A 288358-nucleotide genomic window follows, 5' to 3' on the forward strand; every position below is an offset into this window, starting at 1 on the left:
AGAAGAACGAAAGTAAATTGCAAATTACATTGTTGTTTATTGGAATAATTATTAGCGCCATTTACTTTCGTACTTCTTATATTGTACAGTAAAATATTCGTTGTCGAAGTAATCCAAAACAGGCGTATGTTCGTGGAATGGCCCATACCACAGCTTTGACCAACTAATATTTTTTATAATTAATGTTTTTAATTTTAATTTTAAATTAATCACTTTGACATTTATGTCAAATTTCCGGTAAACGTTTACAGACTTGTCACTACTGGCGCTCACGAATTTGTAAATATCCCCTCTACGTACGAGCTCACAGCGTATACATACCTTTTGATTAATAGGGCAGTCAATGAGAGCAAGAACAGGTTATTACCTCCGAATTCTATCCTACTGCATGAATATTAATGAAATTTTAGGAATAGCCTGAAAATATCTCCTTATTCAAAGTCTATCCTATGCCGATGTGTGCTTTTGTCTTGGGGACGGTTCCTACCCCCTCTCGGGGTGGAAAATTTTTTGGTTAAACAACTACGGAAGTTGCTAAAGAACCCAATTCTAAGCAAAAACTGTTCTATAATTTTTTTTCGAAAACTCAATACTTTTTAAGTTATTCGTGGTTGAAAATTGGCCATTTTCATTGAAATATAACATAATTTTTCAAACGGTTTATTGCGAATACCTTAAAAACAATGTATCTAACTAAAAAAATTATAAAAAACATTTTTGTAGCTCATAAAATACAAAGAGATTCGTTCCTTCTTCAATCTTATAGTTTTAACACAAAAAGAGATATGGTAGGTAAAAAAGATTGTTTTTTTGGTGCATGCTCAAAGCAGTGTATTCAACTTGAAATCACAGAGGAACGGTCGATTTTATGTATATGTTACAGTTCAAGTTGATTATCCAGTTGGAGTTGACTCAAACTAGTTGGAGTCAACTCTAACGGCTGGTTTTAGTAAAAGTTGATTATAAATATAAAATGAAGATTTATATTCAACATTTACTAATAAAAGTAGACTCCAACTAGGAAAAGTATACTCTTCCCAATGCCATTTAGTAAAAGTTGATTCTGATTCACAAAAGCAGCCGATTCTAGAAATTAAATGTTACTGAATATGTTCAAATTAGTCTAGGCTGTATCGTCGCCCCCGTTAGATAAATTACTCCGATTCGAATTTTTTGCACAAACTTACTCAGAAAGAGGTCCTTATAACAAATCTACTGGGTACCAGGCAGTACCTTAATCGATAAATTGTTTAAACAATTTTTTTAGACAAATTCACAAAAATAATTTTTTCACTTCGAACAATTTTTTTTAGATTATTTGGGTTATACTGAGCAAAAAAAGGCATTTTGTGATTTTTCGCTAAAATTGATTGTTGTCGAGTTATACGCGATTTAAAATTTGAAAAATGCGAAAATAGCCATTTTCAAGGCTTAATAACTCGGTTAAAATCCATTATTATGGAGTCAGAAAGTGACCAAATCAAAGTTTATAGCCCCCTCTACAAGATCCAGCAGAAATTTTTGTCACTGTTTTATTACTAAGCTTTATCTTTAATTATTAACAATGAGCGCTAAGTGCGTATTAGGCGGCCGTCAATGGTGAGTGCTAAAGAGATGCACCATTTCAGCCGTCCAATTGTTAGCGCTCATTGTTGATAATTAAAAATAATATCTTATTAATGAAATAATGACAAAAATTTCTTCAGAATCTTATAGAGGTAGCTTTAATCTTTGAATTTTTTTAGTTTCTGAATTTCATCTATATATATAAAATTCTAATTCGCAGGCTTTGTTACCGTACTCCTCCGAAACCGCTTGACCGATTTTCATGAAATTTGGCAGGTGGACTCGACCGGACAGGGAGTAGGTTGTTATCTATATTTCATAGCCGTACGTCATAAGGGGGCTTTGCATCCCCTAATAATTTTTTTTATTTTTCGACAAACCGATTTTTCTTAATTCTATATGATTCAGAAGCAAAAGATACATACAATCCTAAATTTTCACTTTTCTATCTTTAACCGTTATTTTTTTAAAAAAATTTCGTGGTTTAACATCTATATATATATAAAATTCTAATTCGCAGGCTTTGTTACCGTACTCCTCCGAAACCGCTTGACCGATTTTCATGAAATTTGGCAGATGGACTCGACCGGACAGGGAGTAGGTTGTTATCTATATTTCATAGCCGTACGTCATAAGGGGGCTTTGCATCCCCTAATAATTTTTTTTATTTTTCGACAAACCGATTTTTCTTAATTCTATATGATTCAGAAGCAAAAGATACATACAATCCTAAATTTTCACTTTTCTATCTTTAACCGTTATTTTTTTAAAAAAATTTCGTGGTTTAACATCTATATATATAAAATTCTAATTCGCAGGCTTTGTTACCGTACTCCTCCGAAACCGCTTGACCGATTTTCATGAAATTTGGCAGGTGGACTCGACCGGACAGGGAGTAGGTTTTTATCTATATTTCATAGCCGTACGTTATAAGGGGGCTTTGCCCCCCCTAAATTTTTTTTTATTTTTCGACAAACCGATTTTTTTTAATTGTATATGATTCACAAGCAAAAGATACATATAATCCTAAATTTTCACTTTTCTATCTTTAACCGTTATTTTTTTAAAAAAATTTCGTGGTTTAACATCTATATATATAAAATTCTAATTCGCAGGCTTTGTTACCGTACTCCTCCGAAACCGCTTGACCGATTTTCATGAAATTTGGCAGGTGGACTCGACCGGACAGGGAGTAGGTTGTTATCTATATTTCATAGCCGTACGTCATAAGGGGGCTTTGCCCCCCCTAAAATTTTTTTTTATTTTTCGACAAACCGATTTTTCTTAATTGTATATGATTCACAAGCAAAAGATACATATAATCCTAAATTTTCACTTTTCTATCTTTAACCGTTATTTTTTTAAAAAAATTTCGTAGTTTAACATCTATATATATATAAAATTCTCTTTCGCAGGCTTTGTTGCCAAACTCCTCCGAAACCACTTGACCGATTTTCATGAAATTTGGCAGGTGGACTCCCTGCTGGATTCCGAACAAAACGGTGCTATTTTTACTTCTCTAGCGCAGTCCGTTTCCGAACTGCGTTATGCCGTGCGTTAGCGCGAACCGTAAGTCGTAGAAAAATTCTGAGCACAGAAGAAGAAACAACGGGAAATTTTATAATAGCAAAGTGCAGCAGATTAACTTTTGGACTCAAATTGGATAAAATATGAATTTTTTAATTTTACGAAATTTTCAAAAAAACTTGCTTTCGCTGGGCAAACCATCCAGTTTATTCATGTTAACTAGATGAACAAACGAAAAATATCGTGAACACTATTGCGTGTCTTAAATGATCGATAATATTTTTTGTTATTGTCATAATTAATTAATATTTAGAATTTTAAGGTATGAATTAAAAAAAAATTTATTTTACATTTAATATTTGATGGGGGCGAGTTAAAAGTGCACTGAGTCATGCAGTGCTCTATGGGTGCAACAGTATGTTTTTGAATTCCTGAGAGAGAAGGTGTGGTCATATCAAAGGAATGTTATATATGTTTCATATCTCTCAATGCTACTCACTGTGTTGCCTATTCAAAATGGAAGAATATGTGTTTTAATTTATAAGAGAGATGGTTTGGACATATCAAAATAATTTTATACAAATTTGTTTAATATTTCTCAATACAAGTTACTGTTTTGCTGAAAAAATGGAAGAATATGGGTTTGTTTATTCATGAGCGAGATGGTTTGGTCATATGAAAAGAATGTTATATACTATATAACATTGTTTTCGAATATATAAGATATTAGGTTTAATATTTCTCAATGCAAATCAGTATTTTGCCGGCTTAAAGGGGAAGAATATGTGTTTGAATTTGTGGATAGAAGGGAAGAATATGTGGGTGAGATGGTTTGGACAGATCAAAAGAAAGTTATAAAATTATGTTTAATATTTCTCAATGCAAATTACTGTTTTACCGACTTAAAAGTGGAAGAATATGTGTTTGTAATTTATGAGGGAGGTGGTTTGGTCATATCAAAAGAAAGTTAAGTATATATGTTTAATATTTCTCAATACTACTTACTATTTTGCCTACCTAAAAGTTGAAAAATGTGGGTTTCAATTCATGAGTGAAAGAGTATGACGTATTTGATTTCATTTGAGAGATGGTTTGGTCATATCAATAAAATGTTATATTTTTAATATGTCTCAATGCAAATTACTGTTTTGCCGACTTAAAAGTAGAAGAATATGTGTTTTAATTGATAAGAGAGATGGTTTGGAAATATACAAAGAAAATGATGTCTTGATTCCGCTTATACTAATGATTCCAACGGACTTACCGTTTGAAAATTGCAAGAATAACTTCGTTTAAAAAGTAACGAGTTTTCAGGTTTGGCACACGGAAAATTTTTGCGCGTAGGGAAACCGTCATCGTTACAGTGGAACCTCGATAAGTCGGATTAATCAGGACCGCGGCCGATCCGGTTTATCGAAAATCCGAGTAAGCCGGAGAATATGGTAAAAATTAATAAAATACTGATACTTACATACAGATAAACTTCCATTATAATTGCAAAAACATGAAATACATACATAGCACAGTAGGTACATCTAAATTACGTACAGTGGTATACAGTATTGTTCATTTCTTGGTAAAAAACTCATACAGTAACATTTTTATTGTTGAAATGTTTGATGAAAATCGGTCCGGGTTAGCCGGACTTCCGGGTTATTGGAGGCCGACTTATCGGGGTTCCACTGTATTTATTTTGCAGCAAGAATAGAGTATTGTTTATAAAAAAGCATTACATTGATGCAAATTTTTGTCATACATTATTTTTTAGATTTTCTGTTAATTTACTTAGTGAACTTTGAGATATCATTATTTAATTCACAATAACACCGGTACGAAGTTCGTCGGGTCAGTAATTAAAATAAAATTAAAATTATATACAATTTTGTTTACTTTGCTGGTGCAGAATTTAGACACACAACCCTATGACGTCACGACACGTTTTAGGCTAGCTGCAATAATTTAAATTTAGAATTGTTTTTAGGTGCCAAACGGAACACAAAAACAACTTTTTATCTTTGATACATGTTTTAAATTATTTTATGTTGCGATTTATAACATTCTTTTCGAATTTCAAATTTATGCAAGTTCCTTATTGACCTAGAATCAAAATTATAACACATTATCTAATTATGACCCACTATCTAAGGTGCAACGAAGTTCACCGGGTCATCTAGTTATATTATAATATCGTATGGCATTTTTGCCTTTCGGACAGTTCCGGCGCCAATTACATCTTTAACCCTGTTTCAAGTAACTAGTGTCGATGTACACTAGCCCAGGGGGACCGACGGCTTAACGTGCTCTCCGAGGCAGGGTGAGACGGCTCGTGTCATTATTGGAAATGAAAATGGTTTGTCTTTAGCAGGGCTCGAACCCACGTGCACTGGCGTATGAGGCCAGCGATTATGCCGTTACTCCACGGCTGCTCGCTCGACTTTCACAATAATTATCTTTAACCGAGTTATTAAACCTTAAAAATGGTTATTTTGGCGTTTTTCAAATTTTAAGTTGCTAATAACTCGACAACAGTCAATTTTAGAGAAAAAAGGGACCAACGGATCTAAAAAAAATTTGTACGAAGTGAATTTTTGCGAATTTGTTTAAAATCATTGTTTATCGCCAAACGTCACTAAAATCTTTACCTGCCGCGAAAGAAGATGGTTACTTTACCTGCCGCGATAATTAATCAAATTAACCGAGATCGAATGTAAGTGGTCAATGGCAGCAATCGATTATTTATTTGAGTGAAATTAAAATTTATTTACTTTAATTATTAAAAATATTGTACAAAATTTATCTTATTATTAATAAAATTTATGTCAAAAAGTAAAATTCTGTAGTGTTTCGCAATTATATTCATACAAAATAAATCAAAACTTTACAGATCTATGTTTGTTATTTAACCAAGAGGAGTGATTCAAATTTACCGCGCTGTAATGCTTGTTTCTAATTGGTCCAACCGTAGGCAAGTTTACTCCACTGTTATTAAATTTTGACACTAAGGACATTTATCAAATTTTGACACTTCTGTCATTTTATAGGTTAATTAAGTATATCTGCGATTTTTGTGTTTTCTGCATTATTCCTTTAATTTTTAGATTTTTAGTCTACTTTTATATAAAAACAATTGTTTTTAGAACTCTTTAGCGATGTGTTAGTATAATATAATATGTATGGATTATCATCGAGAGCTGATATGATCAACGAAAAAAGAAGATGAATTTGTTGACATTTCTAGTAACTTTCTTGGGTGTGAATCTGTCTTTTTAGTTTACTCCTCTTGGTAAAAAATCAACATTAGTAATTAGGTAGGTATACAATATTGATAACTATCGATTAAACATCAAAACCGGCCATCATGCAAAAGTCATCTGTGATTACTGTCATACAAATTTTTTATTTCGTCTAAAATTAAAAAAAATTCCTCAAAGTTATAAGTAAGTGTTAATGTTTTTTATGATTGACGATACAATTTTGTACGCACCACCTCAATACTCTTTATCGAACGCGTCTGTTCCTCTGCTCGTAATATCAGACTCGTTCGATAAAGAGTCACGTTACTGACTGACTTTACTGAAATTGGTTAAACAATTTTTCGACCGCGGTACCGCGTGATTTTGTTATAAGGATTGTTATACGGATATATTTCTTTGAGTAAGTTTGTACAAAAAATCGAATCAGAATAATTTACCTAACGGGGGCGACGTTACAGACTATACTAATAAGTAGTTGAAATGGTCAAAACAAAGAAACACGCACTCATTAAAAATGCACTTGAGATTCTCGTATAATCAACATTTACTGAAACGATCCAGGAAGAGTCAACTCCAACTAGTAAAAGTTGATTTAAATTTTTAAAATCAACTTTTACTGCTCGTTTCAGTTGGAGTTGACTCCAACTAGTTGGAGTCAACTCTAACTGAGAATCAACTTGAACTGTAACATATATAATGCTACCAATACATTTTATTTTGCTTGAAAAGTCCTTTCAAATAAGCAATATTAAATGTCGATTACATTCAAACTAAGCGAGATGTGCTGCAAAAAATTGATAACTAACGAATTTTAAGAAAAAAATTGAGAAGTATATTATAGAGCGCATATTTAAATTTTCTCAAAAATCTTTTTTTCTCCATGTAACTTGAAAATGATAAGAGATACTCTTATAAAAAACAAAATGAAAATGTTTACCCAGAAGAAACCTTCATTTTTGTATGGCATCTTTTTTGGCATCTCTATCATTTTCGAGTTACATGGAGAAAAGAAGATTTTTAAGGAAATTTAAAAATGCGCTCAATAATTTGATCTTATTTTTTTTCAAAAACCATTCATTTTAAACCCGCCCAACTTTTTGAACATAAAAAGAACACTATAGTAAAATGTATTGTAGAAGGAAAACGATGCATTTAAACTCTTGTGGATGAGGGGTTTTAATACACTTCTCATTTTTCTCTTAAAATACGTTAGTCATCAAATTTTTTACAGTTCATCTCGCATAGTTTGAATGTAATCGACATTTAATATTAGTTATTTTAAAGGTCTTTTCAAGTACAACAGAAGTTATTGGTAGCATTATACACCTAAAATCGACCGTTTCTCTGTTATTTCAAGTTAAATACACTGATTTGAGCATGCACCAAAAAAACAAGTTTTTTCACTTACCATATCTCTTTTTGTGTTATAACTAGAAGATTCATAAAGGAAAGAATCTCTTTGTTATTTTATAAGCTAGAAAAATGTTTTATATAGTTTTTTTTAGTTAGATGCATAGTTTTTAAGTTATTCGCAAAAAACCGTTTGAAAAGGTGTTATGTTTCAATGGAAATGGCCAATTTTCAACCAGGAATAACTCAAAAAGTATTCGAAAGTAGAGTTTTCGAACATCGAGTTTTCGAAAAAAAATTATAGAACAGTTTTTGCTTAGTATTAGGTTTATAGCAACTTCCGTAGTTATTTAAGCAAAAAATTTTTCACTCACGAGAAGGGGTGGGAACCGCCCCCAAGACAAAAGCACACATCGGCATAGGGTAGACTTTGTTTCTTGGGCTATTCCCTATTTACTGTGAAAATATCACGTAAATCGATATAGTAGGATATAATTCGGAGCCACATAGCCTCATTGACTGCCCTATAAGAAGATGGATAATAAATAGTTTACAATTTTACAGGATACAATATTCTTCTATTTTGAGAATATTGCAATTCTAATATATTTACTAAATATGTAAGAAATGGGAAATACCAATAATCGTTAAAAGAAATTGCGGTAATTTATACAAATTAATATTAAACAAAATGTTAACAATCTACAAATATAATTTAATTTATTGTATTGTTCATGCATTTTTTATTTGCCTGATATAGACATACATATATATAAAAAACGATAACTTGACTACAATGTGACAGTGCAAAAATGACTGCGACAAGCTTATTGTTTGTCGTAAATTTATTAGCGATAATATTTGTTAAAGTTTCCTCAGAGGTTAGTACCTACAAATCAATTTTTGTATTTTTATGTCTGGGTCATAAAAAATATCGTTTTGTAAATGTATTGATTGCTTAGTCATGTAATTGTGTTTTAAAATATACAGTGAGGACGTTTAGGTTGGAATAAATTTATTTTCTCGAGAATAGGCAATTTTTGAGAGAAATTCCGAAACAGGTCGATTTTTATTTTTAAGTTATGATTTTTTGGCATATACAGTAGAACCCCGATTATCCGTGCTCCTCGGGACCGAAGGGTGGCACGGATAATTGAAAAGCACGGATAATCCGAACATGTATTCCTTATGTATAATACATATGTATATAATACACATATATATGTACCTACCATAAAAAATTACAGAAAAAATAAATCTTTCATTATGAGTCTTTCTTTCGTCACATAGAGTTTCTGTCAAGTGATTTTTTATTCGCTATTTTAATAAAACCTCAAAAACGCAACTTAAGTAATAGAAAATCATAGCACGGATAATCCGCAGCACGGATAATCTGCACCCGGATAATCGGGGTTCTACTGTATATCATACTTGTGACGTCATCCATCTGGGCGTGATGACGTAATGGATGATTTTTTTAAATGAGAGTAGAAGTCGTGTAATAGCTCAGTTTAAAGGTTATTTAATTTTCTATTCAGTTATATAAACATTAACACAATTATTTATACAGAGTATCCAAAAAAACTGAATTAAAATAATTGAGACAGAAAGAAGAATGTATATAAAACAATATTTATTTGACACATTAATACTGCTTTTCGCTTAAATTAATATTCAAACTGCTAAGAGGTAGGAGACAGTTTTAATATTGAATTTAAGCGAAAACCAATATTTATTTGTCAAATAAACATTTTCTTTCTCTTATCTGACAGCAGTAAAATGTATTTTGAATTAAATAAATTACATAGAGTCCTGTCGCCAGGGGGGTACAATGCCCTCCTTTATTCAGATGGACTTACCCAAGTTTTTTTTATGTATTTTGACCCATAGAACACCAATTTTTTGGGTAACAGTTGATCCGGATGTCGATAAGCTTGTGATAAACAAAGAACTTGAGGAATTACATAACAGCGATTTTTTGCAAAACAAAATATTGTTTTATATTTTTTGAGTCATTCTAAGCAAAAAATGTTCTTACAAGTTTTTTCATAGGATGCACAGTTCTCGAGAAAAACGCGGTTAAAAAATTCAAAAATTTGCAATTTTTGAACCCGAATAACTTTTGACTAAAAAATAAAAGAGCAATTCTGCTTACCGCATTTGAAAACTCAAGTCAAATTCTATCGGTTTTGGTTATTTGCATTGCTAACAATTAATTGTTTTGTTGTTAAACAAAGCTATAAACACATAGTGCTTGAGTGATGTTTTCAATGCATCTCTCATTTAAAACCGAATGAGTAGGCGCGCTATTTTTACGTAGCATGAGTTAAAACGCATACATTGGGAACGGGAAACCCTATTTCTTTATAGCTTTGTTTGACAATAAAACAATTACTTTTTAGCAATGCAAATAATCAAAACCGGTATAATTTGACTTGAGCTTTCAAATACGGTAAGCAGAATTACTATTTTATTTTTTAATCAAAAATTATTCGGGTTCAAAAATTTCAATTTTTCGATTTTTTGAAAGTTCAACCACGTTTCTCTCGAAAACTATGCATCCTACGAAAAAACTTGTAAGAACATTTTTGGCTTAGAATGACCCAAAAAAATACAAAAAAATGTTCTGTCTCGCGAAAAATCGCTGTTATGTAATTCCTCAAGTTCTTTGTTTATAACAATTTTATCGATATCCGGATACATTCTTCTTTTATCTCAATTAATTTAATTAAAAAAAATTTTTTGGACTCCTTGTATAAATAATTATGTTAATGTTTATATGACTTGATGCTTAAAGTGATTAGATTATGAGAAAAATAAATACAAATGCAACAAAACTGGATTGAAAAAAAAATATATTTTTTTAAATTTTATTACATACAAACATTTAGAATGAACATTTCACTACCAAACATTTTAACAATAATTATTCAAAATGACTTTTCAAAGCTTGAATAATTTTTGTTAAAATTTTTGGTAGTGAAATGTTCACTCTAAATGGTTATAAAATTGTTAAAACAATATTTTTTATTCAATTCATTTTTCTTACTTTTGTATTTATTTTTCTCATAAACTAATCACTTTAAGCATCAAGTGTTATACATTTTTGAAATCAGTACAAAGAGGAGAATCCAAATATGAAATAAAAAGAGGAGCAGTAATTTAAATATAAAATATAATATATATAAAAAATTAAGGGATGATACCTACGGGGGGTGAGAGGGTGCCTTTCCCGGCAAGCTTAAATATGACGTGTTTTTTGGTGAGCATTTGATGAGTCAAGTAATGAAAATAATTTTTAAAGTGTTTATCTCACTAAATAAATCAGTTGCACCAATATCCGCCTCCGTTTTTACTGGATCAGTTAGGTTTTGTTGAAGAGAAAGACCGTTTTTCAAAATATCATCGTCACTTAATGTAAAAATACATATCACTAAAAAACCAAAAACATTATCCTAACCAGGCATTATGTCAAATCTACTATTTAACGAACTTAGTACTTGATCATTATTCTAATACTGTCTATTTTCTATGTTAAAGGTATCATTATCTGCTATATCTATAAGATTCTCACAAATTTTAATTATATGAAATTTGAATAGCTTTTTAGCTTTTTATTCTACTCGACCATTTTGTATCACTTTTAGAGGTTTTAGATTTAATTCAGGAACATGAATTTTATAATACTCCTTCTATTTGTGGAGAAAGAGAAACATACGTAAAATTCTACCCTTATCATAAACACATACTGGCACCGTTATCATACCCTTGACCTCTCGTGTCTTTTATACTTAAGGGCGTAGGAGCAAAATTTCGCGACAATGTGTTTTAAATGCATTATTTTTTTTCGAATCCTGAGAAAAATAATAAGTATTTTTGAAAAATTTAAACGCAGAATCAATCATTACGTTATTACTGAGGGCCGAAAGTCCCTTAGAATAACAAAAAAGTTTTTTATGAGATATTTAAAATTAAAAATCACACTAAATTTTCTCTTTTTTTTAGCCCTGTAACTTATTCAAAAAACATAGAATTTTTCAGGGACTTTCGACCTTCGGTAATATTGCAATTTTTCATTCTGCGTTTAAATTTGTCTAAAATTAATTTTTATGCCCTTTTGGGATTGCACCCGCGTGCGTCACTTCCGGTTACGGGGGCCTTGCTAAATCTGGCTGTCTTCCTAAGCAAGATAATATAGAATTATTTGCTGCTCAACGCGTTAGCGACCTAAATTTCTGCATTCTGCATTCCGACCTAAAAGAGAATTTTCTTTTGTTTCCTTTTGTTTAGATAGACGTCGCTAACGCATCCCGCAGCAAAAAAATCTATACTATTTTGCTAAGTAAGACAGCCAGATTTCAGGGTATACCACAGGCTGTTCAGAAGACTCAAATAAGAAGAAACATATTATGTAAACGATGGTGGTGGCCCCTGAATGAGATTAAACCTATAGCTGTCTTTCTTTATTTTATTTTACTCATTTTGAGTACTAGGGATACAAAATTCTGTTGGATTTTTATACAGATAAGCGGACAGGTGATGAATGCATAATATGCATTGTAGATTCTCCTATGTCCGCTATTTATCGGTCTGCTTGCTTTATAAATTGTAAAAAGCTCAAGCAATAGATTGTTGCCAAAGATCCTGCATTGCGACCTAAAAGAGAATTTTCTCATTCCCCTTTTCAACGAAAACTTTTCGTTAGGAGCTTGCCGCTCCTGCAATACTTAGAGCAGATGTATCGATGGATTCATATGTAGTTTTGTCTTCTGAATCCAAATCTGAAAACGGCATTTCGATATCTCTAACCGTCTTCGAGATAATCGACCTCAAAATCTAAAATGTGACGTCACAATCCGGTTATTTCCTACCACGCACTAAACGTCAGCTGAAATCTTTGATTAGGAAGTAGACTACTTTTTTTAATCTGAATTTGTTAAGCAAAGCAAATGTTATTATTTACATTTGAGTTTGACATTTCGTGAATGTCAAACTAAATTTTAAATTATTTAGCTATTAATAAAATATAAATGACATTTTATAGTGAATTTAATTATTATATAAAATAATATGTGTAATAAATGTATAAAAATACAATTTGAGTATATTTTGAAAGCAATAATACATATTATACTATATTATTACTGAATCAGTAGAAACGATTATATTTAAATTTGGTAAATTATAACTCCAGTCGACCAGCGCACGACCACACAACTCGAAACACAAGTACGCAAATACGGTTGCGTGAAGCGTGGCGCAAAGCCGTAGAATTTACGAGACTCGCTCGGTCTGTAGATCCAAGTAAAGTTCATCAGTAAAAAGTATCTTTATCATGTTGTGTGTATTATTTATTTTACAATATTGGAAAAATGTTATTTAAAATGTGGTTTGGAATAAAAAAAGTATGTTCTGATATATGAAATTACATCCTTCTAATGGAAAAAAATATTTGACGAATTTTCTCAAATTATGGATACCAACATCATTTTCATTTATAACTCTTGTATTTTTAATTTGACGAAGAAAAGTTATTCTTCATAAAAATATCTTCTTGGTCTAAGATTTATGATGCAACTGTCATGAATCACGTTTTATTAATTTGATACGAGGTATGTAAAAAATATGAATTTCGAGTAAAGTATCTTTATAGTTCACAACATTTAAATTAGAATGATATACTTGCCCATTAAAACATAATTTTTAATTCTAAACAGCGTTTCGTAATAGCAATTTTCTATATTATGAATTTAAATACGTATATAAACAAAGTTTTCGTTATGATAATGCTCGCATTTTTAGCTTGTTTATTATTATAGTTCTAAATTTTATCGTAGACTAACACAAACAGATTCATTAAAAATACTCAATAGTAGGTTTTAAATGGATTTAATGTTATTTTCTATTTCTCTCGTTATTAACAATATTTTATATCATCTGACTTATGCTATGCTGTAACTATCACGTTTTCATAAACATTTTTTTCCTAACTGCATTAACGGCAGCTTTAGATATTTTTCTTTCATCGCTATTATTATGCTATTTAAATGACAACTTTGTAGCTTGAAACATTTCTTTCAACATATAGACGTAAAATTTTCAGTGCTTTTGTAATAGTTATTTTCCTAACAAGTGCAGAAAGTCATACTTTTCCGCACGCGACTGCAGTTTGCCGAACGACGCGAAGCGGGAGTTCGGCAAGCAGTCGAGTGCGGAAAAGAGACTTTCTGCAAGAGTTAGGAACAATATTTTTTCTACGAGTCTTTACAAAAAGGCCAAATCTTAATCAATTAATTTAATTAATATTAAAATAGATACACAAATTAATTCTTTGACGAGGTTGTCAAAACCAAAGTTTCAGCATAATTGGTTAGCATGACGACGATCTTGGTTTCCATGCCGACGATTCAAAACTACTGTTATTGTCTACTGATTTGACTTTCGAATATTATGTCAAAATTATTTTATTTCATCGAATTCTCGCGTTAATTTCATTAAAACATGAACGCAATAAGATATATTTGAAATAAATTACTAAATAATATCTAAATATTAGTTTATTGCATGTATTATAATTACTTTAAGGCCATAATAACATATCTAAATTAACACCCGTGCGGAAAAGTAAAACGCGTGCGGAAAAGTAAAACGCGTGCGGAAAAGTAACACGCGTGCGGAAAAGTAAAACTTTCTAAACTAAAATGCGTGCACGAAAGTAGACATTTTTGCACGCTCGTAGAAAAAATATTTTGTTCTTGATCTTTTATTAAAAACTGTTTTTACTGGAAAATATTGGGAGAAACAAGCAGAATATTTGGCCCCAGGGTAACGAAAAAAATAGTACTTATTTTCTTGTAAAAATTGAAAGAAAAAACATTCTATAAAGGTTTTGCTGGATTTAATCTTGTATTTTAGTTAGGGAAAGAGTAATAAATAAAAAAAGACTACTCACAATCCATTTATTCTGACCAGTATACGAAACGGGTCATCTGTGGTAGAATAAATTGAATGTGATTAAATATTTTTCTATTTACCTTTTTTTCTTTCTATTTTTATCCTTTTCCTTCTTGTTTTTTCCTTTTAGTTGTCTCTTTATTTCCCTTTTCTCTTTTTCTTTTTAATTATTTCTCTTTACCTAAATTGAATTAAACTCATATCAAATACTATAGACTGTAATACATAAAACTCTTGACATTTCCCATTCCATTTGAGGAAGCAAAAAATAGCACCATCTAGAGGTCTTGAGGTGATAACCAGAGTAATCTAACCTTACATTTATAAAATTTCTTTATTATTGTTTTTGTATAAGTGTTTGAACTATTTTTATTTTAATTTAATTTAGCAAAATTAGCTCGTTATTAAAAAATTAATAAAATTAAATTTAAATGTTTACGTCAAATGTTACGTTGTCAAAACGTAGTTTCACCGAAAGCCGACAGTGGCGCAAGTGGCAACGTGCTTCGCGTGCTTCCAGATTTCTGTGGGAGTTGGATGTATTCAAAGATCTTATACACATAGATTTGGCCAACTCTGAAAAATAGCGTAACGCGGAGCAGTTCGGTTCGGTGGTCTATCTATCTCTCTCTACTGGCGCTTAGCTTTCTCTCTCTAGCATATGATGGCTGCCGCCTCTGTGCAACTTTCGTTCCATTACTTCCACCTCTTGGTAGATACGCTCACACTCGCACGACAGACAAAGATAGCTAGACCACCGTACTTGATATCGACGTTACGCCCCGATGCATTGTTTAGCATATCCCTAGGGAGATCTATTCTTGACATATCTCTGGATGTATTATAGTCAACCAATCAATGGTATTTGCTGTCACTGTCACAAATACCACGTGTGAGTGACAATGAAACTGACAACGGACAGCAGTATGCACGTATGCACATTCGCAGTTAACGAAATCTCGACATTGAAAATCCCGCCATTTTATTTTTTGTTGCTTCACTCAATTTCACCAAATACTATGGACTGTAATACATACAAGTCTTGACATTTCCCATTACATTTGCGGAAGCAAAAAAATAGCACATCTAGGCGGTCTACGGTGATAACCAGAGCAATCTAACCCTACATTTTTATAAAATTGCTATATAATTGTTTTTGTATAAGTGTTTGAACTATTTTTATTTTAATTTAATTTAGCAAAATTAGCTTGTTACTCAAAAATCTATAAAATTAAATTTGAATGTTTAAGTCAAATTTTACGTTGTCACAACGTAGTTTCACCGCAAGCCGACAGTGGCGCTACTGGCAACGTGCTTCCAGATTTCTGTGGGAGTTGGATGTATTACAGTCAATAGTATTTGCTCATATAGGCAACACTTTAAATATTTTTATTTTATTATTACAGAATGTTCAAGTAACTACAAATGAAGGTACGATCTTAGGAACGACTTCATTATCAGAAAAAAACAAAACGATGTACATGTTCCATGGTGTACCATTTGCAGAACCTCCTAAAAGATTCGAGGTAGGTAACTTAATGATTAAAACTGAATTTTTTTCCCAATATTTAACCTTTTATAGCTCGCTGTTCCAAAATCTAATTGGACTGGTGTTTTAAACTGTACGTATGAAAGGGACCAATGTGTGCAAGGAATTGGCATAGTGGAAGGTTCTGAGGACTGCTTATATTTAAACATAGCTAGTCCAAAAGTAAGTACACATATATTTTTTTATTAATTTATGAACCAAACTTTAAGGATCATTGACATGGTAAGAATTTTGATTAACGGTCAGTTTATTATACAAAGTGGCCTGACGAATAGGAAACAGATTTATTGTCAGAAACACTACGAAGAAAAAACTACGATAACATTTTTGGAAAACCCAGGGGCAGGTAAATTTTTTATTAAAGTGTGATACATTTTTCCGGTATTATCGATTATTTTATTTTGATCTCTAACCCAGGGTCCGAATCACCATAATATTTTTAGTTGCAATTGGAGTCAAAATGGAGGAATTTCTCAGAGCCTCCTTGAAAACAGGTAGACCTATAAATAGTACCATCGGGGGATGGAGGAAGACAGATTTTAATCAAAACGAAACCGTAGATTTTCTAATTTTATTATTTTACTAATGCCATACTCTGTATAGAGTACACAGAGCCTCGATTTTTGACCATTCGCTTCGTTATTGAACGTATGCGCTACGTATACTAAACAGATACGAAGCGAACACGTTCGATAACGAAGCGAAGGGTCAAAAATCGAGGCCCAGACTCGTTTCATATGGGTCTCTGAACCGCAAAGTGGAATGTTTTCCTAGCGGTGCCTGCTGGTATCGTTATACCTGGGTTAAGCAGAGAACTCGAATCGAGTCGAAATTCATTTCGCTTATTCCCCGTTGATTTTTATGGGTATCGAGAAATCATGACATTTTTTTGAAACGGCGATCTTGCTTTCTCTATCCTACATTTGATTTCTATGGAATGGTTCCAATTTTCATTGACGTTCATACGAAGGTAGGTGTATGTTTTTACTCTTTCTATTTGTTGACCGTTCACACTGATTCGTCCAAACTGCTGTTCCTTCTTAGAGATCATCATACATTTTGTTTCTTAGTGTTTAGTGAAAGTCCGTATCCGTGACTGACTTCTGCTATTCTGTTCATTAACTCCTGACAGGCTTCAGAACTGTCAGCGAATACCACTGTGTCGTCTGCATATCTTATGTTATTGATACATTGTCCGTTAATTCGAATTCCGGCTTCAACATCATCCTGTGCTTCTTGAAATTTCTTCAGAGTAGATGTTAAACATCAGTGGTGATAGTATACATCCCTGACGGATCCCACGTTTGATTTTAATATCGTCGGATTCTCCTGCCTCTGTCCGGATAGTTGATGTTTGATTCCAGTACAGATTTCTGATAATCTTTAAATTAGAGGTGTTTATTCTAATATTGGTTAATATCTTCATCAGCTTGTCGTGCTTTACTCTATCGCACGCTTTGTGGTAATCAATAAAACATGTATAAATATCGCAAAAAAGTCAAAAGCCCTTGCCATTCCCTTTTATACACAGTTAACTTTTTAAATTCGTTACATTACTTTACCTGATTTATTAAAACATACATTTTAAAATTAACATTTTTTGACAATATGAGCAAAGAGTTTACTCATATTGTGAGTACACGGAATCAACTTTCGATGGAATTGTTTTATAGACAAATGGACGGAATGTCACTGCATATTGTAGAATCCCTTTCGTATCCTTTATTGGTCGTCTGCTTGGCTTGTAAAAATTGTAGAAGGCAGAGATTAAGGATGTACCCAGAAATTGGTTCCACGGTAGAGGTCTTCAGATTCGCTGATCTGGGAATTCTCATTTCGTTAATAGATGTCCAAAAAGCGAATTATTGTTATAATTCTGTTTAAATAGATATATTAGTTTTATTTAATTCAGAGCTGATCATATAGCCCATCTGAAGATCTCTGGAGAGAGTGAAATGTACGTAAGGGGTTGATTGATCATCTCTGAAAAGAAGTGAAACATGAGCTTAATTTTTAGCTATTTATCTGTATCTTTTATCTTAACTTTATCTTTGTAGTCCAACCTCATTAATAAGTATTCTATAATTATTTTAAAGAAATCATATTTAAGTCTAAAATCCACGTGTCTGTAGTTTGAAATTGTCACATAGTTCACTCTGTCAAGGTCAAATTTTGTCAAGACTTCAATTTCAGTAATTTTTTGTGTGTAAGTAATGTCCCTTTTTTACATTACCATCTATCCTAAAAACACTTTCCTAGTTTTTCTTCTTTCTTTCCTTTGATTTTTTTTCGTACACTTAAGAAATTGAAGTAAACGGGAATTGTGTTTTTAGAAACTCACGTGAAAACTTAGACCTCTCAATACCATCTGAGAGGTAGGACAATTTCCAACCATTAGTCACTTGGGGGAACAAGCAAGCTGGAGCGTTCCAGCTCCATTTTATGTCGTCTTTACACCTGCACCTACGGATAGGAAAGGTTAGCACTCTCCGTGTGCTCGTGTTATGGATTACAGCATGGAACTTTTTCTTGGAGTCGTTTGATGAAGGGATTTGTTTGGAAACCTTAAGTTGGGTGACAGTTAGTAACTTTCTGTATATGGTTTTCCATATCACAGCCATTTATGTGTTCACTATGTTTATCATCATCATTCTCTTTGCCTTATCCCTATGCGGGGTCGGCTTCCCTAATTGCATTTCTCCAAACAATTCTATCCTGGATCATATCAATATTAATCCCTTTACCAACATGTCCTGCCTAATCGTCTCCCCCCACGTCTTCTTTGGTCTTCCTCTACTACTCCTTCCAGGAATCTGCACTTCAGCTACTCTTCGTATTGGATGATTAACGTCTCGACGTTGAACATGACCAAACCATCTCAACCTATGCTCTCTCATTTTGGTATCAATTGGTGCGACACCTAGACTTCCCCTAATATACTCATTTTTAATTTTATCTTTTCTTGTCACTGCACTTATCCATCTAACCATTCTCATCTCCGCCACATGCATTCGTTGTTCCTCTTTCTTTTTCACTGCCCAACATTCAGTTCCGTACATCATAGCCGGTCTTATGGCTGTTATATAGAATTTTCCTTTCAGCTTCATTGGAACTTTTCTGTTACACAACACACCACTCGCTTCCTTCCACTTCATCCATCCAGCCCTAATTCTACTGCATGCATCTCCATCTACTTCTCCATTACTCTGAAATACCGATCTTAGGCACTTAAAACTATTGCTTTTTACAATCAGTTCACCATCCAAAGATACCATTTTATTTGTAGTAACTCCATCTTTAAATGAACATTCCAAATACTCTGTCTTTGTCCTACTAAGTTTTAAACCTTTTTCCTCCAGAGCTCGTGTCCACTGTTCCAGTTTTTGTTCTAAGCCTCTTTCACTATTTCCTACTAACACGACATCATCAGCATACATTAAGCACCATGGAATGTTACCCTGTAGTTTCGCTGTTATCTGGCCCAAAACTAATGAGAATAAATACGGACTAAGCACCGAGCCTTGGTGCAATCGTACTTGGTGCAATCCGGGTCGGGAAGCCGACCCCGCATAGGGATAAAGCAAAGAGAATGATAATGATGATATGTTTAGTAATTATTATTATTCAGATTTAGCTTGCATTTATTTTTTTTATATACATAAAAGTTTAGTAAATTCCCAAACTCATATATAAATCTGCCGTATCATACGTTGAGCTCGGCGTATCTGCCAAAAAGGGATTACTTATTGTATTTTGTTGTTAATTTGGTCGATTTCAGTTCACTATGTAAATCTAGTTTGTAATATTACTTAATTGCTTGGTTCCGAAATAATGTTTCTGTCTATTAATAATTCTATTATCAGGCCATCCCACTCTTCTTCATCTTTGCATCTTCCTATACTAATAATACTACTGCAAAAAGTAGTACTTTGTTACTTCAGCTACTCCAACGAGAAGCTGTTCTCTTTCTATTCTCATTTTTTTTATTAGCTAGAATATCTTTCTTTGTCTACTTCTGTTGGAGTTTATCTTTCTCTTTACTTTCACTCCAAGAGAAGCTCTCTTATTTGTTACATTGGCCATTCAGCATATTTGATACATTCTATTCTCCATTTTTGTCCCATTTAGTTACACATTAGTTTTTTCTTTTTCTACTTCTGTTGAGTTTATCATTCACTTTACACATACTCCAACAGAAGTTCTTTTTTTTTGTTTCAATGTCTTTCATTTTATCAGAAATATTCCTATTTTACAGCTAAATGGAAGAGCTCCCGTTCTTGTGTGGATCCATGGGGGTACTTTCAATGCTGGAAATGGATCTTTAATAACATATTCACCTGAATTATTTTTGGAAGAAGGCCTAGTGGTTGTAGGTATTCAGTACCGATTAGGCGTCTTCGGATTTTTAAGTACGGGAGATCTGACCTGCCCAGGAAACTGGGGACTAAAAGACCAAACTCTTGCTTTGCAATGGGTTCAACGGAATATAGCACATTTTGGAGGGGATCCCAAACGAGTTACAATTTGGGGAGCAAGTGCAGGTTCAGCGTCTGTTTCTTTGCATTTAAATTCTCCAAGATCTAAAGGTAAATTTTTATGATTATAATAATTTCAGTTAAAAAAAGATATTAAAACTACTTTATAAAAGGTATATTTATATTAAAAAGACCCTTTCGGGTTACATCGCAGAACGTTTTAGGCATGACAATTCCATCAACATTACTACTTACAAGGTATACATGGTTGAGCCACTAAAAATATCTGGGTAACAACCCTTCAAATGGCATAAAGTTATTATAAAGTTACATTGTTGTATTAGCCATCTAGAGAGAATGCAGATGAGAGGATACCTAAACAGATTTTGACGTGGACACCACAAGGGAGAGAAAAAGAGGAACGTTGAGAAGAAACTGGGGGAAAGGAACAGAAAAAGAACTAGAGGAAAGAGAAATCCCTCCAGATCTATGTTAAACAGAGAAGAATGGCGGTTAGGAGACGGAGGGCGTTGGAGAACGCTGTAAATCGATAGTAGTAGTAGTAGTAGTAGTAGCAGTAGTAGTAGTAGTAGTAGTAGTGGTAGTAGTAGTAGTAGACATTATTATATTTAACATTATGTGATATTTCAAGTTGACTTGATTTTACATCATGATAACGCAGTACTCCTAACAGTTTTTTTTGCTGGCCCTGAGGTAAACCTTTCTAAATGGACTCTAGACAGCAGCTCTAGAGTTTTCTAAAGAAACTCTTTATGGTAGGGGACCCAAGCGGGAATTTTTGCAGTTACTCGAGCGCGTTACATTATCACATGGGGAGAAACCTTATACCCTCTAATTGTACCCCTAACAGATATTAGATCTGAATATAGGGGATGTCGTTAAGGGGGACCTGAAAGAAAAATCTATCTATCTATCTAGTCAAATTAAGATAAAGTAAGTTAAGTACATGCAGAAGAGTGTATATTTTAAAAATCTGACAGTTAGAGCGGTGCGTAAGGAAACGCGTGAGTCACAAACTTTCACAAAAAAAGCGAATATTTCGAGAAATAAACGTTATATCGAAAAACTAAAAAATACCTGTTCAATATTTTTCAAAAATCTATCGAGTGATACCAAGCACGACCACCCACGGAGAAGGGTGGGGATAAATTTTAAATTTTAATTAGGAACCCCGCGATATTTTGCGAAATGAACATCAGATCTAAAAACTGCAATATACATGTATTCTCTATTTTTGAAAAATCTATCGAATGACGCCAAACACGACCTCCCACGGAGGTGGTGTGGTGGATTACTTTAAAATCTTAAATAGGAGCCCCTATTTTTTATTGGAGATTTGGATTCCTTGCGTAAAAATAAGTAACCTTTATTCGAGACATTTTTTCGAATTATGGATAGATGGGCAATAATCGAAAAAACGATTGTTGGAAATGTAAATTTATATTAAAAAAATGGAAAGTCCCCACTTAAATAGAAAATTTTACTAAACTTTTTTTGGTTTTAGGACCTACTCTTCACTACCCAATAGGTCCCCATAGCGCTCGAGTAACTACAAATTTCGCATACTTTCCTCCCCTACTATTGGTTTCTCTCATAATATACATTAATTAATCATTGTTAAATTAAATTTATCTTTTAGGACTATTTAGTGGGGCTATTATGAACAGTGGCGTTTCTTTGTGTTTATGGGCATTATCAAGAACGGGTAATGAATTGGCTCACAACACTGGAACCGCATTGGGTGTAGGATCCGCAAACTCGAGCCAGTTAATAGAAAACCTAAAAAAAGTTGATTATGCTAGTCTACAAAATGCTTCAGCTATTTTATCTGTAACGGTAAATATGATATTTATTTTCAAAATAATTATATTGATTATAATACTATCTACTGCTGCTCCGATTCTATGGAACTGCATTGAAACCAGTCCCTTACATTGTTCAACCAGGACACCCTCCTTCTTCCTATACTCCTTTATCCTCTTGTCTTTCCCTGTATTATCGGGTCTAGGTCGTTTCATCGCCCCCAGTTCATCGCCGCCGTTTCAATGCCGCCAGTTCATCGCCGGCCGATTCACCGCCGGCCCATTCGTCGCCGGCCGATTCATCGCGTCAGTTAATCGCTATCTGATATATTTCCAAATTTTCGACAGTTACATTTATTATTTATTTTTAGTATTAATTATAGTCCATGTGGTGAGACCGCTCCCGTCTGGAAAAATTTCTGATTCGGTTTCTTTGTGGATTCCTATTCAAAAATGTCCGCTTTAAACAAATCTGAAGGGTGCCGGGCGGAATTTTTGGGCAGAAATTGTTTAAAAAAATTTTTTTAACAAATACAAAAGATCAGGTTTTTTGCACCGGAACATATATTTTTGAGTTTTGTGGGTCATTCTGAACAACAAAGGTATCTTGTAAATTTTCTCAGAAATTGATAGTTTTCGAGTTATAGGCGATTTATAATCTGAAAAATGCGAAAATACGCATTTTTGAGGCTTAAAAACTCATATTCAAATGAGTATTTTTAAGGTTGCCGGACACCTAAAATGGAAGACTAAATATTCAGCTTCAAGGTTCTGAAGAGTGATCGCGTTTAATTTATACCGTTGTTTTTTAATTATTAATATGCGTGTTTATCCGATTTTTTTGCCGGTGCAACGCGCTCCGTTTCAAAAATCTCCTATTTTCCTCCGAAAAATATGTTTTCTCGATTCTTTGGGATATTCTAAATAAAATAAGTTTCTTTATACTTTTCTCGAAAGTTATTAGTTTTAAAGTTATAAGTGATTTAAATCCGAAAATGCGTCTTTTTGTCATTTTTCGGATTTTAAATCGCTTATAACTTAAAAACTATTAACTTTTGAGAAAAATGGCAAGAAACTTATTTTATTTAGAATATCACAAAAAATCTAGAAAAAATATTTTTTCGGAGGAAAATAGGAGATTTTTGAAATGGAGCTCGCCGCACCGGCAAAAAATCGGATAAACACGCATATTTAACAATTAAAAAACAACGGTTTGAAGTTAGACGCGATCACTCATTAGAATCTTGAAGCTGAATGTTCAGTCTTCAATCTAAGTATCTGGCAACCTTAAAAATACTAATTTAAATATGAGTTTTTAAGCCTCGAAAATGCGTATTTTCGCATTTTTCAGATTTTAAATCGCCTATAACTCCAAAACTGTCACTTTCTGACAAAAATTACAAGATACCTTTCTTGTTTAGATTAACCCAAAAGATCTAAAAATATATGTTCCAGAGCAAAGAAACATGATCTTTTGTATTTGCTTAAAAAATTTTTTTAAACAATTTCTACCCAAAAATTTCTCCCGGCACCCTTCTGATTTGTTTAAACGGGACATTTTTGAATAGGAATCCACAAAGAAACCGAATCAGAAATTTTTTTCAGACGGGAGCGGTCTCACCACATGGACTATTAGAAATTCTAGGAAATGACCATTCCCGTTGCCATACTTAATCTTTTAATTGACTTTTAAACTTTTTTAATATAAAATATGATATAATGATAACCTTTTAAATTTCACGGTCAACATTTCCAACCAAGAAAAACTGTTTCTTAAATTCGAAAAGAACCCAAAATTTTTGTACAAAAATTTAGGGGAAGTAGAACAGTAAAAAATATAATAATATTTTTTATCTTTTTCATTGTCAAAAGTTTTGAACTGAATTTAACGTCGTGTCGTGTCATCTCCCATAATACAAAATCAACTGACTAACTGGCGATGAAACGGACAGCGATGAAACGGACGGTGATGAAATGGACTGGCAATGAACCGGCGCCATCGAAACGGCGGCGATGAACCGGCGGCGATGAAACGTCCCATTCCGTATTATCATATCAGTCTTAACAGTTCATATCACCGTCTCTCATTACGTGTCCCAGATATTGTAACTGTCTTATTTTTATTCTTCTTCTTCTTCATGTACCATGTCCTTTCAGAACGTTGGTTACCATCATAGCTATCTTAATTTTATTCACTGCCACCCTAAATAGCATGCGTGTATCAACACCATACCAATCTCGCAAGTTCTTAAACCGTGAGGTTCTTCTTCGTCCTGGACTGCGTTTGCCTGCTATTTTTCCTTGCATGATATTTTGTAGCAACCTATATTTGGGACCTCTCATTACATGTCCGAAATACTCCAGCTTTCTCTGCTTGATGCTTTTTATGATCTCAGTAGTCTTGCTGAGACGTTCTACGAGTAGTATTGTGGAGTTTCGAATCTTCTCCACCCAGGAAACTTTTAAAATTCTTCTATAGCACCACATTTCGAAAGCCTCAAGGCGATTTAGATCGATTTTATTCACAGTCCAGGACTCGACACCATAAAGTAAGACCGAGAACACGTAGCAGCGAAGTAGGCGGATCCTCAATGCCAATTTTAGGTCTCTGTTACATCCTTCTAAAAGCGGCTCTAGCCTGCTCTATCCTAGATCTAATTTCGCCGCGACTTTCTGCGTTACAATTTAATTGCTGTCCAAGGTAAACGATTTTATCAACTTGCTCAAGTTTGGTATTATTTACATATATAGACGGTTTTATATGCTGTTGTTTACTTATTACGAGTATTTTGGTTTTCCGTATGTTCAGATCCAGACCTGCCTCCCTACAACTCTCAACGACACTATCAAGTAGTGTTTGCAGATCTTCTTGACTAGAAGCTAGGAGTACTGTATCATCCGCATATCGCAAATTATTGATGACTTCACCGTTCACAAGTATTCCTTCTTGTTTTCAGGAAGTGCTTTTCTGAAAATTCTTTCGGAGTAAACGTTGATTATTTCGTAGTTTTTACCTATTTCTCGAGATTTCTATATCGTTTTATTTTCTATGTCCATGCTGTTCTAAACATCCTTCTATAACAACAATTTCAAATGACTGTAGCTTCTTTATGTGTTCTTGCTTTGGTGTCCAGCATCCAAGTCCATTTTGTAGTATCGAAAACACGTAGCATCTCAGAGCTTTCTATAACCTAAGATTTTTGAAGTTATACTTCTTTACGATCGAGAGTGAAATTTTATAATCCCGGGCGCATGCGCACACAGACAGTATGTATGTAGCTCGTTGCTAATCTTTCAAGATATGTATGTATCAGCGCTGTCAGCGCAAATAAGTCATTAAAAGGATATATAAGTGTTTTTAGTAAATGTATTATTTATTATAATTTTTGTGTCTTTGGATTTGTCTTCCTCGGAAGTAAGATAATAAAATATCTATTATAACATTTTTATATGTAGGTACTTCACTTGATCTATTTGTCACCGTGATGTGTAATTATATCCGAGACGTCACTTACAAGGGGTTTAATAGCTTGGATGGTAGAACATTGGACCAGAGATCGAGAGGTGCCGGGTTCAAATCCCGGACGATTCACATTCCTTTTTTTTTAATTTTTGGTATCGTTTTAATAAAATTTTTTTAAAAGTGGTTGGTAAGAAAGTTAGTTTAATATTTAAATAAAATACAAATAACCTGTTAAGTATATTTATTTCGTTGAAATTATATAATAGAAGTATAACTTGTTATGTGCGTACAAAGTACACACACATTCTTTTTTATTGCAGAGAATCCTTTTCATTTTTATAAACGCATTTCTTGTTATTTCTATCCTGCCTATTATTTCTATCGTTTGATCATTATTTTCTGAAATGCAAGTTCCCAGATATTTGTATTTATCAACTCTTTCTATATGTGCATCTCTAAAATGTTATCTTGTTTGTATATTTGTTTTCTTAGTATTTACTTTAAAAGTGCGTAAAGCACTTAATTCCTAGCTGATCGCTATCGGCTTACAAAGCCATCTTCAAAGTTATGACTAAATTTCTGTAAGCGTGAAAAATTCGTACAAGACTATGTTTTCAATCTAATGGTATATAAAACAACATAATGTTACTCTACATCCTACCAGACTGAAAACAATGGGACCTTCTCTGGTTACACCTCCGAGGCTTCTATAATTTGCAAGCCATAACGGATGCTGAGACTAAGGAAGATGAGGGAATTTTACAATTTATATTTCACGTCCCATCTGCTCAGCGCGGTAAAGTTCCAACGAGAATGGTTCCCTTCGTACTCCAATCAGAATAAACATGTAAATCAAAAATGAATAACCATTTTCAATTTCGTTGCAAAAGGAAAAACAGCCGCATCATATTCTAGTCCAATCAGAGAGTGCAGCAAGCACCCCTACCGGTTTCGAAACTTATTATTCTCTCATCAGGAGGCAAATATGCTGCTCTCTCTGATCCAGCCAAAACAAACCCCGGCGTGCAGTCACGGATTGCAACGAACGAAATGGCATAGATGCCACAGCAGCAACTGCTAGCAAAAGACTAAGTTCTCAAAATCAATGGGAAAATACCCAGTAGCTGGCTGTATACCATAATTAAAAAATCATACAGAAGTAAAAACTTCGTTTGTACAATGGTAGAAAAAAAGTTTATTAAAAACTATTAAAAGTCATCCAAAAGGATTTGCAAAACGTTTTCAATCTATATCACATCATCTTCAGTGCGTTCTGCCTAGTACATGGAACTAGCAACTTTATGAAATTGGTAACATCGAGAAATATGGTTTACATGATAACTATATAATATTTATAGCGACTCCAAGTCGATGTTAAAGGATTAAATGTGTTAGGAGTGCTCAAAGGGCAACATGGTTCCCTGCTCGATAAAAAATCGTGGTTCTTGCCAATTCAATGGACACAGACCAACTGTGTCTGTGTCCATTGAACTGGCAAGAACCATGGCTTATATACTCTAAGAATAAACTATTAAATCACGTGCATTTCGATTATTGAGCTACAACCCCTTCGCAAGAAAACCACCCTATCTTCCCGGCTTAAGAGAAAGTTGTACTTAAATGCATTAAATTAATTATTTGGCGACTACATATCATTTAATAATTTATAAGCTTCCAAATTACGCGCATTTAGATCAGTAAATTGCAATTTATTTTGTATAGTGCAGTCACTGAAGGTAAAAATCAACGATTACCTTCAATTTCGGTGAACCTTCATCGATTTTCACGAAAATTGGTCAGTGGTTAGAGGATACGTCAAGAAACAAAGGTGACATGGTACCACCTTGCGCCTTTACTATGAGGGTGGATACCGCCCCTTCTCGGGGGTGAAAATTATTTTATAAAAAATAACTGCACAAATCTATAAAAGAACAAATTTTAAGCAAAATTTATTATATAAAGTTATTAAAATAAGTCAATACTTATTAAATTATTAAAGATCAAAAATTTTAATTATTCGTGAAAAAAATGCATGTTTTGGAGCGGTTTTTGTAATTCACTGAAACTGTAATTTTTTACAAAAAAGTTAATAGTAGTTTAATTCGTATAGCTTATATTCTAAGAATAAACTCTTAAATCACGCGCCTTTCGATTATTGAGCTATAACCCCTTGGCAAGAAAACCATCCCATATTCCCGGCTTAAGAGAGAGTTGTACTTAAAATAATTTAAATTAATTATTTGGCGACTAGATATCGTTTAATAATTTATGAGCTCGCAAAATATACGCATCTCAATTATTGAATTGCCAGTTTCTTTCTATAGTGCAGTCACTGAAGGTTAAAATCAACTATGACCTTCAATTTCGGTAAATCTCCATTCATTTTTACGAAAATTGGTGAGCGGATTTTGATGCTATCAACTTTTTCTAGAGCTCATTTTTGATAGGTATTTATAAGTACTTTGACAAGTATTTAGTGCCCAAGTGTTATAAAATGCATCTCTTTCCCGTTATTTAAGTTTGAATCCTTAGATTTGAACAGTCGCAGAAAAAAATATACATTTAATTACCAATAACTTACTTTAAATTAACATTAAAGGGCTTTTAAAGTAAGCAATTTATTATATTTTTATTAGCTTCAATTTTAGTGATGAAAACTTTTTTGTAGAAACTTACATTATTTTTAATAAAGTAATTTTCACCCCCGAGAAGGGGTGACATATACCCCAGACTAAAACCGCAAGTTGATATTGTCAATTCGTGAAAATAAATGGAGATTTACCGAAATCGAAGGTCATAGTTGATTTTTACCTTCAGTGACTGCACTATAGAAAGAAAATGGCAATTCAGTAATTGAAATGCATATATTTCGCGAGCTCATAAATTATTAAACGATATGTAGTTGCCAAATAATTAATTTAAATTATTTTAAATAAAACTCTCTCTTAAGCCGGGAATATGGGATGGTTTTCTTGCGAAGGGGTTGTAGCTCTATAATCGAAAGGCGCGTGATTTAAGAGTTTATTCTTAGAATATAAGCTATACGAATTAAACTACTATTACCTTTTTTGTAAAACTTACAGTTTTTCAGTGAAAAACCGCTTCAAAACATGCATTTTTTTTCACGAATAATTAAAATCTTTGATCTTTAATAACATAAAAATATTGACTTATTTTAATAACTTTATATAATAAATTTTGCTTTTAATTTGTTCTTTTATTGATTTGTGCAGTTATTTTTTATAAAATAATTTTCACCCCCGAGAAGGGGCGGTATCCACCCTCATAGTAAAGGCGCAAGGTGGTACCATGTCACCTTTGTTTCTTGACGTATCCTCTAACCACTGACCAATTTTCGTGAAAATCGATGAAGGTTCCCCGAAATTGAAGGTAATGGTTGATTTTTACCTTCAGTGACTGTACTATACAAAATAAATTGCAATTTACTGATCTAAATGCGCGTAATTTGGAAGCTTATAAATTATTAAATGATATGTAGTCACCAAGTAATTAATTTAATGCATTTTAAAAACAACTTTCTCTTAAGCCGGGGAGATAGGGTGGTTTTCTTGCGAACGGATTGTAGCTCAATAATCGAAATGCACGTGATTTAATAGTTTATTCTTAGAGTATATAAGCTATAGGAATTATATCGGCAATACGATATATTTTAAGTTTTCTCAACATTTTTCTCTTAAGTTAAATCAATTAAAGGGTTGTTTGGGGGTGAAGGGGATGAGCTCAAAAATCGAAACTATATAATTTCAAGAGCTCATAAATAGCCCGTAATTCTGCCGCAAAAACCGATTCAATATTCCTATTTTTAAGTAGTGGGGGGCTGACTCAGCCCCCCACTAAAGTATTAAATTCCTGCTCAGTGGAACGAGCTCAAAAGTTTTAGTTTGCGGAATATGAAAGCTCATAAATAGCTCATAAATCAGGGCTATTTGTTTTTTGATTTTTGCAAGTTGGGGGGGGGGGCAGCTCAACACGGGTTAAAAAATTGAATTGCGCTCCAAAATTTTTGTAAAGAATAACATGTAATAAAAAAACCTACATACTAAAGGAAAAAATAAGTTTCTACGTTGATTCGAACCGTCAAAAAACGAAATTATACGTTTCGATTTTTTTTTGAGGTTATGTCTAGGGATTTTAAAATTTATGTGATCTTTTTTGGATTGCACTTAAATAATATAAGGCAGATAATGATTTTAAAATTGAATCAGGAGTCAAAACGGTTAAAGAAAAAAACAAAAAAATGATTTTTCGTTAATTTATCCAGGATGCCCCATCTATAAAAATCTAAAAAAAAATCATAGAGAAAATTTGACAACCATTAAATAACATATTTTTTCTTTGGCATTTTGGTTAGCCTAAATTTAAAAATTTCAAAAGAAAAAAAATTGAATTTGACGCCAAATATTTTGTAAAAAAAATATGATGCTATGGGCAATAAAAAATCCTACAAAACAAAAGATAAACGAAGTTTCTATGATATTCAGAATCGAGGATATCCCCAAAAACAAAAAAGAAAACGTTTTAATTTTTTCGGTGGTTATGGGTGGGGCTAGAGGTCTAAACATTTTATTGGTTGAATACTTGTTGATGTAGAACAACACGGTGTTTTTATTTTTGGAATATTGCTGGCTGCATTTTACACTATCTTAACCGAATAGACCTTTTATGTACCTACTAAAAACCCTTAATGTTGTCATATTGTTATAATTTTAGACGTTCAACAATTTCCCATTGATTGGTATCGCCCTAGGACCAGTTATAGAAGTTCCACATCCAACAGCTTTCTTGACCGTTAAAAGTGATAATGCCTTATTATCAGGACAGTTCACTCGAGTTCCAATACTAGCGGGACATACTTCAAATGAACTTGGGATTATGGCCCCAGGTAAGAATTGAACAATTTAAACATTTACCACACACCCAAACTTATATGGAATCATCTGATATTTCTTATTATTTCATGCGAATTAAAAAAAAACGAACACACGGAGTCAAACATAATTTATTTTAAAGCAATTTAATAACAAATATGTAAACATTAAATAAAACAATAAAGTATTTAACAAACAAATTAAAACTAGTTGTTTTAGCCAATATAATAAAAAATTTCAATGTAAAACTAATAATGTTTAAATTGTTTTTATTTATTTTTTTTATTTTTTTTTAGTAGTCAGTGTTATTACCTCTAGTCCTATGCAAGCTTCAGTTTTAGTGGGCACGCTCCCAATCAAATTTCAACATTTAGTTTTGGTAGATTGCTTCATTCTTCAACAGCAGCTTATACTACCCGTGCGGTGTTTTGTTGATTATCCCGGCGAGCTCTAATTTTTCTTTTAAGCATATCTTACAAATACTCTATACTCTATAGGGTTAAGCTCGGGTGAGCAAGCAGTCCACTCGAAACAAGGGATACCTTCTGCTGCAATGATGTCTCTAGTCACTCTAATGGTATGTGGAGGTCCATTATCATGCTTGAAAATTAAATTTTCCCCTGTTGCATCTCTCCAGAGCCTAACTACAGGTTATCAACATACCTGTGAGCAGTTAAAGTAGATTGAATGAAAATTAAAGGAGTTTTTTTACGGATCACAATTCTTCTCCAAAACATTATACTTCCACTTGTATATTTGTGAACAGATCTGACAGTTTTCGTTCTTGCTTGTCTTCTTCGACCTCTAGTACACGATTTCGTGGGTCATCTGATTTTACACCAATCCTGACTTTTTCTAAAAATAGCACATTTTGTCAATTCCCAATGTTCCAGTTTTGGTGGTGAAGACACCAATTTAGGCAACCGATCTTGTGCTCCTTGGATAACCCGGGAACTCGTAACTGTCTTCTGCTGTATACCTCTTGGCATGAACTTTTCTTCTTATCGTTTCAACTGAAAAAGTTACACTTCTAGTTTCCAAAAGCTACCTTTGGAGCTGCGGGTAAGAAATGGTTGGGTGATTTCCAGCTGACTGAACAATTAAACGATCTAGGCGAGTCGTTATTACTTTTTGGCGACTTTCCCTTGCTTTATTTTTAAGATTTCCTAGTTGCTGTTACCTAGCATAGGTTTTAGACAGAACGCCCCCCTTTGTTAAGCATAGCTATGCTACAGCTATGTCCCTCTGAGAACATAACTTTCTCCACAAGACCAATACCTTTTCCCGTTGTAAGTTCTATAACCCCACATGAGGCATATTTTTGTTTTTGGACTTGCATTTTCGTGTTGCAAAAAAATTGAAAATGTTTATACATTTTAATTCATTTACTCTTTTGTTGAGTACTAAGAAATCTATCCTGTTGGAACTTTTACCACGCCGAGCAGATGGGTTCAGAATTATTTAAAATTCTCTCATCTTAATTTCCTCAGCATCCTGTATGATTTATAATTTTTGAAAATCTCGTGAGGTTGTAACCAAAGAAAGTATTCCACCTGTTGTCAATCTGGTGGTATGGAAACGATATTTATTGTCGTTTTCTGTGCTACTTCGATTGATAACTTACTTTGTTTTTCGGTAGATGGCACTAGTACATCCGTGACATTTCATTCTTTGCAATTCGGAAAGACCCAAAGTGTGATGCCTGGGGAAATCGGAGAGAAGAGGATATGGGACTACTGATGAGGAGGAAAAGACCTCCGAAACCGGTATAGACTCTTCCTGCACTCTCCGATTTAACCAGATTATTATGCAGCTGCTGCATTTTCGTGTTGCAAAGAAATTGAAAATGTTTATACATTTTAATTCATTTACTCTTTTGTTGAGTATTAAGGAATCTTTCTTGTTGGAACTTTTACCACGCTGAGCAGATGGATTGGGAATTATTTAAAATTCTCTCATCTTAATTTCCTCGGCATCTTGTATGATTTGTAATTTTTAAAAATCTCGGGAGGTTGTAACCAAAGAAATTAACCTGTTGTCAATCTGGTGGTATGGGAACGATATTTATTGTAGTTTTCTGTGCTACTTCGATTGATACCTTACTTTCTAGAAAGCTTCATTCAGAACGTTTTTAGTCCTATAGGATCATCCTGAGTGGAAACTTTTATATATTGTAAATAAAACTAGCAACGTAACTAGGTCAGATGACTCTTACATTACATAAATAAAGTAATAAATAAATTTTATAATTATTACTATAGTGTCATGTTTGTCATGCATTTAAAATGCTCCATTTTAGCATTATTTTCCGGTTCTATACCAACATTACAAACAGAACCAAGAAAACTAGTACCTGCAGATATAATTTCCAACAAAAATCTGACGGAAGCGGGATTGAAAATCAGAAAAGAATTTTTTGGAAATGCACCAAATATTACAATGGACAGTCATTTAATAAATGTAAGTATAAATTATATAGTTAGTTCTTAAAAACTTAGCTACAAATTTCTTCAGGAAGAGAACAAAGTTATTAGGTCATACATTAGCGACCAGTTGGGTTATTGGACATCTTCCATTTACTAACCATACCCATTTCATGATTTCGGAAGCTTGTACCAGCTTATACAGGTCTAGTGGATGAGTACAACAAGAAAAAGAAAAATAAGAAGCTACTGCCCTAGTTGAGCGTCGATCTTTCTAAGAATATTTCTCCATTTGGACCTAATATTTACGGCTTGGTGCAAATTTGCAACACACAAAATCTTTCATTAGTTCTAATTCTCCTGCATCCTAATCTACACCATCCATCCAGTTCAATCGTAGTCTACATCTTCGTTTAGTTTTCTTGGGTTTCGCCAATAGAGCACATCTTGCAAGGCATCAATTATTTCAGATGACGTGATTATCATTTTCATTTGACAAAAAGAAGAAGAATTGGTACAAACTGTTTTCTGTATTGTTGGCCATGGAAAAAAGTTGAATCCTTTGATGTTTTGGCGCCAGGTGAGACATGTGAGCAGATGTAGCGTGTGTCATCTTTGTCTATGTAAATTTTTCTTATTTCTATCAATTGACTGATAAGCTTCGGTTTTGTTTTTTCTCCATCGTTTTCTTTTTCATCTGCCAAAACCTATTCACCTGTAGTCGACCCTTTTGTATTCATTTTTTCTGCAGTAAGATGTTAGTGTGGGAAAATATTTCTACGTAGGTGTTTTTTTCTCAAATTTTATTAACAATCTGTTTTCATTTTATTTCTCTTGTGGAAATGTCTTTCAACTATTCTAAGTACCTTATAGCAGTGTTTTCCAACCTTTTTATGCCATGTCCTACCTTAACCATTCCAAAAATTCTTATGCCCCCCCCCCTATGTAACATTCACATACATAATTATTTAGAATAGTAAAAAATCTAAAAATGTTTATTTATTTTGTATATCATGAATTTTATTATTCCTTTATGTTCATTATTACAGAGTTAATATATTTAATACTTGACATCAGTATAAGATACCTGGGAAAATGATAGAAGATCATTTTCATGGCGCCCATGATTAGTTAGTTTTATTTATTTTGTTCGTTTTAGTCATTATTCATCTCCATTCATTTTCAGTACATTATTCTTATTTTATTATTTCATCTTCTAGTCATCATTACTATCTATATAGAGCTACTGTTCTTCGACAGGCATGCAAACGAGCCGTATCCATCCTTGAGTGTCAAGTTGCTCTCTTGCATCTATAGCTAGCCAACTCTATTCAGTTTGCCTCTGTCTCTTCCCACTTCTACTTCTATCCCTTCTAATTCCCCTTTCTTCAGTACTACTGCAAAGTAGTATTTTTTTATTTTTCCTATTGCGGCTTCTCAACGTAGAAGCCACTTCATTTTTATACCTAGTCTTTTTCTCATTTTCTTTTCCTTACTTCTGTTGGAGTATATCTTTCTCTTTACTTTCACTCCAACAGAAGTTTTCTCATTTTTGTTACACTGGCTTGTATGCCAACCAAATGTTCAACTTAAACATTTAAATGATAGGTTATAGGAAGACATCACTAGGAAATTGTTAACGAAACAGTTAAGTAAATTTTTAAAACATACAATGAAAGATTCCAAATAATTTTAATGTAGATTTTCTATATTAATTTATTATTTTAATTTAGTGAGATCCTTGCCATTGATTCTTGATGCACAGATATTTTATATTAGATTTCAATTTGGTTAGCTTCAGTCTTAAGTCTACAAGTTGTGTATAATCCAGCTGATTTCTTTTTTACCAGTAAATCATTTACAGCACTAAATCGATATTCAGCTAAATTTGAAGATGAAAATTGTAGCAATAGTTTTCTTACACATTTGATTTTTTGATTTCTGTTTTCCCACAAAGCCATGCTATCGCTCCTTTTATATTAAATAAAGCTTTAACTTATTCCTCATTTTGCAATTATATGAGTTCTTCTTGATAAAAACCTTCTTATACTGCGTATTTGATGTATCAGACAAATCCACTAGCATTGACTGCATCATCCATGTTGGAAAATTATTTGCTTTAAATCAGAATAGTTATTTTTTAACTAGTGCGGAAAGTGATACTTTCACGCACGAGACTGCCGTTGACCCGAACGACGCGATAGCGGAGTTCGGGCAAGCAATAGAGTGCGGGGAAGACACTTTCCGCATGAGTTAGGAACAATTTTTTTTCTAGGGCCGTACGTTTGGAAAAAAGCCACAAAAAATAGAGTCATATCAATTTTTATTTAGGAGTGAAAATACACAAATTAATTATTTGCCAATGTTGTCAAAATCAAACTTTTAATATAATGGGTTACCACGACAACGATATTGGTTTCCATGATGATGATTTAAAACCATTGTAATTGTCTACTGATTTGACTTATGTCAAAAGAATTTTATTTCATCGGATTATTGAGTTAATTTCATTAAAACATGAACACAATAAGATACATTGTGTTCTTGGATAAAATTCATCTATGCTGAAATAATATGGCCATTATTCAATAAAACCATAACAAGATTATAAGTAGAGCTATACTTTTTATTTGAAGCTTTAATAAAAATATTTATCATTTTATAGCATTAATGCTTTATTCTTTTAAAATAAAAAATTTATTTTGGTTTTATAATTATTTTTTATTTTTAGTTCTTTAATATTGATCTGTTTTTCCGACCTATCCATAGATTTGTCTCTGATGTTAAAAAATATGTTCCCAATACGTATTTGTATCAATTTAGCTACAAAGGAGATGTTGAAAAGATACTTGGATTTAATTTTTCAGGCAAGTATATTTTTTCAAAACTGTTTGAAATAAATAATATAAAAACATTACCAGTACAATACAAAAACATGAGTGAAAGTGGTGACGAATAAGTACAACATAACAACAACATTTAAAACAACCAATACACTAAGTTCAATCTTGTCCAAAACTAAACCGAACAACAAAAGGAGAAGTCAAAGGACTGCATCTACAAAATACACTGTGAATGCAACAATGTCTATGTGGGAGAAACTGAAAGATCACTAAGTGTCAGGATTAACGAGCATGAAACATATCGCTCACTGAGTTTTTTAGTGACACATTTTCAGAAAATGGTGTTTTGTAATAACCAGTTCTTAAAAATCACGAAATTTCACTTTATAATTAAACGAAACCGGCATAAAGGTAGCTTGCATAGAATCCCCTACATAGACTTGTACCACGTGCATATTTTCCTCCATTTTAGAGCTACAGCACTATACCGTCACATATTTTTAATATGCCTTTGACATTAGTTGTGTTTGTGTTGCTTCTACGTAGAATACCGGCACATTTTAATAAAAGTAATGGTATGCCACTTTATAATTTTTATAACCTTCAATAAAAATATCTTATTTTTTAGTATATATCGGCACATTAAAAGTTGTGCTAGTATGGAATGAATTTTTTGGCAAAACCATGCTATTCGTGTCACCAAAATATAAGGTTGTGTCGGTATAGAATTTACTTTAATTCAAATACTTCACTTTATGCCATGAAAGAACAAATTTGTGTCAGTATAGGTTTACTTTTTCTTATATTTCACTTAGAATGTAAGAAGAAGAATGTAAGAAGTGGATACAAAACTGAATTAAATGCCTCCGAAACTCTGGAGAATTTTATCAAATGTACAACAGGAAGATAGACGTTCCAGCCAGATCAGTTAAAGATCCGTGTGACATCACAAAATGCAGGCAAACATGTACCGGAAATGCACAGAAGAAGAAAGACGAGAGTTTTTAAGTTATACTGGGATTTGGGAGACATTTCCAAGCAGCTAAACTACATTATAATGGCATTGATGGAACAGGTTAATGTAGCAAAGAGTGGTGGAAGAACCAATAACAATGCTTTTTATTTTGTTAAACAATGTACAAAAGTAAGGGTGTGCAAAGTATTTTTCACTTCGACTTTATGTATCTATTACTTTAGGTCTTTAGGGAGAAGTCTTTATTAAGTGATGTTTCAATACTGAAAGTCGAAAAGGATAATCATAGCATTTTCCTGTATAAAACTTCCTTTGACGAATTTTACTTTGAAATGTTCAACTTATTCAAAAAAATACGAACCATAAATCCTAACAAAGTATTCTATTTTAAAGACATTGAAATTAAAAGGGTCTATCAAAATAAAATTCCAATTTCCAGAAAAAAGTATGAAGATCTTAAGTATCTTATTCGATCCAATGCAATTAATAAAAGTCACAGTGAATTTTACATCAACTTACATTCCACGTTTTTATTCTTATTTCTATAAACAAGGTTTTTCTAATCATTTTAAAATTCTTTTTTAGATATTAGTAAGAAAAATATTGTTATGTATGGGTGAGGCAGATAACTGGCCCATTAGAAATATTTAGAGAACTAAAGGCAACAGAATCATGAAAATTGGAATGAAGGGGTTTTGAAGGGTGATCTATTTAATGAAAATATTTTCAATAATTTGCCACTTCCGGTTATACCGGAAGTTGCTTAAAACTTCGTTTTTTTTAAATGGGACACCCTGTATATTTTTACATTTTTAGATTCTACTCGATGTCTTCTTTCTTAAAATGTGCGGTTTTGTAATCTTATACAGGGTAGTTTAACAGCAAATTACGTTTTTTTATTAATTTCGTAGCAATTTTCACACCCTGTAGAATTGTAATAGTTCGATATAAAAAACTCTATTTATATTAAAATGATTTTTAATATAGTCTACTATTATCAAAAATTATTAGTATAGCTAAATGTTAAATTTTAGTATACAGGGTTGGTCGAAACTCAGAATGAGGATTTTATGAATTTTCTTAAATAGAACACCCTATATTTTAGTATTGCAATGAAAAGACATTTTATGGTTCTTTTTTATTTCTTAAGCATTCCCTATACCTAAATGCTTTAATTTGTGCTTAATTGTTAATCGCGCCAAGAATGTTAACTACGTAGGTATTTTGATAGCTCAACCATTATTGGCAATTTTAAAGATCAGTCTAGATTAATATGTATTTTTTCCGAAAAATTATTTGTGATTGAATATTTTCACGGCCAACCTAATAATATTTCACGTATTCTTTGTTGAAATTAATGTTTGGCTTGAATGACCAATAACTCACAAATTAAAGCAGTTAGGTATAGGGAATGCTTAAGAAATAAAAAAGTAGCTTAAAATATAATTCCACTACAATAATAATATATAGGGTGTTCCATTTGAGAAAACTCAGAAAATACTCTTTCCGAGTTTCGACCAACCCTGTATAGTACAATTCAACATTTAGCTATACTAACAATTTTTAACAATAGTAGACTATACAGTCGAACCCGTTTATTGGAATAGCCTTCGTGCCAAGCAAAAGTATTCCTATAATGGTGGTATTCTAATAACCGGTCATTGGTGCCTGGTAGAAACGTTTCGGGACCCCAAATATCTATTCCTTAAAGCGGGATATTCCTTTAACAGGTATTCCAATAAGCGGGTTCGACTGTATTAAAAATCATTTGAACATAAATAGAGTTTTTGATGTCAAACTACTACAATTCTACAGGGTGTGAATATTGCTAGGAAATTAAGAAAAAAACGTAATTATCTTTTAAACTACCCTGTATAACATTACAAAACCTCATATTTTAAGAAAGAAGACATCGAGTAGAATATAAAAATGTAAAAATATACAGGGTGTCCCATTTAAAAAAAAACGAAGTTATAAGCCACTTCCGGTATAACCGGAAGTAGTAAATCGATGAAAATATTTTCATTAAAGAGATCACTCTTCAAAACCCCTGCACTCCAATTTTCATTATTCTGTTTCCTTTAGTTCTCGAGATATTTCTAAGAGGACTTTTATCTGCCTCACCCCGTATATATACTATATCTTTAGTGCGAATAAAAACATGGTTAAAAAATTAAAAAATAAACACGTTTATTTTATGAACTCTTTATGCCACTACTTATGACCGACCATCTTTGCCAAAACACTATAAAACTTGAATTCAATACTGGCATATTTATATCAAAGTCCTCGAAATTCATACAATGTAAAAAAATGTAATATCTAATCATTCAATGACAAGTACTTGGTTTCTTCTGTCGACCTCTTATCCATAAATTGTAATTTTGAATGTTATTTTATGATGTCATGAAACTTCATGGTCAATTATCTCAGAGCTTCATTTTTGCGGTTGTGTCACTATAGAACTCAGTGAGCGATATATCAAAAACAGGGTTTCGACCAGAGGTGTAACCAGGATGACCCTGGGGGAGGGGGGTTACATCTACTTGAAGGTCTCTGGGGGGTATGGAATAATAATGGTGTTAAGCGTATATAGCTCAAAGTACATCCAAAAGGAAAGGGTTATAACCCCCAAAACCACCCCCTGGTTACGCCTATGGATTCGACAAATCACAGATATGCAAACATGCCTGGGACAATGAAAACAGACCACAGTAGAAAGATGCATCAATAATCATGAAGGAAACAGACATGAAAAAGAGAAAAATCAAAGAAGCAGCCCTTATCCTACTAAATCAAGAAAATGGTGTAGCGAATCAATCAAGAGAATGCATCATACTTTGGTTGCCAATACATAAAGATGAAGTGAACAACAAAAACATACCAATAACAGGAGACAGGTAAACGTGAAGCACATATCTCTATCATACACTACACCTATGCAACCAAGGGCGTAACAGAGGCCCCCGCAGCGTGAAGCTTGCGGGTGGGCCCCAGTCGAGCAAGGGCCCCATCTTGTCGTCTGATATTATGTAAAAATCTGTTATAGGTATACTTTGTGTGTTTAACTTTAAAAACGTAAATTCCTAAATAGGCGTATTTGCCAAGTGAATCATCTCATATCTAGAAACTTAATCCTTTCCGGTCTCACGAACTTTTATGGGTGACGACAATAAACTATAATGCTTTGTACGTGACTATTGAAAGATTTGAGAATTGCAATTTGCCGGATTTTAGAACAATATTTCTAAATCTAGAAATGGGTTTTCTCTTTAATCTTTACCGACGTTTAGTATTTTGATACAATTATCCAGAGGCGTAACAGATGCCCCCTCAGCATGAAGCTTACGGGGCCCCAATATGTCAAGCGCCTCATCTTGTTGTCTAATATATGTAAAAATGTGTTGTTATATTATTTGCATACATACGGTTTGTAAGAAGTGCAGTATTGAAAATGAAGTTGTGTGCACGAAGAAAGTGGTTCATCTCATAGAATAATACTAATGTAATCATTTAGTAATTTTTGTTCTATTTTATTCTATACCAATAAAGATGAAAAATGTAAGTCGTCATTAACAATGCATGAATACACCAATAGCTCAATTAAATGACAGTTTTGGAGTGAAATTATCAGCGTCACGACCAATGTAATTGCTTGACAATTTGGATTTAGGTTCTAGTTACACTCCACTTAAAAGTTGGATTTATGCAAAGTTGGAGGGGGTTACACCCCTCTGTGGGGTGAAACACATACGTTTAAAATAAGTCCGGAAATGTATAAATTGACTAATTATAAGCAACTTTTGTTCTATAGAGTTTCTTTATCTAGTTTTCAAGTCATTGACGAGTAAAAATGTTTATTTTTCAACAAAAAAAACAACGTTTTCAAACGGGTTTTTCGCAAATAACTCAAAAATAAGTATTTATCGAATTAAATATTAGATATCGAAAAGATATAAAATGTAGCTTATAAGATACAAAAAAAATGGTGTACTTATTTATGAAGTCTATCGACACAGTAAAAGCACAGTTAAGGCTCATGAAAAATTATTCTTATTCGTCCAATTCCAAATCGAATATTTCAACCTGAAATAACCGAAAAATGAAGCAATTTTCGGGAAAAACTCATTAAAACTTTTTTTAAATGTTTCAAAGAAAAGCTTTATTTTTATTTTTTTTATAACAGTTTCTAGTACCAAAACTATACAGCTACGCTCAAAATAAAGTTGGCCCCTTTTTTGGTTAATAAAAAATCGTGAAAATCTGCCCCTATTTCGCACCCCCAATAAAATTTATCTTGTTTACTTTAAATATTTATTGTTGAGATGATCTGTAAGTTTGACCGGTTGGAAGTTCTTATTTTTGAAAAAAATTGGTTTTATAGTAAAAAAAGTTTTTTTATTTTGGAAAAATGTCTTTTTTCAGAATAACTTGAAAAGTATTAGTGATATGAAAAATCTCAAAGAGTAAAGAAATGTAGGTCTTGCTTTTATAAATATTTTGGCTTTAGTTTGTTTTTCTGTAAGACAAAAATTGGTTAAGATATGGCTGTTTAAAATTTATATCTACTCGTGATTAGTGACTCGTTCAAGCCCTTTCAACTAAAACCCTTTTAAAAATAAGCACTTTGAACCGGTGAAACTTACAGGTCATATAAAAAAGTTAAGTAATTTGTAAGGCGATAATGAGTAGTTTCGGTTGGGGTGCTAAATAGGGGGAGATTTTCACAATTTTTTTACCAAAAAATGGAATTAACTGTATTTTGAGCTTAACTGGATTAGTTTTGATGCTACAAACTTTTGAAAAAAATAAAGCTTCTTTTAAACACTTTAAAAAAAGTTCTAATGAGTTTCCCCGAAAATATTTAATTTTTTAATTGATGGATTCGACCGTTACTTGATGGAAGTTCATTTTATCTCACAATAAAACACTGAAAAACGTTTGTTTTTCTATACTTCCACAAAATTTATTACAACTATGTTATTACTACAGCTGTTTCGGCAAAGTGCCTTTCTCAAGTGATATATTTTACAATGTGTTTGCCTTTTTAAGTCTTTAACTGAAGAAGTTCCCACTCTTCAACCTCTTCAGTTAAAGACTTAAAAAGGCAAACACATTGTAAAATATATCACTTGAGAAAGGCACTTTGCCGAAACAGCTGTAGTAATAACATAGTTGTAATAAATTTTGTGGAAGTATAGAAAAACAAACGTTTTTCAGTGTTTTATTGTGAGATTTAATTTTTTGGTTATTTCACGTTGAAATATTTGATTTGGAATTTGACGAATAAGACAAATTTTTCATGAGCTACAACTTTTCTTTTACTGGGTCGATAGACTTCATTTTTGTTTCATTTTTTTATAAGCTTGATACATTTTTGCTAACAGTATTCTTTTCGATCGAATACTTACTCTTACTCTTTGAACTAATTGCGAAAAATCGCCTAAAAACGTGGGTATTTTGTTGAACAATAAACATTTATACTTATAAATAGCTCGAAAGGTCTTGAGTTGACCAATTCGGTGGTGACATTGAAAATTACACGGTATTGTAGTAGAAGGGGTATGCCGGCACGACTATAGGTATAGGGAAATCAATGTGTTAGAGAGAGAAGTACCTTTCCAATGAGTAAGAGTGAGATAGATGCTGACGTCACAAGGAATCTTCCATAATGGAATCTACCATAGTTATTTTCCGCTAGATGGCGCCACCAATTCGCCATTTTTATTCCATTTCAGTATTTTTATTTAAATTCGCCATTTTTGATCCAATTTTCCTTGACATTACGTCAAAGAAATCTACCATAGTTTAGCTATTAGCCGCTAGATGACGCTATTTTTAAATTAAAATAGTAAATAAATTAAAAATAAAACAATTTTCCGTTCAGTGCTAGTCGCCACGCTCTTCTTCTTTTTGTCAACTGTCTATTCTTCTTCTTTTACATAATATGTTATTTAAGCCAGTCACGTGCAGAAATCTAAGCTCTACGTGTTGCATACTATATTTTATCTACGACCGATAATTTAGTATGTTTAAGCGATGGTGACATCTCGTTAGCATTGGTCTGATTGGAGATTGTCATACGTTAAAGGTGTGGGGAGTATCGAATAAGGAATCTTCCATAATGGAATCTACCATAGTTATTTTCCACTAGATGGCGCCACCAATCCGCCATTTTTATTCCATTTCAGTATTTTTCCATTTCAGTATTTTTATTTAAATTCGCCATTTTTGATCCAATTTTCCTTGACATTACGTCAAAGAAATCTAGCATAGTTTAGCTATTATCCGCTAGATGGCGCCACCACTTCGTTATTTTATTCCAATTCGCCATTTATATTCCATTTCAGTATTTTTATTTAAATTCGCCATTTTTGATCCAATTTTCCTTGACATTACGTCAAAGAAATCTACCATAGTTTAGCTATTAGCCGCTAGATGACGCTATTTTTAAATTAAAATAGTAAATAAATTAAAAACAATTTTCCGTTCTGTGCTAGTCGCCACGCTCTTCTTCTTTTTGTCAACTGTCTATTCTTCTTCTTTTACATAATATGTTATTTAAGCCAGTCACGTGCAGAAATCTAAGCTCTACGTGTTGCATACTATATTTTATCTACGACCGATAATTTAGTATGTTTAAGCGATGGTAACATCCCGTTAGCATTGATCTGATTGGAAATTGTGATACGTTAAAGGTATGGGGAGCATCGAATATGTTATTAAAACCATAAACTAATCATTATGAGCTGCATACTATACTTTATCTACGACCATAACATAATATGTTATTTAAACCCGTCACGTGCAGAAATCTAAGCTTTACGAGTTGCATACTATATTTTATATACGACCGCAATATATTCGGCATTTTTATTCCAATTCGCCATTTTTATTCAAATTCACCATTTTTAATCCAATTTGCCTTGACATTACATCGAAGAAATCTACCATAGTTCAGCTATTATCCGCTAGTTGGCGCGACCAAATCGTTATTTTTATTCCAATTCGCCATTTTTAGTCCATTTTTAATCAAATTCGACATTTTTTATCCAATTTGCCTTGACACAGATATTACGTCGAAGAAATCTACCATAATTCAGCTATTATCCGATAGTTGGCGCTATACATCTCGTTAGCATTGGTCTGATTAAATATTGTGGTACGTTAAAGGTGTGGGGAGTATCGAATATGTTATTTAATCCATAAACTAACCGTTACGATCTGCATACTATATTTTATGTACGACCATAACATAATATGTTATTTACACCAGTCACGTACAGAAATCTAAGCTTTACGAGTTGCATACTATATTTTATCTACGACCGTAACATATTGTAGCATGTTTAAGTGGTGGTAGCATTACAGTGACTAAACGGCTTAACGTAGAGAGGCATAGACGTAAGGAGAGACATGGACAATAAAGGTTGTAGGTATGCCTAAATGGCTTAACGTAGAGAGACATAGACAATAAAAGTTGTAGGTATGTAGTGTCCACCAGTATGGACGCACAAAAAAAATTCCGTAGATCTACTGACAAACTGGGCATTTCGCAACATCTGGCAACAGCGCCTCCCATAAGAGCCTGTGTATTAGAGTTAGATAGAAAATCAATTTTTCCCCAGATGCTGGGGAAATTTAAAAAAAAAATTAAGGTCCATTCTGCTCATTTTTGTCTCGTTTTGTGGTGGACGCCCGACTTTTACGTCACGATTGGACCAATAAAACAGAAGATATAACTAATGCCCTTTTGGCTGTATCCTGAAAATACGTAACTAATGCCCCTGATAACGTATAAGATATAATAGAAGCAGTATTTTGATATGTCCAATCCATCCCTCTCTGAGAGATATGCGAGGTATCATGTGATTTAACAAATTGAATAATAAAGAAAAAATAAACATAACATCATGCCATAAAGACATTAGATACAAATGATTTAACCACCAGACACAGAAAAATCAAATAGAGCAGAATGTTAAAAAGGAGTTCTGTATCTTCGGTCCTCTTGGTGCAATAGGGACATACGAATTCTCAAATGATACGATTTAACCAATAGAGTTCAGTGACAGAAAAATAAAATACATCATGTCAAAAGGGTCTTAGATACGTATTTTCCGTCCAATCGTAACTTACAGTACCTCAACCAATAAAATACAATGGCATAAAAATCAAATACATCAGCATGTCAAAAAGGCTTTAGTATTTTCTTTTCTACTGAGAAACATCCAAATCTTTCGTAAAATATTATACACGGGCGTTCTTTCTATATGTCCAAACTAGTAAACCTCTTATTTTTAACACGCAACTCTCAATATTTACATTATTTCTTCCTAGAAAATATCAGTGTATCAAAATGGAATACAAATATATGCAAACCACCAATTGCTAAATCTATCATTATATCGCTAATACCTAAAATACATATCAGATAAATTCTTTCGCTAAGTCCAAACCACCGATATTTCTCACATTATTTTCAAACCAGATTTAGAGTTCTAGTCAAGCATAAAAATCAAATACATCAGCATGTCAAAAGGGTTTTAGTATTTTCGTTTCTATTAAGAAACATCCAAACTTTTCGTATACTATCGTGTTGTATACTTTTGTACACTATTGGTTTTTATAATTTGTTTAAATTTTTTTAATAAATGTAGCAATAACTTCGAAATTATGGCATTTAGTTGTAGGGAAAATAACATGAAAAATAATCAGTATTTCTTTAGGACTTCAAAACTCAAATAACGACTTCTTGTCCTATTAGAAATACGGAATTGGATTTCCAGAAAAACGGAAAATCTGACAACAATGTAATTGTCACTATAATATAGACCGCCTCAGAAAATTAATACCCATCAAAATCTATAAAAATCTTGCAAGCCGTTTCCGAGATAATTGAGTGTTTCCATACATAAAACTCACTCTGTATGCAAACCAGATTTAGAGTTCTAGTCAGACATAAAAATCAAATACATCAGCATGTCAAAAGGGCTTTATTATTTTCGTTTTTACTGAGAAACATCCAAATCTTTCGTACTCTATTATACACAGGCGTTCTTTCATTATGTCCAAACTAGTAAACCTCTTATTTTTACCATGCAACTCTCAATATTTACATTATCTCTCCCTAGGTGCAAAATGTCAGTATATGAAGCATAAATATATGCAAGCCACTAATTGCTAAATCTATCATTATATCGATAATACCTACAATACATATCAGATAAATTCTTTCGCTAAGTCCAAACCACCGATATTTCTCATATTATTTTCAAACCAGATTTAGAGTTCTAATCAGTTGGAGAATACAAATTTTTGTTATAAAGTACGTTTTAAATGTGATCTCAAATAAAATCCCATGCATAAAACAAATTGAATTCATCGATATGAAAAAGAACTTCGACTTAGTGCAATATAAATGACAAAGACAAAAAATATATCTAAAAGGAAGATATCTAATAGAAATAGGTCGCAAATTTTCAAAGCAAAAGTCTTTTAGTATAATTAGAGTAATCCGATTGAGAAAATTACTTATTATGGGTATACACAAGTTAATAATAAGCAAAAAATCGAACTTCTATTGATCCAATCAAAAAAATCAAATACATTTGTACTATGAGAATGATCTCCGAAAGGGAAATCGATAGGTCAAAATAAACTAATTTTAAAGTAAAAATGTGGCTTATTCACAATAAAAATAATAAATAATAAATTTTCTTGCGCTCCTTATTGTTTTACGAAAGATACAAAAAAAAAACACGAAAAATACACGATACGTAGGTAGAAAATAATGTCATTATTAATTATGACTTAATCATTCTTTCGAATGTTTTTAGTACGCATGACTCTAAGAATTTACCCTGGTATGATTCTGGTTTCGAAGGATCTTTGGACGGTTTTAAAATAATTCGAACTAGGTTTCGAAGGATCTTTGGACGGTTTTAAAATAATTCGAACTAAATATATTCTTACCAACCATCTGGAAACTTAAGGTGTGTGTCGATATAATTCTTTATTTGCACTAACGCCATTACTACAATCGGAAATTTTCTTAATCATTCTATAAGTACAGTATTTTAATTGCATTTTAAACAGGTTTCTAATTCACTTATGGAAAAATTAGAATTAGAATCAGAATCAGATTAGAACTTTCATATTGTGATACATTTGTATATGGAAGAAAATAATACGGTATGTATAAGATACAAAATTCAAGCATTGGAAAAGCCATACAAGAGGCACACCAAATTCAAAAATCTTGACTATTTCGTCTAAACATGAATTAAAATTTCTAGTTCTATCTTCTAGCTTCTCATCCAGCTTGAAATAGGATATTAGTATTCATATTTATTATTTCAAAAAATTTTAAGATATCGTGTCTTTTGTTGTAGGTATACTGTCACATTTTCAATACATATTACCCAATTTTTACTTACCCATCATCGAGTTAATTTATAAATGCAATAAGTAACTCCTTAAGATATTATGCTTTCAAAAAACGCTACCAACCAATCTCCTTCATATTGGCTAGTTTCAAATGTATTTCTACAATTACACCATTATTTGCCGAAATATTTTAAAGCAGTGTTGACAACGTCTAAAAAACTGTACATAATTTGGTACATAAATATCAAAAATGATGACCAAAATTGCTTTTATTAGATGATTATTAGCTCTCTTTATCCAGCTTAACAAAATGAGAAAAGTGCTCTGCACAAGAGATCTAAGGTTAGAGCTAAGAATAAGGTTGGCTAGGTGCTACGTTTTCTCGACTCTGTTTTACGGAATGGAAGCTTGGACCTTGAATGCTGCATCAATGAAAAAACTGGAATCATTCGAGATGTGGGTATATAGAAGAATTCTAAAAATATCATGGACAGAACACGTCACAAACAAAGAGGTTCTGAGAAAGATGAACAAAGAAATGGAAGTCTTAAATACAATTAAAACCAGAAAATTGGAATATCTCGGACATATTACACGTGGAAAGAGATACAACTTGCTCCAACTCATTATGCAGGGAAAGATTCAAGGAAAAAGAAGCATAGGGAGACGCAGAATATCGTGGCTGCGCAACCTGAGAGAATGGTACGGATGTACATCAAACGAACTTTTCAGAGCAGCTGTCTCCAAGGTCCGAATAGCTATGATGATTGCCGACCTCCGTCGCGGAGATGGCACTTGAAGAAGAAGATCCAGCTAAAATAAAATAAATAAAGAACTTACATCGTCATATCCATATACTGTTTTGAAAACCGAGGACTTGGAAGCTCCAATAAGTCATAACTCGAAGTTTGAAATAGTAAATAGTATATCAGTGAATGTTTATGCTTTGGAATTAAATCAAGTTAAGGAAAAATAATTTTACGAATTAGTGCCTGCTTGCCTAAACAAAACAAACTTGATAGACATGTAAATTTGAATCTTATTCAGGATAAATATTTTCTAAAATTAAATGATTACCTACGACTCTCATCGTAGTGACGATGGAAATATTGAAATAAAATATCATTACTTCTGGAAAAAAAAGGTGTCTAGGTTGTTACACTATATAACCAAAAAAGAAAACTAATTCACCCAGATTTATTGGAAAAATTTACTGTTTCACCGTATCATTAAAATCTTACAAAAAAAGAAATATCGAATTAAATAAACAATACATAATAGAACTAAGAAGTAAATTACGAATATCAGAGTGCATGAGATACGAAATAAACATCTTACAAGCAAAACTATCGATACAACAAATACATATTATATACATTATTCACTTGAAAATTTTAAAGTAATGTTGGCTGAATGTCCAAGAAACTGAGTATATTTAGCCTCTTTTACAATATTTCTGAAAAACTTCAACGAATTTGTCTATTTAGCGAAAAAAAAATCTAATTCACGCAGTTTTATCGGAAAACTTTGCTATTTACCATTTTTATTCACTGTCTTTTTAATCTGTTGAGTAACATCTTTAATTTATTTTGATTTTTAAGAAGTTTTCTAACCTCCTCTAATTACGATTTTTTGTAGAATTTGGACTGGTTGTATTGAATTATGATAGGTATGTGTATCTGATTACGCAATAATTTCAAAGAGACATTCTTTGTAGCTTAGTATAAATTGGTCTTCTAATACTAAAATATTATAAAAAAATAATAGAGTAAAGCAATACAGGAGACTTAAAAAAGGTTTAAAATCTCATGAAATCTTGTTTATTTAGTCTAAACATGAATTAAAATTTATATTGTTCATACTTATTATTTCAAGAATTTTAAGATCGTTTCTAATTATCCATCATCCAGTTAATTTATAAATTATGAAATAGGTATCACTATGATATATTATGCAGCAATAACTATGTTTTCAAAAACTATACCAACCAATCTCTTTCATTCTGACGATGTATTTATACAATTACAACATTATTTACTTAAAAAGTTTAAAGCAATGTTGGCTGAATGCCCAAAAAACTGAGTATATTTAGCCTATTTTACAATATTTCTGAAAAACTTCAACGAATTTTTCTATTTACCGAAAAAAAAAATCTAATTCACACAGTTTTATTGGAAAAATTTACTATTTCACCATTTTATTCACTGTCTTTTTAATCTGTTGAGTAACATCTTTAATTTATTTTGATTTTTATGAAGTTGTCTAACCTCGTGTAATTACGATTTTTTTGTAGAATTTGGATTGGTTTTATAGGATTATGATAGGTATGTGTATCTGAAAACACAATAATTCCAAAGAGACATTCGTTGTAGCTTAGTGTAAATTGGTCTTCTAATACTAAAACATTATAAAACATAATAGATTAAAGTAATACAGGAGACTTAAAAAAGTGTTAAAATCTCATGGTACAAAAAAGAAAATGTCTCGAGTGTGAATTTAAAAATGGAGTTACTACAAAAAAGAAGATGGTACATACCTTTGAATATTAAAAAATATTTGAAAAATTTTAATTTTTTTTTTGTAGATTGTGTAGTTAATACTAAAAATTAGTAAGGAAATAAAAATGATTATAAATTAAAAAAATCTTCGACGTTTGTTCTTAGAGCATGTGAAACATTAATAATTACCAAAAAATTTCAGTAGGTACCTTTAAATATTAAAAGTATTTGAAAAATTTTAATTTTTGTAGATTGTGTAGTTAATACTAAAAAATTAGTATGGAAATAAAAATACATATCAATTAAAAAAAATCTTCAGCGTTTGTTCTTAGAGCGTAGTTCGAGTATGCCCGAACTTTCCCGATCCCCAATATATCTACTTCTTCTTGTAGTGCTCATCCATTTTGGATGTTGACGATTATCCTAGAAATATATACTTTGCATACTAATGTACTGAAAAGATTTGTAGTTGTTGTGCTGCACCACATATATAGATTTTTTAGCCAGAAAATCCTTCACCTTCCTGGTTTTCTTCTACTTTTCTCTGTAAAATTAGTTGCAGCAGTTCATATCTTCGCTCTTTCTTACAATGTGTCGGATGTATTCGATTTTAACTGTTTTATTGTGGGTACCAGCTCGTTTTCTTTTTTAATTCTTAATAAAATAATCTAATTAGTTATGTGATCTGAGTAAGATATATACAAAAATAAGAAAAAAATGTTTTATTTCTTTGGAATAAAATAAAAAAGCCAAGTTGGTTGACTGGTTTAAAGTATTGCAGTGCAGGGGATTTGAACCTATGATCCAACACTTACTTATTTTCAATGCAATGTAACAAAGTCTTAAATCGCTCGACCAACGTGGCTTTGGAACTTTGCTCTAAAAAACAACGATGATATTCACATGTTATGACATTCCTATTGACAATAAAAAGAAATAAAATGTTTTTCAAATAATATTTTATTCAAAATACTGTTATTTAGAGTGTGAGCTTTATGATTATAAATAAAAAAATCTTTGACGTTTGTTCTTAGAGCATGTGAAACATTAATAATTACCAAAAAATTACGGTACCTTTAAATATTAAAAGTATTTGAAAAATTTTAATTTTTGTAGATTGTGTAGTTAATACCAAAAATTAGTGTGGAAATAAAAATAAATATCAACTAAAAAAAAATTTTCAGCGTTTGTTCTTAGAGCGTAGTTCGAGTATGCCCGAACTTTCCCGATTTCCCAATATTAGCTGTGAGTTTTGGCTTAGGATACCCATATAAAAAGCATGGAAAACGAAAAGTTTCAGCGTTTGTTCTTAGAGCGTAGTTCGAGTATGCCCGAACTTTCCCGATTTCCCAATATTAGCTGTGAGTTTTGGCATAGGGTACCCATATAAAAAGCATGGAAAACGGAAAGTTTACCTTGGACAAGTGACGGCGTCTTTATTTATTTTATTTTAGCTGGATCTTCTTCTTCAAGTGCCATCTCCGCGACGGAGGTCGGCAATCATCATAGCTATTCGGACCTTGGAGACAGCTGCTCTGAAAAGTTCGTTTGATGTACATCCGTACCATTCTCTCAGGTTGCGCAGCCACGATATTCTGCGTCTCCCTATGCTTCTTTTTCCTTGAATCTTTCCCTGCATAATGAGTTGGAGCAAGTTGTATCTCTTTCCACGTGTAATATGTCCGAGATATTCCAATTTTCTGGTTTTAATTGTATTTAAGACTTCCATTTCTTTGTTCATCTTTCTCAGAACCTCTTTGTTTGTGACGTGTTCTGTCCATGATATTTTTAGAATTCTTCTATATACCCACATCTCGAATGATTCCAGTTTTTTCATTGATGCAGCATTCAAGGTCCAAGCTTCCATTCCGTAAAACAGAGTCGAGAAAACGTAGCACCTAGCCAACCTTATTCTTAGCTCTAACCTTAGATCTCTTGTGCAGAGCACTTTTCTCATTTTGTTAAGCTGGATAAAGAGAGCTAATAATCATCTAATAAAAGCAATTTTGGTCATCATTTTTGATATTTATGTACCAAATTATGTACAGTTTTTTAGACGTTGTCAACACTGCTTTAAAATATTTCGGCAAATAATGGTGTAATTGTAGAAATACATTTGAAACTAGCCAATATGAAGGAGATTGGTTGGTAGCGTTTTTTGAAAGCATAATATCTTAAGGAGTTACTTATTGCATTTATAAATTAACTCGATGATGGGTAAGTAAAAATTGGGTAATATGTATTGAAAATGTGACAGTATACCTACAACAAAAGACACGATATCTTAAAATTTTTTGAAATAATAAATATGAATACTAATATCCTATTTCAAGCTGGATGAGAAGCTAGAAGATAGAACTAGAAATTTTAATTCATGTTTAGACGAAATAGTCAAGATTTTTGAATTTGGTGTGCCTCTTGTATGGCTTTTCCAATGCTTGAATTTTGTATCTTATACATACCGTATTATTTTCTTCCATATACAAATGTATCACAATATGAAAGTTCTAATCTGATTCTGATTCTAATTCTAATTTTTCCATAAGTGAATTAGAAACCTGTTTAAAATGCAATTAAAATACTGTACTTATAGAATGATTAAGAAAATTTCCGATTGTAGTAATGGCGTTAGTGCAAATAAAGAATTATATCGACACACACCTTAAGTTTCCAGATGGTTGGTAAGAATATATTTAGTTCGAATTATTTTAAAACCGTCCAAAGATCCTTCGAAACCTAGTTCGAATTATTTTAAAACCGTCCAAAGATCCTTCGAAACCAGAATCATACCAGGGTAAATTCTTAGAGTCATGCGTACTAAAAACATTCGAAAGAATGATTAAGTCATAATTAATAATGACATTATTTTCTACCTACGTATCGTGTATTTTTCGTGTTTTTTTTTTGTATCTTTCGTAAAACAATAAGGAGCGCAAGAAAATTTATTATTTATTATTTTTATTGTGAATAAGCCACATTTTTACTTTAAAATTAGTTTATTTTGACCTATCGATTTCCCTTTCGGAGATCATTCTCATAGTACAAATGTATTTGATTTTTTTGATTGGATCAATAGAAGTTCGATTTTTTGCTTATTATTAACTTGTGTATACCCATAATAAGTAATTTTCTCAATCGGATTACTCTAATTATACTAAAAGACTTTTGCTTTGAAAATTTGCGACCTATTTCTATTAGATATCTTCCTTTTAGATATATTTTTTGTCTTTGTCATTTATATTGCACTAAGTCGAAGTTCTTTTTCATATCGATGAATTCAATTTGTTTTATGCATGGGATTTTATTTGAGATCACATTTAAAACGTACTTTATAACAAAAATTTGTATTCTCCAACTGATTAGAACTCTAAATCTGGTTTGAAAATAATATGAGAAATATCGGTGGTTTGGACTTAGCGAAAGAATTTATCTGATATGTATTGTAGGTATTATCGATATAATGATAGATTTAGCAATTAGTGGCTTGCATATATTTATGCTTCATATACTGACATTTTGCACCTAGGGAGAGATAATGTAAATATTGAGAGTTGCATGGTAAAAATAAGAGGTTTACTAGTTTGGACATAATGAAAGAACGCCTGTGTATAATAGAGTACGAAAGATTTGGATGTTTCTCAGTAAAAACGAAAATAATAAAGCCCTTTTGACATGCTGATGTATTTGATTTTTATGTCTGACTAGAACTCTAAATCTGGTTTGCATACAGAGTGAGTTTTATGTATGGAAACACTCAATTATCTCGGAAACGGCTTGCAAGATTTTTATAGATTTTGATGGGTATTAATTTTCTGAGGCGGTCTATATTATAGTGACAATTACATTGTTGTCAGATTTTCCGTTTTTCTGGAAATCCAATTCCGTATTTCTAATAGGACAAGAAGTCGTTATTTGAGTTTTGAAGTCCTAAAGAAATACTGATTATTTTTCATGTTATTTTCCCTACAACTAAATGCCATAATTTCGAAGTTATTGCTACATTTATTAAAAAAATTTAAACAAATTATAAAAACCAATAGTGTACAAAAGTATACAACACGATAGTATACGAAAAGTTTGGATGTTTCTTAATAGAAACGAAAATACTAAAACCCTTTTGACATGCTGATGTATTTGATTTTTATGCTTGACTAGAACTCTAAATCTGGTTTGAAAATAATGTGAGAAATATCGGTGGTTTGGACTTAGCGAAAGAATTTATCTGATATGTATTTTAGGTATTAGCGATATAATGATAGATTTAGCAATTGGTGGTTTGCATATATTTGTATTCCATTTTGATACACTGATATTTTCTAGGAAGAAATAATGTAAATATTGAGAGTTGCGTGTTAAAAATAAGAGGTTTACTAGTTTGGACATATAGAAAGAACGCCCGTGTATAATATTTTACGAAAGATTTGGATGTTTCTCAGTAGAAAAGAAAATACTAAAGCCTTTTTGACATGCTGATGTATTTGATTTTTATGCCATTGTATTTTATTGGTTGAGGTACTGTAAGTTACGATTGGACGGAAAATACGTATCTAAGACCCTTTTGACATGATGTATTTTATTTTTCTGTCACTGAACTCTATTGGTTAAATCGTATCATTTGAGAATTCGTATGTCCCTATTGCACCAAGAGGACCGAAGATACAGAACTCCTTTTTAACATTCTGCTCTATTTGATTTTTCTGTGTCTGGTGGTTAAATCATTTGTATCTAATGTCTTTATGGCATGATGTTATGTTTATTTTTTCTTTATTATTCAATTTGTTAAATCACATGATACCTCGCATATCTCTCAGAGAGGGATGGATTGGACATATCAAAATACTGCTTCTATTATATCTTATACGTTATCAGGGGCATTAGTTACGTATTTTCAGGATACAGCCAAAAGGGCATTAGTTATATCTTCTGTTTTATTGGTCCAATCGTGACGTAAAAGTCGGGCGTCCACCACAAAACGAGACAAAAATGAGCAGAATGGACCTTAATTTTTTTTTTAAATTTCCCCAGCATCTGGGGAAAAATTGATTTTCTATCTAACTCTAATACACAGGCTCTTATGGGAGGCGCTGTTGCCAGATGTTGCGAAATGCCCAGTTTGTCAGTAGATCTACGGAATTTTTTTTGTGCGTCCATACTGGTGGACACTACATACCTACAACTTTTATTGTCTATGTCTCTCTACGTTAAGCCATTTAGGCATACCTACAACCTTTATTGTCCATGTCTCTCCTTACGTCTATGCCTCTCTACGTTAAGCCGTTTAGTCACTGTAATGCTACCACCACTTAAACATGCTACAATATGTTACGGTCGTAGATAAAATATAGTATGCAACTCGTAAAGCTTAGATTTCTGTACGTGACTGGTGTAAATAACATATTATGTTATGGTCGTACATAAAATATAGTATGCAGATCGTAACGGTTAGTTTATGGATTAAATAACATATTCGATACTCCCCACACCTTTAACGTACCACAATATTTAATCAGACCAATGCTAACGAGATGTATAGCGCCAACTATCGGATAATAGCTGAATTATGGTAGATTTCTTCGACGTAATATCTGTGTCAAGGCAAATTGGATAAAAAATGTCGAATTTGATTAAAAATGGACTAAAAATGGCGAATTGGAATAAAAATAACGATTTGGTCGCGCCAACTAGCGGATAATAGCTGAACTATGGTAGATTTCTTCGATGTAATGTCAAGGCAAATTGGATTAAAAATGGTGAATTTGAATAAAAATGGCGAATTGGAATAAAAATGCCGAATATGTTGCGGTCGTATATAAAATATAGTATGCAACTCGTAAAGCTTAGATTTCTGCACGTGACGGGTTTAAATAACATATTATGTTATGGTCGTAGATAAAGTATAGTATGCAGCTCATAATGATTAGTTTATGGTTTTAATAACATATTCGATGCTCCCCATACCTTTAACGTATCACAATTTCCAATCAGATCAATGCTAACGGGATGTTACCATCGCTTAAACATACTAAATTATCGGTCGTAGATAAAATATAGTATGCAACACGTAGAGCTTAGATTTCTGCACGTGACTGGCTTAAATAACATATTATGTAAAAGAAGAAGAATAGACAGTTGACAAAAAGAAGAAGAGCGTGGCGACTAGCACAGAACGGAAAATTGTTTTTAATTTATTTACTATTTTAATTTAAAAATAGCGTCATCTAGCGGCTAATAGCTAAACTATGGTAGATTTCTTTGACGTAATGTCAAGGAAAATTGGATCAAAAATGGCGAATTTAAATAAAAATACTGAAATGGAATATAAATGGCGAATTGGAATAAAATAACGAAGTGGTGGCGCCATCTAGCGGATAATAGCTAAACTATGCTAGATTTCTTTGACGTAATGTCAAGGAAAATTGGATCAAAAATGGCGAATTTAAATAAAAATACTGAAATGGAAAAATACTGAAATGGAATAAAAATGGCGGATTGGTGGCGCCATCTAGTGGAAAATAACTATGGTAGATTCCATTATGGAAGATTCCTTATTCGATACTCCCCACACCTTTAACGTATGACAATCTCCAATCAGACCAATGCTAACGAGATGTCACCATCGCTTAAACATACTAAATTATCGGTCGTAGATAAAATATAGTATGCAACACGTAGAGCTTAGATTTCTGCACGTGACTGGCTTAAATAACATATTATGTAAAAGAAGAAGAATAGACAGTTGACAAAAAGAAGAAGAGCGTGGCGACTAGCACTGAACGGAAAATTGTTTTATTTTTAATTTATTTACTATTTTAATTTAAAAATAGCGTCATCTAGCGGCTAATAGCTAAACTATGGTAGATTTCTTTGACGTAATGTCAAGGAAAATTGGATCAAAAATGGCGAATTTAAATAAAAATACTGAAATGGAATAAAAATGGCGAATTGGTGGCGCCATCTAGCGGAAAATAACTATGGTAGATTCCATTATGGAAGATTCCTTGTGACGTCAGCATCTATCTCACTCTTACTCATTGGAAAGGTACTTCTCTCTCTAACACATTGATTTCCCTATACCTATAGTCGTGCCGGCATACCCCTTCTACTTATTGTCATATTTTACGTTGACTTAATGGGCTGTAACACATACAGGCATTTGTTACACATGTTGCATTTAGTAATTTTTTAAAGAGGGCCCCATTTCCAATTCTGCGGGGGGCCCCGACGGAGTTTGTTACGCCACTGTATGCAACACACATAAAACTAAACTTTTTTATTTCAAAAGCTTATTATTAGGAACAGTCCCAAACATAAAATATAATCACATAACAAACAGAATTATTGCACAAATAAACAGAATAATCAGAATTTGATATATCTCACAGAGCATAAAAACATCCATCCTTATATCTTCCCATCCATAGCTGGCTGTTGCCTACAACCATCACCAATACAAAGTACATTTTTTTGTTGACTGAAATATGACGTAACCTCAATATCAACAACAATTTGGCGGTTGTACGCACCTTATTTATAGTAGTAATTTAATGGCTTCATTTTTGACTTCTTCTTCTTCTTTTTGTTTTTGGTTTCGCTGCAAGGCGATTACCAGCACGATTTATAGGCGACCTTGACGTGTCTGGCTCTAAGCCATACAAAAATCGCTGACTATGTTCTTGTAAGGAAGCTTTTGATGAGGTGTGATGATTATAATTAAATGAGATTAATTGGGTCAGGTTAAGTATGATTAAAAATTAAAACATAAATTAAATGACAAATAGCAACATATAACACGAATACATATAAACAGTTGAGCCTTGCAATTTGTAAGCTTATTTTGTTAATTGCTAGAAAACGCAATGCAGTTTATAAGCTTATTTGGTTAATTGCAAGAAAACGCATAATTACATTGACTGATTCTTCCGTTAAGGAACTTAGAATATTGTATATAGAGAGCGGTGTTTTGAAGTTCATGGAAATGAATTTTGTGTATATATCAAAATTAGGAATCACATTAATCGGGCATTCAAAAAAGATGTGGTTTAGATCCTCGAGACGACCACATTCACAAAAAGGATTATCTTTTATATTCATTTTATACAGATGTTGTTTTGTTAAACAATGGCCTGTGCGCATTCTAATGATGGTGGTAGTGTGTCTTCTATTTCTATATGGAAAATTTGAATACCAAGGTTTTGTGGGAAAGAAGTCTTGAATTGTTTTGTATTGCGAAGTCTTCTTCTGGACTAAAGATTTCCATTTTTCTTGGTACTCTTTTATAATTTTTCCTCTGATGACTGATAGGGCCTCCTGGGAATCCAGTTGTACTTCCATTGGTACATTCAGGTCTCTTCCTATTTTTGCCAGTATGTCAGCCTGGGTGTTACCAAATATATTAGAGTGTCCAGGTATCCAGGAAAGGAGAATTTTGGTGCCATTCTCATTGGCTGAAGATATAAGTTTGTTTGTTTTTACGGCCCTTATATCTGCTGAAGCAGATATGTTACATGTTTTAATATTGGTTATTGCATTGAGCGAATCAGAAAATATTATAGCTTTCTTTAGATGTTTTGTAGTTGCGACTTCCACCGCTTGATGTATTGCTATACTCTCTGCCTTGCTTATGCTTAGAGCTCCAGGAAGTCTTGAGGAGAAATTATATTCAATACTCGGGATGCATATCCCAAAACCTACCCTTTCTTTGTTTTTTGAGGCATCAGTATATATAAAGGTATGATCTTTCCCATATTGTTCAGTAGTCATAAGGAATTTTTCTTTAATCATCGGGTCATTTTTGACTTCTTCTCCTCCTCCTTCGTCGTCTTCTTCTTCTTCTTCTTCTTCTTCTTCTTCCTCTTCTTCCTCTTCTTCTTCTTCTTCTTCTTGTTCTTCCTCTTCTTTTTCTTCTTGTGTAGACATGACTCTGTCTGTTTTTCCACGTGAATCCAGTAAGTTATCATTCCATCGTTTTCGTGGTCTTCTCACTGATTGTCTTCCTATTGGAGAACCGTCTCTCGCCGTCCTTACTACTCTATTTGTTGTCATTCGGCTTATGAGGTCGTTCCATTCTACTCTTCTGTTTTTTACCCAGTTATTAATGTTGTCCACCTTGCATCTCTCTCGTATATCTGTACTTCTAGCTCTGTCCCATAGAGTCTTACCATCGATTTTTCGAAGTGTTTTCATCTCTGCTATTTCTAGCATTCTTTTTGTCCTTTCTGTATTAGGTCTTGTTTCTGCCGCGTATGTCATTATTAAATAATTGTCTGATGACTGTTTTGTAGATTCTGCCTTTCACTTCTTTTCTGATATTTTTATTTCTCCATATTGTCTCATTTAGGAAACCTGCGGCTCTGTTTGCTTTATTCACCTGATCTTCCACTTCTGCTTTCCGTAGCTAGATAGTGTGATGCCTAGATATTTAAACTCCACCACTTGTTCTATTATCTGACCCTTCAGCTCTAATTTACGCCTTATTAGATATGCTGTCATAACCAATCTTTTACTCTTTTTTGGAGAAATTAAAATGTTAAATTTTCTAGCGGTTACATTGATTTGGTGCAGCATATGCTGTAAATCATCTTCACTTTGAGAGATAAGTATTGCATCGTCCGCATAGCAGATTACTTTAAGTTATTTTTCTCCCATTTGGTATCCCTTTTTTGTTCTTACTTTTTTATTATTTCATCCATGATCAGGTTGAACAATAGGAGAGTCAGGGAGTCTCCCTGTCTTATCTCATTTCCAGCTTTAACTGGGTCAGTTAGTTCTTCATCTACTTTTACTTTTAATGTATTGTTCTGGTAGATATGTTCGACCGTTTTAATTATTCCTAGAGGTACCTCTCTTGCCTACAATAAACGAATAACGTCCTTTAATTTGATTCTGTCAAATGGCTTCTTAATGTCCACAAAACATAAGTATGCCGGTTTGTTGTATTCCAACGATTTCTCTTGAATCTGCATCATTAAAAATATGGCGCCGTATGTTTGTTATTACTTTGGTCGTTAATTTTAGTGTTGTGTTTAATAAATTAATTCCTCTGTAATTCTTCGAGTCCGATTTTCTCCCTTTTTGAAGAGAGGTATGTATTAGCATGCTTGATCTCCATTCCTGTGGTATTCTGTTTTGTTCTATTATTTTTTGGATTAGTTTTAATAGTTGTTTGGTCAGTCTGGTCCTCCGTACTTTAGGAGTTCATTCCATATTCTGTCCTCTCCTTGTTATTTTCTATTTTTTAATTTCCTTAATGCTTCCTTTAGATACATCTGCTTCTTTTCTATGTTTTTTTGTTCTCTGTTTACTTCTTCGTTTGTTTGCTTGTTTATTTCTTCATTTTTTTGTTATCTATATTTATTTAAGTTTAATTTTAGGTGTTGTTCATGGTGAAGACGTAGCCTACCTATTTAAGGTTAATCTTCCATTTTCTAAGAAAGACTTGAACGTAAGAAATAAAATGGTTAAAGTGTGGTCCAATTTCTGCAAATACAGGTAAGTTTTAAAGTTTTTGTTATAAGTTTGTCTCTGAAAAATTCAACCCTAGATGAAACTTTTCAATGGGCCAAAGATGAATAGAGCACAATTGACCAATATGTTTGAGAATTGTAAGCGCTTTGTTTTAAATAATATATATTTTTTAGTAAACCCATTCCTCTCCCAACCTCAAGCTTGGACAGCGCTCTTTGGTTACCGGCATCCATCACTCCAGGTCCATTATTATTTAACATTGATTATAAAAGTGGATTTATTTTAAACCCGTATTTAAAAAAATTGAAGTTCTTTGACAACCAAATATATAAGAGGTATGGACAAGGAGTATATGATACTTATTAACTTTTTATGCAAATATAATAATTAATGTAAATGTGAATAAATTAAAGAAGTGAGATTAGGATCCTGTAAAATATAAAATAAAGGTTCTAAGATAGAGTAAGGTTTATTGTTTTATTTAAATGTACATTAAACTCCTAGTGTCTCCTAGTCAGGGATCTCAGGCCTATTTTCACCGTTTACTACTAACAAGCTAATTTTTCGTGAGCAGCTTCATTTTGACGAGACGCTCAACTTTTTTCCGTACAACAATTTCCGTATGAGGTGGATAACAAAGATAGCAGGGATAGTCCAGTTGGGTTAGACGAATAACAGGCCTAACCATGCATGCCGAGCTGCCCCAAATATTTTTATAATCGTTAGGGAGGGTCAATAATATTGTAAATTTAAAATTTGGACTGGATTCCGCCGTTGCGTTAGCCGTCATGTTGATTTTAAACGGGAACCGTTTTTGCTCAATATCTCCATCTTTTTCAACTTCTCGACAAAAGATATGAGAACTAAAATTGTTAAATTTTAAAAATGTGATTTTTTACAATTTCTTTCATAACAATTTTTTTCGCGCGGTCGATATTTTCAGAGTTAGGGGGGAAAATAATGACAGAGCATAATTATTGAACTATTTCCTTTATTATTGATTCTTGTCGGACTAGCGATATGTACCAATTTTTTGTAGAAAATTGATTTATTTGGAAAATACACTAACACATCAACTGATACCTTTGTCTTATTGTTACTAATAAAAACAATGGTCTTGTGGTATTAACAGCTGTTGAAAGTAGGACCAGGACAACGTACCACACAATTTGTAGGACAATGTGAGACAACATAATATATTGTTTATCCTAGCCCAGTCGGGATACCATTTGTTCAAACCTATACGATCAACTTGATACCAGGGAAGGCGAAACGAAGATATATAAAATAGCCAAACAGAGAGCAAAGAAAGCAAAAGATTTTAATCAGATTAGATGTATCCGAGATGAAAATTATAAAATACTAGTTCACGAAAAGGATGTCAAAAAGATATGGGGAAAATACTTTGACAGCTTATTAAATGAATAATTTGACAGACAGTCTGTAGAGTCAACGGAGACAGTAGCGGCAATGGTCACCAAAATAACAAACGAAGAAGTGGCTCAAGCGCTTTAAAAAATGAAGAAAGGAAAAGCGGTAGGACCAGATAATATTCCTGGGGAAGTATGGAGAGCATTGGAAGAGACAGGAACAAGGTGGCTAGCAGGTTTATTTAATAGAATTATGGACGTTACACAAATGCCAGACGAATGGAGAAGCAGTATACTAGTACCTGTCTACAAAAACAAAGGAGATATACAACAATGAAATAACTACAGGGCTATAAAACTATTTAGCTACACCATAAAAATATGGGAAAGAATAATTGATAGACCGATACGTGAAGAGACCGAAATATCCGAGAATCAATTTGGCTTTATGCAGGGCAGATCAACAACAGATGAAATTTTCATTATAAGGCAGTTGATGGAAAAATACAGGAGTAAAGAAACAAACGCTCATATGGTATTCATTGATCTTGAGAAAGCATATGATAGAGTTGCTCGAGATATTCTGAGATGGGCACTCAATAAGAAATGAGTCCCTAGTGAATATGTAAAGATTGTAGGGGATATGTATGAGGGAGTAACGACTAGTGTTAGGACAGGTGTGGGAGAGACTGATAAAGTACTCCGCACAAACCTTATGGAAATTAGGTCCTAGTGGATTTAGTTGATACTTTGGGAAAATACTCTTTGAAGCATCCTGATAAAAAGTTCTCATGGGCACAACTCAATCGTATGAAGGATTTTCAAGATATAGAGGCACAAACTCGGAAAATTATAAGATTTACTGGGTATTCCAATTCCCTGAGTTACTGGTTATCTGGCAACATGTAGAAGTTTGGATCAAGGAAAAGTACTAGTAGTCTACGCTTTTTTCCTGGCTATTCAATGGCGATCTTTACTTTGACCTTGACCTTCAACGGACGTCATCTTCTAGAGTTTCGAGGGTTTTCGGCATTAAATTGATATAAACAGATTACTCATGGGTTTTTGGGATCGCCAAACACGAATATGCCATCAGAATTGTCCTCCGGAGGACATGGTGGCCAGAGCCACTGCAAGGGACGTCATCTTCTAGAGTTTTGATGGCTTTCGGCATTTAATTGATACAAATGAAGTACTGGAGGGTTTTTGAGGTCGCTAAACACGAATATGTCACCAGAACCGACTCCAGAAGCACCTGGTTTCCAAGGTCAATGAAAGGGTCTCCTGGAGTTTCGAGAGTCTTTGGTACTACATTAATGAAAACGGATAATTATAGGTTTTTGGGGTTGCTGAACACGAATACGTGATCAACACAGATACAGGAGCACCTGGTGCCTAAGACAGGTTATCTTCTGGATTTAAAAACCTAAGAGTAATCCATTTGATTCCTCCATTTGATTCCTCCAAAACTCCAGAAGATAACCTGTTTTAGGCACCAGGTGCTCCTGTGTCTGTGCTGATCACGTATTCGTGTTCAGCAACCACAAAAACCTATAACTAATCCGATTGTATTAATGTAGTACCAAAGACCCTCGAAACTCCAGGAGTCCCTTTCATTGACCTTGGAAACCAGGTTCTCCGGGAGTCGGTTCTGGTGGCATATTCGTGTTTAGCGACCTCAAAAAACCCTCCAGTAATTCATTTGCATCAATTAAATGCCGAAAACCATCGAAACTCTAGAAGATGACGTCCCTTGCAGTGTCCCTGGCCACCACGTCCTCCGGAGGTCAATTCTGATGGCATATTCGAATTTAGCGATCCCAAAAACCCATGAGTATTATTTTTATATCAATTTAATGCCGAAAACCCTCGAAACTCTAGAAGATGACGTCCGTTGAAGGTCAAGGTCAAAGTAAAGGTCGCCATTGGATAGTCAGGAAAAAATCCTAGACTACTAGTACTTTTTCTTGATCCAAACTACATGTTGCAATCAGAGAATTAGAATACCCAGTAAATCTTATAATATTCCGAGTTTGTGCCTCTGTATCTTGAAAATCTTTCATACGATTGAGTTGCGCCCATGAGAACTTTTTATCAGGATGCTTCAAAGAGTATTTTCCCAAAATATGAACGAAATCCACTGGGACATAATTTCCATAAGGTTTGTGCGGGGTACTTTGCTTGCAAGGATCATCTCAGGGATATTTCAAATGTTTGACGGTCTAAAATTGTGCCACTTTGACCATTTAATAGTTTTGTTTTTTTTTTACTTTTTAGTTCTATTCTTTATTATTCATCCCTATTGATCATTCTATAAATTCAAAAATAAAAAATATTTGTGTTTTTTAGTAAATTGAGCTTATTTTTGTGACCATTTTTATTTACTTGCGAATAAAGACCCAAAAAATCATGACCCCGTTTTTAATTTTACCACTGTCAAAATGAGAAAAGCCAAGGAACCAAACATATCTAATATCAAAATACGGATATAAATAAACCTGTTATTAACAATTAATTTGTTAATTTTGTCAAAATCCTGTATTATACGACAAAAAAATATTGGTCTACAATCGTAGACCGCGCGAATAAGCTCGTCAGCAATAACCGCGTGCCTAGCGTAGGCTTAGGGTGCCTTAAGCAACTGCAGTGTGAGCCAAACACAGTCAGTGAAGCTGGTCAGTGTAGTGGTGGAACTGATTCTAATGTGTTCATTCTATCTTACCCTTCTTTTTAAAATGTGGTACCATGTGGTTCCTTTCACATACCAAGATGTGGTCTGGGAAAATTGGTTAAGACAAAGTAGCTGGGCTGGGACCTGGGGCCCCTATTCCGGTTGCATTTTAATTTTTATTTTGCCGAAATATCTAATTACCTCAGCAACAATTTATATCTTTACGAAAGGTCTCAGGGGCCCCGGGCTTAGCCCGGGTTCCCTCTTCCAATGGCATTTTAGGTTTTGTTACGCCAAAATAACTAACTTCTTAATTAATAATTTAAATTTTTATGTTAAGGTCTCGGGGGTTTCAGCTTAGCTCAGGCCTCAGAGCCCCTGTTCTGCTCCAATTGCATTTAAGTCAAAAAGACTAATTTCCCCAGTGAAAAATTAAGACTTTATGATGCTGTCTTTTTAAAATTGTGTCATTTGAAAATATTTCGTTGATATCGGCTTCTAAATTACATACATATTTTTATTTTCCTCGTTAAAATCTATGCACGGCCAACCAAAAGGAGGCCTCTGTGGGGCCCCCCTTGGCCGGGCGCCCCGGGGCACTTCCCCGGTTGCCTTAATGGTAGTTACGGCCCTGCATCAACTGTTGTATCTTGTTTGATACACAAAACAATTCAAGCATCTCTTTTAGCGATATCAAAGCTGGTAATAGGTATGGTTACAGTTTTTCCGATCGTAATGGGCCGAAAATGTTTATTCAGTTAAGTTTGTCCAGTTAATTGTCTCATACCATTAGCCTGATGAAGAACTTCCAATCGCCGTTTCTTTATTTATTTTTATATTTTCTGTCTGTGCACAACGCATGCATGTAACTTTACTTTCGAAGCTTTCATAGTATGCAGCAAGTATGCAGCAAACTCACAGAATATATCTAAACTAATTACAAATTTCGCACGTATATGCGCCAAAGCTCTCTTTTTTCCAAACACAACAAACCACATCTGAAGAAGTAATCTCAATTGTTGAACAATTTTCTTCCTCTCTTAGTAATGACGGTTCAGGGGATCTATCGGTATGGTGATCCGTAGTTTTTTCAACGTTTGAAGTATGTTCTTTTACAGTTTGTTGACGTTCCGATTACATATCTTTGAGCTAAAATAAAATTCATATACTTAGCCAAACCAAATTGCATGTAAATAATTTATAAATTTAAATACACATGAAATACATGCTTGTAATATCTATTACTAAGTACTAATTTTAACTATTAATAATGGGAAATAAGCCACAATATTATTAAAAAATGATTTTTATTAACGTTTCGTTAATTTTTTTTTATTATTTAATTTTTATTTACATTTTATTGTAAAAATTCCACAAGAAAATAGCTTCAGAACAACACTAAGTACTAAGTTTAGATTGAAACGTTTTTTATGAAGTTTTTAAAGCTCTAGGCAAAACGTACACGATATAGTCCACTATAATAAAACAATAATTGATTAAGGGCCGGTTGTTCGAACTCTAATCAACAATGATCATTATCAAATAATTAATTACTGTCAATGTCAACTTTGTTTGGGTTGTCAAAACCTAATTAATTACAATTCTGAGACTATAATCAATTAATATAAAAATAATTATTAACATAATTAATAATAAATCTCATAATTGTAATTAATTATGTTTTCAGCAACCCAAACAAAGTTGACATTGACAGTTTTGGTGACAGTAATTAAATATTTAATAATGATCATTGTTGATTAGCGTTCGAACAACCGGCCCTTAGTATGCACAAAATTATAAAACATTATTGACATGAATAGTTAAGTATTTAAATCTAAAATTCCAGCACATAATGAGAAATATATACATATAGGTGGTGGGATCCATAAATTTTGTTCGTTACTAAACGTAACAGTTTATACATATATGTTTAGTGGTTAGAAAATTCAGACAAAAAATGAATAAAAACGAAACTCTAAATTGATATATCGATGACATTGTAATCATTTATTGTTATTGCCGAGATAACCCTTATCATTATTAGATTATTTCATTACCTCGAGTAAGTGAACTATTATTTTATTTTATTTTATAGTGAACTACCTCTATTTTATTTATGACTTAAGTGGAACCAATCTGATACTCAATAAAAATATCACAAACGGTACAACAATGTTTGTTTAAGATTAAGGGGATAAATATTAAATAGTTTTACAGGATAGGCTAATCCTATAATTTGTGAATATTGCAACTGTAATTAATATTTACTGGATATGTAGGATATGTAGAATATGTAGGATAATTGGAAAGAAATTAGTAAAATTGTAAAATTGTAAAATTGTAAAATTGTAAAATTGTAAAATTGTAAAATTGTAAAATTGTAAAATTGTAAAATTGTAAAATTGTAAAATTGTAAAATTGTAAAATTGTAAAATTGTAAAATTGTAAAATTGTAAAATTGTAAAATTGTAAAATTGTAAAATTGTAAAATTGTAAAATTGTAAAATTGTAAAATTGTAAAATTGTAAAATTGTAAAATTGTAAAATTGTAAAAATATAAAATTGTAAAATTGTAAAATTGTAAAATTGTAAAATTGTAAAATTGTAAAATTGTAAAATTGTAAAATTGTAAAATTGTAAAATTGTAAAATTGTAAAATTGTAAAATTGTAAAATTATAAAATTGTAAAATTTTAATTTTAATTGTAAAATTTTAATTTGAATTGTAAAATTAGTAAAGTAGTAAAATGGGTCGTTAAAAGAAATTAGTAATAAACTCATACAGTAGTAAAAACTTCAAGTTGTATACTGGTATAAAATCGTTTATTAAAAAACTTCATAAAATGTCGTGCAAAACGTTTTCGTTCTAATTCAGAACATCTTCAGTGCATTCTGCTAAGTAGTTGAAACTAGCACACTAATTAAAGTGGTAACCATAATATATGGTTTACATGTTAGATTTATTAAAAATATGGTGAATACCAGTCGATGTTAAAAGATTAAAATCACGATATTCACCATACCGGTATTCACCATATTTTTATTAAATCTAACATGTAAACCATATATTATGATGTTACCACTTTAATTAGTGTGCTAGTTTCAACTACTTAGCAGAATGCACTGAAGATGTTCTGAATTAGAACGAAAACGTTTTGCACGACATTTTATAAAGTTTTTTAATAAACGATTTTATACCAGTATACAACTTGAAATTTTTACTTCGGTATAAGTTTTTTAAACTATTGTATACAGCCAATTATTGGAATTTTTTCATTGATTTTAAATTAGTAATACATACAAATAAATATTCAACGAAATGTTAACGATCTACAAATATAATTTAAAAATGAATAACCATTTTTCATTTCGTTGCAACACGAAACTACAGCCGCATCATTATTCCAGTTCAATCAGAGAGTGCAGCAAGCACCTCTACCGGTATAGAAACTTATTAGTCTCTCATCAGAAGGCACATGCTGCTCTCTCTGACCCAACTAGGACAAACCCCGGCGTGCAGTCACGGATTGCAACGAACGAAATGGCAGGGATGCCCTAGCGGCAACTGCTAGCAAAAAAACTAAGTTTTCAATCTAATAGCACATAAAACAATATCCAAAAATGTTATTCTACATCCTACCAGAGTGAAAACAATGGGAACCTTCTCTGGTAACACCTCCGAGGCTTCTACAATTTGCAAGCCATAACGGATGCTGAGAATAAGAAAGAAGAGGGAATTTTACAATTTATAATTCACGTCCCATCTGCTTAACGCGGTAAAGTTTCAACGAGAATGGTTTCCCTCGTACTCCAATCAGAGTAAACATGTAAATCAAAAATCAATAACCATTTTCAATTTCGTTGCAACACGAAGCTACAGCCGCATCATTATTCCAGTTCAATAAGAGAGGGCAGCAAGCACATCTACCGGTTTCGTACCGGGTTTTTGCTAGCAGTTGCCGCTAGGGCATCCCTGCCATTTCGTTCGTTGCAATCCGTGACTGCACGCCGGGGTTTGTCCTAGTTGGGTCAGAGAGAGCAGCATGTGCCTTCTGATGAGAGACTAATAAGTTTCTATACCGGTAGAGGTGCTAACGTGTGATCCAAAATTATTGTCACCATAGGTGGCCCTGAACGACAGAGATAGCTATACAGTGCATGTCTATTATTAATTCAGATATACTTTCCAGTTTACGTCAACTTTGACAGATACTTGTCAGTGTACGTACGTCAACTTAAAAAACACTATAATTGAACATCAAAAGTAGCAGAGGAAACAAAATTTTAACTTTATACGAATTAAAAGGTCTTGAGATTGGGTATCTTTTTAACGTGTTTTCAATCTTTATTCTTTGTTTGGAAAAGTGATCATAACAACACTGAATATAGCCGCAGTTGGCCGTGACGTCACACTCCGGCGGCCATTCATATTAAAACAAGACATACGTAATTTTTTGCACGGAGAGCTTTGATCCCAATAATTGTGGATCACTCGTTAGCTGCACTCTCTGATTGAACTGGAATAATGATGCGGCTGTAGTTTCGTGCTGCAACGAAATTGAAAATGGTTATTCATTTTTGATTTACATGTTTACTCTGATTGGAGTACGAGGGGAACCATTCTCGTTGGATATTTACCGCGCTGAGCAGATGGGACGTGGATTATAAATGGTAAAATTCCCTCATCTTCCTTAGTCTCAGCATCCGTTATGGCTTGCAAATTATAGAAGCCTCGGAGGTGTTACCAGAGAAGTTTCCCATTGTTTTCAGTCTGGTAGGATGTAGAATAACATTTTTGGATGTTGTTTTATGTGATATTAGATTGAAAACTTAGTTTTTTTTCTTTTTTTTTATAAATATAATTTAATTTATTGTACATATTGTCAATGGAGAAAAATTGTGCATGCAACTAACTAAAAATATTACACCTGACACCTTAGGGTAAATGGGTTTAGAATTATACAGGGTGTTCCGAAAAGATTGGTCATAAATTATACCACAGATTCTGGGGCCAAAAATAGGTTGATTGAACCTCACTTATCTATATACAATAGTGTACACAAAAAAGTTATAGCTCTTTGAATTTAAAAAATGAAAATCGATTTTTTTTCATATATCGAAAACTTTTAAAGATTTTTTATTGAAAATGGACATGTGGCATTCTTATGGTAGTAACATCTTAAAAAAAATTAAAGTGAAATTTGTGCGCCCCCCATAAAAACTTTATGGGGGTTTTGTTCCCTTAAACCCCCCCCCCCGAACTTTTGTGTACGTTCCAATTAAACTATTATTGTTGCACCATTAGTTAAAGACTGTGTTTTTAAAACTTTTTTGTCTCTTAGTATTTTTTGGATAAGACAGTGTTTATCGAGATATTTTGAATATTTTGTCAAATCCACCACATAGTTGTATATTATGGTTAAGTTTGATTATAGACCTGTTAATAATCTGAAAATTTATTTATAACTGACATTAATAGGTAAGTATATGTATTTTGAAAAATAAGCCACATCTCGATAAAAGGTGATTTATCAAAAAAAGATTAAGAGGCAAAAAAGTTTTAAAAACACTGTGTTTAACTAATGGTACCACAATAATAGTTTAATTGGAACGTACACAAACATTTGGAGGGTTTAAAGGAACCAAACCCCCATACAAGTTTTATGTAAATATATTAAAAAAGAAGCCGCATCTCAATAAAAACTGGCTTATCGAAAAAATACTAAGAGACAAAAAAGTTTTAAAAATATTTTGTTTAACTAATGGTGCCACAATAATAGTTTAATTGGAACATACACAAAAGTTTGGGCGGGTTTAATGGAACAAGACCCCCATAAAATTCTTATGGCGTGGGCAAATTTCACTATAATTTTGTTTTAAGATGGCCCTGCCATAAGAATAATACATGTCCATTTTCAATAAAAAATCTCTAATAGTTTTCGATATACTGAAAAAAATCGATTTTCATTTTGTAATTTCAAAGGGCTGTAACTCTTTTTATGAGCACATTTGTACTAAGGTAAGTTAGGTTCAATCGAACTATTTTTGACCCCAGAATGTGTGGTATAATTTATGACCAATCTTTTCGGGACACCCTGTATAATAGGTTTGTTCTAGCAAACAGTCAAACTAGTTAGAAACCGTCAGCAAACAGTTGGTCAGTGAGAAAGCATAATACAGTCATCAGTGCTATCCCCTCTACTCGCGCTGGTCCACTATTCGCTGATGGTTTCAAACCGTTTGAAACTGATGCTAGAACAAATCTACTATATATTGTTTATGCATTTGTTATCGGTCTGATAGAGACATATCTAAATATTTTATATAAAAAGCGATAACTTGACTACAATGTGATAGTGCAAAAATGACTCCGATATGCTTACCGTTTGTTGTGAATTTATTAGCGATAATATTTGTTGAAGTTTCCTCAGAGGTTAGTACAATTATTAGTTTTTTTATTTTTTTTTCTGGGTCAAAAAAATATAGTTTTGTAAACGTATTGATTGTTTAATCGTGTAATGGTGTAATAAACTATATGCGTTCCCTTTATTGTATGTATTTTGTGCCTTTTCTTTGTTTTCTTCTTCTTCTTCTTTGGGTGCCGTCTTCTTAGCGAAGGTTGGCGATGACTTCTGCAAACTCTTCTCTATTTTGGGCATTTCTTATTAGACTTTTAAAATCTCATCCTGTCCATCCTTTGGTGTTGTCAGCCAGGTCATATGTGGTCTACCCGGGTCGCGTCTTCCTTCTGTTTTCCCTTCTATAATAAATTAAAGTAAGTTATACCTGTTGTGTCTATATATGTGTCCTAGATAAGATGTTTTATGTTTCTTGATAATTTCTGTGGGTTCACGTTCTCTATTCATATGCCTTAAAACTTCTTCATTTCTCACGCGGTCGGTCCATGAAATTTTCAGCATACGACGAAATGCCTACATCTCAAAGCTCTCTAAACGTCGTAACGACCTGACTGTTAACGTCCAAGCTTCCACGCCGAATAATAGTACCTACACTATATACATAACACTTTATCATGCGGTATCGTAGGGATAGATCAAGATTGCGTGCAGTGGCGGCTCGTGACCTCGATATGCGGGTAGGCGACATGTATTCACATATTTTATTTTTTTTTAACTTCATCGTTATATAACTTATTAGATAAAGAAATATGTCCAGCTAAAGTACTGTCAATAGTTTGATTATTTTTTTCTAACCGTTTTAAACCTAAGCAATTGTTTAAATGTTCTTTCGAAGATTCATGTTTTTTGACACCAGCTGATTAAATTTTTTGTAATCTGAATATCCCTGACTCATCCAAACATTATTTTGCTTCGAATTTGAGAGCAACAGAGTTTGAATTATTAAAATAACTTCCGCTTAACCATCTATGATTTTCATAAAATATTGTTTTAAACGATCTCGAAAATGGTCAAGTGTCTTTCTTCTGATCTGTTGTCTTGTTGATAAAATTTTTAAATTTGGTAAAGGCCGACCCATTGAAATAATTTCTAATCTTTCTTGATTATGGCGCCTTGAAAAAGGCGTCTCAATCAAACTGCAGATTATATCGTGTAAAATATTCATTATATTTTAATATGGGCGGTTTCACCGACGACAAATAGTAGTTTATTCGATGAATAAAAATATTCGGCCAATAAAACTAACACACTTACGTTTTACCAACGTCAAATATGACTTGTTTTATTTGTCTCAAATAAAGAGTTACCCTTCGAATAAATTGACAAGTTAACCTCGCTTTAAATTTTAAATATGTATATAATCAAATGTATTCATAATTAAATTGACTGATAAATATTATTCCACCAATAACTAAGTATCCACAGATTTATTATTTCTTGTTGGTGAATTATTACTAAATTAAAATACCCTTCAATAGACCAATCTTAAATTTGCCTGTTTATTATTCACTTTTTATAAACAAATTTAAATTGTCCTATCTATTTTTATTGAATACTTAAGCTACTAACAGACCAAGTTTCACAACACACAAGAGAATCAACTGACCAACTGAGATGTGAGCGATTTTGTTATGCTGAAGGCCTGTAGGCTCCAAAATCTGGTGCCTAACTTCCTAAAGAATTCGTGAAAATTATGGGCAGTACCGCCAGAATTTAAGGGCTTTAGCTGGCGTAAAGTGCGAGATGGCACATCAATTCTGTTGCATCGTTGTTATATTCTATTCGGCGTTTAAAAGGGCCTGATCAATGAATATAGAATCTTAATACTACTACTACAAGGGGCGTACAATAATTACAATTTCGGAGAGAAATTACAAAGTAGTTTTTTTATTGTAGGTATTGTGTCAAGATTTAACAATTTTAAAATAGGTAATTTATATTAATAATTAATATTATTGTACATTTGAAGAGGTTAGGCGGCGCCTACCTTGCCTACCCCGACGGGCCGCCCCTGATTGCGGGCAGTGAGTAACTGTCGCATCTTTAAGAAGGTGTTTCTTGCCTGTTCTATTCTACACTTAACCTCTTGTTCTTGGACTAAGAGTTCATGTATCCAACATCTTTGGTACTTATACTTTTTCACTTGTTTAACGAGTTTGTTGTTGACCAGGATGTTTATAGCTGGTGTGTGCTTTTTTGAAATTACCTTGGTTTAAGTTTTTTTTACATTCACCTTAAGGCCATATAGTTCTCCTTCTCGCACTACTTTTTTTAAGAGAATTTGTAGTTCTTCTTCACTGTCAGCAATCAGCATGGTATCATCGGCGTACCTGATGTTCACGATTTTTCTATTGACTTTTATTCTTTCTTATAATTGGTGAATAATAATGGTGATAATATATACAACCTTGTCTAACTTACCTTTGGATGTTTATGGTTTCAGTTTATCACCCATTTCGGTTCTGACACAGGCGTTTTGATTCCAGTGGAGTTCACTTATTGCATTAATGTCGCTTGGATCCAGGTCCTTTTTTTGCAAGCATCCTATTAGCTGATCATGTTTTACTTTGTCAAAAGCCTTTTCATAGTCTACAAAGTACAAGTAGACATCTTTTTGTTGATCCCGACACTTTTGCATGAGAACAATGAAACTGAACAAAGCTTCTCGAGTGCCATACCGTTTCGAAAGTCAAATTGTTCCGGACCCATATCTTCTTCGCTTTTTTTGTAAATTCTGTTATGGGTAATTACATCCTTAGTTTTGATTTCAACAAATCCTCCTTAATTTCTTCCTTCCAAAACAGCATAGGTATATTATTGTGCTCCCTCGCTTTTTCTATTATCTGTCTTTTGTTCAATGTCTGCTGACACGTTCCTTTTCATGGGACTCCGACTTTGCCGATCTTTTCTCGAAGTTCTCACGTCTAGCAAATTTTACTCATCCGCTTCCACTTCATTCTCCCACCTTTTGCTTTTGCGTGGCCTTTCTTTTGGTTTTACGTCCTCCATTTGACTATATAGAGTCATAGTCAGACTATATAGTGTCATAGAGTTTTTAGAACAATACACTTTATTTGCACACTAGACAAGCATTTAAACGATTCATTTTTAGACAATAACAGAATTCCTACACATTATACGAGACTGAAAATGGCTAAGCAAATTTTAAAACATGCTCTTTAAGTAATAAATTATCGTTCAAAAAATGTTAGTTATATTTCTAAATCTGGACCTCGGAGGTAAACTACACTATGGCGACAAGGTGTTTTTTTGAACAAGTTTTTTCAATCCACTTGTTTTATTATTTGGATTACAGAAATTGATTGTATATTATCATTAAAATATAGACGTATTGTCTATCAAACCATTATGGCTAATACCAGATTTTTATTAATATTCTAAGTGCTCTATACTTTGTTGCAAACACACGCTAAACACAGTTGCTCGAAATGACATAGTGTAGTTTACCTCCGAGGTCCAGAAATATAGTTTTAAAGTAGTATAGTCCACAGTACATCGTCCTTTTTGGAAGATGATTACAAAAGTGTTAAAAGTAGTTTTAACTGCTTCGTTTGAGCGAGTATATCACTTTCTGAAACATTTTAGAGTGCAGGTTGGACGCGTTTCAGCACGCCCCACGCCTAAACATGTAGCTCTAGCGCGGTTAGGTATTGTTATTGCAAAACTGAGCGTCTGTAGGAGGACTTTAGAGGCGTCTAACAGTGTGCGTCTACCGCATATCTGGAAAATTCCAATTTTTAAGTTATAGGCCTCATAAGTATGATTTATTTATATATGAGTTATTTCCTATGAAAAAAAAAAAAAACGTTTTTCAAGCTCAATAATTCCTGTAATACCCCAAGTAGCATCGAACGGGTTTATTAAGTCTTTTAAGGATGCTTTAAAACTGTAGAATAAAACTAAAATTAAAACCATTTGGTTTTTAAGTAAACCTTAAGGTTGCAGTAAAACCGCTGTCCAAAATCGAAGTACGGTCCTGTCCGCTGAGACGCACGCAAGTGAAATTGACGGCCCAATGACGAAGCTGAGCGCGCATCCCACGATGAAGAAGACGAACGAAGAGACGGTGTAAAAAACGAAAAAAGGACAGTTTGAATTTTAATACTATCTATTGTACTTGTTTAATAAGTGAATAAAGTATCCACAGTGTCAAATTCAATTATAATAATACAGTCCACCAGAAACCCAGACATTTTTGGACCTTCGAACCGGGATTAGTGTGAAAACTAGTCCACATTCCAGCTGCAAAGAGACACAAGGCTGTGCAAACACGACGCCATTAACCAGCTCCGCACGGCGTGAAGAGAAGCTTAGATGTTAGATGGCTGATGGCTTAGGTATGTACCTCTTAACCGATCATTTAACCATTCCGCTTTAAATGAAATTGTTTCTGTGCAACATTCGCTATAATATTTTTTGTTTGATTGATAAAAGTATTAATATTTGATGGTTATCAAGCTACAATAGATAGATACGCGTTATAATTTCTGCAATTTACGGTGTTTTGCATTAAAATATTGAAAGTTTTCGTTGATTTGTTTATTCAAAAGTTATTATTTCTGCAATATACGTTGGTTTGCATTAAAATATTGAAAGTTTTCGTTGATTTGTTTATTCAAAAGTTATTATTTCTGCAATTTACGGTGGTTTGCATTAAAATATTGAAAGTTTTCGTTGATTTGTTTATTCAAAAGTTATTATTTCTGCAATTTACGGTGTTTTGCATTAAAATATTGAAAGTTTTCGTTGATTTGTTTATTCAAAAGTTATTATTTCTGCAATTTACGGTGTTTTGCATTAAAATATTGAAAGTTTTCGTTGATTTGTTTATTCAAAAGTTATTATTTCTGCAATTTACGGTGTTTTGCATTAAAATATTGAAAGTTTTCGTTGATTTGTTTATTCAAAAGTTATTATTTCTGCAATTTACGGTGATTTGCATTAAAATATTGAAAGTTTTCGTTGATTTGTTTATTCAAGTTATTATTTCTGCAATTTACGGTGGTTTGCATTAAAATATTGAAAGTTTTCGTTGATTTGTTTATTCAAAAGTTGTTATTTCTGCAAATTTACGGCGTTTGGCAAGGAACTACTACAGTTTTTTGATTCGTTTATTTAAAGGGTATTATTTATGCAAATTTACGGCGTTTTGCATTAGACTAATAAATTTTTTCTGATTTGTTTATTTAGACGGTGTTTTGTACTGAAATATTAAGTTTTTTCCCATTTATTTACTTAAAAAATTATAATTGTGAAAATTTACGGCATTTTGCAGGGACGGGTTACGGGTTTTGCTCATTTGTTTGGCTTAAAATTGTAATTTTGCAAATTTGCATTGTTTTGCATTCATTTACTTCATAAAATTATTTGCTAGAGAATTAAATATGGCGGAACGAGACGCTCTAATAAAAAAGCGAGGTACTCTAAAGGCAAAAATAACATTGTTCAAAAAGCATGTTCATGGCTTACCAAATATAAATTTAAATAAGGGAGAAGTCAAATTACCAAGCTGGGGGTTAATAGAATTAGAGGAAAGAATTGAGAAGGCAAATGTATGTAGGGAAGAATTTGAATCAATTCAAGATCAACTGTCAAATTTAGGTGTAGATCAAGATGCAGTACTATTAGAGGAATCCGAGGCGTTTGACAATGAGTTTTTTTCAATAGTCGGGCTAGCGAAAAATATCATTCAATTTAATAAAATGGGAAATGTGTACATTAATTCTGGGGTGGAGCCGGCGCAAGCTCAAGGTACTGGTCAAGTAAGTTTAATAAGTAACGTAAAGTTACCGGATATGCCCTTAAAACGATTTAGCGGTTCAATTAGTACGTGGTTAGAATTCAGGGACTCCTATCTTTCTGTTATTCATGAAAATGAACGGTTGTCAGACATTTTGAAGTTTCAATATTTAAAGGCCTCTTTAGAGGATAATGCTTTGCGGAGTATTGCTTCAATTGAATTAAGTGCAGCGAATTATAGTCAAGCTTGGTCTACACTATGCGACCGATATAACAATGTTAAGTTGCTGATCAACAACCACATTAAAGCTTTGTTTAGTTCCGAACAGATAACTCAGGAATCTTCGGATAAGTTGAGAAATATGGTAGATCTCATTAATAATAATCTAAAATCATTGAACCAATTAAAAATAAAGACGGAAAATTGGGACCCACTTTTAATTCAAGTATTTTCGGCTAGGTTGGATTCTAAGTCTGCCAGAGAATGGGAGATATCCACGATGGACAAGGATTTTCCAACTTTGGTTGAATTTATTGACTTTCTAAATAATAGGGCTGATTTGTTGGAAAGAATTGAAATAAGTAAAAGGGATAAGCAACGCGAGCATTCTACTAAACAAAAAAATCAAAATAAGTCATTCTTTGCAGAACAAAAGCGAGAAAAAAGGTATGGTAATCAGAGCAACCACGGTTCGTCTAAACGTTCCGTGACATGCGCGTATTGCAAAAAGGAACATTACCTCTATCAATGTAACGAATTTCAAAATTTGCTGCTACCTCAAAGATGGGAGCAAGTTAAAGTGTTAAAATTATGCTATAATTGTCTCCGAGACGGTCATCGAACTGACACTTGTCGATTTAATACATGTAGAGTGTGTAAAAGAAGGCATAACACTATATTACATGATTATACCCAACCTAACATGAGTAGTACAGATACTTCAATGGCTACAGGAGTGAACTCAAATACAACTAGTACATTTTCAGGAATAGCTGCAACAAGCCAAGTCTTGCTTTCTACAGCAAGGGCCGTTGTATACGATGTGAACGGAAATAAGCATAACGTGCGATGCATTCTAGATTCTGGTAGTCAAATTTCCTTAGCAACAACTGAGTTGTGTAATGAATTAAAATTGAAAATTAAGAGGGTTGATTTATCAGTTTCCGGATTGAACAATTCGATATCAAAAATAAAGGGAAAATGTGACATTACGATGCGGTCATTGTATAGTGATTTTAAGTTTAATATATCATGCTATATCTTGCAAAATATATCGGAATATCTTCCTCACGCTAAAATTAACTCAAATATAGTAAGAGTACCTAATCATGTACAGCTAGCTGATCCTGAATTTCGGGAACCAGGACAAATAGACATCCTCTTAGGCGCAGATATATTTTGGTCTTTAATCGGCGAGGGCCAGTTGCGAACTGGCAAAAATGAGCCTGTAATTCAGGAAACTGCTTTGGGATGGGTAGTCGCGGGACCTATTCCACATACGAATGTAAACCTAGTTAATTGCAATTTTATACGAGAAACTGACATACAAGAGCAACTAGAAAACTTTTGGAAAATCGAAGAAATTCCCAATAAGAAACCATTGTCAATTGAAGAACAATGTTGTTAAGAGCATTTCAAGGCAAATACACGTAGGGCTGAAAATGGTCAGTTTGTAGTTTCGATACCATTTAAAGATGATGTGGAAAAATTAGGAGACTCAAAACAAATGGCTTTACGTCAATTTCTTGCATTGGAAGAAAGACTCAATTGCAAGCCGGAATATAAAAAACTTTATTGCGATTTTATGAAAGAATACGAAGATTTAGGTCATATGCGAAAGGTTACTGAAAAGTCTAGTAACTCTGTAAGTTATTTTTTACCCCATCATGGAGTGTTACGAACGGAAAGTACTAGTACAAAATTAAGAGTCGTATTTAATGCGTCGTCAACTAGTTCAACAGGAGTGTCCTTAAATGACCTTCAAATGGTAGGTCCCACTATTCAGAACGATCTGATATCCATTCTTTTAAACTTTCGTCTTCCATTGTATGTTGTCACAGCAGACATAGAGAAAATGTACCGAAAAATTTACGTCGATGAAAGACAACACAGTTTGCAAAAGGTTCTTTGGAGACCTGACAGTGAAGAAGAAATCAGAGAATATGAATTACAAACAGTCACATATGGGACTGCGTCAGCACCATATTTGGCAATTAAGTGTTTGGATACATTGGGCGATGAATGCAAAATTGATCTACCGGAAGTGTCAAAAATAATAAAAAATAATTTTTACGTAGACGATGTATTATTCGGAAAAAACGATTTGTTGGAAATTCAAAATTTATGCGTAGAACTTAACTCAGCATTGAAGTCAGGTGGTTTCACTTTACGTAAATGGAAATCGAATGATACTCGAGTGATTGAATTAGTAACCGATCACACCAATGTCGAAGTTCTATCGTTAAATAAGAACGATGCTGTTAATAAAACTTTAGGACTAGGTTGGATATGCACCACAGACCATTTGGCGTACAATACGAAAAATATAAGTTTTAATTCTGAGAATACGAAAAGAGCAATTTTATCAAATATATCAAAGGTTTTTGATCCATTAGGATTGTTAAGCCCAGTCATAATTATAATAAAAATTCTGTTGCAAAGGTTGTGGATGGAAAAACTGAATTGGGATGACGACCTACCAAATTCACTGTCAAACTCATGGTTGAAATTTAAAGACGAAATACACGAGTTAGATAATATTCAGATTGATAGAAGGGTCATTTGCAAAAATGCAATAAATATACAACTTCATGCATTTTGTGATAGCTCTGTTGAAGCATATGGAAGTTGTGTATATGTTAGGTCGGAAAACAGCGATGGTACAGTATTTGTACGTATTTTATGTGCTAAATCCAAAGTGGCACCACTTAAGTCATTAACTATTCCGAAGCTAGAGTTATGCGGAGCTCTCGTTGCTGCGCGGTTAATGAATAAATTGATGGATTGTGTAGATATAAAACTCGATGATTGCTTTATATGGACGGACTCGACCATTGTCTTAGGTTGGTTGAAAACAAGTCCAAATCTACTGAAGCCATTCGTGAACAACCGAGTAGCGGAAATTCAAGATTTATCCAGAAATGTTCAATGGCGACATGTATCTACTAATCATAACCCTGCAGACATTTTAAGTCGAGGATTGAATCCGAGTCAACTAAAAAATAAAGACCAGTGGTGGTTCGGACCAAACTGGTTGATTAAGCCTAAGGTCGAATGGCCAGATACAACTTTTACTTTAAAATCATTACCGGAACTACGAACAACTGTTAAATCTCTCTTAGTTAACACGTTTGTTGATATTTTTGAAGTAGAACGATTTTCAAATCTTCAGCGTTTACAAAACACTGCGGCATATGTTTGCCGATTTATAGAGAACTGTAGAAAACCATTATCAGAAAGACAACTCGGAGTACTAACGAGGAACGAAATCGAAACAGCCTTCGAAAAGGTTTTAAAAATAACTCAAGCCAGTGGCGGCTTTTCTTTATGTGCTGCTGAGCTGCAGAACTACCAAACAACCATAGCAAATCTTAATTATTAAAGAATAATTAATATAGTTTTATTTCAAATCTGCCATATTATCATATTAAACATCAACTGTTAATAATAATTCACCAACAACGATGATTAATATTATTTTTTTTACGTATTTACTCCTCTAGTGAAACCGTATAATTTTTTTACGTATTTGGTGCTCCAGTGAAGCAATCTTTTTACGTATTTGCTGCTCCAGTGAAGCCGCGTCGATAACAACCGAAACACTGGCAGCGGTAAAATGCATTTATTAGGCAAACGGCGATCTTAGCCGATGTGCTTCGGCAATCGGCTGATTAACGGCCTCGGAAATGTGTTTGCGAGCTGCAATTCACGACAGTTATTCGTGACCGTTGCATCTGTGCCGTGTTTAGAAATTCTTAGGTTACAATTTTGTTTAATTTGTTTTGTTCGAGCGTGTTTAAAACAATGGAGTTTCAATTTAAATTAGGTGTAAATAAATTTCAAAAACTTCACTATCAACAACAGTTGATTATAAAAGAACGTGGCCGTCCTATGCCTGATCTTAATATTGAAGTGTCCGGTAAAAGCCGTGGAAAAACATATACGCGTAAATTTAATAAAGACATGTATCTACGAAATCAGTGGATTTGTGGATGTTCCGAAAAAAATGCTTTTTTCTGTTTTCCGTGTGCATTATTCGGCGCAGATAAAGAGGAAAGATTGTGGCGCGAGACAGGAGTGCAGGATCTAGTGCATTTAAGTGAAAAAATAAAGAAGCATGAAAACACGCAAACTCATATGAACAATGAAATGCGATTTGCATTATTTGGGAAACTTAATATACAGGCCCAACTTGACTCTGCTTATTGGATAAATATACAAAAACACAATGAAGAGGTGACGAAAAACAGGTATGTTTTGTCAAAAATAATTGACTGTATAAAATTCTGTGGGGCTTTTGAGCTCGCCTTACGAGGACACGATGAATCTGAAACATCAGATAACCCTGGAATTTTTCGTGGTTTAGTGAATTTTTCTGCTGAACTTCATAAAACACTTAGTGAACACCTTACAAATGCGACAATTTTCAAAGGTACCTCAAAAACAATACAAAATGATATTTTGGATTGCATGCTAGAAGTATACGCTGAGGAGATTTTAAACGAAATCAATGAAGCCCCATTTTTAGCAGTGATAGCTGATGAGACAACGGATGTTTCTATGAAATTTCAAATGGTCATTGTTTTTCGTTATGTAAAAAACGGTGCTCCAGTTGAAAGGTTTTGGACTTTTTTGCTTCCAGAAAAACATGATGCTGAAACCTTAGCTAACACAATTTTGAATGTTTTAGACCCAATATTAAAGAATAACAAAAATAAGCTCATTGCACAAAGTTATGACGGAGCAGCTGTTATGAGTGGGATACATGGCGGAGTGCAAACAATAATTAAGAGAAAATATGAAACTGCTCATTTTGTGCACTGTTACGCCCATCAATTGAATCTAATAATGTCAAGAGCATGTTCTATTAATTCCCAAGTACGCGTATTTTTTGGAGATTTACATGATATACCTGGATTTTTTAGTCATTCACCTCAAAGAATAGCTGTCTTAAATCAAATAGTTGGAAAAAATATTCCTCGTTCAATCCCTACACGCTGGAATTTCAATATTCGTACAGTAAATGTCGTTTACGAATATAGAGACTTTATTATTGAGTGTATGGAGCAACTAGAAGAAGAGTCAAATGCTATTACTTCCAAGGAAGCAAGAGGACTTAGACGTATTCTGGAAGATCAAAATTTTACTTTCTGGCTGACTGTTTTTCATTATATTATGCCACATGTTGACGTTTTGTACAATAATCTTCAAAAAAAGAACATGGACCCAACCGAAGCACAGAAAGCTATACATGTTTTTGAGCAAAGTATTAACAATGTCCGAAATAAAATAGACCCTATCATACATCAAGCTTCAAATTTAAATGCGGCGCCTAGTGTCCAAAAAAGGAAACGCCCAAATAACAGCCAACAGGATCACCGTATTGCCTGTCTAGAAGTTTGTGATGTTATTATAAACAATGCAAAAGAACGGTTTGCATATACAAATCATCTAGTTGCCGCAACACTTTTATCTTCAGAACATTTCGAAAAATATAATAATAAGTTTCCTGAAAATGAATTGGATTTAACTTGTACAGCTTATAACTTCTTTGATAAAAACCGTTTGCGAACAGAACTGTCAGTTTTGTATTCCAATATCGAGTGTAGAACATTAAAAGGTGCAGTGCCTTTACTAAAATTTATAATTTCTAATAATTTAGAGGACACATTAACAGAAACCAAAAAGTTGATACAAATTCTGGTGACTACGCCAATGACCACAGCAGAAGCTGAACGTAGTTTTTCAACTTTAAAACGGATCAAAACATTTTTAAGAAATTCAATGCGCGAAGACAGATTAACAGCCCTTTCCACACTCTCGATAGAAAAAAAGTTCATCGCTTCAATACCGAACTTTAACGATAAAGTAATCGAAAAGTTTGCGACAAAAAAGGACCGGCGTATTAATTTCCAATTTAGAAAAATGCAATAAATGTAAGTTAATCAGATTTTTATAGCATGTCGTTATTAGTTACTATTAATTAGTATTAAAGCTAATTTTATTGTTTTTGTTTTCGTATGTTATTCTATTTCTATTATTTTATATTGGCCGTGGTTCATGCAGCACACCCTATAGCAGATGTCACGAGCCGCCACTGACTCAAGCTATTGCATTCCAAGAGGATTACAACAATCTAATTAACAATAACGCAGTAGGAAAACGTAGTAAACTCCTGAGTCTAACTCCATTCATTGACAATGGACTGATAAGGGTGGGGGGTAGGTTAAGGAATTCCAGTTTCAACGATTCAAAGAAGCATCCAATCCTCGTTCCACCTAAAAATCATGTAACTCGGTTAATACTAGCTCATGAACATTTGAGGTTGCTTCACGTAGGTCCTCAGCAACTTTTGGCAAGTGTCAGGGAAAGATTTTGGCCATTGCTAGGACGTAATCTAGCAAAACAAACTGTACGTAATTGTGTTATTTGCTCGAGATTTAGCAAAGCAAATGTAATTGCTCCCATCATGGCCGATTTACCAAAGGTACGTGTAGAACCTTCGTTTCCGTTTGAAAATTGCGGAACTGATTATGCCGGACCATTTTTATTGAAGGACAGGAAGGGTCGCGGATCTAAAACGTCAAAATGTTACTTGTGTTTGTTTATTTGTCTTTCCACTAAAGCCATACACCTTGAGCTCGCGACAGACTTGACCACAGAGTGTTTCATTTTATGTTTACGTAGATTTGCCTCTCGGAGAGGAAAACCTAAACAAATTTTTTCGGATAACGGAACAAATTATTCTGGAGCAACTAAAGAATTAAATAAATTAGGCGAATTTTTACGGGTCAACAATCGGGAAATCAGCGAACGGGCGACTGCCGAAGGCATTCAGTGGACATTTATTCCCCCTTATTCTCCTCATATGGGCGGAATATGGGAAGCAGGGGTGAAAGCAGTAAAATTTCATTTGAAACGTGTATTAAAAAACGCAAAACTAACATTCGAAGAATTTTATACGGTTGTTGCACAGATAGAGGCAATTTTAAACTCCCGACCATTGTTTCCTTTACCCTCTGATCCTAACGACTTAAATCCCCTTACTCCGGCACACTTCTTGGTTGGCAGATCGTTACATGCCATACCACATCCAAGAGTCAGTAACATACCTGAAAATAGATTGTCCCGATACCAATATCTTGAAAGGCTTCACCAGCACTTTTGGGAAAGATGGAGCAAGGAGTACATCAGTGAGTTGCAGCAACGCTCAAAATGGAAATCAACACAATCCCAGTTGACCGTTGGGCATGTAGTCCTAATAAAGGAAGATGGCGTTCCTCCTATGAGTTGGATTTTGAGCAAGATAATTGAAATTCATCCTGGTAGAGACGGTGTAGCACGAATTGCTACTATTAAGACCAAGACAGGAAACATCAAGCGTTCATTCGCTAAAATATGCCCACTTCCTGTTAACAGTGAGGTATTGCAAGTATTTCATACGTTCCAAGGCGGCCGGGATGTCCAAAATCGAAGTACGGTCCTGTCCGCTGAGACGCACGCAAGTGAAATTGACGGCCCAATGACGAAGCTGAGCGCGCATCCCACGATGAAGAAGACGAACGAAGAGACGGTGTAAAAAACGAAAAAAGGACAGTTTGAATTTTAATACTATCTATTGTACTTGTTTAATAAGTGAATAAAGTATCCACAGTGTCAAATTCAATTATAATAATACAGTCCACCAGAAACCCAGACAACCGCTTTCTGCATGAAAGGGCCCACTCTGAAAGAGGTCAATAAAACCAAAAATAAAAACCTTCTTAAAACTTTGTTTTCTTAAGCAACTGGTTTTAAAGCAGCTATGAAGGTGCTTTTAAAACCATGTTAAAAGACACTTTAAGGGAAGGCAATTTTATAGCAAACTTAAAAAGGTTTTTTAAGTGGAGACTTTTAAAGACAATTTACCATATTAAATGATTCTTTAAACCCATATACTCCATATAGGCCAACAAATTTTTACATGTGTTATGATAGGTAGATATGTATTTGTAACCATAAAATAATAAAAAGTACTTGGTTATTTTGGACTGTCAAGGTAGAAAAACACTGGCGCACCCTACTTTATTGATAATGTTAACAAAAATAGGTCTAAATAACTCACGCGCCCTAAAGTTTATGACCTGCATTAAAAAATAAAAATAATAAAAAAAATTTAAATCCGAAAAATATTAATTGGAAAGAAAAATAGTTTTATCTACAATTTTAATGTTTTAATGTTAAAATAAATCGAATTTATGTCTCTAAGTCGTTTATTTATAATTTTTATGTAAGCCTTATATTGTAATCTATCATGGCTTTCAGCATCTCCAGAAAGCAATATGGCCGAAATCCAAATAAAACTGTTTGGTCTGTCGACAGAGAATTAAAATCAAATGGTTTTATTTTATACCTTTCCAAGAGCATATATCCTACAAAAAGCAAGGTTGCCTTGGAATTAAAACCGTTTAGTTTTAATGCTGCTGTCAATAATGCCACTCGGTTTTAATGTGAATCTAACCTAAAATCGAGGCGTGCGTCGTAGTGCTGTGTGTGTTATATTTTTTCTTTAAAATGACCAGTTCGTTTATATTTTAAGCATTTGCGACTTATTTCTTCCATACTAAATGTACTTTCACTTTTTACAACACACTACACCACTGTTTCGCTCTAAAACAAATGACCGACCATTTTGAACATGAATAGAAGTGGGGATGAGTTCAGTTTTATTGTTTCTAACAAGAAGCATAGTTTAGTCTTCACGATAACCAAATTGATTTAGTTAAGAGCGTTTGGTTTTAATATAGGCCTATTAATTGCTTTTTAGAAAGCAACTTTAAAGAAAACTAAAAAAATAATTTTAAGGTATATGTTTTACTGACATAATAGTCTTGAGATCAAGTAGTTTTAATAATAGGTTTTATTAGTCACATTAGGAGAATCTTTATAATTGCAATAAAACTAGAAGGTAACAAACTAGAATCTAATAAAACCAAACAGTCCGGAAGTTTTTCATAAAACTGATTAGTTTTAAAGTGAACTGAGAATAAACCACTTTAAAACTACAATAAGACAAATTATCTATTAAGATTAATCAGTCTTATTTGATACTCTTATTAGATACTTTAAAACTAGTGACAAATACTTAACAGTTTTAATGTTCTGGCAGTATATCTACAAGGCAACTTTAAAACCATTATCTTCTTATTTACCACAATAAAACCTTTATAAAACTTAAATAAAACTAAAATGTTTTTATTGTGCTACTTGGGACCTTCAGTTGTCATATTTGACCTTGGATGCACCAGATACTACTTGTCCATACGTTTCAAACCCATGCTTAGTGATCAAAATCGGTTACGCCGTTTAGAAGTTATCGAGCTCCAAAAGTATAATTCATTTAACCATTATCGCCGAAAGGGTTTATGTAGTTGTAGTGGTTACGACGGTAAATTTGATCGGGGAATCCGAGTCCATTTGCCAGCCGTCCCAATATTTTTTTAAATCTATTTCGAATAGAAAAAAGATCTAGTGTACATTCGACGGACACAAAGAATTATATTGAAAGAAAGTATTAGGATGGCTGGGATATGAACTCGGATTGTCCTATCACAAGTTTAGTGTCGTAACCACCAGATCATTTGGGAGATAATGCGACAAAGGCGACCATTTATAACGTTTAACGTGTACTCGAGAAACATTATATTCAACTTCATACATTGAATTTATAAAAAACTTTAAAGAACTCCTGATACAGGTATACTCGTTTTACTTCAAATTTAGAAAATCTTATGGAAAAATATTTCAAAATAAAACTGGAATTTTATTTTTCATCAAAATGAAAATACTTTTTCGTGCCACGTAATACTCATATCAGCCCTTTTGTAGCTGGAATATTGTATCCGTCACTAGTTTTTATGGCATTTGGCGGTTTTTTTATTCTTGTATGTATATTAATAAAAGAACAGTATGCGAACTTTCTTTCACAACTACCCAGTTTTGGGTAATTTTTTATGCAGAGGAAAACACTGGTGGTAGAAAATTTTACTTTTGATTGCATTTGACATTATGCACTAATTGTGGTTTACGTGACAATTAGTCCTGTCGCCAGGGGGTAGGGGAAGGACGTCGAAGATGACGCACCTAAGCAAAATACATTTTATTTAAGGGTAAAAAATATTTAAGCTAACTTTGAATGCTACGAGCCTGTAATTTGGACATTTCTATAACCAATTTCTAGGATTATTTTTAAATTCAATAAAAGGAAGTATTTTTTATGCGGCTTTAAAAAAAACGCTTTTGCGCCATCTTACCTTCCACCGAGGGAAAGATGACGCACAGTGATGGTGAAGATGGCGCATGTAGGTATCTATATTAAAAGCGCAAGTGATATGAAAAGAAAATTTATTTTTTAATACTGAAAGTAATAAAATGTAAACAAAGCTTTTTTAACATATTAACAAAAGTCACAAATGTAGTTTTCGGAACTTTTGGCTCCACTGCATTCTTTATGCACCCATTGTCCACAACTTGTGCATCTGAACCATGTTTCCGTCTTTTTGCCGAAGTCTCCACATAATATGCAGATATCAGTTTCACCTCCCTCGTTGATTATGTCATCCAACTCATCGTCATTGCAAAGACCTTCTTCATCAAAATCGCTTTCTTCAGTATCGCTATCCTCCAAGATTTTTTTGTTTATTTTTTGTTTGATTATTTTTTGTACTTTGGCTTTCCCTTTATTTTTATTTAGTTTTAATCCTGCATCATTAACCAATACTTGTCTGGTTACTTTTTTCTTTCCTTCTTCCGACTTCGCCAGTTTTTCTTTTTTTTATTCTCTTTTTCTTCTAAGAATTCTTTTAAAGGGGTGCTTGTTAGAATTTCAGAATGTTGCTTTTGTCGTCCATATTTTCTTTTAATTTTTTTATTGGGCAAAGGAACTGGAGAAATAAGTGAAAGAGAAATATGTGGACGTTTGGTTATTTCATTTTGTTTTGTGGGGGTTGTGTGACGACTTTCAGGAGACTGTCGGCTGGTTGATGGACGTGGTAATTCTGGTTCTCTTATAGATGGTGTTGTTATTAGTGGAGGTGTTCCCTGAGGTGCAGGTTCAGGAGAAACATCTCTATCCAAGCTATCATTGTTTAAATTATCAGCAGGAAAAAAGTCATCTTCTGTGAACTTATCAGAGTTTAACGGAAAAATTCCGCACGTTCCGAAACCAGAAACGGCCTTATCAATATTTGCCACCTGATCATATGCTAACTTAAAAATCTCGGCGACATCATATGGAGTAATTTTATCTTCAAACTCTGAGTTGCTGATCTTAGATTTTAGAAAGGAATTGCAATGGCGACCATACGCATATTTTAATGCAGAAAAAAATGACACATCAAGAGGTTGTAATTTGTGGGATGTGTGGGGTGGAATACTAACCATTATAATCCCATTCTCTTTGCAGTAATTATAAATATCCAGTGAAATATGGCTCGAGTGATTATCTAATACTAACAGCACGGGATTATCTGGACTAGACAGGACTTTTTTTTGGAAATGCTTCAGCCATAATAAAAACATAGACGTATTACTCCATCCAGTATCCGTGCAGTTGTAAATCGCACCGCTTGGTCCATTTTTCTGAAGCTGTGGGCTCATCCTCTTCCTGGGAAATATAAATAATGGAGGTATGTAGTTACCGGAGGCACTGAACGCCATTATTACCGTGATATTCTTCCCTCGTTCCCACGAAGAAATGATTCCAAACTGCTTTACTCCTTTGGGTCCAAGTCTTTTACATGATTCTTTAGGAACCGTAGATATACCGGTTTCATCAACATTGTAAATGCGATCTGGCAGAAATTTATATTTTTCTTGCACTGTTTCCAAATTTTTAAAAAAGCGGTCTACTTCTATTTTATTGAAGGCTCTTATTCTATTAATGCTTGTAGCTTCTGGCTTTCTCAAGGAAATTTGAGGATTTCGTTTTATAAATCCTAGATACCAGTCTTTTCCAGCCATTTGTTTATTCTTATTAAAATTGTGTTTAATTTCATTGCGTTCTGCATAAGCAAATGCCATGGTTCTCAGCTCTATGCAAGTGATACCAAAAAATAAATTGGCCAGCTTGAGAACATGATCTAGTATCTCCTTTTCATGATGTGCCGAAAACAATGGGGCTCTACCAAGAGACTCTGATTTGACTTCCTTTAATAAATTTTTAACCTTAAGTTTTCTCCTCAATGTAGCTTCTGGTATTGAAAATGCCCTTGCCACTTCCCGAATTTTACGACCATCTCTACAAATTGCATTCAATGCTGCATTAAGAGCTGCTGCAGAAAATGATCCTCTCTGTGTTTTTCGTATATATTTTCCCATTTCTAAAAAAGAAAAAGATGCCTCAAAATGCAAAATAGACACTAAATAATAAATATTCTATACTCCATTGTTATTTAAGGTAATGAACTGAAAAGGCAAAGATGACGCACTATAACAGCAAAGATGACGCAGTCTGCGTCAACTTAGCCTGTTCAGCATAACCTACAAAAAATGGTTATCAAAATTATCCATCATCAAATATTTAACAGATAAATCCTCGCTAACTGAAAATAAATATCACCTACACCCATGAATATGAAGAAAATCCAATGGAACCATTTTTAAACAACTTACCATTAATATTCGCAGTGTCAAAAATAACAAGAAATCAACGTGTATCGCGTTACTCTGCCTCACAGATACTAAACAGTACGAAAGCTGACCGATGAAGTTTTAAAGTAATAGTAGTTTCTAAAGGAGGGCGCCACGGGTATAAAAACTGAATTTAGTGAAGTACTTGATAAAATACAGAGGTGCGTCATCTTAGACGCTGCGTCATCTTCCCCGTCCTTCCCCTACAACGGCCTCCTTTATTCAGATGGACTTACCTAAGTTTTTTTATGTATTTTGACCCGTAGAATACGAATTTTTTGGGTAACAGATGATCCGGATATCGATAAGATTTTTATAAACAAAGAACTTGAGGAATTACATAACAGCCATTTTTCGCAAAACAAAACATTTTTTTTGTATTATTTTGGGTCATTCTAAGTAAAAAATGTTTTTACAAATTTTTTCGTAGGATGCATATTTCTCGAGATAAACTTGGTTGAACTTTCAAAAAATCGAAAAATTGCAATTTTTGAACCCGAATAACTTTTGATTAGAAAATAAAATAGCAATTCTGCTTACCGCATTTGAAAGTTTAAGTCATATTATACCGATTTTGATTATTTCCATATCTAAAAATTAATTTTTTTATTGTCAAACAAATCTATAAACGAATAATGTTTCCTTTGCGCAATGCATGCGTTTTAATGCATGCTACGTAGAAATAGCCTGTTTGTAGGCGCGTCTAATAGTTCGATTTTAAAATAGAGATGCATTGAAAACATCACTCAAGTACTATGTGTTTTTAACTTTGTTTGACAATAAAAAAATTTATTTTTAGCAATGCAAATAATGAAAACCGGTATAATTTGACATGAGCTTTCAAATGCGGTAAGCAGAATTGCTATTTTATTTTTTAATAAAAAGTTATTCGGGTTGGAAAATTGCAATTTTTCGATTTTTTTAAGTTTAACCGCGTTTATTTCGAAAACTATGCATCCTACGAAAAAACTTGTAGGGACATTTTTTGCTATTTTTTCCATCTGAATAAAAGAGGCTGTTGCACCCCCTTCCTGGCTACAGGACTAAATAGCATACCAAGTTGTTTATTTTATTGTAGGGTCTCATTTAAATATCCTCAAATTGTTTGAATAGAAATAAAAACTAATCTCTTCTACGAAGTTTAAAAATGTGGTACAGTAAAACCTCGATATAACGGACTAATTGGGGGAACGGGATGTCCGTTAAAGCCGAAAGTCCGTTATATAAAAATAGGTAGAAAACAATCAAAAATTTTTTAAATATGTACTGTATTTAGATACTTACAGTGTACAAATATGTAAGTTAAAAAAGGAATCAAGTTTTGTTTGCTACTTTTTTACTTTTCTACTTCATCTAAAAACTTTCTGCAATACTCGTTTGATTGCCAAAATTATTCACTCATCTATGGGTTCAATAAGCGATGTATTTTTTGGTATAGACATACAATTAAAGTTGGCTATCTTCTGGATGTTGAATATTTTCAAGGGGATAAGCAGGAGTGTCATTAATAAACATTTCACCTCTTTCGGCAGTATTTCTAGTGTCTTCTCTTGAAATTTACCTGTACCTGCTCACTGCAGGTACAAATTCTTTAAAAAACCAATTTCTGAAAATATCTGTGGTGAACCATGCCTTATTAGAGTTATAATATGAAACGGGCAGATGTTACATTCTATCTTTAACAACTACAGGTTTAAGAGATTTGCCAACAATTATAGAAGTCAATCCATGCAATCCATTGGCGTTAGCACAGAGCAGTGCCGAGATCCTCCTCTTGCTGATTTTTCTTCCAGAATTCGATTTTTCATATTTTTTGCATTTAAATTTTTTTTATATTAATTTGATCTGATTTTTTGTCCGTTATATCCGAAGTCCGTTAAATAGAGGTTCGTTCTATCGAGGTTTAACTGTACCTGCTAAAGTTATCTTTCACAAATAAGAAATAAGTGTACAATTCATTAAAAAGAAAACGTTGGGACTACCAAATCGTATCTACAGTTTGTCAAATATACGGTGATATTACTTGGCCGTATTGATATTAGGCTCCACCTACGGTGCTCAGTCAATAGAAACACAATTCATCGAATTCGTTCACACTTACTTTTCTACGCAAGTGGACAAAATCGCTAAGTATAGTCTATTCGCTAATCTGAGACACAACTGTCTACACTAGAATCACAATAAATATGCACTAGAAATAAACAAGCACGCGGAGCACTCCCAAATCATGATTTGGGAGTGGTCCTCGAACATTCAACGTGTCTTGGTTTTTATTGTGATTGTATTGTAGACAGTTGTGTCACAGATTAGCGAATCGACTATATCACCGTATATTTGATAAGCTGTACCTCTTATCATTCTTTACCAGGAATCTCCATCATCAGGATTACTATTTTGAATTACTGGTTTTTCTCCCTTCCTCTTTTTGTTCTTTTCTTTCTTTTTACTATTCTTCTTTTTATTTTTCTTTATATTTTCAATTGCCTCTTTTTCCTTTTTCCTTTTGTGTTTTTCTTTATTTATTTTTGTTTTTTCTATCTATTTCTTTTTACATAAATTGAAATGGACTCACATAGGCAGCATATTTAATATTTTTATTTGATTATTACAGAATGTTCAAGTAACCACAAATGAAGGCACCATCTTAGGAACGACTTCATTATCAGAAAAAAACCAAACGATTTACATGTTCAATGGTATACCGTTTGTAGAACCTCCTAATAGATTCGAGGTGGGTCGCTTATTGATTAAAACTGAATTCTTTTCCAATATTTAATTTTTTATAGCTGGCTGTTCCAAAATCCAATTGGACTGGTATTTTAAACTGTACGGTTGAAAGGGACCAATGTGTGCAAGGTATAGGCATAGTGACAGGTTCGGAAGACTGCCTATATTTAAACGTAGCGAGTCCAAAAGTAAGTAGATAAAGGAAGAGTCACATATAAGTGTTGCAAGTAATTTTTCCCTTGTTGCCATACTCTAATTTTGTAATCAACTATTCTAATTGGGAAATAAGCCAGAATTGAACTTGAAAAAATAATTTTGTTAACGTTTCGACTTACACTTTAGACGTCGTTGTCAAAATACAAAATATTAATAAATTAAACAAAAATGTTTTTACTTAGTAAAAAATTCTTCTAATAATTTAATTTAATCTGACTCATTTATATTGGCAATTCGACATAATATGTCGAATATGTATAATATGTTATATTATACATTTTAAAGTAGAAGACTTTAAAATGATATTGCCAATATTTATGAGTTGCATTCCTGGGACGACTTTATTGAAAGATAGTTCATTCGATTATATGAAATCAACGTTAACTCCAGAATATTTGTCACAAAAAAATCATAGCATGTGATCTGTCTTTAAAAAGACAACCACATGCAACGGTGACAGTAAAATTCTCGTGCTAGTGATTTCATAGTAAATCACGAGGAAAAACCAGGAAAAAACCTTGTGATACTATCCCGACATTGTAAGTATTTGGTCTTACATTTAGTTTACTCTCAAAACTAACACCAAATTCTGACTTTATATGTATCTTCTTTTTCTTCCTTCTTGTATGTAGGCTTTAAAGCCTGTTTCTTTTTCAATATTAGCCTCCAAAATTGTTTAAGTTATCGCACCATCTTTTTCTTGGTCTGCCAATACTTCTTCGTCCATTTGGTGACTTATCTCGTGCTATTCGTACTATCCTATCCTCTGCCATTCTAATAATGTGTTCATTCCACTCCTGTTTCCGTTTTGTCACCAATCCATTTATGTCTTCTACATTGCATGATCTTCTTATATTTTCGCTTCACTTCCTATCCAACAGAATTTTCCCTGATATTCATCAGGTCATGTGTCAGGTCTTGTCTCCGCCGTGTATGTCAATATAGGTCTAATTTCGGCTTTATAGATTCTTGTTTTTGTGTCTTGTCTTAGGTGTTTGTTCTTCCAGATTGTGTCATTAAGAGATCCCGCCGCTTTACTTGCTTTTAAGCTTTGTTGTACTTCCTCTTTAACATCTCCGTAACTGGTTATATCTATTCCCAGATATCTAAACCTTGCTTCCTGCTTTATTATTTTCCCATCAATTTCGATTTTACATCGTAGTGGGTATTTAGATGTTCTCTTACATTGGTTTTTTTCTGCTGATATTATCATATTGTATTTATTGGCTGTTGTATTGAAGATGTGTGTTAATATTTGGAGATTGTCTTCTGTTTCGGCGATTAATGCGGCGTGCGGCGTCTGCATAACATAATATTTTGATTTCTTTGTTACCCATTCAGTAACCACGATTTTTACGTACTGCTTCTATTATTTCGCCCATTATTATATTAAAGAGAAGTGGGCTTAACGAGTCACCTTGTCTGGCTCCGTTTTGTACTGGTATAAACTGCGTTAGTTTTCCATTTATCTTTACCTGTATTCGATTATGAAAGTAGATGTTTTCGATGGTTTGTATAATATTGATTGGTATGTTTCTTCTATAGAGTAAATGTAAGACGTCTTCGACTTGGATGCGATCGAAAGCCTTTGTTAGGTCTATATAACATAGATATGCTTGTTTCAGTACAAATACGACGTCTACGCAGGATCTTCAGGATCTGAATCCTTGTTGTTCATCTGATAAAGTTGTTAGTTTATTGATTTTTTTGGTTAGGACTTTTGTGGTTAGCGGTGTGTGCGGTGTTCAGTAGATTTTTACCTCTATAATTGTTGGGGTCTTCTTTGTCCCCTTTCTTAAACATTGGTATCATTATGCTGTTTCTTCATGCATCTGGTATCTTGCAGTGCAATATTAGTTTTTGTATAAGCTTTGTAATCTCTATGGTTATACTTTCCCCCCGTATTTTAGAAGCTCGTTGGTTATTCCGTCTGGTCCCAGTCGGGACCAGACGGAATGGGTGATTTTTCTATTTTTTCTATTTTTGAGTGAATTTATGGCTATCTCTACTTCCTGAAAACTGATTTCTATTTCGTGTCTTAAATCAGGTAGGTTATTGTTTTGATTATTATTTTCCTTTTCTTTAAACAGTTTCTTTAAACTTTATATTACGTATTGTTATGATCTGCTTCTTATTAATTTTATATTAATTATTATTTATTTGATTAATTATTTAATTGTCGCAAATCATACATAAAAAATGAATAAAAAATCTCAGGGTGCCTTTTTATAATATCAAGAAAATGTCTAAATTATCTTACGTTATACTTATCTTCTCTCGTGGGTTCAGTATCTCTTAGTTGATCCTAATCGGGATAAAATAGGGAAAAGAAATAAAGCAAAATATAAAATAAACATACAGAATTGTCTTTTATTTATCAAAATCGATACTCTAAAAATCTATCAAATCTAAAACCTGTGGACACAGATGTCCGAATGAAATTTCTACCATTTAAATTTATTCTAGTTAAAAAAAAACAATTTATCGGTTTGTTCCCGATGACTTTGGTACAACAAAATAAACAAAACCAAATTATGTATTCGCAAGATTAGCTATACTTCCTATTTACTTTTTGAAATATTGGAATTTTAATTCCTACGCTTTTTACTCAAAATTTTAGTTTCTGAACATAAAAATATCTTTCACATAAGTTGACTGACCTTTTCCTTCACTCACTCTGATGCCTTCTCGTGACCCAAAACAGCTCTCCCTCGTTGACCATGTTAAAAGCTACTCATCAAAGCCCTCTTCGTTCTCCAGCTTAAAACTATCAGCATACCAGCACCAATTCTCCAACAAGCCGGGCCTCTTTTGACCAGTACTCGATTCAAACAAAACTCCAAAAATTCTCTACTCTCCTTCTCACAATAATACAGAATCAAAGAGGTATTTCGTCTCAATTTGATCTGTCTCTCGTTCCACTTTTCAGCACTATTCTCCACTATCAAACAACCACTGGTACTTGCTAACTATCTATCCACGAAAACGGCGAACTGCTCCTCAGCGATGCCAATAACATAATGACTTCTTTTTCAAACTCACTCAATCATTCCAACCACTTTTCCCCTTCCAAATTGCCAAGAATCAGAAACATTTCTCTATTCCATTCGATAAACAAACAGTCATTCTTTTAAAATTATTCCGACCATCCTAATTACTTTCGAGGAACTCTACAACATTTACTCGGGGTGAAAGAAAGATATTAAAATTCCAAACTTTCTTTTAAACCATTTTTCTAGAAAATGATAATTACCTCTACCTGTGGATTCTATAGTTCCCGTAATAAACAATCTTTTTCCATTTTAAACCTAAATACATCGTTCTTTTCACTTTAATTATTCACAAAAGTCTTTAATGGTTCATCGGAAAGCTCACAAAAAAAGAAATCCACTTTCATCCAAACTAAATTCTAATAAATATTTACAGATCAATATACAGGATGTATCAAATTTATGTGCCCGCGTTATTAAAAAAAAATTAATTTAATTTTTATTTTGCCTTTGATTGATAAAATTGAAAACACAATAACATCCCCGCCTTGTTTTGAGATAAAATCAGTATTAATAAGTGCAACAAAAATATGATTTTCTCTCGACAACAACACTTTTCTATTGTGTCAAAATATTGAGTCCCACCTGAAAAACAATTGCTTTCTTTTTCCCAGTGTCTGTACTTAGATGGGATAGGGTAAGTTTTCGATCCAAAATTTCCTAAGTCTTTAGTCTCAAATGAATTTTCATACTTTTTGGCTACTCTGTTTTCTTCATTTATTAAATTTTCACATTCCCTCAATATTACACGCAGTTCCTTCTCCTTTTCTTCTCCACATATCAATTTTCTTTCTTTTTCCTCCGATTCTCTACACATGTTTATTGTGTATTCTGTCCTCTCCATTTTGCATACTTCCTCTTTAAATACCGTAGTCTCAATTGTATCTTTTCCGCCTTCTTTTTCTATTCTGATCTCTTCTTCTTCTGGGCTCATCTCATCTTTTGAGGAATCCCAAGCTTCATTTTCCTGTGTCAATCTTTTTTCTTCCTTTTCTTTTTCTGGGCTCCTCTTTTCTTTTGAGGAATCCCAAGCTTCATTTTCTTTTGTCAATCTTCTTTCTTCTTTTTCTTCTTCTGGGCTCATCTCTTTTTTCGATTAATCCCAATCTTCATTTTCTTTTATCCATCTGCTTTCTTCTTTTTCTTCTTCTGGGCTCATCTCTTTTTTCGAGGAATCCCAATCTTCATTTTCTTTTGTCAATCTTCTTTCTTCTTTTTCTTGTTCTGGGCTCATCTCTTTTTTAGAGGAATCCTAATCTCCATTTTCTTTTATCCATCTTCTTTCTTCTTTTTCTTCTTCTGGGCTCATCTCTTTTTTCGAGGAATCCCAATCTTCATTTTCTTTTATCAATCTTCTTTCTTCTTTTTCTTCTTCTGGACTCATCTCTTTTTTCGAGGAATTCCAATCGTCAATTTCCTTTGTCACTCTTTTTTCTTCTTTTCCTTCTTCTGGGCTCATCTCTTTTTCGAGGAATCCCAGGCTTCATTGTTTTTATTTATCTTCTGTTGCTTTCTCCTCTTTCTTTTCTGTACTTGCTTCATTGCCAAATTCATTTCCACCGTTTGTTTTTTGTCAAAATTATCCTTTTTCCGTTTCTCATGTTCCTTGTCCATTTCCAGAATGTCCTGTTCTTTTTCTTTTGCTTGTTTTGTTTCCTGTTGATTGTTATCCATTTTTTGTTGTGTTTCCTTCATCGCTCGTTTTGTTTCTTCCTGATTTTCTTGCATTTTATCCATTTTATCCATCTTCTTTGATGTTTCTTCCTGATTTTTATCCCTTTTATTTAATATTTCATCCCATTTTTGTAACTGGAGTTGCATCAGTTGTATTACTTTATCTATTCCTGATAATTCCTGTTGTTCTGATACCATGATTGTTGTTTCAAAAATGTCTTCTTGTTCTATATGTTCTTCTTGTTCCAAATGTTCTTCTTGTTTTTTGTTTTCTTTGCTTTTGCTTCTGGTTGTTATCGACATGTATTTAAAATTTATCCCCGCCTAATATGAAATCCGAAAATACCTTGTATGCTGTCGAGACGAAAATTTTTCTCTCCCCAAATATAATCAATTTATCCCACAAATTTTTAAATATTTCAAAATTCAAATCAATCAAAAATAAAATAAATATGTAAAAACTGTACCTAGATAAAAAAATTAAGTCAAACAAATACTTCAAAAATTTTAAATATATCAACTTTTTCCGACGGGCAAATAAATTTTTCTTCACCTGTTTTTCCGTTTCCTATTCCCTTCAAATTCACAACCAGAGATACTTTAATATCCTACGTTGGCTCGCCATGTTGTTATGATCTGCTTCTTATTAATTTTATATTAATTTTTATTTATTTGATTAATTATTTAATTGTCGCAAATCATACATAAAAAATGAATAAAAAATCTCAGGGTGCCTTTTTATAATATCAAGAAAATGTCTAAATTATCTTACGTTATACTTATCTTCTCTCGTGGGTTCAGTATCTCTTAGTTGATCCTAATCGGGATAAAATAGGGAAAAGAAATAAAGCAAAATATAAAATAAACATACAGAATTGTCTTTTATTTATCAAAATCGATACTATAAAAATCTATCAAATCTAAAACCTGTGGACACAGATGTCCGAATGAAATTTCTACCATTTAAATTTATTCTAGTTAAAAAAAAATTTATCGGTTTGTTCCCGATGACTTTGGTACAACAAAATAAACAAAACCAAATTATGTATTCGCAAGATTAGCTATACTTCCTATTTACTTTTTGAAATATTGGAATTTTAATTCCTACGCTTTTTACTCAAAATTTTAGTTTCTGAACATAAAAATATCTTTCACATAAGTTGACTGACCTTTTCCTTCACTCACTCTGATGCCTTCTCGTGACTTAAAACAGCTCTCCTTCGTTGACTATGTTAAAAGCTACTCATCAAAGCCCTCTCCGTTCTCCAGCTTCAAAACTATCAGCATACCAGCACCAATTCTCCAACAAGCCGGGCCTCTTTTGACCAGTACTCGATTCAAACAAATCTCCAAAAATTCTCTGCTCTCCTTCTCACAATAATACAGAATCAAAGAGGTATTTCGTCTCAATTTGATCTGTCTCTCGTTCCACTTTTCAGCACTCTTCTCCACTATCAAGCAACCACTGGTACTTGCTAACTATCTATCCACGAAAACGGCGAACTGCTCCTCAGCGATGCCAATAACATAATGACTTCTTTTTCGAACTCACTCAATCATTCCAACCACTTTTCCCCTTCCAAATTGCCAAGAATCAGAAACATTTCTCTTTTCCATTCGATAAACAAACAGTCATTCTTTCAAAATTATTCCGACCATCCTAATTACTTTCGGGGAACGCTACAACATTTACTCGGGGTGAAACAAAGATATTAAAATTCCAAACTTTCTTTTAAACCATTTTTTCTAGAAAATGATAATTACCTCTACCTGTGGATTCTATAGTTCCCGTAATAAACAATCTTTTTCCATTTTAAACCTAAATACATCGTTCTTTTCACTTTAATTATTCACTTACATCCAAACTAAATTCTAATAAATATTTACAGATCAATATACAGGGTGTATCAAATTTATGTGCCCGCGTTATTAAAAAAAAATTTAATTTAATTTTTATTTTGCCTTTGATTGATAAAATTGAAAACACAATAGTATGTTATTTTAAATTAAAAATGATATCCATAATACATAGATATACATATATATATATATATATATATATATATATATATATATATATATATATATATATATATATATATATATATATATATATAATACTAAAATATAGAATATGTACTATCCTCGATATGTTATTGACTTACTAATCGTGGTATTTTCTTTCTATTGACTTCCTCTTTTAGTATGGATATCCACATCATATTTACTTATACTGATAAACCCGGTATACAGTGACGATTTACCTGTCTAACAATAATTTTATTACAGCGATGTTGTTAAAGAATAAGGTTACAACAAATTAAAAAAATCACTTAAATCGGACAACGGGTTCTGGGAAATTCAAGACATCAAAAATGACCCATTTTTAAGGTGGTGCGTTAATTTCTTGGGGTAGTGTATATGTAATCAAAAATATTTGCATTTTACAGCTAAATGGAACTGCTCCCGTTCTTGTCTGGATCCATGGGGGTACTTTCAATGCTGGAAATGGATCGTTAATATCATATTCACCCAAACTATTCTTGGAAGAAGGCCTAGTGGTAGTGGGTATTCAGTATCGATTAGGCGTATTCGGATTTTTAAGTACTGGAGATCTGACCTGCCCAGGAAATTGGGGACTAAAAGACCAAACTCTTGCGCTACAATGGGTCCAAAGGAATATAGCTCATTTCGGAGGGGATCCTAAACGCGTAACAATTTGGGGAGCAAGTGCAGGTTCAGCGTGTGTTTCTTTGCACTTAAATTCTGCAAGATCTAAAGGTAAATTTTAATGATAAAATGAAACGGTACCGAAATCTTCATCGTTTCACCCCTTATTTTTTTAATTATAAGACCTTATTTTTTGAATGCCCCTGGTATAATTAAATTTCTATTTTGTCAATCTATTAGTCCGCATTTGAAAAACCGTAAGTTTGTCGCTTTGGAAATCAAGTATAGCAGAAATATCATGCCTCTTTTTTGCGTAATATTACGCGATTATTTTTGTCATGAGAAAATTCTAAGCGGCGTATTATCAAAGAAAATTGAGTATATTATATTAGGTTCGCCGATAAAGAACATAATCATCAGACAGGCGACGGAAATATAGAAGAATGTTATTTTAAACTGGAATTGTTTATAAGAGCCATAAGTGCTTTGAGTTTGCAGTCAACAAACCGCAGCTGCATTATTTTGGTACTCAGAAGTTTTGCGTATGAAAGTTTCGATACTGAACGAGTTCGTTTATTATTATTCTATTGGTCCAAAAATTAGCATGGATGCTGTGGGTTTGGCTCAGAACATATTCTAATTGTTTTATTGGTCAATGGTAAATGGAAGAAGATTAGATAATCTTCTTATTGGTTGATTGGAATGGTTGTGGTAAATGGTAGAAAGGAAATGATGGGAGAATAGAGCGTCTTTTGGTTTAGGGAGATTCATTCTAATTCAATTCTTGAGAAGTTCAAGTAGGAGTTTGGAAAGCCGCCGTGACGGTTTCTTAAGAGTTGGTTTTGGTTAAGAACCCAAGTGAGAATGTAGCGGAATTTAAAGTTTTTCTGAAGAAATCATGGCGTTGCCGCGTTCAGGCAAGAAGCTGGTCAGTTTTTGGTGTGGAAGCAGTCAGGAATACAGTCATACTAGTGCAGCCGATATGTGAAACAATTGTGCATTAATTGATGGAAGCATATAATTTGGACCACATATACTATTCAAGTGAAGGTTCAAATTTAGATATGAGGCCATCTCAGATTTTGCCTTTTACAAAAATGGCGGGCATTCAAAATGGCGACTATACATAATGTGACTAATAGCACGATAACCTTTGAACTAAAAGTCCGATGTCAACTACATAAATTTGGTATATGGGTTTTTTTATGTATGAGATTGAGGTTTTGAACCGGAAGGATCAGTTTACCAGATGTTGTGTTTTTCTTGATTTATATGTAAAAATATGTTGTTTCTTTTTTTAATTATTTCACCCTGTATGTATTAATTTTTCAAAAAGGTAATACCGCCATTGAAAATAGCGTAAAGATATGTTTTAGGAAATATTTTGAACTTAGTTATGTTAATTACCATTTAATAAATGCCTAACATATCTTCACTATGTGCGGCAGATTCGTGCAAATATTTAATAAGAATTATTGTGAATTTAATGGTAGAAGCATATAATTTGGACCACATATTATGTTAAGCATATAAAGGTTCAAATTTAGATATGAGGCCATCTCAGATTTTGTCTTTTACAAAAATGGCGGGCATTCAAAATGGCGACTATACAGGGTGTCCCGAAAAGATTGGTCATAAATTATACCACATATTCTGGGGTCAAAAATAGTTCGATTGAACCTAACTTACCTTAGTACAAATGTGCTCATAAAAAAAGTTACAGCCCTTTGAAGTTACAAAATGAAAATCGATTTGTTTCAATATATCGAAAACTATTAGAGATTTTTTATTAAAAATGGACATGCATCATTCTTATGACAGGAAAGTCTTAAAACAAAATTACAGTTAAATTTGTCCACCCCATACAAAATTTATTTGAATTTTGTTCCCTTAAAGCTCCCCAAACTTTTGTGTACGTTCCAATTAATTCATTATTGTGTTACCATTAGTTAAACACGTTTTTAAAATTTTTTGCCTCCTAGTATTTTTTCGATAAGCCAGTTTTTATCGAGATATGGCTTCTTTTTCAATATATTTACGTAAAAATTTTATGGGGGATTTGTTCTTTTAAACCCCCCAAATGTTTGTGTACGTTCCAATTAAACTATTATTGTGGTACCATTAGTTAAACACAGTGTTTTTAAAACTTTTGCCTCTTAGCCTTTTTTTCGTAAGTCACCTTTTATCGAGATGTAGCTTATTTTTCAAAATATACCTAAAAATGTAAATTAGAAATAAATTTTCAGATTATTAACAGGTCTCTTTAATCGTACTTACCATATACAAATATGTGGTGGATTCGACAAATATTTAAAATATCTCGATAAACACTGACTTATCGAAAAAGTACTGAGGCAAAAAAGTTTTAAAAACATTGTGTTTAACTAATGGTACCACAATAATAATTTAATTGGAACGTACACAAAAGTTTGGGGGGGTTTAATGGAACAAAACCCCCATGAAATTTTTATGGGTTGCACAAATTTCACTTTATTTTTCTTTTAAAGATGTTGCTGCCATAAAAATGACACATGTCCATTTTCAATAAAAAATCTCTGTGAGTTTTCGATATATGAAAAAAAATCGATTTTCATTTTTTAACTTTAAAGGGCTGTAACTTTTTTGTGTGCACTATTGTATATAGGTAAGTGAGGTTCAATCAACATATTTTTGACCCCAGAATCTGTGGTATAATTTATGACCAATCTTTTCGGGACACCCTGTACATATGTGACTAAAAGCACGATAAAATTTGAACGAAAAGTCCGATTTCAACCAAATTTGGTACTTATATCGGTTCTTTTTTGAGACTTGCTAGTTTTCACAATCATAAACTTCTCAGGTTGACATATTCCACAATTAAAATCACGTTCCACAGTTAAAACTTCCCCTGTTCCAGTGTTCCCATACATCAAAATTTGTCCGACTAGAAACCGTTAAGCTATTAACCAATTTTCAGCTTGCTAGTAATAAACTTTTTTTGGGACGCGGGATCCAGGCCTATATGTCATGTAAGTAATAACTAATCATTATTAAATTCTATCTACCTTGTAGGGCTATTTAATGGAGCTATTATGAACAGTGGTGTTTCTTTGTGTTTATGGGCATTATCGAGAACGGGTAATGAATTGGCTCACAACACTGGAGCCGCATTGGGTGTAGGATCCGCAAATTCAACTCAGTTAATAGAAAATTTAAAAAAAGTTGATTATGTTAGTCTACAAAATGTTTCAGCTACTTTATCTGTAACGGTAAATATGATATTTTTTGCCAAAATAACTGTATTCATTAGTTAAATATAATTATTAGTTATCAATTAATTAGTTAAATTTATAGTCCAAGAGCTTGAAGCGGATTTTGTTCGTGATAAGTAATATGGACAAACTATACAAAGATATGTTGAACTAGTTGTGTACATGACTTTCCCATACCGGCGGAAACTAGAGCCGGAGACGAGGGTAGTTATAAGGGATCAAATTCGCGGTTTTTATTATTTTTTTTTTGTCACGCTCATGATCGAGTTGCACCAAGATTTGGAAATAAGTAGGTCATAACGCAACTAAGCAAAATCTGCAGGGGCGGACAGCTCCGTAAGGGACAAAGGGGTGGCGAACAGGGGTGAATATAAAAATTATAAGGGGTTTTTGTGACGTTCGTGGTCGAGATAGTGCACCAAAATTTGGAAATAAGTAGATCGTGATCATCAAGAATATGTCCGCAACTTGCACAATTGATTCATTTAGATGTGTAGAATCAAAATCCAAAAGGGCCAACAGATAGGTGGGGTAATTTTTCTTAAAAATGGGGTCAAAATATTTTTATAAAAAATGTAGAAAAAAAAACTAAATGTTCTTATACTTTTTCAAATATTTTTTTTAAACATTGATTTATGCAAATGGTTAATTTTAGCAAATTATGATAATAATTATTGTTCTCTAAATATATTTTATTATATTTTTTACTATTTTATAATATTTTTATTATTAATTGATAGAAACAGTGATGAAATTAGAAAAAAAAATAATCGTTTTTTCATTTAAATATATTTTTTTTAAACTACAAGTAATAAGAGACTACATCAGGGCGTCATCAATATTAATTTGAGCGATAGTAACAGCACCGTTTTTCGAAAGTTTTGCGAACCTGCGGCAACAGTGCGTCGGCACAATATTGTGATAGTATACATTGCGATGACGGTGATTAATTTTCTATGTTGCCAAATCAGTCAGTTAAGAGGTTGACGGACAGTGCGTCAAATAGTCAAATGTATAAGCAAGTGTTGTGACACTATATGTATTTTGCACACAAGCGTCACAAAAATCCCTTATAATTTTTATATTCACCCCTGCCCTCCAGCTATTTGTCCCCCACTCAGCGTTCCGCCCCTGGATATTTTGCTTAGTTACGTCATGATGTACTTATTCCCAAATTTTGATACACCATTCCAGTCACGAACGTCACAAAAAAGCCCTTATAATTTTTAAATTCACCCCTGCTCGCCACCAGGGGCTGTCAGCCCCTGGAGATTTTACTTAGGTATGCCATGACCTACTTTTTCCCAAATTTTGGTGCACTATCTCGATCATGAGCGTCACAAAAAAATAATAAAAACGCGACTTTGACCCCTTATAACTACCCTCGGCCCCCACTCTGGCTTCCGAACTTTGGGGAAAGTCATGTACACAACTAATTCAATATATCTCCGTATAGTTTTTCCATATTACTTATCACGCACAAAATTCGCTTTCAGCTCTTAAACTAATACTGATTCAATACCTATATATATAAAAGAAAGTCGAGTTATGTTAGTTACACCATTTTAACTCGAGAACGGCTCAACAGATTTTTATGAAATTTTACACGTGTATTCTACCGGACTGGGAATAGGCATACCTCTGATTTTATGCCCGTACGTCATAAGGGAGCTTGACCCCCCTTATATACTCTTTAAATTTTTTGACAAACCTCGAATCTCGATCATGAGCGTCACAAAAGAAATAATAAAAACCGCGAATTTGACCCCTTATAACTACCCTCGTCCCCACTGGTTTCCGGCTCTGGGATTTTACTTAGTTATGTCATGGTCTACTTATTCCAAAATTTTGGTGCACTATCTCAATCACGAACGTCGCAAAAACCTCGTATATTTTTTACACTCACCCCTACCCCAACCCCTTTGTGGGCCACGCAGCGTTTCGCCCCTAGAGATTTTACTTGGTTACGTCATTAAAAAAACCGCCACTTTGACCCCTTATATCTACCCTCGTCCCCCGCTCAGGTGTGCGTCCGTGTGGGAAAGTCACATATACGACTAACTCAACATATCCCTGTATAGTTTGTCCATATTAATTATAACGACCAAAATCCGCTTCCAGCTCTTGGACTAAAATGTATGTTTGTACATATATTTTTTGTTTTCTTAGTACTTTAAAAGTGTGTAAAGCATTTAATTCCTAGCCGAGCATTTTCGGCTAACAAAAAGTGCGTCAATAATCAACAAATTTCCATACGCCTGAAAAATTCTTTTCACAAATCCTAAAAACATTTTTCTGCTTAACATTTATATACTAAAAACCGTTAAAGCTGTCATATTGTTATAATTATTGTAGACGTTCGGCAATTTCCCATTGATTGGTATCGCCCTAGGACCAGTTATAGAAGTTCCACATCCAACAGCTTTTTTGGCCGTTAAAAGTGATAATTCCTTATTATCGGGACAATTCAATCAGGTACCCATGTTAGTGGGACATACTACAAATGAACTTGGGTTAATGGCCCCAGGTAAGCATTGAACAATTTAAACATTTACTGTCTTATTCAGTTCAATTTACATCAATAGATTAGATTTACAGGAATAGATTCGCCTCGAAGTTACAAGCATTTCATATCATTGCGTCAACTCAGAATTTTGATGAATAACGGCGTAAATTGATATAAATAAATCTAAAATCAACTTATGGATTTGTATATAAGATAGAGAGAGAAAAAGATTGTGTGAAAAGGCACTCATAAATCTTTCTGCAGGTATTAAGGTTTCTTATCTTATAGATAATAAATGACAATGCACTTCCAGTGACGCACAGTAAAATAAGGGCCAGATTCACGCAGGGATAAGTTTTTTTAATATACAGTGGAACCCCGATAAGTCGGACCCCGATAACCCGGAAGTCCGGCTAACCCGGACAGATTTTCATCAGGCAAATATTTCAACAATAAAATGTATGTAATATAATATTTGAGAGATAATGGGTATTTGTGTAATTTAACAACGCTCATTTACTCGGATTATCGGAAACAACAGGCACCTGTTATTCCTTTATTTAATTCAAACTGTCTTAGCATTACTTAAAAAAGACTAAAAGACTATCTAAAAATTATTTTTTAAACAAGTGTCTTAGTATCCACTGTTCTTAAATAACATAACATCCTTCCGATTTTGACCGTATTGTGTGTAGTACAGTCGTATTTCAAATATAACTCAGTTTATCTGTAAGTAGACCGTATTTTATTAATTTTTACCATATTCTCCGGCTAACCCGGATTTTCGATAACCCGGATCGGCCGTGGTCCCGACTAATCCGAGTTATCGAGGTTCCACTGTAGTAGCAGGGATATATATTTTAGACTAATAGCATTTTTATAAAAATATAGTCTGGGTAGATTATCGGAGAATAGGCCATTTTGGGGAAAAGTTATTTACCATCAATTTTATTGCTGGAATCGAATCTTATGATTGTATATATTAATAATATAGACATGCAAAGTCCGCAGATAGTGTGCTACTTTTTTTATAAACAAATTGGCGCCCCAAAATTGTGTTTTTTTCAATTTTTGCTTTATAACTCCAAAGATTTTAACTTTACACCAAAAACACCAAAAGAAAAATTCACCGTAATTAAATTCTACATAGAGAGGTGTTTTTCTTGATTTATTTTGATGAAAATTCCACACCTGTAATTTTGAACCAATCAAAATACGTTATTTTGACAGATCACCATGGCAACGGAGGTATTTTATCGGAAATTTTTTGCTCGTGGGGTACCCAACAGCGAATTATAGTGGAAATTTTTTGACGTTTACAATAACAGAACATTTTTGACAGACTGGTTTTTATTTGTTTACATAATTTAGTTTTGATTCATTTTCTATCACTTGTAGTTACACAAAACTTATGTAAAATTGAAGAATATACTATTTTCTATCTTGAAATGGTATTCCCATGCAACTACAATGAGTAGAAATTACGAATTTGAAAGCCTAAATAATTGCTGACAAAGCTATGGCGCGCTATTAATCTGTTCATGCAGCTTTGGATTTTCAAATGCAAATTTGGTGTGGAATTTTCTTACCGAATACCACGCGAAGTCAAATTAATATCCGGAAATTTTTTTTTGATCATGAATATTTTTAGAAAATTTCCCTCGTCTGCGACTCGGGAAATTTTCAAAATATTCATGATCTCAAAAAAATTTCCGGAAATAATTTGACCTCTAGTGGTATTACTAGTGAAAATTTTCCCCGGAAAATGCGGATTTTCCAACAAAATCTTTAATTTTCAACTAAAATTTTAGATAAGTAATTGTTTATCAATAATTAAATAACTTGGTAATATTAAAGCTCTTTTTGTATAGATTATAATTCCGGAAGTCGATGGAAATTGAATAAACAGTTTAGCAACAATTGAATTGTTGAATTAAAAATTTACGGTCGCTATAATAACCTCAATAATTATAACAAAAGAATAACTATGATTTTTGTATAAAAAGACACTGTACCTATTTAATGTACTTAACAGAATTAAAATTGGACTATTTATTTAAGCTTCCTTAGGAATATTTTAAAATTATAAAAAATTTCTTGGCTTATAAACAAATAAAATATCTTGGTAAATATTAAATTAAATTAAATAATGAAAACGGTATTGGAAAAAAGCGGCACGACGCATCTTTTAAAAGAAAAAACGTTTAATTGTGGTGAGTCGTTCCTGAGATACAACCGGTCAAAGTTGACCGGCATTTACGGCAAAGATATAAACCGTAACCTTTTAATTTCGGTCCTCTTTCTCCAAACCAATTCTTTCGTATCTTTAAAATAATCATAACATATATTATATATTATGATAATATGATTTATAATAAAAATTATCGATATTACGAGTTAAAATTGACAAAAGTAGCAAAATTCCAATCAAAAATTAGGTTGGAGAAAATGTAATCTCAAAGTTCAATATCGGTATACGTTAAAAAAATGCATTTTCTCGGCTTCCCATAAGGCAATTTTCTTCATTCTTTTTTTGTTCCCAAGTAACTCGAGTAGAGCCATCTAACTAACGCATTATTAAATGTCAAAGTTTTTTTGTTATAATAAATTAATTTATTTCTTATAACAAATATTTTTAATTTGTTTAAATAAAGATTGTGTAAATAATTATACAGCTTTCAAATGAGAATATTTTTATTCTTAACGTTAAAAGGTACACTTGTAGTAAGTTTATCTACAACTACAAAACTACTTCAGTCTACAAATGAAAAAAATATGTAGTTTTCCTTTCTTATAAATAAATTAATCTATTATAACAAAACAAAAGCAAGTTTGACATTTAATAATCCATTAGTTAGATGGCTCTACTCGAGTTACCTATGAACAAAAAAAAATGAAGAAAATTGTTCCATGCAAAGCCGAGAAAATGCATTTTTTCATTTTACATTTTCTCCAACTTAATTTTTGATTGGAATTTTGCTGTTTTTGGCAATTTTCACTCGTAATATCGATAGTTTTTATTATAATAATATATGTTATGAGAATTTTAAAGATATGAAAATTGGTGTGGAGAAAGAGGACAAAAATAAAAAGGTGATGGTCTGAAAATTATGATCCTATTGTTTATATCTTTGGCGTAAATGCCGGTTAACTTTGACCGGTTGTATTTCAGGAACCACTCATCACAATTAAACGTTTTTTCTTTTAAAAGAAGCGTCCGGCCGGTTTTTTTCCAATATCATTTTCATGATTTATTTAATTTAATTATTTCCCGAGATATTCTATTTGGTTTATAAGCCAAGAAATTGTTTATAATTTTAAAATATTCCTGAGGCCGCTTAAATAGTCCAACTTAAATCTGTAAAGTACATTAGATAGGTACAGTGCCTTTTTATATAAAAATCATATTCTTATGTATCATAATTTTTTGTAGTTATTATAGCGACCGTAAATTTTTAATCAACAATTCAATCGGCTTCTGGAATTATAATCTATACGAAAGGAGCTTTTATATTACCAAGTTATTTAATTATTAGTTAATTAAAGATTTTAGATAATTAAAGATTTTGTTTACCCGAATTAAAAAACCCCTCATTTTTCGGGGAAATCTTTCATTGAACTAAATCCGGAAAACCCGTCTCTATGCAGAATTTAATTTCGGTGAATTTTTATTTGGGTGTTTTTGGTGTAAAGTTAAAATCTTTGGAGTTATAGAGCAAAAATTGAAAAAAACAAGATTTTCGGACGCCATTTTGTTTATAAAAAAAAAGTAGCACACTATCTGCGGACTTTGCATACCTATATTATTATTACATAGAATCATAAGATTCGATTCCAGCAATAAAATTGCTGGTAAATAACTTTTCCTTATATTTTGCTAATTAGCTTAGAGTAATAGGACAGTTTTATGGACTTCAAAAATGTAATTTCCATAAACTTTAATTGTCATTTACGCCGTTATTAATCAAAATTCAGAGTTGGCGCAATAATATGAAATGATTGTAATTTCAAGACGAAGCTATTATATGTAAATTTAATTATATTGGAGTGACATTATATTTTCCATAACATGTGTGCGGAGTCCTTTATTAAAATTTTTAGAAAAATATCCAAAATAAATTTAAAAAGTTTCATCAGAACGTTTTCAGTACTGTCACCATCCTCAGTGAAAACGTGTATATATTAATTGAAACTAGCAATATATCGGGATCATATATTAACTCTTAAATTACATAATTTAAGTAATGAATTTTATAATTATTATCACATTAGTGTCATGTTTGTCATGCTCTATTTCAGAATTATTTTCGGGTTCTATACCAACATTACAAACAGAACCAAAAAAATTAGTACCAGCAGATATAATTTCCGACAAAAATTTGACGGAAGCGGGACTTAAAATCAGAAAAGAATTTTTTGGAAATGCAACAAATATTACAATGGACAGTCATTTAGTAAACGTAGGTATAAATTATTTGGATAGTCTGTAGAGACTTAGTTACAAATTTCAGAAAGAGAAAGAAAACTGAATTAGCTCTCCTCGAACCTTAGGATTAGTAGAACTAATCGGCATCATCCAAAACAATCATCATGGTATCTCTTACACTCCTAGCGGTGTTATTACCGCCCTCTTTGGGCTCTTCCGATTCATTTGTCGCGGGGAATTAGTTCGCATTAACATTCAAGTTTTACAATTTCTCCATCCGTTCTTTTTTTTTCCTTACGGTTATCCATTCTTTGACTCCCATCTTCTTAAGGTCCACAATTATCTGGTTCTCACATCTCGTTTTCGGTCTTTGGCGTGGTCTACCTGGTACTGGTCTTCATTTGGTGATTTTCTTGATAACTGCTTCTGGATTTCTCCTTTCTGTACGTCGCATTCATCTGAGTCTCTGTCTTGATAAATCTGACGATATCTGCTTCATTCAAAAGTTCTCTTACTTCGTAGTTCATCAGTTTTCTAAATTCATTATTGCCTAAATTTAGTCAGCTTACTATTTTCCGAAAGATTTTTCTATCTTCAAGCTTTCTTCATCTTTCTGTGCCAAGCATATTACTTCAGCACCATAAGTGATTACTGGTCTGATTTCTGCTTGGTAAATTTTCAGTTTAGTTTCCTGAATAAGCTTCTTATCTTTGAAGAAGTGGTTGTATTTCTATTAGGTTATGTTTCCTGTGAATATTATTTCATTGATTACTATGCTTCTATTATTATCTTCATTAATTGAGACCTCAATATATTTAAAGTGTTCTACCTGTTCAAACTTATATTCCAATATTTGACCTTGTCATCTTAAGTGAAATTTTTCTTGAGCATATTAGGTATTTTGTGTTATTTTGATATGATAATATCAGCAGAAAAACCAAATGTATGACAACTTCTAAATAACCACTACGATGTAAAATCGAAATTGATGGGAAAATAATAAAAACGAAGCAATGTTTAGATATCTGGGAATAGATATAACTAGTTACGGATATGTTGAAGGAGAAGTACGACAGCAAAGCTTAAAAGCAAGTAAAGTGGCGGGATCTCTTAATGACACAATTTGGAAGAACAAACACCTAAGACAAGACACAAAAGCAATAATCTATAAAGCAGCAATTAGACCTATACTGACATACACGGCGGAAACGAGACCTGACACATCTAAAAGGAGACGACTACTAGAAACAACAGAAATGAAAATACTTCGACGAATATCAGCGAAAAGTCTGTTGGATAGAGAGAGAAGCGAAAACATAAGAAGCGGTGGAAGAAACAGCAGAGGAATGAACATATTAGTAGAATGGCAGAGGATAGGATAGTACGAATAGCACGAGATATGTCACCAAATGGACGAAGAAGTATTGGCAGACCAAGAAAAAGATGGTGCGAAAATTTAAACAATTTAGGAGGATAATATTGAAGAAGAAGCAGGCTTTAAAGCCTACATACAACAAAGAAGAAGAAGAAGTGTTATTTTGATTTATTTCCAAACCCCTCGTGGATACTTCGTTGCCTAACTATAAATTTTAAAATTCCCTCATCTTCCTTAGTCTCAGCATTCGTATGGCTTGCAAATTTTAGAAGCCTCTGAGGTGTAACCAGAAAAGGTTCCCATTGTTTTCAATCTGGTGGGATGTAGAGTAATATTTTTGGTATTATTTTATGTGCTGTTAGATTGAAAATTTAGTCTTTTGTTTCTGCTTTTATTGATTATACTGTTTCTCCGAGCGCCTCACAATATATTAAACGGAAACTTGGCATTTAGGTCACAAATCAACATGTTTAATGTTATTTCGAGGACATGTGTCCCAAGCCGATTGAAAGTCTTCATAAAATTGATCCTTTTCTATCCATTGTACTTCTTGAATGGGTGTAATTGCTAACTTGTATTTCATTAGCTGTTAACTTAGCTTAACTTTTCTCTTTGATACAATGTTCAGTACATGCCACTAGAAGGTTTTTAGATCATTTTCTTTTTTTCGTCGCAATATTTTTTACGAGACAAAGATATTAACGTCATGACTAAATATCAACCTGGAGGGCCAGGAGGGCCAGGAAGTCTTCTCTTAGAGTTGCTATACCTTAGTTTGTTTTGGTTCGCGGATGATGTATGTTATTTCTCATTTATCCCCTAGTTCAGTTCTATGACCTGTTAAGGAATTTCTCTATTCACTACCTGGGAACGTATTCCTCGGGAGATAAACAATATTCGAACAGACTACGTACCAAATTATAAATGATAAAAATATATATAAAAAACTCATACAGAAGTAAAAACTTCAACTTGTATTCTGGTATAAAATCGTTTATTTGAAACTATCTAAAAAGTCATCCAAATGGATTGCAAAACGTTTTCGTTCTAATTCAGAACATCTTCAATGCCTAAAATGAAGTATTTCCACGTTAGACTAAAGAAAAAGGTATAAATTGTGACTGTTGGAATGAAAAAACTTGTGGGAATACTTACATTCTGCAGAGTAGCTTGAAACTAGCCCACCATTCAAAGTGGAAACCCCATAATATATGGTTTAAATATGTTATTTTAACAAAACAAGGTGACTACAAGTCGATGTTATTAGATATAATAGAACACATGCTCAAAGGGCAACATGGTTCCCTGCTCGAAAAATATTCCCACAAGTTTTTTCATCCTAACAGACACAATTTTAACGTTTTTCTTTAGTCTAACGTGGAAATACTTCATTCTAGGCACTGAAGATGTTCTGAATTAGAACGAAAACGTTTTGCAATCCATTTGGATGACTTTTTAGATAGTTTTAAATAAACGATTTTATACCAGAATACAAGTTGAAGTTTTTACTTCTGTATGAGTTTTTTAAACTATGGTATACAGCCAACTACTGGGTTTTTCCCATTGATTTTAAAAATATATATATTAAATCGATTTTATAGCGTTCTACGCTTTTCCGTTCCTAATCGCCACTCTTTTCTATAGTGACAGTCTTCCTTTCTTAGATTTCTTTCAGACATCGCTTTGGAGATTCCCTTTATCCATGTAGTTGCTGGTCTTCCTCGTTTTCCTTTTTCTGTGGGAGTCCACTCTAACACTTTTTTGGGGATTCTCCTGTCGTCCATTCGTCTTACGTGTCCGTACCAAACTAGCTGTTGTATGATAAAAATAAGAGAGGCAATTTCACTTGATTTAATAATATGATCATATCCAAATGCTTGGATAATTCATCTATGCTAAAATCAGATGACGATTGTTCAATAAAATCAAAACTATATTATTTTAGAGCTTTAGTGCTTTAGTACTTTTAAAATGATAAATTTATTTTGCTTTTATAATTATTTTTTATTTTTAGTTCTTTAATAATAATCTGTTTTTTCGACCTATCAATAGATTTGTCTCTGATGTTAAAAAATTTGTCCACAATACGTATTTGTATCAATTTAGCTACAAAGGAGATATTGAAAAGGCATCTGGAGTTAATTTTACAGGCAAGTATATACAAAATATTTTTAGACAAACAATCAAAAAAATAAAAAACTGACCTAATGTTTTCTTTTGATCTACATTTGGTCCTAGCCAAAAACCTTCTTCTTTTTGAAATAATCAAAATTTCGTAAAAATTTATTCAAGAAGTATATAATTCTGCCAATAATGTTTATTAATCTCAAAATGCACAGTCAGAAGATACAGAATCACATGGGTTTAGCTGGCTTTAACTGCCTATGCATTACTGGTATTTGTTTGAATACAAAATGTGAAATGACGCATATTACATGATTCTGGCGATTGTTGCGTAGCAGGCCCGGACTGGGCCGCCGGCCCACCGGCCCGCGGGCCGGTGCGCCTTTTGCCTTCGTTAGTATATATCCATTAAAAAAATTAACGCTGAATTTTTTTTTAACCTTTACACAAAGACTAGGTGGCAACCATTCCCCTACAAACTGTTTTTACTTAATGAAGAAACAGAAACTGCTATAGAAACCTATATAATGAAGCCAGTGGGTACAACAAAGTATAACTTTTACCAGGTATCAGATAATCAAATAACACAGATACGACACGCGGCGCCCTCGAAGACCATTTTTACGATTCGGGCGCCTTTCGTTCAATATCCGGTGTTTCTATTATAATACATAGGTAGCTTAGATTCGACGCGCGGCGCCCTCGAAGACAATTTTTACGATTCGGGCTCCTTTCGTAGGTAAATTTTATCAATAATTTTCGTTGTTTCTGTTATAATAAATAGCTTAGATACGACTCGCGGCGCCCTTGAAGACCATTTTTAGATTCCTTTGCCTTTTGTAGGTATCAATATCCGCTGTCTCTATTATAATAAATAGCTTAGATACGACGCGCGGTGCCCTCGAAGACCATTTTTAGATTCTGGCGCCTTTTGTAGGTATCAATATCCGCTGTTTATATTATAATAAATAGCTTAGACACGACGCGCGGCGCCCTCAAAAATCATTTTTAGATTCTGGCGCCTTTTGTAGGTATCAATATTCGCTGTTTCTATTATAATAGGTAAATAGATTAGATACAACGCGCGACGCCCTCGAAGATAATTTTTACGATTCGGGCTCCTTTCGTAGGTAAATTTTATCAATAATTTTCGTTGTTTCTGTTATAATAAATAGCTTAGATACGACTCGCGGCGCCCTTGAAGACCATTTTTAGATTCCTTTGCCTTTTGTAGGTATCAATATCCGCTGTCTCTATTATAATAAATAGCTTAGATACGACGCGCGGTGCCCTCGAAGACCATTTTTAGATTCTGGCGCCTTTTGTAGGTATCAATATCCGCTGTTTATATTATAATAAATAGCTTAGACACGACGCGCGGCGCCCTCGAAGACCATTTTTAGATTCTGGCGCCTTTTGTAGGTATCAATATCCGCTGTTTATATTATAATAAATAGCTTAGACACGACGCGCGGCGCCCTCAAAGATCATTTTTAGATTCTGGCGCCTTTTGTAGGTATCAATATTCGCTGTTTCTATTATAATAGGTAAATAGATTAGATACAACGCGCGACGCCCTCGAAGATAATTTTTACGATTCGGACGCCTTTCGTAGGTATCAATTTCCGCTGTTTCTATTACAAAAATGGTCTTCGAGGGAGCTGCGCGTTGCATCTAAGCCATTTAATTATCTGATACTTGATACAAACAGTATTGCATCCAACAATTGGCCTATAATAGACAGGTGTAGTTTTCTGCTCTCCATAACTACATTATAGATTTGGGATTGTTGCGCCCCTGAATCCTACATAATGAAGCCATTGGGTACAACCGTTGATTGAATATATCAATCACCGGTACAACAAAATACAACTTGTCAACTTTTATCAGGTATTAGATTGTTGCGCCCCAGAATCCTAAATAATTTGGGTACAACAAAATACAAATTGTTAACTTGTATCAGGTATTAGATAATCAAATGGCTTAGATGCGAAGCACGGCGCCCTCGACGACCAATTTTACGATTCAGGCACCTTCCGTAGGTATCAATTACCGCTCTTTCTATTATAATATAAGAGAAAGAGTGTTACATCTCACAATTGGCCTAAAATATATGAGTACAGTCTTCTGCGCTCCATTATACATGTAGGTTTGTTGCGCCCTAGCAAACTTTTCAAAAATTTGTTTTAAATCTCCAGAGATCACCAAAAAATGTAACGGAGTAAAAGGGAAACTGAAGCTATTAGTCCTGTCGCCAGGGGGGGTACAACGGCCTCCTTAATTCAGATGGACTCACCCAAGTTTTTTTATGTATTTTGACCCGCAGAACACGAATTTTTTGGGCAACAGTTGATCCGGATATCGATAAGATTGTTATAAACCAAGAACTTGAGGAATTACATAACAGCGATTTTTCGCAAAATTAAACAGTTTTTTTTGTATTTTTTGGGTGATTCTCAGCAAAAAATTATCTTAACAAGTTATTTCGTAGGATGCATAGTTTTCGAGATAAACGCGGATGAACTTTCAAAAAATCGAAAAAGTGTAATTTTTGAACCCAAATAACTTTTGATTAAAAAATAAAATAGCAATTTTACTTACTGCATTTGAAAGTTCAAGTCAAATTCCATCGGTTTTGATTATTTGCATTGCTAAAAATTAAGTTTTTATTTGTTAAACAAAGCTATAAACACATCGTGTTTCCCGTGCCCAATGCATGCGTTTTAATGTACGTAATCTACGTAGAAATGGTCTGTATGCGCGCCTACTCGTTTGATTTCAAATGAGAAATGCATTTTGTTTTGCAAAAAATCGCTGTTATGTGATTCCTCAAGTTCTTTGTTTATAACAATCTTATCGACATCCGGATCGACTGTTACCCAAAAAATTCGTGTTCTACGGGTCAAAATACATAAAAAAGACTTGGGTAAGTCCATCTGAATTAAGGAGGCCGTTGTACCCCCACTGGCGACAGGACTATATATTTTTATGGCATCTTAATATAATTTATATCCAATAAAAATAGTAAATTACTTGATGGATTTAAATTAAAATAAACTTTAAAAAATCACAAGTAATATTTATAGCGTTACTTTAAAATACATGCGTTAGGATTTGGAAAAAGTTTGATATAAAGAAGAGGGGGGGGCTCTGGCGCCTTTTTTAGGATTTGGGTTGGCACCTTTTTTATGTGCCAGTCCGGCCCTGTTGCGTAGGTATGGACGGTTGTACATAAGTAATAGGTTTATACCGGCAATTACTTAGACATCAGAGCCTCATTTATTATCCAGCTGGACGCACCGCATGATCACAATCAAGATCCCTTGTATCCCTTGCGTTATCTATATTTATTTATGATAAAAGTGTACTTTCAGGTGTTGTTCATGGCGAAGACGTATCCTACCTACTTAGGGATAATCTTCCATTTTCCAAGAAAGATTTGAACGTAAGAAGTAAACTGGTCAAAATGTATTCCAACTTCTGCAAATACAGGTAAGGTATAAGCTTTTTTGTTTTTTTAATTTTTAATTTCTCTTGAAATTCACAATATCAAATTTTGTCAGTGTTGGCCGCTATAAAATTTAGATATATAAAGTAGGTTATAAGAGCGTGTCCCGTATTTTTAGTCTTATATTGAATGAGTATATGTCTATAAATTGAATTTTACAATATCTTAATCATAGTGGATATATTACTGTGAAAGTCCGAAATTGAAAGTCCGATTTCACGTTGAATTATTCAATTTGGAATTAGACGATAGAGAAGGTATTTTTCATGAGCTACAATTTAGCTTTTACTCAATTTATAGACTTTATTGATACAACATTTTTTCGTTTTTTTTTCTAAGCTACGCTTTTGCCAAGAATACTTTTTTCGATAAAATATTTTCTTTTTGAATTATATGCGAAAAACCGTCTGAAAACGTAGTTTTTTATAACTCGAAAATAACTCGAAAAGTGTTGATTTATATAAAAAACTTTATAGAATGAAAGTTGCTTATAATCTATCTGTTTATCCATTTCCGGGCTTATTTTAAACACACGTTTTTCACCTCCCGAGAAGGGATGACTGTCACCCCCTAAGTAAAAGCAACCAACGCACAAATTCAACTTTGAAGTGGAGGGTTAGTAGAAGCTGAATCCAAATTTTCATGCAATTCGGAGTTGACATTGAAAATTACACCCCTAAACGGTCATTTATTTTTCTAAAAATGAATAGATCACAAATGACCAATAGATTTGAAAATTTTGAATGTTTTACTGTTTTAAATAAAACATATTTTTTAGCAAACCAATTCCTCTGCCAACCCCAAGTTTGGACAACGCTGATTGGTTACCTGCATCCAACACTTCAGATCAATTATTATTTAACATTGATTATAAAATCGGATATACTGTAAATCCGCATTTAAAAGAATTGCAGTTTTTTGACAACGAAATATATAATAAGTATGGACAAGGAGTATATGATACTTATTAATGTTTTATGCAAGTATAAACAATTTAAATGTGAATAAATTAAAGAAATGATATTATGATTCTGTAAAATATAAAATGAAGGTTATGAGATAGAACAAAACTTATTGTTTTATTTAAATGTATGACACTCTGCCTGAGCCGGTACCAAACCCGGTTGAGAAAGGACGAGGATTAAGTCATCAGGTTAGCCCCCTGGCATCTGGAAAACAAAAATATAAACTTACGATCCCAATAAAACGCCTTGACGGAAACAAATGGAAACGAACTCAAGTGCAAAAACGGACAATATTATTGTCCAATATTTAACACATTTCCTGCCAGCCATATTTTCATATGTGGCTCTCAATCTTATACACGTGGTTTTTTATATAGAGCCTTACAACTTGGTTATTTCGTCAAAATTAATGTATATTTAAGAAATCATATTTCATACACAGTGTGGAAGACACTTATGGAATAAAATTATTTGTGTCCTTCTTTTAAAGAATTATAAAAAACGCTCGATTTTTATATATATGCACATAACCAAACTTATATGGAATCATCTGATATTTCTTATCAGGGGCCCCGCAAGGCTGAGCGGCGCCCGCGTGGGGCTTACCCGTATCTTACTATATCCACAATGTATTCATTTTTTTCAAATCCTGAGAAAAATAATATGTACTTAAGTATTTTTTACAAATTTAAACGCAGAATTAACCTTTAACTACACGCGCTGGCGTACTTTGTACGCCAGATATAAGAATTCTACTGGAAATATATTTAAAAATTTAATTTTTGACCTTGCTTATTTTTCTAACCTATCACTGGAATGTGCTTTATTTACAATTTGGTTTTAGTTTCGTTATAATCGGCGTTCTGGAAAGATCGTAATTTACATTTTATTATTTGTTGTTTCCGGTGGTGGACAATATACCCCAGGATTATATTACTATAAGTCGTAATATAAGTACATATTTTAATTGTTTTTTAGTCATTACGGCAAAAAATATTATATTTTTCTTTGTAAACAATACTTTTTCTCCTGTAAAAAATCACATTTAAAAAAATTTTTTATTAGTAATTTTATTTATCATGGAATCCAGTTATTCCATGATTCCAGTTATAAATCCCAATTGGCTTACTGAAAAGGAACTCCAAGTGTTCACTGATGCCGAATAAGGTTTATAACAAACAACTAAGTGTATTTTTTCAAAAAAAAATTAAACAAATCCGCTGTTTTTAAGTGTATTTTCTTGTGGCGTACAAAGTACGCCACGCGTGTAGTTATGTTATAACCTGATGCGCGGGTAGTTAAAGGTTAAAGATTACGTTATTACCTAGAGCCTAAATTCCCTGAAAATTCTATAATGTTTATTTTAATAAGTTACAGGGGTAAAAAAAGGAGAAAATTTACTATGATTTTTAATTTTAAATATCTCATTAAAAAAACTTTGTGTTTATTTTATTGGACTTTCGGCCATTGGTAATAATGTAATCTTTCATTCTGCGTTTAAATTTTTTAAAAATATTTATTAGTTTTCTCGGCATTCGAAAAAAATGAGTACATTTAAAAAACATTGGACCGAAATTTTGGGCCTACGCTCTTAAATCTAGAAAACGATAGCTAAATCTAAATTTAATTAAATGGGTGTTTTTTTAGATTTGACTGCAGCAAATTCTTTTATATTATCTTCAAAGTCAATTTTATTGACGAGCTCTTGCTATATAGCTAATATTGCCAAACCAGATAATCTTCCCTCTCCCACAGTAGAACTCAAATAATTTCTAATAACTTTAATTTTGAAAATTATCGCTCACCACCAGAAGCAACAGACAGTTAAAGTGAGGAAAATTCTTAATGAAAAAGTGATATTTAGTAGAGATGTAGTTAGATATTTACAAATATATATTGATTATTAAGGGTTTTTAGTAGCGAGTTTAGTTTTTACTGGATCAGTTAGCTTTTGTTGAAGAGCAAGACAGTTTTTTTAAAATATCATTGTCACTTAATGTAATAATATCACTAAAAAATCAAAAAAATTATCATAACCAAACATCATATCAAATCTTCTATTTAACGAACTTAGGATTTGATCAATAATTATTCTAATACTGTCTAATTTTTATGTTAAAGGTATCATTATCTGTTATATTTGTAAGATTCTCACAAAATTTAATTTATATGAAATTTATAGGGCTTTATAGCTTCTATCCTACTCGACCATCTTGTATCACTTAGGGGTTTTAGATTTAACTCAGGAACATATAGTTTTATAATATCCCATCTTTTTGTAGAGGAAGAGAAAAAAACGTAAAGTTCTAATACTATATTAAACAAGTTTACTGTTTTATTTGACACTTTAGCAGCATCATTCATTACTAAATTTAAGCTATATGCAACGCGTGGAACAAAAAAAGCTCGAGGATTATCCTACCATTATCATGTAATATGCATATTGGCATTGTTATCATACCCTTGACCTCTCATGTCTTTTATATTTAAATTTTGTAATAGTTCAACTACAAAATTAAATAACCCTTTCTCTGTAGTGTCAAATATTATTCGAGAAGCTAAAAAACTTTCTTGTATTTGTACTTTTTTAGAATTATCGTTTAATACAACATAACTCAAAAATAGGCTTTTTTGATTTGTACCCCTTAAATCTGAGGTACAGTCCATACTTATTGAATAAAATTTGGAACTATGCAGCATACCCTAAATATTATTTTTTATTTTTGCATTAATACTGAAAAACGGATATTCGAAAATTATATTGTTTTTAAAAATACCATAATAGTAGAATCTGCTTATTAACACCAAATATAAAATAAGATTTTAATTATTTTTCAGAATACTGAAAAACGGATATTCGAAAATTATATTGTTTTTAAAAATACCATAATAGTAGAATGTATTTACCAAATATAAAATAAGATTTTAATTATTTTTCAGTAATAACACAATATTTGATTTTTTGAGATTTCTCTAGGAGTCAATGGAAAAATTAAAATTAAGATTGAATAAAAAAATGATCTCATTTAAAATAAATATTTCTTAACCAAACCTTCGCTTTGGCGCCTTTTCGGGGTTACGCCCGCGTGCGTCGCACTGTTTCTTATTATCTCGTGCGAATTTAAAAAAACGAACACACGAAGTCAAACAATATTTATTTTAAAGCAATATAATTATAAATATATAACATTTTAATAAAACAATAAAGTGTTTAAAAAACAAATTAAAACTAGTAGTTGTTTTAAAATCAACAGCATAAAAAATTTCAATGTAAAACGATTAATGTTTAAATTGTTTTTATTTATTTGTTTTTTTTTTATATTCAATGTTACCACCTCTAGACCTTATGCAAGCATCAATTCGCGTGGGCACGCTCCTACTCAAATTATCAACATTTTAAATGAAGTAAAAGACAGACGTACTCTCAATCATTTATTGTAACTTCCGACGACCGGTTTCGCTTTCTCTAAACTATGCAGAGCATCTTCAGGTCAACGGTTACAAGTCACTAAATGATTCGGATACAAGGAGCTACTACCTCAGTATTCATTAACATGATGTTTTTGCTTAAGTTATGCTAGCGGGATATGGTGGAATAGACGGAGAATGTTACAAAGGTAAACAAGTTTATGGGATTTGGGAATTCTTGATGGTGAAGAGATAGTTGCTGAGAGACAACCAACAAATCTGTGCCTGTTATTGTGTTTGTGAAGTAAACTTTAGTGAATGTCATATATACAAATTTTTTTTTTAAATTTGATGGTTTTAATGGTTTTAAAGATTTTTGACTCTCTAAAGACTTCTACTTATTATTGTATGTGTTAGTGTAAGATTAACAACGTTTGGATTATCAACATTTTGTTGTGGTAGGTTGCTCCATTCTTCAAGAGCAGCTTCTACTAACCGTGCGGTGTTTTGTGGACTATCCCGGAGAGCTCTAATTTTTCTTTTAAGCATATCCCACAAATACTCTATAGGGTTAAGTTCGGGTGAGCAATCAGGCCACTCCAAACAAGGGATATCTTCTGCTTCAATGAAGTCTCTAGTCACTCTAATGGTAAGTAGAGGTCCATCGTCATGCATAAAAATTAAATTTTCTCCTGTTGCATCTTTCCAGAGCCTAACTACAGGTTATCAACATACCTGTGAGCAGTTATACTTAGTTGATTGGATGAAAATTAAAGGAGTCTTTTTAAGGATCACAATGCCTATCCAGAACATTACACTTTCCCTATGTGAACAGATCTGACAGTTTTCATTCTTGCTTGTATTCTTCGACCTCTAAGTATACGATTTCGTGGGTCATCTGATTTTACACAAATCCTGGCTTTTTCTGGAAATATCACATTTTGCCAATTCCCAGCGTTCCAGCTTTGGTTGTGAAGATACCAATTTAGGCGATCAATCTTGTGCTGCCTGCATAACTCGGGAACTCATAACTGTCTCCTGCAGTATACTTATTGGCATGAACTCTTCTTTTTATCGTTTCAACTGAAACAGTTACACCTGTAGCTTCCAAAAGCTGTCTTTGGAGCTGCAGCTGAGAAATGGTTAGATGTCTTCCAGCTATTTGTAAATTTGTAAATGAATCTCTTAGTAACTTGTTTTACCTCCTCCGATATGTACCAACAGAAAAAAATTGGTATTGTTAAGTGATTCTGCACCATATAATATATCATATCATGACATATTATATCATATTATGATCAAAGCTGGACAACATTTAAAAATATTTTTCCACACTTGATACACGTTACTTGTTTAGCATAACTTTAAATAGAGTAGCAGAAACTGTAAGGACAGAATTTCCAATGGTCAATATCCTTGTGTCAAATATAGAAAAAATGTTTTTAAAAACCCCTATGCGAGTATAGGTGTATAAAAATCGTTTACCTAATATGCCTTTACCATCTGAACCTGTGGTAACTAGATGAGGAACATGATTAAATTCTCTTCATTTCATAACCGATAATTTTGAGGGAATTAGAGACGTCATTTGTAGTTTCGATGTACCTATGTAGCTTAGGTGCTATAAAAAAAATTGTGGATGTTTAAAAAAAACGTTATTAAAAAATAATTTGGCACATATCCAAAGCAACTTTGAAAATATTGCTGAATTAATTACTAAATTATAAAAGCGAACCATTTCGTTAGAATTGAAATTATCAATTTACTAAATGAAAAAATAAACATCTTGGGAAAACCAACAAAGTGTATCAAAAATTCTGCATAGTGTTAAAAAATAATGAGGGGGATAAAAAAATAATTCAAATAAGATGGGCAATTGTGAAAATAATTTAATTTTACAGGTAGATTCCTCAATTATACAATATTTTAAGGTTGGTCCTTTAACTTCCTGTGAAGTAGATAGAAGTTTTTGCGCCTACAAACAATTATTATCTCAGAGAGACACAGTTTTTCTCTAAAAAATTTAAAAAAAAAATTTAATAATATATAGTCTTAACCGTAATAATAATATAATAAAGAATGATTATGATGGTGATGATGATGAATATAAAGAATAAATGAATATAATGCTGAAGGTAGTAGAAATTTCAATAAATATTTTTATCTACTCTATGTCATATTATGTATAAGTTTTTATTTTGTGAAAACTGTCATTATAGATAGCAGTGCGTGAAGGGTTTAAAGTGTGCGTGAAGTAACAATGTATTTTAAATGGGATTTACTTTTTCGCACACTTTCATTGGGTTTTTTGACACACTTTCATATAATCAAATATCGTTAATTTTCGCGTTGTCATAGTGATGACCATATGAGCAATGACTTACAACAAAATTTTTGACAGTTTTGTGGCTTGAAAGTAGTTAGGATTTTTAAATGTCAAAGTTCTAAAAATTGTAGAATAGAAATGAATTCCAGTGACGAAGAGTTACAGTTTATTTATTTGTATATCGTAGATAAAATATTGTATGAAACTGTGCGTGACGTACTTTTTGCGAACTTACCCGATGTATAGCACTCGCTCCGTTGTCGCTCGTGCTCTAAAAATCGCGTGCGTTCGCAAAAAGCATACTTCACGAATTGTTTCATAAATAACTATTATCTACTCTATACAGTAGGAAAAATTAAAGAATACCCATGAACGAACATATAAAACACGCTGTATTTTCCTGTCACCGTGTCACACAAAAAATTGACCAGCGCAAATACATGTAATAATTATTATTACATGAACTTACGATGGTCAATTTTCTTTGTGACACGGGGACAGGAAAATACAGCGTGTTTTATATGTTCGTTCATGGGTATTCTTTCATTTTTCCGACTGTATGTCATATTATGTATAAGTTTAAGTTTGTGAAAACTGTCATTATAGATAGCAGAGCGTGAAGGGTTTAAAGTGTGCGTGAAGTAACAATGTATTTAAAATGGGATTTACTTTTTCGCACACTTTCAATGGGTTTTTTGGCACACTTTCATATAATCAAATATCCTTAATTTTCGCGTTGTCATGGTGATGACAATATATCAGCAATGACTTACAACAAAATTTTTTTACAGTTTTGTGGTTTGAAAGTAGTTAGGATTTTTAAATGTCAAAGTTCTAAAAATTGTAGAATAGAAATGAATTCCAGTAACGAAGAGTTACAGTTTTTTATTTGTTTATGGTAGAGTAGATAAAATATTGTATGAAACTGTGCGTGAAGTACTTTTTGCGAACTTACGCGATGTATAGCACTCGCTCCGTTGTCGCTCGTGCTCTAAAAATCGCGTGCATTCGCAAAAAGCATACTTCACGAACTGTTTCATTAATAACTATTTCTGACTTTAGCATAAAATAAATTAAAAACCTTCAAGACAAGGATTACTCCGTTTTTTGTGAAATGCATAAAAGCATATTCCAGTGCACATTTTAACTGTTTTTTGTGCATATTTGCATACATATTTTATGACTTTTTAAGTGCATATTTCCCAAATTCTACTGATGAGATTTGAATAACTCGAAACACGTGAATGAAAGAGCTCAAATTAAAAGGAAATTAGCCGCGCTATCCTTGTTTAGAGACGTTTATCGCGCCTCGATGCATAGTCAACTTTCTAAAGGGATCTAGGACTGGTTCACAAAATATATTTATATAAAGGGAAATTAAATTGCAAGATGTAGTCCAAAAATATAAAACTGCATTGTCAAGTAATAAATCGGTGGCGCCCAAAATCCCGACAGCCAAAATCCCGACAGCCAAAATCCCGACGGCCAAAACACCGACACGCCAGAATCCCGACACGCCAAAATCCCGACATACAACAATCCTCGCATAAGTAAAAATTCTGACCACTACATTCTGAATATTTATTGTTTCCTTTTCAAATGCAATACCAAATCATATTATAGAGTGTATTGGAATTGAAAAATTATTACTTACTAATAAGTACGGGTACTAATTATTATGTATTTTAAAAGAAAAAATTATTTAAACACTTCATTTTATAATATAAAAGCTATACTTACTGAAATGGAAGGTTGTAAGTGACATGAAAATATCTATTATATGAAAATAAACTTGAATTCAGGATTTGATTATACATATATTATTGGACTATATATTGGCAAAAAAAAATTTAATTCGTATACCCATGTTAGAAATTTTATTTAGAAAATTAGTTTATATTAAATGGTAAATACTTTTGTTTAGTAACACATAATAAAAACAGATGGCCATAAACAAAAAACAAGAAATAAATGTAATTCTATACAGTGAGCACGTAAAGGTTGGAATAAATTCATTTTCTCGAGAATGGATGATTTTGGAAAAAAATCCCGAAACAGGTCAATTTTTATTTTCAAATTGCGACTTTTTGGCATATGTATCATACTAGTGACGTCACCCATCTGGACGTGATGACGTCATCTATAATTTTTTTAAATGAGAATAGGGATCGTGTGATAGCTTATTTGAAAGGTACTTCAATTCTCTATTCAGTAATATAAACATTAACATAATTATTTATACAGTGTGTCCAAAAAATTTTTTTTTTAATTAAATTTATTGACATAAAAAGAAGAACGTGTGTAATTTATTTAACTCAAAATACATTTTACTGCTATCAGAAAACAGGAAATAATGTTTATTTGACAAATAAATATTGATTTTTGCATAAATTCAATATTAAAGCCGCCACCCACATTACTCTTGACAGTTTGAACATTTAATTTAAGCGAAAAGCAATGATTATTTTCCAAATAAACATTTTTTCTGTTTTCTGAGAGCTGTAAAATGTATTTTGAACTAAATAAATTACATTGATTCTTCTTTTTATGTCAATAAATTTAATTCAAAACAATTTTTTTGGACACCCAGTATAAATAATTATGTAAATGTTTATATTACTGAATAAATAATTAAATTACGTTTCAAATGAGCTATCACACGACCCCTATTTCCATTAAAAAAATCATCGATGACGTCATCACGCCCAGATGGAAGACGTCACTAGTATGATATATATGTCAAAGAGTCGTAATTTAAAAATAAAAATTGACCTGTTTCAGGATTTTTGTCCAAAATCGTCCATTCTCGAGAAAATGAATTTATTCCAACCTTTAAGTGCTCACTGTATAATCCGTCCGCTATAACTTTTCCCATGCGGTACGATTCATTTTCAATCAAATTAAGTCAAAACAGAAAGTGAAACGTACGCCGATGTGTGTAGTATATAGTATACAGTATACAAAAGCTGTATACACATCGACGTTCGTTCCAATTTATGTTTTGACTTAATTTGATTGAAAATGAATCGTACCGCATGGGAAAAGTTATAGCGGACGGACTATATGTTAAAAAGAAACTTATCAAACTTGTCGGAATTCTGGCCTGTCGGGATTTTGGCCAATCGGGATTCTGGCGTGTCGGGATTTTGGCCGTCGGAATTGTGGCTGTCGGGATTTTGGCTGTCGGGATTTTGGGGTAGACCCGTAATAAATATATTATAAATTAATTCATGATATTTTTAGTGTTAGTGTAGTTGAATTAAAATAGTGTTAAATAACTGCAAATAAAAAGACTAAATAAATTAAAGATAAAAACAGTGCAATATCAGTACTTTAAACAACCTTTATAATTTACTGATAATATAATTAATTTTACCGAATTAACTTCTCAACCTGGTTTACTTTACTTTAATTTTATAATAAACGGTTAACTACTTAGCATACCGATCTAGAATATTTACGGATATACTCCATTTTAGTTCCCTTAATACAAATAATAAAAAATATCAGGATACTTTAATATATAGGGTGAGGCAGATAAAGGGCCTATTAGAAATATCTCGAGAATTAAAGGCAACTGAATTATGAGAATTGGAATAAGGGGGTTCTGAAGACTGATCTATTTAATGAAAATATTTACATCTATGTGGTACTTCCGGTTATACCGGAAGTTGCTTATAAGTTCTTTTTTTTTTAAATGGGACACCCTGTATTTTTTACATTTTTGGATTCTCCTTGATTTCTTCTTTCTTAAAATATCAGATTTTGTAACATTATACAGGGTAGATTAAAAGATAATTACGTTTTTTTATTAATTTCGTAGCAATATTCACACCCTGTAGGATTGTAGTAGTTTGACATAATAAACTCTATTTATGTTCAAATGATTTCTAATATAGTCTACTATTGTTAACAATTATTGGTGTAGCTAAATTTTTAATTTTAGTATACAGGGTGGGTCGAAACTCAGAATGAGTATTTTCTGAGTTTTCTTAAATGGAACACCCTATATTTTAGTTTGTAATGAAATGATATTTCATGGTACTTTTTTACTTCTTAAGCGTCCCCTATACCTAACTGCTTTAATTTGTACTTAACTGTTAATCGCACCAACAATCTTAACTTCGATGGTATTTTGATAGCTCAACCATTATTGGCAATTTTAAGTGTCAAAAATTATAGTTCAATTTGTGCTCCCCATAAAAATTTTATGGGGGTTTTGTTCCTTTAAACCCCCCTAAACTTTTCTGTACGTTTCAATTAAATTATTATTGTGATACCATTAGTTAAATTCAATATTTTTAAAACTTTTTTGGCTCTTCATATTTTTTCGAAAAGGCAGTTTTTATCGAGTTGCAGCTTCTTTTTTAATATGTTTACATAAAAATTTTATGGGGGTTTTGTTCCTTTAAACCCCCCAAATGTTTGTGTATGCTCCAATTAAACTATTACTGCGATACCATTAGTTAAACAAAATGTTTTTAAAACTTTTTTGCCTCTTTGTATTTTTTCGAGAAGGCACCTTTTATCGAGATATGCCTTCTTTTTTAATACGGTTCAAAATACACCTAAAAATGTAAATCATACAATAATTTTTCATATTATTACCAAGTATCCATAATCGTACTTAACAATATACAAATATGTGGTGGATTTGACAAATATTCAAAATATCTGGATAAAAACTGACTTTTCGAAAAAGTACTAAGAGCCAAAAAAGTTTTAGAAATATTGTGTTTAAGTAATGGTACTACAATAATAATTTAATTGGAACGTACACAAAAGTTTGGGGGGTTTAAATGAACTAAACCCCCATAAAATTTTTATAGGGTGTCCAAATTTCCCTATAATTTTTTCTTGAGAGGCTACTGTCATAAGAATGTTATATGTCCATTTTCAATAAAAAAACTTTAATAGTTTTCGATATATTGAAAAAAATCGATTTTCATTTTGTAACTTCAAAGGGTTGTAACTTTTTTTATATGAACATTTGTACTAAGGTCAGTTAGGTTCAATCAAACTATTTTTGGTCCCAGAATATGTGGTTAAATTTATGACCTGTATTTTCGTTACACCCTGTATAATAGGTTATGTAAACAATATAATAATCTTTGACTTATTATGATAACTAAGATCGAGGGACGTAGGGGATTTGTTAGAAAACAAGCCACGTGGTTGAAGAATGTCAAAGGATGAACCAGTATATGAGGAGTCGATCAAGTGTTTAGAATAGTTCCAGATAGAGGGAGTCTTGCTGCGTTAGTCGCCAACGTCAAGGGGATTTGGTAAGGTATTTTTAGAAGAAAGGGAAAAGTTCTTTTTGTTATCTCCCGGGAAAGGAGAAATTAATCATTGTTCTTTTAATAAAAATAAGACAGTTAATATGAAATGCTAAGTCTGATAAAACAGGAAAAGATAAGAGGCGGAAGAAGTATTGGAAGAGAGTGTCATGGTTCAAAAATTTAAGGGACTGCGACTGGTTTAAATGCAGTTTAGTATAACTTTTCAGAGCAAGGCTAGATAAACATAGTTATGATGCTATCTAACCTCTGATTTGGAGACCGCACTTTAAGAAGAAGAAAGAAAAGTTGCAATAGCTCATGGCTTGGTGAGCGATATACATTTTTCTACTACTACTTTAGCTAAGGAGAATTTTAGGGACTTGCTCCATTGGTAACCTTGCCAGTCGCTGCGTTCGAATGGAGTCTTCTGGGTGGTTTTCTCTTGGTGACCTGTTAGTGTTTTTAGTATTTATGAGAGACGAAACAAGAAACAGGAGGTGATTTCAAGGCACATGTGGGCCAAACCAAGACAGGATATGAAACAATACACGGGGGATTAGGCTTTGGAACTAGAAATGAAGCTGGAGATGACATGCTTGAATTAGCAACAGCATTGGATATGGCGATTGTTAACACATTCTTTAAAAAGAGAGAAACTCAACTTATTACCTACAAAAGTGGACAACATCAATCCCAAATAGACTACTTCATGATAAGGAAAGAAGACAAACGTGAATGCAAGGACTGCAAGGTAATAGTTAGTAAGACAGTAAGCCAACAACATAAGCTGCTTATTATGGACATCGAAGTAAAAAGCGAAACTAAACAAAAATATCGGAGAGGACCACAAAAGATCAAGTGGTGGATGCTAAAAGATGAGAAGGAAGGTCTATTTAGGGAAATAATAGTAGAAAAAATATGTTGGAACATGAAAGGAAACCCTAACACAATTTGGAGAAAAATGGCCAACATTATTAGAGAGACGGCTATTGAAATACTTGGAAAAACGCCAGGAAAGAAGTTTGAGGATAAAGAGACTTGGTGGTGGTCAAATGAAGTACAAGGAAAAATAAAAGAGAAGCGAAAAACAAGAAGATACCAGGGAAGGCGAAACAAAGATATATAAAATAGCAGAGCAGCGAGCAAAGAAACCAAGAAATTTTAACCAGATTAGATGTATTCAAGATGAAAATAATAAAATACTAATTCACGAAAAGGATGTCAAAAAGAGATGGAGAAAGTATTTTGACAGTTTATTAAATGAGGAATTTGACAGACAGTCTGTGGAGTTAACGGAGACAGTAACAGCAATGGTTACCAGAATAACAAACGAGGAAGTGGCTCAAGCGCTTCAAAAAATAAAGAAAGGAATAGCAGTCGGACCAGATGATATTCCTGGGGACGTCTGGAGAGCATTGGGAGAGACAAGAATAAGTTGGCTAGCAGGTCTATTTAATAGAATTATGGAAGTTGGACAAATGCCAGATGAATGGAGAAGCAGTATATTAGTACCTGTCTACAAAAACAAGGGAGACATATAACAATGTACAACCTACAGGGCTATAAAACTACTTAGCCACACCATGAAAATATGGGAGAGAGTAATTGATAGACGGATACGTGAAGAAACCGAAATATCCGATAATCAATTTGGCTTTATGCAGGGCAGATCAACAACAGATGCAATTTTCATTGTAAGGCAACTGATGGAAAAATACAGGAATAAAGATACCAACGCTCATATGGTATTTATTGATCTTGAGAAAGCATATGATACGAGTTCCTTGAGAGATTCTGTGGTGGGCACTCAATAAGAAAGGAGTGTCTGGCGAATATGTAAAGATTGTGAGAGATATGTATGAGGGAGTAACGACTAGTGTTAGGAGAGGTGTGGGAGAGACTGATAAATTTCAGGTGAAAGTAGGGTTGCACGAAGGCTCGGTGCTTAGTCCTTATTTATTCTCATTAGTTTTGGACCAGATAACAGCGAAACTACAGGGTAGCATTCCATTGTGCCTAATGTATGCTGATGATGTAGTGTTAATAGGAAATGGTGAAAGAGACTTAGAACAAAAACTGGAACAGTGGAGACAAGCTCTGGAGGGAAAAGGTTTAAAACTTAGTAGGACACAAACAGAGTATTTGAAATGTTCATTTAAAGATGGAGTTACTACAAATAAAATGGTATTTTTGGATGGTGAAATGATTGTGAAAAGCAATAGTTTTAAGTACCTAGGATCGGTATTACAGAGTAATGGAGAAATAGATGGAGATGCATGCAGTAGAATTAGGGCTGGATGGATGAAGTGGAAAGAAGCGAGTGGTGTGTTGTGTGACAGAAAAATTCCAATGAAGCTGAAGGGAAAATTCTATAAAACAGCCATAAGACCGGCTATGATGTACGGAACTGAATGTTGGGGAGTGAAAAAGAAAGAGGAACAACGAATGCAATTGGCGGAAATGAGAATGCTTAGATGGATGAGTGGGGTGACAAAGAAGGATAAAATTAGAAATGAGTATATTAGGGGAAGTCTAGGTGTGGCACCAATTGTTGCCAAAATGAGAGAGCATAGGTTAAGATGGTTTAGTCATGTTCAACGTCGAGACGTTAATCACCCGATACGAAGAATAGCTGAAGTGCAGATTCCTGGAAGGAGTAGGAGAGGAAGACCAAAGAAGACCTGGGGGAAAACGATAAGGCAGGACATGTTAGTAAGGGGGATTAACATTGATATGACCCAAGATAGAATTGTGTGGAGAAATCCAATTAGGGAAGCCGACCCCGCATAGGGATAAGGCAAAGAGAATGATGATGACAAACGAAACAAGAAATGAAAATACAGATAAATAAACTAGGTATTATATTAGCTTCAATTAAATTATAAATCGTTCATAAAAGAACACAAAACAATTGTAAGCAGTTCTTAAGAGAAAAGGTAAAATTTATGTATATTAAGAATATACGAAGAACGAGAAATAGAAGGAGACGTCTGATCATGAGAAGGAGAAATTTATATGATGGTTCCTGGAACGATAAAAAGGATAGCGTAAGGGGTACGAGAAATGGTCAGAATTGACCATTTATAACTGTACAGCATCGCTAGAACATATACTTCTTCTGCGCTCCAATCCATCCTTTGTGAGTCTTGCCCTGCTTAACAATATCCTTCCATTCTGCCCTGTCGGATACTTTCCTTCGCTACTGCCTGATATTCATGTTAAGATCTTCCTATACGTCGTCTATCCATCTTTTGCGGGGCCTTTCTCTTGTTATATTTCCTTAAGACTTCCATCTCTTGATTACTTTTACAGTTCGATTATCTGGCATTCTTTCTAAGTAACCAGGCCAGTGTAGTAGTTGTGATTTTACAAATCTAACAATATCTGCGCTCTGCATTAGTTCATCCAGCTCGTAGTTCATTCTGATTCACCAAGAACCATCGCTGCAATGGGTTGATCCAGATATTTTTCTCATTATTTTGCGCTCAAATATTTTCAGTTGATTTTCATCAGTGGTTGAGTAGATCCACGTTTCACGTCCATATGTGACCACTGATCTAGTTACTGTTTGGTAGATTCTAAGCTTAGACTTAAGATTCAGTAACTTACTGTTCGTTAAGTCTTTGCGTGTAAAAAACACATCACCACTAACAATCCGTGTTGTATTTCTTGACTGGCGTTGTTGTTATTTATTATTGAGCCTAGGTAGGGAAAAGGGGAGAAATATTCATTTGTATGGTTGTCTACCTTTAAATTCTCATGTTGATTCGACTTTGTGCACTCCACATATTTTGTTTTACTTTCATTTATACAGGGTGGTACATCTTATTCACCTCGGTCTCTGTACGGAAAACCACTTGATATTTAAAAAAAATTTCTTCACCGAAATATGCAGGGCCTTTAATACTACAATCTAAAAATAATGTGAATTATACAGGGTGCTCCAAAAAAGAGTGGTATATCAAAGTTATATTTTTTCTTACGGAATGCGCTATATCTGATGACATTACTAAATTTACCTTAAAAAATAAGCTATACTTTCATAAGGGTTCCCTATACCTAAATACAGGGTGTTTTGATTTATTTCGATTTTTATGAAAATGTAAGGTATTAGAAAAAAATAAATATCTACGAATTTAAGAATCAGTAACAAATTATTTCTTAAATCTTAATAATAGACTATTCAGCATACTTAAACAGAGGCTTACTGCAACAAAATTTCTTACAGGGTGGTCAAAATATGAGATTGTTCTATTAACAAATTCAAGCTCTAATAACTTACTTATTTTAAATAGAACAACCTGTATCTTACTAGTGTATCGCGTAGAAAATTTACTTGGCTTTCAATTTATATTAGAGTTTCCTATATCTATCTTTTTACAGGGTGGTCAAAATATTAGATTTTTCTATTAACAAATTCAAGCTGTAGTAACTTACTTATTTTAAATAGAACACCCTGTATCTTACTAGTCTATCGCGTAGAATATTTTATTAGCTTTCAATTCTTATTAGGGTTTCCTATACCTATCCCCCTTCATTTTTCAAATATTTAAAGATTTCCTAATTTGTAAGCTTTAAAAAATAGAATTAAGTACCTATGTCGTGGTTATGTACAACACATCACCAACACCGGCGATATACTTAAATATCTCAGTCAAGATACTTTCGTTAATAAAATTCACATTTCTTTCATTTAATCACACAGAGTGTTCTTATTTTAAATGGCATACTCGATATTCTATTCTTTATAATGGAAGATATTTAAAATCTCTTCAATTCCATGTAAACATTCTCAATACACATGTTATTCTGTAAATATAAATTCCCATGTTATTCTGTAAGTACCCATTTTTACATATTTTTGTACAATAGGCTCGTTTTCGTCATAGTAGCCATTGCATTTAATTGCTTGTAATTGCGATTCAAAAATTCAAACAAAAAGTGGTGTTCTTAAATTTACTTAATAACCGTTGGTTTAAGATATGGAAAATACTTATGCGGAATGAAATATATAATTTTATAATATCTTCCAGAATACGGCATCTAATATAGGGTATGCAGTTTAATATAAACATATTATTTAATGTCACATCATCAATCACATCAATCAAGGCCAAAATCAACAAAAATAATATACCACTCTGTGTGATTACATGGTAACAATGAAAATTTTGTTAATGATAATGTTGTCTAAGTATATTGCCGGTGTTGGTGATGTGTTGTACATAACCACGGCATAGGTACTTAATTCTAATTTTTAAAGCTTACAAATTAGGAAATCTTTAAATATTTAAAAAATGAAAGGAGATAGGTATAGGAAACCCTAATATTAACTGAAAGCTAAATAATTTTTTTACGCGATAGACTAGTAAGATATAGGGTGTTCTGTTTAAAATAAGTAAGTTATTACAGCTTGAATTTGTTAATAGAAAAATCTAATACTATGACCACCCTGTAAAAAGATAGTTATAGGAAACCCTAATACAAATTGAATGCTAAGTAAATTTTCTACTCGACAGACTAGAAGGATACAGGGTGTTCCATTTAAAATAAGTAAGTTATTACAACTTGAATTTGTTAATAGGACAATCTCTTATTTTGACCACCCTGTAAGAAACCTTGTTGCAATAAGTATATGTTTAAGTATGCTAAATATTCTTTTATTAAGATCCAAGAAAGAATTTGTTACTGATTCTTAGATTCGTAGATATTTATTTTTTTCTAAGACCTTACATTTTTAAAAAATTTAAATAAATCAAAACACCCTGTATTTAGGTATAGGAAACCCTTATGAAAGTATAGCTTATTTTTTAAGGTAAATTCAATAATGTCATCAGATATAGGGCATTTCATAAGAAAAAATATAACTTTGATATACCATTCTTTTTTGGAACACCCTGTATAATTCACATTATTTTTAGATTGTAGTATTAATGGCCCTGTATATTTCTGTGAATTTTTTTTTTTTTATTAAGTGGTTTTCCGTACAGACACCGAGGTGAATAAGATGAACCACCCTGTATATAGAACAAATGCAGCAGCTTCCTGTTTTAGCTATATAGCTTTTTCTCTGGATACCCATTTGTTGCGGCTTATTGTGGTAACATCATCCGCATTTGCGCATTTTTGCATACATCTTGTATTAATACAGTAATTTTCACTATCAAATGCGAAATGCCTCTGCCATATCTCCATCTATTCTCGCCATAGTTTTGAAACCCTCCAAAATCATTCGTATTTTAACTAACTTATTTGGTATCCCTAACATAGATAGTTGCTTTAACATCTGTTATCTATCTACTCCATTAAACGACTGTTTCAAATATACATGCAAGTTGTAAATTGGTATGTTATATTCAACACATTTTTCATGTATACCTCTTAACATATATATTTGGTCTATAGTTGATCTCTTTGGTCTGAAACCACATTGGTATTCACCAATCATTAGGCAATCCAGGTGGCTCTTAATTCCTGATAATATCTTGTAGACGACATTTAAAACAGCTAAGCCCCTATAATTTTCGGGAGTCGTTTGCCCCCCCCTCGTACAGAGGAAGTATGATTCCTACTTTCCAATCTTCTGGGATGACTTCTAGTGTCCACCAGTGGCGAGTCGTGACCTCAGTATGCGGGTAGGCGACACATATACCTTTATATATACTCTATATTCTATATATTACATACTCGTATGTATACCTATATACACGGTGTGTCGCATTTAAGATGAAAACACCCCTATATTGCGGCTATCAAGCAGTGTGATGGTTCACATTTTTTAAGATAGTCAATCAGATTTAAATTTTAAACGCGGCCTACTGCGAATCCACAAACAGGGCATATTTTCTATATTTTGCTTCGCTTTAGATATATCGGAAAAAGTTATTTGGAAAAGTTGTACCAAATATTATTCTAGCCCCACGTACCAAATTTCATCACAAAATTCGCACTTTTAGTTTTTTCAGTATTTGTAGTCAGGATCCAGAAACATACAATTGGCTATCCCGAGATGCAGCTCGGGACAACCATTGTCGAAACCGTAAAAAAGTTCGCCTTTATCCCCGAAAAATTGCTGGACATTCTCGCCCAGTATGGCCAGACAAGCCGCCACAATTACAGCGCTGTGCTTAGTGTAAAGAGTGGGAGATTCATACCATTATGTTATGTTCTGTTCTTAGGCGCATTTGAAAAGTGCCTGACTATAGGGTAGTGACATCATATAAGTGAGTAGCACTACCACGGGAAGCGTACAATAATTACAACTTAGGAGAGAAATTAAAAAGTACCTTTTTTATTTTAGATACTTAGGTATTGTGTCAAAATTTATAAATTACAATTTTGAAATAAGCAATTTATATTAATAAATAATTTATTATTGTTCATTTGGAGAGGTTACGCGGCGCCTACCTTGCCTACCCCGACGGGCCGCCCCTGGTGTCCACATGCAGTAGATTAGTTTATGGATACGCTTCCATAGCACATGTCCACAGTGGCGTAACAAAATCCGTGGGGCCCCCGCAGATTTGGAAATGGGGCATACTTTAAAAAATTACTAAATGCGACATGTAACAAGAACTTATATGTGTTATAGCCCAGTAAATGAACGTGAAATACGGCGATACCGTGTAATTTTCAATGTCACCACGAAGTGGTCCAGTCAATACTTTTCGAGTTATTTACGAGTGAAAATGTTCAACATTATTAAACATTTGAACTGCAAGTATTTAAATTTATATTATTTTAAATTCTCGAAGGGGCCTCTCTGGATCTCTCCTTGATAATACTTTAATAATAATCTGTCCGTAATACTTTTTAAATTATTTTGAAAAAAGGACAGTTTGTAAAATAAAAAAAAACTTTTTTTACTATAAAACTAAGTTTTTCAAAAATAAGAACTTCGAACCGATCCAACTTAGAGGGAGATTTTCACTTTTTTAGCAAAAAAAGGAGCCAACTTTATTTTGAGCGTAACTCGCTTAGTTATGATGTTAGAAGCTTGCTATAAAATGCTATAAAAAATTAAAAATAAAGCTTTTTTTAAACATTAAAATAAAGTTTCAATGAGTTTTCTCCGAAAAGTGATTCATTTTTTGGTTATTTCACGTTGAAATATTCGATTAAAAATTAAACGAATAAGAACATTTTTTCATGAGCTAAAACTTTCCTATTACTGTGTTGATAGACTTCATGAATGTACAAATGTACACCATTTTTTTTGTTCTTTATAGGCTACATTTTTGCTAAAAATATTTTTTCGGTCATTTTTCGTTAATATTTTTAATTCGATAAAATACTTATTTTTTGAGTTATTTGCGAAAAACCGCCTGAATGCGTGGTTTTATTGTTGAAGAATAAACATTTTCACTTGCATGTCACTTGAAAAGTATTGACAGATAAAATAAGCTCTATGTAGAACAAAAGTTGCTTATAGTTAGTCAATTTATCCATTTACGGACTTATTTTAAACGTATATTTTTCACCCCGAGAAGGGGTGACTTTAACCCCTCAAGTTAAAGCAACCAACGGCACAACTCAAATTTTGAAGTTGAGGATAAGTAAAATCCAATTACAAATTGCCCAGAAAATACGCCGTGACGCTGATAATTACACTCCAAAACGATCATTTACTGGGCTATTAGTATATTCATGCACTGTTTATGACAACTTACATTTTTCATCATTATTGGTATATAGTCCAGGGCGCATCTGTTTTGAGGTGGACGTTAAGAGGTGACTCAAATGTTTTTGCAGAAATTGCTTGAAAGTAAATCAAATAATAATATTTGAGTTATCCTCCCTCTCAAAAAGGTCCGGAACATTGTTTAAATAATCAAAATGTCAAAAATTGAAGGAAAAATTCGATTTTTTTCTTCGTTTTTTGATTATAACTTTAAAAGTATTCATTTCCGAGAAAAGTTGTACTGACATAAAAGTTGCATAATTAAATTTACTACAATATAGAATTGGTCAAAAATTTAAAAAAATAGTCACCCTAGTTGCAAAATAGCAATAATTGCGAAAAAACCATACAAAAACAAGTATTCGCATTTTACGTTTTTCAACCATTTATGCTACACTTAGGACCTTCATATTTCACCCAGAAAAACCTTATGATACAGTAAAACAACACTGTATATTTTATTAACATCCGTTCAATAGATTTTGCAAAATAAATTTTGCAATCCAGATTTCGCAAAAAAAATTTATTTTTTCAAAATGTTACAGGATTGAAAATAAAGCAGATAGCAAGTTGAATTTTTTTTTGCTTATAGAAGTGTACTGTACCTCTAAGTTGCAATCTTCAAAATTAAAATCGATTAATTACCACGGCGTCAGAAAATTTTTTAAATAAACAATAATTTTTGGTGCTACGCGCAGGACAGCGGTGTTTGATTCACACAAGTTGATTTCCACCAAAATTTCTTCCTATCTTTATCTAATATATTATTTTCTTACTCTATATTTTGTTGTATTTTAATATTTTAATTCCACAAAAATTAAACTAATTTTATTACTGTTTGTGAAATATTGTTTAAACAATTACATATGTTTAAAAATAATAAACTTTTATTATTTAAGTTAAAATATATGAACAAAGAAAGTTTTTGCTAATAAAAGTGTTATTTCAAAGGATAGAGTATGTGTTTTTATTTTGCAATAAACAAATTTATTTATTTATATCGAAATATAATAAAAATTAAAATGTATCAATCATTATCAAAGGTCATTGGAATGCCCAATCAGAGAAAACTATCCGCTGTCCTGCGCGCAGCACCAATAATTAATGTTTATTTAAAAAAAATCCTGACGCCGTGGTGTTAATCGATTTTAATTTTGCAAAATTGCAAATAAAACGTACAGTACATTTCTACAGGCAAAAAAAATTTCAACTTGCTATCTGCTTCATTTTCAGTGCTGCAACATTTTGAAAAAATGAATTTTTTTTACGAAAGCTGGATTGCAAAATTTATTTTGCAAAATCTATTGAACCGATCTTAATGAAATTTACAGCATTGTTTTACTCTATAATAAAGTTTTTTAGGTGAAATACGAAGGTCCTAAGTGTAGTATAAATGGTTGAAAAAACGTAAAATGCGAATACTTGTTTTTGTATGTTTTTTTCACAATTATTGCTATTTTGCAACAAGGATGACTATTTTTTTAATTTTTAACTAATCCTATATTGTGGGAAATTTAATTATGCAACTTTTATGTCAGTACAACTTTTCTCGGAAATGAATACTTTTAAAGTTATAATCAAAAAACCAAGAAAAATATCGAATTTTTCCTTAATTTTTTGACATTTTGATTATTTAAACAATGTTCCGGACCTTTTTGAGAGGGAGGATAACTCAAATACTATTATTTGATTTATTTTCAAGCAATTTCTTCAAAAAAAATTGAGTCACCTCTCAACGTCCAAATGTACTAATATTTTTACAGATGGGCCCTGGTCTAATAGAATAAAATAAAACGAAAATTAATAAAAAACTACATTATTACATAGTATTATTTTATGAGATGAACAACTTTCTTCGTGCAGTACTATCAGCGAATAGATCTACAATTTTATTAATTCGTACAATACATACATAAGATACATTGTATCTATCTGATGGGCAACATTATTTTCAATTCGGCAATGCTTAAAAAACGTTGCGTATGTATGCGCAAGATAATATAACAATACCACATTTTTACATAGACGACAAGATGGGGCCCCTGACATATTGGGGCCCCCCGCAAGTTTCATGCTGCGGGGGCCTCTGTTATGCCCCTGCATGTCCACCATTGTTTTTCACTTCTGCAGAACATATTATATACAATAAACCGTAATATACAAAAGTTTCTATAAAAAGAAAACAAAAAAAAATAATAGGATCACTGAACGGGAAAAATACCAGGACATCAACTAAATATATTCAAGAGACTGGGAAAATTATTTCACGTTAACAGAAACTGTAAGTGTATAAATATTTGTACAAAAATGTGAACGTTCTCCAAATGTATTATAATTTATTGTTGATGCATTTGTTATTTATCTGGTATATAAATATATAAAAAAGGTAACGTGGATAGAATGCAACAATACAAAAATGATTGTGAAGGGCTTGGTGTTTTTAGCAATTTTTTCGACAGTAATATTTGAAGTTTTTGGAGAAGTAAGTTACAATAGTCATTTAATTTTTTATTATAACTTTTTGATAATAATAGAAATATACACTCGTTGTCAAAAAACTCCGGATAGTTGCATTTTGTATATATATTTTTAATTTTATAAGTGTTGCATTTTGAAAACAGTTTTCATTTCTGCTTTTTCTAGCATTCTTTTTGTTCTCTCTGTGCAGGTCGTGCTTCTGCCGCGTATGTCATTATTGGTTAGATTGAATCTGTTTATTCTATTCACTTGATGTTCCACTTCTGTTCTGAGCTTTCCGTAGCTAGAGAGTGGAATGCCTAGATATTTAAACTTCATGACTTGTTTTGTTATCTGACCCTCCAGCTCTAATTTACATCATAGAAGATTTGCTGTTACAACCATGCATTTTGTCTTTTTTTTGGAAAATTATCATGTTAAATTTTTTAGCTGTTATATTAAATTGGTTCAACATACCTTGTAAATCATCTTCATTTTGAGATATTATTATTGTATCGTCTGCATAGCAGATTATTTTAAATTGTGTTTCCCCCTTTGGTATCCTATTTGTTCTTAATTATTTTATTACTTCATCCATGATAAGGTAGAATATAGAGGGGATCCCCCTGTCTTATTCCATTGCCAGCTTTAATTTGATGAGTTAATTTTTCTACTGTTACTGTTATTGTAGTGTTCTGTTAGATATTTTCCATCGTTTTAATTATTCGTATAGATATCTTTCTTGCGTACAATAAATAGATAACGGCCTTTAAATTGTCCCTGTCAAATGCCTTCTTAAGATTTACGGAACCAGTTTCATTTGCCTTCCATTGCCAGCTTCAATTTGATGAGTTAATTTTTCTACTGTTACTGTTATTGTAGTGTTCTGTTAGATATTTTCGATCGTTTTAATTATTCGTATAGATATCTTTCTTGCGTACAATAAATAGAGAACGGCCTATAAATTGTCCCTGTCAAATGCCTTCTTAAGATTTACGAAACCAGTTTCATTTGCCTTCCATTTCCAGCTTCAATTTGATGAGATAATTCTTCTACTGATACTGTTATTGTAGTGTTCTGTTAGATATTTTCGATCGTTTTAAATATTCGTATAGATATCATTCTTGGGTAGGGGAGGTCGGGTACAATTGTAACAATTTTTACTTGTAATTTTTTATTTATAAATGGTGTCCATATAAGTGGAATATAAACATAGATGAGTATAGGTCGAACGTTCGACTTCAATTTACAATTTTATTTTGTAAGTTTTATTGATTAGGTAACTTAACTAGAAAAATGCGTAATTTTAACTTAACAACAAGTGTTAGATCTGTACCCGTTCAAGGGACAATTGTAACACATAAAGGGGACAAATGAAACAATGTCAAAACCATGGAATTTTATCCAACTTATTCCCAAAATAAATATTTATAAACAGGTGTCTGGTAAACCAGTAAAGAATTAAGTATTATATAAAGACCTACTTACTACTACTTGAAATAAAATCAAACATACAAATCAAAAATGCTTTCCAAAACAGACAAACATATTTATAATATAATATATACATATGTATTATTAATAAATATATTTATGTATATATATTTATTTATATATACACTACACACACATTCATAGTGATACATACATTATGTAATGTCTATATATACAGGGTGAGGCAGATAAAGGACCTATTAGAAATATCTCGAGAACTCAAGGTAAGAAAATTATGAAAATCGGAATACAGGGGTTTTGAGGTGTGAACTATTTAATGAGAATATCTTGGTCTCTTTGCTACTTCCGGTTATACCGGAAGTTGGTTGTAACTTCGTTTATTTAAATGGGACATTCTGTATATTTTTACATTTTTGGATTCTCCTTGATTTCTTCTGTCTTAAATATAAGTTTTTGTAATATTATACAGGGTAGGTTAAAAGATAATTAAGATTTTTTATTAATTTCGTAGCAAAATTCACACCCTGTAGAACTGTAGTAGTTTGACATAATAAACTCCGTTTATGTTCAAATGATTTTTAATATAGTCTACTATGTTAAGAATTACTGGTATAGTTAAATTTTTCCTTTTTTGTATACAGGGTTGGTTGAAACTCAGAATGAGTATTTTCTGAGTTTTCTTAAATGGAACACCCTGTATTTTTGTATTGTAATGACATGTTATTTTAGGATACTTTTTAATTTCTTAAGCAATCCCTATACCTAACTGCTTCAATTTGTGAGTTATTGGTGATTCAAATCAAACATTAATTGCAACACAATATACCTGAAATTTTATTAGGTTGGCCGTAAAAATATTTAATCACAAATAATTTTTCGGAAATGAATACAGACTAATCGAGACTGATACTTAAAATTGCCAATAATGGTTGAGCTATCAAAATATCTACGTAGTTAAAATTGTTGGTGCGATTAAAAATTAAGCACAAATTAAAGCAGTTGGGTATAGGGAATGCTTAAGAAATTAAAAAATACCATAAAATACCATTTCATTACAATACTAAAATATAGTGTGTTCCATTTAAGAAAACTCAGAAAATACACATTCCGAGTTTCGACCCACCCTGTATACTAAAATTCAAAATTTAGCTATACTAATAATTGGTAACAATAGTAGACCATATTAAAAATCATTTGAACATATAAAGGGATTTTGATGTAAAACAATTCTACAGGGTGTGAATGTTGCTACGAAATTAATAAAAAAACGTAATTATCTTTTAATCTACCCTGTATAATATTACAAAACCTTATATTTTAAGAAATAAGAAATCGAGGAGAATCCAGAAACGTAAAAATATATAAGGTGTCCTATTTAAAAAAACGAAGTTACAATCAACTTCCGGTATAACCGGAAAAATAACCGGCTTAAAAATAAATCCGAAAAAAACGAAATTACTATCAAATGGGGAAACAAACGGAAACAATATATATTTGGAAGGGAAACAAATAGAAGAAGTAAAAGATTTCTGTTATTTGGGCAGTCTGCTAAACACAACAGGAGGCACAGAAAAGGACATAACACAAAGAATAAGCTTCGCACAAAACGCTTTCAACTCTTTGCGCAAGATATGGGCCTCGACAAACATCAGCAGAAGAACAAAGTTACGATTATTTGAAACTAATGTAAAGTCTGTCCTGTTAAACGGAGCATAAACATGGAAACACCATAAAAAATTCTTTCAGAAAATACAATCCTTCATTAACAGGTGCCTACGTATTATACTGAGAATATTTTGGCCAAACAAAATTACTAACGACGAATTGTGGAGAATAACAAATGAAGAAAGGATAGAACATACAATAAAAAAACGGAAATGGAAGTGGATAGGACACAACTTACGAAAACCAGCAACAAATATTGCTAGACAAGCTCTACTTTACAATGCTCAAGGCAAAAGAAGAATGGGTAGACCATCTTATACGTGGAAAAGAACAATAGAGAAAAAACTCAAACAAAATAATTTAACATGGAACGATGCAAAAAAGATAGCAAAAAACCGAAGAGAATGGAGAAAACTAGTAAACAAAATTGGACGGAACTCAACAGATGATGCGTGGGACTAGCAACCTCACCATCATTCCTCATGCTACTTGAAACACCGCAAGGTGCCCTTTGCTCCACTTGGAGATGTATGATATATGATATGATAACCGGAAGTAGCAAAGAGACCAAAATATTTTCATTAAATAGTTCACACCTCAAAACCCCTATATTCCAATTTTCATAATTTTCTTTGTTTTAGTTCTCGAGATATTTCTAATAGGCCCTTTATCTGCCTCACCCTATATAGTGGTATGGTAAATATACGTTACAAATGTACCCGTTGCTAGTGTTACAATAATTGTACCACAACGACATGCCAATGATTTGTCAGAATTTTATAACAGATCACGAAATCTAATCTCAATTTAATAAATATATTAATAAATGTATAATATGACTCCACCACTCTTATACCACCCTTTCTAAATAATAACTCTAAAACTAGAGCGATTATCAAAAAAATACAAAATTTAATTAATTTTACTCGCCAGGCGTAAAAACCAATATTTTCGTCTAACAACGTAACCTAATATCAGAAGGAAATGGGAAACTGATTACAAAAGAATTGCAAATAAATCTACAAACCATTATTTCAGAATTCACCCTACACTTCAAAAAAACATTCCTCATTTCACCTTTAATTATAATAGAGCACACATGTCAGTATTGACTCGTTTAAAATTGAACCATGCTCGCTTTCCATCTCACTTATATAAAATTGGAATACTTAACTCTCCTGTCTGTAGTTGTGACAATATATCCATTGGTGATCTAAATCATATAATTCTAGAATGTTCTCTGAACTCTCAATCTTCTTCAATTCTTTATCAAGAACTAATTCATCACGAGTGTCCATTGCCACTAAATATTACAGCTCTCCTTTCTTCCTCAGATAAAGCGGTACTAGATTCCATCATTAATTTTATCAGAAATTTAAAAATAGCGGTATAGTTTAGAAATAGACAATATGAAATCATTTCATGTAATTAAGAATTTACATGTTTTGTGGCAAATAGATTTTGTCTGATGCCAGGATCTCTCACACACACACACAACAACGTAACCCCCTCATTTAACATCGCCAAACTACGGTCAACATTACACCACTAAATAATTTCTCACATGCAGCGTTGCCAGCTCTAGTCGACCAGAAACAAGATGTTTAGAAGCAATGTTACATTTGTACCGCGCTACAATTGTACCCGCACTCCCTACAATAAATAGATAACGGCCTTTAAATTGTCACTGTCAAATACCTTCTTAAGATTTACGAAACATAAATATGCCAATTTGTTTATTCTAATGATTTCTTTTGAACTTACCTGATTATAAAAAATATAGTGTCGGTGCTGCTCCAGCTCATGTAGTAGTATGGTATAACTAGACCCAAACCCAGAAAGCCAAAGTGAAAGTTATCCTCCAACACCAAATTGTTTTATATTGTCCACATAATGTTCAGAAAAAAGTCACGCCATTTTGAGCGTCGTGTTTGGGGGGAGGGGGGAATCGGTAAATTCGTAGTTTTTTAAGTTTTTCGTCAATATTTCTAAAACTATGCGGTTTAGCATGAATAACCTTCTATACAATAATGTTCTACATTAAATTTGAAATAAAAAAAGGTCCTATGCATAATCGTTCTAAAATGAACGGTTCAAAAGTTACGGAGGTAGTTTAGTATAATTTGTCCAAAAAAAGGCCTAACCCAAACATCCAAAGTAAAAGTTTTCCTTTAACACCAAATTGTTCTATGTGGTCCACATATTGTTCAGTAAAAAGTTACACCATTTTAAGCGTCCGGTTTGGGGGGAGATGGGGGAGAAATCGGTAAATTAGTAGTTTTTTTTTAGGTTTTTCGTCAATATTTCTAAAACCATGCTTTAGCAAAAACAACGTTCCATACAAAAATGTTCTACGTAAAATTTAAAACAAAAAAGGTTCTATACATAATTGTTATAAAATCAACGATTCCAGAGTTACGGAGGGTAAAAAGTGGAGGTTTTCGATACTTTTTATATTCTTTGGACAATTTATAGAAATTTTCTTTAACAGGATTGTGTTCTGTTAATAAAATTTGCTATTTCAGTGGCCCATGATATGTTAGTGATAAGCCCTTGAAGAAACGTCAACCTCACCACCCAAAATCATCATCCCAGATCAATTGCCTAGATTCTAGATAATATAAAAGTATTGAAAACCTCCAATTTCACCCTCCGTAACTCTGGAACCGTTAATTTTATAACAATTATGTATAGGACCTTTTTTGTTTTAAATTTTATGTAAAACATTTTTGTATAGACCATTGTTTACGCTAAAGCATAGTTTTAGAAATATTGACGAACAACGTAAAAAAACTACTAATTTACCTTCTTCTCCCCTATCACCCCCAAACCGAACGCTCAAAATGGTGTAACTTTTTACTGAACAATATGTGGACCATATAGAAAAATTTGGTGTTGAAGGAAAACTTTTACTTAAGATGTCTGGGTTAGGCCTTTTTTGGACCAGTTATGCTATACTACCTTCGTAACTTTGGAACTGTTAATTTTGGAAGAATTATGAATAGGACCTTTTTTATTTCAAATTTAATGTAGAATATTTTTGTATAATAGGTTGTTCATGCTAATCCTCATAGTTTTAGAAATATTGACGAAAAACTTAAAAAACTACGAATTTACCGATTTCTCCCCCCTCTCTTCCCCAAACCCGACGCTCAAAATGGTGTGAGTTTTTTCTGAACATTATGTGGACGATATAGAACAATTTGGTGTTGGAGGATATCTTTCACTTTGGATGTCTGGGTTATGCCATTACATATTTGGATCAATTATATCATACTATAGGCATACTAAGAGGCATCTATGTACACGTGATGTAAGTTAAAAAATTATGCTACTTCACAAAAAATTGTCCTATATTAATTGATAGTTTTTTATATTACAGAATGTTCAAGTAACCACAAATGAAGGTACCATCTTAGGAACGACTTCATTATCAGAAAAACTAAACAAAACGATGTACATGTTCCTCAGTATACCATATGCGGAACCACCTAAAAGATTTGAGGTGTGTCAGTTATTTATTAATACCGATTTTTGTTTTTTATATTAAATTTTTTTTCAGCTGTCTGTCCCAAAATCTAGTTGGAGTGGCGTTTTAAATTGTACGTTTGAAAGAGCACAATGTTTGCAGACCCAATACGATGTAATACAAGCTAAAATAGAGGGTTCAGAGGACTGTTTATTTCTAAGTGTTTTTAGTCCAAACGTAAGTCTTTCTTGGTCATTCTAAATCTAACGTGTTATCCTGCTATATTTGTTCCATTTTATCTTTGCCCATGCGTCATGATTTATTTTCAAAGAAATTACATTAAAACATAAAGTGAAACGTACGTCGATGTGTGTAGTATATAGTATATAGTATATAGTATATAGTATATAGTATATAGTATATAGTACATAGTATATAGTATATAGTATATAGTATATAGTATATAGTATATAGTATATAGTATATAGTATATAGTATATAGTATATAGTATATAGTATATAGTATATAGTATATAGTATATAGTATATAGTATATAGTATATAGTATATAGTATATAGTATATAGTATATAGTATATAGTATATAGTATATAGTATATAGTATACAGTATACGATACGATAAGATACGATATTATTATTATCCAGATTTAGCCATACGGCTCACACTGCCTCTGAGGGGAAAATTGACTCATCCCAGATACCTACGGTATCAAAAGGATTGAGCTCTGGTGGGACTCTTTCCGTGTTATCGAGCCCTAGGTGACTTGGAATGCAGGTGTATCTCCCAAAAATTTTCTTACACTTCTGGCCGTCGCAAGTAGTACAGCTTTCTGCATGGTCTTATAAATATGTTCATTGAGACCCAGCTTTTTTATGCTTTCGAGGAGGGTCTTCGGAATGACTCCAGTAGTAGACATAACAATAGGTATCGTCTGGGTACTTTGCATTCTCCATTGTCTCCGTATTTGAATTTCCAGATCTCTATACTTGGCGATCTTTTCAGTAAATTTACTACGTAGATTATTGTTGTTAGGTATCGCCACATCAATTAGTGTTGTTTGTCTTGTTAATTTATTAACTAGTACGAGATCTGGTCTATTATGTGCCACTGTTTGGTCTGTGAGCACACTGCGGTCCCAGTATAGCTTGTAGTTGCCATCCTCAAGCATACTATCAGGGACGTATTGATAATATGGGAGATGGTCCGTTTGGAGAAGTCCCAGCTTGTTAGCTATCTCTTGATGGAGGATTTTTCCCACTGCGTCATGCCGTTCCTTGTATTCAGTTGCAGCAAATGCCTGGCAGCCCCCTATAATATGTTGGATGGTTTCTTGGGCTTGACATCCATATCGGCATCTGTCGTTTTGAACCTGAGGGTCTTTGACGATATATTTCAGGTAATTTCTGGTTGGTATAACCTGATCCTGAATGGCCAGTAATGAACCCTCCGTTTCAGGGAACATATTTCCTGATGTCAACCAATAGTTCGACGCTGTATTGTCGACATAGTCTTGGCTGACCTCATTGGGATGTCGCCCGTGCAGAGGTTTACCCATCCAGGTGCGTAGTTTTTCGTCCTTAGTAAGGTGGTTTATGCGCATATCTGGTTCCCTCAGTTTGATCGGCGTTGTGTCATCTACTGCGCAAATTGCGCGGTGTAGAGTAGATGTCTCAGCCTGCATCTGAAAATAAGTTCTTAAATTAGCAATCTGTTTATCTAATTGCTCACCTATATCCATAAGTCCTCTTCCTCCTAAATACCGGGGTAATGTCGTTCGTTCTACTGCACTTTTAGGGTGGTGTTTTTGTGCCTTTGTGAGGTGTGTTCGTACTTTTCGCTGAAGATTTTCTATATCCGTTTTTGTCCACTTAACAATACCAAATGAATAGCTAAGCGCGGAACAAGCGTAGGTGTTCAGTGCCTTAAACAAATTTTTACTGTTAAGCTGTGAACGAAGCAGTTGTTTTACCCTTCTTATAAACTCAGTTGTTATCTCAGTTTTCATTTGCTTATGGTCAATTTTCCGCGCCTGCTTTACTCCAAGATATTTGTACATATCGTTATCGCCCATGGCCTCGATGTTCTGGCCATTTTGCATATCGAATCCACCGGGCTGTACCTTTCCTCTGCCTATATTCAAAACACGGCACTTGTCTAGACCGAACTGCATACTAATATCATTAGAGAATGTTTCTACAGTTTTTAGCATCTCTTCTAGGTGTTCTCGAGTGGAAGCCATTAATTTCAAATCATCCATATACAACAGATGATTGAGCTTCGCTACTACAGTATTATTGTTTTTAATGCTAAAACCTGAGTCAGTGGAGTTTAATAGTTGGGAAAGGGGGTTCAAAGCTAAACAGAACCACAGTGGACTCAACGAGTCTCCTTGAAACAGGCCCCGGTTGATTGCGATATTTTCGGTTTCGATATTGTTTTCACCAGGTATTTGGAGGTGAATTTTAGTCTTCCAATCTCTCATTATATGCCTTAAAAAGGTCACTACGTTATCATCGACTTTGTATATTTTCAATATATCTATTAGCCATTCATGCGGTACTGAATCAAAGGCCTTTTTATAGTCAATAAAAGCAGTAAAAAGGTTCCTTTTTTTAGTGAATGCCTGGTTAGAAATGACTGAGTCGATGATAAGCTGTTCTTTGCAACCCATGGAACCCTTAGCGCATCCTTTCTGTTGAGGCTCTATGATATTGTTTAGAGCACAGTGTTGGTAGATACGCCGGGTTACACAGGATGTGACCAATTTATACAAAGTTGGAAGACAAGTAATTGGGCGGTACTTGGATGGATCTTGGGTGTTATTTTGATCCTTGGGTATTAAATAAGTAGTTGCCTGAGTTAGAAATGATGGTAATTCCTGCGGATTAGAAATAACATGATTAATTAATGTTGATAAGCACTCATGAATACTCCAAAACTTTTTAAGCCAAAAGTTCTGAACTCCGTCTGGTCCAGGAGATTTCCAGTTATGAAGCTCTTTGATGACATTTGAGACTTCTTCAGTCGTGAATGGTTCGTAGTTAGCAGTGACGTAGTGGTGACAGTTGTGCGTCGTATCTTCTATCCAGCCAGCATTGTTGTTAAGAGCAGCTGGTGTGGAAAGTTGATTTCCCCAAAACTCATGAATTTCTTCTTGGCTTGGGTAAGACTTGTCGACACTTTCTACGGTGGAATTAAGTTTTCGGTAAAACGCCTTCTCAGAGTTCTCAAAAAGTGCATTGTCACATTTTCGGTTGTTACTAACTTTATACCTTCTTAATCGTCCTGAATAGACGGAGAGTTTTTGTTTTAATGTATCCAGACTCTGTTGAGCTCTGTTATTTTCTGGATCGTGTCTCGAGTGTCTTGCAGTGCTCCGCATTATTTCTTCAGCTCTCTTAATGACTTTTCTACTTGTTACACCTCTTATATATTCTGTGACTTGACCAATATCCCTACGCAGTAATTCAATTTTTCCGAGAAGTCTTTTTTCCCAGGGTGCAATTCTGTTACCAGTCCTTCCGTTATTAGTACCCCGTCGTGTTCTGATCTTAACGCCCATTACATTGGCAATTGCTGTTGCTGCACAGTAGATTAGCATATGCAGATACTCCAATGTGTGGGCTTCTACGACATAATTGGGTAGGACTTCAGTATTCAAAATTTGTAACAGCGCACCTAGTTTCTTACAAGAGTTTATTCGTGGTAGCGGTGGTCTGCTAAGCGGATTTGTTCCATTAAACTCTTGTACGGCACGAGCCATTTCGCTTTCTAGACTATCGCGCAACTCGTTGTTTTCCTGCTGTGTATTGTCAGGTTGAGTTTCTGGTATGGGAATCTCAGGAATCTGCTCATCAAGGATTTCATTAGGGACTTGATCTAAAACTAGCTCTTGGTTATTAATCTCCCGTTCGACTTCGCTTTTGATCGTATTGCGTCTAGTCTCTGGGATAAGGTTGTTTCTTATGATTACCCGGTATTGATCTGATACTCTTTGCTCCGATACTTGAATATCTGGGTACTCCCTGCAAAATTCGGCATACAGCTGTTGTCTGTAGCCGATCGTTTCTTGACCGAGGTTGGTCACCTTATAATAGAAGCGCAAAATGCTTTCGTTGATGGACACAGTCCATTTCATGCGCTGCCTCGGTCGTCCCGCTTGAGTGAGCGCCGGCTGATGTTCCAGCGCAGCACCTTCAGCGAGTTTAGCTCTTGCTGTTGTTTGGCTCGCTTGTGGTTGTTGTTCTTGTTGTTGGGCTGTAGCTGTTTGTGTGACAGGGGCCCACCTCCTCAACACCCTGCCACCGACGTCCCGCATGCTGTCACGTCCAGCGCCGGCTCCAGACGTGCCCTGGCGATCCCCAGGCAGCGATCCTAAACATAAACCATAGTTCTCCATATCAATGGGTGTGCATTTTATACCTACTGCCAGGTGTCAGTTTTTGTTCCACGGCAAGTATCCCCGCTACTCTCTGGGTACTGGCGCTACGAATACCCAGAAAGTATCCCCCATTCGCAGGGGGCCGCGCCTGATAGAAGAACTGACAAAAAACTCCCACAGGTTATTATTATTATCCAGATTTAGCCATACGGCTCACACTCCCTCTGAGGGGAAAATTGACTCATCCCAGATACCTACGGTATCAAAAGGATTGAGCTCTGGTGGGACTCTTTCCGTGTTATCGAGCCCTAGGTGACTTGGAATGCAGGTGTATCTCCCAAAAATTTTCTTACAATTCTGGCCGTCGCAAGTAGTACAGCTTTCTGCATGGTCTTATAAATATGTTCATTGAGACCCAGCTTTTTTATGCTTTCGAGGAGGGTCTTCGGAATGACTCCAGTAGTAGACATAACAATAGGTATCGTCTGCGTACTTTGCATTCTCCATTGTCTCCGTATTTGAATTTCCAGATCTCTATACTTGGCGATCTTTTCAGTAAATTTACTACGTAAATTATTGTTGTTAGGTATCGCCACATCAATTAGTGTTGTTTGTCTTGTTAATTTATTAACTAGTACGAGATCTGGTCTATTATGTGCCACTGTTTGGTCTGTGAGCACACTGCGGTCCCAGTATAGCTTGTAGTTGCCATCCTCAAGCATACTCTCAGGAACGTATTGATAATATGGGAGATGGTCCGTTTGGAGAAGTCCCAGCTTGTTAGCTATCTCTTGATGAAGGATTTTTCCCACTGCGTCATGCCGTTCCTTGTATTCAGTTGCAGCAAATGCCTGGCAGCCCCCTGTAATATGTTGGATGGTTTCTTGGGCTTGACATCCATATCGGCATCTGTCGTTTTGAACCTGAGGGTCTTTGACGATATATTTCAGGTAATTTCTGGTTGGTATAACCTGATCCTGAATGGCCAGTAATGAACCCTCCGTTTCAGGGAACATCTTTCCTGATGTCAACCAATAGTTCGACGCTATATTGTCGACATAGTCTTGGCTAACTTCATTGGGATGTCGCCCGTGCAGAGGTTTACCCATCCAGGTGCGCAGTTTTTCGTCCTTAGTAAGGTGGTTTATGCGCATTTCTGGTTCCCTCAATTTGACCGGTGTTGTGTCATCTACTGCGCAAATTGCGCGGTGTAGAGTAGATGTCTCAGCCTGCATCTGAAAATAAGTTCTTAAATTAGCAATCTGTTTATCTAATTGCTCACCTATATCCATAAGTCCTCTTCCTCCTAAATACCGGGGTAATGTCGTTCGTTCTACTGCACTTTTAGGGTGGTGTTTTTGTGCCTTTGTGAGGTGTGTTCGCACTTTTCGCTGAAGATTTTCTATATCCGTTTTTGTCCACTTAACAATACCAAATGAATAGCTAAGCGCGGAACAAGCGTAGGTGTTCAGTGCCTTAAACAAATTTTTACTGTTAAGCTGTGAACGAAGTAGCTGTTTTACCCTTCTTATAAACTCAGTAGTTATCTCAGTTTTCATTTGCTTATGGTCAATTTTCCGCGCCTGCTTTACTCCAAGATATTTGTACATATCGTTATCGCCCATGGCCTGGATGTTCTGGCCATTTTGCATATCGAATCCACCGGGCTGTACCTTTCCTCTGACTATATTCAAAACACGGCACTTGTCTAGACCGAACTGCATACTAATATCATTAGAGAATGTTTCTACAGTTTTTAGCATCTCTTCTAGGTGTTCTCGAGTGGAAGCCATTACTTTCAAATCATCCATATACAACAGATGATTGAGCTTCGCTACTACAGTATTATTGCTTTTAATGCTAAAACCTGAGTCAGTGGAGTTTAATAGCTGGGAAAGGGGGTTCAAAGCTAAACAGAACCACAGTGGACTCAACGAGTCTCCTTGAAACAGGCCCCGGTTGATTGCGATATTTTCGGTTTCAATATTTTTTTCACCAGGTATTTGGAGGTGAATTTTAGTCTTCCAATCTCTCATTATATGCCTTAAAAAGGTCACTATGTTATCATCGACTTTGTATATTTTCAAAATATCTATTAGCCATTCATGCGGTACTGAATCAAAGGCCTTTTTATAGTCAATAAAAGCAGTAAAAAGGTTCCTTTTTTTAGTGAATGCCTGGTTAGAAATGACTGAATCGATGATAAGCTGTTCTTTGCAGCCCATGGAACCCTTAGCGCATCCTTTCTGTTGAGGCTCTATGATATCGTTTAGAGCACAGTGTTGGTAGATACGCCGGGTTACACAGGATGTGACCAATTTATACAAAGTTGGAAGACAAGTAATTGGGCGGTACTTGGATGGATCTTGGGTGTTATTTTGATCCTTGGGTATTAAATAAGTAGTTCCCTGAGTTAGAAATGATGGTAATTCCTGCGGATTAGAAACAACATGATTAATTAACGTTGATAAGCACTCATGAATACTCCAAAACTTTTTAAGCCAGAAGTTCTGAACTCCGTCTGGTCCAGGAGATTTCCAGTTATGAAGCTCTTTGATGACATTTGAGACTTCTTCAGTCGTGAATGGTTCGTAGTTAGCAGTGACGTAGTGGTGACAGTTGTGCGTCGTATCTTCTATCCAGCCAGCATTGTTGTTAAAAGCAGCTGGCGTGGAAAGTTGATTTCCCCAAAACTCATGAATTTCTTCTTGGCTTGGGTAAGACTTGTCGACACTTTCTACGGTGGAATTGAGTTTTCGGTAAAACGCCTTCTCAGAGTTCTCAAAAAGTGCATTGTCACATTTTCGGTTGTTACTAACTTTATACCTTCTTAATCGTCCTGAATAGACGGAGAGTTTTTGTTTTAATGTATCCAGACACTGTTGGGCTGTGTTATTTTCTGGATCGTATCTCGAGTGTCTTGCAGTGCTCCGCATTATTTCTTCAGCTCTCTTAATGACTTTTCTACTTGTTACACCTCTTATATATTCTGTGACTTGACCAATATCCCTACGCAGTAATTCAATTTTTCCGAGAAGTCTTTTTTCCCATGGTGCAATTCTGTTACCAGTCCTTCCGTTATTAGTACCCCGTCGTGTTCTGATCTTAACGCCCATTACATTGGCAATTGCTGTTGCTGCACAATAGATTAGCATATGCAGATATTCCAATGTGTGGGCTTCTACGACATAATTGGGTAGGACTTCAGTGTTCACAATTTGTAACAGCGCACCTAGTTTCTTACAAGAGTTTATTCGTGGTAGCGGTGGTCTGCTAAGTGGATTTGTTCCATTAAACTCTTGTAAGGCACGAGCCATTTCGTTTTCTAGACTATGGCGCCACTCGTTGTTTTCCTGCTGTGTATTGTCAGGTTGAGTTTCTGGTATGGGAATCTCAGGAATCTGCTCCTCAAGGATTTCATTAGGGATTTGATCTAAAACTAGCTCTTGGTTATTAATCTCCCGTTCGACTTCGCTTTTGATGGCATCGCGTCTAGTCTCTGGGATAAGATTATTTCTTATGATTACCCGGTATTGATCTGATACTCTTTGGTCCGATACTTGAATATCTGGGTACTCCCTGCAAAATTCGGCATACAGCTGTTGTCTGTAGCCGATCGTTTCTTGACCGAGGTTTGTCACCTTATAATAGAAGCGCAAAATGCTTTCATTGATGGACACAGTCCATTTCATGCGCTGCCTCGGTCGTCCCGCTTGAGTGAGCGCCGGCTGATGATCCAGCGCAGCACCTTCGGCGGGTGGAGCTCTTGTTGTTATTTGGCTCGCTTGTGGTTGTGGTTGGGCTGTAGCTGATTGTATGACAGGGGCCCGCCTCCTCAACACCCTGCCACCGACGTCCCGCATGCTGTCACGTCCAGCGCCGGCTCCAGACGTGCCCTGGCGATCCCCAGGCAGCGATCCTAAACACAAATTATTATTCTCCATTCTCATGGGTGTGCATTTTATACCTACTGCCAGGTGTCAGTTTTTGTTCCACGGCAAGTATTCCTGCTACTCTCTGGGTATTGGCGCTACGAATACCCAGAAAGCATCCCCCATTCGCAGGGGGCCGCGCCTGATAGAAGAACTGACAAAAAACTCCGACAGGTTATTATTATTATTCAGATTTAGCCATACGGCTCACACTCCCTCTAAGGGGAAAATTGACTCATCCCAGATACCTACGGTATCAAAAGGATTGAGCTGTGGTGGGACTCTTTCCGTGTTATCGAGCCCTAGGTGACTTGGAATGCAGGTGTATCTCCCAAAAATTTTCGTACGCATCTGGCCGTCGCGAGTAGTACAGCTTTCTGCATGGTCTTATAAAGATGTTCATTCAGACCCAGCTTTTTTATGCTTTCGAGGAGGGTCTTCGGAATGACTCCAGTAGTAGACATAATAATCGGTATAGTCTGGGTACTTTGCATTCTCCATTGCCTTCGTATTTGAATTTCTAGATCTCTGTACTTGGCGATCTTTTCAGTAAATTTACTACGTAGATTATTGTTGTTAGGTATCGCCACATCAATTAGTGTTGTTTGTCTTGTTAATTTATTAACTAGTACGAGATCTGGTCTATTATGTGCCACTGTTTGGTCTGTGAGCACAGTGCGATCCCAGTATAGCTTGTAGTTGCCATCCTCAAGCATACTCTCAGGGACGTATTGATAATACGGGAGATGGTCTGTTTGGAGAAGTCCCAGCTTGATAGCTATCTCTTGATGAAGGATTTTTCCCACTGCGTCATGCCGTTCCTTGTATTCAGTTGCAGCAAATGCCTGGCAGCCCCCTGTAAGATGTTGGATGGTTTCTTGGGCTTGACATCCATATCGGCATCTGTCGTTTTGAACATGAGGGTCTTTGATGATATATTTCAGGTAATTTCTGGTTGGTATAACCTGATCCTGAATGGCCAGTAATGAACCCTCCGTCTCAGGGAACATCTTTCCTGATGTCAACCAGTAGTTCGACGCTATATTGTCGACATAATCTTGGCTGACCTCATTGGGATGTCGCCCGTGCAGAGGTTTACCCATCCAGGCGCGCACTTTTTCGTCCTTAGTAAGGTGGTTTATGCGCATTTCTGGTTCCCTCAATTTGATCGGTGTTGTGTCATCTACTGCGCAGATAGCGCGATGTAGAGTAGATGTCTCAGCCTGCATCTGAAAATAAGTTCTTAAATTAGCAATTTGTTTATCTAATTGCTCACCTATATCCATAAGTCCTCTTCCTCCGAGATTCCGTGGTAATGTTGTTCTTTCTACTGCACTTTTAGGATGGTGTTTTTGTGCCTTTGTGAGGTGTGTTCGTACTTTTCGCTGAAGAGCTTCTATATCTGTTTTTGTCCACTTAACAATACCAAATGAGTAGCTAAGCGCGGAACATGCGTAGGTGTTTAGTGCCTTAAACAAATTTCTACTGTTAAGGTGTGAGCGAAGCAGCTGTTTTACCCTTCTTATAAACTCAGTAGTTATCTCTGTTTTCATTTGTTTATGGTCAATTTTCCGCGCTTGCTTTACTCCAAGATATTTATACATATCGTTTTCACCCATGGCCTCGATGTTCTGGCCATTTTGCATATCGAATCCTCCGGGCTGTACTTTTCCTCTGACTATATTTAAAATACGACACTTATCTAGTCCGAAGTGCATATTAATATCATTAGAAAAAGTTTCTACAGTTTTTAGCATATCGTCGAGTTGGTTTCGAGTGGAAGCCATTAATTTTAAATCATCCATGTACAATAAATGATTAAGCTTCGCCACCACATTGTTGTTATTTTTGATGCTAAAACCTGCATCTGAGGAGTTCAATAGCTGAGATAGTGGGTTCATAGCTAGACAGAACCACAGAGGACTCAGCGAATCTCCTTGAAACAGGCCCCGGCTGATTACGATATTTTCAGTTTCGATGTTACTTTCACCAGGTATTTGAAGGTGAATTCTAGTTTTCCACTCTGTCATTATATGTTGTAAAAAGGTCACTATATTATCATCGACTTTATATATTCTCAATATATCTATAAGCCATTCATGCGGCACTGAATCAAAGGCCTTCTTGTAATCAATAAAAGCAGTAAATAGATTTCTCTTTTTGGAATATGCTTGATTAGAAATGACTGAGTCGATGATAAGTTGTTCTTTGCAACCCATGGAACCCTTAGCGCATCCTTTCTGTTGAGGCTCTATGATATTGTTCAGAGCACAGTGTTGGTAGATACGCCGGGCTACACAGGATGTGACCAATTTATACAAAGTTGGAAGGCAAGTAATTGGGCGGTATTTTGCTGGATCTTGGGTGTTATTTTGATCCTTCGGTATTAAATAAGTGGTTCCCTGAGTTAGGAATGATGGTATATCCTGCGGATTAGAAATACCATGATTAATTAGTGTTGATAAGCATTCATGAGCACTCGAGAACTTCTTGAGCCAAAAGTTTTGAACTCCGTCTGGTCCAGGAGACTTCCAGTTATGAAGCTCTTTGATGATATTTGAGACTTCTTCAGTGGTGAAGGGTTCGTAGAGAGTAGTAGTGTAGTGTTGGCAGTTATGTGCCGTATCTTCTATCCATCCAGCATTGTTGTTAAGAGCAGCTGGTGTGGAAAGTTGATTTCCCCAAAACTCATGAATTTCTTCTTGGCTTGGGTAAGACTTATCGAGATTTTCTACGGTGGAATTGAGTTTCCGATAGAACGTCTTCTCAGCAGTCTCAAAAAGGGCATTGTCGGATTTTCGGTTGTTACTCACTTTGTACCTTCTTAGTCGTCCTGAATAAACTGAGAGTCTTTGTTTTAATGTATCCAGGCACTGTTGGGCTGTGTTGTTTTCTGGATCGTATCTTGAGTGTCTTGCAGTATTCCGTATTATTTCTTCAGCTCTCCTGATGACTCTTGTACTTCTTACACCTCGTATATATTCTGTGACTTGACCAATATCCTTACGCAGCAATTCAATCTTTACGAGCAATCTTTTTTCCCAGGGTGCAATTCTGTTACCAGTCCTTCCGTTGTTAGTACCCCGTCGTGGTCTGATCTTAACGCCCATTACATTAGCAATTGCTGTTGCTGCACAGTAGATTAGCATGTGCAAATATTCTAATGTGTGGGCTTCTACGACATAATTGGGTAGGACTTCAGTGTTCACAATTTGTAACAGCGCCCCTAGTTTCTTACAAGAGTTTATTCGTGGTAGCGGTGGTCTGCTAAGTGGGTTTGTTCCATTAAACTCCTGTACAGCACGTGCCATTTCGCTTACTAGGTTATCATGTAGCTCGTTGTTTTCCTGCTCTGTATTGTCAGGTTGAGTTTCTTGTATGGCAAGCTCAGGAATCTGCTCATGAACTTCATTGGGGACTTGATCTTCAATTATAACATCGTTATGAATCTCCCGTTCGACTATTATTATTATTATTATTATTATTATTACAGCCATGTTGCTAAAGAATAAGGCTATATAAAAAAATCATTAAATCAGATAACCGGTTTAACAAATAGGAAGCATCAAAAATGACCCATTTTGTGAGTGGCTCGTTTTCTCTGACGTGCAGTTTGGTACAAGAGAATAGTAGTTGCACTTTATATTTACGCATGCGTCATGATTTATTTTCAAAGAAATTAAATCAAAACATAAAGTAAAATATACGTCGACGTGTATATACATTGTATATACTATATACTATATACTATATACTATATACTATATACTATATACTATATACTATATATATATATAGTATATACTATATACTATATACTATATACTATATACTATATACTATATATATATATATAGTATATAGTATATAGTATATACAATGTATATACACGTCGACGTATATTTTACTTTATGTTTTGATTTAATTTCTTTGAAAATAAATCATGACGCATGCGTAAATATAAAGTGCAACTACTATTCTCTTGTACCAAACTGCACGTCAGAGAAAACGAGCCACTCACAAAATGGGTCATTTTTGATGCTTCCTATTTGTTAAACCGGTTATCTGATTTAATGATTTTTTTATATAGCCTTATTCTTTAGCAACATGGCTGTAATAATAATAATAATAATAATATCGTATCTTATCGTATCGTATCTTGTAAGAAACTAGGTGCGCTGTTACAAATTGTGAACACTGAAGTCCTACCCAATTATGTCGTAGAAGCCCACACATTGCAATATCTGCATACGCTAATCTACTGTGCAGCAACAGCAATTGCTAATGTAATGGGCGTTAAGATCAGAACACGACGGGGTACTAATAACGGAAGGACTGGTAACAGAATTGCACCCTGGGAAAAAAGACTTCTCCGAAAAATTGAATTACTGCGTAGGGATATTGGTCAAGTCACAGAATATATAAGAGGTGTAACAAGTAGAAAAGTCATTAAGAGAGCTGAAGAAATAATACGGAGCACTGCAAGACACTCGAAATACGATCCAGAAAATAACACAGCCCAACAGTGTCTGGATACATTAAAGCAAAAACTCTCCGTCTATTCAGGACGATTAAGAATGTATAAAGTTAGTAACAACCGAAAATGTGACAATGCACTTTTTGAGAACTCTGAGAAGGCGTTCTACCGAAAACTCAACTCCACCGTAGAAAGTGTCGACAAGTCTTACCCAAGCCAAGAAGAGATTCATGAGTTTTGGGGAATCAACTTTCAACACCAGCTGCTCTTAACAACAATGCTGACAGTATAGAAGATACGACGCACAACTATTACCACTACGTCACAGCTAACTACGAACCATTCACTACTAAAGAGGTCTCAAATATCATCAAAGAGCTTCATAACTGGAAATCTCCTGGACTAGACGGAGTTCAGAACTTCTGGCTTAAAAAGTTTTGGAGTATTCATGAGTGCTTATCAACATTAATTAATTATGTTATTTCTAACCCGCAGGAAATACCATCATTCCTAACTCAGGGAACCACTTATTTAATACCGAAGGATCAAAATAACACCCAGGATCCAGCCAAGTACCGCCCAATTTCTTGTCTTCCAACTTTGTATAAATTGGTCACATCCTGTATAACCCGACGTATCTACCAACACTGTGCTCTAAACAATATCATAGAGCCTCGACAGAAAGGATGCGCTAAGGGTTCTATGGGTTCTTCTTCTTCTTTAAGCACCGTGCTCAAAATTTTAGGCGTGGGTAGATTCCATAACAATTTGCCGATATCGTTCTCGATCTTGTGCGGCATGTAACAATTGATCTGCTGATAAGCCAGTCCATTGACGAAGGTTTCGGAGCCATGAATATTTCTTTCGACCAATTCCTCTTTTTCCGTCGATCTTTCCATTGAGTATTAACTGCAGCATCCTGTATCTGCTACCTCTCATTATATGCCCCAGATATTCAAGTTTTCTCTTTTATATCATCTTCATTAAGTCACCTTCGCCTTGACCTACTCTGTTTAAGACTTCTCTGTTAGAAATGCGTTGAACCCAAGATATTCTGAGCATTCTACGATATGACCACATCTCAAAGGCTTCTAATTTGTTCATCATGTTAACCTTCATGATTCAGGTTTCACATCCATATAGTAATACAGGATACACATAACATTTTAGGAACTTGATTCTTAGTTGTAAGTTCAGCTGAGAGTTGCTCAGAATAGATCTAAGTTTCATAAATGCTCCTCTTGCAATTTCTATACGAGTTTTAATTTCTTCATCCGGATTTAGTGTCTCGTTTATCCAACATCCTAGGTATTTAAAATGGTTAACTTTTGTTATTGATTCGTCACTGACAATTAGTTGCATAGGGCCGACGTCTTGTTTACTAACCACAAGTAACTTTGTCTTTGTTGCATTTATGTTAAGTCCGTTATTGGAGCATTCTCTAGTGACTCGCTCTATAAGGAATTGAAGATCTTCGATGTTTTCAGCCATGATCGCGGTGTCGTCTGCATATCTGATGTTGTTAATAGTTTCACCCCCGATTCGAACTCCACATTGTCCTTCCAAGGCTTCATTAAAAATTATTTCTGAGTATACGTTAAACAAAGTTGGGGATAACACACAACCCTGTCTGACACCTCTTTGAATGCAAATTTTGTCTGTTTCTTTGCCGTCTACCAGAATAGAAGCTTCTTGATTCCAATATAGATGTTGTAAAAGTCTCAGATCTTTATCATCTATTCCAATCATTTCTAGATATTGAAACAACCTATCATGTTGAACTCTATCAAACGCCTTCTCAAAATCTATAAAGCAGATGTAAATTGGTTTCTGTACTTCCCATGATCGTTGAAGAAATGTTAACATTAAGAACAAAGCTTCCTTTGTTCCCAATCCTTCTCTGAAACCGAATTGTTTGTTTCCCATTGTCTCTTCACATTTCTGCTTGATTCTATTAAGAATTATGTTAAGAAGTAGCTTGAGAGAGTGGCTCATGAGACTAATTAGTCTAAAGTCTTTACATGATGATGTATTAGGTTTTTTTGGGAGTGGAATAAATGTAGACTCTAACCATATCTGTGGCAAAGAACATATCTTCTATGGGTTGTAAAGAACAAATTATCATCGACTCAGTCATTTCTAACCAGGCATTCACTAAAAAAGGAACCTTTTTACTATTTTATTTACTACAAAAAGGCCTTTGATTCAGTACCGCATGAATGGCTTATAGATATATTGAAAATATACAAAGTCGATGATAACATAGTGACCTTTTTAAGGCATATAATGAGAGATTGGAAGACTAAAATTCACCTCCAAATACCTGGTGAAAACAATATCGAAACCGAAAATATCGCAATCAACCGAGAACAGTTTCAAGGAGACTCATTGAGTCCATTGTGGTTCTGTTTAGCTTTGAACCCCCTTTCCCAGCTATTAAACTCCACTGACTCAGGTTTTTGCATTAAAAACAATAATACTGTGGTAGCGAAGCTCAATCATCTATTGTATATGGATGATTTGAAATTAATGGCTTCCACTCGAGAACACCTAGAACAGATGCTAAAAACTGTAGAAACATTCTCTAATGATATTAGTATGCAATTCGGTCTAGACAAGTGCCGTGTTTTCAATATAGTCAGAGGAAAGGTGAAGCCCGGTGGATTCGACATGCATAATCGCCAGAACATCGAGGCCATGGGCGAAAACGATATGTACAAATATCTTGGAGTAAAGCAGACGCCGAAAATTGACCACAAGCAAATGAAAACTGAGATGACTACTGAGTTTATACGCAGGGTAAAACAGCTGCTTCGTTCACAGCCTAACAGTAAAAATTTGTTTAAGGCACTAAACACCTACGCTTGTTCCGCGCTTAGCTATTCATTTGGTAATGTTAAGTGGACAAAAACGGATATAGAAAATCTTCAGCGAAAAGTACGAACACACCTCACAAAGGCACAAAAACAACACCCTAAAAGTGCAGTAGAACTAACGACATTACCGCGGTATTTAGGAGGAAGAGGACTTATGGATATAGGTGAGTAATTAGACAAACTTATTTTCAGATGCAGGCTGCGACGTCTACTCTACACCGCGCTATTTGCGCAGATGACACAACACCGATCAAACTGAGGGAACCAGAAATGCGCATAAACCACATCACTAAAAACGAAAAAATGCGCACCTGGATGGGTAAACCTCTACACGGGCGATATCCCAATGAGGTCAGCCAAGACTATGTCGACAATATAGCGTTGAACTGTTGGTTGATATCAGGAAAGATGTTCCCTGAAACGGAGGGTTCATTACTGGCCATTCAGGATCAAGTTATACCAACCAGAAATTACCTGAAATATATCATCAAAGATCCTCAGGTCCAAAACGACAAATGCCGATATAGATGCCAAACGTAAGAAACCATCCAACATCTTACAGGGGGGGCTGCCAGGCATTTGCTGCAACTGAATACAAGGAACGGCATGACGCAGTGGGAAAAATCCTTCATCAAGGGATAGCTATCATGCTGGGACTTCTCCAGTGAAAAGATCGCCAAGTACAGAGATCTGGAAATTCAGATACGAAGGCAATGGAGAATGCAAAGTACCCAGACGATACCGATTATTACGTCTACTACTGGAGTCATTCCGAAGACCCTCCTCGAAAGCATAAAAAAGCTGGGTCTGAATGAACATCTTTATAAGACCATGCAGAAAGCTGTACTACTCGCGACGGCCAGAAGTGTACGAAAATTTTTGGGAGATACACCTGCATTTAAAGTCACCTAGGGCTCGATAACACGGAAACAGTCCCACCAGAGCTCAATCCTTTTGATACCGTAGGTATCTGGGATGAGTCAATTTTCCTCTTAGATGGAGTGTGAGCCGTACGGCTAAATCGTATGGAATTTTTGCCGGGGAGATCCGTTCGGACAGGTTCCGGCACCAGTTACATATTTAACCCTGTTTCAAGTAACTAGTGTCGACGTACACTAGCCCAGGGGGACCGACGGCTTAACGTGCTCCCCGAGGAACGGTGAAACGGCTCGTATGATTTTTAGAAATGAAAAATTGATTGTCGTTGGCGGGCCTCGAACCCTTGTGCTCTGGCGTCGAAGGCCAGTGATCATGCTGTTGAGCTATGGCCGTTCACGCTGTAATAATACGGTTGCTAGACAGTTAAATCGTCATTGTATACCGGGTGTACCAATCAAACTGTGTTTTTCTCCACACTCTTTGGAATATTCTAGCATTTATAAAAAATTTACTGAAATTCAAACCCAACTATAGCCTCAGGTTTTCTTAACATTCTGTTTTTTGATTCATTCGCTTATATTGGATAATAAAAAAGTTAGGTACTTGAACAACTAGTCACGTTTTTCATCAATACATGGGATTTTCTAAACAAGTGCGACAAACTTTAAGGGGAAATAATAATACATGAAAAAATAATGACTGTTTTGCTTTACACATATATGTCCGCAAATGCTTCGTTTCCGAGATACGGGATGTTGATTTTTTCTTACAGACTGACGATTTATTGATTGCTCTAAAACCGGTTGAGATATGCTAATGAAATGTGGTAGATTTTAAGAGATAGTTATTGCGCATTTTTTGACATACAACTCTCTCTCTCTCTCTCTCTCTCTCTCTCTCTCTCTCTCTCTCTTGGACCATCAGTCCTAGTGGAGTATTGGGCGCATCTGCGTTTCTTGGCCGATAGTGTAAGACGGCTGGTGGCCAGCTCAGCGCGTCTTCATGTGTTTATTCTCTGGTTAATCTGCGTACCAATTCCTTCCATTCTCCTCTGTTTCTTGCTTTGTTTTTCACTTCCCCCCAACTTAAGCCGATTCTGTTGTGTTCTCTGGTTACTGTTTTCTTCCAAGTATTATCTGGTCGTCCCCTCTTCCTTGTACCCTCAGGTTGATATTCGAGTGCTTGCCTTGTGATGTTACTAGGATCTTTTCTTAACGTATGGCCGATCCATTTCCATTTCTTCTGTCTGACTGTTGCTATTATACTGGTTTGTTTCGTTCGTTTCCATAGTTCTTCATTTGTTATTATATTAGGCCAGTAAATTTTTAAGATCTTTCTTAAGGACCTATTTACAAAAGTCTGTAGCCTCTTTGTTGTGTATTCGTCGTGCTTCCAAGTTTCTGCTCCGTAGAGTAATATGCTTTTTACACATGTATTGAATATATTGATTTTTGTTGACTCTGTTATTTCACTTGTTTGCCAGATTTTATTTAACGCATTGAAGGCGAATTGTGCCTTCGTTATTCTTGCTTGTATGTTTTTCATGCATCCTCCTTTTCTTTCCATGATTGATCCCAAATAAGTGACTTTCTCTACTTCTTCAATTTCTTTGTCTTTTATTTTTATTTTGTTAATTTGCGGGTTATCATTTTTTAAGATTTTTGTCTTCTCTGTATTTATCCGGAGACTCATCATATCAGAGTACTGTGTTAGCTTATCGACTTTTGGTTGCATGTGAGTTCTGAGTTCTGTTAACAGGCAGACGTCGTCAGCAAATTCAAGATCTTCAAGCTGATTAAAGAAGTTCCATCTAATGCCTGTCCGATCATCCATTACTTTCCTCATAATCCAGTCTACCAAGATAAGCAGCAAAGTAGGAGATAAGATACAACCTTGTTTAACACCGCTTTCAATAGCTATTTCTTCTGTGATTGCCCCCTCGTGTTCTAGTCTAGCTTTATACCCATCATAAAACAGTTTGATCAGGTTAATAATTTTTGTTAGTAGACCATACTGTCTTAAAATTTTCCACATTTGTTCCCTACTGACTCGGTCGAAAGCCTTTACAAAGTCGATAAAACTTAAATTTATGTCTTTCTGCCATTCATTAGCTTGTTCTAGGATGATTCTTAAGGTGCATATATGATCTATAGTAGAGCGTTTAGCACGAAAGCCTGCTTGGTTACTTCTCAGTTTCTTGTCCAATTCTTCTTTCATTCTTTCATTTGCCATTCTTTAATAATTTAAGTGCGTTGGCAATTTCCTCTCTTGTAATTACCCCAGTGTTAACCTCTAATTCTTGTATTTCAATTTACTCATCCAATTCTTGGGTTCGGTCATGTTTGGCGTATATTTCTTCAATGTTTTCTCTCCATCTTTGGGTTATTTCTTTCTCAGATTTAATTAATTTTCCTTTTTTATCTTTTATTTCTCTTACACTTCTTGCTCGATTGCCCGTTAGGTTTCGTATAATCGTGCATTGTGTTCGTAGATCATTACCTTGTGCTGCTTTCTCTGCTGATTTTAGCATTTCGTTTATGTAATTCCTTTTATCGTTTCTGCATGCCTTTTTCACTTCTATGTTTTTTGCTTTGTATTTTCTTTCAAGGATCTCTTCTTCCTTTGTTCCTTCTTTTTGCAATATGTCTTTCTTGATTTTCTTTCTTTCTTCTATAAGCTGTAGCGTGTCTTTAGTTATCCATTTTTTATTTTCACTTTTTTTCAACCCGATTGTTTCGTCTGCTGTCTTCATCATGACCTCTTTGAAGTTTTTCCATATTTCTTCCACAGAGTCTCCATTACAGTGGTGTATATTTCGGTTTACTTTAAGTCTGTCGGTGAATATTTTCCTTGTTTCTTCTTGCTTTAGGGTTTCTACATTGAATCTTTTTCTTCTGGTAGTCTTGCGATTATTTTCTCTGGCTAGTTTCATCTTTAATTGGGCCCTGATAAGCATGTGGTCCGAATCCACATCTGCACCCCTTAAGGCCCTGACATCTTGTAGCCAGCTTCTCCATTTTGATTCAATTAGTATATGGTCGATTTGGTTCTTATATCTACCACCCGGTGATTTCCAAGTTTCTTTGTGGATCTGCTTATGTTTAAAAATACTGTCACCTATAATGAGCTCATTCTGTTCACAGAATTCAATTAATCGATTTCCGTTGTTATTTTTCCTTCCTAGACCTTCTTTTCCTATCACATGTTCATATCCTATATTATCATTGCCAATCTTGGCATTGAAATCTCCAATTATCATTTTTATATCTCTTTTATACTTTTTGTTTATATTATTGTACGTTGCTTGCAATTTTTCATAAAACTCTTCCTTTTCTACATCATTATTTTCATTTGTAGGAGCGTAAACATTGATCACTATTAGGTTACAGTACTTTGCTTTGAGTCTAGCCCAAATAATTCTCTCAGATGATGGTTCCCACTCCATTAAAGCATTTTTTCCTTCTTGAGATAAAAGTATTCCTACACCCTTTTCGTGTTTCGCATTTTCAGATGTATTCCCAGAATTAATCATTAATTTTTGGTCTCCTACTCGAGTTGATCCGCTGCCGTTCCAGTGTGTTTCGCCTAAACCAATAAATTTCAACTTGTAATTATCCATTTCTTGGCCTACTTGCTCTAATCTGCCGTTTTCATATAAGGTTCTTACATTCCATGCTCCAATGGCTATGGTTTCTCTTGTGTCAATTTCGGTCTTGTCAGTTGTGTTCGGTCTATTTCTTGTATTTTTATCCATTGCCTTTTTCTTTGCCATATCCGTCAGCGTTTGTGAAGTGTTTTGTGGGTTTTTTTCAGGTGCTAGTTTTTTTGGATTCCCTTCTGGACTTTCCTCTAGCTGGTTACTGTTTTTATTCCATTTCATTGTTTTCCCATTTATTATTAGCTTATTAAATTTTACTTTTACATTTTTACCCTTATTTGCTTCTTCATGGCCAACTTATGCATTATGGCACTGTTCTTTGCTCGGAATGCCTTCTGACGTGTCCAGCCCATTGGAGTCTTCTGGACTTTATTTCTTTTATTATGTTGGCGTAGGGGTAAATTTCTTCGAGCTCTTTGTTAGTTCTTATCCTATATTGTCCTGCTGCTTAATCAAGCACAGGCCCAAAGATCTTCCTTGGAATTTTTCTTTCCCAAACACCCTTCAGTAGCCTCTCTTCATTTGCCTTTGCCCACTATTAAAGTATTGTACCAAATAAATACTATATAGTAGATTATAAAAACGTTATACTATAAATACTAATTGTATATATATCTTTTAACAGCTAACTGGGAGAGCTCCCGTTCTTGTGTGGATCCACGGTGGTGGTTTTATTTATGGAAATGGATCACTAATCTCCAATTCCCCCGAACTCTTTCTGGAGGAGGGCCTAGTAGTAGTAGGTATTCAGTATCGATTAGGCATATTCGGATTTATAAGTACGGGGGATCTGACCTGTCCAGGAAATTGGGGACTAAAAGACCAAACTCTTGCTTTACAATGGGTCCAACGAAATATACCACATTTTGGAGGAGATCCCAAACGCGTAACAATCTGGGGACAAAGTGCAGGTGCAGGATCTGTTGCTCTACATTTAACTTCTGTAAGATCTAAAGGTAAATTTTTATAATATAATAATACTGATATATATCTAAAGCTATCTTTTTTTTCTGGTAGTTTGTTCGATGTTTGTTTCTGTAGCAGCGTATTAATCTGATTTTAAGATTTATCGTGATATCTCTATTAATAAGAATTTTATTTAGTTTATAAAGGCAACTCTGGCTTTTCAATGCGTATTCTAATTTTTCTCTATTTATATCCCATTTATCGTTAACGTTGGCGCCCATATTCGCGGTGTGCAAGTACTTGGAAGGGGAAACGAGAAACGACCGTGCGCGAGTCGCGTAGAAATATTGCAACGATCTTAAATAATTCATATTGTCAATTGAAATTGTCAAATTGACGTATATTTCATACCTTCTGTCAATGAAGCAGAAAAATTATATATTGCTCCACAATATTGATATGATATGCAATTATTATATAAAGGTAAATTTAATTAATTTTATTTTGCTTGCAGTACTGCATTTTAATAACTAATTTTATTTACTACATACAATTGTTGACGTTTTCATAACATAACCTGAATCTTATTTTTTCTTCTTATTATTTTTTTGGACTATGGCCTTGACAATTATCCAGTAACCAGGACTAATATAATTGGCCAATATAATTAAAAGTGCGAATTTTAGTATAGAGCGTAGAAATAGGGGTCGCTTTGCCGAACTTGCACGGTCCCAATAGGTAATATTGTGGACCATTCTAACATTATTCCACATGCTGTGGTGTTCATTGGTTGTAACTCCATTTTGTTGACAACCACTCATAGTTTTTGTCTTAGCAGTATTAAGTTTTAATCCATATTCATCACATGCTTCAGTCACCCTGTTTAAAAGTTGTTGCAAGTCTTCTTCATTGGAGGCAATCAGCACCGTATCGTTTGCGTATCTGAGATTGCTGACATTAATTCCGTTGATTTTAGTGCCTGCATGTTCCTGTATCCCGAAATAACCAAAGTACGTGCCTCCTAGCGGCGGGATACGGGCAACAATACATTGGCTTATAGGGCAGTCCTTACAGTAGGGATCCTGGCCTATACAGAAAAATGCAGGCGGGTGTGGGGTAATACTGCACTTTGGTTGCATTGGTGGTGTATTGGCTAAACGTGCAGGGCAGGGTATGGTGCTGATAGAAAAGGCATTCAGGCATCAAATATCCAAAAATCTTTTCAGGCCATAAAAATGAAAAGACCTTCTCCAAACGCAGTAAAAACTTATACTGAAATGATGGCATCTCCTGAGGTAAAATGTTCCGGAAGTAAAATGAGCCTCCGTTCGGATCTCCGGGTGAGGACTATCTCAGGGGAACACCATTGCAGGTTAGAAAAATCAGGATAGGGTCTTGGAATCTTGGTAGTCTTACAGGTAAGAGTCTGGAGTTAGTGGATGCGCTCAAACGAAGAAGAGTTCAAATTGCTTGTATTCAAGAAACTAGGTGGAAAGGACAAAGGGCGAAAGAACTAGGTGAAGGATACAAATTGTGGTATGTAGGGAGTAGTAACACTAGAAATGGAGTTGGTATAATTGCTGATAGTGAAATGAAAGGTAACGTAGTAGAAGTTGTAAGAACGAGTGATAGAATGATGTCAGTGAAATTTGTAATTGATAAAGAGGTATTGAATGTTGTTTGTGTGTATGCTCCCCAAACAGGTCTGGGTGAGAATGAAAGAAGAGCTTTCTATGATCAATTAGGAGACGTACTGAGTGATATTCCAGCAGAGGAGAAAGTTATAATAGGAGGTGATTTCAATGCACATGTGGGCCAAACCAAGACAGGATATGAAACAATACATGGGGGATTAGGCTTTGGAACTAGAAATGAAGCTGGGGATGACATGCTTGAATTAGCAACAGCATTGGATATGGCGATTGTTAACACATTCTTTAAAAAGAGAGGAACTCAACTTATTACCTACAAAAGTGGACAACATCAATCCCAAATAGACTACTTCATGATAAGGAAAGAAGACATACGTGAATGCAAGGACTGCAAGGTAATAGTGAGTGAGACAGTAAGCCAACAACATAAGCTGCTTGTTCTGGACATCGAAGTAAAAAGCGAAACTAAACAAAAATATCGGAGAGGACCACAAAAAATCAAATGGTGGCTGCTGAAAGATGAGAAAGAAGGTCTATTCAGGAGAAGAATAGTAGAAAAAATATGTTGGAACATGAAAGGAAGCCCTAATACAATTTGGAGAAAAATGGCCAGTAGTATTAGAGAGACTGCTATTGAAATACTTGGGAAAACGTCAGGAAAAAAGTTTGAGGATAAAGAGACTTGGTGGTGGTCAAACGAAGTACAAGGAAAAATAAAAGAGAAGAGAAAATTATATAAAAAGTGGCAAGAAACCAGATCCGACACAGATCTTCAAAACTATATGGTGGCGAAAAAGGAAGCGAAAGTAGCAGTAGCAAAAGCCAAAGCAGAAGCGTATTCAAACCTATATGATCAACTTGATACCAGGGAAGGCGAAACGAAGATATATAAAATAGCCAAACAGAGAGCAAGGAAAGCAAAAGATTTTAATCAGATTAGATGTATCCGAGATGAAAATAATAAAATACTAGTTCACGAAAGGGAAGTCAAAAAGAGATGGAGAAAGTACTTTGACAGCTTATTAAATGAAGAATTTGACAGACAGCCTGTAGAGTCAACGGAGACAGTAGCAGCAATGGTCACCAAAATAACCAACGAGGAAGTGGCTCAAGCGCTTCAAAAAATAAAGAAAGGAAAAGCGGTAGGACCAGATGATATTCCTGGGGAAGTATGGAGAGCATTGGGAGAGACAGGAACAAGGTGGCTAGCAGGTCTATTTAATAGAATTATGGAAGTCGGACAAATGCCAGACGAATGGAGAAGCAGTATACTGGTACCTGTTTACAAAAACAAGGGAGATATACAACAATGTACAAACTACAGGGCTATAAAACTGCTTAGCCACACCATGAAAATATGGGAAAGAGTAATTGACAGACGGATACGTGAAGAGACCGAAATATCCGAGAATCAATTTGGCTTTATGCAGGGTAGATCAACAACAGATGCAATTTTCATTATAAGGCAGTTGATGGAAAAATACAGGAGTAAAGAAACAAACGCTCATATGGTATTCATTGATCTTGAGAAAGCATATGATAGAGTTCCTCGAGAGATTCTGTGGTGGGCACTCAATAAGAAAGGAGTCCCTGGTGAATATGTAAAGATTGTGAGGGATATGTATGAGGGAGTAACGACTAGTGTTAGGACAGGTGTGGGAGAGACTGATAAATTTCATGTGAAAGTAGGATTGCACCAAGGCTCTGTGCTTAGTCCGTATTTATTCTCATTAGTTTTGGACCAGATAACAGCGAAACTACAGGGTAACATTCCATGGTGCTTAATGTATGCTGATGATGTCGTGTTAGTAGGAAATAGTGAAAGAGACTTAGAACAAAAACTGGAACAGTGGAGACAAGCTCTGGAGGAAAAAGGTTTAAAACTTAGTAGGACAAAAACAGAGTATTTGGAATGTTCATTTAAAGATGGAGCTACTACAAATAAAATGGTATCTTTGGATGGTGAAATGATTGTGAAAAGCAATAGTTTTAAGTACCTAGGATCGGTATTACAGAGTAATGGAGAAATAGATGGAGATGCATGCAGTAGAATTAGGGCTGGATGGATGAAGTGGAAAGAAGCGAGTGGTGTGTTGTGTGACAGAAAAATTCCAATGAAGCTGAAGGGAAAATTCTATAAAACAGCCATAAGACCGGCTATGATGTACGGAACTGAATGTTGGGCAGTGAAAAAGAAAGAGGAACAACGAATGCATGTGGCGGAAATGAGAATGCTTAGATGGATGAGTGGAGTGACAAAGAAGGATAAAATTAGAAATGAGTATATTAGGGGAAGTCTAGGTGTGGCACCAATTGATGCCAAAATGAGAGAGCATAGGTTAAGATGGTTCGGTCATGTCCAACGTCGAGACGTTAATCACCCAATACGAAGAATAGCTGAAGTGCAGATTCCTGGAAGGAGTAGGAGAGGAAGACCAAAGAAGACCTGGGGGGAGGCGATAAGGCAGGACATGTTGGTAAAGGGGATTAACATTGATATGACCCAAGACAGAATTGTGTGGAGAAATGCAATTAGGGAAGCCGACCCCGCATAGGGATAAGGCAAAGAGAATGATGATGATGATGTTCATCAAAGGCTTCTTTGAAAAGCAATTCGAAGTAGATATTAAAAAGTAGAGGCGATAAAATACATTCTTGCCTCACAGCACGTCGTATTTCCACTGCATAAACCCTTAGGTGGTTAAAAAAATATTAAAAAATAAGTTTTTTTCATTGATTTTTTATTTTCATTGTTTTTTTCATTTTCATTGTTTTCCAAATTCGGTGTCTAATTATAAAACCGTAACTCTTATGGTAGAGGTGCCCAAGCGGGAATTTTTGCAGTTACTCGAGCGCGTCAGATTATCACATGGGGAGAAACCTTGTACCTTGTAAATGTACCTCTACCATATATTGGCTCTTAATACAGGGGAGCTGGTTAAGGGGATCCCAAAAAAAATCTCTACTTAGAATAACTCGAAATCGTTAGATTAAGATAAGGTAAGTTGAGTGCACCTACATGCAAAACAGTGTATATTTCAAAAATCTGACGATTTGACCAGGGCGTAAGGAAATGGGTCACAAAGTTTCACAAAGAAAAGCGAGTATTTCGCGAAATGAACGTCAGATCGAAAAACTAAAAACTACGTCTTCAATATTTTTCAAAAATCTATCGAATGATACCTAACACGACCCCCACGGAGAGGGGTGAGGGGTAAATTTAAAATTTTAAATAGTTGCCGTCATTTCTTATTGCAGATTTGGATCCCTTGCGTAAAAATAAGTAACCTTTATTTAAGACATTTTTTCGAATTATGGATAGATGATGCTGTACTCGGAAAAAACGATTGTTGGAAATGGAAAATTAAAATAAAAAATGGAAAGTCCCCACATTATGAAAAACTTAACTTAACTTATTTTGGTTTTAGGACCTACTCTTCACAACCCAATAAGTTCCCATAACGCTCGAGTAACTGCAAATTTATCATACCTTCCTCCCTTACTATTACGAAAAATTTATAAAAAGATGTATGTGCAAAATGAAAAACAAACAGTATCAAATTCTTTTTAATTTTTTAGGATTATTCTGTAGAGCTATTATGAACAGTGGTACCTCTATAAGTTTATGGTCCAGATCGAGAAAATCTGTAGAATTAGCTCATAAAATCGGAGATATACTAGGAGTAGGGTCAGCAAATTCGAGCGCGTTAATAAAAAATTTGAAAAAAGTTGATTCTATTACTCTACACAATGTTTCATATAATTTAAATACAGAGGTAAGCATGCTACATTTTTTTCCTTAAATCCATAAAAATTATAATTATTATTCTAGTTTCAAAATTAACCGATTTAATAAAACAATCAAATATTAGGAAAATCAAAAGGCACAAATTGATTAAAATATAAATGAAACAATACTGCCTCACAGTACTCTTTATCAGTGGCGGCTCGTATAACTTTAGGAAGGTAGTGCCAGAATCCGGGCAGATGCCTAAATTTTTTGTGGCGGTTTTACGATATGGTCAAAAAGGATATAAAATATAAATAGAGTATCACGATAAGCTGAATTTAATTGGGTTTTTATATTTAACTTACCAAGCATTGAAAAGCTAAAAACGTTATTCATGTGCACTTTAGATTTTTCATGGGATTTCAATTTCTCCCATATATGTACAAGATCATCGGTGCCTTTGTTTGACCAAGTCTCGTCACCTCCAAACAAAACGCATACAAAACAGAAGAGTTTATTAGTTTGTTCGCAACCACACAACCAGCTATTTTTATCATAAATAATTTTATTAAACTTACGACAGCGAAGTTTTTGTCCATTTCCACTTTGTTTTTCAATTTTTAAATCGGGTAAAGGCCGACCGAGTTCTTTAATTTGTAGTTTTTTTTTCTAACGAAAAACCACCAAAAGAGTTTTTTAATATACTAATTTGATTCATTGTCAATAAATAAATTAAACGTAGAAAATAATCAAAATATTATTTTTATACCTACGACACCCACGATCACAACGCACTAACTAATAATTACAAATTAAAAAATATAGTAGAGTATAAACACAAATATACAATACAGTAGTAGACAATAAACACAATAGCGTCAAGCGAACGCGTAAAGAAACTAGAAATATGTAGATCTAAAACATTGTATCTTAAGATCCACTAACTTCCTTTTCGAGATTTCGAGTCTGGCACGGAGACTCCAATTTAAACGTATGTTAAAAGTGCAATCTCTCCGCTCTCTCTCTGTCACTTACACAGGATGCTCATACAATCTTTCTCTTTTCTCACGAGCCACTATGCCGTTCGGCACTGGGATTTTTATGATTTTCATCCTTTATCCGGTCAGCTGTGGGTGGCCAGAGTCGGTAGATTTGCATTGCGCTACACAGTTGCCAGATTTGATATAATTTATAAAAATAAAGAGAAATATTCACAAAAAAAATAAACAGGCATTAAAATGTTTTTAAGATAAAAGATATGTTTCTGCATAGTTAGCAAGGTAGTGCCATGGCTCTATGGCACTACCTCACGGGCCGCCACTGCTCTTTATGTTGAATTCGATTAAAAATAATCATCTTTTGGGCTTAGAGTACGTTCTTTAAAAGTAAAATATTGCAAAACCTCTAAATTTTAAAGAACCGCTTGGATTGACATGAAATTTGGCATACACATAGCTAACAAGTCAAAGAAAAAAAGTGGTATTGTGCAGATATGTGCTTTTGCTCTAGGGGTGACTTTCATCCTCTTTGAAGGGTGAAAACAATATGTTCGAAATAAGTCCGGAAATGGATAAAATAACTAATTCTAAGCAACTTTTGTTCCATAAAGTTTTTTCACTAGTAATACCACTAGAGGTCAAATTATTTCCGGAAATTTTTTTGAGATCATGAATATTTTGAAGATTTCCCGGGTCGCAGACGAGGGAAATTTTCTAAAAATATTCATGATCAAAAAAAAATTTCCGGATATTAATTTGACTTCGCGTGGTATTCGGTAAGAAAATTCCACACCAAATTTGCATTTGAAAATCCAAAGCTGCATGAACAGATTAATAGCGCGCCATAGCTTTGTCAGCAATTATTTAGGCTTTCAAATTCGTAATTTCTACTCATTGTAGTTGCATGGGAATACCATTTCAAGATAGAAAATAGTATATTCTTCAATTTTACATAAGTTTTGAGTAACTACAAGTGATAGAAAATTATTTTTTGGCGTTTTATTTTAAATTATGTAAACAAATAAAAACCAGTCTGTCAAAAATGTTCTGTTATTGTAAACGTCAAAAAATTTCCACTATAATTCGCTGTTGGGTACCCCACGAGCAAAAAATTTCCGATAAAATACCTTCGTTGCCATGGTGATCTGTCAAAATAACGTATTTTGATTGGTTCAAAATTACAGGTGTGGAATTTTCACCAAAATAATATTTTCGAGTTATTTGCGAGTGAATATGTTAATTTTTCTACAAAATAACCACGTTTTCAGACGGTTTTTCGCAAATGACTCAAAAAGTAAGTATTTTGTCGAGAAAAAAATTCTTATCAAAAATATAGCAGGAAAAAAGTGAAAAAGATGGCGTATATAAATATTAGGTCACTATACCTAGTAGAAGCAGAGTTATAGCTAATCAAAATGGGTTCATATTCGTCAAATTCCAAATCGAATATTTTAACGTGCCATAATCAAAAAACGAAGCATTTTTTTGGGGAAAACTCATTTTAATTTTTTAAAGTGTTTAAAAAAATGCTTATTTTTGTTTTAAAAAAAAAATGTTTAGCATCAAAAGTAAACAAGTTACGCACAAAATAAAGTTGGTCCCTATTTTTTGGTAAGAAATTGGGAAAATCACCCCCAAATTAGCATTTTAAAAGAACTTAATTGTTACCACTTCACAAGTTTTTTACTCTCGTACGTATTGATCATATCATATGATATGTAAGTTTCATCGGTTCAAAGTCCTTATTTTTCAAATAGCTGTAGTTAAAAGGGCTTGAACGAGTCGCTTATCACGAGTGTATGCAAATTTAGAAACACCCAATCTTAACCAATTTTTGTCTTACAGAAAAACAAAAAAATACAAAATATTCAGAAAAGTAAAGCTGACTTTTTTATTGTTTAAGATTTTTGGTATCTCTAACAATTTTTAAGTTATTTTGAAAAAAAAATCATTTTTTCAACATTAAATTTTTTAAAAATTTTATTTTAAAACCAAATTTTTTAAAAAATATCGATAAAACTTACAGATCATATAAACACAACATAACTAAAGTAACTTGTGAAGCGGTAACGATTAATTTCATTTAAGTTGCTAATTGGGGGGTGATCTTCCTGATTTTTTTTGACAAAACAAACGGGACCAACTTTATTTTGAGCGTAACTTGTTTACATTTAATGCTAGAAATTTTTTTTATAAAAACAGAAATAAAGCTTTCTTAAAACACTTTAAAAAATTGTAATGTGTTTTCCCCAAGAATGCTTCATTATTTGGATATTTCACATTGAATTATTCTATTTCGAATATGAACCTATATTTCATTAGCTATAACTCTGCTTTTGCTAGGTATAGAGACCTAATATATACACCGTTTTTTCACTTTTTAATATGTTATAGTTTTGCTAAGAATATTTTTTTCGACAAAATGCTTACGTTTTGAGTTATTTGCGAAAAACCGTCTAAAAGCGTGGTTATTTTGTTGAAAAATGAACATATTCACTTGCAAATAACTCGAAAAGTATCGATTTGGTGAAAAAACTCTATAAAACAAAAGTTGCTTAAAATTAGTCAGTTTATCCATTTCGGGACTTACCTTGGACGTATATTTTTTCACCCCCCAGATTGCGTAAAACTCACCCCCAGGGCAAAAGCACATATCAGCACCATATCACTTTTTTTCTTTGTTATGTTAGCTATGTGTGTGCCAAATTTCATGTCAATTCAAGCTCTTCTTTAAAATTTACAGCAAAAACCGTGAAAGAATGTACTATATGTATCATATTTTTATAGCGACCCATATGCGGGCTCATCAAGGAGGCTATAAAAATTTTGAAATTTTCTATTTTTTAATTATTTTAAATGGAAGTAAATAACTTTAATAATGATCTACGAAAATTTCAGATTGATCAGAGCAAAATTACCGAAAATATAGCGTGATGAACTTTCGACTAGCTTTGCAGTAGCTTCACGCCAACGCTCTTAAGCATAATGAGAAGCGTTCAAGCGTTGTTCCTCTTCTCTTTTGTAAATAAATCCGCGATTCAAAAACATATTCCGGTGTGCATCACTTTCGCTTTGATAGACAAAAAGGCATTGAAAAGAAAAATTGTCAAATCTTTTAGTAAGTTTAAGTGTATTGCAATTAGCATATAAGATCTGTTGTGGTGGCTTTAGAAGATGACCACGGTCAGCGTGAAACTGCGGGAAATGCAGAACTACAGAATTGTTGCTCCTTAGTTTTTGGTTAATTTTGATTTTATAATATCAATTTTTTAGCATAAAAATATAAATAAATACCACAAAGATAAAAATATTTTACACTTATAGATATTTGGCAAATACGCACTAGCTGGAATTTTGTTAGCACCAGTAATCGAAGTTCCTCATCCAACAGCTTTTTTGACTGTAAAATGTGATCAATCACTACGATCTGGAGAATTCACTAGGGTTCCCGTATTAACAGGATATACATCAAATGAACTCCCAATTATTGCCCCAGGTAAACGTTAAGTAACTACTAACTGTTTTAGGTAAATTTGAACAATCTAATATTAAAGTGCGTACTGCCTAGCGAGCATTTTTTTCCGAACGAACCAAATGAACCGAACGAGTCGAGCATGCACAAACAAGTAAATGCTCATGTTACTCGTTCGTGTGTTCAGTCTCTTCGCCGTGTTCCCATGTTCTGCTCATTTTATTTCAGTGTTCATCCTACTATAGTAGGGAAAGAACCTGGTTATAACGCCCGTACCCAATGAGCATTAACCTTTAAACGCCCAAGGGTGGGTAAAAAATGTCCACCTCGAAAATAGCTAATATATTTATTGAGAGTTGTTGAAAATGGATTAAACTTAAGAATCTTATACTTAATAAACACCATGTTCCAAAATATTAATATAAACAATGTACAAACATTACAACAAAATTACAATGTACATCAAAATTAACATACCAGTAAAAGCCAGTAATTCAGATTTGTCGATTTTCTCCATATTCTTCCTTTCAGCCTACTTATTGGCTGATAATTATGTAGATTATGTAATTATACGTCGATAATTATATGGATTATCTTCCTACCAACGAGAAATTATATAGAAACCTTTAGTAACAAGTTTTACCAAGGGTGTACTTTTTGTGTCTATTCATATTTAACTCAAGATGCTACTTTTATTTTCAAAAATATCGGTAGAACCAAATTAACATTCAATAAAGGGCTGTCTTTTTAACAATTAATAATTTTTAAAAAAATTTTAAACAAGTAATAAATATGTTACAAGGGAATACGCATTAGGTGGACATTTTTTACCCACCCTTGGGCGTTTAAGGGTTAACGAACAAATGCTCACTTTTGATCTTTTACACCGACACTTCTCCGAAAATGATCGGCTCGTTCGGTTCGGCAGAATTTTGCTCGCGAACACGTACTGACTAGAGCAATTTGTTACAGCGGGCTGTGCTTGTACGGTTCGTTCGGAGAAAAATGCTCGAGTAGGAACCTTTACACTAGTGATACATAAAATTCTATAACTGCCCGATATGCGCGGGCAGTAGGTACGAGAAAGAGAAGAAGAAAGAGAATCCTACTACTACATATCTGTCTATAAGGTTCTCCTCCGTTCTCCTCCGTTTTCCGAGTTAAAACCACCACGTCTTTCGAACATTTCATAGGCCCTCTTTTATGTTTCTTTCTCCTAGCTCTTTGAACATTCCTTCCCTTGTTCTCGGTCTACCTCGTTCTCTCTTAGCTTCTGGTTGTCACTTTACTATTTCCTTTAGTATTCGTTGTTCATCAATTATTTTTATCTGGCAGAACCAGATAAGTTTTTTGGTTGATAAGTGTTATTGTTCGTTTGGTTTTCATTATTTCTCTAATGCGTTAGTTATTATTAATTTGTCTTCTAGATCTTTCCTTTGTCTCAGAGCTGCCAATGTCCTTTCCTTTTTGGTAATGTCTCATAGCTGTATAGAGTGATATTTTCACTGCAGTCTCATATATCCTCTATCTCATTATCCAGCCTCAAAAGTCCACTGCTGAACATAGGCCTCCTCCCCTCGTTTCCAACCCCATTTATCCTGCGCCGCTCTCATCCAGTTTTTATTTACCTTTCTTAAGTCGTCAATCCACCTTGTAGGCGTTCGACCGACGCTTCTCTTGTCTTCTCTTGGCCTCCATTCCAATAACCTCTTCGTCCATCGCCCATCTGTCATTCTGGCTATGTGTCCTGCCCATCTCCACTTCAACCTGGCTATCCTCTCGATGACGTCAGTCACCTTTGTTCTTCTCCTGATTTCTTCGTTTCTGATTTTGTCTCGCAGAGATATTCCTAACATTGACCGCTCCATTCTTCTCTGCGTGACTTTTAGTTTGGTGGCCGAGGCTTTTGTTAAGGTTAGTGTTTCTGATCCGTACGTCAAGACTGGCAGGACGCACTGATCAAATACCTTTCTCTTTAGGCATGTGGGCAACTCACTTTTAAAAGTTTCTCTCAGTTTTCCAAATGCTGCCCACCCAAGCCCTATTCTTCTCTTCAGTTCATGAGTCTGGCTATCCCTGCCAATCGTAATTTCATGTCCCAGGTATTTATATCTATCTACGAGTTTTATTTCCTTCCCAACAATACTGATATTCTGGTTGGGTACCAAATTTGTCATTATTTTTGTTTTCGAGATGTTTATATTTAAACCTACATTTTCTGTAACCACAACGAGTTCTTGTACCATCTCTCTTGCCATACCTAGATCCTCAGCTACTATGACTATATCATCGGCGAAGCGTAAGTTGTTTAGGTATTCTCCATCTATTTTTGTTCCCTTTGTCATCCAATCCAAACTCTTAAAAGCATGTTCTAAGACCGTATTAAAAAGTTTAGGTGACATTTGGTCTCCTTGTCTAACCCCCCGTTCTATTTTTATGCGATTACTATTAGTATGTAATTTGACAGTGGTTGTTGCCTGTAAGTATATTTTGTGTAATAATTTTGTATACCTATAATCTAGCCTGCATTCTTTAAGCGCCTGTAATATTTTGCTAAGCTCAACTGTGTCAAAGGCTTTATGAAAATCGATACAAACTAGAACTAGAGGTTTATTGTATTCCACTATTTTTTCTATTAGGGTTTTTATACTTTGTAGATGGTCATTTGTTCTGTAACTTTTTCGGAATCCTGCCTGTTCTCTTGGTTGATAAGTCTCTAACTTTCTTTCCATTCTCTTAACTATTATTCGCGTAAATAACATATAAATGGCTGAGGAGGCTAATCGGTCTGTAATTCTCTAAATTGGCTTTGTCTCATGCTTTGAGACAAAGTCAATGCATTTTGTTGGAATATTGGCGTTGTGAAGGCAGGCATTGAAAAGTAGCTTAATTTTTTCAAGTAGTATATTTCCTCCAATTTTTAGTGCTTCTGATACTATTCCATCTTCGCCTGGGGTTCGATTAGTTTTCATTTTCTTCAGAGCCTCTTTGATTTCTGATTTTGTTATATCGGGCATTAAATCTGATCCTTGATTTAATACCCCAGTTTTTACTGTAATTGGAGGTTGCGTATTGTCATCTTTTTTTCTTGATTTGTATAACTCTGTGTAGAGCTCTTCGACTATTGTTAATATTTCATCTCTGTTTGTAGTTTCTTTTTTAGTTCTGTTTCTTCGTTTGTTGATTTCTATTTTTCCTTTTTGTACGCTTTTCTTCAAAACTTTCATGTTCTTATTTTGCTCTATTGCTTGTTTTGTTTTTTCTACATTGTAGTTTATTATGTTTTTTCTTATTGCCTTTGTGATCGTCTTATTTATTTGATTTAGCGCTTCTTTGCTGGAACTGTTATCTCCTTTCATCTGTCGTCTTAGTTCTGTAGAACTATAGATATCCTCTTTCTATACTCATATATCTCAAAGATGATGGACTATAATAATTATATTTCACTTATTTTGAAAAGAGACTGATCTGTTTTATACATACAGAGAGGGGCAAAATTATGGAGTAAATTCATTTTCTCTAAAATGGACGATTTTTTAGAAAAATTCCGAGATACGTCGATTTTTATATTATATAAATTACAATTTTTTGGCATATATTTCATACTAGTGACGTCATCCATCTGAGCTTGATGACGTAATGGATGATTTATTAAATAGGAATAAGGGACGTGTGGTAGCTAATTTAAAAGGTTGTTCAATTCTCTATATAATAATATATATACACTAATAACATTATTTGTACAGGGTGACCAAAAAATTATTTTTGAATTAAATTAATTGACGCAAAAAGAAGAATGTATGTAATTTATTTAACTCAAAATACATTGTACTGCTGTCAGCAAAAAGAAAAAAAAGGGCCTCCCACCAGTCTTTTGGCAGTTTGAATATTTAATGTAAGCGAAAAGCAATGTTTATTTGCCAAATCAACATTTTTTTAATATTTTCTGACAGCAATAGAATGTATTTTGAGTTAAATAATTTACATAAGTACATTTTCCTTTTTGCGTCAAATAATTTAATTGAAAAATAATTTTTTGGCCACCCTGTATAAACAACGACGTTAATGTTTATATTACTGAATATATAATTGGACACCCTTTCAAATGAGGTACCACACGATCCCTACTACCATTTAAAAAAATCGTCGATTACGTCATCACGCCCGAACAACTGGTTTTTTCTTTCTGAAATTATACTCCTTTAGGCGCGTTTGAGAGTGAATTTTTATTATTCTACGAGCATGCGCACACAGACAGTATGGTGTTAGTCGCTAAATCTTTTAAGTTATGTAGCGCAAATAAGTTATGCTTGAAAATAATATATTAGTCTTCTTCTTCTTCTTCTTGTAATAGGACTATGTCCTGTTTCTTCTGTTACAGTCTTTGCTGCGATCCGGAGCTCCCACTTTCGTACCATCGTTTTTTGGGTCTTCCTATGGGTCGCTTGGTGTTGGGCTTCTGTGTTTTCGCCCAATACGCCATACGTTCAGGGTCCATCCGATCTACGTGGTCCCTCCACATGCGTCGTCGCGCTCTTGTCCATCTCACTACGTCCTGAACGCCTAGCTCTCTCAATGTGTCTTCGTTTCGTACTCTATCTCTGAGTGTGATACCTCTTATGGATCTTAGGGTTTTCATCTCTTTTAATCTCATTATCTGTTTGGTCTTTGTTGTCTCGGCCCTTGTCTCAGCTGCGTATGTCAGTACGGGTCTAACACATGTCTTATAAATGCGGACTTTGCTTTCGGTGCCCATATATTTATTCCGCCAGATTATATCCCTCAGGAAACCAGATATTCTCGCTGCTTTCATTGCCTGCTGTTTTGATTCTTGCCACAGATGCCTGTCGCTAGATATTTCCACACCTAAGTATCTGCAATCCATTACCTGTTCGATTATATGGTCGTCCACTACTAACTTACATCTAATTGGATTCCTGGATATTACCATCGATTGGGTTTTCTCTTTGGATAGTGTCAGGTTATACTTTTCGGCGGTTATTTTGAATTTTTGTAGTATGCGTTGTAAGTCATCTTCGTTTTCGGCTATTAAGATTGCATCATCTGCGTAGCAAAGTATTCTCATGGTTCGGTTACCCATTTTGTATCCCTGATTCATTATGTTAACACTACCTATAACTTCATCCATTATTAAATTAAATAGGCATGAACTGAGGCTGTCCCCTTGTCTAATGCCTGCATTGATTTTGATTTCTTCCGTGAGCCCGTGTGTGGTTTTAATTCGTGTTTTGTTGGATCTATTGAGCTCTTTGATTATGTTTCTATACCTCTGACCTATGTTTTTCTTTTCAAGGATACTGAGCACGTCCTTTAATCGTATTCTGTCGAATGCTTGTTTCAGATCTACGAAGCATGTGAACATGGGCTTGTCGAATTCTATTGATTTCTCAACTAATTGTCGCATTATGAAAATAGCGTCTATTGTAGATCTGTTTGGGCGAAAACCCTGTTGTTCTTCCGATACACCGGCTTTCTTATATATTTTTTGGGATAGAATTTTTGTCAATCGTTTTTAGTCGAATATATTAGTATTTTTAGTAAATATATTTATTATAATTTTTGTGTCTTTGGATTTTTCTTCCTTGGGAGTAAGATAATAAGTATTATCGATTATTTCATTCATAGGAGATTCTGACCAATAAAAAGCTACAGAAATAAAAATTAAAGTCATAATTTTTGATAATATCCCGTCGTCAAGTATATTACGTCAGATGCCCTTCGTTGCTACGAAAAAATACATTCAGTGACATTAATGACAATTAATGTTTCAAAAATTATAAAAGTGATGACTTTCAACCGTCTAATATTTATAACAACTGTGTGTTTAATTGTACTAATTTGTACTTACATAAATAAATTACAATAAAATTTTGGTTTTGAACAGTTTTATTCATGAAATAATCGCAGCAAATTGCACTCGATCTCTAAAATTATTATCGAATTTTTGCCCTCGTGACACTTTGACATAATTTCCCTCCCCTTCGGGTCGTAAAATTAAAACTGTCAAAGTGTCACTCGGGAAAATTCGATAATTTTAGAGCTCTTGCGCAATTACTACTGAAAATGCTTATTCACTTGATCTATCTATCACCGTGATTATAATTATGTCCGACAAATGATCGTATGTAAACCGAACGGTGGTAGCTCATCGGTAGAACATTCGTCCACAGATCGAGAGGTCCCGCGTTCAAATCCGGACAATTCATATTTTTTTATAATTTTTGGTATTCTTTTAGTTTCCGTAATAACTTGATGAACAATTTTGAAACATTGCTTTCCACTTGTAAGTGCCTAGAGGAGGATCGTAGTAATGCGTGGAATTTTTTAAAAAAATTTTTTTGTGTGGAATTTATGTCTTTGGTGAGAACCAATTAGCTTTAAAACTGTTAGAAATAGATATTTTTAACATATCAAGTAAATAAAAATATTATAAAATAGAAATTTGTTTTAAATTTGTATTGTGAGATTTTTTCTCTACGCGCGACTACTTACGTGACAGAAGTGAGCGCGACTGCTCTCGGGTTAAATACAATACAAAAAACTATTTAAAGTAAATATATTGATTTCGTTGAAATCATAAAATAACAGTATAACTTCTTACGTGCGTAATTAATTGACTCTTTTCGCCATGTTAAAAGGTGTACCAGCCGTTTGCTGCAATGCTCGAAGATAACTAACGACGCAGTGTCCTAAATTTTTGTAGGTTGCTGACAAGCCATACATAAGTATACAAACGCGACGCTATAGCTTGACCCTATAGGGCTTTTCATTCACAGTCATTTGTTTCGAGCTTCTGTCATTTGTCGTATAATCCGTGTATATTAATATTATACACAGATTATACAATATATGACAGAAGCTCGAAACAAATGACAATCGATGAAAGCCTGGAAGTACTGGAAACTACCGCATGTGAACCGCGTAGAGCAGTTTCATAATATTGCGTTCGGCGTACGATAAGAGACCGCAGCATGACCCCAAATAATATTCTCATTCTATTGTATTAAGAATACAGACACGACTTACGGCGTGACGATGTTGTACGCCGCGTACGGAGTCTATTGGAGACCACCGACTAAACAAGATTATAATATACATATTATTATTCTGTAGCTTCTATGGTCCTTTGACTAGTATGTTATACTTATATCCCTTTATTTACTTTTTTACATGATTATTTAGTTTTTTTAATTTACGTTAATATTTTTCTAAATGTTCTGTTGCAGCAACACTTTCGGCTTCGGTAGCAACATTTAATCAAGATCCAACAAACTTTGTACCAGCAGGTATTATTTCCAACAAAAATTTAACAGAGGCAGGACTTAAAATTAGAAAGGAATTTCTGGGTGATGTACCAACTGTCACACTGGATAATTCTTTAATACATGTAGGTATAAATTGTTTCCTTTAAAAAATTAATTTTTAGTTAGTTCGTTAACAGAAGGTTCAAGATCAATATAGTCAGAGAGATAGAAGCGGATTTTGCTCGTGATAAGTAATATGGACAAACTATATGGGGATGTCCACCACCCTTTGTCCCCCAAGCAGCGTTCCTCCCCTGGAGATTTTGCTTAGTTACGTCATGATCTACTTATTCCCAAATTTGTGTGGACCATCTCGATCCCGAAAGTCACAAAAAACCCTTATAAATGTTATATTCACCCCTGCCCACTACCCCTTTGTCCCCCACGCAGCGTTCGGCCCCTGGAGATTTTGCTTAATTACGTCATGTTCTACTTATTACCAAATTTTGATGGACTATCTCGATCATGAGCGTCACAAAAAAAAATAATAAAAACCGCGACTTTGACCCCTTATAACTACCCTCGTCCCCCACTCTGGTTTCCGCCCGTAGGGGAAAATCATGTACACAACTAATTCAACATATCCCCGTATAGTTTGCCCATATTACTTATCACGAGCAAAATCCATTATCAGCTATTAGACTAATACCTTGGTATAAATAGAATAAATCGCTACCTTGGAAGTATACCCTCATATTATATCATGTGACAATATTTGAGAAATGCCCATTTAAAAAATCGATAAATTTTATAAATATTATAATAATTCTTTACGCATAACTAGTAATCAAATCAAGCTAATATTTTGATTTTAGTGTGTAGTAGCCTTTAAAAAAAATATCAGACTTGTGGAACACAGAAGAAATTTCAGGAGACTGGAAAAAGCAATTATATGCCCAATCCATAAGAAGCGAGACAAACTTAGCTATAAAAACGATAGGGGTATATCCTTTACTCTGTGTGAGTTATAAGAGGTTTACGTGGATCATAAGTCAGAGATTAAGTCACTTCAGTTCAGAGAACAAAAATCACAGGATCAAACGGATCCAAACCAGGTCGGTCTATTGACCAGCTATTCAACGTAAAACAAATATTAACTAAAGATTGGGAGCACGATATGGATATCAAAATCTTTGCATATTTTCGACAAACCTATGATAACATAAACAAAGATAAAATATACTTAATTATGCAAGAATTTCGTAAAATTAGTCGTCACAATAACTTTTAATTCTTGAGGTATTCTCTACTAACCAGTCACAAATTTTCATGAAAATCAATAGTGGAAAATCTTATTCAGAGATAATAGTTCATATCCACCTTCAGTGACTGCACTAAAAGCATAATATTAAAAAATGTATTCACACATTGTGTAAAAATACAGATACATATTATAAGAAATACAGAAAATACGTTAAAAACATGACAAGATGATGAATAATATTTTATCTATAATTTATTAAAAATCACCAAACTGTTTTATTTTTAGTTGTTTAATGTTGATCAAATGATTCGACCTCCCCATAGATTCGTCGCTGATGTTAAAAAATATGTCCCCAATACATACTTGTATCAATTTAGCTACCAAGGAGATATTGAAAAGACACTTGGATATAATTTTAGCGGTAAGTAGGTATATTTTTATTTGTCGGAATATTTTAAAAGTAAATTCTAAAGATATATTAGGTATTCTAAAGTTACATAAATATGCTTGTTTTCTTTTATATATTATAATACAAAACAAAATATTTCGTTCTGAAACTGTTGACTTGTATTAAATATTATATTTATATAGAATGTGATTCCATTTAGTCTCATGGACCAAAGGCATTGGATAAATTCGTGACCAAAAACAACAATAAAGAAGAATAAATCAATTCACCATGGAAAAAGAGGAAAACAATTTATTTCCTTTCCTTGATGTGCTGATCACCAAATAAGTTACAGTATATGCAGTCAAAGTGTATAGAAAGCCAATCCATACCAACAGGTGTTTAAATTTCCACTCAAACCACAATGTAACCATCAAAAAAGGAATCATCAAATCATCATACGATAGAACCCAAAATACCTGTTCCAACGAAAAGGCATTTAAAAAAAAAGGAACTGCTAACTAAGTCTTCACAAAAAATGACTTTCCAGTGTCATTTATAAACAAGGAATTCCAAAAGATAGAAGAAAGGAAACAACAAAACAACACAAGCAATCCAGCTATACCCAAAAAAGGACTCAGGATGATATCAATACCATATTATGTAAACAGAGTATCAAAAAATTCAAAAAGAAATAGAATAAGTACAACATACCAACATTTAACAACCAACATCCTAGATCCATCCTGTCCAAAACCAAACTGAACAACACACAGGAGATGTCAAAAAACTGCATCTACAAAATACCCTGTGAATGCAACAATCTTGATTGCTGGCAGATAATCGAATGGGCATTGACTGTGTCTGTGACTGTACCGTACCCGCGCATGGGAATTACTTCATTGGAAAACCACAGCGATGAACTTGGCTGTACCGTATCTGACTGTTTCTTGACTGTTGGTCTAAATAAATCTTATAATATAAACCTTATAAATATATTATATTTATTTCTCCTGATGAGCTGTTAAAACATTTGTATTAAAGATGATCTCAAACACAAATATTGTTAAAAAATATGAAAGTTTAAAATGTACTTGTACCTTTCTCGATATAAACTCTTATCTAAAAGCGCGTTGACACGATAAAAGTGTACTTGGATTCCAAATTGGACCAAGTGCACTTGTACAAGTGTACATTTTCAACCAACCGTTGACACTACTTGGATCCAAGAAAGTTAGCCAGCGTCCTAGTCAACTTAAATAAAACCTGTTGATACAAGTGTACTTGGACGAATAGATGACACGATCAAAATAGCTTCCAAGTGTTAAGCACGCAGCGCCAGATAGACTTGGATATTTCTTGGACTAAGTTCACTTGGATCGTGTCAACCCACCTTAAAGGTATACCAGTTTGAATATAATATTAAGTAAAATATATTATAACAATATTTGTAGGTGCTGTTCATTCTGAAGATCTCTACTATTTATTTAAAGCTAACTTACCGTTTTCTAAGAAAGATTTGGCAGTGAGAAGCAAGATGGTTAAAATGTGGTCCAATTTCTGTAAATACGGGTAAGTTGTATTTTATTGTAATTGTTCATACTTTTAAATCCCTGATTAGCCCAGTAAATGACCTTTTTGGAGTGTAACTTTCCTAGTCCCGACGGATTTGCTTGATTATTTCATTCATATGAGATTCTGACCAATAGAAAGCTACAGACATGCAAATTAAGGTGAAAATTCCACACCTGTAATTTTGAACCAATCAAAATACGTTATTTTGACAGATCACCATGGCAACGGAGGTATTTTATCGGAAATTTTTTGCTCGTGGGGTACCCAACAGCGAATTATAGTGGAAATTTTTTGACGTTTACAATAACAGAACATTTTTGACAGACTGGTTTTTATTTGTTTACATAATTTAGTTTTGATTCATTTTCTATCACTTGTAGTTACTCAAAACTTATGTAAAATTGAAGAATATACTATTTTCTATCTTGAAATGGTATTCCCATGCAACTACAATGAGTAGAAATTACGAATTTGAAAGCCTAAATAATTGCTGACAAAGCTATGGCGCGCTATTAATCTGTTCATGCAGCTTTGGATTTTCAAATGCAAATTTGGTGTGGAATTTTCTTACCGAATACCACGCGAAGTCAAATTAATATCCGGAAATTTTTTTTTGATCATGAATATTTTTAGAAAATTTCCGGAAATAATTTGACCTCTAGTGGTATTACTAGTGATAATTTTTGATAATCTCCCGTCGTTAAGCATATTACGTCAGGTGCCCTTCGTTGCTACGAAAAAATACATTCAGTGATATTAATGACAAATGTTTTAAAAATTATAAAAGTGATGACTTTCAACCGTCAAATACATATTTATAACAAATGTGTGTTTAATTTCACTAATTGGTACTTACATATATAAATTACAATAAAATTTTGGTTTTGAACAGTTTTATTCATGAAATAATCGCAACAAATTGCACTCGAACTCTAAAATTAATATAGAATTTTAGAGCTCTTGTGCAATTACTACTGAAAATTTTGATTTAGGTTCCTTTTATCACCTACTTTATTATTGGATTTGAGCCCAGGGTTACTTTAATTTGAAAGCCACCCCCTCTGGGTCTAAAAAACATACGTTCAAGATAAATCCGAAAATGGATAAATCGACTAATTCTAAGCAACTTTCGCTCTATAGAGTCAAAATTTTCGAGTTATTTGAGAAAAAATTTTCAAAAATGTGGCCCACAAAAAAAAAGGAAAAAAATGCTGTATTATTTATGAAGTATATGGATCTAGTAGAAGCAAAGTTCCAGCTAAAATTTTGAACCAGATTGAATTTTTCACGAGAACACTTGGCAGGGATAATACACGATTTTTTTTAGTGCTGTGTATGTGTATGTTGCTAAAGTTGGCTATTGGCTATTAGGGTAGTGCGAAAAAGTCAAGTTGATAATTCCGTGTCGCTATAGTGCGAAAAAGTTGCGATTGGTAATTACAATAAAAACAAAAAAAGAATTATTCAAAATGGACTTTATCTTATGATACCGCAACGGGTCTAAAGATTATGAAAAAAATGAAATTTTACCTTTTTTTCAAAAATTTATATATAACCTCCATGTAGGTTTTATGTATCTCTATAGTAAAATTTATTTACATTTTGCATGGTTTAGTAATAAAAAACATAGTTTTGCGAATTTAATGAATATCTTACGATCCCGCAAGGTCAATGAAAATCTATAAAAAAATGAAATTTTTGATGATTTTGATAAATTAAAATCATTTAGTTACCTCATTTTTCTGTTACATTGTGACGCTCTTCGCTTGTTTAGATATTGTATGACAATTTAAACAACCCGGAACTCACAACGAGGAGGTGATTGCACTTCTAGCTCCACCCACACCCTTCTCTCCAACCAACCAATGATAGTGAATGAGTGTGTGTTTTTTGCATTATTTACATATATGTACATTTCTTTTAGATCTTTTTGTGTCCAGCTTTTAAACGCCAACTTTGTATTATGATTTGGTGGTAAAATCTGGCAGCATGGGCCTTGATTTAAGTGTTGCCCTGATGAATCCATCTCTTGATTGGGGCCCACATACATTAGACATTAGACGATGCTTCCGTGACCAACTCTACGCACCGGTCGTCAGCTTGCGTGTGGCAGGGATAGTTTTGTACATTCCAGTCTGGCATGTCACCAGATGTAATGCAATAACTTATATCTTTATTTGAAACTATTCGAAGAAGTGGTGGAGAAGATAGTTTAGCAACATTCCAGTCTATTATTTTAGTTTGGTCCTGTGCTTCAAAATTTCAAGTATTAGGGAGAAAGGAAACACATTAGAGAGCTAGGGTTAAGTAGAGCGTTAAAAGCCGGACAGACTAAAGCAAAGGGCTAAAGTATTACAAATTTCATTCTTCTTACTTTAAATTTTGAAGCACAGGACTACACTGAAATAATAGATTGAAATGTTGAAAAACTATCTTATCCATCAGATCTTTGCAAAGTTTCAAATGAAGATATAAGTTCCTACATTACATCATGCCAGACTGGAATGCACAAAACTATCCATGCCGCCCGCAAGGTGTCGAGCAGTGCGGAAAGTTGGTCACGTTGGTTGTATCGTTCTAATGTACTCGTATGTGGGTCGTGGCTCCCACTCAAGAGGTGGATTCATCAGGGCAACATTTAGATCAAGATACATGTGCGAGATTTTACCACCAAATCACAATACAAAGTTGGCGTTTAAAAGCTGGACACATTTAGATCAAAAAGAAATATACATTTGTAAATAATGTAAAAGATACACTTATTGGTTGGTTGGAGAGAAGGGTGTCATTGTACCTACATATAAGTAAAACCACCTCTTCGTTGTGAGTTCTGGGTTTGCTTAAATATTGTCATACAATATCTAAACAAGCGAAGAGCTTCACAATGTACCAGAAAAATGAGACTAAAACTAAATATTTTTTAATCTATCAAAATCATAAAAAATTTCAATTTTTTATAGATTTTGATTGACCTCGCGGAATCGGAATATATTCGTTAACTGTGTAAAACTATTTTTTTTATTACTCAAACATACAAACGGTAAATAAATTTTACTATAGCGATAAATAAAACGTACATTGAGGATAAATAAAAATTTTTGAAAAAAAGGTAAAACATTTTTTCCATAACCTTTAGGCCCGTTGCGGGATCGGAAGATAAAGTCCGATTTGAATAATTATTTTTTAGTTTTTCTTGTAATTACCAATCGCAACTTTTCACTATAGCGACACGGAATTATTAACTTGACTTTTTTCGCACCACCCTACTGGCTATTAACATGGCAATTCTGATCTTGCTTACGGCACTTCTGAATAGTTCGACTGATATAAGCCCAAACTACTTCCGCAGATTTTTGAGCCACGAGGGTCTTCTCCTGCCTGCTGCTGGCCACGCATCGTTTGACGCTCGCACGGAGTTTGTCTTTATTGAGAACCTTTTTTACACACAACGTTTAATAGACGCAGCATTTATGCATGATAATGCATAGTGTCACACTGCTCAGAGAGTTATTGATCAGATGAGTCTCAAATCACATGTTTTGTTTAGACTGCCCGCAGTCCAGATATCAATCCCATAAAACATGCTTGGGATGACATGAAGAGACGTTTACGGAGTCATGTGAAGACCCCGAGAAATTCAAGAGAGCTTCGCGATATATTGGTGCACAACTGGAACAATTTTCCCCAGAATGTGATCCAAAATCTGATCCAAAGCATGCCTCGTCATTTGAGAGCTGTTATAGCTGCTAGAGGAGGGACTTTTTGATACTTAACTGAAGTTCTTAAAATTTCTTTTGTTTCAACAAAAAGCACATCAAATTAAAATTGTCCCTTTTAAATATTTAGTATATCAAAGGAAAATTATCCATTTTCATTACTTTCAACAAATTTTGATGAAAACTTTGTTTTCTTTAAGCAATCCGTTAGTAAACTACAATAATTTTTTTTTAAAAACTCAAAGTACTGGTTCCTACTTTTATGCTCTACAGTTTTCTAAGTTTATTCAATAGCAAACTTTATATAATATATGAAAAAATGTTTGTCCGACAAATATATGTTGGGCATTTTAATAAGTTCGACACATAGAACTTGTCAAATGATACGAATTATGTTGTTGATATACAGGGTGTAACAAAAATACAGGACATAAATTAAATCACATATTCTGGGACCAAAAATAGTTTGATTGAACCTAACTTACCTTAGTACAAATTTGCACCTAAAAAAAGTTACAGCCCTTTGAATTTACAAAATAAAAATTGATTTTTTTCAATGGATCGAACTCCATGTGAGGTTTCTTATTGAAAACGGACATGTGACATTCTTATGATAGGAACATCTGAAAAAAAAATTATAGTGAAATTTGTGTACCCCATAAAAATTTTATGGGGGTTTTGTTCCCTTAAACCCCCCCCAAACTTTTGTGTACGTTCCAATTAAATTATCATTGTGGCACAATTAGTTAAACACAATGTTTTTAAAACTTTTTTGCTTCTTAGTACTTTTTCGAAAAGTTAGTTTTTTTGAGATATTTTGAATATTTTGTCAAATCTACCACATATTTGTGTACTGTTAAGTACGATTTTAGAGACTTGGTAATAATATGAAAAGGGACTAGCCGGGTAAGATGATATGAAAAGTGCCCCCAACTCGATTTGAATTCCATATAGGTCACCGTTTAGCATATACAGTGAAACTCACTTTCTAAAATTTTTAGCCCCCTAGGTGGTCATGTGACACACCTAGAGCCTAATTAGGGTTTTTATGTTTTTATTTTTTATCTCAGCCGCATACAGAACTAGCGAAAAACTTTAAATAAAAAAGTTGTAAGCTTTAAAAAGTTCTGTCCGAAATTTTTTTTTATTTTTGGCAGGAAATTTAAATTTTAGAACGGTTTTAAAATTTTAAATGAGTATAAAAAAATAACTAAGACATTCGTTTTCACGAAAAAAATATATAACGTGTATTTTTGTATAATGTTTCACCCTAAATTTTTTCAAATTTTTAAAATTGGTGAAACGCAGCTTTAAAAATAAAAATCCCGCATTTTTTCGGTCTTTTTTTTTCGTTATTTGATACAATTTTATACATATTTTTCCAAAAAGGTAACACCATCACTAGTATAGGTAAAAAACTGAAAAATAATTGGGGTTTGCTTAATAAAAATTTTTTGTAATGCCATCCATTTTCAAGATACAGGGCGTTGAAGAAAACAAAATTTAACACATTTTTTACGATTTTGCCGAAACTACTGGCAACATTGTAATAGAATTTGGCGAGTTTTAAGATGTAGTTGTTGTGCATTTTTTGACATACAATTAAGAATTTTATATTTATCATTGGCGCGAATAGATGTAATGGTCTGAACTTTTTGAAGTAAAAAGATAGTACGCCACTGACATATTTTAAATTAACAATCGTTTTTGAATTCCGCGTTCAATTTGTGACACAGAACTTTTTAAAGCTTACAACTTTTTTATTTAAAGTTTTTCGCTAGTTCTCGATGCGGCTGAGATAAAAAATAAAAACAGAAAAACCCTAATTAGGCTCTAGGTGGGTCACATGACCACCTAGGGGGCTAAAAATTTCAGAAAGTGAGTTTCACTATATATGCTAAACGGTGACCTATATGGAATTCGAATCGAGTTGGGGGCACTTTTTATCATCTTACCCGGCTAGGCCCTTTATTTATAAATTACAATTTGAGGTATACTTTGAACCATATTAAAAAAGAAGCCACATCTCAATAAAAGGTGCCTTATCTGAAAAATACTAAGATTCAAAAAAGTTTTAAAGACACTGTGTTTAACTAATGGTACAGCAATAATAGTTTAATTGGAACGTACACAAACATTTGGAGGGTTTAAAGGCACAAAACCCCCATAAAATTTTTATGTAAACATATTAAAAAAGAAGCCGCATCTTGATTAAACCTGGTTTATCGAAAAAGTACTAAGAGGCAAAAAAGTTTTAAAAACATTGTGTTTAACTAATGGTACTACAAAAATAATTTAATTGGGACGCACATAAAAGTTTGGGGGGGTTTAAAGGAACAAAACCCCCATAAAATTTTTATGGGCTGCACAAATTTGAATATAATTTCTTTTTAGGATGTTCATGCCATAAGAATGCCACATGTCCATTTTCATTAAAAAATCTCAAATAGTTTTCGATATATAGGAAAAAATCAATTTTCATTTTGTAATTTCAAAGGGCTGTAACTTTTTTTTGTGTGCATATTTGTACTAAGGTAAGTTAGGTTCAATCGAACTATTTTTGGTCCCAGAATATGTGATTTAATTTATGACCTGTATTTTTGTTACACCCTGTATAGCAGTCTGATTTTTTGCATGAGAGTTTAACGAGAGGGTAACAAATCAATTGCAAGTTCTGTCCAACAAAATACATGGGACGTTTTGGTAGTCTGACATTCGAAACCTGTAACCTGTTTCACAATTAAAACTTCCCCTGTTCCACTGTTCCCGTACATCAAAGTTTGTCCGATTAGTCACCGTTAAGCTGTTAACAATTTTTTTCTTCTAGCTCTGAATAATGATGTAGTCAAATTTCCAAACCATTGCTTTAGATTTTTCAGCCATGACATTCTTCTTCAGCCATGAAAAACAAATTTTCAACTTGCTATTAATAAACTTTTTTTGATATGCGGGATCCAGGCCTATAGCAACAAATGATATAATATTAAAAATGTATAAACATTTTCAATTTCTTTGCAACACTAAAGTGCAGCAGCTGCATAATACTCTGGTTAAATCGGAGTAGAGATTGCAATTGCTGGATCCAGCATCCAGCAATCCAGCTGGATCCAGCGCTTTTTTTCACATGCTGGATCCAGAAAATCATTCTGGATCCAGCAGCGCGGATCCGCAAACGTGTCAAATTCGAAATAAGTTACTTAATGTATTCATTAGCCTCTTTATTCAAAGCCGTTAGTCGGCAACTTGCCATTCTATCGCGCTGGCAGTAGCTCAGTATGCTGGAAAGTTTCTATAGCTTAAAAGTTTGCATCGATAAAGTGTTGATATACATTGATTCTGCGATAAAATTCTCTGCAGGCGAGTGGTCAATAATCGCCACTTTTAACCGGCTGTAGAAGCTCTTTACAGAATAGAGTACACTTTGATAACTGCCGACACAACCATGAAATTTGTCTTAGGCAAACTAAATAGCCAGGACTTTAGCCGTAGTGCCGATCTATCGGAAGCACTACGCAAAAGAATCACGGAACGGCGTCTATTACAGGTACATTAGTGTGTTTATAAAATCAAAAAAAGTATGACGAAGGACTAAACAATCCTGGTTACTTCTCCATGCCGAAAAAGAATGCAATGCGACAAGAGATGAAAAATTTGTTGATTTGTATAAATAAACAAGTAACTGTGGAACCAGTGCAAGAGATAATGGAAGAAGATGGGCCTACTAATCCAGAGCCTGTGAATTTTACTTTAGAACAAGAACTTGAGATTGAATTGAAACGATAAAGAGAAATCATTTATAGCCAAAAAACTGATTCTCAAAAAGATTACGAAAAGATTTTGGAAAAGGATATGGCGGTTTATGAGCCCGAAGGAGTGAAAGGCGATCGATTGTCAATGGTCTATGACTATTTGATGACCTGAAAACCGTCCAGCACAGAGGCCGGAAGGGCTTTCTCTGCAACCGGCTATATGTGCAGTCTGTGCGAAGTAGTTAAAGCCTATGTTTTTAACCCGGGAGTAGTCGCGCTCACTTCTGTAACGTCAATAGTCGCGTGTGAGATTTTATCTCAAAATACGAATTTAAAACAACTATTGTACTATTTTATCCTGTACTATTTTTTTTTATTTTTGTTTTTTGTACTATTTTTTTGTACTTTTTATATTGAAAATATATATTTCTAACAATTTTAATAAAAAACCTGTGTTAACGGCCACCTGCCAACATCGGCCACCTGTCCTAACGGTCAGTTTAAAAATTTCCCAAACCAATTATATGTAGACTACAAAAACTGGCAATACCGTCCACCTTTCTATATCGGCCAATAGTTCTTTTATTTTTAGTGGCCGTTACTGACAAATTTTACTGTACAGTAAAACCTGTGTTAACGGCCTTCTTCTTCTTAACGTGACCTATCAAGTCCCCTTGACGTTGGCGATTAACATGGCGAAACTGTCTCTGTCTCGAGCTATTCTAAATAGGGGTTCTGCTTTCTTTATTCCTGTCCACTCCCGGATATTCTTCAACCAAGAGGCCTGCTTTCTACCAATTCCTCTGCGTCCTTCGATTTTACCCATCATAATAAGTTGAAGAATATTATACCGGCCTCCCCTTACTACGTGTCCAAAATAGGCCATCTTTCTATATTTGATGTTATCAAGCAGCTCGCGGGTAGCATTTGCTCTCTTAAGGACTGCCACATTTGTCAGCATAGCCGTCCATGGTATTTTTAGAATACGTCTGTGCAGCCACCTGCCACCGCCTGTGTTAACGGCCACCTGTCCTAAAGGCCAGTAAAAAAATTTCCCAAACCAATTATATGTAGACTACAAAAAGTGGCAATAGCAGCCACCTTTCTATATCGGCCAATAGTTCTTTCATTTTTAGTGGCCGTTACTGACAGGTTTTACTGTATTACGAAAAAGATGAAATGTGAGATTCTATCTAACGTCGCGACTACTCGCGGGTTAAAGCTAATTGGCTCTCCCCAAAGCCATAAATTCCACAAAAAGAAGAAGAAGAAAAAAAATTCGTACGCATTACTATACCCTTCCTCGAGGCACTTACGAAATTTTTTCAAAATTGCAAAATTTTACATCAAGTTATCGCGAAAAAGGATAAAAATTGAGATTCTATCTCACCGCGCGACTACTCGCGGGTTAAGGTATCCATAAAACTAAATAATTCATGTTTCTGTTGTTTAGAAATTTAGCATACAGACAAAAAAAAAAAACATTAAAATCGTGTTTTTATTTTGATTCCACATTTTGCTGGATCCGCGCTGGGTCCAGCTGGATTCAGGCCAATGTTGCAAAAATCCAGCTGGATTGAAAATGCTGCTGGATTGCAATCCCTAAATCGGAGAGTGCAGGAAGAGTCTATAACCCGTTTCGGAGGTCTTTTTCCCCTCATCAGTAGTCCCATATCGTCTTCTCTCCGATTTCTCCAGGCATCAAACTTTGGGCCTTTCCGACTTGCAAAGAAAGAAATGTCACGGATGAACTAGACCCATCTACCGAAAAACAAAGTAAGTTATTAATCGAAGTTGCACAGAAAACGACAATAAATATCGTTCCCCTATCACCAGATTGACAACAGGTGGAATACTTTCTTTGGTTACAACCTCCAGAGATTTTCAAAAATTATAAATCATACAGGAGTATGTTTAACCAGAGTATTATGCAGCTGCTGCATTTTCGTGTTGCAAAGAAATTGAAAATGTTTATACATTTTAATTCATTTACTCTTTTGTAGGAGCATTAAGGAATCTTTCCTGTTGGAACTTTTACCACGCTGAGCAGATAAGTTGTGAATTATTTAAAATTCTCTCTTAATTTCCTCGGTATCCTGTTTGATTTATAAGTTTTGAAAATCTCAGGAGGTGTAACCAAAAAAAGTATTCCACCTGTTGTCAATCTGGTGGTATATGAACGATATTTATTGTCGTTTTCTGTGCTACTTCGATTGATAACTTACTTTGTTTTTCGGTAGATGGCTCTAGTTCATCCGTGACATTTCTTTCTTTGCAATACGGAAATGCCCAAAGTGTGATACCTGGAGAAATCGGAGAGAAGACGATATGGGACTACTGGTGAGGGGAAAAAGACCTCCGAAACGGGTATAGACTCTTCCTGCACTCTCCGACTTAACCAGAGTATTATGCAGCTGCTGCATTTTCGTGTTGCAAAGAAATTGAAAATGTTTATACATTTTTAATTCATTTATTTTTTTGTTGGAGTATTAAGAGGAAATAGTAGCGATCAACAGGTAGCGAAAACGCGTTCCAAGATTATTTCATTTTGGAACTACTAAAATTTTTTATTTCATTAGTAGTTCCAAAATGACACAAAATCTAGGCATCGGATAAAAAAGTTTATTTGAAGAAAGTGTATTTTTTTGTTCTTCTTAATGGCGGTAGATGCTCGTTTTTTTAATATTGTATTTAATTTCAGAGTAATTTCCACATATTAATATATTTTTCAAATTGGGCTCTGTACCGCCATTCTTTATTATATTACGAATACGTGTGCCAAATATCTCGAAAAAATATTCAAAATTACAGCCGCAATCTTGGAACGAGTTTTGGCTACCTGTTGATCGCTACTGTATCACCTTAAGGAATCTTTCTTGTTGGAACTTTTACCACTCTGATCAGATGAGTTGTAAATTATTTAAAATTATCTCATCTTAATTTCCTTGGCATCCTGTTTGATTTATAAATTTTGAAAATCTCAGGAGGTGTAACCAAAGAAAGTATTCCACCTGTTGTCAATCTGGTGGTATGGAGACAATATTTATTGTCGTTTTGTCTGCTACTTCGATTGATAACTTACTTTGATATAATAGTTTAAAAAAAAAATTATTTTTTAGAAAACCGATTCCTCTGCCAACCTCAACCTTGGACAATATCGTTTGGTTGCCTGCATCGATCACACCACGTCCATTATTATTTAATATTGATTACAAAAACAGATATATTATAAATCCGTATTTAAAAGAGTTGAAGTTTTATGACAAACAAATATTTGGTAAGTATGGACAAGGAGTCTACGATACTTATTGAGGCATTAAAAAAATTTAACTAATTTTATAATATAATAGAAAATAAACATTATAAAACAACGTTAGATGTTTTATTTAAATTTATGATATTAAATCGTCATGACCCTGAGAAATCAGAATTTGGTCATCAGCGAAACATAAAGTGTATAGTGTTGTCTCGTCATTGAGAGGGATTCACATGCCATTACATTTTCTTTTCCACAGATCTAGTGCTTGTTCCAGATAAATTTTGAAAATGGTAGGCAAGATACAGTAACCCTGATTTAGTTCTTTTGTGACCTTAAATCCCTCAGACATCCTTGATCGAGTTTTAATTTTTGCAGTCGTTCCATTATGCAGACTTTGAAGAGCTTTGATAAAACCATGTTTATATGTTGGTTTGCTGTAAGGTTGACCATAGTTCGCTGAGGGGCACACTGTCATTTGTCTTTTGTAAATCTTGTAAATTTTGTAAAATTGAATGAGTTTTGTTAGCTTAGCTTCCTGGACTTTGTACCGGCTTTCACTAATTCTACATACCCCAGGCTGTGGGTGAAAAAACGTGATATAATTCAGGAATTTTTGAAACCTATCAGGTGTTGTTAAGGACGATGCCAGGAATAACTTCTACTAAAATGTAACCAAAAATATTGCGCGCTTTTTTTTAATTGCGATTGTCATTTGTTAAATTTGCAATTTTTATTGATTTTTAATTTTGTAGCTTAGGATATTGATTTTAGAGAAAAACTTTTTAATAGAAAGTTGTAGTAAATTAAAAAACCTACAATTTGAGCTATGGTAAGTTTAATTTCGTTAATTGGTTATTGCAAAACAGCCTGCGAAAGGTCCAAAATGGCCGTTTTTTACAATTGCATTATTTATTGTACACATAATTTATTTATTTTTAAAGATTTAAAATGAAGATCTTTCAATTCCAAACATAAAAAAAAATTGTAAAGCCAGATTAACGAATTTGTTGCTTAGATATTATAAATTGTTTATCCCAAGAGGTCAAATGTCGAAGGCTATAACTTAAAAAAAAATCGTAGAAAGTTGGTGAAACATCCAATCTCCTTCTAAAGAGTTATATTTTCATATTATGATGTAAATAAATGCGAAAATCATGTTTAAACCTCTAATTTTTGGATTTGAAAATAAGGGGGCAAATTTCGTTATAAACATTTAGAGCTGAAGCGGCCCTCTACATCCTATGAGTTTTTAACTTACATATTATTGTTGCTGAAGATAAAACGAAGATTTATTAAAAAATAAAAAATTTCTACGACCAACTGAAGCCGAGATAATTTTTGGGGTTTGAAAATAAGAGGGCAAATTTCATTATAAACATTTAGAGCTGAAGCGGCCCTGTATATCCTATGAGTTTCTAACTAATAGATTATTGTTGCTAAAGACGAAACGAAGATTTATAAAAAAAATAAAATTATCTACAACCAACTTAAGCCGAGAAAATTGTTTTTTTTTTCTTAAATCATAGTGCCTTTATTTATAACAATTAAGAAATTATTTTACAGTAATTGACTAAAGAAAGACTTATATTATCTTAAAATAAAAATTACTATAAAATATAATTACATTTAATTATTAAAAATTATTTTTTAAATCGGTGCTTTTGCAAGCGGCCGAATTTTGCAAATCGCCCGGCTCGCTTCAAATCCGCGCCTCGAAAATTTTTTACGTAACTTGTATTAAATTTTGACAGAAAACAATTTAATAATACTACCATTATAATATACAGTCTATTTACCACTGTATTTGTTTTTCTTGATAAACTTTTATATGTGAAATCCAAAAAGAATAGTCACTACAAGAAGAAAAAGTTTTATATTGTATATTATAGTAAGAAATAACATTATTATTAATATATTTATATAACAATGAAAAGATTAAAAATATAATTATATATTTCATATATATGTATCATTTTTGTAATATTATTTTTTCAGATATGAAATTTCACATATAAAAGTTTATCAAGAAAAACAAATACAGTGGTAAATAGACTGTATATTATAATGGTAATATTAATAAATTGTTTTCTGTCAAAATTTAATACAAGTTACGTAAAAATTTTCCGACCGCTCGGATTTGAAGCTAGCCGGGCGATTTGCAAAATCCGGCCGCTCGCAAAAGCACCGATTTTAAAAATAATTTTTAATAATTAAATGTAATTATATTTTATAATAATTTTTATTTTAAGATAATAGTCTTTGTTTAGTCAATGACTGTAAAATAATTTCTTAATTGTTGTAAATAAAGGCACTACGACTTGAGAAAAAAAAAACAATTATCTTGGCTTCAGTTGGTTGTAGAAAATTTTTATTTTTTTATAAATCTTCGTTTTGTCTTCAGCAACAATAATCTGTAAGTTAAAAACTCATAGGATGTACAGTGCCGCTTCAGCTCTAAATGTTTATAACGAAATTTGCCCCCTTATTTTCAATCCCAAAAATTAGCTCGGCTTCAGTTGGTCGTAGAAATTTTTTATTTTTTTATAAATCTTTGTTCCATCTTCAGCAACAATAATCTGTAAGTTAAAAACTCATAGGATGTACAGGGCCGCTTCAGCTCTAAATGTTTATAACGAAATTTGCCCCCTTATTTTCAAATCCAAAAATTAGAGGTTTAAAAATGTTTTACGCATTTATTTACATCAGAATATGAAAATATAACTCTTTAGAATGAGATTAGATGTTTCACCAACTCTCTACGATTTTTTTTCAAAAAGTTATAGCCTTCGACATTTGACCTCTTGGGATAAATAATTTATAATATCTAAGCAACAAATTCGTTAATCTGGCTTTACAATTTTTTTATGTTTGGAATTGATAGATATTCATTTTAAAGCTTTAAGAAAAAAAATATTTGTACAATAAATAATGCAATTGTAAAAAACGGCCATTTTGGACCTTTCGCAGGCTGTTTTGCAATAACCAATTAACGAAATTAAACTTACCATAGCTCAAATTGTAAGTTTTTTAATTTACTACAACTTTCTATTAAAGAGTTTTTCTCTAAAATCAATATCCTAAGCTACAAAATTAAAAATCAATAAAAATTGCAAATTTAACAAATGAAAATCGCAATTAAAAAAAAAGCGCACAATATTTTTGGTTACATTTTAGTAGAAGTTATTCCTGGCATCGTCCTTTACAATACCTGATAGGTTTCAAAAATTCCTGAATTATATCCTGAAATCGACCTATTTTTCACCCACAGTCTAGGGTAACAGGGATGTCACCAAGACCAGGGGATTTTACATTTTTAGGGATTTGGTTATTTCCTTCATCTCTGGCTTACTTACTTGTAATGGTGATGAATTTATATGTATACCTATCGTGTTGTCTTCCTTGTTAGTAAATTCTGGTTTTTGTTCTTTTAATAATTTTTTGAAATATCCTTTCAATTTTTCCAGAATATCCACACTTATGTATATCGCGGTGTGGATACAATCCATGTAATATTTATGTTATTTTGAGTGCATGTTTATTCTGGCTCCATTATCATTTCTGGTATTTTCACCGTGTGCTTCTACCAATTTGTTGTTCAATTCCCGTCCAACTCTGATATTGTAGTCACCTAGAAGTATGATCTCCCTAGATGTTCCTACTTTTAAAATTTCCTTATTCAGTTGTTCGAAGAATTTATGTTTACTGTTTATCAATGCGTTATCGTTAATTCCATATACTCCTAGTATGGCTATTGTTAAAATTTTGCGAATAACAATAGCAGCTCCTTGTTGTGTTCTTTGGTCTTAAGTCACTGCACTATAGAATAGGTCATAGTGACCCCACTTTTCGGAACCCCTACCGTTCTTTTTAGTTTCCGTAAGCACCGCGATATCTGCCTTAGCATTTTTGAGTTCTGACATGATTTCTTTATTCCATGCACATTCCATGTACAAAAATTCATTAACCGTTTTTTTACAGTTTTCATCTACTGTGTTTTGAATCTTTTGTTCCGATGCTTTGGTTAGACTTTTTAAAATTGTACGTGTTTTATGACTAACGAGGAGATAGCCCGGTGTCTCAACCCCCAACCTAGGGGGCCAGGGATTTTACATCAGAGTATCCTTCTCCTATGTGAGTGGCTTATACTGCAGCTAGAAAAACTCACCTACCCTGCCTGTTCGTTCGCGAGTGGTATTTTATTTCCCATCTACCCATCAGCTGTCTAATGCTGGGGAGGGAGTTCCCATATCCGCCCACATGGAAACGCGCTCTCTAGGGGCTACAGGCGACAGATCAGAAATTATAAGTTAATATAGTTATATCATCACCATGAAGGCCTTACGGAATGTTTGCCGCTCTTACTTAGAGCCCTCTGATTCGTTTATTGCGGTGAATCACTCAGCATTCCACTTGTGTGTTGTCAATGTTTGTTGTGTGACTTGGCTTTCGTTAAAATTTTCTTCCACTTATTTCGATATGTGCGTAGTTCCCTCCAGTTTCTCCTTTCAGAACTTTGATATCTCTGATGACCTAGTCCTTCCAGTGGCGTAACAAACTCCATCGGGGCCCCCCTGCAGGGTTGGAAATGGAGCCCCCTTTAAAAAATTACTAAATGCAACATATGTAACAAATACCTATATGTGTTACAGTCCAGCAAATGAACGTAACATATGGCGATACCGTGTTTTTTTCACTGTCACTACCGAAGTGGTCAACACAAGACTTTTCGAGTTATTTATGAGTAAAAATGTTTATTGTTCAACAAAAAACCACGTTGTTAGGCGATTTTTCGCAAATAGTTCAAAGAATATTGTTAGCGAAAATGTATCTAGCTTATAAAAAAAAAATGAAACAAAAATGAAGTCTATCTACCCAGTAAAACAAAAGTTTTTCTTATTCGTGAAATTCCAAATCGAATATTTCAACGCGAAATAACCAAAAAATGAAATACTTTTCGGGGAAACTCATTAGAACTTTTTTAAAGTGTTTAAAAGAAGCTTTATTTTTTACACAAGTTTCTAGCATCAAAACTAAGCCAGTTACGCTTCAAATACAGTTATCCCATTTTTTGGTAAAAAAATTGTGAAAATCTCCCCCTATTTAGCACCTAAAATAAAACAAATCATGATCGCCTTACAAATTACTTAACTTTTTTATATGACCTGTAAGTTTCACCGGTTCAAAGTGCTTATATTTAAAAGGGTTCTAGTTGAAAGGGCTTGAACGAGTTACTAATCACGAGTATATGCAAATTTTAAACAGCCATATCTTAACCAATTTTTGTCTTACAGAAAAACAAAATAAAGAAAAAATATTTATAAAAGCAAGACCTACATTTCTTCACTCTTTGAGATTTTTCGTATCACTTATACTTACTTTTTAAGTTATTTTTAAAAAAAGGCATTTTTCCAAAATAAAAAAACTTTTTTAATATGAAACCAAATTTTTTCAAAGATAAGAACTTCGAAATGATCAAACTTACAGATCATATAAACAATAAATATTTAAAGTAAATGGTAAAGAGCTAACGACAATTTTTTTTTGGGTGCGAAATAGGGGCCGATTTTCTTGGTTTTTTTTTACCAAAAAAGCGGTTAACTTTATTTGAGCGTAACTTGTATAGTTTTGGTGCTAGAAACTTTAATAAAAAATAAAAATAAAGCTTTTTTTTGAAACATTTAAAAACAGTTTTAATTAGTTTTTCCCGAAAAGTACTTCATGTTTGGTTATTCCAGGTTGAAATATTCGATTTGGAATAGGACGAATAAGAATAATTTTTCATGAGCTTCAACTGTGCTTTTACTGTGTCGACAGACTTCATGAATAAGTACACCATTTTTTTGTATCTTATAACTACATTTTTGCTACACATATTTTTTCGATATATAATATTTAATTCGATAAATACTTATTTTTGAGTTATTTGCGAAAAACCCGTCTCAAAACGTTGTTTTTTTGTTAAAAAATAAACATTTTCATTCGCAAATGACTTGAAAAATATTAACATAGATAAGGAAACTCTATAGAACAAAAGTTGCTTTACTAATCAATTTATACATTTCCGGACTAAACGTACCTATGTTTTTCCAACTTAGGATGTAGTAGGTCCAACTTTGAAGTGGAGTGTACTAGAAACTAAATCCAAATTGTCAGGCAAATACGTCCGTCGTGACGTTGATAATTTCACTCCAAAACTGCCATTTACTGAAACTTCATTTTCAATACTGCTCTGCTTAAAAAACGTATGTATGCAAATAATATAACAACACATTTTTACATATATTAGACGGCAAGATAGGACCCTTGACATATTGGGGCCCCCATAAGCTTGGTAAGCTTAGGGCGTGGGGCCTCCGTTACGCCTCTGGATAATTATATCGAAATCCTAAACGTAGGTAAAGATTAAAGAGAAAACCCATTTCTAGATTTAGAAATATTGTTATAAAATTCGGCAAATTGCAATTCTCAAATCTTTCAATAGTCACGTACAAAGCATTATAGTTTATTGTCGTCACCATAAAAGTTCGTGAGACCGGAAAGGAGTAAATTTCTAGATATGAGATGATTCACTTGCGAATTTAGAAATTTACGTTTTTAAATTCAAACACACAAAGTAAAATCATATACCTATAACCAATTTTTACATAATATCAGACGACAAGATGGGGCCCCTGATCGATTGGGGCCCCCCGCAAGCTTCACGCTGCGGGGGCTTCTGTTACGCCCCTGAGTCCTTCTATCTCTCTCTGGCCCTTCCCCTTTTTCTTTCAGTTTCTGGTTTCCATCTGTTGATATTCAGGTCGTTGATAATTAGGTCATTTTTCATTTTCTCTATGTATTCCATTTTTTCTATCTCAGTTTTTGCGCTTTAATAAATCTAACTATATTTTCTCCCTTCATTATGTCCCTTAGTTCATAGTTCATTCTTCCTCTCATTTCTCTGTTATCCATTCTTATCGGGCCCATAATCCGTCTGAGGATTTTCCTTTCGGATATTCTCAATTTTTCTTTATCTTTTTCTGTGAGGCAAATTGTCTCAGCTGCGTACATAACTACTGGTCGAATTGTAGCTCTGTATTATACAGTGCGTCCATAAAGTAACGTATAAATTCATTATTTCGTAAACCGGCTATGGTGGTAACGCGTTTTTGCTACCCTAACGATGGGGTGATTAACTGGAAGACACTATATTTCCCATTAATACTTTATTATTATAGGTACATTTAATACTCGTTAATAGTACCCAGTTGACGATGGAATGAACGTCCTTAATCGAGGTGGCACTCTCTACAGTAACCCCAATATTAGACTGTTAGACTCCCCTAAATATTTTTGTGTATGAATACTTATTGATTACCTATGTTCGTAATACTTTTGTATATGTATGTCAAGATTATTATTTTAATAATAATATACAGAAATGCAATCTTGCACTAATACCTACATGTGTAAATTTTGTTTACAAGACTACTTAAACATTCGGCATGCTTGATTGTTTACTAATATATTTAAATATATTATAGTGGAATAATTTTAAGATATTTGAAATTATCTGAAATATTGTTAAAATCTAGGACACGGCCACTTTAAGGAAAAATCCCGAAACTGTTCGATTTTTTAATTTTTAAATTACGATTCTTTGGCATATATATCATACTAGTGACGTCATCAATTTGGGGGTGATGACGTAATCGATTATTTTTTAATGAGCATAGGGGTCATGTGATAGCTCATTTAAAAGGGTATTCAATTATCTGTTCAATAATATAAACAATAACATAATTGTTTATACAGGGTGATTGATTAGTAGGGTAAAGCCCAATAGGCTCTTTATAGTAATAGATAGTAATAAAAAATTAATAACAAAAATTGTAGCCACCTTTGAGCTTCACATTACAAAATTAGTTAGAATGTTACAGGGTGTTCGTTAACACGGTTGCAGACCTAACTTATGTTTTTTTAAATGGAACACCCTATATTTTATTTTCTATTCGAAATCCTGCTTACTTTTCCATCACAAAAATTTAAAGGTTTGTAATGTTATACAGGGTATTTACAAAGTTATAACCAATTTTGTATGAAAATCGTAACAAGTTCAACTCCCTGTATAAATAAAAATATGCACCACAGCAATGGTTTATTAATGCCTTATTTTTTTTGTTTATTGTCAAAATTTTTAAGAATTATTGATATTGCTAATTTTCTTTATATCAAATACAGGGTGAGTCAAAACGCAAGTACATTATTTTCTCAGTAATTTTATCTGTATTTTATATCATTATTGAAAAGTAACATTAACGTACTTTAATTTTTATATAACATTCCCTATGCCCAAATTTATTAGTTTTCGAGATATTTTTATTTTTCAGAGCAAATTATTTTAGGTGTTTAATTTATCTAAATTTTAAGTAAGCCATGACTGAATTGACAATTGAAGATTACCGATTATCAATCCGGTAATCAATGTAACACTGTAGCAAATAAAGAAATAAAAATAATTTATTAGTAATACATTTTACAAACAAAAACACAACCACTACGTGCAACATTTTTGAAACAATTAAAAACTATCTTTTTATGTAAATGCAACAAATAAACAAAGAAAATTAGTAATAAATTTTACAAAAAACACACAAACACAAATTACAATATTTGTGAAGACAATTAAACCCTACTTTTGTATGTAAATGTAACAATGTAACAAATAAAGAACGAAACATAATTTATCAGTAATAATTTTGCAAAAAAACATGTTTGAAAAAATTCGAAGCCACTTTTACTAAATTATTTTTAATATATAATTACATAAGGTGTTCAAAATTATCTCCTAACATATTTACGTACGCCTAAAAACGATCATTGAATGAGCTACTTACTCTACGGAGCATTTGTATTCTATTTTTCATATCATCCCTTGTTGTTGGAGGTATTTTAAAAACTTCATTATTAACGTAACCCCAAAAAAATCAGTAAAGTTTATTAAATTCTGGTGATTTGGGTGGCCACGCTACTGGTCCATTGAAAAATAAAAATATCTCGAAAACTAATAAATTTAGACCTAGGGAATGTTATCTAAAAATTAAAGTACGATAATGGTACTTTTCAATAGTGAAATAAAATACAGGGTGTTCCATTTAAAATTACTGAGAAAATAATGTACTTGCGTTTTGACTAACCCTGTATTTGATATAAAGAAAATTAGCAATATCGACCATTCTTGAAAATTTTGAAAATACGCTAAAAATATGGCATTAATAAACTATTGTTGTTTTGCTTATTTTTATTTATACAGGGAGTTGAACTTGTTACGGTTTTCAAAAATTGGTTATAACTTTGTAAATACCCTGCATAACATAACAAACCTTCATATTTTTTGTGATGGAGGAGTTAACAGTATTTCGAATTTAAAATAAAATATAGGGTGTTCCGTTTAAAAAAAAACATACGTTTGGTCTGCCACTGTGTTATCAAACACCCTGTAACATTCTAACTAATTTTGTAATGTGAAGCTCAAAGGTGGCTAAAATTTTTGTTATTAACTTTTATTGATATCTGTTACTATAGAGGAGCTATTTAGTTTTACCCTACTAATCAATCACCCTGTATAGAGTGTTAAAAACAATTGTTTTTATTAAATTAATTGAGAAAAAGAAGAACGTATGTAATTTATTTAATTCAAAATATGTTTTACTGTTATCAGAAAACAGAAAAAAAATGTTTATTTCACAAACAAATATTGTTTTTCGCTTAAATTCAATGTTAAAGCTGTCACCCACCTTCCTCTTGACAGTTTGAACATTCCGTTTAAGTAAAAATAAATGTATATTTTTCAAATAATTTTTTTTCTGTTTTCTAATAAAATGTATTTGCAATTAAATACATTCATCTTTTTGTGTCAATTAATTTAATTAAAACAAATATTTTTGGACACTCTGTATAAATAATTATGTTAATGTTTATAATATTGAATAGATAATTAAAAATCATTTCAAATGAGATATCACATGACCCCTATAATGGGGATCATTTAAGAAAATCATCGATTGCGTCATCACCCCCAGGTTGATGACGTCGCTAGTATGACATATACGCCAAAAAATCCTAATTTAAAAATAAAAATCGACCTGTTTCGAGATTTTTCCTAAAAGTCGCCGGTTTACTAAATAATGAATTTATGCGTTACTTTATGGACGCACTGTATATTTATATACCCGACAAAAATAAAAAATGCATAAACAATAAATTAAAATATATTTGTGGATTGCTAACATTTTTGTACAAATATTTATACACTTATTAACTTATCAGAAATTATAAGCATTATATAAATATTTTTAAAAGGTGTTAACGATCTACAAATATATTTTAATTTATTGTTCATGAATTTTTATTTGTTCGGTATCTAATTATTTAAAAAAGATATCTTGAATAAAATGTAACAATACAAAAATGATTGTGAAGAGTGTGGTACTTGTAGCAATTTTTTTGAATGCAATAATATTTGAAGTTTGTGCAAACGTAAGATACAAAAATTGTTTTATTTATGATTAGAATATTCTAATAATAGTAGAATTATACTTTTACGAAACAATTAGCAAACAATTAGTAAACACTTAGCAAAAAAAATTTATAAATTTTATTTTACGATATAATAGCCGATATTAATTTAATAATATTAATAATAATTCATACGATATAAAAAGCCACAATTTAAGTTGGAAATTAGTTTTATTAAACGGGATCCTATAACATTCGCAAGTAATAATAGATAGGTCTGGATCCCGCGTATGAAAAAAAAGTTGATTAATAGCAAGCTGAAAATTTGTTAATAGCTTAAGGGTGTCTAGTCGAATAAACTTTGATATATGGGAACACTGAAACAGGGGTAGTTTTAATTGTGGAACAGGTTAAAAATTTGGAACGGTCACAGCACGAAAACGGCACATTTATTTTGTCCGACGGAACAGACTTAAACTCTCCGAACAGAGATTAAACTCTCATGAAAAAATCAGACTGATATTTATTACCTGTCATAATTCCTGTCATTTGACATATTCTACATGTTCCACTCATTTAAACGCCCATTTGGTGATAAATAGCAGTCTGATTTTTGCATGAGAGTTTAATCTCTGTTCGAAGAGTTTAAGTCTGTTCTGTCGGACAAAATAAATGTGCCGTTTTCGTGCTGTGACCGTTCCAAATTTTTAACCTGTTCCACAATTAAAACTACCCCTGTTCCAGTGTTCACACATATCAAAGTTTATTCGACTAGACACCCTTAAGCTATTAACAAATTTTCAGCTTGCTATTAATCAACTTTTTTTTCATACGCGGGATCCAGACCTAAGAAGGGAAATACCATAATATAAATGAACTATCCGAAAAACTTAAAATAATAGAAAATAAATTAACATTTCTCAACAACATTCAAAACAATAAACACATTGAGATTTATAATGGCATCATTGACATCAATCTTATAAAAAAAATAGAGAATTTGAGAGATCTCAAATATGTAAACCCGCAGGGGGCAATCAACGTAAGGTTCAGTAAAAAGATTCAAATATAGTCCTGAAACAAAGAAATCGTAAAAACAGACAAATTAAAAGCAGCTCTGATTATATTAAATTAAACCAAATTAACCAACCAAAACTATCGCAAATTCCTCGGCAGAATGCAATAGGTTCAAAGTGAATAACATATCGAGTATAGATCATTTATTATTTAAAATAACATACATATTTAATCTGAGTTGGGTGTTAATTTTGAGAGTAAATTAAATATAAGACCAAATACTTAGCATGTCGGGATAGTAGCATGAGGTTTCTGGTTTTTTGTCATGATTTATTTTGGGATCACTAACACGAGAATTTTGCTGTAATCATTGCATCTGGTTTTCTTTTTAAAAACAAATTACATGCTATGATATTTCTGACGGATATTCTTAAGTTAAAATTGATTTCTTGTAATGGAATAAACTACATAATATGTTTCAATAAAGTCGTCCCAGAAACGCAACTCATAAATATTAGCAATATCATTTTAAAATCATCAACTTTAAAATGATTCATGTAGGTTTGTGATTCATAGGTATGTGTCCGAATTGTGAATATGAATGAGTCAGATAAAATTAAATTATTAGATAAGATTAAACTGAATTAGAAGAACTTTTTACGAAGTAACAAAAACAAACTTTGTTTAATTTATTAATGTTTTGTATTTTGAGAACTATTTCCGAAATAAAATTCGTCGAAAAACACAATTAATTTTAAAGTAAAATTTTGAGATACCGAAAAAAGTTATCTACATTATTAAAATTAAGCTTATTTAAATGTTGGTGGCTTATACCCACCAAAAATAATAAATTGTTTTCATATTATTATAGAGGATGATGAACTTTTGTTATGCTTATTACCTATATCTGTTATTATAGGAGATACCGAATGTTATTTACGTTATTTTACTTAAGATTTTTTTTTAATTTTGGTCCTGTAAACAGGTCCTGTATTCTATTTTGACTTTAAAAACTATTTTACTTCCTCATCGGTTTGTGTTATACAAGAGATTTAACAATTCGTCACTAAAATTTCAATTAAATAGTACCAAGTTTAATGCCCTGTATGATTGAAAATGGATACAAAAGCCATGACCTGTTGTTGTAGCCATACTTTTTAATTTAGTTAGAGTTACAAGTTATAAAAATCTTTTTCTTCTTCTAGTGCCGTCTCCACTAATGGAGGTTAGCTATAACCATTGCTAATTCGTCTCTATCTTCTCCTTTTCTTAAAAGCCTCTTTGTGTTTAGCCCGTTCCAGTCACGAATATTTTTCAGTCAGGATACCTGTCGTTTACCAGGACCTCTTTTTCCTTAGATTTTACCCTTCATAATCAGCTGCAACAACTCCTACCTATAATTTCTAATATGTGCCCAAATGCTGTCTTTCGCCTTATAATGATGGTCAAAAGTTCTGTGTCTCTCTCCATTCTGTGCAATACCTTTTCGTTCGTAATATGGTCGGTCCATGCTATTTTCAAAATTCTCCTAAAAAGCCACATCTCAAAAGCTACCAGCTTTCTCATTAAGTCATCAGTAACAGTTCAGGCTTCGACACCATGAAGAAAAATAGAGCAGATATAACATTTTACCATGTGTCATATAATTTGCAGATTCATAAAAATAATTTATTTTAATATTATTCCTTAAATCTAATACAGGGTAAGTCAAAATCAAAATCCATTATTTACTCTGTATTTTAAATCCGTCACATTACATTTTATAATATCACCATCTTAAACTTGTAGGAACGTGTAGGAAGAAAACAAATTTCTTGGTTAAAAGGCATTCGTGAATGGACTCAAAGATAGTTTTTTTATATTACAGAATGTTCAAGTGACCACAAATGAAGGTACCATCTTAGGAAAGACTTCATTATCAGAAAAACTAAACAAAACGATGTACATGTTCTTCGGTATACCATATGCAGAACCACCTAACAGATTTGAGGTAGGTCAGATTTACCCCTGTGTTGAGCTGCCCTCCCTCTCACCTTGTAGGAATTAAAAACAAATAGCTTTTTTCACTGTTCACTTTTGTTTCTTGAGGTGTCCTCTACCTACTCAGCAATTTTGGTGAAACTCGATCTTATATCGCTTCAGCTTTATCTAATCAGATTTATATCGGTTCTTTGAGCCTTGTTTTCTTTTACAATGAGTAGGGCTGGCCCATCAACCCTCCTCTTTTATCCGGGCTTGAGACCGGCTGTGAACGTGATCGCGGCTTCTGAGCTACTTAATCCACCCAGTCTCATAACCCCCAGGCAGAGTCACAGGCAGAGTACCAGGCAGTACGTAAAGGTCATGGTTACAGAATGGGGAACAAAGAAATTCAAATATTATGTTATGCAGACGATGCCGCATTAATCACCGTGACAAAAGACGATCTGCAAAGATTAACACACATCTTCAATACAAAAGCCAAGCAATACAATATGATAACATCAGCAGGAAAAACCAAATGTATGACAACATCTAGACACCCACTACGATGTAAAATCGAAATTAATGGGAAAATAATAAAGCAGGAATCAAGGTTTAGATATCTGAGAATAGATAACTAGTTACGAAGATGTTGAAGAAGAAGTACGACAACAAAGCTTAAAAGCAAGTAAAGCGGCGGGATCTCTTATTGACACAATCTGGAAAAACAAACACCTAAGACAAGATACAAAAGCAAGAATCTATAAAGCAGCATATTGACATACACGGCGGAGACAAGACCTGCCACATCTAAAACGAGACGACTACTAGAACCAATAGAGATAAAAATACTTCGACGAATATCAGGGAAAACTCTGTTGGATAGGGAGAGAAGCGAAAACGTAAGAAGATCATGCGATGTAGTAGACATAAATAGATGGGTGACAAAACGCAAACAGCAGTGGAACGAACACATTAGTAGAATCGCAGAGGATAGGCTAGTACGAATAGCACGAGATAAGTCACCAAATGGACGAGGAAGTATTGGCAGATCAAGAAAAAACGGTGCGATAATTTAAACAATTTAATAGGCTAATATTGAAGAAGAAACAGGCGTTAAAGCCTACATACAAGAAGGAAGAAGAAGAAGAAGAAGAAGAAGAAGAAGAAGAAGAAGAAGAAGAAGAAGAAGTGCACGTACTTTTCCAGCTCAAAAATTAGTAAACCATATGTAGTCGGAAAATAATTAATTGTATTCATTTTAAGTACAAATCTCTCTTAAGCTGGGAAGATGGGGAGGTTTTCTTGTAAAAGGGTTGTAGCTCAATAAACGAAATGTGCGAATTTTAAAAGTTTATACATATTTAGAATTTATACACTCTACCAATTATCTCCGAGATTCGATATATTTTAATTTTTCTCAAAATTTTTCTGTTGAGTTGAATAAATTAAAGAGTTGTTTGGGGAATAAGAGTATGAGCTCAAAAATCGAAGCTATACCACTTCGAAATCTCATAAATAGCTCGTGATTCTGCCAAAAAGATCAATTCAATATCTCTATTTTTAAGCAGTAGCAGGGGAGCTGACTCAGCCCCCAAAAAATAATTAATTACTGCGCAGTGTAACGAGCTCAAAACTTTATTCTGCGGTATATGAAAGCTCATAAATAGCTCGTAATTTCGCACTATTTGTTTTTAAATTCTGCGAGAGGGGTGGGGCCAGCTCAACAGGGTTGTCAGATTTTTTGTTTTTATGTTATAATTTTTTTCAGCTGTCTGTTCCAAAATCCAATTGGACTGGCGTTTTAAACTGTACGTCTGAAAGGGACATTTGTTTGCAGACCCTATACAATGTAATACTAGGCCAAGTACTAAATACTATAGGGGGTTCAGAAGACTGCTTATTTTTAAATGTTATTACTCCAAACGTAAGTAGTCTCCAAATTGGTCCAAATTTCTGCGTATGAGTGGAATACGGCGATGATAATTACTTGCATGAAAATTTGGATATAGGTTCCGCTTACCCTCCTTATAACTTTTGGACTTATATGCCGTAGGTTGCTTTTACTTAGGTGAAAATATTAGTTGCATTATACCCTTAAAATCGACCATCTCTCTGTTATTTTAAGTTGAACAAACCAATTTGAGCATGCACCAAAGAAAGCTCTTTTCACCTACCATTATATCTTTTTGTATTATAACTATAAGGGTTATTATACACGAGTGGTACACCCTCAAAAAAGCGCTTAGTTTTCGAGAAACTGACCATGGAGGGGTGAATGGCTAATTTTATTCATACTTTATATTTTCGAGGATGCTGAAAACGAAAATGAGGTTTATTTTGAATTTCATGTGGGGCAACATTGTCAAAATCGAAATTTTACCAAAAAAAAAAAATAAAATTACGTTTTTTTGTGTTTACCTCGCTACAACTCTGTTCCATTTTAACATTTTTTCTCCATTTTCACAATATATAGCTCTAACATTTCTGAAGACAACGGTACCTGTTTCAAGCTTTTATTCTTGTTCTGGTAAAGGTTATGAATTTTTCAAAGGAAACGGGGTGGATTTGTGCATTGCAAAGTTTAATCGCAAAAGTTGTGTGACGAAGTTTAAAATTTAGCTTCTTAATCACGTTTATGTTAAAATACAGAGTACAAAGAAGTTTTCTGGTAAGTTTTAGATCAAAATGTTTTATAGAAAAAAAATAGTGCAACTTTTAATGTCGACATTAAAAATCCCCAATATACCGCTTATTGTTCGAGATACTCTCAATGGGTGGCGAATGGCTAATTTTGGCCTTAGATTATGTTTTTGAATCTCGTTTCGTTTTGATTCAGAGGCGAGCCCGCATCTACACTGATGAAGTTCTAAATAGAATCAGTTGTCTCTAGATTATGCATTGTCTCTGAATCGAAATAAAACATAATTTGTCTTTTAATTCTCTAGCCATTTTTATTTAACAGCTAACTGGAAGACATCCCGTTCTTGTATGGGTTCACGGTGGCGCTTTCCTTAATGGAAATGGATCACTAGTTGACTATTCCCCCGAACTCTTGGTGGAGAAGGGCATAGTGGTAGTAGGTATTCAGTACAGATTAGGTGCATTTGGATTTTTAAGTACTGGAGATCTGACATGCCCAGGAAATTTAGGACTAAAAGACCAAACTCTTGCTCTACAGTGGGTCCAACGGAATATAGCACATTTTGGAGGGGATCCTACACGTGTTACAATCTGGGGACAAAGTGCAGGTGCAGCTTCTGTTGCTCTACATTTAACTTCTGTAAGATCTAAAGGTAAATTTTTATACTTTGATATTTTTTGCTATTTTTTATTGACCACAAAAGTCATAACTACCAAAATCACCAACGAAATAAATTTAGCAGATGAACAGCAAGGCTTTAGATCCGAACGATCCTGTAACGATGCTGTTGCTTCATAGATCTACAAAAGGCATTCGACCGTGTAGAGCTGAATGACGTAATTCACCTGTTATATAAACGAAACATGCCCTCAGATATTATCAAGACTATCGAAACCATATACAGCAGAAATAATATACAGGCCAAAATTAATAACAAACTAACAAAGTTGATACTAGAGGAAAGAGGCATACGTCAAGGAGACTCATTGAGCCCACGCTGTTTAACCTAATCATGGATGGAATTATTCATAAGTCATTAAGTGAAAAACCTGAGTATAGGGTACAGAATGTGTGAAGAAATTAGCTCTATAGTTAAGTATGCTATGCAGATGATGCCATACTTATTGCAAAGAGTGAAAATGACCTTTAGAGACTTACCAAGCTGCAGACGGGGGTTGTGAATTGCATAGTGTAGAATTACTTCCCTTTTGTCTTCACTGCAGCATCCATTTGGCTTGCAAATTGTAGAATCCTTGGAGGTGTCACCAAGGAAATGTACCAATAAGTTTTCAATTTAAAAATCTTTTAGTAATATTTTTAAAATTTTTCAATATTATTAATGTTGCTATTAGGATTTAAAAACTTTATCTAACTTTTATATCAATTTAGTATAACAGCAAGAAAGTTCAACATAATAATATCACCAAATAAAATAAAAATTATGGTAATTTCTAAAGATCCACTAAGGTGCAAGCTGGAAGTGAACAGCAAAATAATCCAGCAAGAAAGATGTATCCGTTACCTTGGAATACTAATGCACAGTTGTGGATATACAGAATCGGAAATTGCCCAACAAATAAACAAAGCCAACAGAATAGCAGGATGTCTTAAACACACTCTCTGGCGCAACACACACCTACGGACAGAAACAAAGGCCAATATTTATAGGACAGTAGTTAGACCAATAATTATGACTTACACTGCGGAAACAAGACCTGACACTACAAGGACAAAAATATTGATGGAAACGTGTTAAATGAAAATAGTCGGAGATATAACAGGAAAATCATTATGGGACAGACAACACAGCACATACCTCAGGCAAAGCTTTAATATTGAGAACATAAATGACTGGACACCAATCCTAAATCACCCACTATCAATTCTAAAACCAACCTGGACATATTATGGAACCCAGCTATGGGGCACTGCCTCGCATTCAAACTTAGAAATACTACAAAAAATCCAAAATAAGGTATTAAGAATAATAGTCAATGTGGCCTGGTACGTCCCAACTACAGTACCTCCTCGCGAGTGATCTATTTAACACCATAGGTGAAGTGCGCCGTTTAAAAAACCTATTTATCCAACCGAGGTGAGAAGCAGGTTTAACTGAATGTACTCTAAATAACAAACAAATAAGTGTTTTAAACAAATAGGTTAATCTAACAATAATACACTGAAAACGTTTGTTTTGTATACTACTTCCACAAAATTTATTATAACTATGTGACTATAGCTGTTTCGGCAGAGTGCTTTTCTCAAGTGATTTAGTTTACTATGAGTTTGCCATTTTAAAGTCTTTAACTGAAGTCCATAAAGTTTCTAAATGTAACAATTACCAGACTACACAACAAACATGAGTTATCCGTATATCATAAACCTACCCATACTGACACAACTATACACAATCCATCATCCCATCCTACACAACACAAATTAGCAGCCTACCATAGCATGATACATAGACTGACAAAAATTCCCATTTCAAAAAATAACTTCGAAATAGAACTGAAAATCATTAAACAAATAGCTAGTCCTGTCGCCAGGGGGGGTACAACGGCCTCGTTAATTCAGATGGACTTACCCAAATTTTTTTTATGTATTTTGACCCGTAGAACACGAATTTTTTGGGTAACAGTTGATCCGGATGTCGATAAGATTGTTATAGACCAAGAACTTGAGGAATCAAATAACAGCGATTTTTGGCAAAACAAAACAATATTTTGTATTTTTTGGGTCATTTTAAGCAAAAAATATTTCTACAAGTTTTTTAGTAGGATGCACAGTTTTCGAGATAAACGCGGTTGAACTTTCAAAAAATCGAAAAACTGCAATTTTTAAACCCGAATAACTTTTGATTAAAAAATAAAATAGCAATTCTGCTTAGCGCCTTTGAAAGTTCAAGTCAAATTATGTCGGTTTTGATTATTTGCATTGCTAAAAATTTATTGTGTTATTGCTAAACAAAGCTACAAACAACTAGTGCGTGAGTGATGTTTCTATGATTTCTCATTTAAAATCGAACGAGTAGGTAGAATAGGTACTAGTGCAATCAAGACTATTTCTACGTTACATGCGTTAAAACGCATGTAAAAGCACGGGAAACCCTACGTGTTTATAGCTTTGTTAAACAATAAAAAAATAAATTTTTACCAATGCAAATAATCAAAACCGATATAATTTGACTTAAACTTTCAAATGCGGTAAGCAGACTTGCTATTTTATTTTTTAATCAAAAGTTATTCGGGTTCAAAAATTGCAATTTTTCGATTTTTTTAAAGTTCAACCGCGTTTATCTCGAAAACTGTGCATCCTACGAAAAAACTTGTAGAAATATTTTTTACTTAAAATGGCCCAAAAAATACAAAATATTGTTTTGTTTTGCCAAAAATCGCTGTTATTTGATTCCTCAAGTTCTTGGTCTATAACAATCTTATCGACATCCGGATCAACTGTTACCCAAAAAATTCGTGTTCTACGGGTCAAAATACATAAAAAAAACTTGAGTAAGTCCATCTGAATTAACGAGGCCGTTGTACCCCCCCTGGCGACAGGACTAAGCAGTAAACAATGGCTATAACGAACAAAAAATTAATAACATTTTAAACCAAAAACTCCATGAGAAAGCCCTGAAATTAGCCTATCCACCACCACAGAAAGAACCCAGTACCTTCTGCTCTATCACATGTACTGGCAAGATAACAGCAAAAATTGCCAAATATATAAAAAAGAAAGCAATAACACCAGCTTTCAGAACTAACAGCAACTAGAGAGTGGTGTCTACAAACTAACTTGTGGTGACTAACTAACTTGTTAGTGGTGAAAACTTACATCGGTCAAACTGGCAGAACCTTTGACAAACGGATAACAGAACACAAAAGGGCTTTTAACAATAGAAAAACAGACACGTCTACATACCCACTTCACCTTCTAGTCTAGATCATAATCATTCTTTTAATGAAGAGTTTCAAATTATGCATATTCAAAATAAAGGCCTTAAGCTGTCTTTATTAGAATCTATGGAAATTAATAAATTACAAAATACAGATATAATTCTGAATGACCAACTCGAAACCCCCACTCAACAGCTCCCCAACTCCCCAACTCCTCAACCTCTTCAGTTAAAGACTTTAAAAAGGCAAACCCATAGTAAACTAAATCTCTTGAGAAAGGCACCCTGCCGAAACAGCTTTAGTCACATAGTTATAATAAATTTTGTGGAAGTATAGAAAACAAATGTTTTCAGTGTTGTATTGTTAGATAAAATGAACTTCCATCAAGTAACGGTCCAATCCATCAATTAAATAGGTTAATTAAAGGAAATAGTTCACTGGAAATATTTCCTATAAGTCCAATGTAAATATCGGATCATTTACTTATTGTCCATTATTATTACTATAATATGATATGTGACAGATTTTAAAAATACTGGGAGTTAATAAAAAATATACTGTAGCCTGAAACCAGTAGTGAGAATAGAAGACATAACACCAGACGAAATAGAAATACAAAGAGGTGTTCGACAGGGGTGTATAATTTTACCAATATTATTTTTAATATATATAATCGGAAGACATACTAAGTAAGACAATGAATGAACAAAACGTAGGCAATAGAATTAATGGCATGATCATAAATACCCTAGGACACACTAATGATACAGTTCTTTGAGCCGAATCACATGAAGACCTAAAGATACTTCTTAATAAAGTGACCGCAGTAAGCGAAGAATATGGACTATCAGTCAACGTAAGCAAGATGAAATATGTATATGATAATAATAAAAACAACTAAGGACATTCGTGAGATATATGTACGGAATCGGCCTATTGAAGGAGTAAGAGAATTCAAATACCTACGTACAACCATTAAAGAAAACAATGCCAGCTCTCAAGAAATACGAATCAGAATCGAACAGGCCAGAAGCACATTTACAAGAATGAAGAGACTTCCCTGCTGTCGTGACTTAAATCTTGAGTTAAAAATACGACTGCTAAGGTGTTAAGCGTGGATACTGAATAAAATTGAAGAGTACCGAAAAATACTGAAGATCTCATGGGTAGATAGAATAAACAAAGTAGAGGTAATGAGACGTACCTATGCATAAGGAAAGAGAAGTACTTCTAACATTAAGAGAAGAAAACAGATATATGATGGGACATGTGATGGGAGGAAATAAATATCTAAAGGCGGAGATACATATCCGCGCCGCGAACTCCGCGCCGCGAACTCCGCGCCGTGTGAGCGCCGCGCGAGCGCCGCGCGTTCGTGGCGCGGTTAATGTTCGTTAAAATTTTTCATTTTGACGAACCTTCCGCGATCCCGAGGAAACTTACGAACATTTAGTAATTGTAGATAATTAGTATTAAATGTGGGTGCCTACATTGGATCCGTTTTTTTCCGATCAGATCAGATCCGATATGGGCCGACGTCGGGAGTAGCTTCTCCTATTCTCATCGAGAAGTGTTTGGTTTCATTCCGATTCGTTGCAAGTTGAGTTGCAAGTTGGTTGCAAGTTGGCTGCAAGTTGGTTGCAAATTGGTTGCACGTTGGTTGCAAGTTGGTTGTAAGTTGGTTGCAAGATGGTTGCAAGTTGGTTGCAAGTTGGGGTTTGCAAGCTAACATGTTTAAATATATTCAATGTCATCATCTCATTTTCATTTTCCACGGTAAACATCAATAAATTTGATATTTCCTATCGACCACTCCATTACTAACAAATATACAACCCAGGCGCTCCAAAACCAACAAACCACTCGCAACACTCGCAAACCCGTCCAAATACGTATTGCGAACCATCAAAGCATTTGTTGAAAAGACGACACAAGTTAGATCGTGGTGCGCCGTGTGTGAGCCGTTTGGGTGCCACTTGAAAACACGTACTAATCTAACAAACATGCTGCGCGCGAGCGGCTCGCACACCGAGCAGAGCGCTTATGTATACCCGCCTTAATACTCCATCTAGGTCATTATACAAGGAAAAATCGAAAGAAAAAGATCCATAGGTAGGAGACGTAATTTATGGCTGAAGAACCTTAAGGAATGGTTTGGATGTAGTAACAACAAATTATTTAGAGCCGCGGTCTCAAAAATAAAATTCGCTCCGATTTTCGATCGCACCTAGAGAAGAGAAGAAGTAGTACTTCCCAGCACCTGGTTTATCCCTTCCAAAGTACAGATATTTTCTTAGATACTGCAAACGAAATACATTCTATCTAGGCGTGATAACGTAATTGATGATTTTTTACATGAGCATAAGGGTTGGGTGCTAACCCATTCGGAAGGTTACTCAGTAACTCAGCTTATTTCAATGTTTCCAAATTGTGTCTACATAATTACAAAACCGTAGTTTTTAATAACAATGTGAAAAAAAATGTATGTACAAAATAAAGAACAAACATTATCGTATTCATTTTTAGGATTATTCAGTGGAGCTATTATGAGCAGTGGCACTTCTGTAAACTTATTTTCATTATCGAGAAAAGCCGTTGGATTGGCTTATCAAATCGGGACTGCATTAGGAGTAGGATCATCAAATTCCAGCGAGTTAATAGAAAATTTAAAAACAGTTGATGGTATTACTCTGCAAAATGTTTCACGTAATCTAGCTAGTGAGGTAAATATGTTACTTTTTCTATAACCGTTTAATAACATGCTCCTTATTTTCTATTTTTGAATAGATAATAACACCCATTACTTTACCCGTGAGTAAGAGTTCATTTCTCACGAGTTTACCCATTACGTAACTTTATTTAATTTGATTTAATTTTATGCAATTTTGTTTATTTTATTTCATTAATTTTATTTAATTTTACTTAATTTTATTTAATTATGTTTAAACTGATTTAATTGTAATTAATTATGTTTAATTTTTATTTAATTTTAATTAATTTTGTTGAATTTTATTTAATTTTAATTTGGTTTAATCAACACCTATAGGGTTGAAACCACTCCGAAACCCGTTAATAATTCCAATAATAGCTAGTTTTACCAGAAAAACATGTATCGGACTATTTTTGAGAAAATTGAAGTCACACCTATACGCTGTGAGCTCGTAAGTAGAGGGGGTAATTAAAAATTCGCGAGCGCCAGTAGTGACAAGTTTGTAAACCTTTACTGGAAATTTGCTTCTTGATGTTCTGCATTAAGAGTTGCATATTAAAGCTTTTAAATGTCTCACGAAAGTTGTTGTATTAAAGAGTGTCGAAATAGGTACTGGTTACAATAGTAACTGTGTATTCTACAACTTTCCTATCGCTAAGCATAAGGTGATTCAACGACAAAAATGGATTGATGCAATTAGAAAAAGTAAGTAAACACAATTTTAATTTCAAAAAGGTAGAAAAATTTGAGCTAAAGGATCAGTTAGCACACTCTCGAATTTTGACGGTTTCAATTTTACAATCCAATCCTGAAAAAAAATTTGAATGCGTGAAGATAACGACCAATCACAGCAAACGTAGGATGCCGTTAACTGTCATTCATAAGTTAATATTTAAGAAGTATTATACTATAATTATATTAAATTATTATTCTTTTTGCAGAATAAATTTTTTCTAATATTAGTTGTCAACATAAACGTCAAAACGATAAGCAAAATCTTAAAAATAATCATAATGAATAATAAATTCTATACTTACTGCTATTAATTATCGATTACAATCCATTTACTTCTTTACGTTGTAAATATTACACGATAAGAATTAAATAATAAGTTTGAATCAACTATTATTTGGTTTTCTACTGTCCTCTTTAAAATTCCGGCCGAAATAGGAACACTAGTCAACCGTTAGATTGTGATAGCAGCCATACCAGCGAAACTCAGAGAGTATAGGCAACACATTTTTCTTTCCAGAAAATTTCCGGTAAAAGTTATACTAGTAATCCTGTAGGTAGGTGGCGATACCAGCGAAGCTCGGAGCAGATAGGGTTGAAACTAACTCGAAGCAAGCCAATAATTTAAAATTCAGGATTTATACTTGAAATCATCCTGAAATAATTAAACAATAGATACTTACTTTGTTTACTAAAGAAAGTTAAATTAAGTTTATTTTAAAAAGGTTAAGTTGAAATTTAACCTTTAACTACCCGCGCATCCAGTTATAACATAACTACACGCGTGGCGTACTTTATACGCCACAAGAAAATACACTTAAAAACAGCGGATTTGTTTATTTTTTTATATATTTTGTGCCATAATGACTAAAAAACAATTGAAATATGTACTTATATTACGACTTATATTAATATAATCGTGACGTATATTGTCCACCACCGGAAACAACAAATAATAAACTGTAAATAACGATCTTCCCAGAACGCCGATTATAACGAAACTAAAACCAAATTGCAAAGCACATTCCAGTGATAGGTTAGAGAGATAAACAAGGTCAAAATTAAATTTTTATATATATTTGCAGTAGAATTCTTATATCTGACGTCCAAAATACGCCAGCGCGTGTAGTTAAAGGTTAAAGTTAAATTAAGTGTTAAATTATTCCTTTCAAACTGTACTCAACTTGTATTTTTAAACATCTTATTTATTTTATATAATAATTCCATTTACTATCAAATATCATTTATATTTTATTAATACCTAATTTAAAATTTAGTTTGACATTGAGTTATCTGTCTTAACTCAAACTTAAATAACTTATACTTTGCTGATATAAATCCAAACATAATAATTATTATTTGAATATAACATAATTTGTTAAAAAAATCCACAAGAAAAAGAAAAAAAAATGTTTCCTGTAGTTGGCTGTATACCATCAACCACAAAAATTGTAAAAAATCCTTTGTAAAAGGTATAAACTTTTTATTAAAAATCCCTTTAAGGGCTACATCACAACAAAACGTTTTCGATTTGATAAAAAATCATTATCAGTGTTTGAGAGATTGGATGCCAGCTGAGCCACCAAAGAAATATTAGGGTAAAAACCCTTTAAATATTATATAGATGCATTAAAGGTGCATACTTAAATAAAATTCCTTAGGATGGATACATAACAACAATGATAATGCCCTTAGGTAAGGTATTGAACTTCCCAACACGTGGGATGTAAATTGAGTTGTTTACATTACAATAGCTTAATGGCAACTCATCGCAATGAGTAAAGACCCCTAGTAATCGATCTGCATTTATTCAGTGACAATTAACCTTCGAAACTCTAGAAGATGACGTCTCTTAGCAGTGACCGTGGGCATCACGTGCTCCATGAATCGGTTTCGATGGCACTGTGTGATCTGTATGCATCAATATATAAGTCTAAATCACTCGAAACTCTAGAAGATGACGTGGCCCTGAGCACTATCTGTTCCGGGTGTTGTTCTGATGGTATATGCGTTTTCAGAAACCCCAAAAATCACCTGAGTAATCTGTTTGCGTCAGTTTAATGCCGAAAACCCTTGAAACCCCAGAAGATGACGTACCCTTGCAGTGACAATACCAGGGTACCAGGTGCTTCTGGGTCGTTTCTAATGGCACATTCATGTTCGGCGACTCCAAAAACCTCCAAGTAATCAATTTGCATCAAAAATCCCCGAGTATGCTCCTCCTTGGACTATACCAATTCCGTATTGTAATACAGATCTGTCCACTTATATTAAGGACAGCACCCCTTCATTTTTTTTCTCCAATACTTCTACAATATTAAAAATAAATATCCATCCTCTCAACTAGTTTACACCGATGCATCAAAAACACCCGAATTTGAAACAGTGGGATCTGCCATTCTCACAGATGATTCTGTGCGCAAGTTTCCACTACCTAAGGACTACTCAATATATTCCGCCGAACTTTTTGCAATATCCAAGGCAGTGCAACAAACTATTAATCGGCCCGAAAACATGGCAGTAATATTCATCGATTCCTTAAGTGCAGTTCAGGGCATTCAGAAAATATATCCGAATCATCCGTTCCTAGAACAAATTAAAAAAGACCGTGTGGTTCTGCAAAATAATCATAAACATGTACATATTTTGTGGATACCATCCCATGTGGGGATACCAGGAAATGAAATAGCTGATGAAATGGCCAAGAAGCTTGTAAAATGGAGAGATCCGAAGATAGAACTAACCAAATTCCTCACTCAGATATGAAAAAATGCATCAGTGAATACAGAAAGAACTTATGGTTACAAAGATGGCAACTCTTACCAAACAATAAATCGCGACAAGTAAACCCAGATCTATCTGCGAAAACACCAAATTTAGTAAAACGAAGGGACTAGTTTGTACTACATCGTATCCGAATAGGGCATACCAGACTGACGCACGAACATCTACTAAGGAAGGAACCTCCTAGAATATGCTAAGCCTGTGACACCAATATAACCGTAGGTCACATTGTTATAGACTGTCCATTATATGATGTAGAAAGACAAACTAATGGACTACCAAGTGATATAAAGTGTGCGTTAGACAGTGCGGAGTGTGACAAAATCATTAGGTTTTTAAAGAAAACTAAATTATATAACCAAATATGAGTGCCACGTTATGAACAACTTAAAATGAATTTTGTAAAAACTCTTAGTTTATATTTTATATTAATTTAATATGCATTGTACCACCGCTAATAACCTTTCATGGTTGATGCGGGTTATTTCTAAAAACATCCCCGAGTATGAAAAAATAACTTATATTTCCATGATTATTTTCTGAGTTTTGAATTTTTTTAAAAACTTTGAGACAGACTTTGAAAAATGCATTTTCCGCCCATAATAATGCAATTTTCATTTGTCTTTCATGCTAAGTACTCAAAAATTTTCATGAAGCTCTCCCGAATCGAATGCAAAAGGTTTCATAACGATTTGTCTTGCTTTAAAAAAGCTAGAGACTTAGTAGACGATTTTAATGCTTTATTTCCTCGCATAAAGATAAAATATTTTATACTTTTAGATATATGGTCAATACCCACTAGCTGGACTTCTGTTAGCACCAGTTATCGAAGTTCCGCATCCAACAGCTTTTTTGACCGTCAAGAGTGATCATTCATTATTATCTGGAAAATTCATTAGGGTGCCCGTATTAACAGGATATACATCAAATGAATGGGCAATTATCGCAGGTAAGGTTAGCTATACAACTACTAATAGGCGAGTGACACGTACCCCCAAAACGACCAGGTACTGACCACGGTGTGGTGAATGTCTAATTTTGGTCATACATTATATTTTTAATGAAAAAAGAATTGACGAATAATATTGGGGAGAATTCAACAAACATTATGGGAGCAAAAAGAGGATATTACCTCCGAATTCTATCCAACTGCATGGATTTTAATGAAATTTTGGGCCTAGCCTCTACTTATCTCGTAATTCAAAGTCTACCCTATGCCGATGTGAGCTTTTATCATGAGGATGGTTCCCACCCCTTCTTAGGGGTGGAAAATTTTTTCGTTAAAATTACCACGAAATTCGCTAGAGAACCTAATTCTAAGTAAACACTGTTTTATAATTTTTTTTTTGAAAACTCAATTCTTTTTGAGATATTCGTGGTTGAAAATTGGCCATTTTCATTATAACATAATACCTTTTCGGATATTCCATTTTTTGCGAATACCTTAAAAACTATGCATCTCACTAAAAAATCTATATTAAACATTTTTGTAGGTTATAAAAAACAAAGAGACACTTGCCTTCATAAATCGTCTAGTTATAGTACAAAAAGAGATATACTTAGTAGGTGAAAATAGTTTGTTTTTTGGTACATTCTCAAATTGGTGTATTCAACTTGAAATAACAGAGAAACAGTCGATTTTAGGTGTATAATGCTACTAATACCTTTTGTAGTGCTTGAAAACACCTTTTAAAATGAGTTATATTAAAGATCCATTACATTAAAACTAAGCGAGATATGCTGCAAACAAAATTGATAACTAATGTATTTTAAGAAAAAAGTAATTTTAACACCCATCCACCAAAATGTAACTACATCATTTTCGTTCCACAATACCTTTTCTTATAGTGTTATTTCTATGTTCAAAAAGTTGGACGGGTTTAAAATAAATGGTTTAAAAAAAAGATCAAATTATAGAGAGCATTTTTAAATTTTCTTAAAAATCTTCCTTTTTCTCCATGTAACCTGAAAATGATAAGAGATACAGTAATAAAAAATAAAAATAAAGTTTTTATCTGAAAAAGCCCTACATTTTTGTATCGTATCTTTTTTCGTATCTCTTATATTTTTCGAGTTACATGGAGGAAAAAAAGATTTTTAAGAAAATTTAAAAATGCGCACTATAATTTGATCTTATTTTTTTCAAAAACCATTCATTTTAATCCAGCCCAACTTTTTGAACATAAAAATAATACTATAATAAAAAGTATTGTACAAGGAAATCGATGTATTTAAATTCTGATGGACGAGGGGTTAAAAATACCCATTTCTTCTTAAAATACATTACTCATCAATTTTCTTGCCGAATATCTCACTTAGTTTGAATATAATCGACATTTAGTATTGCTCATTTTAAAGGTCTTTTCAAGCACTACAAAGTTATGAGTATCATTATACACCTAAAATCGACAGTTTCTCTGTTATTTCAAGTTGAATACACCGATTTGAGCATGCAGCCAGCAAAAAAAACAAACTCTTCTTACCTACCATATCCCTGTTTGTATTTTAACTAGAAGATTTATGACGGAACGAATCTCTTTGTTTTTTTATAACCTACAGAAATATTTATTACAGTTTTTTGTTAAATGCATAGTTTTTAAGGTATTCGCAAAAATCCGTCCAAAAAGGTGTCATTTTTCAATAAAAATGGCCAATTTTCAACCACGAATAACTCAAAAAGTATTGAGTTTTCAAAAAATAATTATAGAACAGTTTTTGCTTAAAATTGGGTTCTTCCTCTTTCGTGGCTATTTTAACCAAAACATTTTTCCCTCTCGAGAAGGGTGGGAACCACCCCCAAGATAAAAGCGCACATCGGCATAGGGTAGACTTTGTTTCTTGAGCTATTCCCTACTTACTGTGAAAATATCAAGAAGTCGATGTAGTAGGATGGAATTCGGAGCCAAATACCCTCATTGTCCGCCCTAATATAGAAAATTTGCTCGTTAGTCTAATATTTTGTAGCTTGTTCTTCTGGTTCCTGTCCGTTTCGGATGATGGAAATAATATTGGCAATCATAACCTTGCCCGCTGCGGCTCGAAACAGTTCCATTGAGGTTTTCTTTAACCATGTTCTCAAATTCCTCAGCCATGATTTTCTCCTTCTACCGGGTCTTCGCTTACCTTTGACTCTACCCAGGGCCATAAATACGATGTTGGGGGCCCCGGGACAAATGTGATCTGGGGCCCCCTACCGGGAGGTCTAGCGAATTTACCCCCAGCGCAAGGGGGGTCCGGAAAAATGTTTGATATTTAACCCCTTGAAGGCGCATTTTCCCTCCTATGTGAACACTACACTCCCTTCTTTCTTTTTTTTTTCAGCATGTCCAGCAATAACTATAAAATTAGCAGCGCTAATGATTACAGTTTCATCTGTATCTGACATTGCGGACGGATTATCACCGAATGCGTTCGTTCGCTACAATGTAAATGGTCTTACTTTGTACCGAACGAATAACCAAGCGAACACGTATGAATTCGTTCCTTTGTTCGTGTTCACTTTAATTTAAAAGCACCTTAACGTGCCTTAAGCTACTGCAGTGTGAGCCAAGCACACACAGTGAAGCTGGTCAGTGTACTGGTGGCACTGATCCTAATGTGCTCATTTTAGCTTATGTATACCTTTCTTTTCAATATGTGGTTTCTTTCATGTACCAAGATGTGGTCTGGGGTAAATTGATTAAGACAAAGTAGCTGGGACATGGGCTCCCTATTCCGGTTGCATTTTAGTTTTTATTTCGCCAAAATAACTAATTTCATCAGTCACAATTTATATGTTTACGAAAGGTCTCGAGGGCCCCAGCTTAGCCCGTGCCCCCCTCTTCCAACGGCGTTTTAGGTATTATTATGCCGAAATAACTAATTTCTTAAGTAATAATTTAAATTTTTATGTTAAGGTCTCGGGGGCCCAGCTTAGGTCAGGCCTCAGTTGCCCTGTTCTGTTCCAATTTAATTTTTTAGTCTAAAAGACTAATTTCCCCAGTGAAAAATTAAAACTATGTTGCGATCTTTTTAAAATTGTGTCATTTGAAAATATTTCGTTGGGATCGGCTTTTAAAATACATATTTTTATTTTCCTCGTTAAAATCTATGCACGGGGATGCATGGAGATAAAATCCCCCCTTGGTCGGGGGCACTGTCCCGGTTGCCCCAATGGTAGTTACGGCCCTGACTCTACCTTGCAATATGGACTGCAGTAGGGAGTAACGGTATTGAGTTCTCATAACGTTTCCGAGATACTGCAATTTTTATGCATCTGATGGTAAACACAATCTCCGGTTCCTTCTTCATTCTTCTTAGGACATCCTTGTTTGTGATCCTTGCTGTCTCATTTTTGTATCGGGGCATAATATGTTGTGGCTTTTGAAGAAGACGCTAATTTTGTTAAAGACCGTTACTTCTTGCCTTTCCTATGCGGCACTGTATTTCCTGTACATTGCTCCATTGCTCATTAATTTATAATAGTTCCCAGGTAGCAATACCCTTTTACGCGCTCTATCTTCGTTACATTAATATATAGATGAACCCCGTTTATATTCCCTTGGCTGATAATGTAAACTTAGGCAAATATGCACATAAAAATGTATGAAGTATGCGCATAAATATGCAGTATTTTACGCAAAAATATGCATGTAATAAAATATTAATTAACATGTACCTATGTATTTTACAAACTAAATTTATGTAATTATTAAATATTTAAGTTTAAGTATTTTAACAAATAAAGGATATTATTTCGAATTGTCGTAACAACAAATTATTAAATGCTGTTTTGGAGGGGTATATACACCACAGAGGGAAGCATATGTAACCCGTCCGACGATCCCTAATAAGGGTGAAACGCACCTAAGGGCGTTTATAGTCTTCTCTGAACGAATTGAAATGTAAGATATCTCTCATTTTCGTTTTGCAGTGAATTCTTTTAAAAATATTAATTAAAATCGATGTAGGAATCTTAAAATTATCAAAATATTTTAACTTTTCTTTGCATAACAATCACAATATTTAAATTAAAAATATCCAATAAAAATTGGTGCAGTAATCTTGAAACTGTCAAGAAATGACTGCGCAAGAAGGAAGAACCCCCAAATATTTACGGGAGGCCTCGACATTTTGTTTTTATATTTAGAGAAAAAAAACTATGAACATAAATTAAAAGCACCTTATTAATTAAGTGCAATAAATAAATATGTTCTTGTGTTTAGTAAAATAAAGGCCAAGTAATGCTACAATAAAAAAAGTAATAGCGACCTTTCAGTAGACTATTGAATGATTTGCACCTTGAAAATTTTTTAATCTCAAGAAATTTAAAAAATGCTTGAAAAACGAAAAAATACATCGATTTCTTGCGAACCAGCCTTGTGTTCGCACTTATTAAAAATATTCTCAACTTTTAAAATGTTTGTTTGTACCACCGTGTAAATATTTAAAATAAAATAACAAATAATACGTAGGTACTTACGGTTTTGCCACAAAACGAGCAATAAACTTTATCCATGTCCATAAATACCTCTTAGTTTGAAGCACTTTCAAATTTTATCACAGTTTATTTTCGGCATTTTCAAAGTACAATTAGTCGCAATTATAAAGGCACGTGCTCACGGCTTAAATTTTTCGACTTCAACAACAAAAGTGAAATTGGCCGTTAAGAGGAAACAGTAGCGATCAACAGATAGCGAAAACGCGTTCCAAGATTGCGGCTGTAATTTTGAATATTTTTTCGAGATAGTTGGCACACGTATTCGTAATATAATAAAGAATGGCGGTACAGAGCCCAATTTGAAAAATATATTAATATGTGGAAATTACTCTGTAATTAAACACAATATTAAAAAAACGAGCCTGTACCGCCATTAAGAAGAACAAAAAAATACACTTTCTTCAAATAAACTTTTTTATCAGATGCCTAGATTTTGTGTCATTTTGGAACTACTAAAATTTTTTATTTCATTAGTAGTTCCAAAATGACACAAAATCTAGGCATCGGATAAAAAAGTTTATTTGAAGAAAGTGTATTTTTTTGTTCTTCTTAATGGCGGTACAGGCTCGTTTTTTTAATATTGTATTTAATTACAGAGTAATTTCCACATATTAATATATTTTTCAAATTGGGCTCTGTACCGCCATTCTTTATTATATTACGAATAGGTGTGCCAAATATCTCGAAAAAATATTCAGAATTATAGCCGCAATCTTGGAACGCGTTTTGGCTACCTGTTGATCGCTACTGTCATCATCATCATAGTCATTAACATCTTAGTAGATGTGTTGTGGTTCATAATTGGGCTTCAGCAGCTCGGACAGTTTGATTGATAATATTTCTCCACTGGTCGCGGTCATCAGTTACATGTATTGCCTCAGTATACTGTTTGTTGAGAAGCTTTTTAGTAATGTCCGCCCATCGTTGTGGAGATCTTCCGCGTTGGCGTTGAGTCTGAGGCCTTCCTTGGACCACCAACCGCTCCATTTTGTGATCACTCCGATGGATATGACCAAAGAACTTTAAAATTCTAGAGTAAACGGTACTGGAGAGACGCTGATCCGGTTTAATTTCATCCAGAACCGAGACATTTGTACGGCGAGCCGTCCATGGAATTCGAAGCAGGCGTCTCCATGTCCACATTTCAAAGGCGTCTATACGTCGTCTATCTGATTCTTTGACTGTCCATGTCTCGCATGCATAGTAAAATATGGAAAAGACCAGAGTTGAAACGAGTCTCTTTTTGTTTGTCATAGTAATGTGACGATCACGCAAGACCCCGTTTAGTTCACTCATTGCTGCTCTTGCTAGTTGAATGCGTCTTCTAATTTCGGGTTCACAACTGCCTGTGTTGTTAACTAGTATACTGTATCGCTACTGTATCACCTTAAAATAAAAATTTTTACCTAGGGATATAAACTGGCAGATTTTTGAACCCTTACATTCAAGGACAAAACTATAAGCCGTTATCTTTTTTTATTAGTTACTACTTTCGATACCAAAAATTTAAATACCAAGAGATTATAAAACAAAATATTGGGATTTCCAAGCTATTTGTTACAAGAATATACATAGTTACAACCAAAATTTCAAATTATATGCACTTTATGCACACTTTTATAAAAATATGAAAAAATTTTACATATTTGCATATTTTATGCATAATATGCAATTTGCATATTTGCCTAAGTCTATAATAATCAATTGTTTCGTTTTCTGGGTATTAATGTTTAGTCCGTACTGTTGATGTACTCGTTGATTCTGTCCATTAGCCTCTGAAGTCCCTCTAAACAATTTGCTATCACTATGGTGTCGTCGGTATATCTAATAATGTTTACTCTGTCGCCATTTAGAAGGATGCCTTCATCTACTCCGTAAAGAGCCTCGTTGAAAATTCTCTCTGAGTACATATTAAATATCAACGGCGATAAGATACATCCCTGTCTAACTCCACGTAGTATTTTTATGTGATCTATTTTTGTGACTAGTTGTAAATAACCAAGGCATCGCCTCGGTGTTGTTTAAAATAAGAAACACATGTTTTTGATGGTGTTTAAAACGAAAATGAGGTTTATTTTGAATTTTATGTGGGAGAACATTGTAAAAATCGCAATTTTACCCTAAAAATAAAAAAACATTAAATCAGATAAAATGAAATGAAAAGATAATTATTTTGGAAAATTTAAATCAAAATGTTTTATAGAAAAAAAATAGTGCAACTTTTAATAACTACGTTATTCATCCCCAAAATAACACTTATTTTTCCATATATATTGCTCATGGGTGGTGAATGGCTTATTTTGGTCTAACTTTATGTTTGTAATGGTGCTTATAACGAAATTAAGGTTTATTTTAAATTTTATGTGTGGAAACATTGTCAAAATCGCAATTTTGCCCTAAAAATAAAAAAATTAAATCACAATTTTTTAAATTTATAAAAAAAGTTATTTAATTATTAATTAATTATAGTCAGAACAAAAGTAGATCGGGCATCCCTTATTTTTTATAATTGTTTACATACTAAATAACATATCCAACAATGTTTATCCATTAGACAGATTGGTGCCGATAGACCTTAATATCGTATCTTAGACTATCTATTTTATATAGGATTGATGTTCACTTATTCTAACGTTTAATGGTCTTGATGTTTTACCTAAATAAATATTATATTCGGTTTTAGCTTCTTTGATCTTTTGACTATCTACTTTCTTACACTTATATCATATCCCTTTATTTACTATTTTTACATGTTTTAAATTTTTACTTTAATTGACATTAATATTTGTCTCAAATGTTCTGTTGCAGGAGGAATTCCGGATGCGATACCAATATTTAATCAAGATCCAACAACGCTTGTACCAGCAAGCATTATTTCCAACAAAAATTTAACAGAGGCAGGACTTAAAATCAGAAAAGAGTTTTTTGGAGATGTACCAAATATTACAATGGATAATTCTCTAGTACACGTAGGTATATATGGTTTCCTTTTGAAAACTCATTTTGACTTATATTCTATCCTCTTGATATTGATAGCACAGCACCTCATTATAAATTCAAAAATATGTCTGAAACACTATAGGGTCTTTGAACAAATTTAAGCAACTTGTAAGCAGTTCCTCCTTAGAAATGTGTCTTTGTTCGCATCTTTCTTTGTACCCTCCCTGTATTAGGACTTTCAGAAAGTCCCGGAATAAGAACGTTGAGGTCCCTAGGCAACCCAAACTATAAGACCTAGCCAGTATGGCTACTTAAGGGTAAGAATGAGAAAAAACGCGCATACACTTAAATATTAGATGAACTAACAAATCTTAATAAATTAGTAAACTGGTCAATACGAGACAAATCTGGTGTTAAGTCGACACTTAAGTAGTAATATTTGGCTTCTTTTTTTTTTTCTTTAACAATTGTATTCAAAACGCTTTTTCCCATTCCTTCTGTTACTTCTTCACAGATCTTTGAAGATAAGTATATTATAAGAAAGTTTTCTCGGTACCCTAATTGCCTTATTTAGCTATATTATAAAGGGTTGTCTACAGCTAATGCCGTTTCGCTTCCGTCAGCCAGGACTTTCTTAGACATGGCTTCGTCGACTTCATTTTTCCAAGATCTACTCAGTCGTCCTCTTCTTCTTGTTCCTCTTGGGCTCCATTCTGCAACCTTCTTTATCCAAGTGTTTTCTGCTCTGCGTACGTGGCCGTACCATTTTAGTCTTCTCTCGTCTATATATTGCAAGGCATCTTTTTCCACTTGAATTCTTCTCCTTATCTCCTCATTTGTTATTCTGTCTCTTCTGGTGAGACCACAGCATCTTCTCCAGTATTCCATTTCGGTTGCCAGAATGCTCTTTTGGGTTTTTTTTTGTTTATGACCCAAATTTCTGCGGCATATATCATGACGCTTCGTACTATTGTTTGGTATACATTTGGTATATATTTATATTGGTATAAAATATATATTTTTTGTTTTTCCCTTAATGTTCTTATTCCAGATTCCATTATGGAGTTGTTTGATGCAAGATCTTGTTTGTCCCAATCTATGTTTTATTTCTGCTTCTGTTGTTCCGTTTTTCCACATTATCAAACCCAAATATTTAAAATCCTTCGTTCCTTTTATTTCTACTTGTTCTTCTATTTTTAAATTTTTGACTTCTTCTTCCGATATTGCTGAGTAGGTATTCCGTTTTCTTCATATTTATTTCTTTCATAAATATTTAGCTAAGTAAAAGATAAGTAAAATATGAAGTAGCTTCATATTTAGCTAAGTAAAAAAGAATCGTAGTCTACAAGTAGCTCTAAAATGCCTAAGTAGTTCCCATTATTTTGTGAATCAATGATCTCTGTATACAAACAAACATTGCTGGGAGGCAAACAAAAATTTATGTTTTCTTCCCAGTCGCCATATTGATTTAATATTGACAGCATATTGGAATTCCCTATTTTAATAAAAAACGGCAATACTAAATGCGTGAAATAAGAAATACAGAAAATAAGTTATTGCAGGGGAGCCCAAGCGGGGATTTTTGCAGTTACTCGAGCGCGTCAGATTATCATATGGGGAGAAACCTGGTACCCTGCAGATGTACCTCTACCATATATTGGCTCTTAACACAGGGGAGTTCGTTAAGGGGGCCCCGAAAAAAAAATCTATCCTTAAAAAATCTCGAACTTGTCAGATTAAGATGGGGTAAGTTAAGTACCTACATGCAAAATAATGTTTGTTTCAAAAATCTGACGATTTGATCCTGTCGTAAGGAAATGGGCGAGCCCCAAAGTTTCAGAAGGAAAAAGCGAATATTTCGCAAAATAAATGACAGATCGAAAAACTAAAAATATGTGCTCAATATTTTTTTAAATTCTATCGAATGATACCAAATACGACTTCCCACGGAGAGGGGTGGGCGGTAAATTTAATATATTAAATACGAATCCCGCGATATTTTGCGAAATAAACATCAGATCGAAAAACTGTAAAATACACTTATTTAATATTTTTGAAAAATCTATCGAATGGCACCAAACACGACCCCCACGGAGGTGGGGTGGGTGGTTACTTCAAAATCTTAAATAGGAGCCCCCATTTTTTATTGCAGATTTGAATTCCTTACGAAAAAATAAGTATCTTTTATTCGAAACATTTTTTGAATTATGCATGGAAATATGTATTGTTCGAAATGGAAAATTAAATTAAAAAATGGCAAGCACCCATTTAAATGTAAAACTTTACTTAACTTTTTTTGGTTTTAGGACCTACTCTTCACAACCCAATAGGTCCCCATAACGCTCGAGTGATTGCATATTTAGCATACTTTGCTCCCCTTCTATTAAACATATGACAAGATGATGAATAACATTTTAAGCTACATTTTATTAAAAATCAACAATAGTTGTTTATGAAACAGTTCGTGTGAAGTATGTTTTTTGCGAACGCACGCGACATCGCGCAAGTTCGCAAAAAGTACTTCACGTACATTTTCATACAATATTTTATCTACGGTAAACAAATAAAAAACTGTAACTCTTCGTCACTGGAATGCATTTCTATTCTACAATTTTTAGAACTTTGACATTTAAAAATTCTAACTTCTTTCAAACCACAAAACTGTCAAAACTTTTGTTAAAATTTATTGCTTACATGTCATCACCATGACAACGCGAAAGTTAAGGATATTTGATTATATGAAAGTGTGCCAAAAAACAGTGCGAAAAAGTAAATCCCATTTTAAATACATTGTTACTTCACGCACACTTTAAATCCTTCACGAACTGCTATCTATAATGACAGTTTTTACAAACTAAAAACTTATACATAATATTATGAGATAGAGTAGATAAAATATTTTATTGTTTTATTTTTAGTTTTACAATGTTGATCAAATGATTCGACCTGCCGAAAGATTTGTCGCTGATGTTAAAAAATATGTTCCTAATACATACTTATACCAATTTAGTTACAAAGGACCTAATATTGAAGCGGCACTTGGATACAATTTTAGCGGCAAGTATATTTTTATTTGTCAGAATATTTTAAAAGTAAATTATAAAAATAAATTAGGTACGTACATATTCAAAATTTACATACAAATATGACTTTTTTCTTTATATATAAACCAAAACAAACTCTTTATCATATAAATTAAGTATCGCATTGTACAGTCGAACCCGCCTATTGGAATTTCGTGACATTCAAGAATATTCCGGGATATTCTAATGACCGACTTTTAGGGGCTAGTAGAAATAAGTGTACCGAATATACATATAATATAATAACCGTCAAAATAACGCCAGAGATGGAAAACATATTAAGTTGTGAGATAAAAAAGATGAAACTAGTAGAGGTGGGAAATTTAGCGATAGAAACCTTTAAATTCAAAATATGTAACGATATGATACCACGGCAAGCGATGAGCTGGTCTACCAGAGACGACGGTAGGAGTGTCCGTGTTAGCGCATTCCTTCTTCATAACAAAGCTGGGGGAAAATGAAGGATAAGTGGCATCGAGAGCATATTTAAGACGCGCCAGGAGAATGAGAAAATCAGTTGTTGCTAACGTGTTGAATTAGTAATAGCTCGATTGGCAGAGATGCACCGTATTTGAGGTGGAACTGCGCCTAGGCGGACGCCACCGTAACCGTTACCGCAGTAGGCGGTAGTAGCGAGGAACAATTGACTGCGTGTCGCTGTTCAAGCATGCAGCATTGAAGTGAAATGCAGGGTCTCCGTGTCGGGATATATGGCTATGTTGATTTACCGTAGCGAGATTGTTATTATAAATATAGTATTGTTTATCGTATCATTTTAATATTACTATAATGTTCGGATGGCAGTAAGAAGTATAATATTGCTTTTCATTTGCAGAAGATAGAATATATTTTATTTTATTCATTTTAAACTGTATATAATTATTATCTTCAATATATTTACTTTTAACAAATCGAATAGAAATGACCAAGTCGAATCGTAATTACCCTAAATCGGAATGTTTGATATCTATTGCGTCATTTTCGTGTTTGGATTGGCATTCTGTAACTCACATCGTAAGCAGGTTAAATCGAAATCGGCACTTTCTATTTCATGCGGTCAAGAGGGGGTTGCAACGCCGCGTTGTCAAGCAAAATTAGTGTTCTGTAACCTGTTTGTTGCTGGTTCTAAGTTTGAAATACAACAACGTTGCCATATCTTCAATTTTTCATATTATCACATTACTTTACATTTTTAAAAATAGTTTTGAAATATCAAAAAAGAAACGTTTTGAAAAAAAAATTAAAAATTAGTGTAAATATTGGACACAAAAACCCCAAAAACTGATAAATGGTTTTAAATCAAAGTTAATTAAAATTGTTATAAAAAGAAGATAAACTGAAAAATAAAAGAGATAAATGAGGATAAGATGTATGATGTAAGATATTTCTAATAATTATACAATCTTAAAATTTCATTTCAGCTAAAATAATTTATAAACAAGTTTCCTAAAAAACAGCGTCTTTTCTATAATTATTTTCTTTTCTATAAGCGTTAACTGATACAAATACAAGTAAACTGGTATAATATAATATTTATCAATTAACGCTATAAGTCTCTCTTTATATTTCAAACGTTCTTGTAGGTACAATCTATTCTTGTACATTATGCCGTTGATTGAAATTGTACCTACAAGAAATAAACAAATAAAGTTTGGCAACACTGTGCCTGACAAACATTCAGCATTCAGAATCTGAATTTTGGATGCCAAATTACTTTTAAGTTTAGGTTTGATGCATACTTGTACATGTCTAAAAAATATACAATTTCCTAAATACAACCACAGATTAAAAATAAAGTAGATACAAAAGGTAAAAATACTATAAATAATGATAAATAAGTAGTAATAAATTATTTTTAGTAGATATAAAATATAAACGTCAAAACAAAATACAATGCGCTTGCGTCAATCACAATTCCGATTATCGAAATCTAATTTCGACAGGGTAAATGGTGTCAAAGTCATTTCTATTCACTATTCCGATTGTAGAGATTCCGAGGGAGTTATGGAATGCCGATTTTGACTATTTATATTCGACTTGGCCAATTCTATTCGATTTTCCTGATCTCTTTCATCGAAATGAGTTACAGATTAGGCATGAATATCAGAGAAGTATAGCAACTTAAACTGTCACTGTGACAGTGGTAGTTGCCGAACTCGTCCGATACATCTAAAGGTAGTATAGCAAAAAGTGAATAAAATGTAAATTTATAGGTTTTAGTGAAAAATAGAGACCTTTCTATTGTAGCATAGCTCCGAAGATGGCTTTATAAGCCGAAACCGCTCAGCTAGGAATTATTTGTTTTACACGCTACAAAAGTTCACTTTTCCCTGTCACCTGTTGTCATAAGTGTGTACAAAACTATTTCGGTCTTTACATTTATAGGTTTTATTCTCTACTATCTCTACTAGTTTCATCTCTTTTGATCTCACAACTTAATTTTTTTCATCTTTTGCGTTATTTTGCCGGTTATTAGCGCGCTCATCACTGTACTATCCGTTGCAAGATAATTCGGATTTATATTTATATCTATGTAATATTATATTACCACATTTTAGTATAAATAATATAATTATTCATTTAAAGCGTACTAAGTACGCTTTAAATGAATAATTATATTATTTATAGTAAAATGTGATAATAGAATATTAAATAGATATACATATAAATCCGAATTATCTTGCAATGGATAGTATACTTAAGTAAATGTACAGTTGAAAGATTCTAAAGTTGCCAGTGGGGAATTGCGTAAATGGCGTTTATGCGCAGTATTATAGTCGGTGTATGAGAGAAAAAGTATTCGAAAAAATGAAATAACAAATAATATAATATTTTTTTCATTATTGGTATGAGTCAACCTTAAGCTAGGTTGACGTAGGCCAGCCGACTGTAGACGTAGACTGTGTGCGAACTGCTCGCATACAGTTCGTTGAAAATATATTTACAGCGAACTCATCACAAACTCATCACGATCCATGGAAAGCGACAAACCAACTACTCTACCAATTTTTTCTTAACGTCCCGTTCTAAATGTAAATAAAGACAATAATTATTTGCTTATCAACTATACAATAAAACTTGATTACATTGTATTTCTCACGTTTCTTACCTCTAAGAACACGTCATTCACACAATCTCGATTCAACGAGACAATATCTCTGCGTACGCCGTCAAAATTGAACTTCAAAAATCCTTTGTGTTCGTCCCAAAAATCGACAGGCCGAGGTTGGTGACGAGCGACTAACGAACAGCTCGTAAGCGGTTCGTCCTGTCGTACAAATGTTCGCATACAGTTATATACAGGCTGGCATATGTGTACGTGGTTTTATATATTTATTTCTCCTGATAACCTGTTAAAAATATTTTTATATGCATGCTATAGAATGTGCAACTTCTCAATGTACTTACATACATTCAAAACGAACAATTTCTCAACCAGTGAGAAAAGTCGGCCATTGTAGTGAGACATACTTTTTCTCACGGGTTCTCCGGGGGTTTTCCTATATATGATCCCCGTTTCCATGGTAACATGCACAACACAAACACCATTTATGTTGTCAAACAAAATGTGTTGAAGCAAAACTTACCAGGAATTACCTTCCAAAACTGTTCAAAAATAACTGTTAATTAGAATTTTAAATGAATAACGTATATGAATTTTAAGAATATTAAATACCTACATGTATATTATATATTTTATTTCAATTTCTGCATATAACATAACTAAAAGCACCTAAATTATTTAATTTTGAAGTTTGAACTCTTGACAAAACCGCATCCATAGAAAAAGTACAGTGTACAACACATGAGAAAATGACATATTTCTCCCTCGCTTGATTAAAAATAAATAAAAAATAGATATAATATATATTATTAGAAATATTATTAGAAAAATATGAAAACTTAAAATATACTTGAACCTTTTTATACCTAAACTTTAAGATATTAAGTAAAATTAGTAAAATGTATACTAATGTTTGTAGGTGTTGTTCATTCTGAAGATCTTTTCTATTTGTTTAAATTTGACTACTTGCCGTATTCTAAGAAAGATTTGGCTGTGAGATGCAAGATGGTTAAAATGTGGTCCAACTTCTGTAAATACCGGTAAGCTGTGTTTTTTTTTCAATTTCTTTGCAACACGAAAATGCAGCATATGCATAATACTTTGGTTAAATCAGAGAGTGCAGGAAGAGTCTATACCGGTTTCGGAGGTCTTTTCCCCCTCATCAGTAGTCTTATATCCTCTTCTCTCCGATTTCCCCAGGTATCATACTTTGGGCCTTTCCGAATTGCAAAGAAAGAAATGTCACGGATGAACTAGAGCCATCTACCGAAAAACAAAATAAGTTATCAATCAAAGTAGCACAGAAAATGTTTATACATTTTTTTATGTATTTTTCAGTTTTTCGATACGATGTATATTTCGAGAAATATTCGACCGTTCCGCTACTTTTGGCACACCCTATATATTGTATTACTATTGTATATATAAAATGTATTTTTTAGTAAACCAATTCCTCAACCAACCTCAAGCTTGGACAAAGTTGTTTGGTTACCAGCATCGATAACACCACGTCCATTATTATTTGATATTGATTATAAGAATAGATATATTATAAATCCGTATTTAAAAAAATTGAAGTTTTATGACAAACAAATATTTGGTAAGTATGGACAAGGAGCCTACGATACTTATTAAGGTATTTAAAAAATACAGCCAATTTTATAATATAATAAAAATAAAAAATAATAAATACTATAAATCAACCTTATCACTAGACGTTTTATTTAAATTTATGATATTTAACAACAGTCCAGAGAAATAAGATTTTTCTCGTGACACATCCCCTCGATGCCGAAACCAAATTATTTTTTGAGTAGTATGGACATCTATATAATATTAATAACTTATATGTTTCCTGCAGCCGATTTTGATGATATACATAGTTATAAACAAATGAAGATCAAAAAACGGTAAATTTTCGCATTTTTCGTCTATTACTAAAAAATAAAGCATTATAAACAAATTTGAGAATAAAAAACTCATAAATCATATAAAAAACTTCAATATGGCGTTCGCTGAATATGTCTATCCTTATTTGTTCAGTGACCTAACCGTATATACCTTGTAGAACCACTGAAGATGTAATTTTCATTCCCAAAACGGTCTGTGATGTAGCCCAAAAGGGTTCTTTTTAATAAATATACTTTTCTAAAGGATTTTATATTAAAAATTTTCTTTTCTGTTGCAATTTGACTTTACTAAAAACTGTTTAAAAGCATTACATTCCAAGGGTAAGGCATTCAAATCTATTTTAATAAAACTCAATTTGTTCTCTAGAGTAGTTCATTCCAAAAACATCAGAAAGTGTTTACAAGTCGTCGGGAGCAAGAAAAGTGGAAGTCTCACATCAGACTCCCATCCAGGCCTAATATATTATTCATCCCTCACTACAAGTCTCAAATTATAGTAAGAATGCGACGAGCGTCTTTCGGAAAGTAGAACTCACCCGGAATTCAGAAATATTTGGTGCCCAGAGACGGGCTGGATGTTGGATACTGGGGTCGTTATGAGGGTATAACCTTACAAAAACGAGATAATTGAAGAAACAGAGGTATAATCGACGAGTCCGTACACTAACAAAAATTTTATAAAATTAGTTCCATGCGTTATAGCGCAAATCTTAATAGGACGAACCTAATATTTTTGGAAAACTGACTGTGTGTCAAGGGCGGATCCAGGACCGATTTTCGGGAGGGGCCATCAACTTTTTTTGGGATGAGGTACCGGAAGTACGGGGGGTAATTTTTAAAAATTAGGGTTACAATAGTGAGTTTTAAGGCACTTTTCACACACTTTTACCGTGTGTGAGAAGTGCCCCAAAATTCACCATTACTGCCGTAGTACCGATTCCTACACATTTCTTCGGATCCAAGTGCAGTTCTTTCAACAAGTTTAATATTATTTTTCCCAATGCTTGTCCTGTCAGGCATTGTTCGTTCCCTCTTTCTTGATTTTCACTAATTATTTTAAGGTTCTCATAAGCGTCAATGAACTTGACAAAGTCTTCACGAATGTTGTTACTGTGTATGTATATCAAATTTAGAGAAAGCTGTTCCACGTGGGATACTTCGGTCGTTTCGTCAAATATGACAGACAGAGTAATAATTTGCACTTTGAACCTGATTAATTATTTGGTCAATTATTTCTTCACCTCAATATGTTATTAATTGATTTTGACTGGTGCTACTAATGCATGTTGCGCAGGAAGATGCTGTGGATAGGTGTTATTTAAGAGTGTTATCTCCTGATGCGATTTTAAACCTTAACAATTCCCCTCATTTCTAGGTCCAGCATCTTCGTCCAGAAACATAAGGTTATCATCACGATGGTCTCTTAGAGGAATATTTTGTCGACCTAAGATAAGAACACTATAGACCCTACTATTGGTCGTAATCTTTCTTTATTTTTTTTTTGTATCTGTTTAGACCTCTGAGGGTCTATCTGGCTAATGACTGCCTTTTTAGGGTTGCGATAACTTTGTAGAAAGTCCAGCTTAACCTGAACGCAGTCCTTGTGGTATGATGTTTTTTTCATGGGTTTGTATGGCTCCGTCTTTGCTCAGGAGTTTGGTGAAAGATGTTAAAGGTTTCGTGACCAGGCTTTGGGCTGTCATCCTTTTATTGTGACCATATTTTTCATTAGAAATATAAAACGCAATCAGCAATACTTGTAAAATAATTCCTTTTGACTGTGCGAAAATACTAACAAACTCATTTGTTCTTGTTTTAAGTGCTAGTGACACAGGTAACGCTTCATTTCTTTTTTATTCTTTGTGTGTATAGAATATGGAAACGGATACGATTTTGATGACTGTCAAGGTCGTTCTAACAATTGGCACTTTGTAAAATTATTAACATTTTGATTTATAAAATATCCTATGTCATTATTGAAGCTTCTGTTATTGTTTTTGTTCAATTCTAGTCCAGAAAACATATTTATCCCCTGTTCTGTACATATATATGTGTTTGAAGTTAAAAACATTAGAACTGCCGTGTTATAAGTTATAAATGGCAAAAATTAAAATCTGTATTAATGTTTTGAATATAAAAATGAACAAGAAAGAATATAGAGTTGTATTCATAAAATACCTTTACTTGTGAATGCGAACAATTTTAATTTAGGTAAAACATCAAGACGTCCTGTCGCCATTGGGGGTACAACGGACTCCTTAATTCAGATGGAATTACCCAAGTTTATTTTATGTATGTTGACCCGTAGAACACGAAATTTTTGGGTGGGTAATAGTCGATCCGGATGTCGATAAGATTGTTATAAACAAAGAACTTGAGGAATCACATAACAGCGATTTTTCGCAAAACAAAACATTTTTTTGTATTTTTAGGGTCATTCTAAGCAAAAAATGTTTTTACAAATTTTATACTATGTATTTAAGAATAACTTTTGATTGAAAAACAAAATAGCAATTCTGCTAACCGCATTTGAAAGTTCAAGTCAAATTCTATCGGTTTTGGTTATTTTCACTGCTAAAAATTAATTTTTTTATTATTAAAAAAAGCTATAAACACATAGTGATTGAATGATGTTTTCAATGTATTTCTCATTTGAAATCGAACGAGTAGGCGCGCATACAGACAATTGCTACGTAGATTACGTACATTAAAATGCATGCATTTGGCACGGGAAACACTATGTGTTTATGACTTTGTTTAACAAACAAAAACTTAATTTTCAATAATGCAGATAATCAAAACCGATAGAATTTGATTTGAACTTTCAAATGATGTAAGCAGAATTGCTGTTTTATTTTTTAATCAAAAGTTATTCTGGTTCAAAAATTGCACTTTTTCGATTTTTTAAAGTTCAACCGCGTTTATCTCGAAAACTATGCATCCTACGAAAAAACTTGTAAGACCATTTTTTTGCTGAGAATCACCGAAAAAATACAAAAAATGCTTTGTTTTACGAAAAATCGCTGTTATGTAATTCCTCAAGTTCTTTGTTCATAACAATCTTATCGACATCCGGATCAACTGTTACCCAAAAAATTCGTGTTCTATGGGTCAAAATACATAAAGAAACTTGGGTAAGTCCATCTGAATTAAGGAGGCCGTTGTAGCCCCCTGGCGACAGGACTAATATTTATGTAAACACGCATTGGGAAATGAACATAGAGTTCAGTGAAAAAACTCAAGTATAGTCCTGAAAGAAACAGATAGTAAAAAGAAAAAAATCAAAGAAGCGGCTGTCATTATGTTAAATGAAACAAGTTGTGTCGAAAATTATTCGGCAGAATGCAGTAGGATGTGGTTCCCCATATTAAAACAGGAAATGAATAGAAAGCAAATACCGCAATCAGTAAGTCAATATCATAAATAGAGGATATATCATTACATATACTTTAAAACAACATTCATATAAAATCAGAGTTTGGTGTTACTCTTGAGAATAAACTAAACGTAAGACCAAATACTTACCACGTTGGGGCAGTATAAATAACACGAGAATTTTACTCTAATCCTTGCATGTGGATGTCTTTTTAAATACAAATCATATGCTATGATTTTTCTGACGGACATTTTTCAGTTAAAGTTGATTTCATGTAATCGAATGAACCCTCTTCCAGTAAAGTCATCCCAGGAATGCAACTCATAAATATTGGCTACATCATTTTCTAACATCTACATTCTCCTTATCATGATATATGGGTTGTCTCTACAGCTAGTGCCGTTTCCTTTCCGTCAATCAGGACCTTCATTTTTGACAATCTTCCTACCGTCTTTCAATAGGAATTCGTCTACTCATTTTCCATGATTTTCTCGGTTTTCCTCTCCTTCTTGTTCCGCTTTTGCTCCATTCTGCAACTTTATTTATCCATGTGTTCTCTGCTACAAGTACGTGGCCGTACCATTCTAGTCTTCTTTCATCTATATTTTGCAGGGCATCTTTTTCCATTTTCATTCCAATTTTAATTATCCCTAACCTAACCAATGTAAAGATGAATAAACTACCACAAAAAAAGGAAATGATAATGTTAGCTATACGCAGTGGCGTAGCTGACAGGCCCGCAGGGCCCGCAAGGCGGGGGGGCCGACGTTAGGAGGGGCCCCTTAAAGCCTTCAAGCTTAATACTTCCACTTTCTTTAAATTGGGGACAAAACCTATTTTCCTAATTAGCATCAAAATAGGGAATTTAGAAGGAAGTAATGAAGCGGGTAATTGACGTAAGTCTTCCTTTTTACGGGTGCAATTTAGCGTTTCGTGGACATGTTGGTAGTTTATATGAGAGAGGATCCCAAATACGTAATTTTTTGTCGGTGGTTCTTTTACGAGCTATGTAAATATGATCATGTTTTAGCTAAATTAATCGATAATAACAATAACTTAAAAACAAATTTCTTGAGCCCCCAAATACAAAAAGAAGTTGTAAATTTGCTGGCTCAAGAAACTGAAAACAAATTGATCAATTTAATTTAAAAAAGTTGTTTTTATTCAATAATTCTTAATACCACTCAAGATATTTCAAAAGACGACCAGCTTAGTTTTATTTTCCGGTATGTAAAAATAACTTGCCATGAAAATAATTTACCTGACAAATAAGAAGTTGTTGAAACTTGTTTGGGATATATTCGCATATTAGATCAAATTGCAGAAGGTCTTATAAATGAAATTTTAAAATTGTTTTCACCCATTTTGAAAAAATGTGAAATCTTTGTATTATCCACGTCCGTCTGTCCGTCTGTCTGTAACCACAACTCCTCCGGCAATATAGCAGCTAGAATGACAAATGAGGTGTCAAATGAAAGCTGATAATCCAAGGATGGTACTAAAGGTGAGATATTTGACCTTGGCGGTCTGTCCGTCGGTCTGTACGACCGCGAATATAACTCCTCCATCATTATACCAGGTAGAATGACAAATGAGGTGTCAAATGAAAGCTGATAATCCTAGGATTGTACTAAAGGTGAGATATTTGACCTAGGCGGTCTGTGCGTCGGTCCCTCCGACCTCGAATATAACTCCTCCGTCATTATACCAGGTAGAATGACACATGAGGTGTCAAATGAAAGCTGATAATCCAAGGATGGTACTAAAGGTGAGATATTTAACTTAGGCGGTCTGTACGTCGGTCCCTCCGACCGCGAATATAACTCCTCCATCGTTATACCAGCTTGAATGATAAATGAGGTGTCAAATGAAAGCTTATAATCCAAGGATGGTACTAAAGGTGAGATATTTGACCTAGGCTGTCTTTCCGTCGGTCCGTACGACCGCGAATATAACTTCTCCGTCATTATACCAGGTAGAATGACAAATGAGGTGTCAAATAAAAGCTGATAATCCAAGGATGGTACTAAGGTGAGATATTTGACCTGGGCAATCTTTCCGTCGGTCCGTAGGACCGCCAATGTAACTCCTCTGCCATTATACCGGGTAGAATCACAAATGAGGTGACAAATGTCAAAGTTTAGTAAGAATGACTCAACATTAGTAAATTCGTATATCAATCCACGCAAAGTTACACGTAAAATTCAAATATCGTCTTCCAGTTCTACTTTCGATTACTTTGGGTGAAAACCTAGGACTTACGAAGTCCAATTACTTGTTTATACATTCAAAGCAACTTTCCGTACAAAACTGCAGAGGAAAGAGGTATGATGGGGCAAGCATTACGACTGATGTATATTCAGGCGTAGAAAAGCGCATAACTGACATTGAAAAAACAGATTCCTATGTGCCCTAATTGTGACCTATTGTGTATCCCATAATCTGAACCTAGTATTGGATGATGTCGTTGCTGGTGTACATGAGTTGGTTTTTTAGGATATAATTAAAAGGTTATATGTCTTTTTAGTGCAAGTATTACCTAAAGATGGGATGTACTATGTACTATTATGACTTTTGATTCATTACGTTTGCCAACATTTAAAAGTTTATGTGAAACCCGGTGGTCATCCAGACATGATGCTGTTATGGCTTTGCATCGAGCTTTCCGACAAGTAATGAAAATTTCATTGCCATCTAAAAAAAAAAGATGAAAAATTAGAAGCTAATGCATTATTAGAGCATATGAATTTTGAATTTGTCGTTAACATTACTATTTTTTTTTCAATCTGAAACAGCAGAGTTAACGGTCGCCCTTCAACTTTTTGAAAAAAAACTCGTGATACGAGAAATGAGAAATTGGTTTTCCGAAAGTTTAGCAGAAGCAGCAGGAATAGCAGAATAGTGGGATATTATACCGGAATTTAAAATAAACGGATAAAACGTATAAAAAAAAATTACGAAAAAATAACTTGTAGCAAAAAAAGTTTTTAAGTTAATGTTTTCAATGTAAAATTATATATAATATTGCAACAAATTACTAATAGGTTTGTCAGATTAAGAGACATGTAGGTTTTCAATACAATAGGTTTTCATGCCTGTTCCCAAAAAATCTATTTACACCAACTGATGTAGAAAAAAGGCCAAATATTGTGATTTACACATATTTTAGTAATTATACTGTTATTAGCTGTCGTTATGTTTATAATAGGGGGCCCGGTCAAATAGAAAAAGGAACGACTGAGTAGTCTAAGTAATGACAGGGAACGTTGAAACGTCACAATATAAATTTACAGAGCTAATATTATAATTAGACCTATAAAATTAAAGAAAGACGAACAAGAGGAATACCACAGATGAAATGAGTACGTAGTACGTTGCTCACGATAGAGAGCGATGGTAAGAGTTTTGAGAGGCTTATGTCAAAAATGGACGAAAGAAGGCCCAGAAGATGTCACAGGTACCAAAAAACACACCCCAAAAAATTGTAATGATAGTCCATAAACTAAAATAAAATATAAGTAATTATCAAAAGTATAAAGAGTAATTAATTTAAAAAATGACAAGAGTCAAAAGAAGATTAATGATTTTTACAGCAATAAATATGCTTACAGCGTGATTATGTTAAAAAGAAAACAAAACAATTTAGTTTTAATATGAACGACTTTTATATCCACGAGTCTAAAAATATGGTCAAGATTTTCTCTATGGATAGATACTGACAAAAAAGCTTGATAGAATACAAAGAAATATAGCTTTTTGAACTCACCTAACGGAAATAATTTTTTTTTGGCTTGCACTATAATCATTCAGCCAGTCTCAATCAAAAGTAAATGTATTAAAGATATTGCCAATTAGTGAAAGGTGATTACTATAATAATATTACAACATTTTACTTCTTATTTTACCTACTCATTACAGCTAATATACATACTATGTTAATAAATATTATAAAAGTATTATACTTTTCAAGAACACATAGTGTATACATTTTACAAATAATAATTTTAATGTTAATTGTTTAAAATAAATGCATTCTTTTTTGTATTTTTGTTTTGTTTTTCTTTGTCACTACGATAAGATGTCAACCCGGTTCAACCCCTCGGAGGTTTAAATCCTCTTGTGATTTTTTTTCTTTAATTTTTTTTTAATTTTTTTTTTATATCGTTTTTGTATTTTTTTTAGTTATCAGATTATTTTAGATAGTAGATTTTTAATTTAATCTTTTTTTTTTTCATTTTTTTATTTTTTTAATATTTTTTTTAAACATATTTTACAAAAACCTATTACTAATTACAATAATATTTTACTATCCGACAGATACCAAACAGTCAACCATTTTCTTTTTATTCAGTGACAGAATAAAGAGAATATTTACACGGGGTGGGATGTTCTGGTCTATAATTATTTTAATTAGGTGATTGAATTATAAATTTAATTAGGAAATAAAATAGACACAACAAAAATTGTAGAAATAAGTCAGTGATTACTCAATAAATTCTAGATAACTACAAGAAAATGACTGACAGAAAAAAACATGTAGAACTTTCATCGAACATGCAGAACGCCATATAAATAAAAACCTTTTAGATTGTTTTAGATTATTGGAAAAGTAAAACGTTTTAATAAGCCCCAATATCGTTTCCCTTAATCCCAGTTTAATAGATTTAGTACACGCCGAGCTTTTCTTGTTGTATTTAATATCGTTCATATGACAGTACCTACCAAAGTCGCCTTCGGACCATACCGACAATTATTCACAAGAACAATAATATTCCCAATATTCTCAAGGCAAAGAACAAAATTAGAGTAATACAGTTGCAGCGTGCTGTAGAATGGCTTATACTGGGAATAACAAAAGTCGCGACCGCAATAAAGAATTACGTAGAACAAAAGTAGAGGCCGTAGTACAACGATAGTGGAAAGAGTTATCCTCAGCAGACTGCAAGCGGAAACACACAGATTAGAGATAATCCCAGAAGCTCAATTAGGATTCAGACCAGAGCACTCCAGCGAGCTACAAGTACTCAGATTAACTGAGTACATAGCAGCTGGATTCAACGACAAACAGTACACTGGAGGAGCATTCCTGGACGTAAGCAAAGCTTTCGACAGAGTATGGCACAAAGGGCTCATATACAAAATGCGAGGTTATGAGTACAGCGAAGCGATGACGAGGCTGATCTCCTCGTACTTTGGCGGCCGGAGTTTCAGTGTTCGGAGAGGACAAGTCCTGTCCGAGCACGGGAACCCGGAGGCAGGAGTGCCACAGGAAGCGGTCCTGTCACCTCTGCTGTACACAATATACACCGCTGACGTACCTAGAACACCAGGTACCCTAATGAGCCTCTACGTCGACGATACAGCGATAGCGGCCAAACACAGAAACGTAGATATCGCAGTGACCAACCTGCGTGACCAAGCAGCGTTAGAAAACATCGAGGAATGTTATATAAAATTGAAGATAGCCATCAACTCCAAAAAGACGCAAGCGGTACTATATAAGATAGGAAGACAACAGCCAGAAGAACAGCTAACGGTGCTGAACAACCCCATCGAGTGGAAAAATGAAGCTAAGTACCTGGGAGTCATCATGGAGAAAGGATTAACCTTCCTAAAACACGTAGAAGCCACAGTCCAGAAGGCCAACATGGCGAGAGCAACTTTAAGAGGACTCACAGGAAGAAAAAGTAAACTAAGACTAAAAACGAGGCTAAGACTAATAAATAGCCATAATATTACCGGTATTAACATACGCATCTCTCTCATGGGGATATGTATGCAACACCCACAAAAAGAAGATACAAGCGGTCCACAACAGCAGCTTAAGAGAAGCAGCCAGAGTCCCAAGATACGTCGCAGAAAGATTCCTATTTAGAGAACTTCAACAGGTGAGAGTTACCGAAATGATGACAGATAAGGCAAGGGTCAAATTCGCGGAGCTGGAGCACCACCCAAGTCACATACTGCGAGAGATGCTAGGGTATGACGCGTTCCACCGATGGAAGCACAAACGTCCTAAACAGCAAATAGTGGGATAAAGTGAATCAAATAAAGCAAACAAAGAGTGACAAAGTAAAAGAAAAAGTAAAAGTTAAAGTAGTAGTCAGTTCGTAGCTCGAAACACCAAGTGCCGAAGAAACACACAACCCAAGCGTAGGTCCAACATCATGACCAGGTAAGAAAATAGAGGAAAAGGCGCAAGCCAAACAAAAAAAACACAAAAAACAAAAAAGGCGTAAGCCACCAAAAAAATCATAAAAAACAAAAAAAATCATAAAATTCTTGAGCACCAAGTCATAGGACCGAGCTCAGTACAATGACTTGGGGCCCAAGCAAGCAATTTTAGTACCGCGGATAAGTAAATAGAAGATAAAGGCATAGAGCGCTTCACGCTGGCCTAGTTTTGTAATTATTCGATTAGGGCACCACATTGGAATCTTATTACCCAGGATTCCATTGTGAAGAGCATTTGGCTACAATAGTTGTGCCACCATCGCGCATCAGCGTGCTATGGGGGGGGGGAAGGGATGGCCTGGGGCATTGGAGCGAGGTGGGGTGATCCCTGTTTTAAACTCGGATCAAAACACCTCGCTCCAATGAATTGTTACACCCGAATGTACTTTTTCCATAGGGTGGACATCTCCCACAGGTCGAGTTAAATCAAATTGCTTGCTTGCAAGAGGCGTCTTATGTCCAGGAGTAGACAGTCAAATGCTATTAAAAGAAGAAGAACAATAGTTACCTTAAAATATTCATTTTTTATTGATGGTTTTCACATTTTGCTCCTGGAAAATATTCTTTTATCATCAATTGTACATCATCTAATTTTATTGCTTTTCTGAAGCTATTTTCTTGTGGCATTTTTGCAATTATATATATTTTTTCTATTTTGACAACGACACCCGATTTGGGCGTCGAAACGTTAATAAAATCATTATTTTAGTAAAAGTGTGGCTGATTTCCCATCAAAACTAGTTTATCTAATTTTATTAACACGTTTTAATAGCCTGTATTTTAATATAGCCTAACAGTTTAATTTCGCCTGTTCTTTGTTTGTCTCTTTGTCACTTTCTCTGGGAAAAATCTTTTAATCGATTTTTAACATACCTACCGACTAGCTAGAGATCTCAAATTTTCAGAATAGAACTCTGATGTAGATCTATTCAGATCTCGATGACAATGCTATATTTAACAGATTTTACATGGATGCATCGAGTTTTATTTCTTTTCTTTTTGTTATCTTTTTATTTGATCGGCTCATCGCACTTACTCATTAAAACATAATTTTAAAAATAGTGTAAGCCGTTTCACTGATATTTGAGACGTTTAATTTATAAAACTAACTCTAATAGAACACAATAATAATAAAACAAAAAAAAATGACTTGTTTTATAGAATGACTTATTCTGATTGTGATGCCTCTTACATCGGCAGGACTTACAGATCACCGTCAACCAGATCTGCTGAACATTCTAAAAGAGATAATACATCAGCCTTCTCCCATCACCTCAAAGTAAATAATCATCATCTCAACATACCTGATGGTGTTAAATTGATGCACAACATCCAAGACAAAACACTCTACTGCTGAATTTGTACGAGGACCTTGAGATTTCTAGAGACATGATGACTATCTCTAATAGTTTACTTACAACTTCAGTTTTATCTCATTGTTCCCCATATTCTTTTTTCCTTTACTTCTATTCTTCATGTCTCTGGCGTTTCAGGTCCTCCAGATCTCAGCTCAACAATTATTTCATAATTTATTTTGATTCTCGCTTTCCTATTATTAATAACCCTTAAATCTTGATCTGGTTTATTGTCCCTTATTGTAATGTACCTTAATACACTCATCATTTTGTCCTGTTGCCTGTTATGTCATCATTTCTCATCTTCATTCATCCCATTTAAAAACAACATACAGCAAATTACTCTGGGCTACAACATATCTCATTCACCTTTTCTTATTAACATTCTTGTTACCTTCTCCTTTTTTAGTTTAGATTTTACTTAACAATAGGGTACTACACACCATAATCCATTATCACACATTCACTCAAAGTTTTTTCAGATTATAATAAAAAGTTTTTAATGCATATATACCACCCTTTTTTAATCTCTTTCCTATCTTCCTTTTCATTTCCATTCATATCAGGCAACCCCTATTATCCAGTTATCTTTTCAGTTGGTCATATCTACCACATACGTTCATAAACTTTTTCACTGAAATATATTTCATTTGGTTCAGTCTGTTTACTCCACTACGACCTATAGAAATCAAACTCATAGTTCGCTATTTCAGATACTCATTCAATCTAGATTCTCCTCTACATATTGACATCAACCCACAATTTTACTTATATTAGCTAGCTCTCATTCTATTGTTCATTCACTAATCACTTCGTCTAGTTGCCTATCAAGGTATATTTCCTCTAATTCCTTAAGTCCATCCAAAACAACATAAATTTCAAATAGATTTAGTTGTCGCATAGTTTATTTCCCTTTTTCTGTTGTTAAATTTATTACATACTTCTGTTCCTTCTATTACATTTTATTTAAAATCATATCTTTGACTTCAACATTTACTTCTCCATCTGTATTCTTTAGTTACTTTAATTTTTCCACAATTCCTCTCCCACAATTTTTCCACAATTCCTTTTCCACATTCCTCTCAACAGACATAATTAATGAGTACAATAGTATGCTAATAAATTTAAACACAGTACAATAGTCGCTTTCTGCATATACTGTTTTCCTCACAAATACTCGAACCCTTACCATCTTATTAGGCATTCAACAGTACACTTCTTAAAAACCTTTTAAAATCTGAATTTTTGGTTTATTTAGCTTCCATTCTTCAACGTTAGTTCATTAATCGTTTACTATGTATTACATTTCATTTTATTAAACTGAATTAAACTTTTATCTTGTCATTTTACAATCGATGACGTCACACATTGAAGCACGAAATACATATTATATTCTTTTTCTCATGATCATCTTTCAATGCGTCACAGTTTTTCGATTTCTTTCTAACGCATTAAATTGTATGTGACAGAAAAAAAGGCACGTCGGTGATTACATTTCGTCGGTGACATTTATAACATTTATTCTAGTTATTCTAGTTGTCGATAGATGGCGCCATAATAAAAAATATATATTTTTTTAATTAGATAATAATATTACAAATATAATCTGTATAATTTATAAGACTATACAAATCAAAGAAAATACCATTTTATAAATGCAAGGAACACATTTGATTTGTTTTTATTCCAAATTGAAAATAAAATGTGACAACTGTCAGATTTAACTAAAATGTCATGTTAGAATAGATGTCATAAATGTGTATTATCACGGACTTACCCTTTTTCCTATCATTTGTTACGCACTGAAAAATGCTCATGAAAAGGACAATACCCACATTAAATCTAAAAAATCCATGTTTTTCTAAAATAGAGAGTTGATAATTTAGACTTTACAATAGATTCTAATGTTTAATAATTTAAATTGCATTTTCACTTACACTTAAAACTTTTTGAAGTTTTTAACCAAAAATTGGCTTTATCTTATCATGTCACGTCACTCTTGTCATATTGAATGTCCATTTCCTATTTTATCAGTTGGCCTGTTCCCATTGAACTGGCAAGTACCTAGCATTTTTGAGCAGGGAAACATGTTGCCCTTTGAGCATGTATTCTACTATATCTAACAACATCGACTTGTAGTCACCATATTTTATCAAAATATAATATGTAAACCATATTATGGGGTTACCACTTTAAATAGTGTGCTAGTTTCAAACTACTTAGCAGAATGTAAATATTCCTACATGTTTCTCTTTCTGTCACAATTTTAACCTTTTTGGTTTAATCTAACGTGGAAATACTTCATTCTAGGCAGTGAAGATGTTCTGAATTAGAACGAAAACGTTTGGCAATCCATTTGGATGACATTTTAGAGTTTTTAATAAACGATTTTATACCAGTATACAATTTGAAGTTTTTATTTCTGTATGAGTTTAATAATAGAATACTCTAATAGAACACAATAGAAAATCGTTTAGATTGTTTTAGATTAATGGAAAAACATTTTAATAAGCCCCAATATCGTTTCCCTTAATCCCAATTTAATAGATTTAGTACAGGCCGAACAGCTTTTCTTGTTGTATTTAATATCGCTCATGTGACAGTGCCAAAGTCGTCGTCCGACCATACCGCAACGGCGAAATTACATTAATTCCGTATCCATCAATTTTCCGATAGTAGCCATTACTTGCAGATGCAGCTGACTCCCGCTCCCGATACCGACCAAAGTTTCATATATCGTCCATGTACCGCTGACAGCTCCAAAACACTAAACTTAATAGCCAGCATCGGATTTAGAAGCTTCGACACCAAGGCTTATGATTTATTAGGGTTGCATGTAAGGCACTGAACTACTTTCTCTACAAATACTAAATTTGCAGAAAATTTAAAAAGCACAATACTACAAAATAATTTTTATTTCATTATTTCGTTTTAAAACTTTTATCAGTTTGCCATATTTTTCTTGAAAAAGCATTTCAATTATTTCAGCTCTCAAATGTCTTAATCTTCATTAGGTACATTTGGTAGGTACCCACGAGATACCCACATTACACGACAGTTCATCAGGAGAGCATTTTGGTGTATAGAATGCCCTTGAGAGAATTCGGGATCGATTTTATTGAATGAGTAGTTCCGACGATCCAAAGGACTGGTATACACCGAGAGAAAAAAATTATTGACATAAAGAAACTTTATTTACATTTAAGAAAGGTCGACTTGGCATATTGCCTAAGAAATATATCTTTGTATGTAAGATATAATTTTCAAAAATATTTCAAATAAATTTTAATATACCCAATAAATATGATTGAACTATCACTTTCTTGCAAACTTAAAATCCATTTATCAGAAAAAAATTACACTTGATGTTAAATTAATGTTAATAGTCATAAGAATATATTTTCTTGACATTACAAAACTATTCCTTCTGAGCAATAATATTCCTTAGTAAGGAATATTGTTATCTTAATATTATTAATTAATGTATTTCAAAGAAATTTATTTCGCAGATATAATCGTATATTTAGAATTAAGTTACATTTCTTGGCAATAAAGTGATATTACATACGGTAAAATAAATACGGTAGAATCATTCTTTATTAATAAAAACAGGATATAAAACGTCATTATTGCATACAAATAATTTCTCCACTCTTAAACCACTGGCTTCTATACAACAATAAAAGGATGGAGAGGCAAATCCAACTTCCTCAATTAAAACGTTAGTGACTTTCGTACCCGTTACAATATTAACGAAAGAAGGTGCGAACAAGTGCTGATAATTTAGTAACCCACTTGCCAGGAGTAAAACGTGAAGCTATGTACAAAAAACAGCAGTTGAAAAATTGTTTTGTTTTTCACAAAATTTGTGAAAACCACATTTAATGAGATGTGATATACTTGTTTTTATTTTCTTTGGTATTTTGCTAATGTTCAAGAGGCTTGATAAATTAAAAATAAATATAATTATTGTTTAATTTCACTCATTCAATGAGTAAACACAACCATACGCTTGAAAGTGTGTCAATGGAAACATTTTTTTATGTCGATCTCTGACACCGATAGCTTTAATGTTCAGAAATAGTCCAAGCTGTGGGTGAAAAATAGGTCGATTTCAGGATATAATTCAGGAATTTTTGAAACCCATCAGGTGTTGTAAAGGACAATACCAGGAATAACTTATACTAAAATGCAACCAAAACTTTTGTGCGGTTTTTTATTTATGACGATTTTCATTTGTTAAATTTGCAATTTTTAAAGATTTTTAATTTTGCAGCTTGGGATATTCATTTAAGAGAAAAGTTTTAAAAAGAAAATTGTAGTAAATTAAAAAACCTACAATTTGAGATATCGCAAGTTTAATTTCGTTAATACGTTATTGCAAAACAGTCTGCGAAAGGCCCAAAATGGCCGTTTTTTGCGATTGCGTTATTTATTGTAAAAATATTTTGTATATATTTTTTAAGGCTTTAAAATGAAGATCTTTCAATACTTAACATAAAAAAAATTGTAGTGCCTGAATTGTGAACTTGTTGCTTAGATATTATAATTTTTTTATCCCAAGAGGTCAAATGTCCAAGGCTATAACTTTATGAAAAAAAATCGTACAGAGTTAATCCAAGATCTACTCTCCTTCTAAAGACTTATATTTTCATATTCTGATGTAAATAAATGCGTATAACACTTTTCAACCTCTTATTTCGGGTTTGAAAATAAGGGGGCAAATTTCGTTATAATCATTTAGAACTGAAGCCGCCCCTGTACATGCTATGAGTTTCTAACTTGCCGATTATTGTTGCTGAAGCCAAAATAAAGATTCAAAACCAAATAAAAATATTCTACGGCCAACTGAAGCCGAGATAATTGTTTTTGTTTTCTTAAATCGTAGTGACTTTATTTATAACAATTAAGATATTATTTCACAGTCATTGACTAAAGAAAGACTGATATTATCCTAAAATAAAAATTATTTTGACCGAAAGTTACATTTAATTATTAAAAATGATTTTTAAAATGTAGTGGAGATTTATTTTTCGTTTCGACTGTGATTTATTGTGTCGGTTGCCCTTAGCAACGGCTAGCAACTTATAATACATTGAATCACTACTGTTTCCGCTTTAACTTTTAAAGCACCGCTTGGATTGACATGAAATTTGGCAAACACATAAATAATATGTTAAAGAATAAAAATAATATTGAGCCTCTGTGTGCTTTTGTCTTAGGGGTGAGTTTCACCCCTTATAAGGGGTGAAAAAATATATGTTAAAATAAGTTCGGAAATGGATAAAACGTCTAATTCTAAGCACCTTTTGTTCTATTTTTCACATTTTTTCACCAAGTTAATACCTTTCGAGTTATTTTCGACTAAATACCTTCATTTTTCAACAACAAAGAACACACATTTTTAGGCGGTTTTTGACAAATAACTCAAAAAGTAAGTATTTTATTGAAAAAAGGAGTGTTAACAAAAATATAGCAAATTAAAAATTGAAAAAAACGATGTACGCGTGAAATCTCTAGACCCAGTAAAAACAAAGTTCTAGCTAATGAAAAAGAGGTTCATATCCGTCAAATTTCAAAGTGAATTATTTCAACGTAAAATAACCGGAAAATCATGCAACTTTTTTAAAGTGTTTAAAAAAATATGTATATCTGTTTTAAAAAAAAGTTTATAGCATCAAAAGTAAGCAAGTTACGCTGAAAATAAAGTTGATCTCTTTTTTTTTGTCAAAAAACTCGGGAAAGTCACCCTCTAATTAGCATCAAAAATGAAATTAATCAATTTTACTTCAATGTTGTGTTACTCGTGTGTGTGTCGTTTATGTCTGTAAGTTTCATCGGTTCAAAGTGCTTATTTTTGAAGGGGCAGTAGTTAAAGGACTTGAACTAGTCAATAATCACGAGTGTATGCAAATTTAGAACAGCCATATCTTAACAAATTTTTGCCTTCCAAAAAAAGCAAAAATCCAAAATATTCGTAACAGAAAAAAACTATTTTTTTTACTCTTTGTGATTTTTGCTCACATTAATAAATTTTAAGGTTGTGGGTTCGAATCTCACCAGGGTCAGAAATTTTTCATTTATTATAAATTAATAAATGAATATAGTTTCTGTCCTTGTGAGATCGGTACTCACCGGAGGGACCGCAGACATTCGGATACAATTAGCGTCTCTTTGCAAAGACAATGACGTTGACTTTGCAAAGTAACAAGACACTTACTCAACACACAGACTACACATGACACTAGGTACCTAACTGTTCAAAATTACCGTACCTACCATGCCAATGGCCATTAGTTATCGAGGCATTAGCTAAATAAAAAAAAAATTTAAGTTATTTAGAAAAAAACATTTTTTTTTTTAATTAAAACAGATTTACTGTAAAACCATTTTTTTTTAAATAAGCCCTTTGAACCGATGATACTTACAGATCATATGAATAATACATGATCAAAGTAACTTGTGAAGTGGTAATGATTAATTTTATTTAAGATGCTAATTGGGGGTTTACTTTCGAGTTTTTTGACCAAAAAAAAAGAGATCAACTTTATTTTCAGAGTAACTTGCTTACTTTTGATGCTATAAACATTTTTTAAAAACAGATATATATTTTTTTAAATACTTTCAAAAATGATTTTTCTCAAAAAAGTGCATGATTTTTTTATTACTCCACGTTGAAATAATTCACTTTGAAATTTGACGGATATGAACCTATATTTTATTAGCTAGAACTTTGTTTATACTGGGTCTAGAGATTTCATGCATATATCATTTTTTTCAAATTTTAATTTTCTATATTATTGTTAAAACCCATTTTTTCAATAAAACACATATTTTTTGAGTTATCTGTCAAAAACCGCCTAAAAACGTGTTTTTTTTTGTTGTTGAAAAATTAAGGTATTTACTCGAAAATAACTCGAAAGGTATTAACTTGGTGAAAAATGCTATAGAACGAAAAGTGCTTAGAATTAGACGTTTTATCCATTTCCGAACTTATTTTGAACATATATTTTTTCACCCTTCATAAGGGGTGAAAGTCACCCCCAGGACAAAAGCACACACAGGCCCAATATCAGTTTTTATTCTTTAACATGTTATCTATGTGTTTGCCAAATTTCATGTCAATCCAAGCGGTGCTTTAAAATTTAAAGCGAAAACCGTGATAAAATGTATTATAAGTTGCTAGTCGTTGCTAAGGGCAACCGACACAATAAATCATAGTCGTAACGAAAAATAAACCTCCATTACATTTTAAAAATCATTTTTAATAATTAAATGTAATTTTCGGTTAAAATAATTTCTATTTTAAGATAATATAAGTATTTCTTTAGTCAATGACTGTGAAATAATTTCTTAATTGTTTTAAATAAAGTCACTACGATTTAAGAAAACAAAAACAATTATCTCGACTTCAGTTCGTCGTAGAAAATTTTTATTAATTTTGAATCTTTATTTTGTCTTCAGCAACAATAACCTGTAAGTTAAAAACTCATAGAATGTACAGAGAATGGCTTCAGTTCTAAATGTCTATAACGAAATTTGCCCCCTTATTTTCAAACCCGAAATAATAGATTTAAAAATGTTATACGCATATATTTACATCAGAATATGAAAACATAAGTCTTTAAAAGGAGAGTGGATCTTGGATTAACTCTGTACGATTTTTTTTCAAAAAGTTATAACCTTGGACATTTGACCTCTTGGGATAAACAAATTATAATATCTAAACAACAAGTTAACCAATCGGGCACTACAATTTTTTTTTATGTTTAGTATTGAAAGATCTTCATTTTTAAGCATTAAAAAAATACATAAGTGTTATTTTTACAGTAAATAAGGCAATTGCCAAAAACGGCCATTTTGGAATTTTGGCAGGCTGTTTTGCAATAACGTATTAACGAAATTAAACTTGTCATAGCTCAAATTGTAGGTTTTTTATTTACAACAATTTTCTATTTAAAAGTTTTTTTCTAGAATAAATAGCCTAGGCTGCAAAATTAAAAATCTTTAAAAATTGTAAATTTAAAAAATGAAAATCGTCATAAATAAAAAACCGCACAAAATTTTTGGTTACATTTTAGTATAAGTTATTCCTGGCATCGTCCTTTACAACACCTGATAGGTTTCAAAAATTCCTGAAATATATCACATTTTTTCACCCACAGCCTGGAGTAAAAACCTATGTTAGTGACGGAAGGGTAAAATTGTTTATTAACATTTTAGGTATAAAATAAGCATTTTAGGAAAAAATAACAAAAATCACTTTCGGGTTACCTATAAAATCCCAGAGTATTATAAAAGGAGTATTTGTACGAAAATAAGTATATTTATAATTTATTTACCAATTGCAATATTTTCGGTAAATTTTTCAACATAGCGTAAGTATTGGTATCATAATGTTTATAATAAAAATGTTTTCGATATTTTGTAAAATTTCAAAATTTGGTTTTAAGTTTCTTCTAAGCATAAAGAAAACTTTATAAAAGTTATTAATTTAGTTTCCATTACCACGGATAGAAAATTTGCGTGTTCGACCATAAATCCCGCGAATATGTGCATGGGCCAGATCCTCCGGGAGGCTGTAGATGTAACCCGTTTTATCTGTCGAGTCAAAACCGACGTGTACATGGAAAGTATTTTACCTCTTAGGGCATTATTGTGTCATTGAAACTTTGGAAAATTTATGGAACAACTTCAAGAAATTCGCTCATTTCGGATATAGTATTACTCATAAGTATCATATAACAGAAGATTGAAACTTGCTTAATATTGGCCCGAACTTGGTATAATATCGAAACTTGGTCGGAATTTATTTTTGATGACATAGAAATTGATTTCAGATATTGACAGGGCCGGATTAAGGTTGTGATGGACTGTCGAATTAGGCATTTAATACAATTAGTAATTAATTACCAGAGAACGGCAGTTCTCGCCAGTGGCGCACATCAACACCCCCTACACGCGACACTATATACATATACACGAAATTTTCAATTTTCTAAATCTGACTGATTTGAAAGATGGGCCAAGTCCCATCTTAAAGTTCAGGAAAAGACTCACCCATTCATATGCCAACCATCCATTTTTGTCCAAGGGTGTGGATTTTACGGCCCTTTCTATTTAGGGTCTGTTTTTCGTTCTCGTCCCCAAAACTCCCAAAAACTTCAAAAATTTAAGTCCGACCTTTACGGCTTCTAATAGCACTGATCATTACCTTTCCAACGCATGTCTAATTTTTAAAATCGGTTATACCATTCAAAAGTTACCGAGCTCAGAAAACTCAATTTTTATTTAAAAAAGGGAAAATGTTTGTGGATATGTATGTATGTGTGTTTAAAAGTTAAACCGATTTGAATTTTTTTTCTTTGTTTGAAGAGGAGGTCAGGGTCGATTCATAAACGGTGTAGTTTGTGACTTTTGACCACCCATAAGCCAGCTAGAGGACTTGGTAGGTACAAAGCGGCATATTTTTTTGGGGTATATGGTATATATCTTCGGATCAAGAAGAGACAGGAGAACTACAAATACACCAGATCAATAGTGTTGAGTTAAGCTTTCAAATGTTGTTTAAGCGGTCAGGATCAGACATACACACGGCTCAGTATAGCCGAAAAACTGAAAAACTATACTTTGAAAATTTTAGTTTTTCGACAATTACTCAAAATTTCAACCTACAAATTGCGGCAATAACTGAGCGTTTGTAGAAGGATTCTAGACGCGTCTAACGGTCTATACGTCATATCTGGCAAAGTTCGAATTTTTAAGTTATAGTCTTCAAAAGTATGATCAAATCTATTTCCTACGGGAAGAACGGTCTCTCAAGCTCAATAATTCCTGTAATAGCTTCAGTTATTATACTTGACCTTAGATCCATCATATACTACTGGCAAATACGTTTCAAACTCATGTTTACTGATCAAAATCGGTTAAGCATTTTAGAAGTTATTTAGCTACAAAATATAATCCAATTAACGATTATTCCCGAAATTGTTTATGTAGTTGTAGTGACTACGACGCTAAATTTGATCAGGCAACGGGCAATCCGACTTCATTTACCGGTCATCTCAATATTTTTTTTAATCAAAAACTACTGATACAAGAATAAAAAACCGCTAAATGCCTTAGAAATTAGTGGCGCATAAAATATTCCAGCTAAAAAAGATCTGATATGAATATTACGTGCCGCGAAAATGTATTTTCATTTTGATGTAAAACAAAATTCTAGTTATATTTTAACAGATTTTTCCATAATATTTGCTAAATTTGAAGTAAACGCGCCACAAAAAAGTTTCAAAATTCAAACTGTATCAAAGTTACTCTTTTGTGGCGCATTTACTTCAAATTTAGCAAATATTATGGAAAAATGAAAATACATTTTCGCGCCACGTAATATTCATATCAGATCTTTTGTAGCTGGAATATTATATGCGCCACTCATTTTTAAGGCGTTTAGCGGTTTTTTATTCTTGTATAATATACAGCTAATTGCAAATCATGTTAATTTTAAAAGTTGATTTTCTCGTGAACCCTTTATGGAATTCCATTAAATTTTTTTATTAATTTATATTTTTTTCTTTTATTTTATTTTTTCACCCTCTTTTAACCCTTTTCCTTGTAAAATTACCTCCAGAACCATTCAGTTGTTTAATGTATTATTATTTTATGTATTATATTCCTGCCTGCCACTTTCCATCATAAAACTTTAGACAACATTTTTTTCACTTTTTTTGCTAATATGCCTGCTCTATTAGTTCAAAACTAATTCCTACTGATTGGCGACTAGCTGTTTACTATTACATCTATACAGGGTGTTTCATTAATGATTGTCCATATAGTAACTGTAGAAACCTTAGCACAAAATACGAAGATTTAACCGAAAACACTAACCACAAATAAAATGTGGTTCCTTACTGAGTTACAGGGTGTTTTATCTTAAAATTTAAAAACTATTTTTGCTCAGCATTTTGAAACTATTCGACGTATCCTTTTCATGCTTGGCAGGAAGTATAGGTACGGTAAAAACTACTAAATTATGTTAAACAAACGTTTCTGGCTGTTACCAGAGGCGTACAACGGAGGAAAGTGAATGGTTGACCCTTTCCAAATTCTGCGCCACTGGCGAAATTGCTATTTTAGTTCAATTTTGGATTCTCCAATACTTTCTATGAAAATAATATACTTTTTATTCGTAACGAGAAAGTCATTAGGTTATTTTGATTAATGTATTGTGTCGCGTCATTTTTAATTTGAAACATCTGGAAAACTAATAATTTTATCGTTATGAATGAAGAGTATATTATTTACATAAACAGTACTGAAAAATTAAAAAATACACTAGAATAGCAATTTTGTCAGTGGCGTAGAATTTGGGAAGGGTCAACCAGCCACTATCCCATGTCGTACGCCTCTGGTAGTAGCTAGAAACGTTTATTTATCTTAATTTAGTAGGGTGTACAGTACCTACACTTTCTGCCACGTATGATAAGGATACGCCAAATAGTTTTAAAGTACTGGGTACAAATAAATTTTAAAAAATCCACAAGGAAAAAGTTTTCCTGTAGTTGGCTGTATACCATGTAATACAAAAAACAGTAAACAGTAAAATCCTTTATAAAAGGTATATTTAAAATTCCTCAAAAGGGCTACATCAAAATCACATAACTAGTTTTCGACTGGTTTACCAGTCATCATCAGTGCTTACGTGCAATGTACATGCTAACCACCAAGATATTATTTAACAAAAATATGTGGGTCAAAACTCAGTAAAAGTAGTCCGTCAAGGAAACATTGTTTTAAAATGCTACATTAAGCGCGGATGTTTAAAATATTTTGCTAATCGGCTCCAGGTAACATCTGAGCTGTGGATTTGACTTGTTCACATGGTGAAAGTATGACAGCAAGGTCACCATGTGAACAAGTCAAATCCACAGCTCAGATGTTACCTGGAGCAGATTAGCAAAATGTTTTAAACATCCACGCTTAATGTAGCATTTTAAACCAATGTTTCCTTGACGGACTACTTTTACTGGGCTTTGACCCACATATTTTTGTTAAATAATATCTTGGTGGTTAGCATGTACATTGCATGTAAGCACTGATGATGACTGGTAAACCAGTCGAAAACTAGTTATATGATTTTGATGTAGGCCTTTTGAGGGATTTTAAATATACCTTTTATGAAGGATTTTACTGTTTTTTAAATAAATTTTAAGTTTTAATCATATGAGTCACATCATAAATTAATCAAAATAACTGTGCCGTTTCATATTTAACTTCAAATATCTCGAAAATTAATGATTTTATCGTTACCAATGTAGAGTATATTATTTACGTAGAAAGTATTGGAAAATCTAAAAATGGCACTAAAGTAGTAATTTCTCCAGTGGCGTAGAATTTGAGAAGGGTCAACCATTCACTATCCCCTGTCGTACGCTGCTGGTAGTAGCTAGAAACGTTTGTTTATCATAATTTAGTAGGCTGTATAGTAGTCGCACCTTCTGCCAAGTATGAAAAGGATGCGTCGAATAGTTTTAAAATGCTGAGCAAAAATGGTTTTTAAATTTTTAGATAACTCAGTAAGGAACCACATTTTATTTAAGTGTCTTAGGTTAAATCTTCGTATTTTGTGCTAGGTTTCTCCAGTTACTATATGTACAATTATTAATAAAACACCCTGTATAAAAGTAAGAATTGTTGATAATATCTTAAAATGCTTCATGATACTACGTTCGACTTCTTCCACTTTATAAGCCATTCTGCTTGTTCATTGGCGAATTGTTACCTCTATGGATGGTTGTCGCTCCATCTTTTGCGCGATCGTCCGATAATTCTGCCAGAAGGTCATTTATCTGATGCTATTTTCACTGCACGGGTCTCCCCCTTTCTGTTTATGTGGTTATTACATTCTTTTCTATTTAGTCTCTATTCGTTTATATACTGTACGTTACATTTTCTTCTAATGTCGTCATTCCTTTTTCGTTCTCTAAGCTTTTTCCTGTACCTAATACTTCTCAGTACTCGCATCTGTACCGTTTCCAGTATTCTTTGTATTGTGGCCGTGTCGGGGATTGTTTCTGATGCATGTCTCATTATTGGTGGTCTTGACTTTATCTCAGTATTAATCTGTCGGTTTCGCCATAGTTAGTGTTATTAAGGCATCCTCCCAGTCTATTTGCTTTTTGTATTAAATCTCTCACTGTCCAGGTCTTCATAGCTGGAGAGTGTAATGCAGAGGTATTTTTTCCCATTACTTGTTGATGTCATCAATTTCTGTTTATTTATTTTTTCTGAGATGCGATTATAAAAATTCTTTGCTCTTATGTTAAATCTTTGAGCAAATCTTTGCAGACTCTCTTCGTCTTAGGCTATAAATATTGCGTCGTCTATGTAACACAGTAAATTGTACTGTTTTAATTTTCCATTATTTATCCTCTTCCTATGTTGAAATTGTTGATGATTTTATCCATGATTAAATTGAAGAACAAAGAAGTTAATTAATTCCCCCTATCGCATTCGACTGCCTACGTCTATTGATTCTGAAAGTTTTCCATCTATTCTGACTTCCATTTTGTTGTTTCGGTAGATGTTTTAAATCGTTTCTGTGATATATACGGGAACATATATATTTTACAGAAAATGGATTACATCTTTGGGTGTTACTCTGTCAAATGCTTTCTTCACGTCAATCACACAGAAATGCTGGTCTATTATACTCTAGTAATTTTTCAGTAATTTGATTTATGACAAATATTGCACCTATACACGATCTTCCAGTATAAGAAAACCCTGTTGTTCATTTGCTAAACTTATCCTCTGATTGTACAATTTCCTCATTTGTGGAAATTTCTGGTGTTTCTGGTTCTAACGTCATTTCTTCTTGATCTATAGAGAGCATTTTTTAGACAGTGGCGGCTCATGGCCTTAGATACAGGGTCGGCAAGGTCTTTTTGTCTCCTCATATAGGTATACCATCTAATTAAAAGGCTTAAATCAACATAGAAGATTTTTTTGTTTGGTTTACTTGACATTCTCTCTTGTTTCATGGTGTTTCGACCATACGTTTTGATTCTTTTGAGACAAGATAAACCCCGTTCATTTAAAGCAGAAGTTGGTGGTAATAAGATGATCAGTTTTTTGTAATGAATTGCAGTACTTACTATATAAAATAACACATATTTTGTAACTTATCCAACTTTCTGAAAATATTTGGATCAGCGTAATTTTTAAAAAATTTGTAATAATAAATATCTTAACAATTCTTTGGCGAATTTAGCTTTTAAATTTTGAATCGTCAAAGAGGTAAAAAATTTGCAAATCTTCAAAATTCGAAAAACGAGTATCTATTTGCATAATACAGAGTAGGTATCCAAAATTTCAAAATATACTCGTTTTTCGAGATATGTATCATGCCTGTGTCTTTTATGGGTGGTTCGGAAATATCAGGCGAACCCAAAACGTCACTGCGTATATATTGGAAACTACCATCATTACGAAAATCTCTGAGTTTTTGCACCAGTTTTCTTATTCTATTTTTGGAATAAATAATGTCAATTGACTGATTTCGAACAATAATAAATATCAAATCGGTTTGGGCAAACACTTTCTTAAAAATATTTAAAAGAATATTAAAAGAGTAATCATTTAAGAAAGTTCTCAAACCGATTGCTTCACGGATCGAGATATTACATCACAACTTTCAAAATCGTCGCCTTCGATAATAAATTAAAGAACTTCCAAAAGCTGCTCACGAAAATTTACTACAGTGAAATCTAACCGAGGTTTAAAATTTGATCGCGTCTGACAAACTGTTTGCATTTTTTTTTTCGAAACAAATTGTCCTAAAACTGTAGTCCGGGCGAGCTAAACTGGCAAGAAAAGTAAAAAAAATTCTTTAATTTTTTTTACACGCATCCTGCAAAACTAAAGTCATTCTATTCCCATGACAGTGAGTAAATAGAGCTTGTGGTGCAATAGTTTTAGCTTTTGCCTGGAGGCCGTTCAATTCACCAGGCATCACGGCAGCGCCGTCATAAGTTTGCCCCAGTTTGCCCTACCAATTTATTTTTGATAATATCAAAAATTTTTAATCTGTTATTTAAAACACCAAAAACCTATTCTGCCTTATTGCTTCTACTCACGTCTGTAAAACCTAAAAACCTCTCATTATCACGTAACGCGTATCGGCCAACAATTGATAATTATTGTGAATGACATGATAATCAGGAGTTTCATCTACTTCTAGCGAAAAGCAAATTGTTTTCTGAATCTCAGATCCAATAACGTTATTCAAAATGTAACTAATTGATTACATTTTTTATTAGTTCATTCTGTACTGTTTTAGACGTGCCGTAAATATCTTAGAATCAGAAAGTAGTAAATTAGAAAATTCCAAATCGTATTTCTTAAACAATTTTATTAGTTATCTATAACTATATCATATATAACGATTATACGATATTATATATTATATATCTATAAATAAATGATAATTCCTGACAACTTAAAAAAATTACAATATCAATTCAACAACGTAAAACGGCGTGATTATTTTTTACAATTTCTGCCGATGTCTCGAAATGAAACTTCGGCAAATCTAAATGTGCCGTACCTGCCGTTGGCTGCCGTACCTGCCGTTGGCCTCCGTATCTGCCTACGGACAGAAATGTATGTTTTGGTTGCTTATCGACTTGTATTTCGTTGAGTTTTACGTGTAAATCGTCACGCTAGGGATGAACTAGGGTCGGCTAGCCGGCACAGTCAGATGGATGGCTCGGATCATTCATTTTTTAAAAAGTCTCTTATGCGCATGGATCACTTAACGCTCGGATTGGTCGAATCCTTTTAAAAACCACGAATAAAATTTAGTCTGTATTATCTGACAGATTTTTTTTATTTCACAGATACAAAAAATTACATAAACTCTTAATTTGTATATTAAAAAATCTATAACATCAATAAATGTGTGGGTCGGCACTGCCGACCCTGCCGACCCTGACCGGCCGCCACTGTTTTTAGATAGTCCATACATGTATCCTTTTCTATGTGTTTTGCTTCTATTAGTTGTATTACCTCCCTTCTTTGACCATAAGACCACAAAACAAGTCTTTACAACTATTTATTGACTTATCTTTCTAAAACAAATCTCGATAACTTTATGAGATTTTATAGTGGCCCTATTTTACATTTTGCTGAATAAAATAAGTTCATGAAAATGCAGTGAACTTATTTATACCACTGTTTTCTCTTTCTTTTCTCAAAGTTTAACGAACCTATTTATTCCGGATTAAATTGCTTCCTCGATCCGAAACATTTTCGGTTTCCAAATAAACCGAATAATAACCTTTTCGATTGAATTTCAAGTAATAGTCGTTTTAAATTGTCGAACTACTCTATTTACTCGAAATCTGAACGCCTACTAATTATTTATTTATATTGCCTCTTTCTGCATTATTAATTCTTCCGTCGAATAATCCGATGAGCCAATAAAACTTTAATTATTATTCCCTACCAAGTCAGTCAGTCTCCTCTTGACGATCGAATCTTAAGAAGACGATCTAAATAACTACAGTCATGAAATATGGTTGCGATGTTGCCACAGTTGTCAATAATAAAACTATATACACTATATTCTAAGTATAGTAATTAATTCAAAGTATTAAGAGCATACAGTAGCGGGCCATCAATATAACTTCGGGAGATAGTATCATACCTTTTTTCGTAAGGTCTGTGAAACTTTGGCAACATTGGTACTCTTCGACATTATCTATGGTCAATATTTTGACAATTATACTCGTAGGCGCGCTAAATGGTCGTAATAGAAAACAATTTTATTATTATCTAGTAAATAAATTTTCACAAAAATAAACCAAAATGGGTAAACATTTTATGTTAACATGGGTACCTATTTGTACGAAATAATAATAATAAATAATCTTTTCGTTGTGAAGCAAAACAAGAGCCGTCTTATTTTATTTAGTTTATAGGCCGCCAAAAGCACTCTAACTAGTTTCATCTCTTTTTTTTTAAAGAACTTTAAATGAACTTTTTCCAGTTTTTAAACTATTGATAATATTTTTAGAATTAAAATCTTGTTAAAACTTTATATACACGCATTAGAATTTGAAATAATTTTACATAAAATATACTTACTTATCTACATATAACTAAAACTCACAATTAACAATAATCTTTTTTTTTCAAATAGGCCAACAACTATTAGTTCTTTTACACAAAAATATAATAAATTAACTATAAATAAACACTACTTTTTTATAAAACAACAATAACGAATTCTTAAAATACTACTGCACTGAACAGATATCGATAAAGATAACAGAACAGATAAGAGAAATTCTGACGCAGGTTTGTCAAAATTACAGTGATTATTTCATTCATAGGAGATTCTGACCAATAGAAAGCTACAGAAATCTGAATTAAATCGATAATTTTTAATAATCTCCCGTCGTTAAGTATATTACGTCAGATGCTCTTCGTTGCTACGAAAAAATACAATCAAGTGACATTAATGACAATTAATGTTTTAAAAATTATAATAGTGATGACTTTCAATCGTCAAATATTTATAAAAACTGTGTGTTTAATGGTACAGTGGAACCCCGATAAGTCGGCCCCGATAACCCGGAAGTCCGGCTAACCCGGACCGATTTTCGTCAGATAAACATTTTAATTTTCAATATTTTGTATTTTGCCAACGACCCGTTTGGGCGTCGAAACGTTCATAAAATTATTTTTCAATTTAATTGTGGCTTATTTCCTATCAAAATAGTTAATTATCAGACAAACCTTTCAACAATAAAAATGTATGTAATATAATATTTTTGAGAGATAATGTGTATGTGTGTAATTTGAACTATACGATAGTAAAAATGACTCATAACTCATAGCACACGCCGCAGAAATAACAGGCACCTGTCTGTAGTACCCATTCCTTTTTATTTCAAACTGTCTTAGCATTGTTTAGGAAAGACTATTTAAAAAATTCTTTTATAAACAATGGTCTTTAGTTTTCACTGTTCTTAAATAACACAACATGGTTGTGACTGTATTGTGTGTCTTGTATTGTTCGCTTCCGTTTGCTTACGTTTGTGTTTGGTGTTTTTTTTTAGTAATTTTGATGTGTAGGTACTGTGCATATTTATAAATATATTTCATGTTATTTCAATTCTAACGGAGTTTATCTGTAAGTATACCGTATTTTATTAATTTTTACCATATTCTCCGGCTATCCCAAATTTTCGATAACCCGGATCGGCCGCGGTCCCGATTAATCCGAGTTATCGAGGTTCCACTATACTTACATAAATAAATTACAATAAAATTTTGGATTTGAACAGTTTTATTCATGAAATAATTGCAACAAATTGCACTCGACCTCTGAAATTAATATAGAATTTCAGAGCTCTTGTGCAATTACTACTGAAAATTTCTCTATATTGCCTAATTAGTTATTAGTTATAATATGTTCGATTTCTTGTTAGAAATAAATTTTAGTAGGTGCAAAATGAGACAAAATCTAGGCATGGGATAAAAACGTTTATTTGAAGAAAGTGTATTTTTTTGTTTTTCTTAATGGCGGTACAGGCTCGTTTTTTTAATATTGTACTTAATTACAGAGTAATTTCCACATGCTAATATATTTCTCAAATTAGGTTCTGTGCCGCCATTCTTTACTATATTACGAATGTGTTTGCCAAATATCTCGACAAAATATTCAAAATTACAGCCGCAAGCTTGGACCGCTACCTGTTGATCGCTACTGTTGCCTCTTAAAATAATTTATTGGTTGAATTTTTTAATGTTTGAAATAATATGAACAGATCTTACGATAACTGATAGCTCTAGCAGAAAAAAAGTTGAAAATCAGTGGCAGAAGATTGGGTTAGTATCCACTCGTATCCATAAAATAGTGCTTTTCACTTGAAGGTAGTAGAACAACTGGATGAACTTGCTGCCATACTAATAGTGAAAGAATACACTGGACTGCTTTTAACTATAGAAATCTAAACACTCACATGCTGTACGTGATAACACAAGAAAACTTTACGACAACTTAGCTTAAAGACTAAACTATACTAAAACTGCAGCAATTGGGAGCAAATACAACTACACACTATAGTATCATACAATTGATCCAAATAATGGCATAACCCAGACATCCAAAGTGAAACTTATCCTCCAACACCAAATTGTTCTATATGGTCCACATAATGTTCAGAAAAAAGTTGCACAATTTTTAGCGTCGGGTTTGGGGGAGAGGGGGGAACAAGCGGTAAATTCGTAGTTTTTACATTTTTCGCCAATATTTCTAAAACTAGCAGTTTTAGAAATATTGTATATCCGTTCATGCGGTTTAGCATGAGCAACCTTCTATACAAAAATGTCATACATTAAATTTAAAATAAAATAGGCCCGATGCATAATTCTTCTAAAATGAACGGTTCCAAAGTTACGGAGGTAGTATAATATAATTAGTCCAAAAAAGGCCTAACCCAGACATTTAAAGTAAAAGTTTTCCTCCAACACCAAATTGTTCTATATGGTCCACATATTGTTCAGTAAAAGGTTACACCATTTTGAGCGTCCGGTTTGGGGGCGTGATGGGGGAGAAGTTGGTAAATTAGTAGTTTTTTTACGTTTTTCGTCAATATTTCTAAAACTATGCTTTAGCGTAAACAATGTTCTAAACAAAAATGTTCGACATAAAATTTAAAACAAAATAGCTTCTATACATAATTGTTTGAAAGTGAAGGTTTTCGATACTTTTTATATTATTTTGGCAATCGATGATGATTTTGGGTGGTGAGGTTGACGTTTCTTCAAGGGCTTATCACTAACATACCATCGGTCCCTGAAATAGCAAATTTTATTTACAAAACACAATCCTGTTAAAGAAAATTTCATTTATCAGTAATAATATTACAAATTGCCCAAAAATTATAAAAAGTTTCGAAAACCTCTACTTTTTACCCTCCGTAACTCTGGAACCGTTGATTTTATAACAATTATGTATCGAACCTTTTTTGTTTTAAATTATATGTAGAATATTTTTGTATACAACACTGTTTACGCTAAAGCGTAGTTTTAGAAATATTGATGAAAAACTTAAACTACTAATTTACTGATTTCTCCCCCATCACCCCCCAAACCGGACGCTCAAAAGGTGTAACTTTTTACTGAACAATATGTGAACCATATAGAACAATTTGGTGTTGGAGGAAAACTTTTACTTTGGATGTCTGGGTTAGGCCTTTTTTTTGACCAATTATATGTATAATACTACCTCCGTAACTTTGGAACCGTTCATTTTAGAAGGCTTATGCATAAGACCTTTCTTATTTCAAATTTAATGTAGAACATTTTTGAATAGAAGGTTGTTCATGCTAAACCGCATAGTTTTAGAAATATTGACGAAAAACGTAGAAAACTACGAATTTACCGATTTCTCCCCCTCTACCCCCCACTCCCGACGCTCAAAATGGTGTGACTTTTTTATGAACATTATAGGTCTGGATCCCGCGTATGAAAAAAAAGTTGATTAATAGCAAGCTGAAAATTTGTTAATAGCTTAAGGGTGTCTAGTCGGATAAACTTTGATATATGGGAACACTGGAACAGGGGCAGTTTTAATTGTAGAACAGGTTAAAAATTTGGAACGGTCACACCACGAGAACGGCACATTTATTTTGTCCGACAGAACAGACTTAAACTCTCCGAACAGAGATTAAACTCTCAAGCAAAAATCAGATTGCTATTTATCACCAAATGGGCGTTTTAATGAGTGGAACATGTAGAATATGTCAAATGACAGGAATTATGACAGGTGATAAATAGCAGTCTGATTTTTGCATCAGAGTTTATTCTCTGTTGGGAGAGTTTAAGTCTGTTCTGTCGGACAAAATAAATGTACCGTTTTTGTGGTGTGACCGTTCCAAATTTTTAACCTGTTCCACAATTAAAACTGCCCCTCTTCCAGTGTTCCCATATATCAAAGTTTATCCGACTAGACACCCTTAAGCTATTAACAAATTTTCAGCTTGCTATTAATCAACTTTGTTTTCATACGCGGGATCCAGACCTATTATGTGGACCATATAGAACAATTTGGTGTTGGAGAATAACTTTCATTTTGGATGTCTGGGTTTGGGTCTAGTTATACCATACTTGAATGTACACAGATGGTTTATCTAGAAATTATTTATAAAACACGTTTTACAAAAAAATATATTTTCACCAAGACATGACATACCGCATGTCGGTGGTTAAGGGTTAAAGAAACACCGATGAAAATTTGTTATCTATATAAAGGTATCAAGGTCACATCAGAGATCGAGATGAAAACTATTAATATTTATTTATTTATTTATTTATTTATTTATTTATTAACCATACAGACTAAATGTCTCATTACATGGATAAAAAAATATACATTTACAATTCTATATTGTTAAATAGATGACTTTCTGAGTTATATAAAAATTATAAAAATTATCTCATTATCATTTCCAGCATTGTAGAGGTTTGAATATTTTTTTACACAGAGGTGTTTAAAATTTGACTTAGTATCAATTTATAAAACTTTGTCCGATACAAGGTTCAACATCGATTAAACTGTTTAAATTGTTTAATAACTTAAGTGCATTGGTAAGGGGAGATCTTGTTGCAACAAGATTGTGAGGTATATTGAACATTAATGAAGATCGTGTCCGACGAGGAGCAATATTGAATGGAATGAGTGAAAGTATATATGGGCTGTTAATCTTATTGTTAATTATATTGTATATAAACATAATTACCATTAAGTCCCTTCTTTGTCCTAGTGACAATATTTTAAACTCGTTTCTTAAGTGGGCTGACCTAACAGAATTAATATACCTAATATATTTTTATTATACCTACGTATGTGAATAAGTGATGAGACACCTGCTACAAAAAAAAATCTTCCACCACTCCCACTACCGATGGATGCTAGGAAATGGTCCATTGAAATGATATTGAATGAGAGCGGCGGAGCAACAGAATGTTAGTTCGTGTTAGTCAATTGAGCTGACAGGAACTTATTAGTCACCAGCCGGTAGCCAACAAATTGATTTGAAATCAACCGGAATCGTACGATTCACCGGTTGAAGCTAGCGAACTGAGCTAGTAGAAACCAATTGGGCTGAGACGAAGTGAGTCGAAGCCAGCCGCGGAGCGATTCTGAATTGAAGAATTGCTCGCGAAGTTTGTAATCGCGCACTGAGCGATTCCCAAGTAGCACAGAACGGGTCTATTAAGTCTTTAAGGATGCTTTAAAATGTAGAATAAAACTAAAATTAAAACCATTATTTGGTTTTTAAGTAAACCTTAAGGTTGCAATAAAACCGCTTTCAGCATATAAGGGCCACTCTGAAAGAGGTCAATAAAAACTTTTTTAAAACTTTGTTTTCTTAAGCAACTGGTTTTAAAGCTGCTGTGAAGGTGCTTTTAAAACCATGTTAAAAGACAGTTTAAGTGCAGACAGTTTTATAACAAACTTAAAAAGGTTTCTTAAATGGAGACTTTTAAAGACAATTTACCATATTAAATGATTCTTTAAACCCATATACTCCATATAGGCCAACAAATTTTTACATGTGCAATGATAGGTAGATACGTATTTGTAACCATAAAATAATAAAAAGTACTTGGTTATTTCGGACTGTCAAGGTAGAAAAACACTTGCGCACCCAACTTTATTGAAAATGTTAACAAAAATAGGTTTAAATAACTCACGCGGTATTTCTGACTTTTGGTGATTAAAAAATAAAAATAATTAAAAATTTTAAATCCGAAAAATATTAATTTGGAAGAAAAATAATTGTATCTACAATATTGTTTTAATGTTAAAATAAATCGAATTTATGTATTTAAGTCGCTTATTTATAATTTTTATGTAAGCCTTATATTGTAATCTGTAATTCAGCATCTCCAGAAAGCAACATGGCCAAAATCCAAATAAAATTATTTGGTCTATTGACAGAGAATTGTTAAGATCAAATGGTTTTATTTTATACCTTTCCAAGAGCATATAACCTACATAAGAGCAAGGATGCCTTGGAATTAAAACCGTTTAGTTTTATTGCTGCTGTCAATAATGCCACTCGGTTTTAATGTCAATATAACCTAAAATCGAGGCGTCGTAGTGCTGTGTGTGTTATATTTATCTTTTAAAATGACCAGTTAGATTATATTTTAAGTACTTGCGACTTATTTCTTCCATACTAACTGTACTTCCACTTTTTACAACACACTACACTACTGTTTCGCTCTAAAACAAATGGCCGACCATTTTGGGCATGAAAGAAGAGGGGATGGGTTTAGTTTTATTGTTTCTAACAAGAAACATAGTTCAGGCTTTACAATAACCAAATTGATTCAGTTAAGAGCGTTTTTATAATACTAATTGCTTTTAAGAAAGCAACTTTAAAGAAAACTAAAAAAATAGTTTTAAGGCATATGTTTTAGTGACATAATAGTCTTGAGATCAAGTAGTTTTAATAATAGGTTTAATTAGTCATAGGAGAATCTTTAAAACTGCAATAAAACTAAAAGTAACAAACAAGAATTTAATAAAACCAAAGAGTCCGGAAGTTCTTCATAAAACTGATTAAAGTGAACTGAGAATAAACCATTTTAAAACTACAATAAGACAAATGATCTATTAAGATTAATTCGTCTTATTTGATACTTTTATTAGATACATTAAAACTAGTGACAAATGTTTAACAGTTTTAAAGTTCTGTCAGTATATCTACAAGGTAACTTTAAAACCATTATCTTCTTATTTACCACAATAAAACCTTTATGAACCTTAAATAAAACTAAAATGTTTTTCTTGTGCTACTTGGGTTGCTTGCAACTTCAGCTTGGGGACTAGGCGATTTATTATTGAATGATGGCTTCTTGTACTAATATTGTTACCGTGTTTTAATATAAGTAAATACAATTTTGATTTTTTCTTTTACAGATAATCGTCAAGGGGGCTTCCTGCGAGACGGAGCGAAGATTAGAATATTATTTTTATTTTGTTGTTTTGATTTTATTTTGTACTGGGATAAAAAATATATTTAGAGTAAAACCTGCATTTTACTGAGTTTTATTGTCCGAAGGAACTACTTTATGGCAGACATTTAACTCCCACAAAAATTAGTTGTTAAAAAATCTGTAATAAGTTTATCAACATTACTAGCAGATAATATATAGTCTGTTCGCTAAACTCAGACACAACTGGCTAGTGATTTTAGTAAGTAATTTTGCCAATTTTGTCAAAATTGGCCAAAACAAAAAAAAATTATCTACTAAAATCACTAGCCAGTTGTGTCTGAGTTTAGCGAACAGACTATACAAGTTTTTTCTGTTGTATATGATTATTACCTACTAAATTCCTACTAAATTACCTACTAAAATAGACCTGCTAAATTACCTACTAAAATCACTAGCCAGTTGTGTCTGAGTTTAGCGAACAGACTATACAAGTTTTTTTCTGTTGTATACGATTATTACGTTGCTGTCAACTCTCCCCTACATCTAAAATATGGCATCGTCGCTGAGCGATTTGTGGCATTAGGGCCCTAGACTAGTATCATGAAGACCGCGTACTGCTCTCTGAAAGGGTTTTATTCCTCTTGGCATGCTAACCTTGATTTACTGTTTAAAACGGCATAATAACGGCACCAAGTCACGATAGAGCTCCAACTATCGAAAGGCCGTTAAGTGCAGAAGACGGTATATTTTGCTATAAAGATTTATTATTATATGTGTAAGTATCCATGGTCCGTGTTTAATGCTTATATTCTTATTGGGAGACGAATGTGTATAGTCTAGATTTAAAATAAAGTTATTTATTTTGTCTATACTTATCTTAAGGGGATAGCATATTAAACGCATTCATTTTTTTTTCGAATCCTGAGAAAACTAATAAATATTTTTGAAATATTTTTTGTAATTCATGTTATAAAGAATTTTTTAAGAACCTCCACCATTTTTTAAAATATTATGCATGCATTCATAATATTTTTCTTGAAAAAATATAGTTAGTAAGGGGTAAAATATAGTATGGGGTATGGTTTGAAATCAACATATCAAGCACATTTTTGTGAATTTTTTTCGAAGCTATGGTACAATTATTCTATTTTTAAATTAAATAAACATATTAAGTACAATTCAAAGAATATTTAGAAAAAAATGCAATCCAAAATATTGAAAAGTAAGCCATTGGTGACAAATTTTTTTGACAGGCAGCTCATAAAAAAATAGATTTTGCGGTGGACATCAGAACTCGTCACTAGATCATACGAAACAAAACATTCAAAAATATTTAATTAGCTTATGAGTTTCACGAGGTTACAACGTCGAGTTTTTTATTTTTAATGATTTTTGAATTTGTGGTATAGCTCAGAAATAAAAAAAATTAAGTTTTTGGTAAAAATGTTGTGAAAATCAACAGACTTATTATTGTTGACCAAAAAATAAGCAAAAAAAGAACAATATCTCGACGTTGTTACCTCATGAAATGTCTCAAGAAAATCTGTGCAAAATATCAGGTAAATATTTTCGGCCAAGTAGCTTTTCAATTACAATATCCGCCGCATTTGAAAAAGCAGTTTTGAGAAAAATGCGTTTAAAATTTTGACAACTGCATCTTCATCTTCTTATTTGTCTGCCAAATCGTAAAGTAATGCACATTGGAATATGTATTTTGAGTCGAGGAGTAATCTACAAAAGAGAAGTCGAACAGTTGTTTAACGTTTCTCACTACGCTCAAGCGTGCTGGCGCGAAGTAGCGGCAAAGCGAGTCGAAGGTAGAGATATAGTCTAAGAGCTAGAGCCGAAAAATCATCGTCATAAGTAATATGGAGTTTTGCATGTGAAATTTGTCGATTGTATATTGACAATTATGACCTCTTTCAGGCTGACATCTCAGTGGATAGAGGAAGTAGCAATAAGGGATAAAAGGGAAGTTAGTGTAGTCTTTAAAGGTTTTCACCTCCTATTTTGTTAAACCTCCATCGATTTGCATGAAAATTGGTGACTAATTAGAGTATACCTCAAGAAATAAAAATGATTTGGTGCCAATTTCCACTTTTACCCTGGGGGAGGTTACCACCCCGTCTCGGTGGTGAAAACTATTTCATTAAAAATAAACCCACAAATCGATAAAGGGACAAATTATAAGTAAAATTTGTTATATCATGTTGTTAAAATAAATCAATACTTTTTGAGTTATTAAAGATTAAAGATTTGTCTGTTTATGAGCACATGCGTGAAGTTAGGGATGATAAAAAGAACATATTAATTAATTGTATGTTACTAAAATATTATTTTTAAATTATTTCGATATTATAAATTTAGCAAAAGTGTATTCGAATATGTCAAATGTACCCATTATTGGACACCCCCAGTTTGTAGACATATTATATTCAGTTTATATTGATAGAAAAAAAAATTAATTAAATATCGAAATAATATAAAAATAATATTTTACTAACATACAATAATTAATATATGTTCTTTTTATCATCCGTAACTTCACGGATATGCTCTTAAATTATAAACAAATCTTTGATCTTTAATAACTTAAAAAGTATTGATTTATTTTAATAACACGATATAACAAATTTTACTTAAAATTTGTCCCCCTATCGATTTGTGGGGTTACTTTTTAATAAAATAGTTTTCACTTGCGGGAAAGGGTGGTATTCACCACCAGGGTAAAAGTGCAAGTTGGCACCAGATCAGTTTTGTTTCTTGAGATATGCTCTAACTAGTCACCAATTTTCATGTTAATCGATGGAGGCCTAACAAAATAGGAGGTGAAAACCTTTAATGACTGCACGAACTCTCCCCTTTCATCCCTTATTGCTACTTCCTGTATCCACTGAGGTGTCAGCCTGAAAGGGGTCATATTGTCCTTTTCATGATCATTTTTCAGTGCGTCACAAATGATAGGAAAAAGGGTAAGTCCGTGATAATACACATTTATGACATTTATTCTAACATGACATTTTAGTTAAATCTGACAGTTGTCACATTTTATTTTCAATTTAGAATAAAAACCAATCAAATGTGTTTCTTGCATTTATAAAATGGTATTTTCTTTGATTTGTATAGTCTTATAAATTATAGAGATTATATTTGTAATATTATTATCTAATTAAAAAAAATAATTTTTTTTAATTATGGCGCCATCTATCGACAACTAGAATAATCACAGAACTAGAAGTAATCACCGACGTGCCTTTTTTTCTGTCACATACAATTTAATGCGTTAGAAAGAAATCGAAAAACTGTGACGCACTGAAAGATGATCATGAGAAAAAGAATAATTGTCAATATACAATGGACACATTTCACAGGAAAAACTCCATATTACTTATGACGATGATTTTTCGGCTCTAGCTCTCCGTCTAATATTTAACACGCTGTATCTCTGGAAATTTTACTCCGAATATTTTGATATTTTCAGAGAGTATTCTTGAAAGTATGCACTTTTATTTGAAATAATAAAAAAAATTAAATATTTCAAACCATACCCCCCCCCCCCCCCAACTTAAGCTACCAAGGGTATTATAGGGATAATAACGCTTGAGGTCAATGGTGTATTTGCCGAGGGCCTTCGGCCCGAGGGATATACGTTGACAGAAAGCGTTATTACTATAATACCCGTGGTGCCTTCAACGTTTAATATCCGACTAAATTATTCTTTATATGCAAAAATTTGAATGAATTTTGAATTAATTAATTTTCAAATAAGTACATTTATAGTATTTTTACTACAAAAACGTTATTACGTAGGTCAAAATTTTTGACGTAAGAGAACTGTCAAAACATTAGAATGTGACTTTTCATTATTGCCATGTTTATAATAAACATGACAATAATGAAAGTCACATTCTAATGTTTTGACAGTTCTCTTACGTCAAAAATTTTGACCTACGTAATAACGTTTTTGTAGTAAAAATACTATACCAGTAACAGTAGTAACGTAATTGTGGTATAGTCGATTCGCTAATCTAAGACACATCTGTCTACACTACAATCACAATAAAAATGCACTAGAAATAAATAAGCACGGGGAGCACTCCCAAATCATGATTTGGGAGTGCTCCTCGAACATTCAACGTGTCTTGGTTTGTTTATTTCTATATGTATAGTGTATTTTTATTGTGATTGTGGTGTAGAGAGTTGTGTCTCAGATTAGCGAATCGAGTATAGCCATAGTTTTACTTAGGTTGATATTTGTCAACTTGGCAGTTAGTCCGTTCTTTAACGGTAAAATATTGCAAAACCTCTAAATTTTAAAGAACCGCTTGGATTGACATGAAATTTGGCATACACAGAGCTTACATCAAACAAAAAAAGGGATATTGTGCCGATATGTGCTTTTGCCATGGGGGTGGTTTTCACCCCCTCTTGGGGGTGAAATAATATTCGTCCAAAGAAAGTCAGGAAATGGATAAACTGGCTAATTTTAAGTAACTTTTGTTCTATAGAGTTTTTTCACTAAATCAACACTTTTTGAGTTATTTGCGAGTGAATATGTTCATTTTTTCAACAAAATAACCACGCTTTTAGACGGTTTTTCGCAAATAACTCAAATAGTAAGTATTTTATCGAAAAATCATTCTTATCAAAAATATAGCTTGTAAAAAATTTAAAAAAAGGTGTATATATCACGTCTCTACACCTAGTAGAAGCAGCGTTATAGCTAATGAAAAATAGGTTCATATTCGTCAAATTCCAAATGGAATACTTTAACGTGAAATAACCAAAAATGAAGCACATTTCGGGGAAAACTCATTTCAACTTATTTAAAGTGTTTTATAAAAAAAATTTCTAGCAACAAAATTAAACAAGTTAAGCTCAAAATAAAGTTAGTCCCTTTTGGTTTTGGTAAAAAAATCGAGAAATTCACCCCCTAATTAGTATCTTAAATGAACTTAATCGTTACCACTTTACAAGTTTCTTGACTCGTGTATATATTGTTTATATGATCTGTAAGTTTCATCGGTTCAAAGTCGTTATTTTTAAAAGGGCTTGAGTTAAAAGGGGTTGATCGAGTCACTGATCACGAATGTATGCAAATTTAGAAACACCAAATCTTAATCAATTTTTGTCTAAGAGAAAAACAAAAAAATACATATATGATATTCAGAAAAGCAAATCTGACTTTTTTGTGTTTCGAGATTTTTGGTATCTCTAACAATTCTTAAGTTATTTTGAATCAAAAATAATTTTCAAAATTTAGATTTTAAAAATTTTAAAAAACTCTAACAAGAAGTAAAACCACTTCTATGTAAATTGGTATATTTATTAAAACTTAAAAATCCCAATGGATTGAATAAAAATGTCCAATTCAGAACGTTTTCAGACCTATCGGTCCATCATCAGTGAATCTACAATAAAATAAGTAATCCCACTATTAGAATTGAAAGATGGTTGAAATTTTTAAAAGCTAAAAATGTGGTTAGATTACTTACGTGCATACTTGCTAAATAGCCCCAGAACCAAACAATGGTTGAATTTAAAATTCAATTTACATTATTTAAAAATAATATTAAACAGGCTAAACGCCGATGTTACAGGATATTGCCTATGGGAACATGGTGAAACCCTACCAAAACCTCAATCAACCATCTTAGGCCAACTTTGACTATAAAGTGACACTAATGACTAAGGAACTGTTTGAAGTGACATTGACAGTAGAGAAAAAGGTAGTCGATTTTCAATGTTAATTAACCAAAAGGTCATGACCCACAACAAATGATAAAGATTTTAATATCTGAAAAATGTCTAACATTTTAAATCTATTGGTTATTGAAAAGAAATTGTGATATACAAAATTAATTTAGAATATAAGATTATTTATATTGACTGTATACCATAACATTAGATTGATCAAATTGATAGAAAGAAAGTAAGCTGCTGTCAATAAAGATAAAAAGATAAAAATAGATGAAGGTGAGAAAAGAGAAAAATCAATATTAGTTGGAAAGTTATTGTACAAAATGAATAAATTGGTAGGCAATTTAATCTAGTCTATATTGTATTGGTGGTTGTATATGTAAAAGGAAAATATTGTTATTTAAAAATGCAAGTTTTTGTAAATAATGGATTTGAGTTAGGATACAGTCAAATAATTAAAAGTGTGTAATATGTGAATGAAAAAGAATTGTAATTATTATGAGATGGTTTATTTTTTTTATTTTATTTCAAAAGTTTTGAGAGAATTCTTGTGACAGTGTTGGTATGGGAAATTAGAGATAAAGTAATGTATGATTATAGCTGTTAAGTCCAGTTGATACAAAAATGAAATTAAAATGAAAATAATATTGAAAGTGTACTGAATAAAATAAAACCAAAGTAAGAAAAAGAATATAGATATAATTTAATTGTAATGATAATGGATCTGAATGTGAGAACTGAAATCAAGTGAATGGATGTTAGTTGGAGAGGTAAAAGTTTTCTTGGAAAAGGTCAAAGACAAAAAGCAGAGGGCTGTGGTGTAAGGTATAAAGACAAGAATTTTAAGGGAAAGAGAGGGATAAAGAAAAGATGAGGTGTGGAATTAAACTGAACGAAGTAATGAAATGAAAAAGAAGTAAAAAGATAGTAGGGTGAATTAATGAGGTGATGGTTAATAGGGTTCAATAGTTAATAATGTTATTCGGGTAAAGGAGTTTGGAAGCAGTGAAGGAAAGAGGAAATTTTGAAAAAGAAGAGAGAGTAAGTTGAAAGAGAAAGAATAGGATAAAAGAGGAAGTTGAAAAAATAGGAATTATGAGAATAATTGGCGGTGAATGGGGACAAAGTTGCGGTTAAGGGATGTTTGTCTATTGACACAGTTGGGACTCTTCTTCATGTCCTTGCCAATCTCCAAATCTTCGTATAAGTCTAAACGGAGTGTATTGTTTTGTTGAATATTGTGTATCAACTGGACACCTTCAGGAATCTTAAGTTCATGTTTATTGACTTTTAAATGGTGTGAAAAGGCAGAAGTGGTATCTCTCTTGCTGTGTTCAGCAGATCGGGTAGAAAGGGATCTGTAAGTTCTGCCGATGTAGGTGGCATCACAATCTGAACAAGAGAGTCTGTATACCCCACTCCGGTTCATATAATGGATAGGATCTTTGGTATTAGTTAAACTTTTGCTGAGAGTGTTATTAACTTTGAAAGATATTTTTATGTTGTCACAAGAATTTGAAATGATATGTTTGACTCTTTCAGATAATTTGGAGTTATTGAATGGTAAGGAGGCATAGATGGGAGTAGTTGTGGATGATGTAGAGAAAGCGGATTGTTGTAGTAATTTGAGTTCTCTTTTTTGTTGAAGTTTAGTGATAATGTCTGGGTCATAACCATTGTTGACTGCAATCTGTTTGATAATATTCAACTCTTTGTTGAATTCAGTTACGGATAAAGGAATAGAGTTTAATCTATGTATAAAACTGCGAAAAGCAGAGAGTTTATATGATAAAGGGTGATTAGAAGTAGAATGGATAACATGATCTGTCTGTGTTGGTTTACGGTAGATACCAAAGTTGAAGTGGTCATGTAGTCTGGTAATAGATAAATCCAGAAAGTTAATGGAGTTAGAAGATTCTAGTTCCATGGTAAAGGTGATATTAGGATGGATTTGATTTATTTTGTGAAGTAAGTTGTGAGCTGAATCAGAGTTACCAGAAATGAGGACTAAAATGTCATCAACATAACGGAACCAGTGTAAGATCTCTGGATTTTTTATGATATAGTTGGATTCTAAGTGATCCATAAAAACATCAGCTAAGAAAGGGGATAAGCAACTACCCATTGCTAAACCGTCAGGTTGTTGATAAAAGTTGTTATTAAAAACAAAGTAATCTTGAGATAGACAAATTTTGAGAATGTTTATAATAGACGAAGTGGTGGTGGAAGTGACAGAATTATTTAAGAGGAGTGAATTAACCAGACTAATCGATTCATTTTTTGGTACTGAAGTAAATAAATTGCTAACATCAAAAGAAAGCATAACAATATTTGGATTAAGATTGACAAGTTGAAGTTTTTCAACTAATTGGCGAGAATTCAAAACAGTAAACTGTGGGGTAAAGTTAATAAAGTTTTTAATGGTGTTAAGAATGAATTTAGATAAAATAGAAACTGGAGTGTTAATGAAGCTGACAACGGGACGAATAGGAATGTCAACTTTGTGTATCTTTGGTAAACCGTATAACCTGGGGGTGAGTGGATTTGATGGAATTTTAGTATATGGTGCTTCAAATTCAGAAAAGAATTCAGTAAATTGCTTTAAGTTGGTTTTCATCTTCGAAACAAAAGATTTAGAGGGATCAACAGGAAGCAAAGTAAAGTTATTGTTGTCTAGGAAAGAGGTGACTTTGTCAATGTATAATTGTTGGTCTAAAATAACAAGGCAGTTACCCTTATCTGCTTTGCTGAAGATGAGGTGGTGGTTTTGGATCTTATTTTTGATAGATTTGAGTGTGGAGAGAAGGGATTTAGACTTATTATATGAGAAATTGGGAAAAGAGAGAGATGAAGAAGTTTGTGTAGAAGTAGAAGGGGAACTGATGTTGGTAAGAGAGGAGTTATTGTTGGAAAGAAGTTTAGTTTTGAATTTGTTGATAGTTTGGATGCAAGAGTTTCTGATTGAAGTTTTTTGTGTGAGTGAAATGGAAAGATTCTGAATAACCATGTCGGTCTCTATGGAAAGACTCTCAAGATCTTTGATAGATAAATTGCTAGGAATGGAGTGTTTGAGGCCGAGGTTTAAGAGTTTTAATTCGTCATCAGAAAATTGGACATTTGAGAGATTTTTGATTCTTGGGTGGAATCGAAAATTGGAATAATTTTTATTACGAGAAGCTTTTTGTTGATCAAGTCTAATCTTATTGTTGATTAAGTGTTTTAATTTATTATTGACTCTATTAAACATTCAATAAATTAAAACACTTAATCAACAATAAGATTAGACTTGATCAACAAAAAGCTTCTCGTAATAAAAATTATTCCAATTTTCGATTCCACCCAAGAATCAAAAATCTCTCAAATGTCCAATTTTCTGATGACGAATTAAAACTCTTAAACCTCGGCCTCAAACACTCCATTCCTAGCAATTTATCTATCAAAGATCTTGAGAGTCTTTCCATAGAGACCGACATGGTTATTCAGAATCTTTCCATTTCACTCACACAAAAAACTTCAATCAGAAACTCTTGCATCCAAACTATCAACAAATTCAAAACTAAACTTCTTTCCAACAATAACTCCTCTCTTACCAACATCAGTTCCCCTTCTACTTCTACACAAACTTCTTCATCTCTCTCTTTTCCCAATTTCTCATATAATAAGTCTAAATCCCTTCTCTCCACACTCAAATCTATCAAAAATAAGATCCAAAACCACCACCTCATCTTCAGCAAAGCAGATAAGGGTAACTGCCTTGTTATTTTAGACCAACAATTATACATTGACAAAGTCACCTCTTTCCTAGACAACAATAACTTTACTTTGCTTCCTGTTGATCCCTCTAAATCTTTTGTTTCGAAGATGAAAACCAACTTAAAGCAATTTACTGAATTCTTTTCTGAATTTGAAGCACCATATACTAAAATTCCATCAAATCCACTCACCCCCAGGTTATACGGTTTACCAAAGATACACAAAGTTGACATTCCTATTCGTCCCGTTGTCAGCTTCATTAACACTCCAGTTTCTATTTTATCTAAATTCATTCTTAACACCATTAAAAACTTTATTAACTTTACCCCACAGTTTACTGTTTTGAATTCTCGCCAATTAGTTGAAAAACTTCAACTTGTCAATCTTAATCCAAATATTGTTATGCTTTCTTTTGATGTTAGCAATTTATTTACTTCAGTACCAAAAAATGAATCGATTAGTCTGGTTAATTCACTCCTCTTAAATAATTCTGTCACTTCCACCACCACTTCGTCTATTATAAACATTCTCAAAATTTGTCTATCTCAAGATTACTTTGTTTTTAATAACAACTTTTATCAACAACCTGACGGTTTAGCAATGGGTAGTTGCTTATCCCCTTTCTTAGCTGATGTTTTTATGGATCACTTAGAATCCAACTATATCATAAAAAATCCAGAGATCTTACACTGGTTCCGTTATGTTGATGACATTTTAGTCCTCATTTCTGGTAACTCTGATTCAGCTCACAACTTACTTCACAAAATAAATCAAATCCATCCTAATATCACCTTTACCATGGAACTAGAATCTTCTAACTCCATTAACTTTCTGGATTTATCTATTACCAGACTACATGACCACTTCAACTTTGGTATCTACCGTAAACCAACACAGACAGATCATGTTATCCATTCTACTTCTAATCACCCTTTATCATATAAACTCTCTGCTTTTCGCAGTTTTATACATAGATTAAACTCTATTCCTTTATCCGTAACTGAATTCAACAAAGAGTTGAATATTATCAAACAGATTGCAGTCAACAATGGTTATGACCCAGACATTATCACTAAACTTCAACAAAAAAGAGAACTCAAATTACTACAACAATCCGCTTTCTCTACATCATCCACAACTACTCCCATCTATGCCTCCTTACCATTCAATAACTCCAAATTATCTGAAAGAGTCAAACATATCATTTCAAATTCTTGTGACAACATAAAAATATCTTTCAAAGTTAATAACACTCTCAGCAAAAGTTTAACTAATACCAAAGATCCTATCCATTATATGAACCGGAGTGGGGTATACAGACTCTCTTGTTCAGATTGTGATGCCACCTACATCGGCAGAACTTACAGATCCCTTTCTACCCGATCTGCTGAACACAGCAAGAGAGATACCACTTCTGCCTTTTCACACCATTTAAAAGTCAATAAACATGAACTTAAGATTCCTGAAGGTGTCCAGTTGATACACAATATTCAACAAAACAATACACTCCGTTTAGACTTATACGAAGATTTGGAGATTGGCAAGGACATGAAGAAGAGTCCCAACTGTGTCAATAGACAAACATCCCTTAACCGCAACTTTGTCCCCATTCACCGCCAATTATTCTCATAATTCCTATTTTTTCAACTTCCTCTTTTATCCTATTCTTTCTCTTTCAACTTACTCTCTCTTCTTTTTCAAAATTTCCTCTTTCCTTCACTGCTTCCAAACTCCTTTACCCGAATAACATTATTAACTATTGAACCCTATTAACCATCACCTCATTAATTCACCCTACTATCTTTTTACTTCTTTTTCATTTCATTACTTCGTTCAGTTTAATTCCACACCTCATCTTTTCTTTATCCCTCTCTTTCCCTTAAAATTCTTGTCTTTATACCTTACACCACAGCCCTCTGCTTTTTGTCTTTGACCTTTTCCAAGAAAACTTTTACCTCTCCAACTAACATCCATTCACTTGATTTCAGTTCTCACATTCAGATCCATTATCATTACAATTAAATTATATCTATATTCTTTTTCTTACTTTGGTTTTATTTTATTCAGTACACTTTCAATATTATTTTCATTTTAATTTCATTTTTGTATCAACTGGACTTAACAGCTATAATCATACATTACTTTATCTCTAATTTCCCATACCAACACTGTCACAAGAATTCTCTCAAAACTTTTGAAATAAAATAAAAAAAATAA

At 33.4% G+C, this 288358-nt stretch overlaps 3 protein-coding genes across 5 annotated transcripts; all 3 read left to right on the forward strand.

The window, feature by feature from the left end:
* The first annotated feature begins 8489 nt into the window (after positions 1–8489).
* LOC126890499 (juvenile hormone esterase-like) lies at positions 8490–60906 on the forward strand. The gene is made up of 10 exons (XM_050659482.1): positions 8490–8578; positions 16058–16177; positions 16234–16362; positions 20456–20786; positions 22336–22532; positions 30693–30864; positions 33150–33310; positions 36005–36140; positions 60347–60464; positions 60614–60906. Exons 1-10 carry the CDS (start codon positions 8510–8512, stop codon positions 60804–60806), a joined length of 1626 nt encoding a protein of 541 aa, XP_050515439.1. The 5' UTR covers positions 8490–8509; the 3' UTR covers positions 60807–60906.
* A 9854-nt stretch (positions 60907–70760) lies between these two features.
* LOC126890497 (juvenile hormone esterase-like) lies at positions 70761–199096 on the forward strand. 3 transcript variants are annotated; one of them, XM_050659478.1, is made up of 12 exons: positions 70762–70913; positions 92160–92279; positions 92335–92463; positions 146699–146821; positions 146879–147022; positions 167636–167966; positions 173148–173344; positions 177621–177792; positions 185016–185176; positions 186583–186718; positions 188140–188257; positions 198845–199096. In XM_050659478.1, exons 1-12 carry the CDS (start codon positions 70845–70847, stop codon positions 199035–199037), a joined length of 1893 nt encoding a protein of 630 aa, XP_050515435.1. In that variant the 5' UTR covers positions 70762–70844; the 3' UTR covers positions 199038–199096. The 3 variants fall into 3 exon arrangements, with proteins under 3 accessions (XP_050515436.1, XP_050515435.1, XP_050515437.1); XM_050659479.1 differs by lacking the exons at positions 92160–92279; positions 92335–92463 and having other exon boundaries at positions 70761–70913; XM_050659480.1 differs by lacking the exons at positions 146699–146821; positions 146879–147022; positions 167636–167966; ... (4 more) ...; positions 188140–188257; positions 198845–199096 and adding exons at positions 99666–99996; positions 102940–103136; positions 105495–105666; ... (2 more) ...; positions 116945–117062; positions 117857–118148 and having other exon boundaries at positions 70763–70913.
* A 10300-nt stretch (positions 199097–209396) lies between these two features.
* LOC126890498 (cholinesterase 2-like) lies at positions 209397–241500 on the forward strand. The gene is made up of 10 exons (XM_050659481.1): positions 209397–209502; positions 212366–212488; positions 214232–214387; positions 215426–215756; positions 221527–221723; positions 226007–226175; positions 233514–233674; positions 236564–236702; positions 240712–240832; positions 241235–241500. The coding sequence occupies exons 1-10, from the start codon at positions 209434–209436 to the stop codon at positions 241425–241427; spliced, it is 1659 nt and encodes a 552-aa protein (XP_050515438.1). The 5' UTR covers positions 209397–209433; the 3' UTR covers positions 241428–241500.
* The last annotated feature ends 46858 nt before the right edge of the window (positions 241501–288358 follow it).

This window comes from Diabrotica virgifera, chromosome 8 (genome assembly GCF_917563875.1).
Source record: "Diabrotica virgifera virgifera chromosome 8, PGI_DIABVI_V3a".
Classification (NCBI taxonomy): Eukaryota; Metazoa; Arthropoda; class Insecta; order Coleoptera; family Chrysomelidae; genus Diabrotica; species Diabrotica virgifera.

Bases quoted from the DNA above. Each gene is read 5' to 3' on its own strand.
- LOC126890498 (XM_050659481.1), top strand. From the start codon at position 209,434: ATGATTGTGAAGAGTGTGGTACTTGTAGCAATTTTTTTGAATGCAATA. The intron at 209,503-212,365 runs GTAAGATACAAA...TTTATATTACAG, and splicing joins TATTTGAAGTTTGTGCAAAC to AATGTTCAAGTGACCACAAA. The intron at 212,489-214,231 runs GTAGGTCAGATT...AATTTTTTTCAG, and splicing joins AACCACCTAACAGATTTGAG to CTGTCTGTTCCAAAATCCAA.
- LOC126890499 (XM_050659482.1), top strand. From the start codon at position 8,510: ATGACTGCGACAAGCTTATTGTTTGTCGTAAATTTATTAGCGATAATA. The intron at 8,579-16,057 runs GTTAGTACCTAC...TTATTATTACAG, and splicing joins TTGTTAAAGTTTCCTCAGAG to AATGTTCAAGTAACTACAAA. The intron at 16,178-16,233 runs GTAGGTAACTTA...AACCTTTTATAG, and splicing joins AACCTCCTAAAAGATTCGAG to CTCGCTGTTCCAAAATCTAA.
- LOC126890497 (XM_050659478.1), top strand. From the start codon at position 70,845: ATGACTCCGATATGCTTACCGTTTGTTGTGAATTTATTAGCGATAATA. The intron at 167,967-173,147 runs GTAAATTTTTAT...TTAATTTTTTAG, and splicing joins AACTTCTGTAAGATCTAAAG to GATTATTCTGTAGAGCTATT. The intron at 185,177-186,582 runs GTAGGTATAAAT...TTTTATTTTTAG, and splicing joins TGGATAATTCTTTAATACAT to TTGTTTAATGTTGATCAAAT.